This window comes from Diuraphis noxia, unplaced genomic scaffold (assembly GCF_037042655.1).
Source record: "Diuraphis noxia isolate RWA-SAM2 unplaced genomic scaffold, SU_Dnox_SAM2 contig0004, whole genome shotgun sequence".
NCBI classification, from domain to species: Eukaryota; Metazoa; Arthropoda; class Insecta; order Hemiptera; family Aphididae; genus Diuraphis; species Diuraphis noxia.
Window position 1 is genome coordinate 13,146,271 of NW_028301714.1, and position 241,058 is coordinate 13,387,328.

Sequence of the window (241,058 nt, forward strand, 5' to 3'; positions counted from 1 at the left end):
AAAAAAACTAATAATTATCAAAAATTACATATAATGCCTATAAATAGTTCAACTTAAATCGAAATTTTTTGAAAATTGCATGGTAGATAGAATATTATGCTTATATAAAGATTCGGTGATTTCATGTATCTATGGTCATTTGTTTTAAATTTACATCAAAAACCAAAAATGATTTTGTTGAAAATTTATTGTGTGTAAAAATTCTGGTTTTTCCTTAATTTTTAGTTTGTTTATCCCGATTATTTAGAAAAATATTGAGAATTTTTACTAGATTACTAGATTCACATTCTGATCAAATGAGGTACTGAAGTCGAAAATCGAAGCACTTTTACTGCCCCAAAGGCCAAAACCTGATGACAAAAAAAAAAAAAAAAAAAAAAAAAAAAACAAAAACAAAAATACAAAAAAAAAAACACACATCATTGTAAAATCAATACATTCCTTGCTCCGCAACATATCATGATTAGTTTTTGAATTTTATATCCTATAATCTAAAGATCTTATTAGCAGAACTCGCTGCATTATGTAAATTGGTCAATGATATCAGACCTGAAATTTTAAATTGACTCTAAACTTATTAGTTCTTATAGATGTTGTGTTAAGAATATATTATTATTTAGTAACTTCATGATGTCTTGTATGCGGTTTAAAATTCACGTTTTACAAATATCGATTAAATTTAAATTTAAAAGTTAGTATTTCGATAATAAAAAATGTATTTAAAAAAAGTAGATTTATTTATATGCCATTATTATAAATAATTATAAATTATATAATCAATACTTAATAATAATTATTATGAATTATGTTAATGGTTTATGAGATACTCGAAAAATGGACCCGACGACGGGTATGTAGCCAAGTTGCCTATCCAAGTAGCCGTGTTATCGTAATTGCATTCTTGAAGAACGTTACAAAAAAATATATTACACACGTAATATTTTTTTGAAGTGTCGATAACATTTTTTTGGCCCAATCAAAATACTTGAAAATTTAATAGAAAGTTCCTCATAAGTTATTCTTATAGTTATTAAAAAATTATAAGAATACAAACGCACAATTTTTTTTGTTAGCATTTGAAGTTCAAATATTGACTTAATACGTAAAAATTACGGCAATGTTCAAATTATCATAGATAGAAATTCATAAAAGTTTTTATTTTTAAATCTAAGATTTGAATATTTAATACAAGGCTCCTAAAATATTTTTACAATAGCAGTTAAAAAATAAAAGAAATGCATTGTCACATTTTTTTTTTACAAGCATTTAAATTTTAATTTTGACAACATACGTAAAAATCACCAAAATTCGTAAATTATTTTTAAGCTAGAAATTCATAAAAAATTTTCTTCTTAAATCTAAGATTTGAAAATTTTTAATAATCTATAATATATCCTAGACAGATAAATAGCCTCCGTTCAGATTCGTTTTTCGTATACAATGATACCTATCATTGCATTCAAATTTAGCCTACCCTAGTCAGAGATCCACCCCACCCCCTAATGTACAGCAGAGCGATCCCCACTTACCCGCTTTTTTTTATTTACATGTATAATAGAATATTATGTCAAAGCTATAAATATTATTGTAAATATTTAGATACAATAGAGAAAAATTATCTATCAGGAAAAAATTCTGTAGCTGCATAATCTAAAAATCTTTACTTTGTATTATTCGAAATTCAAATCTTATGGCTTATAAACTGGTAATTTTTATTTGACTATTTCATTAAATTTTACAATAATATATAAAAATGATAATCCATTTTTGACACATGAATAATCTATAGTGTTCCGTAATTTTAATTTCAATTCGATCAATGATTGGTAGATATAATTAAAATAAAATAATAAATTTGAAATATATTGTTTTACCTGTTTTAATTCTATATAAGACTATGTTGAAATACTTGTAACAATAAATTTATTAATATTATACAAACATATTTTCTGAAATTCAGTGGTATCAAATCATTACTAAATAAATATTTTATTCTGTTTGTTTTTAATAGTTATAGGTTATACATTTAAGTCAATCGTATGAACTATACCTATAATATAGGCTAACTACTTATTCACTTTCTCTTTCAATGGTCTCATGGTCATTTTCTACGTTCCATCCACGTGGTCCTACATCGAGATTAGAATCAATATTGAGTTTGTAATTGTGTTAATATTTATCCTCATATTGTTTTTATCGGTTACATTTATAAATTCGTATATGCACGATATAGAAACCTATGAAGTATAAAGGTTTACAAATTGAACCACCTAAGCTTTTTTTTTGGTATATTAGGTAATATAAAAGTAGACAAATATTTGTAACAATAAATTGTGACTTATAAGACTTTAATGGTTTATTTGATATAATTAAATAATATTATAAGGTTATATACAATACACCCCAACACCTATGTAAATGTTTATTCGCAGTGAAAGATTAATCGAATACAAAAGTTTCTTAATAATTTAAAATTCATTCTTATAGACCTTGTTTACAAAATATATCGAATTTGAAGGTTTAAAAATGACCTTTTTACATTTTGCTATTAAATAAAAAAAAAAATAATGCAATATTGACGGACTTTATTGTGTTTATTTTCCCTCAAGTTAAAAGTTTCTTACACCTCACTTACAATTGATGGCTTTGTTACCAAAAAGGATATGCTCGATTTTATTCAATTCTTGGCAGTAAATATCCACAATGGAAAATGTCAAATAACTACAGAAATTCATTCACAAATATTAAATATTTATTTCTTACTATTCATTAAATGTTAGTTTACCCTCCACATATTATTTCCTTTTTGATACATCCGTGATTTGAAGTATTAAAAATGTCATAAGTAAACTCTGTCTATAAGATTATTAGTCTTGAGTTATTTTTGACGCAACGATTCAACTAAGACGAATAGCCACATAATTTTTTTTGGCATTTGAACATTTTTTATTTTATAAAAAACAAAAAATGTTGGTTAAATGGGTTTAGGGATGTATATGAAAACCACTAGAATATTTCTCTTAAATGAGCTACATTGTTTAAATCACATAGGACGATCTTTATTTGAGGAGGTAAATAACTCGTAAAAAACAAAGCCTGCAAAGTCGTCGATGTGCCATCTACACATCTACACGAACTTATTTAAAATTTAAATCACAATCTTTTCGCTGTCAAATGAGATTGATCATTGTAAGACGCGTCATCGCAAAGTCACTGTAATAGTGTAATGTTTTTTTTTCTTTTCTCGGGTGTCGAAAGACAGGGAAACGCGTTCTGTATTCTTTAGAACCTATGACAAATAATGGTGTAAATCGTTGAATTTATTTATTTATTCATTTTTTATTTATTTGAGCCTGAAAAACTAAGGTAATCGGCTGACATTAACATTAATAAAGATACATTGATATATTATATAAAGTTGTAAAGTTTAATTCTTTGTAGAAATGTTATAATTTTGCTGTAGTTTTCAAGACTGGGGCCAAGTGCTTCATATAGATGATCCGGAATGTTTATAGATGTTCTGGCATGAATTTATTTTATTCAGCACCTAATATACATATCATACATGGTAAATATGTTTACATAATATAATATTGTATACCCAACCGAAATTCATAACCGTTTTATATTATTATCATCTCAATGTTGCGTTGACATTTGGTCAATATTATTTTCCCGACCGTTTCTAAGCATTCAAATAATTATTGTGATCGCTATAAAATAATATAATATTATCATGATATTTACTTATCAGCTATGAGCTGGACGATATTATTACCAAACGACGTAATTTTTTTTCTCACAAAAACCTCATTTCTGATATCATCAATGTAGAATCATTGATATTTATTATTATTTTTGTCTTGCATATTTTTTATTTGAACTCCAATCATTATTTTATTCACTAGTGAAAATAAAATATTCAGAAAAAACATGCACAAGAACAGTACATCTTCCAAATAAGATTTAGTCGTATAATACGATAAAAAATAAAAATGGTTTAATAATCAAAATAATCTTTATTTTATCATAGGTAAGTATGGTTATATCAATAGGTACCTCATGATCAGTGGCGTAGTCGTAAGTTTTGTTTTGGGTGTAATTCAACAGTAATAATATATAAGTTCCAATGAAGCCCTACACCCTCTAAATTAACAAACCTATACAGGGTGTCCCACAGAGATCTGACAAATGAAATAACTTTTGTTCTAATCAATATTTTCAAAAAATTTCTTTTAAATATAATTCAATGACACTTGTGCTACATTTTTAGAATACATTTTTTATTTTTTAATACTAAAATAAAAAACTTAAAAATTGATAAAATTTTTTTTCGAAATATTCAATATAGCCAATTTGTAAATCTGATTTTTAGAAAAATTTATATGGTTAAAAAACTCTTCTTTAAGTCAAATGGCTGATTTTTTACGATTTTTTTAAATATCAATGTTTTCGTTAAGTAAATTATAGTAATTTATAGTTTATACATCACATATTATTAAAATAAATGCAATAAAAATAATAATTATATTTTAACATACACCTATTTAAAATTTTTCTTATAAAATATTTTTAAAAAACTTTATATTATTTGAAATTAAAATGTTTCTAACATAAACTAGATCGTAATTTAATTAACGAAAATATTGATATTTAAAAAAATTGTAAAAAATCAGCCATTTGACTTAAATAAGTGTTTTTACCATATACATTTTTCTGAAAATCAATTTTTTATCAATTTTTAAGTTTTTTATTTTCAGTATTAAAAAATAAAAAAATGTATTCTAAAAATTTAGCGCAAGTGTCTATGGATTATATTTAAAAGAAATTTTTAAAAAATATTGATAGGAACAAAAGTTATTTCATTTGTCAGAATGTCAGATCTCTCTGGGACACCCTGTATACTTTATAATTTGAATATTTATTCTTAACTCAACTATAATGTTTAGATAAAATGTTAAATAAATAATTATAAATTTATGTATTGCTATCGTATAAAAATAATTTAAATTTATGTTTCGATTTTTATGTTGAATATAATTTATACATATTAAAATACATTAAAGTGAGAAAAAAAAATTAATTTGAAAACAGTTTATTAATGAATTCAATATTATAATTATACATATAATTGAAATATACTACTAGATAATGTTTATCTGTATTATTATTACTCAAAGTTTAAATTACTTTAATATTTATTAGCAATGGTGCACAACAATTTTATAGTTACCATAAAAAAACCATTTAGGTACGTATCTATCCATCCCATCAATTAACATTTCAACAAACATTTAAAAAAAAATCCAATTTAGAATCAGTAAAGATTTTTTATTGAATAGGGAATACTTAATAATATATAAATAATTTTATCATGACCACTTATTTTTTTCTAAAGAGGTAGGATGACTGTTCCACCTGTTAATAAGGATAGGAACTACTTTTTTATTATTAGATGCTTCAGAAGGATTTTTGATAGTTGAATAATTAGTAATATAATATTAATATATAATATTATAATTTTATAATATTTAGTAATTAAATTTTCAAAAGATAATACGTTGTAGTCTAATTAAAAATAACTAATGAATAATTAATATTATGTAAAATGAGTAATTTGTAGGTAATTCAAATAAAAATTATTTAATACATGCAGTAATAAGCATAATTATTAATTAGTCGATTCCAAAATAGCAGCTGTTAACACATAACCCCCCAAATTTATTCTATAAATAATCAACTCGTCTTAAATTTTAAATGTCGATTCAATTTTAGAATATTTGTAACTAGATCATACTATTACAATTTACAATAGGTCAATACATGTTAATAATATGATAATATTTATATTTGACTCGTTGTGAAATTATTGTAATGTAAAATCGTAATACATATATAATACCTATTAAAATAGTGTGCCATTTCAAGAGAGGAAGTCGAACTCATACTTACGTTTTCATTGTATTTGATTTACAATTCCGTAAGAATTTAAGAATTTTGGCCATCAGTATTATGGCGCCAAGTATATCTTTCAACTTCAACGCTGTTTCGGATATCAAGAAACGCGTTCGTATAATATCGTATTAGCTGCTATCGATCATAAAAAAAGTTGCGAATCCCCTTAGGTACACGAATAACTTCTTAGCGATTATAGCAAAATAAATAAACAACATAAAAGATTCGTTCGCATTCGTGGTACCTACACGATTACGTTCTTTACAACTGAAGCGAACAACATAATAAATTATTACTTAAGAGTGTGAAAACACACAGTTACACTACGGTTTTGGTGGGCCACAAACAAACCGAAACATGATACGAAGCTCGTTTTGTATATTTTAGATTTAACGCGTAATGTTGCAACAACAACAACAAGTAATACAAATAATAATAATAAGTATTATTAAAATTCATAAGTGAACTAGAATTTACTTTATTAATAATATACCTAGGCAATATTTTTTGTTATCTTGTATTACGTTCGTAGATTATTGTTTTCAACTTAGAAGCTTTGTACTACATATCTGATGATATACAAGGAGAGAAAAGTTATATTATTATTGTCTTAACGCGCTGTCATGAATTATTACGGCAGCTTTGGTGCGTATACAATTTCTCGTGTGAATTATTTTCTCGGCAGTATTTGCGTTTCAGGTGGTGATCGTTTTCCGATGTTTTCCCGGGCTCTCTGCTCATAGTATATATCTCGTCCATGGTATATATATATATATAATATGATATATTGCAGTGTAGTATTTATATTATATATTGCAGTGTACTTGTGTGTATACTATTACATTTGATCACACGAGTAATATAATTAATAACGCCATTATTGTATAACAATACAATAATGGCGTTATTATGCCGTCATTATCTTTTCGCCAATAATTTGCAGACCATAATGCATCTCTGTGGGTCGAGTGAAATATTAGCTTTCGTTATACTTCTATAAATAAGCCAATGGCGCCGGATACAGGTAGGTACCTACTGCAATACTGCAATAGTTAATATCACTTAGCCGTCATCATCAAAGTTGGTTTTTTAAATGATTATTTTTACGAAGTGTTTGGTACGTTGTCTAGGAGGTGTCTTGTGCATCTCAGGTGAATATAGGTACACGATGTCCATAAGCTCTCCACCACAGACCATGGTCAAATCGCGGTTCCAAACCAGTGACAATATTTGGTATAAGAAGTTTTAAAATAGGTCTTCATGTCAGAGATATACTTGACGAAGTTATTGTCCCTCTCCCTGCTCAAGCCAACACTAATTCATTGGAAAACAATGTTGTAATTTTGCAAATATTTGCAAAAATTGATATCAGAATTCTGCTGGAAAATGATTCGTAAAATTTTGATTACATTTTAAAGACCATATCCTGATTATTGTGAGGGGGGAAGATATAGCGTATTTTTTTACACGGACGCTGAAAAAATATTCCGTCACAGCCACACCTATAGCTATAAGGTCAATGCAGACTTTTGATCATAATATATTTTATTCGTACACAGGTGTGCTGATAATCATCCAATTACATTATTTTGTAGAAAAATATTTGGAGCGATTCTTTCAGGGATTTGTACTGTGCAAATAATATACTTCAAATATTTGGTGTAGACGTTAAAGTATACTGAAAAAAGGTATTCCATTAGAAATAATGGTTTCCTGGAAAGCTATACCTTTCAATGTCTTGAAAGAGATCAGACTCCGTAGTAAGACACTGTGATTCATTTCTAAGCATGTGGGATTAAATTCTCATAGCGGAAAACTGCAAAATTCCACACTCATAGTAAAGAGCACCCATGTGAAACATAAGAAAAACTATCCAAAATTATATTACAAATAAGCTATATTTATTAATTTTTTCATCAACTTTTCAAAATGTTCAACATGATGGCTATAAATCTATAATAACATATTAGTTATGATATAACTCAAACTATCATTTTTTTTTTCAGTCATCATGGCAATATAGTATTAATACATATTTACCTTATAGTGGTTATATACATAATAGAAATGTCGATAAAACAATAATATTAAAAACCAAGTTTTCATAAAATGCAATTTCTCACTGATATTTTTTAAAAACTGACTTAAATATTTACTATATTTATAGACGTCCCAGAATTTAATAGATAATATAAGAATGGATAGGCTGTGCAATCCTTATAAGTTATTACACGGATAATTATTAAAAATAATTTAAGGTTACATTGTAGTAAAATTGGGTAATAGCATAAATACGTACATAAGAAGTTAATCTACATAGATTAGCAACAGCTTCTGAGGACTGTAAGGTTAGCGTATATCAATATTATTTATTTTATTTCAACATAACCTAATACCTAACAGACAACAAATTTCAAAAGTTAGAGACCTCCTTTCTCTTTCGTACTTATAAAATACTTTTAACATGGCCGTCTATTTTGATATTATTTATGCAAAATTTGTCCAAGTAAGACAAGATTATTGGACTACAAAATGGTCTAAATTAATTCAAAAAATTAAAAGTCAAGAGTCAAAGTCAATAGAAATGTTTAGTATTAATAGTTGTAGACGAATGTAGGAAAAAAAGCCAAGAAAAAAATCCAGAGAAAAAAAAAGCCAAATTACAATAATTAAACATATAGCAATTAAAATTAAAGTATTATTCAAAATTTTTAAACATTGGTCATATTGTATACATAATACATATATATACATATATAATTATTAATACACAGGGTATATGTTAATTAATTTAAAATTTTTAACATAGTTGGTCTACTGTATTGTCCGTATTCATATTATATAAAAATAACATTGTTTATATTATAATATTACCCGTGTATTAATAATTAAAAACATATATATAATATATATGACCAATAATGTGTAAACAATTTTTAAATAATACCTAATTTTAATTGTTATATATTTAATTATTGTTATTTGGCTTTTTTTTCTGTGGCTTATTTTTTCCGTGGCTTTTTTTCCTTGGATTTTTTTTCTTGGTTTTTTTTTCCGTGGATTTTTTTTCTGACTACCTTGTAGACATATTAGGTATACACTTACGCCAAAATTCATATCATTCTACACCTATATTTTTTGTTTCAACTTAATATTTTATTAAATTTCATTATTCTATCAACAGTAAACATAAAGTCTCTGTTTTAATTTTTTTTTTCAATTTTCCCTATTCTGACATAATTCTCGAAATTCACTGCTGTAACACAATACACAACCGTTACTAGCATTTCAATGTATTGTCGTATCAGTGCTTATAGTTACATCGACTGCCTATATCATATTTAAGCTATACTTATACAGACTATAATATAGTGGTTATACCTATGTCATCTCTTAGAGTCTCTTTTCCAGGCCTCTCGCATTTATATAAAATTTGACGTTATACGCACAATATTGCCCCAGGCGTCGTTACACCTTAACGCGGGCCCGCGTAATAGCCGTTTGAATTCAAACGCGCGGCCTTTGCACGGAAACCCGCACAATTACTTCTCTTTTCAACCACCAATCGATGACGGACGACACCGACGCGCGATAAGCGCACCTAGAACGGTCGATCCGCTGAGACTCAGAACCGGTCGACAGTGAGTTCTCTGAACGACACGGAACGACACACGGCTCTCACCCTCCCGAACACGATATTCATTTTGAGTGTACAATCTTTATTGTTTTTTTTCGTGTTGATCATTTTCTCGCGGTTGTATTTTCAACCACCACAATAAAAGAATCATAATACCGCGAACGGTTTGTGTTTTTTTCCTCCACCACTTCCTACACCAGTGAGACCACTGACCCACGCGTCATCCGTCCAGGACCGCCACAACCTTAGGGTCAGCTTTGCGTAGTATACCTGCAGTACTTATCTACATACAAGTCACGCTACAAATTGAGTAGGTAAATAAAAAATATTGTTTTTAGCACGTATATTGGACATACTGTTGTAGCAGTCGAGTGCAATTGTATTAAGTAAGGTGAATACTATGCGAATTGTATTACTATACACTGTCATCGTAAAGCCTTCCCCGTGGCTAAAGAGCGAACAACTTTTGTGCACATTGGCACATTATTGTAAACATAATGTGACCACCATAATATATTAGTACTATAATATATTATTGATACTACCTACATATATTATGTACTATGCATATATATTGTAATAGAAAGAGTAAGACGTAAACAGTAAAAACAAACATTATTTATCTCTAGCTGAAAATAACCACGGGCAACTGCGGAGATGGAGAAATTGTGTATGTAAATTGTAAGTACACAACCGACCGACTGAGAAACTCTTATTCCACAGTTATGTAGGTATATAGGGTAATTTACCAAGCATGTCCATTGTCCACCATATTTTTCTTCAATAATGCAGTTATTCAAAATCTGATTTTTGGAATTTAATATAACTAATGTATCATATTATTTTTGATTGTTTGAAATTTTTTCTATTACTTAATGAGTGTTCTTTATTCTTATAGCAGTGGTAGCCAACATAAATACGTCAGTAGTATCTTTTGGAGAGTTCTGCCCGCTTACCCTTCTGACCCTTCTGACCATTCTGACCATTCTAACCATCACCACCTCTCCTACTCGCCGCCTGGCCATAGGTACCGCAACCGGCACACCACTCCCCGCCCATCGCCATTGAATTTGTCGATTATGTGTAGAGATTGATCGGGTGGTGGTTTGTTAGCTGCGATTTCGGCGTATGACGGTTTTCCTTTTGAGTTTGGACTGGGGGCTTCATTTCCACTTCTTCGAGATGGAGGTGGTTAGCAAGTGTTGGAATATTTTGATTTTCTTTATTTATTTTTTTATCTTTAGGGTTGGTGTGGTTTAATATTTTTTTAAGGGATTAGCATCCTTTTTAGTTTGCAGTGTGATTTCCAACGCAATTTGCACATTTTGCCGGTTCCTCCCGTTGTTTTGTGCATTCGTAAGTTGAGTGTTCTGATCCGCATTTCACGCAGCGTGGATAGTGATGACAGTAATTACGTGTGTGTCCGTATTTTTGGAAATTTTGACATTGAGGAGGATCGGACCGTCTTTTTGGATATTCGAATTTCACTATTGAGTTTAATATTTTTGTTATTTTGAATATTTCTCGATTATATTGTTGTTACGGGCCAGACATAGAGATAAATAGAGGAAGTGGTAACTTGTTCGTTTGGTGTGTTATTTTTTAGATACCTACTGTTGACTTTGTGCTCAAGATCACTCAGGTAGTTTATAATATTCACGGCAGTCATAGAGTGGTGAAGGTGGCGTAGCACGACTCGGAAAGGTTGGGAGGAACGGGGGAGATAAGAATAGTATTCGTAATTGGCTTCAATCAGATAAGATTTAATGGCCATCCAGTTTTCACGTGTGTTTGACCGAACGATAATATTAGATCTATTAGCTCTGCATGTGAAACCCTCTGGTCCCACTATGGTAGTTAAATGTTTTCGAGGATTATAAAATCGGTAACGTTTGTTAATACGATATTTGGGAGTGTTATCTTACTCGGTTCTGGCGAGGTCTTGGTAGTTTGTGAGGCAAGCTGAGATTCTGTTTGCACGAAAATGTTGTCTTGTTCCTCCATTTCTAGAACTTCGAGACGATTTGGTGTTACGAAAACTTTGTTTTTCTTATCCTCGTAGGTCGGGAAGTTTGAGGAGGTCGACGAGAGAGCTCTCTTTGCAGGATTTCCCATAGTTTTCTTTCTACGAACTGTATTTTTGTTTAGAATAACAATTGGTGAAACCGTGGCCATTAAACGTTTTTAATGTCTTGTTACGATATTTAAATGAAATGATAACGTACGATACGCGGCGCATTATGAAATTACGGCGGCGCACTTGGCTGTCTGAGCCCAACTATATGAGTTGTAAGTTGTCGACCCCCGTCCTAAAGATATATACGCTTCTATTTCTAACTGGATCATTTTTCTGAAAATTTTAACAAATCAGTATCAACACATATGGATGAGTAATTTTTGAGTTATTTAACTTTGTGTATTTAAGGATAGTGGGTCCATCATAATGGGTTTGGAAGATATGGGGCTTAATATTATGTTGATTTGAAAATGTAAGTGATTGATGATTAATATGAAAATCTTTCAAAATTTTAGTTTGTAAAAATAGATAAAGTATGACTAGATTCAATATTACATTCAATTTTAATTTTTATATGGCCATTTTTAGAGATTACATTATAATCCTTAGTATAAACATCTTAATAACTGAAAAACTACTCGTCCGAATTAATTCTGAATTAGATATAGATACATCAACATTTTCAAAAACATCATCCTCTCAATAATTTACAGCAAAAAAAGAATATGATAGAGGTTTCATTTAAAAAACAGAGTATGTATTACCACTGGACACTCATTAAGAAGTTAAAAAAAAAAATTTGAAAAATTAGAAAATATTTTTAAATATTCCTATTTGAAAATTACAAAAATCATAACTTGGATGAATTAATTATTAAAGAAAACTATGAGAGTGATCACTTATATGATATTAATTTTAATTAATTTAAAATTGCTTTTGCTATATTATTTCTAAAGAATTTCGCAGGTTACACGCCCACGGCTTCGTCATCAAGGGTAAATGTAGGTTTGATTAGATTAGGTATATGGGAAATATTAATGTACTCGCAATTCGTGATTATTACATTGTTGATATCACCGTTTCAATGATATACTAATTTCAATCGGGGGCGTATTATACTTATTCAATATTCATATTTGATACGTGTGGTTAACAATGCGTTTTTGCCATTCGTCTCAAACACTGAGATTATATTTCAAGCCACCACGTGCCACTGACATGATGTGGGCGACGGAGTCGTGGCTTCAGGTATAATATTTATTGTGGTATCGATTCCAAACCATGTACCGTACAAAATCGAAATAAATGCTCAGATTATATAATACGCACGGAACGGCAAGAAACATAAGAAAATCACGAGTTGAGAGGCAAAAAACGAACGCACGGAAAAAATTGAAACAATATAAGTAACGTTTTATCATAATATAGCACAGTATAGTGGATACTTATACGTAGAGATTTTTTTCGGTACGTATGGATTTCAAACATTTTTTCATTCGTGTTCATGCAAAATAAAGTTTTGACGTCTTGTTTTAAAATGGAATTATAATTTTGTGTTTGAAAAAAATGTAACAAATATTTTTCTTTGTGTACTAAATATTGTTACCAGTATGGTTTTTTTTTATTTATTGAATTTCTTGAAATTTTTTTTTATTTTCTTGAATTAGTAACAATATTAATAAAGTTTATTAAATAGACTGACTGACGTTTTCTATAAATTTGAACGCTGCACATACAATTTTCACGTATTTTTACTTATATACCAAACCATAATTATGATTAAGTAATTGGAAGTACAAATAACTATTGCATTAACTTTTTTCTATTGAAAATCAGTGTAGGTATTTAAAAAAAAAATCACTTGCCCATTTGCTTGTGTAGCATCATATGAAAAGGCTAATCAAGGGAAATGTCAAATGCAATTTAATTCTAACCAATTTCTATCCAATTCATTTTTTAAAACTATCAGGAAAGTATTTTAATACATTTTTCTAACAGAATAATAAATTATATCACGTGCACTATTGTGGTGAATATAATAATAATATATAATATAATATACTATACTATATGGAAATACTGTAGGTACGTGATATCAAACATAAATGATAATACATTAGTATGCTATGAGTTTTCGTTTATTTTTATTTTGAAAATTTGAATATAAAAATACTTCTATGTAGGTCATATATTATTACATAGAGATTACTATTAATAATATATAAAATTACTATTTATTTATGGATGTAGTTTTATGAAAGTCACTATGTTCGAACAACGATAAAGAAGAAGTTTTTTGAAAATATAATAAAATATTAGGCATATATTTTAACAAGTTTCAAATTGAATAATAATAATTTTTCAAATAACATAATGGTACATAATGCTGTTTAGCATCATTGAATACTTTTATATTTTACATATTTTAGTAGGACAGTAAGTAGGTACATCGTACATGTGTAAAAGTTGTGTTAATTAGGTTACAAAAACCGTACTTTTGAACTTTTATTGAATCGTCTTTAAATCATGCTTAACACGTATTCGATAACATTTGCAGTGCATTTTACATTTAGATAATTACCTTTTTATTTTGATGACTTCTAATTTCGCCATTGTTCGTTATTAATATAAATTTATTAAATAAATCAAAAGAACTATAACACTACCTTATAATACTATTACGTTTGATGTCAAATTATTTCAAAACAATGTTGATTAAAATACGGAGCCGACTGCAGGTGCATGTAATTTATCATACAATACTTTTTTGAAGATACTTGCCAAAGTTTGCATAACAATAATCTTGTTTATGAAAGAAAAATATAAAATTATGTCTATGCTATCTAAATATCAATTAATTATGTATTATGACATGTTATGTTAATCAATTTTTAAGAGCATGTGGACGCTTTTCATAACTTTTGTGTAATTTAACAATATAATATATTGATTGATTTGATTCACGGATGTTGTGATTCACAGGTGCCGTCAAGAATTTATAAAACATTAATTATTATAACGATACAAAAAAAAAATACGGTATAGTACTCACCATTATTGTTTTATATAAATACAAACGCAGGTATTGAATATACGTAGAATTAAAGTTTATCATTCACAAGCTCTATTCATTTTAAGATTGAAAAATAATGTTTTTAATCATTATTTTATGTTTAAATTATATTATATATATTTAATACATGTCCGTCAATATGTAAACAATAATTTTGCAGCAGGTACATGGATTTAACTTGGATTTAATAGTTACAGGAACTAGAATTCTAGAAAATCAAAATTTAAAATAAGATACGAGAGACCATGTCCCCAAACCCATAACATGAGTGTCTCTAGGGTTTATTAGTTCCGGGATTCCTGTAAATCAAAATAGAAAATAATACCTAAGATTATAAGTTTTGATATTCAAAATGAAACTAAAAAATAAAACGAAAATATTAATATATATATATATATATATATATATATATATATATATATATATATATATATATAATATATATATATTATATCTGTATATAATATATATATATATATATATATATATATATATATATATATATATATATATATATATAATATATATATATTATATCTGTATATACACTTTTATTCAGAAGCTTATTTGTATAAAAATATATCATATTCGATAATCTTATTATTTGTCTTTATTTATTATAGAGGGAACATTGAATATATTTTAGGACTTTAGGTTATAGTGACACTGATGTATGTTTTGATTTTTCTGATATAGGTACATAAACTCATATATGGTATATTCACAATATTAATATATTAAATACATGTAACACATATAATTGTGAAATTCTTAACACATTAAATAACAGTCTCCATAAAAGTTTTTTTATTCACAGGCTTTGGCTTTTAACTAGGAAAGGTTGCTAAAAAGTAAAAACGTCTATGGGGTTCTTCAATAGTTATGTTGATGCTCAATAGTGATGAATTATATTAAATAACCAGTTACCTTGACTGAAGTAACTGTGCATTGAAATAACATTGGAACTTCGAGAAGTTTAGTATTTTTAGTCAATTTAACTAGGTACACTAGTTATGTTAAAAATTTTTATTTTTAAAATACATTGCCGCTATATTAATTGAAAAATCATATAACGATAACTATTAAACACACACGACTATCACATTAATAGGAATATTACTTTCATTTGATTTCATCCTATGGTAAACGAAAAACTAATACATAATGATATTATATGCTTGCGCTGTTAGTTATTTACAGTGAGTTGTGTTCGTCGGATAAACAAGAAAGAGCACGCGGATACGATGAAATGTTATATTGTTATGTTGAGTGAGTGTTTATGGTGATTTACAACATGATATTATTGTGTCAAATAACGTTCGGCATGATTTGAAAATCGCGCTGCATGCGACTGTGATGTCTCGGGATAGTTTATGTCAGTATATGGGTGGTGTGATGTTGTATTTGCATACGACAAAACACAAAGAGACGTTGTACATGGCTGTACGCAGTGATTTAGATGATTTAAAAGTTTCAGAATCGAATCGAATTTTCAGTAAATCACTCGTTTTTTATTTCATCAGGCACAGAAATGAATTAGATTCGACTTTCACAATTCAATGCTTTTAACATAATACACAATAGGTCAACAAAATGTGTAGGTGTATCCCATCGCATCTTCGTTAGGATTTTATTTTTTTGAAATCATATTCACTTTGATCAATACAATAACAGTAGACATTATCATTGTATTTATATAATTATAATAATGCTATTTTATAAGTACTTTTGGGCCATCACGAAATACAGAACAATGCTATACTGTGCTATATGTATAGATAGCGATGCTCGTCGTTTGTTTGAACACGAAACACTCTTACTATGGTCACTGAGCTTTTTTGAAATTGGTTTATTGTTACGGTTTCCGGGAGAACCGAGGAAGCTATTAATTTTGTAATGGCATTTTTTTTTATGTCAGCATTTTATTTCATTTGTTTTTATTTTTATTCAAAAGAACAGTAATAATATTTTTAAGCAATTGAAAATCGCAAGTTAAATATTTTTTTTTTTTATAAGTTTATTAAGGCTTCAACAACACTGGTTTTTAGCCTACTTTAATTTAATATTATTATATAGGTACTATTTTATTCTCATACAAATGGTCCGAATTGTCAATTATTCCATCTATGACGAAAATCCACAAAAATAAATAAAACGTATTTTATTGCTGTATGGAATACATTATGAAATTAATTATTTTCTTGTTATTTTTCATAACATAAAAATATTTTAATAAACGTAATAAATACTTGCATAAAAAATTGTATTTCGGTAATAAATGACTTTGTAAGACTATAAAATTAAAGTAATATTTTTTTTAATCAATTATTTATAGTGGAAAAATTATAAAAATTTAATAATGTCCACCGTTAGACGTTATTTAAGAGTGCACTATGCCCGTATGTATTGTCTCCGTCTTACAAAATACATGTATAATATAGCAAAAACTGTTTTGAGGGCGTAGGCTACTCAGGTTGTAGTCCAATCATACCAACCAAATTATCACACTATAAAGAGGAGAAAATTTACTCTGTAGTGTTTTATTTTTTTGATATTACAAATACGAAAAAAGATATTTAAGTTTAAAAAACTCAAAAATAACGAGTTTTGAATTTCGAAAAACAAAAACTTTTTTCATGTCTATTTTATGATATTAATAAAATAAGAACAAAATTGCATAATTAATGTTTTCCTCTTTATAGTGTGAACATTTGATTGCTTAGCTTTCACTACCACCTAAGCTGGTTTATCCCGCACAAAACATTTTTGTTATGTATATATTATTTGTAAGACAGCAATAGTGTGGTGTCCTCTTAACACAGCACGACATACGTCTTGAGTGTATATTGGATACACTTAAGTATCTCAATTTACATCCAACCGGTAAACCATTTAATATAATGATATAATTAAATTATATTCATGATAATATATTTTTATTCGATTTGATTTGAAACACATAAAAAATGTAAGATGTTATGTCATGGCTGTATGTAATGTTAAACTCTTCTAAATTAAAATTTCTATTTTATATAATAACATAGGTTTTACATTTTATATACATTTAGTTTTAATTCTGGTTATAAACATATACGTTTTAAATATCATATTTACAACATATTCAATTATTAATAATTAAGATTGTATATTCATAACAAAAGTATACACAAAAATAGATTGCCAAAAGCAAAAAAACATTAACCAATATGCAGCGTTCGTCTTTGCAGAATAGAAGTGTTCCTCATTCATACAATAAAATTCGGCGGTCATTATAAACAAAAAATGAGCACTGATTATGAAACCTAGAGTGAAACTCCTGACCTGAAAATTAAAATTGAATTTTTAAAGAATATTGTAATTGATAACAGAATGTCTGATGGTAAGATATCAAACGAAAATCGTAAAACGATTTATTAATGGGTAAAGCGTAGTAATATAAATATAGTGTTTAAAATAAAACATAATACTTAGGTTCTATTTAGTGAGTAAGTGGTAATAAAAATATTGAGACGACCAATATTTACATTTGTTTGAACGTTTTTGAACAGCATGGCCCAAGGTATTGAGCCCATACCTAGAGCAAAGCCTATAATGTATAAAACCAACGCAAACATAATACACATATGACGTAGTTTCACTGAGGTTATCGCGTCACTGTTGTACATAATCAGCCCCAGACCTGTCGCCGCCAAGAGCATGCCGAGATTTGAGGTCAACAAGCATTTCCTCCGGCCGCACTTTTCGACCAAAAACGCGGTAAATGTCGTGACCATCAACTAAACAAACATTCGGGTTTTAGAAACAGCTGCGCCGGTCGCCCATAATATACTACCACTCCGTTCGTTACTTGTAACGCGGTCACCAACAACGCGCATTGTTCGTACGTCACGGGTTTAACGTTCAATTCCGCGAAGATGCAACGTATGCCCTTCTTAAATACATGGACGCAGCTGAAATCCCGGAAGACGAACAGAGCCAAACAGACGAAAATACACCACTGAAGATTTTTCTTATAGCACTTGTCACTGTCAACGAACTGGTAAGTGGTTGAACTCGACACGGGTCTGTCGTCCTGAATACCAAAATGTAATGAAACAATACATAATATAAGTATATAGGTACTTACATAATATTATGTTATTACATTGAGGGTTGTGAGTATGTCTCATAATGATATAGTTAAAAGTAACTATACGAAAAAAACAGTGCCAAAAATAAACAGTGTTATTGTGTTGTTATTTATCGTTTGATTTTTATTTTTTTTTACCCGGTTTTCGATTTCGTATGGATCTCTTAGTAATTCGCTGTAGGGGCCTACCGAGCTAGAATTACGGTGGTAATGACACACCGACATCCGGTCATCGTGACGGCGGGAAGTAAAGTGTAACAGAATCAACGAAACTATGCTCAGCGATGTTATACCGGTGGTCGCAAGATTCATATGAGTCCACGTCATTAGTAAGCTTAGTGAGTGTGAAATCAGCTCTCCAACCACGATGAACACCTCGATCAAACACAACATGGAACCTGAAATCGACCATTATAGCTGTGTTATTTTCGCGATAGGTGAGTTGATTCCCGAGACCTATTTTATGTATTAGTTGATTCCCGGGTCCTAAATTTTTTTGTATTTTTGAATCTAATATTACTAAATGGTATTAATAAATAATAAATATAATATAATACAAAAAATAAATAAAAAATAAAAATTGAATGATTTTAAAAATATGAAAAAACTAAAAAAAAAACAAAATTTTTGAGAAACTTGTCAGCCTCGTGGTGTTTCTTGGGTTATGCAAATAGGCTAAATATTTTACTAAACATTGAAAATAATATAATATAATGACCTGGGAATCAGCTCGTACATACTTCTTGATAACACGGGAATCAACTCGTACGCAGCTATTATTTTACTTTACAGGGTGTTCCACGAGGATATACCCATCCGAAATTCTGGTTTTTTAATAAGATTCACAGGGGCACAATTATTTCATATATTTATGTTTTGGTAAAAATGTTAAAAATTATTATTTTTTATTTAATTATTTCCAAAAAATTGCCTATAGCCGTTTTGCAGAGTTTTTTTTCTGAAAAAATTGACGTTTCAAAATTTTATTTTCCTGATTTTTAATATTTGGTTTTAGTTTTGAGAAAAATTGCGAATTATTTAACACCGTAGTGTTATCAAACATGTGACACGCCGCGCGCATTCTCATACAGCTGGCTGAACAATTTCAGCGTGCCTAGTCATAATCACATTTTATTTCTTCAAAACTAGAAAAAATATAATCAGGAAATTAATGAAAATAAAATTTTGAAACGTCAACATTTTCAGAAAAATAAACATTACAAAATGGCCATAGTCAATTTTTTTCAAAATAAGTAAATAAGAAAATAGTTTTTTAACTTTTTTCCAAAATATTAAAATAAATTAAAAATGAAATAATTGTAGTTCTTATCCCGGTGAGTCTTATTACAAAACCAGAATTTTTATATCTCTATTATTTCGTGAGATATCGCAATGGGTAAATTCTCGAGAGACACCCTGTATATTAATGTGATTCAAGGTCATTAAAATTAATTTTATTGGCTCGCAAAGTTTAAAGCATAGTAGCGAACAACCAATGTATTACACTGAACATGTTAACACTATGTTTATAAATCTTAAGATTAATCATTGTTTTCTTAGTATTTAAAATTACAAAATTCTATATTATTCACTACCTAGCTGAACCCATGCACTTCGTAGCCGTCCGTTAAAATTCCTACTTCACATATGTCTCAAACTGTGTGTTAAATTCGTTTCCTGTAGTTAGTAGTTTATTTTTATATACATCGATGGCTAAATTATAATAAGTAATAATCTTATTAACACGAAATTCAATTTAGTTTATCATTATGTAATTTTATTCGTTTTATCGAGAAAAGTTTGATGATTTAAATATTCGATTGAATAATATTTGGGCGTACCAATTTTTAACTTAGCCTATCTCCTGCCCATAGGTATAATATATCATTGTATGTATCGAATTTTGTCGCAATCAGTCCAGCAATTGTAATGGTATATAATTTTGGCAATTTTACTTCTCGCCAGCACAGCATATACCTGGAGCCTCATTCTTAAATTTGAATGCTCTACAATATTTGCATAATTTATCCATTTTTCCAATAATCACGCTTGGATGAATACTGTAATTATAATTATACCAAATTTCGTCGCAAATTGTCCACCAATTGGAATTGGAATGCATAAAGGATAAACACAGACATCCATTTTTATAAATATAGCTAGATAGATGGATAGATAGATATAGTTTGAGCCATAAAAAAGTAGGATTTTTAACGGACTACGAAGTTCAAGAGATCAGCTAGTATGTTATAATAATAATATGATAATAAGAAATATATAGTAGTATTTAACAATTGAGAATGACAAGATAATAGTTATCGTTTTTTTTTAGATATATCTGAATATTCTTAAGAAACATATATCTAGCGATAGCTTACTAATAGAGCGATAAATAAAAATTACTCTGTATTTTATGTATATGCACATTGCACACTATGCATATTATGTCATAAAAAAATTAAAATATTTTGTACTCAGGATAGTGAATAAGAGAGACAGACAAATTCTAACTCCGAGCAACAAATAAAGGTTAAATATTAGGTTTATAATATATTTTTTAAGTTTCAAGAAAAAAAAATTAAATAATGCTCAAAATAGAAAAGAAAAAAGTATTAATGCGATTATTATTGTGATAGTTTAATACTTAAGTTGTTTTTAATTTTTGTCATGCATAAAATATTGAACTAATATACTAAAATGCATTCACTAAAGCAACTAGCAAACGTTATTTGAATTAAATACATTACATACTAACCATATATTGTAATGTATTCTTATGAGTTTAATATAAGTCATGTTAAATTAACGAAGGTGCATCTTGTAAATAATTAAATTTGAATTAATTTACAAACTTATCAGAGTATAAAGTAGGTATTTTACAATAAAGCCATTTACCACAGTATATAATAAGTAAAAGTAAAGTTCTTAGGTCATACTTATGAAGAGGCCGTGATGGTATTGTAAATCTTGTTACCCGATATTATTCCATAGTGTGGAATCAATGAAAATTGATAGTTTGAATGGAATAGACTATAATGGATGCAAACCGGATATTCGAGAAAAGTAGTTACAGAGAAAAATTAGCGAAACAAATATTCTGTAATCTAAAATAGATGTATGAAGAGAGATATGAATAATTTAGAACTATAGACAAATTAAAATAGTTATAAACCCTTTTTTAAATGTTAAATACCCACAATCATTGTAAAGCATATATTATTTACAATAATTATAATATGATGCGATTAATTTAACAAATTTAATAAATTTGTTTCAATGTAATTATATGAAAATATTGCTAAACACTATTTAATAGATTTCCACTTATTGAATTTTTCAAATATGTTTTGCTACAGTTCAATGTTAAGACGTCTTTTTTCAGCTAAAGCTGCTGTCACATGTTAAACTGTGTAGTTTAGTATGTTATCAATAATATTTTAAAGTTCGGCTATTATACCAATAGGTATATATTTATATACTATTAAATGTTTAAAACGTCTCTTTATCCATAACTTAACTTGCGTGTGAAATAGGCGTACAACTAGAAAATTTCTGACATTATATCGACTTAAATGATAATAATATACGTTGTACGGTGATAGTAAAACAACAAATTGTTGGACATATGAGGACGATGAGAGATTAAGAGAACTTTGTACCAGGTTAGAATTTAAGTACAGCAAAATAACTATTTTTTTACTGCATAATTCATACTACAAGAAAACGGTGTAATAATTAATTATTCTTAATTTCATTTTTCATTTTGTATAATTTATCGAGATATTTTATAATATATTCTCATTTGAAAGCTGATATAATTATTAAATAAGCGTATTTTTAAATTTAATGTTTTAAGATAAAATATTTTCAAAAATGTTATAAGTTTTTTGAAATAATGAACGTTCTTTGAAAGACTGTTACAGAAGATAATATTATTATAATTGTATAATTATTATATTCGTTTAGGTTCGAGTATAATTATATACCTACATAATAATATTATGTCAGTACGACGGAACAGATTTTACATACCCAGGGACTTGTTTTTCTAGGATTGTGTATTTTTTTTTCTGGTTACTTTTTATTTTCCCTTAATTAACTATATCGCGGTGGTGCAGTACTCGCTTTGAAACGGTCCTGTGACGTTGGCGTTACTCGTCATGATGTAATCGGGAACGGCAACGGCCAGCGATGCAGACCCTAAGCCCTGGAGCGCGCGGACCGCGTACACGCAGTAGACTTGGCATGGGAACGCGGACGCTAGTGCGCCTGCGCACACGGAAACGAACACGCCGAACACCATCAGCGCGAATGGGCCCACGAGGATGACGTTTGTCCCCAGCCACTGCGACCAGCCGATGGCCACTAAGTACATGGTGGCCATCACGTTATTCATCTGATCGTCCGTGAACTCCGGCAATCCCGGTGGTCGTCCTTCCTCGTTGTCCTGCGGCCACCAGTTCAGGTGTAGGCCAATGGTCACGGCGCAAGTACTGGCTGTATAGCAAGGATGGCGAGGCGTAAATAAGTTCATCAGGTCAATGACAACACAATAATAATATTATTGTGGTATTATAATAAGTGGCACAAATAGGTATAATAATATAATTATATATAGGCACACTAATAAATGCTATTAAAATTATAATATGTAGTTATTGTGATAAAATTACAATTATTTTAGTGCAGTTGATGGGTAGGTGGGTGGAGAGGATTGAAAGGCCATAAACCCGAAATGTCTTTCGTCATGAATTTTTATTTTTACCAAAAAATGTAGAGCTATTTTTTAGTGTATCTCATTTGAGAAAATTTTTATTAATACACACAATCACTCTGAAAAAAACATAAAATACATTTATGATATTGTTCGTTTCATATCAAAACGTTAGAATATATTATTATTAGCTATGTTAGCTTGGTAACTAAAAGAAAAATTATCCATCAACAGCATCAGGTTAAAACAATACATTTCGTTTTACACTTGAATTTTATAAAATGATTTTCACTAACGACGTGCGAATATAATTCACGGGAAGGTTTAACTTGTGTGTAACTATTGTTTATTTATAATCTTTTTTACTTGAAATATTAGTATTTGTTCAGTGTCACAGTTGTTTAAAATACTATTTTTTTTATATATATTTTAAGTATCTATGTACAATATTATATGCAACGAATATGGAACAACGTGTCACTCGACGGCCTGTAAACTGTATAGACCAGCCACCAGCGGTTCTCAACATTTTTATAGTCGCGTACCACCTACACAATTTGAAAATTTTTACGTATCTCCACCTGACCAATTTTTGCGTATTAATAATGTATGCGTTTATGTTGTATGTATAGAAAATTGTTAATTAATTAATTTTTTATAAAGGTAAATTTTCTTCACGTACCACCTATGAGCTTTTCGCGTACCACTAGTGGTACGAATACCACAGGTTGAGATCCGCTCGTATAGACTATATAGTCTCGTGGACTCCATATTAAGCCTATACAAAAACCAATATCCATTATCACTATGATCCTTCTGAACTTTATTTACCACCTATAATATTAGATTAGAATCTGCAGACTGGCGAACGATTGTCTCATTCGTTTTACGACCAACGCGGTCCGCTGTTGTATTAATTCCAAAAATAACTCTGAACGTGTGTGTATTAACTCATACATGGGTAATTCACACGCCACGGTGGAGAGAATATAATATTATATATGTATAATATAGATAGTTGACAAAAGGATAGATTCACACATATATTATACTAATATAGCTAAACATATTTTAGCAAAAATTAGAAAAATTTGCAAAGTTATAAATTTATAATATTGGGGAAACTTCATCTCAAAATTTCCACTGGCTCCTGATAATATTTAATAATTTTCATTTTATTTTACTTTTACGTTTTCGATTAATTTTACAATACTTATTCCGGAAGAAATTAAGACTTGCGTCTATAAATTATTGTACAAGCCTTCTAGGTGAATTTTTTTGTCCATACAAGTTACCAGAAAGTTGAATTTTATGACGGGTTGGAGAGGTAGTGCCGATGAATCGATGAAATGATTACCAGACGATTACTTATGTATACGAACAAAACGTGTGCAGGATGTTTGTCGATCAACTTACCGAGAAAAGTTGATACTGAATCTGTCTCAATTTTCGATTTCATGACGTATTTTACGGAAACGACATAGGATATGAGAAATTCGAGCAATACTGTATATTATGCGTTAGTGTTATAAATACCGTAAACCCATTATTATGTAAAATAACGAATAATGTTTACTGTAAACATAGAAACGGCGTCGACGATCGTGTTTTGATATAATCATGACGATAAATGCGCGATGAGCAGCATAATATTAAGATACGCGTTTATTAATTCTTCAATCGATTCGGAATGACAATGTTTGTGTGCGATTCGAGACGCACGTACCTAATTAGTTTTTAATACATCATTGGGGTACTACAATATTGAAATCTGTTTATCACGTTTTTGCAGTCATACATCACATTGTTATGGTTATTAATTATTATTATTATTATTATGAATATTGAAAGTATGACGTGTTTGTTGGTAAACAAAAGTCGAACATTATACACTTTAGTAATATGCCAATATGCCAAATTGATTTATTAGAAAGTTAGTAATCTTAATTCAGACTGTAAAGCCACACACACACGCGCGCGCGCGCGCTCGCGCACGATCTGTTTTTTTAAAATTTTAAAATTTTTTTACTTCGTTACAAACTTCTGTTTTTTATATGAGAATCGCCTTTTTACTATGAATTATTTAGTGGATATACATAATTCAACATTGGGATGAATAGTTTTTAGTTATTAATATATTTGTACTAAGAATAATAGTGTAGCGTGTGATCTACCAGTTTGTTTTTGGAAATATAAAATTTAAAATATAAAATATAATAATCATATCGGTAATTTAAAAATAAACGCATCTCTTTTTTTTTTATCCATTTTTGCATCCAGCCATGATCTTTCAACACCCTGTGTGTATATGCACCTGTTAAGGGGTTAATATAATTTTCTTGATGATTAACAGTTTCATGAATAAACCCTTCTGATGTTAAACATTGATATGAGAGCCACTCATCTGAATGAATGACAGGACCACCTTCACGTTCCCTTTTAATAATAGGTAAAAGAGTAGCCTTGTCAAGCATGATCAAGCATCCAACAAAAACAAAAAAATTATGGAAATAGACGAAAATAATGACGGATAAGGACTATGTGCGTCGTCGAATTCGAAAAACACATTATCGACTATCGGAGACGAAATATAACATTAACGTTGTTAACGATAAATTACCGATAAATAACTGGATATAGTAGGTAGATCATAGGTAGAGCATACGTAAGCGGTAGATCGTACGCTACACTAGCACCAATAATAGTCCTTAAAAATAATAAATAAACAAAATGTCTATTGGAATTAGTTATCATTACGATTGAACTATTTTAACAAATTATCAAATGTTGAAGAATTATTGATAACAATTTTTAAAATTTGGATTATGTTAGTTTATTTATTAAGTTCTTCAGAAAAATTATAAATAAGTTTGTATCTCTACAGGAGACTCCTTATATAGAAAAAAACTCAAGAATTTGAAAATATGGTCTTTAGGTTATTTAAATATTCCAAAATCACATTTTAACTAACTGTATTATTGAAAAAAAAAGAAGCTGAACATACTTGTCTTAGTGAATCACCTTGTATATTATATACTAGCTGTCCCGACACGGCGTTGCCCGCGTATTAGTTTGTTTTTTGGCATTTTCGTAGGCCGTGATAGTGTTATTAGTAATAACTTATTGCTTATTAGTTATTATGTACCTATGAGAAAATAATTTTTTTTTTTTATTTGTAGTTTATTTGTGGTTTTGGAGATCATAGCGTATAGTAAACTATTGAGAATGTCAAATTAATATTCATATAATGTCACTAATAATAATTAATAACCCTCGAGATTAAGGATAGAACATAGTCTGCAATGAATGAGTAAATTACAAAGTTTTTTATTGATAACATAAACAAATATATTTTTATAAATGATATACATTTTAAACTATTTTAGATTATGATCGAAGTGATGAATGTATTGATTTTACAATGATGTGTGTTTTTTTTTTTATTGTAAGTGTGTGGAAATGTCGTATACTGGTATATGACTGAGAGATGAATGGAGTACTGTGCAACTTGGTCTTCGATTTTGAATGTTGAATTAAATTGTTGACCATTTGCAGCATTATTTTTTAACTATTTCTGTTGCTCCGAACGATGCCATTTGGAAACATGAATTGAATGTTCGAATTGACTTCAGGAACAGGTTAGAATCTGGATCCGTACCGATAAGTAAACCGTTCGATGGTTTAGGTGGTGTTTCAATTTCCGGTAGTTGCACTTTTCCTGACGCGCAACACATACCGGCTGGTTCATTTTTGAACTTCAGTGTGGCCATTGATTAAATATATGAAACAGCGATTAAATATAAAAAAAAAAATAATAATAATAATTTAATATGTTTGGTAACCAACGGCAACTCTATAAAAAAAAAATAGTCGTTGGTTAAAAAAAATCCCTGTATGAGCCACCTTTTAAAATAAAAATAGGGATGTGAAAAATAGTTTACATCACTCTCTGAGACCTACTTAATATACACAACAAATTTCATGAAAATCGGTCCAGCCGTTTCGGAGGAGATTGGTAACAAACATTGTGACACGAGATTTTAGATTTCAGAATGAAGTGATGAATGTATTGATTTTACAATGATGTGTGTTTTTTTTTATGTTTGTTTGTTTTTGTGTCTGTGTACAGCATAACTAGTCGAAATAATACTTCAATTTCAAACTTTGGGGGTGGTTTCCGATGTAAAAGTGAATATCCTTGGTGTATTATAGAGGTCAAAAGTAAACATTTTCCAACAGTTTTTATATATTAAGATATATTCAGATTGATTTGCCAAATATCGTAACAACAATGTTTCGCTTAATAATAATTCATTTATACGAATTTTGGTTTTTTGAAATTTTAAGTATATTGAACGACCATATTTTCAAATACTTCAATTTATTATACCATTTAGAGGAAATCCTATATCACGATGATAAATATTTATTTTTTTATGATAATCATCCTTTGTTATATCAATATGTCTGACACATTCCGATGTACATCGGAGATATCTACAGTTTAAAAAGCGGTTATTATATTCTGTAGTTTAATATTTATATAGAATGTTTAAACTAATACAACTGTATCAACTGTGCCGTACACGAAGCCACTTGAACAAAATTATTTTATTTTACATTAAAAAAGTTATATTCTCTTGGATGTGCTTTAATTTTTTTTTCAGTCGTGATTTTACAAGTTTTCATTAGTACACTTTTAATCCTAAGGAATATTTGTTTTAGCCATTTTTCAATTAGGCTAATGATCATTAATTAAGTCAAAAAGTTTTTACCGTAATTATTAGTGGTTTGAAAGATTATAATCAAAACAATGGCCTAGTAAGTGCTTCAGTTGATGCCACCCCAACGGCACGCGATTCATCTGTGAATTGTGATCCATTGATACGAATTAAATCAGAATTTAGTAAACTTGAAAATTGATATTAAAACTATACCAAAAAGGTTGCGGGAAGCGATTATAATAAGCAATATTTATTTTGAATTCATTATAAATACGACTGATTGTAGATTTTAAAAATGATGGTATACTGTAATTTTATAATTATCACGAGATTATACGATATATTAATTTTACACGATTTAAGGTATTTGGCTTATCGTAAGAAAAATATGGTTTGCAATATATTCCATATTAATATACAAAATAAACGGATCACATTTTGGCAAATAAATTTTAGTTATTTACATAAATATACATAAATTGTTTTATGAATATTGAGAAATACATTTTCAACATAAACTTTTACAACACATTTTAAAAGTAAGTAGTTAAATTCACTATAATATTATATATACCACCGTGTGGTTCAGGTATCATGTCGCAGGTGTAATATTTCATTGTAGTTTAAAGATTTTAGAGTTAAGGTAGTTCTAAAACCATGTAACCTACACAAACTCGTAGTCTGTAATTCGGTGCACGGTTATAATGGATATCAGATTCTGAAATACATTTTAGTGGAAGAAAAAAAAATAATATAATATCCGAAAAATGTATACAATATAAGGAAGAATACATATTTAACAACATATTGAACTACAATGAATGGAACGACGCTATTCCATACCATTATACATAAAAATTTAGCATCACATAATATAGTTTTTATCATAATAAAATTGATGTTGGTATTTCACGAATATTTTTGTGATGGTGAAGCATTAATATTTGTATACGATTCTCCAAAAATTTAATTTTTTTTGAATACTAATGAAAAACTATAGTTACTATATTGAAGTACACTCGATATAACGTATAATTGGTACAATAATATTATATAGTTCATATGTAAATTTATTATTGAGATATTATTTTATAATAAAATAATAAATATTTGTTAAATTTATGTTGGTTTTAGTTATATACTACTGGTATTGTAATGCATAATTTTAATTTATTTTAAACAATCTATTAATTATTTATATATTTACAAAAATTATAAAAAGAATTTTGATCCCGAAAATATGTTTTAACTATTACATCAAAATTAAAGCATGCAGGTTCAACAACATGTATTTGTTTAATATTAAAAATAATATTAAACTATTATTGAAATAGAATTATTACCAATTAAAAATAAATTCATTAGTGAAATGCCTGCTGTTGCTCCACGTTTAATGTATGTTTCTTACAAAAATATTTTATTTTAATCATTTAAATTATTTAAAGCTTTAAATATTAGCTAATCATCTTGGATTTATTTATTATTTGGTAATAAAAATTCGAACTCTTCACTAAACACACGAATAAAACGTATAAAACAAGTTTAGTATATTATACTTTATGGTCTAAAAAAGTAAACTTTTTTCCTTTTCACATTATTATTATTATATTCAAAACTCGATCCATTTAATTTTCTACAGTGAAAATAAGGGTCCCTGAATTCCAGAATAGTAAACATTTTACACTCCGGACAATTATTATAAATGCAGAGATATATGATTTTTTGAAATAAGTTTGTAGTTTTTCTAATACCGTAAACATCTTAAAATGTTTCAAATACTTTACGTTAATATATACTCGTATATTAAACTGAGATCGGCTTATATTATTTTTTCGTCTGCAATTGTTCAATAAGTCACTTTATCATTAGTTGAATATTTAGAATTATTTCATAATTAAAAATTAAAATACGATCCGACGAGGAAGGAGAATCATTACGAGTTTGTAATTTATCAGTTCATGACCCATTATTATATTTTACCCTATCTTATTTAAGATTATATAATATTTATTTTGCATAATTTATTGTATAAATTATATTAAGCACAGCCCGTCGCATAGGCAAATTAGCAGCAGTGATGTATAGGATATTTTGGAATGTTTTTTAGATTTATAGAAAGTTTTTTGAGTCAGATAGTTTTTTTTTTAAACTACTGATAATAAACGAACAAACGTTATAAAAGAAAGAACCTAATTATAGGAAAAATGGGAAGTAGAATAATCACATTAATATTCTTTTAATAAATTAAATATTTGAAGTAGGTGGAGTTTTTCGTAGGGTGTGTATAATTGCACACCGTGGTGTTGTATCATGCATAATATATAAGAAATATTACAATTAGAAGTATTAACTAGGTTAAGTAAACAATCATATGTAACTGCCAACTGGTAAAATACCAAAAAAAATTAAGTAATGGCGTAATACAATAATAACAATTAGTATAATTTTAAGCTTAGTCAGTAAGTATAATGTAACTAGGTTAAACTCAATATCGATATTACCGATACTGTTTCGATTGTAAAATTTATATTTAAGGAATATGTGAAGACCGAAAAGGGGTCAGTTGGCGGTAGTCGTGTGACTCGATTACCACTGACCACCAATGTCAGAGCTAGGTGGTGATCGTGTGACTCGATCGCCAATGGACGTCAAAGTGTTCAATAAAAGTGCTTATAATTAATTAGTTCGTTTATTTGTGTACGTCAGTGATCGGCGTATACGACAAAGTGGCGCCCAACTCGTGGCTCGTGATTCTACGACCTGTGTTTGTGTATATGTGTATATACGATTTTTTTTTTTTGAGAATTTTTACGTGACTTGGTACCTCAACCTTGGCACTGCTTGTGTGTGTATTTTATATACACGCTAATTTTTGATTCAAGATTTGTGTACCTATTTGTTTACACGGATTTTTGAATTTACGTGAATTTACGCGTGATTTGGTACCTCAACCTTTCCACAGCTTGTGTGTTATATATACCTAGACGATATTTTTGACTCAACATTTATGTGTAGGTTCACTAAATTTAGCTTTTTCGTGCATATATTTATGTTTTGGTACTTACCTCAACTCAAGTATTTATTAGACAGTGGATTCTATTTTCCCCAGGAAATATTTACATCAATTATATATGTGCCACATATAAGAGTTATATTTATATTATTTTATTTTCATTATCTATAGGTATAGGCTTATTAATTTAATTTGTATAGTGAGCATTTTATAGTCATTAGAATAGTACTAAAACTTATTATCTAAATTAAATTTTTGAAACATTAAATTTACACGAAATCATAACATTTGTTTTTATACAATTATGATGGTATTATAATCAGGGACGGCGCGAGGGGGGGGTGGCAATCGGGGCAGTTGCCCCTGGCCCGTCGATGTTAAAATTATAATCAAGGCCCCGCAGTTCTTAAATGATATTTTATACTGTTCAGAGATTAGTTAGTTTGGATAATATGTAATGTGACTGTTATTTATTTTGCCCGGGGCCCCGCAAATCCTAGCGCCGTTCCTGATTTTAATCATCTGTTTTATAATTTATTTATGTGTATATACATTTTTTCGATCAAATTCTAGTATTAATATACGTATATAGTATAGTTAAGATTTTTGAATTTCAAGGAATTACCGGTTGACTATAAAAATTATGATGGATTTTAGGTTGTATATTATAACAATTAAAGTTAATTGTATTTCATTTTCAATCATGAACATAATGTACTCCACTAAATTTATAACGTGTAATAATATATGATATACATACATTTTGAGAGTGTTTTATTATATTGTTACAAGAGATAAGTCCATTTGTTGTGTTTAGAATTCCACATTTTGTTAATCCAACTTTATGAAAGTTTTTTTCAATCTTCCACCTGGTGTGTGTATTTTAAAATATATACAGGTTTATGTTTTGGAAAATATATATATCATTTTTTTTTACATAATTTGAAGACGTTACTCAGAAATATTTTTACTATTGTTTATTAAGTTAATATTTTTTAGTATAATTAACAAAACAAATTTAATATGATTAGTGATTATAGATTATAGTTATAAATATTAAAATTCAAGATTAAAGGAGTGAAATATTCTTGGTACTTTGCATAATGTTTAATATCAATCTAGCTGGCCATACAAACTAAATTAAAAGTAACAAATAACATTTTGGTTTTGTAATGACTGCTTATTAATATTTTAAAAAACTTTAATAGTTTTTGAGATACAAGATTATGAGAGTTAAGTGGTCAAAGAATCCCCCCTCCCCCCATAAATACAAATATTCAAGCATATAATACCTACTTAGTTTTTTGAATTGGTTTTTCGTACTTAAGATATATATTGAAGTATTTTTTATATAAATGTAAGGTAAGAATCATCATAGCTATATTATATCCAATTTAAAATTATTTCCCAAACATGAATAACAGTGTTTAAACATCAACCGACCAAATATAACGTCTTTAAGTATCGTTATTTATGTTTTATTTTAAATCATTATTGTGGTTAAATTACATTTACAGGAATTAAATTACCCAAATAAAAGTTTCTAAATTTATGTATACTTATTTCTTTTTCAAGTTTCACCACTGATGGATGGCTCCTTCATCCAATTGTCCATGACTTTAAAAGTTTAAACATTTAAATTCTATACTCTGATTGTGATTATAGATTGTATATTTATTTTAAAATAAAATAAAATAAATTTATCTAAACAAGATTTTTTTTTTGCCTATCACAAAAATTATTAGACACACACACACACACACACACACACACACACACACACACACACACACACACACACACACACACACACACACACACACACACACACACACACACACACACACACACACACACACACACACACACACACACACACACACACACACACACACACACACACACACACACACACACACACACACACACACACACACACACACACACACACACACACACACACACACACACACACACACACACACACACACACACACACACACACACACACACACACACACACACACACACACACACACACACACTATATATATATATATATATATATATATATATATATATATATATATATATATATATATATATATATAAGTTTTTACGAAAGTAGAAAAACACAATACCACGATTTTATATTCAATAATTCAAAGTTTACAAAAAAAAAAAAATTCAAAATTCAAGTGATAAGAACGCTTAGTTCTGTTTATTTATACTGCAAAAATCATTAAGGAAAAATAAAACCAAATACAGTTATGAAAAATATAGAAGGATTTTGTGGGGCTAGTAGGGATAAAAATACAGTTAAATAATTGATAAGGGGAAATAAAGTACACTGGAACACTTGCTACACAGGATATAGCCTAGAACTTAATTAGTTTTACTGAAAAGCCAGAGGGTATCAAAACCATTAAAAATAGGTCATTATTGTTGTCAGTTTCTTGGGACTCCAAAACGTGAATCAGTTGCTGTTGTATGGACAAAATGTAAGCAAAACAAATTATGACAGAGATGAGTAGCACACAAAAATGATATATACATATGGCATTAGACTTTATAACCTTATTATAATATAATATTATATGATCATATTATGATACAGCTAAGAAATACATATTTTAAAAAACAAACGAATAATTGAAAACCAGTTAGATTGAAAATTAACAATATGATTTTTAATACTATAAGTATTATCAATAAATACTTATAAAAGAATTTCTGGGAACGATAGGTAAACTAAAAGTGAAAGCTTGGCAAAAAAAAAAAACTGTTAAAATTGTGTCCGAAAATTGCTAATGATTTTATTGTAAACATTATGACAAAAACTGACAGTTATGGCGTGACTCAAATTTATAAAATTATACCTAATATACAAAATGTTGGAATGATTCTAATTTTACTTAAAGATTCCAACAAAAAATAATAAGTCCAATAAAATACTCTATACACACATTACTCATAAATATATCGAATAGGCACTATTTGAGTTTGATGCTTTTAAAATAAACGCGTTGTTCCGTGTATAATAATTATAATATTATTATAGATATACTGATATATTTAGAAAGCTTGTGTTTTTAAAGTATAATATATTGTCCTTGGTTATTAAATATCTATGTTAAGACAATTTACCAGTATGGGCAATATGATAAAAATATATAGAGTATATAGAGTAGTGTGAGCTGTACTTTCATCACAGACCGAATATTTAAAATAAGTTTAAACAACAAAACATAATATGTGACCACCGGTCAGTATCATGACCAAAATTAACAAAATTAATTGAAAGACGCTTGTCATCCATCAAGGTTTGAAGTAGGAGTAATAAGTACATAATGAAAATAGCAATGGAAAGTACCTATACGCATTTTACCATAACTTTGAATAGATAATGTCTTAGTCTAAACTCTATAGTCAACTCTATAGTCTCTCAACTTTCCTAAATCCGGGAAAGTCAACTTTAACTATTGAGCTATTACTTTGTTCGTTTTATTTAGATTTTGACCAGATATGTGTTATTTGGCTATGACCAATTCTATTCTCTTTAATGTTTTTCACTTTTTAGGGCTGTAAAACAGTTGTCAATTGAGGATCGTGCAGCATTTCAATACTCCGAAACTTCTTTATCGATGTAGTACTACAATTTTTCTCACTATTCAAGAATTGTCTTTAGTGTTTGAGGACATCATTAAAACCTATAATGTAATTTAACAAAATATGTTGACAATTGGTCATTGGCTATTACTTTTAAATTTAATATTACGACACGCCATATTAATATAATATAATCTATTTATAATAAACTATCCTGTACATCAACTATGATGTGAGTGGATTTATATTAGTGCATAACACTCAGATGTTGTATACTATAATATGGATTGTTTTTTTGTTATTTTGATTGAAATTATAAAGCATTATATTTTGGGATTCAATGTTAACGTGTTAGTCAATAAAATAAATAAAAAAGACCGCTGGGACGACCCAAAATTCGATGGATTGATGTTGATTGTCAAAGATGATAATAATAGACTAGAACTCAACATTAAAGACAGCGTATCAGAGGGATAGATGGTAAGCGATTTTTATGGACGTGCTGGTCCTAAATGAACCGTTAAGCTAAAGAAGATGTTTTGGGATTGGATACGATAAATATTAATATGATGAATATTAAATTTTAGAACCACGAAAAATTAATTTTGCAACTGAATGTACATGACTTTTTTTACAAATTTGCTCTATTTTATAAAAGTACATAAACATTCATGAAATGTGTTGAATTTTTTTTCGTTATGTTTTAAGGGAATATTTGGAAAGTTTTGTGCGTTTACATATTAGGTATAAGTAGGTCTACATTTTATGTGTTACGGGAAACTAAAGTTTACCATAATTATACGAATGTTATTCTTCAATGTTTGTACAGCTGTAAACATTACACTATACCTGTTGTAGTTTTCAAATCATAGATACGAATATAATTACTCAATTTAGTTATTACTCAATTCGACTAGTGGCTAGATGAAATGATAACATTATACTAATTCATATTGTGAATAATGTACAAGTAACCCTCCGAAGTTATACGTTGTCACGCTGAACATTCCGCATAATTCACTATAGAAACGGAAACTATAATAATTATTATCACATAGTGTTATAGGTATACCTATGATATCATCTGGTCAATAACTCTCCATTGCAATTATTAAAAAATATTAATAATTAGGGCTTAGATTTTTATTAAATAAAAAGTAAAAATAAATAAATATTCATGTTGTTGGTTATTATTATTACCAAAATACGTATTGAGAACATGAAATAACACACAAAAAGACCTTATGTAGATTGCAAATCTCATATCGAATATAAAAGACCACGGATCAATAATAACTGCCTTCGACTACAACAAAGTGAAAATAAAAAAAAAATTGTTCAAAATGTAAAGTAGTTTAATATAATAACATGTATCTAACAATTTTAGGCTAATAAATTGTGTTTTTGAAGCCTTAACAATAATAATATTTAAAAAAAAATACAGAAATGTTTACAATTAACATTAATTTAAAAAATTTGATTCATATAAAATCGTGTAGAAAAAAAAGAGCAAACTAGAATAATGGAATGTATATCATTTTATATAATATAGTAGTATAAAAAAATCATTTGCTAATTTGATCTAATCTATTACGGCGTTGACTATAAATTAAGATTTATGACAGATTGAACACATATTTCCCGCAGAATAATGATTATTATTGTCATCTGTCAATATATGCATGTCTGTGTTCAGGTAAATATAAAAATACTAATAATAAGTATTGGTTCGTAATATATTTAACAATGAATACCCAATTATTATTTTTATTTATAGGGTTATGAAACGTGCTTGTTTTTAATCAGAATACTAATACATTTACATTCAATAAAACTATGAATTGGTTATTTAATGATCATTCGACGCTGGAGAAATAGTAAAATAGTATGATTTAAACGTAAAAACAAACAAAATAATATAATATGGATTATGTGAGACAACGAGCATCATTTAAATAATGCACATTTACGATATGTCGTGACGCGCGTAAATCGTACGATTGAATACCCACACCGGAATGGTATTTTATTATTGTTATTTCGTTGGCACTCGTTTTTTATAGCATATAATAATAAATATATATAATACGATATCGTGTAAATCACAATAATAGCATTGCAGAACGCCGCCGTCGGTTTTAAATGAAAAAATAGACTTCTGAGAACTATGGTATATGCGAATGATCTATATAATATTATTAGGTAATTGACACGTTCACATGTGTTGAATTGTCAGCTGATGTTTAAGTAAAGTATTATTATTGGTATCATTGTTATAATAATAAAATATAATCGAATCGATTTAAGTGCGAAATTTCTCGGCACACTGTTTTAAATCACATGCCGGTTAATTCAACGTGGGTGCATCATAATTCATAAGAGAATCACAAAATATATTTTTTTCTACAAGATTTTTGGTATATTTTGAAGTTTCCATGGTTTATTCTTGAATTTCTTTTTACAAATCAGCTAGTTAGTGTAACTAAAAATTAATTTTCATGATTATTACATATATTTTCCACTATATTGTAGCGATAAAAACAATATTTATTTTTTGAATATTTTTTTTTTCTTTTAATTAGAAATAAGGCTTCCACATCGCCGGCCATTAGCCTGGTGTAGGTTTACAGTGTAAAAGAGATATAAGTAAAGTTAGAACAGGAAAAAAAAAAAGGTTAATTACAATTATTACAAATTTTAGGGTCTTAAAAATACGGAGCAGGATTTATACAATGTTAATAAGGTTAGTATTGGTTAGAAATAGGTTAATTTTATTGATATTTTTTTCATTAAGCGCTTCTTCAATATTCGGTGGTATTCCCAGTTGGTTTCTTTGTGGCGGTATTTTATGCAATGTAATATTATGATGTGTTGGACAGTGAGATCAGCGTGGCATTCATCACAGGTGGGTGGGGGACTTTTGTTGATGAGGAAGGAATGAGTAGAGCATGTGTGCCCGATTTTACATCTAGTGATTGCGACTTCTTGTCGTCTATTAAGGTGATAAGGTGAGCTCCATTTCTTTGTATCCCTTTTTGTTATCTTGAGTTTATTAGTGGGGGGAACGGTATCCCAAAAGTGTTGCCATTTAGAATATATTTTAAGTTTGATTGATGATTGTATATGTCGTTTATCGGTAGGTCGGTAATTGTAGGGTGGGGGATAAATGATAATTCTGGTAGCAAGGTTAGCCTGCTTTGTCAGCCATTTCGTTGCCAGTTATTCCCATGTGAATGGTACCCACATAAGTTCGATTTTTTTTTTAATATTTATCTATAAAAATAGGCAATTAATGTTTATAATCGTGCCTTTAAATATAATATGAAAGTAATGTAAAAAAAAAAACATATAATATCACGCTAGGTACAAATTTTAATTTTACAAGATTGGTGGTTTTGTGTTTGATGAAAAACATTTTAAAATGCTGTGGTAGTAGCACTAACAAAACCTACATCACATTTAAAATCGATGCTAGGATCTGAGAGTCTCAGTATATCCCGACGTAAACGAAACATTATAAACCAGAATTTAGAAACGATTTTGTTGTAACAGAAAATTTGAAAATGAAAATAAAACAAAAATCACTATTTTTTGACAGCGTGGCTTCACTCAGAACAAAGTATAGTATAGAAAATAATAATACCTATAGACGATATTAATCGTTTATCGATCGATAGCCAATGTATAGTCGTGTTTCTGTATCGTATAATATTCGAATATACCTAGTATACTTGTGGCTTAAAAATATAAGATATAAATCATATCAACAGTGAAATACTATAAAGGATAATAAAAACCGTTTTTAAGATTCAATGAATTTATAAATAGGTGGCAGCAAGACAATAAATATCTCGTCTTTTTAAATATGAATACGGATTAATATATTGTCATTTGTTATCTTAAAACACGATGAAAAAATAAATAATTCATCACTAGTATAATGCATTGATATTCAACTATAAAAATAATTCGTAGTACATTCAACGCATTACGATGGGCCTAAAAGATCTATAGATCACGTGACCCTGGTATTTTGGGAGGGGGTACATGTAGCAACCCCTCCAATTGCACCGACCTTGTTCTCTTTCACGTAATGGTAGCTTGAAAATTATTAGAAATTTGATTGTATACCTATTTATACTGAATATTTTACTGTTTATTTTAAAATTCAATATATTATAAACCCTAGTCTTACACAGTGATGTAAACTGGCTGGAGCTACACTTCTATGAGTTTTTTGATACATTTTGAATTTTTTTCCTTACAATTTTTTCACCTCGATGGTTGCAGCGGCAGTGATGGTCTCTAATAATAATGTGAACTTGATCTTAAGATGACTTTTTTTTTCTCTCAGATCTTCAATACTCTGACGTAATATATTATATAATATTTTATTATTAATAGTGGTGTCTAGTGACAAGTTTATTATATAAAACATCTCACGCGTTTTAACCTATCAAAAAATCACAACTTTACTGTGGTTAACACGTTTTGCTTCAAGATTTCCATGTATAAATTTGGAAGTATACGTTCAAATATCAACATAGCGTCGTCGTTTATATAATTCGAACGTAAATCGCAGCTGTTTATGAACTTATACTTACTCGTTATGTAGAGAATGGATGATGATAAATTAACTGTCTAAAAATCAGCGTTGCGTATTTATTGTTAATGTACATAGAAATTCATCTTTGGGGACTCGAAAAGAAAGAAAAATTCAAATACAACCTAGAATAAAGACAAATTTCTATCGTCGTCCTCCGCGTCCTCAGAGATTAATTAAATGAAAAGGTACTTGCTTTGGCTTATGAAATATAAATTACATAATCTAATGCTAACTTTGTTAGCCGATTCGTGCAATGGCGTAGAAACGTCATGATACCATTATTTGTGTTTAATAATTAGCTATTACACTGATATTGACTTAAAAAAAAAAAAATACTAATTATTCAGATTATACTTTAATATTTTTATCGTATCTTCTTCGTATAATTTTAATTATTTTCATATCAAAAAAAATGGTGGTGTTATTTTTGAAAAGTGGTAAAAAATACTAAAAATAATAAATTATTTTTTTTGGTTGGGTTGACGGATTAAAAGTAATTTCTAGTTCATATAATAATATAATCATAGGTATATGTGTTTTGTTTGAAAAATGAGAAATACACCTTCGTTTAAAATATATACGCATACAGTAAACGACGATCTCATAAAATATTTACTATATCTATATATTTTACATTGCCCATATCTATTATTTCATCCAGCCAGGAATGACATATTCCAAAGTTCTTAATAGTGTTGTGTGCTTCGTTATAATAATCGAACATCATTTGAATAGACTCAACGAAACTCTTCACATTCTAAACACAATTATAATTCTTCATAGAATAATACTATTATACCTATTAAAATTTACCATAATTCACAGATTAATTTAGTTTTTTACCGTAATTTCATAATGTGTTGTGTTTATCATTAAATATAGTATTTACGGTAATCACTAATCAAAATTCAAGGCATTATTGAATATCAATTATCTGTTTTGGTTTGTTTAAAATATTTTAGACAAATATAATGCAATATATGATTTCAGATTTGGTAATTATGATTCGACAATGTTTTAGGTAGTCATCATTTAGATTTAAAATTCAAATCAAATTATAAAAAGTATAATAACAATTTATAATGTCATCGTAACCTATGAGAATATTTTATAAAATGCACCCAAACTTAATATCTAAAAATATAATTAAAAATAAGATCAGAATTGAGTTTGAGATTTCTGATGTGTATAGGTTGGTTCTTTAATAGTTTATAATATATGAATAATTATATAAATATAACCGAAATCCGTTTTTGGTATCTACGTGAAACTCTTAAAATCCAATGAGACGAGAGACGAAGTTTGTTTATCCTTAACCAATTTGATATAAAATAAAAAAATCATATTTATTCGTGTTTATACTTTTGTGTACGATGAGTATACTTGTTGTTAATTCAGTGCGTTCAAACGCGTTAAAAAAAAAGTATCAATATTATTTTTAAACGTCAAATTGTTGTTATTGTGTATGAAATATAAGTTGTCGTTACTTAACATTGTTGTCATAAAAGTTTATTCAGGTATAAAATTTATAAAAAAAAAACTTTTAAACCCAAAAGTATTGTACAATAGCTACAACTAAAAATGTGTTACTTAACCCAATACACACACACACACACACACACACACACACACACACACACACACACACACACACACACACACACGCATACACACCCCATCGTCATTCGTTCGGCGATGGTCGGGCCAAGCGACGACGAGGGAGTCCGTAAGCGCCGCTCGCGAACACGTTGGGCTCGCGTATAGACTTTACCGTTGTCTCTGTCGATTATAGTCCGCCGATGCGAACGGAACTCTGACGAAAACCTCGGGATGATACATCGGATCGTTTCGCGAGATTCAAAATAGCCGTGATTATTGGTTATCGTTTTTAACATTTGATCAAATTGTTTCATTATTGTTTTATTATTATTATTATTATTGTTGTTGTTTCTCGGCGGATTTGGTGTCCGAAGTTGGAGCACCAAACGGATACTATTACTGTGGCCTTTTTGAGGTATGTGTATGCGCACCAGACGCCTGAGATACTGGAATTTTTCTTTTTTAATCATAGTCAATTATTATTATTAAATTTTATTCTTTTCTGTCGTGTAAGACAATATTGAACAGAAAAAATCGATTTTCGTTTGTTTTATCCGTCTGTATTATAATGATACATACAATAGTCATAAACAAAGAGTTAAAAATATCTTAAGCACTCAATATGTACACATTTTATATGTTTACCGTTCTAAAATCAACTGTATTGTACATACAGGGGTGAATGGACTTGAATCGTTTTTTTCGAGAGTTTAAAATTATCAAACTTACCGTAAATGTCAGATGATGAATGAAACAGTTTATTTAGTGCTCACGATGACTGCTGTTGTAATTATAATATAATATGATCATGGAACTCGAAGAAATCGTGATTTTTTTTCAAAATATTCAAAAAACCTGAAACGTCATATTGTGTTGCTAAAATTTTGTTTCTCATAAAGTATTCTATAGACTATTAAAATGTATGATAGACTGCAGTGTTGAATATGATTGAACGTAATACCAAAAATTCACAAAGCAATTTGATTTTGAACTATTCGAATGATTTCAATGTCAGACGGCTTTTACCTATATATGATAAACCAGGTACCTAGCAGTGTTAACGCTAGCATTAGCTTATACGTACGTGCTTAATGTTTTACATATCTTTTTTTTTATGTTATGGTTGCCAGAATTTTATTGCTTTCCGTTATATTCATGAATAAATGTTTCGTAAAAAATGTTTGTAGATGAAACGCAAATATAGTGATGAATTTTTTTACCCTAGTTCTTGTGTGAATCTTTTGTCCTATACATTTTTAAGTTATGACGGTTTTTGAAAATCCTCAAGTTCGATGTCTATCAATGAATTGTAGGTAATAACAGTTTAAAAAAGCAAGTAACAAGTGGATAACTGTAATGGATGGTATTAAACTTGAATTCAATGATATAATATCATTGTACACGAAAAACGATTTTGAGTGGAGACGGTTTAGGTTATAGGTACTATATTAATTCAAAAAAAAAAAAATAAATAAAAAATTAGATACTTATAAGATAAATTCCAAATGAATCAAATCATATTCATTAAGTACCCAACAACCCAACTCACTCAGTCATTCAAAGTAGGTATATACTATTTGTTATAAAGTATTAGTATAAGTCATTAACGACATTAGCTATTATTATTAGAATATAAAGTGTAGTCTAGAAATTTAAGTACCCACGATTTATATTTTTAAATTACAACTATAACTAAAATTGTTATACTTGATTATTTAATATGTAATTACACTTAAATTTGAACTTAAAATAACTATAACAAATGTTGCATATTCAGCATTTATATTATATGATATTACACGTAATATACGATTTATACTAACAATAATCATAAGTATCATACTATGATCAGTAGAGAATTTCCATCGGTTATTAGCGAGTAGAACTATAATTTATACTATTAACAATAAATGTCTATATGATACGTTTATATTAATAATACGTAACAACAACAAAACTATGTTTGAATAGTTTATAGATTTTTTTGCAGCAGGATTAACTACTTACTTGAAATCTTGTTTTAAATTTTCAATCTTTAGCTATTATAAAATTTAAACGTTTTATAAATTTTTAACCACTAAAGAATCAGTAAATTTTTAATTAAATTAATTTTGAAATCAAAATTTGAACTTTAAATGGTTATATGTATATGGTATATAAATTGGTTATGGTATTTTTAATATTTTCCAACTGCTATTATATATAAATTTATGGGAAACCTTTTATTAAATTTTTAAGTTTTTTAACCCAACGGATATAATTTTATTGACATTTATAGAATAAAAAACTAAAAAAACGGAACATTTTAAATGTCTATAAATAACTAAATAATTGATGAAATATATAGAAAATCTTATCAAGTATAGGAATTAATAAAATAAACATATCATGTAAATTTCAAGTTTTTATTCGTTATTGAATAACAATTATATAAGGTCATCGGTAAACGAGAAATTGAATGAATAATGAATATCCAATGTTGTAATTCAAATTCTTATAAAAATTTAATTTGACTTTCCAGTAGACATTTTTTATTTCAGAAAAATAGACAAACTCATGAAGAATCTTGTTTTGAATTTTATAATTATAGATCTTTATCTTTATAATTTCTAACTCAAAATAAATTGCAAATTTTCGTGATTTTTATGTATTTTGTCAAAATTTGGAACTTTAATTGCTTATTATTTATCACGTCCTGTCTTTACTTAGCACATAAGCTTATTGTATAATATATTTGTATAGATTGTTTATTTCTAATAAAAAATTAAAAAAGCGGGTAAGTCGTGGATGTTGCTCTGATGAAATTCAAATTTTGAATGCTTATAAAAAAAATAATGACTATAATATATTTCTATTATTTTTCAACTACTATTGTAAAAATATATTATGAGCCTTGTATTAAATTTTCAAATCTTAGATCTAAAAAAAAACTTTTATGAATTTCTATCTAAGAAAATTAGAACATTGCCGTAATTTTTATGTATTTAATCAAAATTTGAAGTTTAAATGCTTATAAAAAAAAATCGTGCTTATGTATTTTTAATATTTTTCAACTTCTATTGAAACAATTTGTGGAAGATTTATATTACATTTTGAAGCTTTTTGACCCAAACAATAAAATTTTATTAACATTAATAGAAAAAAAAACTAAAAAAGTTGAAAAATTAAAATATCAGTAAACAGCTCAAAAGAAAAAACATTTAGAAACTTTTATCAAATACAGAAAATGCCTATATAAACATTCAGTGAAATTTTCAAGTATCTGCGGTCATTCGTTTTAAAGTTACACCAAAATAAGAAAATCTTTAAATGAGATAATATAATATAGTGAAAATTCAATATAGTAAAAATTTAAATTTCAAACGCTCAAAAATTTAAATTGAATTTCCGGTGAACATTTTTTTTGTGATAAAGATTGAAAAACTTGTAAGGAGCCTTGTATTAAATTTTAAAATCTTAGATTCAAAAAGAAAATTTTTTATGAATGTTTAGTTTAAAATAATCTGCGGAATTTTCGTGATTTTTACGTAAATTTTACGTCAAAATTCAAAATTAGAATACTTATAAAAAAAAATTGTGAGTATTAATTTTTTTTATTTTTCAACTGCTATTGTAACAATATGTTAAAAATCTTGTATTAAATTTTCAAGCTTTTCTATCGAACAAATACATTTTTATCGATATAAATAAAAAAAAAACTAATAATGATCGAAAATTTCATATGCCTATAAATTGTTTAACTTAAGTTGAAATTTTTTAAAATTTCGTGTAGGATAGAAAATATACTTATATAAACATTCGGTAAAAACTTCATATATCTATGATCATTTGTTTTAAAGTTAAACCAAAAACCGAAATTTTGTCGAAAACTGATTTTGCGTAAAAATTACCGTTTTTCCTTAATTTTTAGTTTGTTTATCCCGATTATTAAAAAATTATTACTTTTGACCCCCCCACCACCAAAGTATCAACTAGATTCACTTTCTGATCAAACGAGGTACTGAAGTCGAAAATCGAAGCACTTTTACTGCTCCAAAACGTGGTGACAGACACAAAAATTAAAAATTAAAAAAAGCACACATCATTGTAAAATCAATATATTCATCACTCCGTTCAGAATCTAAAAAAAAAAATTGCTCATTAAAAAAAATTTTGGCTATGTGTTTTTAATATTCTCAACTGTCATCGTAACAATATATTAGGAGCCTTGTATTAAATGTTGAAGCTTTTTGAACAAATATGAAACAAATTAAAGTTTACTCTCATTTATAAAAAAAAAAAAAAAATAATAAAAAGTTCGACAATATCAAATGTATATAATAACTTCGAAAGATTTTGAAATATTTTGAAAATTGTATCATGCATATAAAATGCCAGTATACACATTTGCTGAAAATGTCACGTGTCTACGGTAATTTTTTTTAGAGTTACACCATATCAAAATTTGATTTTTCGTAAAAATTCCCGTTTTTCCTTAATTTTGGTTTTGTTTTTCAAGGTGATTTTAAAAACAATATTGGGAAATTCCAAAAAAAATTTGAACTCCCCAATGCACCAACTAGATCCATTATCCAACCGTAAAAGCTACTGAAGTTAAAAATCGAAGCATTATTTTGACAACTTATCGTGTACGTACACACAAAAAAAAACACAATATACAACATTGTAAAATCAATACAATCATAGTTTCGCTCAGAATCTAAAAAACACGTTAATATGGACTCAATATTCAATGATTAATTTTGAATGATGAAAATATGGCTATACTTAAGAATCTTTTTACTATATCATGCAAGACGAATTTTGTTTTACTTAAAATTTGCCTAAACCATTACACTTGTTCTTTCTATGAGGTATGCTATGATAGCACGTATGTTTAATCTTTTTATTTTATAGTCTATCGGCTAACAGGCAATATTTTTTATTCCATGTGACAATCATGTCTTATAAAAGTTTTTTTGAAATTTATAATAATACATCATAGTTGGTTTTGGACAAGATGAACAACATATCACATAACATTCATTCATTTTAAGACACGCTATTTTCATTGACTTTAGTTCAATATTTTGGCTTATGAAACATAATTATTCCAGTGATTAGGACAGTTAGAACAGTTTTATTATATTATGATGGTATAAGCGGTGTTCTGTCATTGAAATATTTATTAAATTATAATATTATGTTTGATATTATAGCTTGAAGTTTAAATAATAAATTACACATATTTATAAATTATTTTTAATTCATGTAATTATATAGTCTAACATGAAAACCTGACGAATTAAATAAATATTGTTTTAACAAATATTTTTTAATTTTCATATAACATTTAATGACTAAAGTGCTACATGTATATGTAACATTTTTATTTTTATTTTTAAAACCGAAAGTAAAAAATTTTAAATCTGATTTAAATTTTGTTTGAAAAATACAAATTTACCTTTTGTAAATCTGGATTCTAGAAACCTTTTGATTGTAAAAATATTTATCCAAGTGGTTTATTTTTATAGTTTTTAAAATGACAATATTAATCGAGAAAAATAATATGCTATACTGTAATTTTTGGCAATCGAAAATAATACTTTAATGTATTGCAGGCTGCATAATATGATAAACGATTTTAGTATGGTGGAGCTCGAGGATGTTGAAGTGGTTGACCAAATGTTGTTACCTTACCACTCCTCTCAACCCATTATCATAATAATTCTTTCAAAGATATCATCTCAATATAAGCTCTAAAAATAAAACTTATATGTTGGATTAAATATTTATTTTGTAAATTATGGTAGTATTAAACGTTACACAGAACTTGGATGTGTCTTTTATACCAATAACATTAAAATTACAACAAACAACGATTTTAAATTATAAATTTCATATTGTTTTACCAAATATTTTAATGTTTATTCCATATTAAAATATTTTAAAACTTTTGGCGTCAATTACTCGATTAATTTTAAATGTATGATCAACGAATTAAATATTAATATTATAACCGAATAACAAATTGTTATATAACGTAACTACTTATTATAGTATTAAATCTAAAACAAGACAATCATTGGTACGCTCAGCATACCTAAAAATTAAGTAAAAAGTTGTTTGTAAGGATATTTTTGTACAAATCAATTATAATTTTGCATTGATTAAAATTCTATAATATTATTAAGTTTAAATCCTCTCTAGAATTAAAAAGTAGATTATTACTTTGTATTTTGATATGGATATAAATGAAGATTTGTTCTTTTTTCTCAAATAAATTAAATGTTGCCTAGCATGACTTGATTTTAAAAGTTTTTGGTTCCTAAAAGCAACAAAATTGAAACTATACAATTTTTATAATCAGTATGGAACCGATTTACGACTTAAACGATTAGAGAGTATTTTTATCGTTACAGAATAAATTTATTTCAACAGAAAGTCACATACGTTCTATGTCTTACTCAAACAACGCGGCATATGTCATGCATGCTAGTATTCATAAATGAATGCATAAAAACTGTATGCCATTTATGAATATCATAATATTATATTTACAACTAATGGGTTTTTATATTTAAATCCCATTCATCGTATACAATGTAATATTATGTTCTAATGTTCGGTTAGGTACGGCATAATTTATGATCTGCAGACAAAGTATTATAAGCTTGTAGTTATACGCGGAGTTCTTCAAGTGAATGTTTATTTCGCAAAGTATACGTTTGATATAATATAGTGTACCATTTTAGACGTTGGTCTACAATGAAATCGAACTAGGTCCCTCAACGTGCTTGCTCTTATACCTACTTTATAGATTAAACAAATAATCCGTCTCCCATGGGTGCTCTTTTTTTAAAATATTCTTACGTATATCAAGTCCGCGTTATACGTACAATAAATTTTCAACGGACTGCAAACAATAATTTTCTTCCGCCGTCATATTTCGATAAAACGAAGCGGTTTATCTATACAATACGTCTTCAACGGATCGCCGCGCCGTAGGTATTCTGTTGACAGTATACCTACGGTTGCGGTTCTGTCACAAAATAAAAACTACCCGAACACACAATGCGGTTGTTTGTAGTCGGATTCCATTAGTGGTTTGGTTAAAAGGTCACGAGTACAAATATGTGGCCATAAAAGTCTACGTGGAATTATAAGGCTCTTTTTATAATAATTACATTAGAAACGTAGAAATAAAATTGCTAAATTAGAAATTAATCATCATAGAGGCAGAAATTATAGATTTATGTAAAGAAATAGAATAAAATCGATTTTATATGAACGAACTCTCATCACAGAGGCAGATGTATCTCATTATGAAAATAAAATATCGGAGACTGGGGAAATAGTGTTAGTTTTTAATGGCCAATGTTCTTGTGGTGAGAGGAGCAGGAGACTTATATAGAACATGATACGTTGAATAGGTTTTCTTTTTTAACACATAATGATAATATAATATTAACGATACATTATGTGACTATAACTATTAGCTACATGTGATCTGCACTGTAAAAACTTTAGTAGTTACATAATAATATTATTATATATTTACATCCATTAAAATCAGTAGACAACCATCTTTTTTTAAATTTATCGATTTATAAATTTATACGCAATTTTATTATTATTATATCCCATAGGATAAAACTAAAATCATTGCTCCAGAACGAATGTTTATGTGACAGGGTTAGTTTTAGCGCTATGAACGACTTACCAATTAAAAAAAATATAAACTTAAATCTGTCTTTGAAATTATTTTTTACTGCTATTAGGTTTAGTTAAATAATATATGCCATACTTATAATCGAAATTAATTTATTGGTGCCCATCTATGTTTATTTATATATTATACATCCATTGCTTTTGATCTTTAATTTAAATTTTAAATGTAATACATTTTAATCAATATAAATAAAACAAAATATATAATGTACGATTGTAGTTTGGTATTACGAATATCGTCTTAAAATTTCATCAATTTTCCGGCCAAATGTATTGTTTCAAGGTCTCTAAATGGCAGAAGAATATTTTAAAATGTACATAAAAAAAAAAAAAAAAACAATAAGAATAAGTGGTTGAGATAACCACTGTTCTTATATACTGGATACGAAGCTATTGACACTTATTTATGCATTTTTATAAATTTAGATGTAAATAATGAAATATCAAACAACATTTTAATCAGAAATAAGTATATTGTTTATTATATCCGACGAATGATGATAGTTGTTCGAATAGAAAATAAACGTCTATCCTTATACCTTAAATAAACCAAACTAACATGACAAAATTGGAAAAACGTTATAGCCAATAATAAATACAAACGTATCGGCATATTATTATGAAAACAATTTATCTTTATTTTAATGGTATTAATTATTCATCAATCTTGTAATAAGGAAAAATGTTTTTTTGAAAAATTTTAACAACGCCGTATTTCCTAATTTACATTTAGAGTGTTATAATTTAATTTTAATATTATTTTAACCATATGGATAAACCCCGTCTTACAAACAAAGAACGTAATGTACTTTCACAATAATTAACTTTGCTCTGTTATTTTTAAAATTAGAGTGATTATCCTACTATACGTTATCGTATGGGGCGCATTAGAGGGTTTTATGATATTTTAGTTTTAAAATTTACAAAAAAATACAGTTTTACAATGTTTATAACTAGTGTATTAAAATATCAATAAAAGTCTTTGACATGACTCGAATAAAAATCGTACCTTTAAATTTTATAATAGGTCTTATCAGTCTGATTTAAAAAAATAATAAAATCAATTGTTGTGAATGTAAAATGTATTATGTGGTATCTTTCTACGTTTGTTGACATGCATATGTCTTTAATTGCATTCATAATATTTTATATCGTACGTAAAATATAATGTTCAAAAATATATACTTGAATATAATGGAAGTTATATTTATATCTATTAAAAATATACACTTACTGTATACTTAAGTAACTATACCTCATTCACGTCAAATCAGTATTATATTATGTTTATAAATTTAAATTTTATATATGTGATATCTCATCTTACTCGAAAAACGCGAAAACGACACTGAATAGAGATCAGTGAGTTACCTAACTAAAATGTGTTTTTTTTTTCAATAATTGTAATACATATACATGCCGTTACTTGAACAAATCATAATTAAATAACCTATATTCTGTACTTAGGTTAAATGTCCAAAATTATACAGTTTTTGGTACGTTTATGACGTAGGCTTGCACAGACTCCTATTTCAGGTGTGGCTTTTATTATATGTGACCACTCTTCTCTTTACAAAATCTCCTCTTAAAAAAAAGAAATATCTAAATGAAATATGTATACATATAAAACATAATTATAGCACCAATAACTACAATTTTTATGATAAATTTGATAAGAAAAAAATAATTTTGAATTTCTAAGAGAGTTAGTTATTGGCTCTTCTTACATAATAAATATTTGATTATACAAATATAAAAAAAGGCTGTCGATGGATAAATTCTTAATTATTCTATAAATATATCAATATTTAATATCAAATATTTGACGAGATTTTAGATTCTGAGCGGAGCGAGGAGTGTATTGGTTTTACCATGGTGTGTGTTTATTTTTTTATTTTTTTTTTTATGTATGTCGTCACGTTTTAGGGCAGTAAAAGTGCTTCGATTTCGACTTCAGCACCTCGTTCTATCAGAAAGTGAATCTAGTTTGTACTTTAGGCGGGTCAAAAGTAAATATTCCCAGTATTTACTTTTGACCAATAATTGGGATAAACAAACTAAAAATTAAGGAAAAAACGGGAATTTATACGCACAGTCAATTTTCGACAAAAAACGATTTTGGTTTTTGATGTAACTTTAAAACGAATGACCATAATGCAATTATCATCGAATGTTTATATAAGTATCTTCTATCCACCAAAACATTTTGACATAAGTTGAACTATTTATAGTCATTTGAAATTTTCGATTATTATTTGTTTTTATTTAGATTAATATCGATAAAAAAATGTTTTTTGAGTAGAAAAGCTTGAAAATGTAATACAAAGCTCCTAACATTAAAATAGCAGTAGAAAAATAAAATAAATTCATAGTAGTCACAATTTTTTTTACGAGCATTCAAAGTTTGAATGTTGACAACATACGTAAAAATCACGAAAATTCGCAAATTATTTTATGCTAGAAATTCATAAAAAATTTTCTTTTTCAATCTATGGTTTGAAAATTTTTAATAACCTATAATATATCCTAGACAGATAAACTCCCTCCACTCAGCATCGTTTTTCGTATACAATGATATAATATCATTGAACTCAAATTTAATTCCATCCATTACAGTAACCCACTTGTAACCTACTGTGCAGCAGAGCGACATCCACGACTTACCCACTTTATTTTTTTAGAACATTTATTTTATGGTGCATGTAATAGTTGTTTTCAAAGATCTATTAACTATCAAGGTAATCACTAATTATTAATGATAGACAAAAATTGTCGCTCTTTTTTTTTATAAACACTTAGATTTATGACAACAAGAAGTTGTTACAACGCCATACAAATTAGTCTTTAAAGTAAACGACCACACGAAAATTTAGTATAAAACCTCAACAATACCTGCATGTCATCCATACAACGAGCTACGTACATAAGCTTAAGCTTGTGTTCAACAACATTTTAGATGCATAATTTTAAATTACTTTGGTGTCTATACTCTGTTATTAAATGGCAGTTTCTATTAATTTTTTTACTAAAATATTTCTCGATCAAGTTGTGTGAATTTTATGTGATTTTAAGACACAGTTAAATATTTTATAACATTTATACAATATATGTAATGTGTGGATTTTTAAACTTCTTTTCGGTCAGTGAACCCATAATATTTTCTTGGGTAGATCGTATATCTTAATGACAAAATTTATATTTTAGACATGAATATTAACCAGAGGTAAAATTAAAACGATGATGGTATTATATTTCCAATTATTTTTAGTATATTATTTTAGAATCAACACTGTTGTTGTATGTTTACAAATTGTACATTATCTCTTCATTGCTTACGTGTGTTGTATGAATAAATAAACGAAATATAAATAATTGTATAATTTGAACATATTTAGATATTTATATAGAATAAATGATAAATCTCATTTGCTGATGTATTATTATACAATTAGTACTTTTAGAATCCATTTACGGTGAGTTAATGCCGCTCTTAGGGAGCATGGACTTCACGCATTGTAGAGACATCCAAATATCCATTGCTGTAGTAGAGTGTAATTTAGAGAGTTCAAACATATACTAGCCCCTAGCCCCTAGCCCATGCAAGTCAATGCCGCGCGCTGCCATTCTCCTCAATACCATGCCGTTCCGTGCCAATCCGCGTTGTGCCTTACTCTACCTATACATTTTTTATCACTTCCCAATCACACACCATACTACCCCTTTTATTTCTCCTTATTCGTACGTATATTAATCATATTTAACATAAATAAGGTTAGAATCGATCTCATCCAACACCATACCCCTCCTATCATATCAATGTCCAGTGCATGCCACACCATCCCCCAATCCTCCTTCAATCGTATTACAAAATATAAAAGTGAACAACTTTTAATTACTTTTTAATGATTTGTGTATAGTAAAAAAAAAAAAAAACAATTAAACCTATTTCATCACAATATTTCTAGTATAAATAAAGCAGAGTATTATCTACAATATCATCAGTACTATATTAGTACAATCATTCTAGCGTCAAATTGTTATTCTATTTTTGTAAAATTATTTTTCATTGTTTAAAAATTAAATTTTTAAGTGTTTCTAAACATGGACGATTCAATCATTGATAATGCAATCATATACAAGAAAACCTCTACATATATCCCACCAACACGACCTTCAGAACTCTTAAGACTTCAATATTTAGAATGGTGTCTTATAGAAACAATTACTCGAATCTACTATCATACAACCAATTATCTCAAGTAAATATTTCAAATTGATTTAAGATGAATGGCAGCGTGCGGAATTGACTTGCATGGGCTAGGGGATAGGAGCTAGTGTATTTGAACTCTCTAAATCATACTGCTAATGATTAAAAAATGTATTATTCGATTTTATTAAACGTTATTATTTTATACTGAAATAGAAATATGATATTTAACTGCTGCACTGCTACATAAACTGTACAACACCGAAAACATAACACGTCACTAGTTTTAAACCGAGAAATCAATATTATATTTATGATGATTAATCGAGATCAACATATTTTCATTATCAAAGAATTATCAACTAGTGACAAAGTTATAACATGGTTAACCTTTTTTCAGCATAAAAAATAATATAAAATAATCATTGAAAATCATTTTAAAATTACCAACAATTAAATTAGGTAATTAAATGTAGAAACTTTTTTAAGAGACAAATGATTAATTATTAATACAAATATTTCAATTTATATACACATTTTTTAATATTTTAAAATAGCATAGCTTTAAAAAATAATTCACTTTAAATTGTTAAAAAAATCTTCAACAATATTAATGAATTCGTGCGGTGAATAGGTAATGCTGACCTATTATCGTATTATTATTTAATTTTAATGTAGTATTGCTGTTGCATTATAAAAGCAAAAATGTCTAAGCAATAAACAATTTTAATAACAATTTCAATAAGAACGAGTATTTACATTAAAAAAAAAATTTAATTTCTTGTACATTTCATTACTTTTTTTATTACTTAAATTTCACACTTCATAAATTTAGTTTGATAAAAACGTCTTTCAACATTTATATTAGTTAATTTTTATAATTTAATACTTATTTGAAGCGTTCTTAATCTACATTTATTTCAACTATAAAAATCAATTTCTATTATATGCCTACAACAATATTATTCTGAACGCCTGTTGAATTAATCAATTATTATCTTATAAAAAAAATACCTTTGAAGTTTTTATTTTAAATACAATTAAAATAATGTGACTGAAATTGAATACTTTAGAAGTATAATAATTAGTTTAATAAAACTTTAATGTAACTAATTACATTTTAAGATCATAGTATTGTTATTTATTTAAAAATACATGGCATTTCTAATCATTAACCGATATAATAATTAGAAAATTATACGCTGTAATAATTATATATTAATTATTTGATTTGAAATGCATCGACAATACCGGTAAAACACGATTGCGTACGGTCTTTATCGACATACGCAATCGTGAACATTTAATGTTCACGATTTTTATCTGCAGCTTTGAAGCACTGTTGCCATTTGCTTTGAACTTATAGAACAGGGGTTACTTACATAATTTTTTTTATTATTATTATTGAATAACTATTTTTTATTATATTATTTTAACATTTAATTATTTTTTATTATTTTATTTTGTAGACTCGTACAATATTATTCTAACATATTTGTCGAAAATTGAGATTTTTAAGTGGTACCATAACTTAAGTCATTTTTCCAAAATTTAAATTTTACTGATCAAAAATAAAAACATAAATTTGGCATCATTGCACAGTAAATCGTAACGTACGCAATCGTTAGACTTTTGGGGTAAATATTACAGTTAATGGTTTAACGTACGCAATCGTGTTCTCAAAAAGAAACATCGTACGCAATCGTGTGGTACCCAACAAAACGAACAATTACATTTATAAAACATCGCCCAATATTATACGGAATAGGGTCTAGGACATTTGGGCGGTTTGCGTTTGGGCGAATTGCCTTCTTACCTGTATAATAAAAGTAATGTGTTTGGGCGAGACAATATATTTTTTTTATTCCTGAATTTTGTGATCGAGATTATCATTTTAGATTCTGAACGAAGTGATGAATGTATTGATTTTACAATGATGTGTTTTTTTTTTGTGTGTCTGTGTACAGCATAACTAGTCGAAATAATGCTTCAATTTCAAACTTTGGAGGTGGTTTCCGATGTAAAAGTGAATATCCTTGGTGCATTATAGAGGTCAAAAGCAAACATTTTCCAATAGTTTTCAAAAAAATCTAGAAAAACAAAAAAAAATGACAGAAAAACGGGAATTTTTATGCAAAACCAGTTTTCGACCAAATTGATTTTAGATTCTGAGCGGAGCGATGAATGTATTGATTTTACCATGATGTGTGTTTTTTTTTTTTTTTGTGTCTGTCATCACGTTTTGGGGCAGTAAAAATGCTTCGATTTTTGACTTCAGTACCTCGTTTGATCAGAAAGTGAATCTAGTTGGTACTTTGGGGAGTCAAAAGTAAAAAAATTCTTAATACTTTTCTAAATAATTGAGAAAAACAAACTAAAAATTAAGGGAAAAACGGGAAATTTTACGCACACTCATTTTTCGACAAAATCGATTTTGGTTTTTGAAGTAACTTTAAAACAAATGACCCTATATATATGGAATTTTCACCTAATGTTTATATAAGTATATTCTATCCACCATGCAATTTCTAAAATTTTCGACTTAAGTTGAACTATTCATAGGCATTTCAAATTTTCGATCATTATTAGTTTTTTTTAAATTAATATCGATAAAAATTTATTTGTTAGGCAGAAAAGCTTAAAAATTTAATAAAAGGCTCTTAACATATTGTTACAATAGCAGTTGAAAAATAAAAGGTAAATTCATAGTCACAATTTTTTTTTTATAAGCATTCAAAGTTTGAATTTTGACAAAATACGTAAAAATCACGAAAATTCACAAATTATTTTAAGCTAGAAATTCATAAAAAATTTTTTTTTTAAATCTAAGATTTAAAAATTTAATACAAGATTCCTTACAAGTTTTTCAATCTTTATCACAAATAAAAATTCCACCGGAAATTCAAATTAAATTTTTATGAGCATTTGAAATTTAAATTTTTACAACATTGGATTTTCACTTTTAGCGATTTCCTTATTTTGGTGTAACTCTAAAACAAATTACCGCAGATACTTGAAATTTTGACTGAATGTTTATATAGGCGTTTTATATATTTGATAAAATTTTTAGATTTGTTTTGAGCTGTTTACTGGCATTTTAATTTTTCAACATTTTTAATTTTTTTTTCTATAAATATCGATAAAAATTTATTTGTTCGGTAGAAAAGCTTGAAAATTTAATACAAGGCTTCTAACACATTGTAACAATAGCAGTTAAAAAATATTAAGAATTCGTAGGCACGATTTTTTTTTATAAGCATTTAAAGTTCAAATTTTGACTAAATACGTAAAAATTACGGCAATGTTCAAATTATCTTAGCTAGAAATTCATAAAAGTTTTTCTTTTTAATTCTAAGATTTGAAAATTTAATACAAGGCTCCTTACAAGTTTTTCAATCTTTATCACAAATAAAAATTCCACCGGAAATTCAAATTAAATTTTTATGAGCATTTGAAATTTAAATTTTTACAACATTGGATTTTCACTTTTAGCGATTTCCTTATTTTGGTGTAACTCTAAAACAAATTACCGCAGATACTTGAAATTTTGACTGAATGTTTATATAGGCGTTTTATATATTTGATAAAATTTTTAGATTTGTTTTGAGCTGTTTACTGGCATTTTAACATATTTTTACAATAGAAGTTGAAAAATAAAAGAAATACATAGTCACAATTTTTTTTTATAAGCATTCAAAGTTTGAATTTTTACAACATATTATGTAAAAATCACGAAAATACAGAAATTATTTTAAGCTAGAAATTCATAAAAGATTTTCTTTTTATATCTAAGATTTGAAAATTTAATACAAGGCTCATAATATATTTTTACAATAAAAATTGAAAAATAAAATAAATGCGTAGTCACAATTTTTTTTTTTACAAGCATTCAAAGTTTGAATTTTGACAACATATGTAAAAATCACGAAAATTCGCAAATTATTTCAAACTAGAAATTCATAAAAATTTTTCTTTTTAAATCTAAGATTTGAAAATTTTTAATAATCTATAATATATCCTAAACAGATAAACCGTCTTCGCTTAGAATCGTTTTTTGTATACAATGATATAATATCATTGGATTCAAATTTAATTCCATCCATTACAGTAACGCACTTGTAACCTACTGTACAGCAGAGCGACATACACGACTTACCCGCTTTTTTTTATATGGTTGTAATTCAAAAACTAATCACTGTAAATACTTGAAATTTTCAGCAAATGTTTATGTTAGTGTTATCTATATACAGTTTAATTTTCACAATTTTTTTAATTTTTTGAGTTATTTATAGACCGCTGAAATTTTTAATTTTTTTGAAGTGTCGGTAAAAAAATGTTGGACGACCAAAAAAACTTAATTTAATAAATTTAATAAAATTTAATACAATAAACCTTATGAGTTGTTCTTATTGTAACTAAAAAAAATTAAAAATCGTGAGTCACCATTTTTTTTTATAAGCGTTTATAGTTCAAATTTTTACGAAATCTGTCGAAAACGCGAAAATTTGCAAGTAATTTCTAAGTTGAAAAATCATAAAATTTTTTGTGTTTATAACTAAGGATTACAAATAACTAAGTTTTTTATTAGTTTTCCTTCAAGTAGCTATAGAGAAATCTCGAAACATCATTGTAGGAAAAATTTTTTTAAGCTAGAAATTCATAAAAAATCTTTTTTTTAAATCTAAGATTTGAAAATTTTTAATAATCTATAATATATCCTAGACAGATAAACCGTCTCCGTTCAGAATCGTATTTCGTATACAATGATACCTATCATTGCATTCAAATTTAACCTACCCTAGTCAGAGGTCCACCCCACCCCCAATGTACAGTAAAGCGATACCCACTTACCAGCTTTTTCGTATTTTGTTTATAATTTATCTTTAGATTAGACATAATTAGTGAGCAAAGGTCGTGGTTCGACGTAGTACTGAGGATTAAATATTATTAAACAAGTGATTGGCGTGCAGTGTGCGGACGGTGCGACACAATATAAAAGATAAAATTGTAATGATTATAAGATAAAACAAAAAACAAATATATTTTTTCAATTTTAATTATATTTTAACTTCATTTAAAAAAAATCTAAATCATTTCAATTTTTAATTACACGCGCACACACATAAATAAACAATCCATTTTTAATCATACCCGTGGAATTCACGGACAGTCCTAAGTCTTTCAAAATAAGTGGTAAAATGGATTGATAAAATACAGCATTCCAGGGTATTCAAAATAAATAATAAAAAATGGTCGCCCAAACGCATTAAGCTAAATTGCCCAAACACATTGCAATTTTTAAAAATTCGCCCAAAGGCATGACGCGCATTTCGGCACTGCCGTTTCGGTGCGAGACATATCGGCACTGGCCATTTTGGCGCAGCTTTTTTTTTTAAATACAATTATGAAAAATAACCGTAATAAAATCTTCAATAGTACAATCCAGTTATGTAATAATTATTATTAGGTGATAAAACGAGAAATAATGAAGAAAACAATATTATGTGCCTGAGCCTGAGTATAGAACTTGAATAGGTTAAACATTGAAACAAAAATATTCTTAAAACTTGATAGTAATAACCAGGGCTAGGATTTGTATGCAATAAAAAATTGTAAAATATGCATTTTATTTACAAAAATATGCATTTTAATTTCTATCTTAGATTTAATATTGACCGACATACTTTTATTAATTGTGTTTATCTTTCTCCGTCAAACTATTCAATCTTTAATCGCATACCTATTGTACCATAGGATTGTATTTATAAAAATAAAATTTGTGTTTGACAAAAAAACTAAGTTTTATACTTTAATCAGCAGGGCTAGAATTAAATATGAAACATTAATTTTTTTTTTTATTTGCATTTTATTAAAAAATAATTATAGCAAAGCGATTACAAAAAATATTAATATTAAATTATAAATATTAATTACGAAATATACTATAAAACATGCATTTTTCGCATTTTTATAATCGAGATATGCAATAATTTTCATTTTATTAAATATGCATTAATATGCATTTTATCCAAAATATGTAAAACATGCAAAATAAAAACACTATCATTCATCTCATCATGAGGTGATTCGTGGACATTACTGACAAAATCAATAATCAGAAGTCGCAAAAAAACATGCTGTTGCATACAAATCTTAGTCTTGGTAATAACGATTTTGAGTAGGCACCTTATTTAATATGGACTATACATATTATACAATTAAAAAAATAAATAATTTTTTTTTTTTGTCTTGGCGCCGAACAGCTGTGCCGAAATGTCTGATTCCCTACGGAATACCATTGGTTAGTAGTTAATTTGCACATATTTAAATTAGTAATAATCGAATCGTGCTGTGTAATAAAGTCAAGAAATCTAATATGGAGTAAAATAGGCATTTATTTTTTATGTTCTTACCCAACCTCAGACTTCTGTATTAATTTCAAATAACGTTTTTTTAGTGTTACTGTATGTGTTTTTGTTCTAGAAAACTCGGTTTTCAATGAATCGACGTGTGGTTCACAATTGGGTTGTATTATGAAATTATGTCACGTGACAATAAAAGTGCTATTTATTTATACCAACATCATCGAACCCAGTTGAAATGAATGATTAGAATTTAGGTATATAAATAGATGTCATAATGTAGTTTCATCTCACCTATAATATAATATGTATGTATCCTATTTTGTACCTGTATAGCTATCTTGAGTTAAACAACAATCTATTAAAGTTATTGAAATTTATCAATACAGTTTTTGAATAGTAAATTATGATATTTTTAATGAAACAATAATATATATATCTTAATTATAATATGGATCTTCATTAAAAATTGTTTTTATAAAAAAAACAATATAGTTGTTAGTTATTGATACTCCAATAAAAGATAATGAAACTACACTAACAGTTTAATTTACAATCGTTTTTATAAGAGTAGTCATATTATTAATAAGTTTACTCAAATATCATTTATGTGGGTAAATAATATAATAGTCAGCACAAAAAAAAAGTTTAAAATATCAGAAATTGTTTCCTATAGATTAGGTTTTGTTGTACATTGAATTATTTAAACATTTATTGAAGTATACAGTACACTTAATGTTCGTTGGTGGGTGAATAAATAACTTATATTTGAATTAACCGAGATACAATTAGCTATATCTACTATACGTAATGAACTACTATCTATTACCTACCGACCAAGATTAGTATATAATAATAATAATTATTATTATGTTAATTGGTTCTTTTGAACTACATCTTGTAGTATATTATAATTAGTTTACATGATCTAAAATTTAATATTTATTAACATTTACACATATTAATGGTGTTTTTAATTCATAACCAAAGCAATAGCCTTTATTATGTATATCTAAGTGAAGGCAAATAATTATCTTTTGGAAAAATCATCTGCGCTGTTCCATCTGAGAATGTATTTATCAAATTTGTATACAAAAAAATTAGATTATGGCGATGTATTGAATTCATAAGACTATATAATAACCTATATCTCCTATAGAATAATAAATTATTATTTTATATTTTAAATTATTTAAAATTATAAAGTATCTTTTTTCTACCTTTCAATATAAAGTGGAAATCTGAGATGAATGATTTTTTATTTTATTATTTTATTTTTGTGGGTGGAAAATTGATATTTTTTAACTTTTATAAATTTATTCGATTTTATTGAACATGTAAATACAGTGTGATCAGGATAAGTGGAAACACTCAATAACTATGTGTAGGCTTCATATACTTTTCAATTCTGCTTTTTCGGCTAACTAATAAACATTATTAAACACATTTTCAAAAAAAATTGACTATTTTTTTGACACTTACTTTTGCACATGCGCACAAAAAAATTTTTTTTAAATAGCGTGATCCATTTTTGACCACAAATTATTATTTTTTGGTATTTTTTAATGAATTTTAGTGGTTGAATTTCTTTTCTGAGTTAAAAAATGACCGAGTTATAGCAATTTGATTTTATGTTATTTGCATGGGTATAACAGATTATAAAATACGTAGTCGGTAATAATAATCTATTATACATTATTTGAAATTCAACCACTAAAATTCATTAAATAATACAAAAAAAAAAAAAAATTTGTGGTAAAAAATGGATCACGCTATTTAAAAAAAAATTTTTGTGCGCATGTGCAAAATTAAGTGTCAAAAAAATAGTTAATTTTTTGAAAATGTGTTTAATAATGTTTATTAGTTAACCAAAAAAGCAGAATTGAAAAGTATATGAAGCCTACACATAGTTATTGAGTGTTTCCACTTATCGTGATCACACTGTATATTACGTGTATTCTACTGTAGTTTTCTTTTAGTTTGGCCATTCCATTAAGCATCTTTGGCTACTCGTAATAAATAACAAATACTTAACAATTAATTTAGGCGTACTTATTTGTGTGTGTGCGCGCGCGTACACAATATTTTATATTCGTATATAAAGGATACATTTATATTATTTTATAATTTTATATTATATATAGCTACGCATATCTGATCATATGTTATCACCATTCGCTGATAAGAAACCCGATATAATTAAAACCACTTCAAATTGTATGTTGTATACACTATACAGTAATATTTTGTGCAATGGTAGAGAAAGAAAAATTGGAATCTAGCAAAAATCCATCTACAATACCTTCGTCTTTCTTTTTTCTCCTGTGTCGTGTATTTAAACGAATCCGTTCTGGCCCGTGTCAGCTAACTGTCACGTTTTGAACGTGGTCCCTCAGGTTTTCTAATTTATTTATTTATATTTTTTACGATGTTGCTTTATTTGCCTTCGAAAATACCATTCTCATCCATTACATGCGATGCTCCCGGTTTCTCTAGCACATATATACTCGTCGAATGTGCCAATTTGATAGGATTTGTTTACAGCTTGCGTGTTTTAAATATTTGTGTAACGACAACAAATATGAATTATTTGCAATGGTGACACGAATTCGTTTTATGTATAATCACGCATTGTATTCCAGTATTCCCTTGTCAGGTGCGATAAAAATTATTATATTATAAAACATAACGCCAAAATTGGCATTATGCAAATGAAAAATATTCATGAACACAAGTATATTATGGTAATATATAATATAGTTCATATTGTTGATTTCGTAATAATTATTAAAATTTTGTATTCGATATCGATAGTATCAATATAATATTACGTTAAAAACATTATTTATATATTATATCAGAGTTAGATAACCAACTGCTTTATTTTTATAACGTTTCAAAACGTCTATATTTTATATAGGCTAGATTCATGTTATATATATATATATATATTTAATAGTGTTTTATTATCGCGCTGAAATATTGTAAGGTTTTTCTTCTTAAATAAGCTCAAGTAACAATATAATATAATATTATAGTTAATATATGGCCATATGGGCATAAAAATGCTCACTCGGTTGCTTTCTAATCTGTATGAAACAATATGTATCATAAAAAAATTATTTTAAATTTTAAAACAACTCTCCACAGTGATGCTCTTAGGTCTAACTAGGCCCTCCTAGTTTTTACCCTTTACCTAAATACTTAAATATAAATTAAATTATTTATTACAATTAAATTTTTTTTCGATTTTACCATGGTAAAAAAGTAAATAATGCAAGTTGTTATTTAATTATTAGAATTATTATATGTTATTATAATTTATAAGTTATTAAATTTATTTATTTTTTGTTTATATACAAAAAAAGAATAGTTACAAGTACAACAACTCAAACAAAATTAATATTTCTCGTTTATGCTCCTAAAAATATTGCTACTAATTACCATAATCTAAATTTTTATAAATTTCATCCTTTAATTGAAATAATAGCGAGGTCAAAAAACCTCTCTTAAACCATGATAGTTGTGCGTAAATAATTATTATAATTTTTAATTTCAAAAAACTTTTCTACAGGCTATCTGTATTTATTGGCATTGTAAGTATGTAAGTATAATTCTCAATGCTTTAAAAATATTAAAATTCCAACGAACATTATTTCTTTTAATAACGGTTAAATTATTTTTCAGAATTAAAATATTAACATTACTTTATTATTAGTTTTATAGAAGGAACTTCCAATTACGACATTTTTGTTTGTTTGTTTTTTTTTTTTTGTATTGAAAGAAAAAGGAGACCTCGACATCTAAGATTATTAGCCTTGTGTGCATGTTACATTGTGTGAGTTACATTAATAATTAAATTTCAAAGGTTACAATAGTCTTATGAATAAATTATAAATACATGTAAGTCAAAGATTATTTACAATGTTAAATTGTGTGAGGAAATTTAATATTTTTATGGTGTTGTCTTCATGAAGAGCTTCTTATAGTTTGCTGGGTATTGATAAGGTATTTCGGATGTTTTGAAGGTCCGAGCAATATAGGATGATGTGTTGAATGGTTAGGTCTTCTTAACATTTATTACACATGGGTGGTGGATCTTTTCTAATTAAGAATGAATGGATCAAAAAATTTTATTTTTTATTTGTTGGAAGGGAGAACAGAATCCCAGTAACTTTGTCATGTCTTACGACAACTTTATTAAAATTAAATTACTGTCATTGGATTTTTCCTCTTTAAAACCCGATGATTTTAAGAAAATAATAAATATACATAAATGCGTAATTAAAATCAATTTCCCATTGCTAAGCAGATAAACAATCGACATTCTCCGTGACAGTTAATATTCAGACATCGTTAGCAATCAATGAGCGATAAATGTCTGAACATAAAGTTTATTCAGTTTAAAATAAAATTTGAATTCCAAGTGCGATTCCTCTAGTGCTGTAGTCGTGAAAACATCAAAGGGTATACCATATAAGTTATAACCAATCATCATTAGGTGTTTTGTTATACATATACAAAATACATATTGTAAACAAATTGAAATAAAAACGAAATATTTTTTTTGTTATTTACATTGTTGTATTATTACTTTAACTTTTGATCAAAAAATTTTTTACTAATCAATCGAAATTTTTACATTACTATTCTACCTACTCATATGGTAAAGAATTATATACATAGTACACGTCATATAGAAATCTCTATAAACATCTAGAAACTTCGACTATTAACCTTAGGGTTGAGATCTAAACTGAAAAAGTGTTTGTCTTGCTGGTGAATGGTAATTCCACTTTGATAAGTTCTCTATCAAGTTATTCAGTAAATATTTCAAATTGATTTACTAGACAATACTTTGCTTTATTTATACATGAAATATTGTGATGAAATAGGTTTAATTGTTTATTTTTACTATGCACAAATCATTAAAAAGTAATTAAAAGTTGTTCACTTTTATATTTTGTAATATAGTTGAAGGAGGATTGGGGGATGGTGTGTCATGCACTGGGCATTGATATGATAGGAGGGGTATGGTGTTGGATGAGATCGATTCTAACCTTATTTATGTTAAATATTATTAATATACGTACGAATAAGGGGAAATAAAAGGGGTAGTATGGTGTGTGATCGGGAAGTGATAAAAAATGTATAGGTATAGAGGAAGGCACAACGCGGATTGGCACGGAACGGCATGGTATTGAGGGGAATGGCAACGCGTGGCATTGACTCGCAAAGGCTAGGGGCTAAGGGATAGTATATGTTTGAACTCTCCAAATCATACTACTATCTTTATCTATTGATTAAATGTAAGTTCTTATAACACCCATAAAAAAATATTATTCTGTTGCTGCGAACTAAATTGGGATAGATACTCTACCTACACATAATAGTTAAACCATTAACAAACTATTCTGTACTACGTTATACATTGATATATTTTTAAATAAAAGTTTAATGAAATACTTAAATTAATATACGAGAGCAAACCATTTTTTAATTTAAACTATGTATCTTTATTGCTTTAAAAAATAGAGCTCAATGACTGCATAAAGTAAATAAAATTATTATAAAATCATTTGTATAATAAATTAAAATAATAATAATTATTATTATTTTTCGATCGAGAAATTACTGACGAATAAATAATACAAATATTTATAGTATTATATGGCTACACCTAGAATTTAATAATATATTAATTGTTGGTGTGTTTTTGTAACGAAGTAAAATTCCAAAATTAGCAGATGTTGTTAAATACAAATTTTGTAATGATATTCTTGTATATTAATGATCGGTAATTAAAATAAATTATTTATATAAAATACACACTATAGATTTAGTTTATTTCAATTATAGAACGTTTCGATAAATTCATTGTATTTTAATGTATTTATATATTATATAAAAAAAAATAATATATTTATAACAATTTTATGAAACTAAAAAATGTATGTGAGCCACCCTACTCAAAACAATGTAATTTATCTGTTATACGGTCGTGCAAGGATCATCAAGATTAACCAAACAAGCACAAATTTGAATTAATAGTTTTTAGTACCTCAAGGTTTTATGAGACTTACAACAAAAATAACTTTTTCTATTAGTTTAGTTTCATGTTTATAAATTATAATAATAATATCTAAAACACTATTTTTTTTTGGCACCATATTAACATAATTCATTTTACAATCAATCAAGTTTAAAATAAAAGAAGCATTTTTTGTCATGATTATAACTATTTTATCTTAGCCTTTATATTTTCTGAACAAAGGTGAAAATTCAAAGGAATTCAAATGTACCAAGAAACACTATAACGTACACGCTATTACACTATTATATTTCTGCGGCATTACATAATTTCTATACCTACCTCTAATCTTAAAATATTTTTTTTGTTCTTGCTTTAAATGAATTGCTATTAAATTCATAACATATGTTTTTAATTTATGTAACAGGTGTCCACATATCGCAGAAAGAAATAGCATATTATTATTGTTGATAGTACGATCTTGAAGATGACGAATCTGGGATTTAACGACACATTGCGTGACAGAAACACATCTGCGTGGCAACAACTGATAAGAAAATCCATCGTGACAGTGCCGTTGCCATAGGTTTTGTGCTGAGGTACGTTTCAAGATTGATTTGAAAAATAATTATCATATATATTTCATATTGTATCTCTCAACCAACGATTAAAATGCGATTAGGTACAACTTTCATTTCAAGTATAATACGTAGGTTGATAAAATATATTAGTTCATACAATGGTTTTAGTTGTAAACGAATCCAAGTGACCTAATTATACCAATAATAATGTTTAGTACAAAATAATTATTCTAAAAAGACACTCCAATAACATTTTTAATAGGTATTTTTACCGTCGGATACCATAAATTGTTGAAAACTCGTGTTTCAAATGTGTTACCTAGGTTTAGTTTATTTTAAGCTATTGATGGAAAACCGTCTGATATGCATTTTTCATGCAATGCTCACAATACTAATTATATTCATTAATCCAGGTAATTAAATCATAATAAAAACTATTCTGTATATTAAGTGTAAGTACATAATAATATGAAAGACAAACATATTATAACTGTTTACTGTTTAGTGTTCATTATTGTTGATTATTCAAATTTAAAAATTCAGAATCATTTATTTTTAATTTTTAAGTATAAATAAACGGTTATAGTTCGTAAAGATAATAATATTTTAATTAGTTAAAAAAATAATATGAAATGGCAATTTAAAAATCAAGCCTTAATTCTCAAAAATAATTATTTATACCTAAATCCGAAATATAATCTTAAGAGTATTCAGTTGGAATCATTGCATTTTTCAATACCTTTTTATATACTCGTTTTGTTTATTTATATTATTAATTTTCGTTTTCATTAGTAGTTCACAAGTGCTATACGTGTTACCTATTATGTTATGTTTTCCTACATTTTTACTTTTTGACTGAATACAATCATAACGTAAAATTAATATCAAAATAATATTATTTGATTTCATTTAAAATCGCTTTAAAAATCTCCTCTTTCGTTTATTTATTTTCGTTATAAAATAACGGATGTACATTTATTTTATCCGTGGCTGTAAGCACACACGCTTTTTTATTTTATATTTTGTGTTTGCGTTTTTCCGTGCATATTCAATATTTTATGTGGTGTGCAAAAGGCTTAATGCAGAAAACGTTTATATAGAATTCACACTTCCCCCCTCCCCACGAATTGCTGACAGATGTCTAGGTATATCTTCAAGTGCATTGTGAGTATTCCATTTGGAGGGAATACAAACACGTCCATTGTTACATATTATTTATTTTTTTTTCTTAGGAATAAACAATGATAAATATGCACGAGAATATTGCACAACTGATCGTCCAATTAATAAATACATACGAAACTTAAATAAACTAAAATCTACTTTTGATCAATATTTAGTTTGTGCAGATCTAAATTTTCATTTTTATTTTTAAATATTGTTATCATGATTTTATACAAGCTTTTATAAAGAAGTTATAGCGAAAATTCAATACTTATGTCATGAATCAAAATGTGTTCATCGTAAACCTCATATTTTTATCTCATTACATGAGGCAGTGTATTTATCCTATTCAGTTTTCTAAATGATACACAATTTATCACAAAGGTGTAAGTCAAAACAATCAGAAATCAAAACCAACCGAGTGATTTTTTCGATAAAAAATATAATAATGTGCATTTAAATAAATATATTATTTTAAATGTAATACTTTTACGATGTGAATACTTGTGTTGTATATTTTTTATTTTTGGATTTGGTAACGATTTTAGTTCTCTGTCTGGATAATTATTATTACAATATATTGAACATTTGTTATATTCAACATATGTGGTATTCATTGTTAAACTAAGTTAGTTTTCAAGTTAGGAGTTGTATAGGTATAGAATTCAGGTGTAGCCTGCAGTATGAACATTTTATAATGGCGTAATTAATTGAAGTGTCTAATAAAACCTTGAATTATGGGCTGTTTGCGGTTGATTCTATCCTGACCTGATATTCGCTAACAGTTAAGTTTTAAAAAACACATACTGTTAACCTATTTAGATTAAAATTATAGATTTTTTTTTATCGTTCTCAGTTTTTAAAAATTATTATAATTTGTATGCATTACCTATAACTATATACTATTCTTTTAATTCTAGCAACGTATAGCCTAAGGGTGTATTGATTTTAGAATTAAGTTTACTTTCTGTATGTAAGAAGGAAATCTTTTGGTTCACTAATAAGAGTTACTTAAGTTTCATTTACCACCTTTAAACGGATGGGAATGGTACTTTTGAGAGATAATGTTTCTATAGTTGTGTAAGTGATTCTAATTGTATGACCTACATTACTTAAAAAAAAAAAAAAAAAATTACTCAAGGAATTACCACCATCATGCAGGTCCTATCCTAGCTTAGCCAGTTAAAGTCATTTTTTTAATGAGTTGATTTGAGATATACGTTATATAATGACGAAAATAAATTACTATTCGTTTCTAAAATCATCGAAGAGATAAGCGATTTACATTACAGCCGGACCTGACTCTGTAGCCCATGCTGACTTTATATTATTATTATTAACGAAACGAATTACTAGTAGTCATCTCCTAAAAGGCTATAGGTATTTTTATAGTAAACTATTTCCTTTGATGTGTGTGGTATCAGGTAAACGAGTGGCAAACATAATCTTAAAAGTGTTTTTGGTTATCGTCTTTTTCTTTAAATTAAATTAAAATACACACATATTTTGTTTTATACCATATTCTTGTCTTCTACCACATTTCAAAGTTAATCATGATTATTATTTTTTTTTTTTAAATAAAATGAAATAAAACTATATAGTATAATAATATGATAGTATTAAAATTAACATCTGATATGATTGATGGAAAATTTTATATTATAGGTATCTAATTTGGTTTTGTTGTTGAGTAATATCAAATTTACAATTATTAGTAGGTACTCTTTAAGCGCTGTAATTTAACTAAAATTTGTCGTCTTAATGTTATTAATATTATAACTACCTATACATTATTAATGTATCATCAACACGATATTTTATCATTCATATCATTGACACTGAATTCATTATACAAATATGACACACTATTATCTACGTTGATGTAGGTTATGAGTAATTATGAGATTATTGATAATATAAAATTGACATTATGGTTCTATGAATACTATTTCAGCATAAAGTTAAAGTACCTATAAATTATAATGGTATATTTCCATCAAACGTATTTGTATGAAAACATCTCTGGCACACACTTTTTACGTTTTATAGGTGTGTTATTCCGGTCAGAATGAATGTGATTTTGTGTTTTTGTTGTCTAATTTTCATAATGAGTAGTAAATAAAGAATGCGCGTTCGGCAAATAACTATAACATCACTCACTTACAGTAAATTAATATTATAAACCATTGTAAGTTGTGTATCAATCGTTTATAAATAATTATTTTAAGTTATTTTTTTTAATATATGAATATGTCTAGTCTTGCACCTCCATACTATAGTCTCTATAACATGTAAAGACGTTTTCATATAGTTGAATATAAAACTAAATTTAAATATATTGACTATATAGATATATTATATTGGGACTGCAATTGGAAAAATGTATTTAATAATATTCTTATGTAATATATATATGTATAATATGTAGGTGCAGACCTAAAATGATTTAGTATCAAACATTGTATAAGTTGCATGTAAAATATTTATAATAAGTTTTTTTTTTCATATACAAATTAATTTTTTAATTTTTTTCACATGAAAACAAAAAAGAAAACAAAATATACTTTGTTTTTGTTTAAATGTTTAATCCAAGAAGATTGACAGAGACTGACTATAGTGAGAGGATTTATCTAATTTTTTTATTTTACTTTGCTTTTATATCACAAAAACAGTATAGTTTTATTCAATTATGAGATGTTTAAAACAATCTTTTATTTATATATTTTGTTCATCGCGGCCATTTAAAAATGTTCAAAATGAATCATTTCAAATTCAATCGTTCTTATAAGGAATAACCACTTTATTTTATTAAAGATAAAAAACTTACTACTGGTCAAATATTTCAACTAAATTTAGTTATACAAGTGCAAATAATTTTTAATATAGTTAGTAGTTCCTTATACATATAAATTAGAACTATAATTGCGATGCGAAGAGATACGAATAAAGTATCACGTGATGTATACGTATTCATTTGTTTTAAAAAAAAACTTCTGTTATAAAAAAATGTGAACAATGTTTGCAAATTGCATTTCAAGTAATTCGAAATTTTTATATATAATATCTGCAAAGGTCTTTTTGCATAATAATATTGTATTGTATAATAATTATTTCTAATATTTTGCGTTTTACGCTATTGTGATTATAGTATTACAATCACATTATTTGATTTTTTTTTTCGTATTTTTACGAGGGCGTGGGATGACGTAAGCATTTTAGAAATTATCATGCAAAAACACATTAATTACATTGTAAATATAGGAGTAGAAAAACAATTTGAAAATATGTATTTTTGTGATAATTTGAGTATTTTGGAGACTCATTCTTTTTAGCCGGAGTATTTAAATAAAAGTATGATACGGTTATAAAAAAATGGTAATTTTTATGTAAATATTTACCAAAAAATAATTTTGACAGATTTAAGTTTAGAGGGAGTAGAGATACGATAAAGTTATTTATTTTTTTTTTTATCTGCATACTTTTAGGAGTTCAGTTCTTATGTTTTTATTTCAGATCAGTTATTTAAATTTTTATGCTTAATTTTTATATTTGAGATTTTTATTATTATTATTATGAAAACAGATAGTAGAAAATAAAAAACACCAAAAAATTAATATTTTCTGATCTATGTTGTTTGAAAAGATTGAAAACCTTATAGCTTATAGCGAATGTCAAATTCGATATGATACTCATCAATTAATAATTTAAATCTCCTCCATCGGTATTATTTGTTTAGTTTTTTGTAGATTGCACTACGCGATACTATGATAATATAAGATGATAAACACCTGTTGAATTTTCTTGGAGGGAGGGAAAATTATATTTTGCTGTGTTGGATTTGTAAATATGTGTTGGTGTAGTGACTTTAATTAATGTGTGTGTGTGTGTGTGTGTGTTTTGTGATTTAAAACACCAGTGATTTAACAATATAATATAAATATGTAAAATAATTAACAAAGAAGCCAAAAAATATAAAATATGAATATTGCTGATACAATTAATGGTAGATATAAATATAATAATAATATAATTTTCAGTGACTGTAATATAGTGTTTATTTTGCAGTGCTATGCATATGCGGTCATTGTATAGTTAAATTATACAAGACCCTTTTAGTTAACAGATAAAAATAATAAGTACAGAACTTCTGTATATGTATGTAAATAGTAATAATAATTTAACAATGTAAGGCCCGTCAATATAATAATAATAATATAATAATAATAAAGGAGCTGTTTGGTCTGGAATTTGTGTTAAATATTTAAGATATAACATACACCTTGTCGTCCTTGTTCTTCGACAGTGATACAAAAATATAAATACAGTCGAGTCTCGATAACTCGAATTTTTTTTTTATCCCCAGGAAATTCCTATACACTCAATGCAATATTTGTCGCGATAAGTCAAATATAAAAATAGTTGAGCATAGATAACTCGAAGTCATTTCTTACATTTTATCATGACTAAATAGATAGGTATGATCACATCAGTACTAGTTCTCGTTCATTCTAGCGCACCACGCCTACTGTAGTTCTCGTTATTTAATCTGCCATTATAATTTGGCGCCAATATTTTATAATATGAAATTATTACATGATATCACTACGATACTACAATGTTTACATCTTATTAATTCAATTTGACAATTTCTTTGCTAATATTAATTAATTTTATTGACTTATTAATTTAATACAAACATTGAAACATGCCGGTTTGCTGCTTTTTAAATTGCCTCAGTGGAAGTAAAAAGGTCAAGTGGAATACTGTCGAACAATTTGATAATATGGATAGCCAATGAGAAACCGAGAGCTGAGTAATAGACTGGTTCTGAAGGGGAATGTGCGTATCAGTAAAGATCTGATCATACCTATCTATTTAGTCATGCATTTTATCATTAGAATAACTGGTTTACAATCATAAATGTACAAATGAAACTATCTCTATGTACTACTGTTGTGCTGTAAAATAATCGACAGTTGCCGTATATCGTTATGTAGCGTGTAAAATTTGTAGTTATGTCTCTAAAACGTAAATAGGTTACATTAACAATTGCTGAAAAAGTGAACATAATAAGTAAAGTGACAAAAAGTGGTAAAAAGTGGTAAAAAGAAAAATGAAATTGCCAAGAAATTTAATATTCCACCGAGTACACTTTCAACTATTCTGAAAAATAAAGACGATATTTTACAAAAGTACGAAACTAATAAAGGGTCCATGAAAAAATGAAGATTTCTGAGTACCCCGATAAAGAGGTTAGTTTGCTCAATTGGTTTATTCAATGTAGAGATTTAAACATTCCAAAAATAGACCAATTTCAAAGGAGAAGGCCGAATTATTTGCGACTAAACTCGGCCACAAACAATTTAAAGCTACCTAGTCAAGGTTAGTTAAGCAACTGGAAAAATTAGGAGTAACGTTTTTCGTAAAATATGTGGTGAAAACGCTTCAGTTGACCAATAAATATGTTCTGACTGGTTAGTAAAATACCTACCAATTATAAATCAATATTCAACTGATGACGTTTATAATGTTGATGAACCAGGTATATTTTATAAATGTTTACCGAGTGAAACATTTGTTTTAAAAGGAGAGAATTGTTCAGGGGAAAAACATAGTAAAGAATGAGTTTTAGGATCAAATATGACTAGCACCGATAATATTAAACCACTATTAATCGGCAAAACCTAGTCGTTTCAAAGGTATTAAAACATATCCATTAGATTATGAATCAAATAAAAAAGCGTGGATGACGAGTGCATTGTTTGAAAAATGGCTGTCTAATTTTGGTTTAAAAATTTAGTTTAAAAGGGAAAAAAGTACTCCTCTTAATTGACAATTGTACTGCTCATAATACAAAAAAGAAATTCAATTCTATAAGAGGTAGAATTTCTTCCACCAAATACGACTTCACAACATCAGCCAATGGACCAAGGTATAATATAAAACTTTAAAATCTTATATCGTAAAGAAATTATTCGCAAAATGGTTAATGATATCGATGGAGGTAGATCTTTTTCGATAAACTTATTACAAACTATGCGAATGTGTTATAAAGCATGGCAAAATGTCGAGGAAAATACAATTGTTAATTGTTTTATTAAATCTGGAATTTTAACTAAGGAAAAAGAAATCAAATATACTCATGTAAAAAGTGACGATAGAGGTTCCGATTGGAAAGTTATAGTAGATCACTATGAATTAGAACCAGAAATTACATTTCATACATTTACTGAAATAGACACCAATTAAGTGATCAAGACTTTGTAGACGCAGTGCAGCCGACTCTTAAATTTGACTCGGGCGAAGATGAAGAGGATGAATATCCATTAGTTGTCTCTACAATAGAAGCGAAGGCGTCACTTGATAAAGTAAGAGTGTTCATTGAAAAAACCGAAGGTGTAGATGAAATACTTTTCAAGTACTTGGGAGAAATTGAAGACTTTATTTTAAAACAACCCAAACGTCAGACTCTTATTTCAAGTTATTTTTCTAAATTGTAAGAATTATACATATTTTGTATTTTAAAATGTAATATTTTAATACATTTTTAATTAATAAATACATGTATAGGAAATGAGTTTCAAAATTTAATTTTTTAATTGTAATAAATTGTACCTACATAGGTATAATAATATTTCTAATAAAAGCAAATTAAATAAAAAATAATAATGCCTAAATCGAATTTTTCGTATTTTTAAAAAAATTCGAATTATGTAACTCAAAAAATACATAAGTCGAATTAATTTTTATCTCCCTTGACATTCGAGTTATCGAGACTCGACTGTAATAGCAAATATGCCATATACCTAAACAGAATATTTTACTAATTAATCCATAAATAATAAATATAAAAACTTGTAAATTGCCTGTGCGCAGACTAGCCAGCTGCTGCTACTTAAATCTATATAGATATTCATTTCACACATCCACGCATAACTATAGTAAATAATCTATGACAGTATAAAAGTGCGAACGAATGTATTGTGCTATTTGAGTCATAAACATATGGAATTTATATAATATATATATATATTTAACTAATACTAAATAATAATGCTAAACTAGAACGATTTGCATGCATTAAAAAAAACAATATGATATGATATAATAACTTTTTCAAAATTAAAGATATAACGCCTCTAGAACCTTTATTCAACAGTCAATACAACTTGTTTTGTGACCACCCGCACAATATGCCTAACATATGCATATTACATGCTTAAAGAATGATGCTTTATTAATATAATGTTATACCTACAGGATGCAATAATAATTAAAAACCTTCAATAATTCATTCATAGATAGTATTTTAATTGAGAGTGTACGTTTGCGTAGGAGGGGATTAGATTTTATCTGTGAATGTAATTATATACAAAGTGATTCACCAATCATTCTAACCCATTTTTTTTTTATTCAATACTCAATAAATAGTTTACTTATAAATGTATAATAGCTATACATTTTTATATTTTTAATACTATTATGGAGTCGTGGAGAATGGAGATACCTACATACAAATTTTTATTTTCCAAACATATTTTTTTCTGGAAATGTTGACACGTATCAAAATCGAGTTTTATACGACTATGATTTTGAGTTTCTTAATTCTGTGTTGTAAGGATAATTGGTAGGAACATGATATTGAGTGTGGAACATAAGTATATGAGGGCCTGGTAATTTGAAATGTTAGAATTTAATATTCATTATATAAACAGTTAGCTATACAATTTTATTTTATTTTTGTAAAACCAATTTTAATTACTTTTATCCTTAGTAGCTATTATTATTAATTGCTGAAATACTAAAAACTTTGAATTCATTACTTCAAAATGTTTATTTAAGTAATTTTATTACAGAAATTACAGAAAAAAGGTTGTACTCATTTGAAAAACAGAAGCTTGTATCACCACAAAACACTCCTTAAGTATTACCAAAAATATTTAAGTACTTACCTATATTTCAAATTTAAAAAATCAAGATGTTGATAAGTTCAATATTTCAATGAAAAATGGGACTGACTATGCTTGGTGAATCATTTTGTATATTGTTAATTATATTAATATTGGTACCAACGTCCAACAGTGTGTTAAATAATATATTTGAGTTTTACTATATACACGTGTTTCTACATAATTTCTACTAAACTTTGAACAATTATTCAAATCAAAAGCCGTAAATAAAACAGCATAGTTTTTTCTTGACTAGCAACTAGATAATCCCTGCATTGTCCCAGTTAAAAGATTAAACATTTATTTTGTACGTATTAACAGGTATTAGCAACGTTAAATTTACACTCAGGGCCATTGAACTTAATAATATTATATTTTCAACTTAAAATCAACAATTTTTATACCATAGCAAATGTCATATTGCATTTCTAAATATTATATATTTATATGAAAGAAACAGTACAAAAATAATTACATATATGAATGTGTACAATGAGCATTGAACATTAATATCATTACGATTCCGTGGTCGGTAACTAATTATAGTCATTCGGTTGTATATACAGTTGTTTACTACTCGAAGTTATTAATAATCTATTCATTAATTATTCAATGTATTTTTAATTAAATTTTGATCTATTAATCTACGATTCATAATTTACTCATATTTTATTTTACTTTACTTCCGCAATTGATTACAAAATACACATATTTTATTAATTGTATATAGATAACTATATTATTCCACAATTAAATACCTAATTATGATTTCGGTTTTGATTGTATGCTAAATGTATAATAATGGGACAAAAACAATGTCACTTAATGCATGTTTTAAAAAACTCATTTACCACAGAACATTTTTACTGTAATCGTTATTCTACCATATATTGAAATGCTAAAAATAAAATAGTAGAACCATAATAGTATTAATTTATGGTTAAATAGAATTGGGTGTTTCTATAATTCATTTTATATGGAAGGGAGGGGATTTTGATTAAGAATAACTTTTTCTATTTTACGAGTTGAAACAAATACATTTAACGATTTAATATTTATATTTTGGTTATATTTTTCTAACTTCACTACCCCCCCCACTCCCCCCAAAACATAAAAAAAATACATGTAATTTATTTGAAAATTAACTTTTTCAATACACGAAGGAAAACTTATTATTAAATCAGTTTTAAAGTACCTCACTATTACGCATGCCATTATGTTATTATTAACTAGTACCACAAATATAATATTGTTTATATATTTTATTGTTTGATTTTATCCATAATTATAAACTATATTTCGTAATTTCAACTTAGATGTTTAGGTGTTATAAGCTACGATAGCTACACTTATAATACGACATTATAATAACTGATGAAGTTTCATAAAGCGAATTGACTGGTTAATGGCGTGTGAAACCGCAGTTGATGTATTTGATCACATGTTGCATTTAATGATCCGAAAAAATGGTCTTGTTTTTTTGAAACTTAAGTTGTTTTTTTTTTAAACTGTTCGTCTTATCATTTCATCTATTTTTTTATAACTTTAGATACAAACAAAGTATGGAATCACTGTATCATATTAAAATTATTATTGGTGAATTTGTATTTAATATTAAATAATAAATGTGTTATATTTGTGTTGTATAAACGCTCGATTTACCTCAATATTTCTTTAAGTCTATATTTACGACAATATTGATCGCTATAACTAGAAGTCTTAAAAGTTCTCGATTACATCGTGCACGGTTTGTTTTCTTAACGAGTTTTAAATGCGTGTTATCCCTTGTGCAAACAAAAAAAAAAATAAAACAAAAATGAAATGCGCTTTTAAGTTTAATCGGCAGCGTGAAGTTCACCACGCACGAGGTGTCACGGAAACAATAATAAACAATCCCGAAAAACCGATACCCCCAGCGAATGGCGTTGATTACGATACACGTAACGTCGGTGAAAAATCTCATTTCGTTTCAACAATTTTTGAAATCAGTTCAGAAAGCTTCGTTTAAAATTTGACACTGTGACAACGCGTATCATATGTACAAGTACAACCAATAACCATAACGACACACAATAACAATAATATTGGTGTTTGCCTGGGTATGTATCTAGCTAACTACCGCGTAATTTATAGTTCGTGATATATTTTATCTGAAAGCATAATATATACAGAGAAAGCGATTGGAATTCATTTAAAATGTTAACTCTGCAAAGTATATAGGCTTGACTGTAACTTTTTTAATTTTAAACTAGAACATGAAATATATTGTATCGTCAAAGAGATGGCGTAAAGATGAATAACGCCATAAAAAACCTAATCATCACCAGGTACCTGGGAAATCGAAATCTAAGAGTTGTTTTGCGCAAATGTAGATAACACGATATAGTGATACATTAAACCTACTTAATTGCACTTAAAGAACATATAAATATTATTACAATACATCTGTTGAGAATAATGATGTAAAATTCAAAAATAATGGCAATTAATACACAGACTGTTACATAGTGTAGTGGTGCAAACGTTTATCATACCATTAAAAGTTAAATTGTATTGTCATAAAACGTTTAGCAAAAACTTAAAGTGTTAATTGTACGTGTCTAAACACTGAAATTTATTGTACAAAATATATAGTAATCGAATATTATATCTAGTATCGTAGCGCATGCGACGCTATATGATGATTAGAATTGTATACAGATTTATGTATTTCATATAATATTAATCTTAGTTCTATGGACTATTTAATACCACATGGCTTAAAAAATTATACAAAAATCAACAGAAAATTCGAATTCCGTGGATTTTCGCAATGTTTCACCTAGGGCTTGAATTGAAGGGGAATGTGGTGGGAAGGAGTAACCCTTCTAATTATATCATAAGAAATAAGAAATTTAATTCATTAATATGTTTACATCTTCTTTTTATTCTTTTTCTAATTCAAAAACTGATTTCATTATACATATATATCTTATGAATTTACCGTAAAGTTTTCCGATTACAAGTGGAGATTCATAAAAAAAAAACCTATTTAAAAAAACTGTACGATTATTTGTACCCTATAAACGATCTGTAAAAACGTTGACACGAACTTATTTTATGGTATATAAGGTATGCGTGCTATAATTAAAGTGTATAACGTTATTTTCTTTTTAACAAAAACTAAAACGTATAATGTTTGAAATACATTTAACGTGTATAATATAATTTACCATGATTTGTTGGAGCTACCTCCATTGTTGTGTACTTATAAAAATATGTTTAAACACTTTAAATCATTTAAAATTCACTGAGTAACTTTTGTATCGGGTTTTTGAAAAATACGAGATAATACAACAATATAGGTACCAAAACTCTTCCAACACATTTTATCATGTCAATTTTAAGATTCTATTACTGTAACGCGCACTGAGTGACGTTTGTTCACACATATTGAGATTTTACACTCGAATTACGCATATCTTAAGATCTAAGTCAATTTCATTTATACATGATTGGATTTATTATTATTATTTTCATGTCATTTTTGGTTGAAACTTAATCTCATCTTTGCACCAGTCATTTTTGAACGAATTGTATTACTCATCATATATAAATGTCGATATACCGTTTATGCTCATACACCAATATTATGTATGTTACATTTGTCACTTTACATGGATTTTTCCATACAATTATACCATTAAAGACTCAAATATTTATACAATATCATACAGTCATGTTGAGTAACATAATACTACCTAAGATATAATACGAATAGTAACAAGGTGTGAATGTGTTTTAAAAATGTAAACTTCATAAATAATAAATATTCTATATATCTTTCAGTCATTCGTATTATTTTTTGTTGCAGGCTTAATCTCCAAGCTTGATCTCTTAGATAAATTATTATAATTCAAATTTCGATTTTTTAAGTTTTTAAATAAACTAAACACCATATTATTTTACTGTAAATTATGTAGTGGACAATCTTTTTAAAAATGTTGAGGTACCTAATAAAATATTCAAATGGGTAGTTTTTTAAATAGCCGTTATCTAAATGTGTATACCAAAAATAAAATATGTCCTTAAAAATTATGTGACGTTGGATTTTAAGTGTCTATTATACTTAACCATTTTTACAAACTTAAATGATAGATGAAAATTAATTAATAAAATATACGAATCACCATGGCTCACGTCTTATTTCTCACAGGCAGTCGTTATGACCTGTCCTTAGTACACAATGTTAACTTTACGACAATATTATTAATTTTTTTTTAGAACCATTAGTTAGTAACTATTACAGATCAACAATAACAGATAGTGATAACATAAGCCAATTAAAAATTAAAATAACATAGAGGCAATAGAAATTTGTGGTGATTACACGATAATTATATAAAAGGGTATTAATGTGAAAATAATGATTTTTAATTCGGGGAAAATATATTTAAGGAGAGACGGTATTCTTAGATAGTACTAACTACTAATTGTAAGAGTATAGATAAAAGTGAAATTAATGGGTATATATATATGGATTTGCCTAATAAAAAACCCGGAAAAAATATCCCCGGAAAAAATAACCCTGAAAAAAACCCCTGAAAAAATAACCACGTGAAAAAATAACCACGGAAAAAATAACCCTATAATAAAAATGATTTGTAAGTAATAAAGTATAAATTTGTAAAACAATGTCAATAGGTAATATATAAATAAAAAATTCTCATTATAAACGTGGAATACAATACAATTTGTCAATTTATAATATAATATAATAATTTGGTAGTAAAGTATAAATTTGTAAAATAATGTCAATAATATATAAATAAAAAATTCTCATTATAAACGTTTTCTTAAAATAAAATAAATTTTTTTTTATAGATTTGAGATTAATTTGAAAACTTATATTATGGGGTTATTTTTTCCGTGGTTATTTTTTCGCGTGGTTATTTTTTCAGGGGTTTTTTTTCGGGGTCTAAATTTCCGGGGTTATTTTTTCCGTGGTTATTTTTTCGCGGTACCATATATATGTATATATAAATAAATATATCTGCTAAATAACTTATAGTTCATAAGGACATTTTTTATTTCATAAACAGACGTTCGAATTTCCTCAAGACCTTCCATATGTAGTATAACAAATTTTGAAGAATTTGTTAAAGATGCTATTCAATTATTATATTTCAAAATCCCAAAAATCAGAATTTAAGCAAATATTTAATATTTCGTCATTTTTCTTGTGCATCAAATTCTTATTTCCAAATAGTTATAACGGCGCTTATTATTTTTTTTTTTTGGATATGCCCTTCATGACGTTAATGTTATTTAACTACATATTATATTATACTTGACACGTATATGCAAATACGATTAAATAAAACATTTTTCTCTGTGAAGAGTGAATAGCGAATACATTTTATTTAGTTATCAGAAAATGGCAAGTCAAATACAAATATGTACATTAATTATATTATTTTATGATTAATGATGGATTTCTAGTGACAGTAATTATAAAAAGTGAAGCCACAAACCTGTTTGTCAAGAGATATTATCAACCCTCAAAAACGTTTAAAATACCAGTTTTGTATCGATCACTTACGATAATTTTGAGTGTAATTATATTAAACTATACAATTTCATATGAATCTGTTTATTAAAATAACGATTTAATATGCTTTATGTTTTTATGTATTGTATTGCATGGAGATGTGCTCTTAAAGTAATTTTGCTTACAAATATTAATCTTTAAAAACTGTTTTTGCGTCAAAATTAACATATTATGAGTCCCGTTTAGTGGTGATATACGATTCTTAATCACGTCCATTCTGGAAATAATGTGCATAACCCGTATCAATATATTATAATTGTTGTGTTAGTGAGTTTAACCGAAGGAATTGTCATGTTGCATATTTTAGTAAAAAACAGTAAATAGGTCCCAAAAATTGATTCAGATTGACGATTGTTGTATTTTATAATATTTGATCTATTTAATTGATCCTAGCAAGCCATGATTATCAAATTCAAACACGGTCTAAAATTAGGACAATCAACTGGGAATATAGCTAATTCATTAGCTAAAATTTAATAAATTACGTTTACCATCGTACTCATTTCCATTACATTGTTTTAGAATACGTCTGATTTGATTGTGTCTCAGATCCAATATGAATTCAAAACACTTATTTTAAAACCTTTTACAAGTTTTTAGCTTTAATTTTTTCTCATAATAATACTTGCAATATATTGATTGTATTTGTGATGGATTTTATAGAATATTATAAATTATTATTATTTTTAAAAACGAATAAATTATGATTCATAATTTATGACCAACATCAATATTGTGATATAATAATTATTCATCGAAAAGAATTGGGCGAGATTGAGTTATGATGGTATGAGATATTATTATGTTGTCAGTGAAATGTAATCTGAATAATTGAGTTTTTGGATATTTGAGAAACTTTAAAATTTGCTTATGATAACTTCATCAATACATTTTGTAAAAGATTAGTTACTATAATACTGACAAGGTTATAGGATTAGATCTAATAACTACTCATATATTCATATGAAAGATTATTATATGATATTTGAGAAATAAGTAAAAAGTACGTAAATAAAAAAGTATACGTACAATTTTTAGCTTTAATCGAAAACCTTTGTTTCAGTTAATTAATATAGGAAAATTGTTTGATGATCTTATAAAGCAGTTGCCAATATTACGTTTTCATGTCATTAGCATTAATAAATAATTAATTGCTACCTACTTATTCCGTTTAAAACGAAATTCTTCCAATTCCGAACATAAAAGGTATATTGTGGTATAGGGATTTTATGCTAAAATTAATAATACGGGTTAAACTAAATTAAACATTTCTAAAATATAAATAATTAATTATTTTAGCAATATTTTAAAATATAACTGTGAATTGTGATACTTAGATTTGACGTAAAATTTTACATTTTGAATATGCGTATTTTATTTCGCGTAAATTCGCAAGTATATTACACGGAAACATTTAATTATAAATAATAAACTATTCTAATTTATTAAGGTTTAACTATTTTAATGCTTGAATAGGTTTCATTAAGTTTTTAAGTTACGTGTTTATTACGTGACAAATATTAATTAAATTATTTATTTGAAATAAATATGTTTGAGGAATAAAGTTTTTCATAAATTGTACGGTGATACTTTGTACATAAGTTATGACAAATTTATAGTAAGTAAAAATATCATTTTTTAAAGTAAATATTGTTATAATGAATTACTTTTGAATATCTGTGATGTTCATTCATATTGGCACATTAGTTATTTTGATATAATGTCGTTGCGTCATGTTTTTGACTATCATAAGTTTGAAGGGTTTAAAACAGAATTTTAGGAAAATAACGTGCAGAATCATTTTAAATTCATATCAAGTGATCTTATTCTGACAAAAATTATTATATTATTTTGACAATATTTATCAACCAAACTTTCTTGCTATTTACTAGTTACACTTATCAATATTTTGTTTGTCAACTTCAATATTTCAGTCCCTATTTATATTTTTCAAGTTAGGATAGGTAGTTTACTAATGTTTTTCGATGTGGATACTTATGAGAAATATGTTGTTGGTTCATTTTCGAGTGGGACTATTTCTTCTATAGATCTATGGGACTTTACATGTACTTGTACATGGTACTTAATTGAAGTGCAGTTTAGCCCTAAATTTTCAACTAAAACACGTAAATGGGATTAAAACTACTTTTGTTTATTTTACAAAAATATTTTAAACAATTTCAATTAAATAAATACCTTTTATGTACACCTGAACATTTTATATCTGTTTATACTTGTTGCTACGTTGCAGATAAATCTCGAAACAATTTTTTAAGAAAACAATAACTACAAAACACTTTCAGTTTCCACATCAAAGAGTTTAAATGATTTAACAGTACACATTTTATTATACAAATCCAACACAATATAGTCAAACAAATATGTAAGATGTACGTTTGGGTCTCGTTAATTTGCTATACATCATTTACCATCTAAAATGTATAGTTTGTGTACTCGCACCTCATTAGTTCTATCAGAATTATTTAAATATTAACGTGGTAGGTGTTTGCCCAAGTGTATTCCCAATTCATTATACGAGTTATATTATTAAAATCGTATTTAACTTTTTTTTTTAAATAAATATTTTAAGTTTAAACAAACCAAATCACAGTATACATACAATTTTCTAGTCAAGTTGGGTTAATATACAGAACTCGTTTATTTATTTACTACATAATAATCATGCACAGCATAAGTTAGTATTTAACCCACGCAATAAAAAAAAACATAAATGAAAAGGGTAAATTTATCTTTAAAAAAATGTTTCAGTCATTCTAAATGTATGTAGATATATGTTCAGGTGAATGTCACAATCAATTTCAAGTTTTTCTCGTAGATATTGTGAATGTTAGGATGGAGTATTTTTTTTTTATGGACGTTGAAGTTTTGTAAAAATAAAATGTGTCACATTATTTTATTTTTTTATTAAATAACTTGTTGAAACAAGATAATAGTGCAATAAGATAGACTATATTAACTATAAATTAACCATTGATAAGCAATAACTGATAATTTATTATCATAATGGTTTAATTGTTTATTATGAAAATCAAAGTTACTCGTTATCTTGCTAAAACTATATAAGTTTTAATTTGTAGCTTGGTTATTACCATTTTAGGGACGAATAAAAAAACAGTTTTAATGGATCATAATACTCATGAGGCTCAACATTTTGACACTCACCAAAACTAAATATTTTGACTGTCGACACTCACCGATAATTGTTGTGAATTTTGAAATTCACTGGTGACTGCTAGTATACAATTAATTAATTAATATGATATTAATTTTGTGTGATTTCCACTAACATTAATATCATGATTATCGTTGGCAGAGGGTTTAAATATTGTATTGTATAGGTTGGTTTTTCCTAGAAAAGCTAACATATTTGCGATGTTTTCGATAACTGGTCATAATAACGAATTTATTTTATTTACTATCCAAGACTCATCCCATTTATACACATACCGTGGGTTCAGAATCAATAGGTTCTAAATTGGTATTTTTTATGCACGTAGGTTTAGTTATCAATGCTATATAGTTCAAGCTCACAAAAACTATATTTAGGCGTACTATTCAGAGAAATCACGAAAACTTTCGATAAATAAAGGTTCCAAATCGATACAGTTTACACATTTGTTATTTAATAGTGCTTTAAACGGATCTTTTTGGTTCTTATATAGACTTTAGTATTAAACTAAATAGGTACTATCTATATGAAAAAATAATCTAAATTGACTATTTTTTTTTTTTTCGTGAAAATCATTCAATAATCATGATTCATGAATTATGTTAAGATAGTACCTAAGTAATATTATGAATTATTGTATACTAATGTCCAGAGCTTGCGCTAAAGAAATATTAGAACTGCACAATATACTGTTTGTATTACAGAAGTATAAAAATTTGATGATCCCTTCGCTTGAACATAAAAAAAAAAAATGAATAATAATAATATATAATAATATTATTATACGTCATAATGTATACATTATTTTATGACCGTAGTTTTAATCTTTTGATAATCATAGATAAATATTTATTATTATAATATGTATTAAAAAAAAAAAATATGTAACAAATATGCAAGAACATTTTTTTTTATTTACATAAAATTCACAAATTAAACAACTTACAATAATTAATTACTTAATTAAACTGAGTACTTAAATAAAAAAATTTTCATTTTAATATACAATATATTTCGATTTTTGTAAAAATATACAGAAATATACAAATAAAATTTCACCATAAGATTAAAATTATTACGCTTTGTGACAAAGATACAAAACAGTAAAAAGGAAAAAAATATACAATTGCATAGAAATTAGTGAAATATTAAAACTACGTTAGTATTAATTGTAATTTGCCGTGATATTATGTGATATGTCTTATGTCTATGACCAAACGCTTGATGGTCGGTGATTGATTGTCGTACAATTAGACCGTAGGGTATTAATGATATTAAAAAATAAATACTCCACGCGTTGTCTTATCACGTTGACTGCAGCATGGGTACTGGGTACAATTCAGTGATACCCATGTGCGGAAATTTTTGTATAAATATTCAACACAAGACAGTCCATGAAAAACAACATAATATTATAATATTAATATTTCATTGGCTAAAAGAAAATAATCATTGAAGCTCCACATGGAGCTATTTTCGAATAATAATTTGTAATAATAGTTTAATAATGATATATTTATAATAATATAATGAATTGGTTATCTTACTTGGAAAATCGAGTACAAATAATATAAAAATAGCTGGAATTTAAAAGGTCTACCCTATGCATTTAACATAATATTACAATCCGTCAATCCACATTAGTTAATGGTTATATCCTAATGTCTCGATAATATAATTTGATTATTATGAATTATTATAACTTTAATACAAATCGTTTTGGTCTATAGTATACTATTATCTATAGTATATTAGTTATTGTTTTACAATGCTAAAATAGGTAGGTAGCAGTAAGTACTGCACAATTAGCGTTTTAGAACTGCACATTTTATTTTAGAACTGCACAATTTGTGTTGTACTGCACATTAGCGCAAACCCTGCTAATGTCTAATCATCCTAATATAGTATCTACTATTATATTGTTTTGTTTTAAAATTGTTTGTAAAAAGCAGAATTCTGTTGTTTTGAAATCAAACATTTAATTTAGAGCAAAAAGGTATGAATAAGTGAAAAAAAATAAATATTATCAACAAAAAGTTTAGGATATATTTTGTAGAGCATGTTGGTTCTTAATTATTACAAATTTGTACAATACATTTTAAAAATTTTTTTTGTTTAGTGTTTTGCTAACGACACATGACTTGGTTAATTTTTAGATTAGATAATCCGTTATAAATCATGTATCATAAAAATAGATAATATTACAGTTCGAAGAATAAAATCCATTCCCTGAATATTTTTATATTTTTATCTAGAACTTTTTGGTTTTTTGGTACTGAACCCGTGAATAATTTATACTTACCTATTTAATATATTATAATCACGAGTCGTGAGCGTCCGTTGAAATGTTTACTCTTTCAAAAATAAATTTATGTTTTCTGATTATTATTTTCCTACACGTTCGATGGTTTTTCAAAAATGTGCATAAATTAATACATATATATATGTATAGGTACATTGGATACAAATAAAAATATATGACGTATATGTATATGAAAATATAATATGTAAATGTGAAACCTAATCAAACAAATATTATATATATTTTTCCAATTTATCATAAAATACAATGTTTATGTATTAGTTCTAAGAAGTTGAAATATATGTATGCGTTTTCACTTTTCTGAAATGACTAAAGAGAAATAATAGGAAGATTTTTGAAACAATAAATACAAAATAAACTCTGTTAGTATATTACGTAAATCAGTATAGTTCCAACATTAATTTATTAAAATTAAGTAATTCAATATTGAGGATTCATGTGAAAAAAGGATTTTTTTTAACAAATGTTAATGGTGAATATCAACAGTTATACTCCTTGGTAAAATTAATAATAACAGTTTTATGAATACAATTTTGATAATTTTATTCATTCAATTTATTTTTCATTGTTTTAAAAGCACTAATTATACAAAACACGTAAGTAACTAAAGACACTTAAATTAAAAAAATATATTAGTCAAATATAAAGGTATTAATAATAATTACTAATTAGTATCAATAACGTTTGGTTACTTTAACATATTATCATACTAGAGTTTTTTTTTTTTTTAAGCCATTAGTATATACAACTAATCATAGAGTTTTATTGTATTAATTGTATACTTTACAAATTATAATTAAATTAATTATAAAATGTTAATTCTTATTTATATTTATACAGTATCTCCGAACCTAGTCTATAAATCATGTTATCTAATTATAGTCTTAATATAATATATTATCAATTAATATATTTTATCATTATTTTAGCTCGAATAAATTAATGTTGAAAGTTGTAAAAAGTAAATATTTTAGGTATTTTATAAATTAAATTTAGTACGTTCCCGTAGTTTGAAATGTTGATATATTAATAAGATAAAATTATATTAGATAATCGACTTCATTTGACATAGCTGACATGAATTGGATAAGTCGTTATTAAATTAGTAGTAACAATAATCGATAACGCGTTCTGACGTACGGTGAATATTATTATAACAAATAATAACAAACTTTTTGATACATCCGTAATAAACGGTATAGAATATGATATAATTATTATATCGTATTTTTAAACCAACACATTTCAGATTAAAAGTGACTCCAATTTAACGTTTGTTTATCAGTTCAAAAAGTCCAGGTTCATAAAAACAGAGTTGATAAAGTCAATGAAGATTCAAAAATATACATTCCGATGAATATAAAATTCTTACGGAATTCTGCTTTTCTCCAAAATGAGAAACAGTATAATAAGTCGTAATTTGTATTACTCGTGAGTACATCACAATGCAATTTCCATCTCTGTACCTACTAATCTCATTATAGCGACGTGGTGCGATTAGGAATACAAAGCCTCATACTAATGAATCGTGGTATGTTAATATATATTTCATAGGTGCTTACAAAATTTACTTTTTAGACACCACGTATGGTATTAAGGAGCTTATCATTGTTTTTTTTTCTTTTGAAATCTATCTTACATATCATAATATTATTATCCATGTGCGTATCTTTTTTCCCTGTGGTATTGGGAGGAACTGATGTTAGCATTACTTTCCCTTGGGCCTCGATCATTAATTTCTAACAAACAAAAAAAACAATAACATCCGGTGGATGCACTTGCCCTACCTGGTAAACTAAACTGTACTTAGCGTAGCATGTATGTGTCTGCCATGATTATACATATCTGCAATAAATATGTCCTTTTACGACGATTGTAAATTCACATATATTACATTAATTGCATTAATATATGAACTGAAAAAGCAATTCATATAATAGTTCGTATTATTATATAACAATGGTTACAATACATGTGATAAATTCATGTTCTGATTGTCATCGAGTAAGGTAAATGAAACAACTGTTAACGGAAAATTAATAACTTAATAGATGAAAATTCAAAAGTGAATCTATTCCTAGCATTTCATTATAATACATACATCTCTACAAATAATATGTGGTCATCATCATATTGTTCACTAACTATTATAAAAACTGTGCCTAGTACAATAATTAGTATAGTACAGTATGCTTCTTTTCAAAAAATAAAGTAAACATAATATGCAATGTATGCAAAAGCGTCATTATCGGCTAGCAAGGGAAAGCGTTTGCTACTCTGTCAATTATATTATTTTATCCACGGACCATTCCCAGGCTGTATGCAATCGAATTAGAAATAATACTCAAGATGCATGAGATATTCACTCCAAATTATGTCTCTTTGCTTACTTGGAAACATTTTAAATTGATATATATTCACGTCTAATTAAATTATAACAAGTGACGTGTAAGTCATCAATACTTCACGTCACAAGTTCACGTCTTAATTTTAACCATATAAAATTAATTTAAAACATAAATATACCGATAGAGTCAGCTTAAAATGAAAATTTAGGTAATTGAAATTATTTTTTGTCTGCTGTTTAATATACTGACGGTATTTCGATGTACTATTTTATTTGTTATCTACAACGTTTCAATAAGTAGTCGGTGTTTTAGTTATGTTTTCTGGAGATGAACGTAATTGGTTATTATGGAAGTAACCAGCTGGCCAATAGCCAGCTCAAGTCTGTATTTGCTAATAGTGATCTCGAAGTTTTTTTAGTTTTCATAATGGCGATGAAAAAAAATCGTATATAATACTAACTGTCCTGACACGGCGTTGCCCGCGTATTAGTTTGTTTTTTGGCATTTTCGTAGGCCGTGTATAGTGTTATTACTTATTAGTTATTTTGTACCTATGAGAAAATATTTATTTTTTTTTATTTGTATAGTTTATTAGTGGTTTTGGAGATCATAGCGTATAGTAAACTATTGAGAATGTCAAATTAATATTCATATAATGTCACTAATAATAATTAATAACCCTCGGGATTAAGGATAGAACACAGTCTGCAATGAATGAATAAATTACAAAGTTCTTTATTGATAACATAAACAAAAATATTTTTATAAATGATATACATTTTAAACTATTTTAGATTCTGAACGAAGTTATGAATATATTGATTTTACAATGATGTGTGTTTTTTTTTTATTGTAAGTGTGTGGGAATGTCGTATACTAGTATATGACTGTGAGATGAATGGAGGACTGTGCAACTTGGCCTTTGATTTTGAATGTTGAATTAAATTGTTGACCATTTGCAGCATTATTTTTTAACTATTTCTGTTGCTCCGAACGATGCCATTTGGAAACATGAATTGAATGTTCGAATTGACTTCAGGAACAGGTTAGAATCTGGATCCGTACCGATAACTAAACCGTTCGATGGTTTAGGTGGTGTTTCAATTTCCGGTAGTTGCACTTTTCCTGACGCGCAACACATACCGACTGGTTCATTTTTGAACTTCAGCGCATTACAATGCGGACATTCCTTGTCCATAGCACCAATCTCTACTTTCGAATGAGCGTAATATTCAATATCGGGCCCATACTCGAATGCTAGACGAAGGAATGAATTGGATGTAAATGCTCTATGTACTTGTTGGTCATTTGCTCTGCGTGTGTCAACTACGAATTGACGCGCTTCTAATCGTCTTATTTGATTTTGTTCAGCTTGTGCCTCACGTAATCGCACCATGTTCACACGTACATTTTTATTGTTCGGTTGGATTTGTACATCTCTTCTTTGTGTTCTTCTATCTCGCATGCTTGTACTTTTGGTCGTTCGACGGGCCAAATCAGACCCCTTGCGTCTTTCTGGCATTGTACAAAATACACAAATCGATACAATTAAAGTTCATATTAAACTAAATTAATTAATTTATGTTTATCTATGGAAATACGTCAGACAACAGCGGCGAGAACGGCGGCTGATCGGTCAGTGTGGCCATTGATTAAATATATGAAACAGCGATTAAATATATAAAAAAAAATAATAATAATAATAATAATAATAATTTAATATGTTTGGTAACCAACAGCAACTCTATAAAAAAAAAAAATTGTCGTAGGTTAAAAAAAATCCTTGTATGAGCCACCCTTTAAAATAAAAATAGGGGTGTGAAAAATAGTTTACATCACTCTCTGAGACCTACTTAATATACACAACAAATTTCATGGAAATCGGTCCAGCCGTTTCGGAGGAGTTTGGTAACAAACATTGGCAAAATAAAAGAAGTGATCGACGAGAGAATTACCATGTGCTTCGTTTCAATGGAACCGATTAACGCGTAACTATTATATGTTTATTAAATTACAATGAATGCGGTGTATTGTCGCTGACAAATCGTAAAAGAACTAGTTTTAAAAATTTGGTTTGTTCACTGTGATGACCATACAATAGAAGATGCTATTCAGGGGGGAAAGATGGCTACGCAAGTCTTATGTTGTTTATATTTTTTATGATTTAACTTTTGCAAAACGGTCATTTTTTATTTTCTCCACGCAGTTTCACCGTACGAAAATAAAGAAAAACTACCGACGACTACGGTCTAGACATCTTAAACACCTTACGGATCCGACGATTTATCATCAGTTTCGATATTTTTAATAACAATATAATAGACTATTTGCAATATCTTACAGCGTTGTACAACGTATCTCGTGGTATACATATTTTTGTTGCTATCTGAATAACACATATTTTACCTGATAATATATTATGATTTCTATTGTATTTTAATACATGATCGCAAAACTTAATATGTATTGTAGAATTTAAATTCAAATTTAGATATTTAAAATTTAATTGCTCACTTTGAAACTCACCACTAATAAAAATACTTCTTGTTGAGTCATATAATACATAATTAACGGTAAAAATTTTCGCGTATTAACTTTCATGAAATTAACACTTTTTATCGCATTACAATAAAAATTAAAAATAATTTTATATTTATTGTTTATATAAATACAGACTAGGGATTTTTTTTAATATACATATTACAAATATATTGTTATATGCATCTGAAACATAATGAAGTCTAATAAAGTAAAAATAAATATGCAAAATTTTTATTGTGGATTATCTTATATATCATACCTAGGCATTATGCGATAGAAATCTTAAGTCACTTTTCGAAAATGTCAAAATGGATTTAAGCGTTGCCCAGGTTTTATATGCCACGGTAGTAATTTGTTATTCATTTCTGGTAACATTGGAAATTGGAACTTGAACAACTGCATTCTGCAATATTAAGTTAATGTTCTTTCTTGAGTCCAACATAAAATTTCTCCTCATGATCTATTATAATATAATATTAATATATTATATACCTAATATTTCGAACGACAAATTATTCGTCTAAAATCTGATTTTAATGTTGAGTACAATCGAGTATGTTTGATATTTTTACTTTTTAACGTTATTTTATTTCTATTATCAAATAATAAGTTTTGGTTTGTATTCAATAATATATTGTACAAAACTATAAATTATTATTCTAGATTTTTTTATGCCCCTGGCCTTATACCGTGCGTAATTTCTTAGTATCTAATCTCCATGATAAGTTTGTTGTGAAAAATTGTGTTTATTTGTGTTTCAATCACTAATTCAAATCAAGGATTTCAAAAACCTTTATTTTTAAATTGTATTGTGCAATTTATTTTGTTTTATTTTTATTTGTTAGAATATACGGGCAGGACCTTTTTGTATAAACAGAGACAGGTATAATAGTTTACAAAGAAACAGAGAAAGAGAGAAAAAACATATACATACATGAGTTATAGAGAAGGATACATGAAAATGTTTAAGTGTGATATAGCAAAGTGTATATTAATATACGAGTAATAATTATAAGATACAATAATAGTGAAATATATTTAACTATAAACTAAAAAAGCGGGTAAGTGGATGCCGCTCTGCTGTACATTAGGGGGTGGGGTGGACCTCTGACTAGGGCAGGTTAAATTTGAATGCAATGATAGGTATCATTGTATACGAAAAACGATTCTGAACGGAGACGGTTTATCTGTCTAGGATATATTATAGATTATTAAAAATTTTCAAATCTTAGATTTAAAAAGAAAATTTTTTATGAATTTCTAGCTTAAAAATAATCTGCAAATTTTCGTGATTTTTTACGTATGTTGTCAAAATTAAAATTTAGAATACTTATAAAAAAAAATTGTGAGTATTAATTTATTTTATTTTTCAACTGCTATTGTAAAAATATTTTAGGAGCCTTATATTAAATTTTCAAATTTTAGATATAAAAGGAAAATTTTTTATGAATTTCTAGGATAAAATAATTTACGAACTTTTGTGATTTTTACGTATGTTGTCAAAATTAAAATTTGAATGCTTGTAAAAAAAAATTGTGGCTATATATTTTTAATATTTTTTAACTGCTATTGTTATAATGTGTTAGGAGCTTTGTATTTAATTTTCAAATCTTAGATTTAAAAAGAAAAACTTTTATGAATTTCTATCTAAGATAATTTGAACATTACCGTAATTTTTATGTATTTAGTCAAAATTTGAAATTTAAATGCTTATAAAAAAAATGTGTGACTATGTATTCTTATAATTTTTTACTCACTATAAGAATAACTTATGAGAAACTTTGTATTAAATTGTCAAGTATTTTGATTGGGCCAAAAAAATTTTATCGACCTTCAGAAAAATTGAAAATTTCAGTTGTCTATAAATATCTCAAAAAATGTCAAAAATTTGTGAAAATTAAACTGTATATATATAACACTAACATAAACATTTGGTGAAAATTTCAAGTATTTACAGTGATTAGTTTTTGAATTACAACCATATAAAAAAATCAATTTGGTCGAAAATTGGTTTTGCGTAAAAATTCCCGTTTTCTATCGTTTTTTTGAAAACTGTTGGAAAATGTTTACTTTTGACCTCTATAATGCACCAAAGATATTCACTTTTACATTGGAAACCACCCCCAAAGTTTGAAATTGAAGCATTATTTCGACTAGTTATGCTATACACAGGACACAAAAAAAAAAACAAAAAAAACACACATCATTGTAAAATCAATACATTTATCACTTCGTTCATAATCTAAAATAGAAAATTGGGGTTCAAATTGGCATTATGCATTCTACGTTATTTATGTAATAATTAAATTTTCAAAAACTACAAATTTAACTGCTCAAAATATAATCTATTTTATGTATTTTTAATTTTTGGGCACTAAGATTTATTGAAACCGGTTTTAGAAATTGTATCATTTCAAGAAGTCTAAAAAGTAGTACTGGTGCTGTAAAAAATGTTAAGGGCATTTATATGTCACTGTAACTTATAAAAACATATCATTTGGTAAAAAAATTCTGGATTGCTTAAGTCCCATAATTTTAATTCTATTTTAATTAAGTTAATTTATTAAGTTTGGTTAAGTTTGGTTAAGTTTGGTTAAGTTAATACATGCGTACTATACGGTTAGTTTTATGTATCTAAAATTATTACAACTAATATCTACACTGTCTTATTAACTGTATATTATGAATATATTTTTTTCAGTTTATAGAATATGTAATTTTTTTTTTTATTTAATGAACCCTCGGCAGCATAGGCCATTGGGTTTACATAATATATAATTTGTTTTGTATTGATTATCACATATTTGTAATAATATATATTTTCTATTTATTTTTGCATCTTTTTTTTTATTTTATAAATAAATGTATTTAAAATCTGTAATATAATTAAACAATAAGTAAATTTGAGATTTTTTACAAGGTTCGGAGGCTTGAGTGAAGGGTGCATCCATTGACACTACTTCAAACTGATTATTTTTTTTTTTTTTTTTTTTAGCGAAGTAAATCACGAGGCCAATTTCGTATTAGTTGACAGGGAGGGTTATCCGGGAGTGCCTTAGAGGAGAGGTTTGAAATTAGTGGGTTTGGATGATTATTTGTTTAAGAATGAAATTGTTTATAGTGTGTTGAAGCGAGGGTGTGAATAGTTGGAATGTTCAGGTATTTATGGATTGTATGATTACTAACATACTAAGGTACATTTGTCAGAAAACGGAGACTAATCGACAGAAAGGATTGGAGAAGATTTAGGTTTGATTTTTGGTTGAGCCCCAGATTTGAATACCGTATGTCAACGCAGGACGAATTAATTGTTTGTATACAAGATTTTTTTCACTAAGTAATATTTTTTAACGGAGAAGTTGACAAAATTTATGTAGTTTTAGTTTCACTAATTTTCTTTTGGTTTTGATGTGAGTGGCCCATGTTAATCTTTGGTCAAGTGGAATACCTAGATATTTTACTGAACTTTCTCTAGGGCAGGTTTTGTTATTGAAAGTAACTGAGGGGCTGTTATTTGGTCGAAGCTTAAAATATGTGATGATTTGTTTTCATTTATTTTTATTCTTATTTTTATTCTTATTTTGCATCTTAAAATTTGTTTCAAATATTTGCTAGTCGTTTTATTTAAATCTTTATCTCAAATACAGCTGGCATTGCTTATAGGGGATAGAATAATAATATATTTCATACATTTAAATCGTGACTATGTTCTAAATTTATATTTTGATTTCATAAAAAAATGTGTATGTTGTGTACTCAATGTATTTGCTTACTAGATTTACCCAAACCTAATCTAAGATCTAGCATTGCTCACGCTTAATATTTTTAATTCTGGTCGCAAATTTCAAAGGCTATTAACTGTATTGTTTGAAAATATCTTATTTCATAAAATTTATGAATTCGCTGAATAAGTAGTGCTCCTAACAAGATTATTAATACATCGGTAAGATTGTATAAGCTAATTCTTTGGCTCATTTTGTCTCTGGGGATTTATGAAATTGATGAACTACAAATTGCATTAGGTGGTCTTGAGAAAACATCATACCTATTAAGCTAAAAGTTCCCATCAGCATATTATGCGATTAAAAAGCTGTTAAATCAAACTGACGTATCGATAATTCATTAAAGGTGATAAAAAACAAAGGGTTTTATCCATTTTTTTATATAGTTTTTTGACATGCGTAAAAGATTAGAAAACTTGTGCAAATGCCACACGTTTGTGTTTATTCTAATTTCCGGTCGTCATGTCAGCGTGTCTCGTTTCCACCAAAAAGTATCAGTTTAATAATGCTCTATACTGTTCAAACTACAGTGAGTATAGAGCAATGTAGAGTTAATAAATTATAATATAGCACAACTCAACAACACAAGTCTAAAAAACAACTAAACATTTTAAATTTTAAATAAAAATTACTTTAAAATATAAAAATTAAACTGCGTATTATAGTAAACTTTATTTTAGAGAAAATTAAAAAAAAATATCATATTACATACTTTGAACAATATATTTTTTGACTGGATAAAACTTTTTTATTACATATGTAAATATGTTAATACTGTAATTATTGTAACTCAAATGTATCATCCATATAAATACATCTGTAATATAATTTTAATTATTATAACTAATGGCCATACTTGGTTCTTGAGATCAAGAAAAAACAACTTTTTTTCTGTCTATAAATATATATATATGATTCCTCAATTCTCCTTACAGAGGAAAAATATCCATCGGTATGCTATTTTTAACACAGATATATTTTTGGCTAGGTAACATTTTTTTTTTTTTTTTTTTTTTTTGTAATCGAATTGCTATTGAAATGCAAATAAGCAATAATAAAACAAAACAAATAAAATATATTCCTAACAGAATGTGGCAAAAAATGCTACTGTAGATTTTATCACTTCATTATTTCCAAAAACATATATGATTCATTGATTCGTCAATTTTTCTTGTAAAGGAAAATTATCTATAGAATTATGCTGCTTAAAATATTATGATATAGGTACTTATGGGCTAAATCAGAAAAAAATGATTTTCTATGAATGTGTTATACTTGCGTATTGAATAATTCTCAGTCGTTTGTATTTTTTATTTAATAGGAACTATTATTACCCGTCAGTTGAATGAAAAACACTATGACGATATTATTATTTATGAACTAAATACGTAAGACTCGTATATAATAGGTATTGTATCTATAAGTACCTATTGATAGTCTGCATGAATTACACGAAATCATTTGTTTCAAATTACATACACGCTCTCACATATGGTGAACGACAAGCATAGTAATATCGCGTGTTGGTTATTATATTATTCAGTGTTTACGTTTAACTTGTAACCCACGTTCGGGATATTACCCACTATCGAGTACAAAATTCTAGAACTCGAACCCGGTTACGTTATTATATTACGAGTAGGTAATGAATATATGAGGTATTTGTACCATATAATATCGCAACCTAAAGCAATTCTGTGAAATTCGTATATACAATTTTTACATTATAAAGGTTGATTGGCTACGTACGTATGGTATTTGCATTTCGCGCATATACAAACGGATTATTCACTTCGACATGTAATGCGTTGTTAGGATTACGAGTGTCAAATCATTTTACGTTAGATTTTAATTTCGAAGAGGTACTATTCAAATTTGTAATTATTATTCTGACCGACCTTAACATAACAATGAACGATAATATTTTGTTTTGTATTTGGACGGTACTATAATGTGCATTAACAGTTAAATTTACGATTCATTTTACTCGAATTGAAAAATATTTTTTAGGTAGTATGAATTTGATTTGTTATCAATGTCTATAAATTCTTATTACGATATAGTTGTAGGTAAATTATGAGGCACCAATGTAATATTATTTTATAGGTTGTTACTGAGATAATAATTAATGTTCTTATGTCTATATGAAAATTAAATACAGTACCATAAAATTAGACAGAATTCAATAAAACTGTATAAGCTAAATATTATTAACAATGACGGGATAAAAAACAGCACAATTTTCATGTAGTTTCGTCAATATAATAGTGGATACTGTAAATGTTGTATATTGTAATATTTACTATAAAATTGGACATTTTTTAAGACGTTTGTAAATATATCATAATATACTATAATTCAACGTTAAAATTAGAGTTACTTGATTTACATGCCAATTAAAAGAGTTGTGTCTTGTATATGTGCAGGTAGACATAGTTAAAAAAAAACCATGCTATTGTAAATAAGTATAAGCTTCGTATTACACACGATCAACATCATCAGAAATCTAACACTTCTAATATACATACGTTATTGACATAAACGTGACGAGATTTTCGTGCAAATCTAATTATAATATTTCTATTATATTTTAAGATTATATTGAATTAGTTAATGGAGATCATGACATTTTATTTATTAACTGATATATAATATACAGGAATGTATTTTGACTAATTAGTTGTGGCTAGAATATATAGTGGAGTTACTAGAAGTAGGTCAATAATTTGTGTTTTAATTGGCTACGTATATTGTCAGAATTTGAAAAGTAGGTATGTGTCTGACTGTGATGAATCGATGAGTGTACCGCAAGATGGGCATAGATGTTTCTTGACCATGAGGTGTCTGAGAGTGGCCTATTCGAAGGTTGTTGATTATATCTACGACCAGCCTTTCCAAGATAGTATGGACAAGCAGATCTCTCTAAGTGTACCTATAAGTTTATTTTTAGTTTCATCTTTCAATAATGCGATTAAATTTATTAAAACATTGTAAATTATGGTCTTATATATCGAGAAATAATTTCTGTAAACAACGAAAATTTTTTATATTTATTTGATGAATTATAACAGCCGTTATTAAACGTAATTAAACGTTTACATGAGACATAATTTATCATTTTGGTATTCTTAAACTTCTTTGTAGTTATGTATTTAAATATGCTAAACTATAAGAGAATGTTTTAGTGACCATTAATAAAGTTAACCACTTAATTTATAGAATTCTAATCAAAAGATAGTAAGAAGACTGGTCTTAAATTTTTAATTACTTATTAGTTTGATGTATAACTTATATTTAAAATCATTTTTAATAAGATTAGATGTCGATCATATTATAAAATTGGTCCATATCACTGATTTTCATTATAAAAACGTTATAAAATGTGATGAACCCTAAATTGAAAATTCGCTTTTTTTTAATGACACATAACAAAATTATTCTTATGTACCTTGTATAATTGACATCCATAGATTAATGTAGGTATACGTAATAATACATTTTTTAATTTTTTTGTTTTGGTACAAACACTACGTAAAAATATTAAAATCAAATATGATCAGAATTAGAAGGAAAAAAGTTTTTAACAGCAGGCCCTTTAATTGTACATCCGAATATGTAATGATCACGAAGATTCGTAGGCATGGAAACACTTTATTTGTAAAACCACAATTCTTTACAAAATTTGAGATTTAGCCAGCATAGCATTTGACAGTCGACTAAATGTATACATCTGCCATATTTTAATTTACTAAAATTAACCTTCGGTAACGAAAATGAACACATAGTTGGTTTTACATTAAGGGTTTTTTTTTTTTTAAATTATAGATAACAAAAAAAATATTCATAATTATAGTAGTAAGAGCTTTTTGACAAAGAAACAACAACTTTATCAAGATTTATAATATTTGAAATATAAAATAATCATACATTTTACTCTGTCTCTAAATAGTTTATCTGTTTGAAAATTTAAAACTCGTATTATATTTTAGTATATAATTTTAATTACACTAAAAAAGATAAGATTGGTTCATAAATTTACCATTTTTCAGATGTATTGTGTAAGTTGTTCCTAATTATTAAGAAAAAAACTTACCATTTTTAAACACTTAAGATCAAAATATGTACCTACCACACAAAAAAAAAGTACAACTAGAAAGTATTCTCAATGTTTTAATTGAAGCACAATTCCTGTTCCAAAATGTAATGCTGACACCCAAAATATGTTGCAAAAAGTTATAATGATAACAATGCAGTTGTATATTTATATTTATGAAACGGGGTTTTGTGTTTTTTGTTGGATCATAAATATGCATTTTAATTATATTGCTAAAGCACACGAGTTTTATATTATATTTAGGTTTTTACGTAATTAAAATTGCAAATTTTTATATTCATAGGCATATATAAAACTCTCACAGTGAATAATATTATGGTTCGAGGGTTGTTAAAAACTTATAAAATAATTTGAAAAGTTTTTTTTCTGACGAGAGTTCAATCTTTGTCTCTCACTATAGAGGATCACTGTAAGTTTGGTGTAATTTCAAGATCCATCTTGATTTTCTTTGAATTATCAACAATTTAGATGTCTTAAGTATCATTTATGCCAAATTTATAATCCAAGTACATGCTTTATTATGGGGCCCAAAAAACTATTAACAATCAAATTGTTATTAGATGAAAAATTAAGATTAAAAAAATGATAGAGACGAAAGAGTGGCTCTGACAAAATATGTGAAACGTGTATTTATCTGAACAATTTTTTCTGTTTATCACATTTGAAATTGATTTAATTTAAATAAATTATTTTTGTTTTAATTTTTGACAGATATTTTTTTGAAATAGGCAAATAATGTAATTGTATTCTTCAAACAGCTTGTTTTTTTTTAAATAATAATATTTGTTGCGATTCATAAGCTATATAAATACCAATAAATATATTTTTAGGTAAATAAATGTTACTGTAATTATGTGGAATAATTTACTTAGGTATATAAACACGTATAATTGTGACATAAGTACTCATTGTAAAATATATTTATTTTCACAAGAAATAAACAATTTATATCAATAGCTAGATACAATAATAATATGACGTTACAAAATAATATGTTGCAAATACTTGGTCATGACTTCATGAGACTTTCGTTGAAAGAAGTCACTAATTGATACAACTTTCTGTTAATCACAAAATCGTAAAAATAGTTTTCGTAAAATGTTTATTTTGATTTGTATTTTACATGCAAATCATGATATTCGAATAGAGTCTATGAATAGTTTAGTTAAATATTAAGTAAATATTTTAGAATAAGTACAAATATATAATAACGGGAGTCGTGTCGAAAACCTTTTTTTCTAAAATCGATTTAAAATATAAAACAATTTATTTTTATTAAAAGTTCGATGTGTAACGATGGATTTTTTTATAATATGTACGTGAACGTTTTTTTTTCATACTAATAATAATTATAATATTTATATTACTGTAATATATCTTAACACGGCGCTCTGTGTATGCAATATAGCTACACCCGTGTCACCAATATTTTTAATATTATATTCTAAATATATACTCTAATGATAACGTAATAATAATATTATATTATATATTATTAATTACTATCTATTATGGTATTATTTTATATTAATTTAAATGATCATCTATAAAAATTTGAATGTATATTTTAGTTTTAATTCAACAAGTTATTAATTAAAATCTAAATTATAATATTATGTTTGATATTTAATAGTAGGTAATTTGCATAAAAACTTTATGGATGAATTTTGATTAGCTTGATTATTATTTATTTATTTATAATGTAGTGATTATGTCCGATAACAATATTTTCAATTATCTTCTAATCATAAGCTAGTTTCATTACGTTGTAGATTTTTAATTAATTAAATGATGATTTAATATTGTGTTTTTTAACTTGGAAGTTGATATCCCGACTAATGAGGACATGAATTAATATTAAATGAGAAATTGAGAAATTGAGAAATAATATTATTCATTATTTACTGATTTATCAATAATAAACATATGTAATTGTAGTATTAGGTGTGGTATTTGCGTACGCACATATTAGCTAGCTATGATCCATTTTGGCTGAAAAGTTAAATACAAAAATGTTCAACGAATTATTTAAATTAATTCCGTGACTCATTGCACATTATACAATACAGTTAAATATCATCGCAACAATCGAATACGATGTGGCATAATAATATGATATAGTTGCTAATGACAATGTTTTAAAAATGTATTGTAAAATAGGTACCACATTGTTTGAATGTTAATTTGTTTATGTTTATAATTTAATTAATGTCATAATTCATATATCACGTTGGTGTTGTTGTATTAGTTCAATGTCACGAACCAAAAGTGCAACCCATTTGTCCCTTCACGATTTAAATCTATATCGAAAATAGCCACAACTCGTTATTGAATAATATTTTAATGAAAATATACTTGTGTATAGTTGTTATTATTGTAATAACGACAACGAAATACTACATAAAACACGAAATAAACTCAAATTCGGTTTAAATTTCATTGCACTACCTTAATGGTTAGAATAATTCAATACATAAATAGTTCATGTAGATGTAAATTGCGAGTTTAGCATATCAAGAACCGTGTTAAAAATAACAAAACACCCCCATGCCCCCTCCCCCGGAAGTGCTCAAGATACACTACCAAGTTCGGTTGCGCTTATTGTATGACAATAATTCTACTGTCACCATCGTTTTAAATATTATTCCCGATGGCCCAAATGAGCTAAACTCGATCTGTTCCAACAAACGAACTTCCGAAAAAGAACACATAGATATATGTACCAACGTATTATCCGTGAAGCTTTCATAGCTTTTTTGACATTCACGTGTCACTCATCATTATGAAAAATAATATATTATTCGTATCCATACATTATAAATGTCTGAAAAGATTTTCAACTTTGTTCTTAACAGATTGTAAAAATATGTTTAAAAGTTAGAAACAAACATCTTATCTTAACGCACGACTCAACATGTTTATATAGTCGCTATCAGCTGTGATCATTTAAAATACAAAATCAAATTTTAAACATGAGTGTAACAATAATATTATTATCATAATTATTTAGAATGATCGCGAAAATTCAAACAATATTTAAAAAAATGATATGCTAGTCCTTATGGAGTATTCGATAATAATAATAATATACAATACAATGCGTGGTTATAATCGTAATATACAACATTCATATTGATCAAATTTCTTAGAGTGCAGTTATTCATAAAGACCAAAAAAATGGTCTAATGCCTTGCAAACAGTTAGACACTTGTAATTATTTTAATACCTGCTTTAATATCACACATTTTATACGAGCACGATTACGAACCAGAGCTTGTTTAAATATACATAAGGAGATTTATTAAATTCTATTGAGATATAAATATTTTATTTATTTATTTATTTAATATAAAATACATTTTTTAACAGTTCATATGATCTAATTTTTTCCCAAATAATATTTATCTATTAAAAATATTTGATATAAAAATGTCGACTATTACTAGAAACTATTAGTAGAATTCGAACTCATAATATTTAAAAGTTTTTAACAAACACTAGGAATTAAATAGGTTGAATTTTCAAAAACAAAATAGAATTAAATTAAATTAAAATTATACGCTTACGGTATTAAAAACAATCAAACTAAAATCAGAAATTTTCGCATTTTCAAATGTTTTCATATTATTTTGAAATTGAAGTTATAACTATAATCATTCAAATTTAACTTTTACTTATCTTTCTAATTTTATTTTTTTTTTTGACTAGCAACTAGCAAATTATTATTAGCTTTTTTTATTTTCTTTTTTTTACCAAAACTATAACATTTTATCTTTTTGTTTTTAGTTCTAATAAAATACTTTTATAAGGTAAAATTTGAGATTTCCACTTATTTGAGATGAATAAATAATTATTAATAAAACCACATAAAATATTTGTTAGAAAATTAATATTTTTTTTATTTTTTCTGATGACATTATTATCTCCAGCTAAAGCAATTTTTATTTTATCACAAATATTCGATCCGTGTTATTTGATAACGTTTCAAAAAAATTTAATGATGCTTTCGTTTAAAATTGTTGCCGAAAAAATAAATATAACAATTAATAATGAACTAACGATTTGATAAGAAATTCCATTTTTATCTTCGATTTTAATCAAATGCTACAATATTTATATAATATGGTGTTTATTATAATTTGTTGTTATGTTAAAATGTATTATTAAATACAAAGAGACTATATTATACAGTACATAAAAAGATATTCGTCCATTCATACCTTTTTTTATTTTTACGAAAGATTCGTTTTACCGTACAATTTATATGTGAAATAACACGCATTTTTAATCATGCTTTAAGTGTTTAATTGTAACTGAGATGCTTAATTATTCTTTCACTTTTCATCGATAACTTTATATGAATGTACTCTTAAAGTAGTTTTTAGTTATGTCATTATAAGCCATCATTAACATTACCTGAACTTTATAAATTGGACCAAAATTTTTCTGACCATAATATATTGTATAATAATTATTTACTGGAATATTTGTTTTTAAATATATTAACTTCTTAAAAAAAAAACAGAATTATACAATTTAATTTAAGGTAGAAAATTTAAATACTTAGGTAAATACTAAAAATGTAACCAAAAAAAAAATTTTCTTTTACTAATGGCCTAGTTGTCGATGTATTTTGATCAATAAAAAAAAATAAATATAAATATATTAACTGTTTCAGTTTATAAATGATTTTACAAGTCCGTATAAAATTTTTGTTTTAAAAAAGTGTGCAGCGTTTTGTTGTTAGTATTACATAATAATTAATAAGCCGTTATAGTTTTGGAGTTGATGATTATGTTCGGGCATCAGAAATATTATCACTTTTTTTAGTACTAATCATCAGAATATTATTTTACCGTGTATAAAAATGTGATTTTCCATATATTTTTTTAAATTCTGGGCGAATGAAAATATATTGGTTTTACAACATCGAGTTTGTGTCTGTCATCTTTTCATCAATAAAATTTCAAATAATATAAAAATGAACTAGATTTCGATTTTTTTTGCCACCTATTTGTGACATTTGTTCATTTTTGTACTTTTAACAGATTTATTTCCGGTAAATTATTGTTCTTCATAAGTTATTATTACAGTAATTCAAAACCATGTAAAGCATACAAGCATATTTATATATTATATTTTTTTATAACGTTAAATATGATTTTCTATTATTCAGTTTTAGTTTTTTTTTTCTAAAAAAAAATTGCATGTAAATGAATTCGCAATGTTTTTGATAAAACTAGTTCAACCTAAAAGCAATCAAGAAAAAAATTATTAACAACATAATATTATTATCATTTGAAATAGATACTGATTCATCCACTCTAAATCGTTTTCTTATTCAATGAAATAATAACATTGAATTAAAATTGAACGCACCTTTATTATAGTGGTCATTAGTTGTATATTACAACAATAACGAAGTGCACAGGTGCACTATAAACCTAAAATACAGCAGAAACGAGTTACCTGAGTATTTTTTTTTTTAGGTTGAAGCATATTAGCAAATCTTGTTAAAATAAAAATATAATATGATTTAGTAATATAACGCACATATTTCTACGTACATGGTTTCTAAAAAAAAAAAATACACAATGTGTTTTATGAATTAATTCATGTAAAATAATTACTGATTAGTTTTTAAACACCACTATTGTTTAAGGTTTTAAATTTAATGCATGTATATAAATACATACAACTTTTTTATTCTCCTATTAAAATTGTGATACGCATATACCTATGATGTATTTTTAATTACCACGTAAATAAATCCAGCGTTTTTTTACTCGATTTCTACTTATTTCAAGAGTCTAGTATCATTTTAAAACGTAAGCATTTTTATTATATTTGTGATGACGTATAATTTTTGACGCAGATTTTTCATCGGGAAGGATGATTTCCTGATTTAATTTAAGATATAATTTATTTAGTTTTATCTGAGAACACGGTTTATAGATTTTAGAAAACAACAAACACTGTATTATTAATCGACTGTTTTTCCTCCCATTATGGTACTTGTAATTTTATAGTAAATGTGACAACAATACTGTTATATAGGTATACCAAGCAACAAGAATGAAGTATTTTTAAGTACAGTAAATAAATATAAAACGAAATGTTACCCTTTAATCTTTAGTCAAAATACTAATTGCTGCTAACATTCAGATATATTAGCTATTTCTACACCTACAGGATCCGTTTATGACCATTTCCTACGACCATTTATTTTAGACTTGTAAAGTAAACTTAAATGCTCGCCTGTTTGCCAATAAGCTAACGTAATATTTATTTTTACGTATTTATAGTTATTGATTGCGCGACTGTGCTAAGGAATTTTTTTTTCATGAAAACTAACATAGACCAATAACCTTTTTTAACAATAATGTGCAAGAATGATGTAGGTGAATGTTTTTTTTCCCATACTGGAAAATCAAATCAACCCTATAATGCGTCTTACTTAAAATAGGATTGTTGTGATCATAACGTCCAGTTGTCCGAACAAAATTTCTAGGAGGAAATTTTTTTTTTTTTCGAAAAAAAAAATAATTCTTGATTATAGTCTTTTTTGATCTAATTACAGATATTTCGTTTGATCGTGAAAATGTTTATCAAAGGAAATCAAATTTAAAATTACGTATATTGTAGTTAATATTAGATTCATTTTTTTTATACATAACTTTACTTGATAACTACAATCAATTAAAAATTAACACCTAAAGCAGTGTATGGCGATTGTTTGACGATGTTTTCTTAATTTTTTTCTAATTTTATCACAGTATATCTATTATTTTCTGCATACTTTATTATATGCAAAATGTATCATGTCAGTGTACCGATGTTTAAAAAACACATATGTCCGAAGACAATAGAGCAAACAATTAGATAATCTAATATAATAACTGAGACGTTGGCTATCGCTTACAAAACATTGCGTAGGTACATCGTTTGTAAATACAAACTAATTCGTTTAAGATAACTCAAAACCAGTAATAAAAATAAATAAAATGAAAAAATATATAAGTACAAAATGAATTGCTTATGAATTTATAAACAAAAAAAAATGTCAATTCATTCTTAAATTAAACTGTCGCAAAAAGAAATATTTTTAAAAATGACGAATATATTTATTATTGTTGTATAAAAATAACCTCCTTCAGTAACTAATTTGAGTTATGAGTTTATTGTTTTTTTAAGCCATACTATGCTATTTATGGAATCAATAGCATGCAGAATTAACGTTAAAATAGGTAGATATCTATACAAATTTCCATTGAAATTGATGGCTGACAGAATTTATATTTAAACGGCGCGGCGTAGAATCGATGTAAAAACCTCCCGATGAGTAACGACTGTATGATATTGTCACGGGTATAGCGGTATTCAACTTGACCATCAAATGGTAAACTTACTACATAGTATACGATATATTACAAACAGTATATCCAATTAAATAAGCACCGATATATATTAATTTGTACGTCATTAATATCGATTCTACGTCTCGTCATTAACATTACCGTAGACACTTTCAACAATTTCGAGATTGGTATAATTGAATTAATTTCGAAAATTGACCCTTATATTATGTGAAATATCTGTATTTTCACTAAATAGTGTATAACATTTTATAAAATATTACGTTTTGTGGTTCAATTCATCTGACATTTTAAGACTAATGACCTGTTTGCAGACCCGGGTTATACAAAGCAGTTGTAGCCTCGAAAGTACAAGTGAAAGGAAACGTAAAGTGACTATTATGTTACACTCGTAGGTAGTTGGTAGGCTCATAAATTAGAAATATGTTTTATATTTTAATTAGTTTAATACTACTCCTAGAATGTTGTTTTTGAGTAGGTACATTTAAAAGCCAAAACTATTTGACACACGACTCCAATTTACCATATAAAAGTTTTGTTTTAGATTTTGAGCTAAGCGATGAATGTGTTTATTTTAGTGTTTTTTTTTTTTTTTTTTTTTTTTTTTTTTTTGAAGTGCATAATATGTATACACGATTTATGATATAAAAAATAAATGCTCCGCTATTGAAATTTGAGGGGAGTTTTATGAAAATCGGATCTAGTTGGTAATTTTAAGAGGGGTCAAGATCAAAAATTCTCAGTACTTTTCTAAATAATCAAAGAGAAAAACAAAAAAGAATAAATAAAATACAGTATTTTTTTTATCCAAAATCGGTTTTATTATTCTGCTGTATCGTAATTTGTAATTATTTAAAAACCACAGATATATATTTGAAATTTTCACAAACTATTTATATAAGCATTTAATAATTCTTTTCTACTAAATAGATGAATTGTTGATTTTTCCATAGTTTTTTTTTTCAAATAAAAATATTTATGTAGAAGTGCATAACAGCTAAGAAAAATCAATATCAGTGATTTAATATATAAATATTAATGACTTACTCAATGAGGAGGTAGACTTGACACCTACTATATCCAGTAGACTGGTTTTCACTTTTTTTCCTTTTTTATATTTTTTGCAGTTCATTTTTCCAAAAAAAAAAATATTTTAGTTTACCCACATAATAGCTTGAAAAAGATGGAGAACTTTTATTATTAAATAATTGTATATATTATATTTTCAATACCAAACAATGTAGTAAAAATATGATTTATAATTTACTCAACTGTATCAGTGTAAAAAATACATATTTTATTAGTTTTATTGTATTATAATTAAATCCATTGTTTATAAATAATTACTCGTAATAGCCCTATGTGTGCTGAAACATTTTATAATTATATTAAATGAATAAAAAAATATGATTTTATCCCTGGTGCACATTTGATGGTAACCGTTGATGCAAAAAGCAACCTTCACCTTAACACTCCTTCCCCCATTTTAAATTTCATATAATAAACGAATATCAATAACCAATAAAAATAAAATTGATGTAATAAAATAAAATAATGTATAACTACTACTCTTTATTAAAGCGTTCCTCCTCATTTTAATAGGCTGTCTATGATCTGTTTACAAGAAAAGTATGGTTAAAAATGTTTTTGATTGAAAAATGTATTTAGTTCTTTGTGTTTAAAAATATTTATTATTAGAATTTTTTTTTTATTATTATTTAAATAAGGCTTCAACTCCTGAGGTTATTAGCCTATAACAATATTATTGGAATTGTAAATCATGAAATTATATTAAAAACATTTATATCATTTAACAAATAATAATCAAACTTCATAATCAAATAATTTTCTTGTTCTAAAATTTTAAAATTATACAAGAATAAGTCGTTGGTAATTCTTCATGACCGAATACTGTAAAATATCTATTATTAGTTGTATTATATTAGATCACATAGTAGTTCCAGTATATAAGCAAAGGCTTAATACTAAAACATAGTAAACTCTAAAAGTGATTTATTGCTATCTTGTCATCTGGAAAACTTAAGGATTAGTTCTTATGAACAGTAGTTTGTGTGTAATATATATACGCATAGTTTTGTTTCTAATCGACGTTTGTCTTGTCTTTGTCATAATCTTGTTCAGTTAAAATAAAATATAAAACAGCACTGGTATGGATTGATGTTTTCAAATATTTTTCTCGACCTTACTTGTCACCTATATATCGACTTTCGAATAATATAATCAACCAAATTATCAGTGGCACAAATAGGGGGGCTTAGACTCCCTCCCCCCCAAAAAACTCAAAGCCCCCTCAAAAAATAATAGTATAATATATGTATGTTATTCTTAATAAGTAATTTTTACCGGTTTTATTTTTTTACTTTGTTATTAAACATTATTTCTTAAATCTTTAATAACTGGAGTAATTACATCTTTACAAGAATATCGTGATTTTGGACAACATTATAATACATTTTGGAATGAAATGCTTGAATTTAGCACTAAACATGAAATTATTTCTCTTGAAATTCCTTTTAAATGTAAGAAAAAATATAAAAATACTGAATTAATTTATACTTTATAATTATTTATTTATTTGGTTATAGCTGTATCAAAGGAAAGATTACGAAAAGAGCCATCTCAGCTCAAAGATTTTGTTTGTTTGTAACTAGTGCTAGTGATGATCACACTGCAGATATTGTAGAAACAAAAAAAAGGTATTGGAAAATAAAAGCTTATTATTGTATATTAGATACAATGATAAATATTTTAAAAATAAGATTTTCCGAAGATAGACTTCAAGTAGCTTCATCAGTAGATAATTTACTAAAATTGAATTTTTAAGGTTCTTCATTTTAAATTGATCATTACAAGGTACATGTAAAATACATTATTATTTTTCCAGCATTTAACTAATGTTTAATATTTGCTCAGGATTTATTTGGAATTTCTAATCAGTCACTGATGTCTGAAATGTCTGTTAAAACATTCTGGGTGAAAACTCTAGTTTAGAGGAAATAAAAGAGCATTTGACATTATATGATGGTAAAGTATTTCCAAATTTTTGTAAGATGTTTCTAGTAGCTGTTACTCTCCCTGTAAGTACAGTGACCTGTGAGAGATAATTTTCTACTATGCTACGTATAAAAACATGGTTGCGTCTCGCGTACTTGTAAGTATCAGGATAGCAATTTAAGTATTATAAATATAGAAAAAGACATTCCTATCAATAATGAAGACATATTAAATATTTTTGAAAAAACCGAGAGGCGTATTATACAATTACATTAAATATATCTATTAATTTGAATAAATAGTTCATGTTATGTAATATATATATATATATATATAAATGTACTTACTATGTATGATACTAAACTACTTTTAGAATTGAATAAATACGGATACCATTTTTAAAAGTATGTACTTATAAATTATAATTTTTAAAAAATGTGTTGGGGCTTGAGCCCCCCTAAACCTTTTTCCTATTTGCGTCACTGCAAATTATTATAAACAGTAATATGTGGTGTTACAAACAGTTTGAATCGTTAATCATGCACACCGTACATTTCTAGCTTTCCTCTAATCATGATTTGTGGTTTATCAATTTACAGGAAAATGGGTGTAGCTTACATTAATTGGAAAAAAAATTATTTGAATCACCACAGGATATTATATTTCAATCTGTGTCAACAATATTCTTAGAATAAGTATTTGAAAATATAGTTTAACACTTGAGAGTAAAAAAAATTCTTATTAGCAAAATTTGAATAAAATATGCATTATTAAAGGATAAAATAAACGCAAGCTTGTTTGGAAATATCACCCTGTATTTAGCAAGTATCGAGTTAACGTCGATGGAGAAAAATGCGACCACTTGATAGTTCATATAATGATTAATCGTTGAATAGGTTTTTTTTTTCGATTATAAAAGATGAAGGTTAAACTTTTTTGTTCGAGTATGTATTGTTCCTTGTAGTTTTTGTTTGAATTTATTGCTATAAAATGTCTATTCCTATTCTCTTGCAGACTGAGCTTCCATTTTTATATATATTATTATAAGTTGATGTTTTATCACCTTTTTTTCAATTACAATATACCTAACAATTTGAAACATGTACAAGCACATAATATTTAAACATTATTTATTCCATTTATGGTTTTATTAAACTTGAAAATTGTTATCAATAATGTTTTCTTAAAAACGTTATTGTTTGGTTTATATAATAAATAAACTGAAATAACAAGTGAAGTGCTATTTATACACTGAATAAATATTTCCATATTTCTATAAAATCATAACTTATAATTCAAAAATGTTTATTTAATGTCTTATTAGTTATTAATAATTTATTATCGTTAAGAATGGACTTAACCATAGTAACCTAAGAATGAAATTTCACAATAACTTTGAATCCTGTTGTAGAGAGATAACAGTAAAATTTAAGTTTAAGTGACTTTATTTCATACTTAGAACTATATATTTATTTCATACTTAGAACTGTATGAATATATTATTATCATATAATGTATATTTAATTATGGAAACAAAAATTATTATAAATCTTTTATATTTTATCACAATATTTGGTTGAATTTTATTAATTTAATTACAAAAAATATTTTATTAAAGCATTTATTTTCTGCGCAATTTTTTGTTTTATTGACAAAATAAATAATATACATGCATATTAATGTATATAAATATAATTTTATATAATTTTATAATACCAATAAAATACATTTTTATAATTCTTATGTTTTATATTTATTAATTTTTTATTACAGCCATGGATCTTTATTTAACTAAACAAGATCCAACACGTGCATTTGGATACCATACTGAATTCTGAACGCATCCACTACTTGAGTAAGCTAACTAGTAGTTAGTTTTAGATTTAAAATTGTGTAGGTATTAAATATCACCTATAAGTACATATTTATATATATTAACATACACTGTACTATCACTATATAGGCTATAAATAAAAAATAAAACATCAATCTTCACTTAGTTTTTTTTTTTTAAATTTGGTTGGTTCATATGTAGAGACAGTTTATTTATTTTATTTTAGTTATTTGTATCAGGCAAGGGTTTATTTGGTTAAAGTTCAAATTCGTATGCATAAAATTTACAACCAAATAAATATTTGTTACGAATCAAAACAATTGTACGTCACTTAAAAACATTTAATTTATATCGAGATTTTAAGGAAATGTATAATGTAGATTCAAAAAAAAAAAAAAAAAAAATGTCAAGTATTAAACTATTATAATTGGAGAATAATAAAATGGAAATATTATGGTTCATATTAGGTACATAATGTATAAAATATTTTGAAAATTGATACTAATTAGGTAAGTAGGTAGTTAAAGGAATTTGGGTATCCATTTTAACTCCATTTCAACTTTTATATAATAATATTTATTGGTCCCTCGTGATTCGCTTTTTTAAAATAACAATATTAGTCTATATGAACAGTCAATATGAGTTATAATATAGTAAAATATTATAGTCGTAGACTTAATTGCGCCTTTTTTGTTGAATTAATGAAATCATCGATCTGCGCATGCCATGTTTATTATAGTTTTGTATTTATACGCACAATTGTACCTAGGTAATAGTAATTAGAACAATAAATCAATCGAGGCGTTAACAACGTTTTAAGTTCTAAAAAATATGATGAAATTTACATTTTGAAAGAAATTATGACTTTATTTTTATAGATTATTCAGATAATATATGCAGATTTCTAATTATTTATTTATTTTTTAATGGGACCCCCTACCATGGTATTATTTTATTCAAGCACCTGCGAAAATAAACGAATTACAAAAGTTAATTATTTCACAAAAATATTATATTATCGTTTTAAAGAAACTGAAAAAAAAAATGTTCTATTTTAGTCTTAACCAAGAACAGGTCCTTTAAGAATATCATGATCTATAATAACTTTATGCGAATTATAAGGAAAGACATAATATTTATAATAATATTGATGTATGATTTCTGAAGAAAACTTATATATTAATGGTTTATGGTTTATTATCCACGTCACAATAGGGTATTTATTCACAGATTATAATACCGCCGGTATAGCACAACTTAAAATTACAAATTTCGTCTGAAAATCATAATAAATCAACCCAGTACGATATTAATACTACGTGACTATTTTGTATTAATAGTGTCAGTATTATTGACCATATATCTACTATAATACTATGGTAGTAATATATTAAGGTTCGTTTATATACTTTTGTACACTATTTATTATATAATATAAAGTGTTAGGTTAAGCTTACCTAGTATGGAAGTAGACATTTATTTTATTTTGCAATGTCACGGATTTCTTCTTGCAGGTCTAACTTAAAGAGTAAACAGTACATGATATATTTCAAGTGTTATAATATATAACGTTTAAAGTTTTTAACTTTGTCCATAAATAGCATACTTGCTGCATGATTTTTTTTATGATTTATTGTGTGTTTAAAATATAAATTATACACTTTTCGACCACTGAAATAATTTTTAGTAATTTGTAACGATAGAATAACAAAAATGAAAATTATTTAAATACACATGTATAATAAGGACAGTAATTTGTTTGTTTATTACTAAATATGGTTTGATATTTTTTGGTGATTATTGGAATTATTCCTAAAAGCCCGATTATCAACAGACCAGATAAAAATATTCTGATGGCCCATGGGTTGCTATAATACATTAACAATTAAAAAAAACTTGTTAGATGAAAACGCAATAGAAAAAATATATATCGAAAAAGTTTTAAATAGAATACTATGAGAGTTTTAACAAATGACAAATGATTTGGAACGGTTTTTTTCTTCAATTAAAAATCAAAATTAAAGTATAAATTATTGATAAAGTGTAGGTAATACTCTTAGTCTAGGTAATGATAGTAATTACTAATTTGTTTATAAGTGAAGAGATATTAATTTACTTTTAATTTAAATATTAATTTAAACAGTGGTATCAATTTATAGTCTGAATTTATTAAATTGTTAGACTATTTCATAAACAAAAATATGAAAAATCGCTGATAAAATAATTATTTTTCACTAAAGGTACTTTTAGAAGAGAATCATAATAATTTACCATCAGTACTAATACTGTGAGTTATCATGCCCCCCCCCCATATTCTCTACATTAAGCACACTTCGAAAATTATAATCTAAACTACTATACCTCTTTATACCTAAATAGCTGAGGTTACATACTAAATTAAATTGTTAATTAATAATAAGTTGGTTTACTGTTTAATGATCTTCATTTAGTAAATAAAAGTACTGGTTAGTGCTCTAACCTCTGAACAGTCTGAACTATAGAGGCTATATAACTAAAACTGACTAAATGTTGGGGATTTACACACAGTATCGACCATTTTTCTAGTTAGTTGGATTAGTTTAAAGCTAATAAATAATATACTATAGTATTTAAAATAAACAATTGAACTATCATGTAAGAATTAATAATTTAATCATCACTCGAAATTCTTAAAATCGTATTACGAAATGTGAAAATTTACAAAATTTGATTACTTTTTAATGATTTTTATATTATGAACAAAACTATTAAACCTATTTCATCATAATATTTTAAGTATAAATAAAGCTGCGTATTGTTTACAAAATCATCAGTAACAGCTAGTATAATCACTCTCGTGTCAAATCGTTATTCTCTCTACTTAAAATCATTTTTATACTGTTTAAAAATTAAATTTACAAGTGTTTCTAAACATGGCAGTCTCAATCATGGATAATGCAGTTATATTCAAGAAAACCTTTACATATATCCCACCAACACTACCTTCAGAGCTCATCAATTCTACTAACTATACGTTAAACTTCGTGAAACTTCGTGAAACGTAAGTTTATACATATAGGAATCGATTCGAGTGATATGTTTAGAGTAGCAGTAGGTACATATAATAATAATACCGTCACGTTATGTAAATATTTCAACTGAGTTTCTACAACGAATATTTTCACTGATGGGTAATATCCAATCATTTATTTTGAAACTATCAGGAAAATATAAAAGGACTATATTTCTTGGGACGGAGAAATTCAAATTATCTAGCATGATGTGCGGTGAAAACACCTTAGTAGTAGAATCTAAGATACATGATGGATGTCGAATTCTTTTAAGTCAAAAAGAACTCTTAATACTTCAATATTTAGAGTGGTGTATTTTCGAGACAATTACTCGAAAATCTACTATCATGCAACCAATCATCTCAAATCAATTTGAAATATTTAATGGATATCTCGATAGAGAACTTATCAAAGTGAAATCACCACCAAGAACGAATGAAGAAATGACATCATTTATTAAAAATGTACCTGATGATGATATTATTACAAACAGTCCTAAACATGATATTAATTTTATTAGTCAGCTCAAAATGTATACTTTACCACAATTAGCAGAACATTAAATACAGCGGTGGCTAAGGAAGAACCCCCCTCGTGCGAAGTCTGCGGTGTCCAAATATCAGTGAAACACATCACAACAGAATGCCTAAAATATCAGCAAAAACGACAAAACACCGGATTGGATACGACCCTCGACATCGCATTGGGACCCAATGCTGTGGAGAACAATAAAATGATAGTTTTTTTGAAATCAACAGGCCTCTATAACTTAATTTAATAATTTGCAATTGTTTTTCTCCTTTTTTTGTTTTTGTTTTTTTCCTTTTATATAAATACTAAGAAACTATACTCTTACACCAAATACCTATTAAAAAAAAATAATAATATTGTTAAAATCTTAAATCTTGTAAACCTACCACAATTTATTGTAACTAATGGCCATGTAGCTGCTGGGTTTTATTTGATCAATAAAAAAATAAAATAAATAAATACAGCGGGTGAATAGGGAAATGTCACCGGAGGGGAGGTAAGTTAAAAAATATATATTTATACTACTAGATTATTAATGTATTCATTATTGTAATTAGTTAATGGAAATGTGATTTCACCAACCTCTCCACCAAACATCATAGTAAACAAAACATTTGACACAAAAAATAAAGAGGGTGATATTTTAAAAAGAGTGGTCATTTTATAATATAATAAATATATTATATTATATTATTATTATACATTATATTCGTATATGTACTTATACTTTTTTCAGTCATATGATTCAATTCATGATCTACTACAGTCATTTGATGTTAATGATGTTCCTGATTTTTTCAACACACAACCCCCTCCCCCCCTCCCGCCGCCCACAAATCCTCCTCATCAAACAATGTACACTACGTTCCCAAGACAATTACATGGAGTAAAAAGAGAAAACTTTTTAATATTTGTAATGAATTCAAAATGTATGTGAAATAAAAAAGATATGATATTATATTATATAATATGTTTGCATTTCTTAAGTTTTATAATCAATATTTTCAATGTTCTTACTTCATTATTAAATGGATTATAAGCTATAATCATATTATAATTTAATCATGTAATATCAAACAATATGTTGAAGTAGATACTGGAAATACTTCTTCAGTCTCAACCTCAATCCTAAGGTTAATATTCAAAGTTTTTTACATTATTATTCTATATCACTATATAACCATAATCATAAACATAGACCTGATTGATTAATTCAATTATTCAATTTTTTATCATTTATTTCAAAAATATATATTGTTTCACCCATACTTATACAGGTATTATATATATGTATCTCACATTCATTTATACCAACAAACATATATACTCACATATAGAAAAAATTGTATTATGCTGAAATATATACTTACATACAATTAAAATAGGTTGATTTCTTCAATAATAATTTACAGTAGATATTTCTGGTATATAATTTATTAGAATTAATTGATTCAATACCTAAATCTTAAATCATTTATTTAACATTATATTTATAGTAGACAAAATATATCATGACATCCTTAACCGTAATGATATATTAATCTCTAATAGTTCAACTCGTTCACATACATACCACTCCTGGTATAACTTAATAGGCAATCATTATAATTATATATAAATCTTTAAGTTAAATATTATGGATGAGTTAATTTTCCATAGTAAAAAAATTAATTTACGTGAGGGGGTAATCTTAAACTTATTGATCTCCTATAGGAAACTATTTATAGTGTAATCACTTACAGTATACATATCTTATACATTCCACTTAACATTATTTTTATACAAAATGGTATGAATTTATTATTTATTCAGTTTTATGCTTGATAATAATATGTATGATTGATACTTCTCATATACATATATTAGTAATATAATGTCATTATTCTGTATCATACTTTGTAAAATAATTTTGAAATCACTTATATATAATTTTCATAAGCTAGGAAATATGAACATATCAGGAAATGGTGTATTATTTTAATAAAAATAACTAAAAATATCATATTTTCTCTAAAATAATATAATAATATCATATTTTAGATAAAATTCAATAAAAATATCGCTCATCTGTGAAGTATATGTCTAACCACCGAAAATATGATTAACATATAACTAGTTTACTGTTTAAACATCAATCCATCACTCGTAACTAGGGTTCGGGACTTCTTGCATTTAAAATTATCGAAATATGCAGTAAAAATTGCCAAAATATGCAGCTATCTATATTACCAATAAAAACACATTTATAGATGGTAAATTTTATAATAAATTCTCCTTACAGCGCCCTTGATATCAATTCGATTATGATAACTTTACATAAATATATTAATTTATTAACTTTATCATATACAATCATATCATAAATAACTTTTTTTTAAATAAACTATATTGATATTTAAGATTTAAGTCTATAGTTTGGGATAAAATGAGTTAATACATGGCTTTCTATAAATAATTCATGATTTTATTCAAATACGAGTCGATTCCATAATTATATAACATATATTAACTGAGTGTCGTAGCTTTATATTTTCTAATGCCATATTAGAGATACTAATGTGAGTTCATTCTCCAAGAATATTATAATAATTGAGATAGTTTTAATATTGTGTGATAACAGATTTGGGAGGGGGGATAGATATTTTTAAATAATAAAATAATATACTGTAAATAACATACACGATAATAACATGGAAGCTTTGAAGAAGAATTTAATTACCCAATCCAACATTAAATTTTTATCGGTCGGGGATTTGATCGTTGATCCAGTTTACCCAATAGTGAAAATGGAAAATTGGGGAACGCAGTACGGAAGATCCCTCCATTGCACGCTCGAGAATCTTGATGATGATGGGGTATTGGAGGTTTTTCTACCAAGATCGATTAAACTAACTGATGAAAAGGTAAACGAGTTCAACTTGTCTGAAGATAAGACCCTTAACCTAATCTTCCGAGAACGACGTGGTCGATCTTTTATCGTCACCGTCCAATGAAGTTTTTTATAAATTTTTAAGTATTTAAATATTTTATTGAAATAAAATGAGTATGTAATTTAACTTAGAATGTTCTCTAAATCTATTATGTTTAAATAACTTAATTAATGTACTCAGACTTGTCTCATTATAGAACACATATTATCATTTTAAGTGATCGATATATATATATATATATATATATATATAGTATATACGTAGCTATACGTTAAATTGAATCATAGAAATAATATTACTAAATTAAGTATAGTTTTTACCATTCGGTATATATATAATTATAATAATAATAAAGAATATGATTTATGAGGATTATTATACGTAGGGTATTATTATATCTAAGGTAATATTCTAATTTTGTATCAAATTATGAAATAGTCGATTAATAGATGTAAAAATTGAGTTATTCGAATAATCAAGTTGGTCTATATATGTATATAGTATATATATGAGTATAAGGATGGTTTAGAAAATGTTTATTTAATTATAATTTAGTAATAACTATAACATCCAGCCGTTTGTAAACAAATACCTTCATTAGGTAGGTTATTTGCATCGTCTATATTGTTGGGAGTAAAAGTGGTACTATACTATTCTATGAATAAATTCAAAGTTCACTACTAAACGTATGTGTTTATACTATTTATCTATGTATTATCTTCTAACTATGGATCTGATTATTCATTTAACGGTATATGGATATAGGAAATACGTCGATAAGTTGATTAATATTAATATATAAATTGTTTACTACTATATATCTTATATATTTAAATAAATATAATACTATTATAATATATAATAATTAATATTATTTTTATTATTTTCATAATTCTATAAAATGTAATATTATTTTTATTTATTTTTTTATTAATTATCCCGCGGCGACTTAGGCCATTGGGAAGGGGTAGGTACTGTAGGTTTATGGAGCGGTAGGTGTGTTACTAGTGGGTGAGTTTTGGTAGAAATTATTTATTGGGGCACCCGTAGGTTTCTGCCATGCCCCGGAGTGGGGGATGGCGGCACTTATTCTCCGGACACCGTGACTTGCCCGGAGAAAAATGTCGTCCGATGGTCGAGGATCGAACCCGGTCCAGCTGAGCCACAGCCGACGCGTTAGAATATAATATAATACACATAGTTTGTGATGACTATAAACAAGATGTAAGTATTTAATCCATATCGATATAGTTTAAGTGAAATTTTCAAACCAAAATAGTTAATTTAATTAGTAAATAAAATTATTATATTAATTTAAAAAAATTGTATACTAAATCTATGACTTTTAGATGGTATTCAACTAGTGATTAATAGCTAGTATATATTATGAATGGTAGGGTTATACTATGAAAATCTCAATTTCATCATGTCTATGTATGAATATAATAAGGTTTCTCCTTTAATAAGGAGAATTCTTCTAGCTATATTCCTAATAATTAAATAGTTAATATAGAATTTCGAGACATGTAAATTTGTTACTGTTATACAATCTGTTGTGTCTAACCATATTAGACTTTGTGGTGAAAACTTTATCACAAACTTCATACTTCAAAATTTTTACCGATAGGTGATAAACAGTGGAGTAATAACAATTGTAATACATATACCGTATACATGAGCTTGAATAACAGTATGCCCACTCCCTTGAGTGAAATCAGTCTTTTTATATATGATTTATCTAATCTCGTTACATAGATATAGTATTAGGTATATCTATTTATCATAAAAGGTTTATCATAACATATTAATATCTATAATTAAGATATTAGAAAACTCAGTATATTATATTGATATACAATAATAATGTAATTGTTCTAATGAGTTTTGTTTGAATGTGAAATTTTTAAGGTGATAAAAATAATACTGGTAAATTATATTATTTATTATTGTTTATAATATTATATGAACATCACTCTACATATTTATATTGAAATACACAAACTAGTATGATTTAATGACTTTGCTTACTAAAAATCATTAAAGAGAAATTATTAAAATTATACGTTTACAATTTCTCATAATACTTTTATTTACTATAATATGAAGATCATTAAACAGAAAACCACAATATAAACCCATGGACAAATCCTGAACTCAGTAGAAAAGAAGAAACCATAATAAACCGCCTCCGAATTGGACACACACAGCTACTTGATGAGCAAAGACGATCCTCCACTATGCGACTCGTGCAATGTACTTTTAACGGTCAATCACATCATTACAGAATGTCAAAAATATAACCAGTATCGAAATCAATACCACATGTCAGAACAAATTTGTCAAGCACTAGGACCAAACCCACAGGACGTTAAAAGCTTAATCTTATTCTTAAAAAAAACAGAATTGTACAAATTAATTTAATGTAATCATGTAAATACTAAAATACTAACAATGTAATCAAAAATTCGTGTACCAATGGCCTAGTTGTCGATGTATATTTCAGATCAATACAAAAAAAAAAACAGAAAACCCACTTATTATTATTAATTAACAGTTTAATTTAAAAGAATTAGGTTAGGTAAATACTTATACATGTATTGATACATCTGTATACAAATACTGAAATATATCTATTTATATTGAAAAGTATATATCTTTAGCTATTTATATAGAGGTATAGTAGTTAAGAGTATAATTTTTGAAGTGTGCTTAGTGTAGAGGATATGGAGGGGGGATATGATAACTCACAGTATGAGTATTGATGGTATGGTATGGTATGGTAGGGGGGTGAGATCTATGTGTAGGATAAACATGAAAGGTTAGGGAGAGCTGATGATAGATTTAGATGTGGTGGGGGCATGGATGGGGGAACGTATGCGTAATGAATGGTTGGGGGGCCAAGGCCAATCATGGATAGGAGGGGGCCAGGCCGGGAACGTTCGCGATAGAATACCATAGGCTGGGCGGGGTACCCAGATTCACCGGATTTTCGAGGGGCACAGAAGAAACTAAAACATACTACTTTTATACCAGTTTATTATTGATTACTGTTTTTCTAGTTAAATTCTGTAATAACGTATTATATATTATAATATAGTATATTGTAATTTATAATTGCCAGTTATTTATACAATTGTACCTATTATAAAGGTATTCGGCTAACGGCGTAACTTCCAGTTATGAGTAATTGATACCTTTTTTACGGTAACAATTCAATTTTTTTTAATTTTTTATTGCAGCATTAATATTTTTTATAATTTATAAAGGCATAATACCATGAAAGTATATTTTAAATTGTATAATTGTATTATATACATCATTATTGTGCATAATACTACAGTACAAGATACAAAGGTATCTAATAATAAACTAATTAGGTACCTAATTAGAAAATTGGTTTATATTATACAAGTAAAATAGTTGTATGCGTGTATACAGTACGTATTATTAAAATAAATTACGATTCATGTAGTTTTATCGTTCATTAATTAACAAATAAAAATACGGTCATTGAAAGTGTGCATAAAAACATTTTTTATTGACAATTTTTATTATTATTATTATTATTATTATTATTTGTCAAGCTTCAAAATTTAAACAGCAAATAAATTCATTTATCCTTATGTTCAACGATATTGACATGTCGCTATTAAACACTTTGATTGATTAACGGGTTTTCGAAATTTTCATCATCGAAGAAAAACAATTTCAGTTTTATTTATAGCAACTTGCAGTTTTTTACAGTGACAATATTAATATCACAAATATTATTGCATAAGAAGAACTGAGGCAAAAACAAAACTTCTCCAATTTATAAAATGTTTCAGGAATCACTTTAAACTGTTTTAAAAATTAACAAAAAAAAAAATATTTAGATACAACGTCAGTACGTATAAGTAGTAGCCAGTGATAAGTTGTCAAATTCAAATATTTTTGTTATAAAAAATAAAAAACAAAACTTAGAGATGTCTTGTTGTTGCACTAAGAAATTATATACATATAAGCATGAGTAAGATTAATGTTATTAGTATTAAAAAAAGTGTATACTTGTCTATATCATTGTTAAATATCACTTATTTTTTTAAGCATATGGCTATATTCATAAATATTCAACACAGGTGAAATTTTATTTATTTTCAATATTTAATATATTTTAGAACTTGACAAATTATTTTTAACTTTATGTATTTGTATCAATACATTTTTCACTATTTTTTGTCATTAATGTAACATAACATAGTAATATAAAATAAAAATAAAAAAGCGGGTAAGTCGTGGATGTCGCTCAGCTGTACAGTAGGTTACTGTAATGGATGGGATTAAATTTGAATGCAATGATAGGTATCATTGTATACGAAAAACGATTCTGAACGGAGATGATTTGTCAGTCTAGGATATATTATATTTAAATATTGTCATATATTCTATTTTGAAACAAATATTTTATTTTTCAATTAAGACGCATTTTGCATAAGGCACGGTTAATCAATTAGTATAGTTATCATAATTCATAATACCTTATATTATCATAAATATACGAATACCTGGCTTGAGGATAAATCATTATCATTACGCGATTTCATAAAAATTTAAAACTCAAACGCTCAAAACATTTTTCCTATAATGACGCTTCAAATTTTCTCTATAGCTATTTGAAGCAAAACTTATGGAAAACTTGGTTTTAAATACAAACAATATTATGAATTTTGAACTACAAAATAATTTGCAAATATTCATGGTTTTGACGAATTTTTGTCAATATTTGAAATTCAAATGTTAATAAAAATTTAATTTGAATTTCCAGTGGACATTTTTTTTGTGATAAAGATTGAAAAACTTGTAAGAAGCCTTGTATTAAATTTTAAAATCTTAGGTATAAAAGGAAATTTTTTTATGAATTTCTAGAATAAAATAATTTACGAATTTTCGTGATTTTTACGTATGTTGTCAAAATTAAAATTTGAATACATGTAAAAAAAAAATTGTGGCTATACATTTATTTTATTTTTCAACTGCTATTGTAAAAATATATTATGAGCCTTGTATTAAATTCTCAAATCTTAGAATTAAAAAGAAAAACTTTTATGAATTTCGATCTAAGATAATTTGAAAATTGCCGTAATTTTTACGTATTAAGTCAATACTTGAACTTCAAATACTAATAAAAAAAAATTGTGCATATGTATTCTTATAATTTTTTAATCACCATAATCATAACTTATGAGGAACTTTTTAATCAATTTTCAAGTATTTTGATAGGGCCAAAAAAATTTTATCGACACTTAAAAAAAAAATTTTCAGACAAATTGAAAATTTCAGTCATCTATAAATATCTCAAAAAAAGTCAAAATATTTTGAAAATTAAATCATGTAAAGTAAATGCGAATCCTAATAACTGGTACAATTTTCAAGTATCTAGGATTTATACTTTTTGAATAATAACAAATATTTAAAATCGTTTCAGGATAAATTGTTATCGTTACACTATTTCGTAAAAATTTAAAATTTAAACGCACTTAAAATTTGTCCTATAATGATGCTTCGAGTTGTCTCTATAACTACTTTAAAGGAAAACTTATTAAAAACTTAGTGTTGTATTTTTAATCCTTAGTTATAAACAAAAAAATTTTTATGATTTTTTATGCTTCAAAATTACTTGCAAATTTTCGCCTTTTCGACAGATTTCGTAAAAATTTGAACTATAAACGCTTATTAAAAAAATCGTGATTTACGATTTTTAATTTTTTTTAGCTACAATAAGAACAACTCATAAGGAACCTTGTATTAAATTTTCAGTTTTTTTGGTCGTCCAACATTTTTTTACCGACACTTCAAAAAAAAATTCTCAAAAAAGTCGAAAATTTCAGTGATCTATAAATAACTCAAAAAAAGTCAAAACATTTCAAATTTTTCAAAAGAAAATTAAACTGTATATAGATAACACTACCATAAACATTTGGTGAAAATTTCATGAATTTACTGTGATTAGTTTTTGAATTACAACCATATAAAAAAATCGATTTGGTCGAAAACTGATTTTGCGTAAAAATTCCCGTTTTTCTGTCATTTTTTTTTTGTTTTTCTCGATTTTTTTGATAAATGTTGGAAAATGTTTACTTTTGACCTCTATAATGCACCAAGGATCTTCACTTTTACATCGGAAACCACCCCCAAAGTTTGAAATCGAAGCATTATTTCGACTAGTTATGCTGTACATAACACAAAAAAAACACATCATTGTAAAATCAATACATTCTTCACTTCGTTCAGAATCTAAAATAAAAACTTTTTTATTATAAAATAAAAATCAACAGCTTTGTTGTAATGCAATAAAAAAAAAAACAACTTTTTCGTTAAAAAATTTGACCAAAACAACTTGAAAATTTAATACAAGGTTCCTTATGAGTTGTTCTTATTGTAGCTAAAAAAAATTAAAAATCGTTAGTCACAATTTTTTTTTATAAGTAAGCGTTTATAGTTCAATTTTTTACGAAATCTGTCGAAAACGCTAAAATTTGCAAGTAATTTTGAAGTTGAAAAATCATAAAAATGTTTGTGTTTTTAACTAAGGATTAAAAATACAACAGTAAGTTTTTCATAAGTTTTTCTTCAAGTACCCAGCTATAGAGAAAACTCGATGCATCGGAAAAATTTTAAGTGCGTTTGAATTTTAAATTTTTACGAAATAACGTAACATTAACGATTTATCTTCAAAACCAGGTATATGCTTATATCTAAGATAATATAAGGTATTATGAATTATGATAATTACATGCAATGATTTTGGAAAAATTGATTAACCATGCCTTATGCAAAATGCGTCCTAATTGAAAAATAAAATATTTGTTTCAAAATAGAATAGGTATATGACAATATTTAAATATAATTTATTATCCTAGACTGACAAATCATCTCTGTTCAGAATCGTTTTTCGTATACAATGATACCTATCATTGCATTCAAATTTAATCTACCCTATTCAGAGGTCCACCCCACCCCCTAAAGTACAGTAGAGCGACATCCACTTACCCGCTATTTTTTCTTTTTTAATTTCGTCCTTTTCGGTGGATATTAAATTTACTAAATTATCACAATATTGGCATGTATCGGAGCGTGGATAATTAAAACCAACCACTGCAAACAGACGACTTTTAAGAAACTGAAACTCGGTGAGATTGTATAGGTAGGTATACAAAATAATTGCGAATTCAAAATGATATGACAAAGACTTTGTATAACATGAATTTGTACTAACCATTCTTAGTATTCAATTTTATTGTATTGGTAAAAATATAATGTAAAGTATTATTAGATTTCGTATAGAACGTTGACGCCAATGATTTTACGATAAATTGTCTTTTGTCATGTACCAAATAATGTTGTGTTTACAAAACTTTTCTCTATTGATTGGAAAATATTAGACACAGATGTTATATTTTTTTTAAGCTCCACAATCATGTTCGATGAACTGATGTGAAATTATATTATATTGACATTCGACACAAGCAGTTATATAGATACAAAATTCTCGAATTCATACTTTGATAATGACATAAAATAAATAATTAATTAATTTACTCAACATTGTTGCAATATCATCCCTAATATTATTATATATGCAGTTACATAAAATAACTATTTTACCTATTAAGATTGATAAAATATATTTTAAATCATTAAACGAATATAGGTACCATAAATTATCAAGGTAACAACACTTGAAAAGTCTAAAGCAGTAAAGCTTATAATACAATAATATTATTTGATATTTTATATGGCTTAAATCACACGTTTGTTAAATCTAAGCTATATATTTTTCATATCACTTCTATCAAGTGCGGAGTGACACATTTTAAGCCTACCATCATTGTCTTATCTCTCTATAAAATCCGTTGGGTTAACACTGTTTGATTTAGAGAGGCATGATGGCATACGTTTGTTTGTTTTATGTTCGTTCTTTCTTTAACAGAGTGGCTCGATATTTCGTACTTCGTACATGCGTACACTGAAACCAACTGGATCGTGAGGTAAAAGAACTTCATCGACTCTTGTATAGTCCAACGCTGTTCTGTTAAAAAAGCAAGAACGATCAAAATAAAATTTTACACAGTTTTTGCTTTTTGGTCACTTTTATTATTTAATTTATAGCAGGCGTATAATAATTCACTTGTTTGTGTTACTTTTCCGCACACGACCTTTAGACACATTCCCACTGAACTCCACGACAGCAGTGGAACACTCCGCGAAGTCGTCGTGACGGTGGCGATTTATTACAATGGTCAACTTGTAATTATGTGGTCTCAGCACATTCGCTTCATTGACCTGATTCACATATACAACTTAATTTACTAAAATCTAATCCTTACTGTACTACCCATATTATATTTTATAACATTATTTTGTGAACTACTAGCTGTAGCATACGATATAATAAAGTACATAGATCAAGATTACCTAATCTTTGAGTTTTATGTTACTTAATGATTATTAAATACTGTCTATATAGTTTATAATATATAACAAGGGTGGCCAACATTAATACGTACACAAGCCACATGGATAAATATAATGAAGTCAAAATGTTTATAAATTAATTTTATATTTTTTATAATTTATCATGTTTTATCGATAATAAGTAAATATTGGTTCTTTTTTAGTGATACGTGAGCCGCATACGACTATAACACGAGCCGCGAGTTGGCCACCACTGATACATATGATAATATAGCTTGAGTACACAGGTATTTGACTTAGGACAGGTCGTTCGTAATAGCTATAACAGATGCATTTGTAACCAGAAACCATTAACGTGATATAATTAGATATGAATAACATGCATACCTACGTCATCATACAAACGTAAATAATGTATGCCTTTCAGCAGACATGATTGGAGAAACTAATATAATTATCTTTAATAATATTAATTTAAATTAAAAATATGCATTGCCATTTAATAAATTTATTGTTGTTATCCAAACAAAATTATTTCAAGATATTTTTTAATACCCACGAAAATTTAAAATAATTATAAACTATATGAAAAAATGTACCTCGCAACATTCAAAATACCAAAGATTATTTTTTAATAAAAAAGAAAAAACGATTTTTAATCAATTTGTTAATTTAAAATTCTGAAGCAAAGTACTATTTTATTGTTTATTTTTATACCGTACAACCATTGTACTTTTTTTTATTACAATTAAGATTATAAAAGATCAAAGTTAATTTATACGGATCAAAATGTAAAAAAATAAAATAAAGAATTTAATAAAATACACGATTTATCAACAAAAAAAAGCGGGAAATTGTGTATCGCTCTGCTGTACATTAGGCGGTGGGGTGGAACTCTGACTAGGGTAGGTTAGATTTGAATGCAATGATAGGAATATCATTGTATACGAAAAACGGTTCTGAACGGAGATGATTTGACAGTCTAGGATATATTATATTTAAATATTGTCATATATTCTATTTTGAAACAAATATTTTATTTTTCAATTGAATTTTGAACTACAAAATAATTTGCGGGGTAAGTGGCCGAGCGGACTAAGGCGTCTATTGCGACGCACGCAGTCACCGGTTCGAATCTCGGTCACGGGTGGCATCGCTCTTTGGGCATTTTCGCGATGTCTGGAGAGAGAGGCCGCCGCCCCCAAACCGAGCATGGCAGAAACCTACGGGTGCCCATTCAAAATGTGTTAAAAATCTAAAGTACCTTCCCTTACAGTTCCCCAGGCTAAATGACCTCAGTTGCCGAAGCCTTAACCCTGATAAATAATAATAATAAAATAATTTGCAAATATTTATGGTTTTGACGAATTTTTGTAAATATTTGAATTTCCGGTGGACATTTTTTTTGTGATAAAGATTGACAAATTTGTAAGGAATCTTGTATTAAATTTTCAAATCTTAGATTTAAAAAGAAAATTTTTTATGAATTTCTAGCATAAAATAATTTGTGAATTTTCGTGATTTTTACATAATATGTCGTCAAAACTCAAACTTTGAATGCTTATAAAAAAAAATTCTGACTATGCATTTCTTTTATTTTGCAACTGCTATTGTAAAAATATGTTAGGAGCCTTGTATTCAATTTTCAAATCTTAGAATTAAAAAGAAAAACTTTTATGAATTTCTATCTAAGATAATTTGAACATTGCCGTAATTTTTACTTATTTTGTCAAAATTCAAACTTTGAATGCTTATCAAAAAAAAAAAAAAATGGTGACTATGAATTTATTTTATTTTTCAACTGCTATTGTAACAATATGTTAAGAGCCTTGTATTAAATTTTCAAGCTTTTCTGCCTTACAAATAAATTTTTATCGATATTAATTTTAAAAAAACTAATAATTATCGAAAATTTCAAATGCCTATGAATAGTTCAACAAAAAATTACATGGTGGATAGAATATACTTATATAAACATTCGGTGAAAATTACATGTATCTATGGTCATTTGTTTTAATGTTACATCAAAAACCAAAATCGATTTTGTCGAAAACTGATTGTGCGTAAAATTTCCCGTTTTCCCTTAATTTTTAGTTTGTTTATCCTGTTTATTTAGAAAAATATTTAAAATATTCATGGTTTTGACGAATTTTTGTAAATATTTGAACTTAAAATTCTAATAAAAAAAATTGTGCCTATATGTATTCTTATAATTTTTTAATCACTATAATAAAAACTTATGAGGAACTTTGTATTAAATTTTCAAGTATTTTGATAGGGTCAAAAAAAATTTATCGACAATTCAAAAAAAGTTTTCAGTAAAATTGAAAATTTCAATTGTCTATAAGTATCTCAAAAAAAGTCAAAATATTTTGAAAATTAAATCATGTAAAGGAAATGCCAATCTAAATAACTGGTGAAATGTTCAAGTATCTACGACTTGTACTTTTTAAATAATAACAAATATTTAAAATTGTTTGAGGATAAATCGTTATCATTACGCTATTTCACAAAAATTTAAAATTCAAACGCACTTAAAAATTTTCCTATAATGATGCTTCGAGTTTTCTCTATAGAAATTTGAAGGAAAACTTATGGACAACTTAGTGTTGTATTTTCAATCCTTAGTTATAAATACAAAAATTTTTATGATTTTTCAACTTCAAAATTACTTGCAAATTTTTGCATTTTCGACAGATTTCGTAAAAATTTGAACTATAAACACTTATAAAAAAAAAAGTGTGCCTATGTATTCTTATAATTTTTTAATCACTATAAGGATAACTTATCAGAAACTTTGTATTAAATTTTAGCTATTCTGAAAACTCGAAGCATCATTATAGGAAAAATTTTAAGTGCGTTTGAATTTTAAATTTTTACGAAAATACCGTAACGATAACGATTTATTCTGAAACGATTTTAAATATTTGTTATTATTAAAAAAGTATAAGTCTTAGATACTTGAAATTGTATCAGTTATTAAAATTGGCATTTTCTTTACATGATATAATTTTCAAAATATTTTGACTTTTTTGAGATATTTATAAACAACTGAAATTTCCAATTTTTCTGAAAATTTTTTTTTGAAGTGTCGATAAAATTATTGACTTAAGTTAAACTATCCATAGGTATATGCAATTTTCGATCATTATTAGTTTTTTAAATTAATATCGATAAATATTTTTTGGATAGAAAAGCTTGAAAATTTGATACAAGGCTCTTAACATCTTGTTACAATAGCAGTTGAAAAATAAAAGAAATTCAGTCACAATTTTTTTAGGAAAAATGTTTTGAGCATTTGAGTTTTAAATTTATATGAAATCGCGTAATGATAACGATTTAACTAACCTAACCTAACCTAAACCAGTTATATGTATATCTATGATAATATAAGGTATTATGAATTATGATAACTACATGCAATGTTTTTGGAAAAATTGATTAACCATGCCTTATGCAAAATGCGTCTTAATTAAAAAAAAAAAATATTTTAAAATAGAATATATGAAAATATTTAAATATAATATATCCTAGACTGACAAATCATCTCCGTTCAGAATCGTTTTTCGTATACAATGATACCTATCATTGCATTCAAATCTAACCTACCCTAGTCAGAGGTCCACCCCACCACCTAATGTACAGCAGAGCGATACCCACTTTCCTGCTTATTTTTTAAAGTTATTATTTATACCTACACACATAAGTTCTCGTTAAAACAAAATAATTTATTATCACCTCGAAACACACTTTATAAGGCATAAAAATCTAAATATTTCAAAATATTTCAAAATACGGTACTTGAGTATACGAAAATGTGGGTAAGTCGTGGACGTTGCTCTGCTGTACAGTAGGTTACAAGTGGGTTACTGTAATGGATGGAATTAAATTTGAATCCAATGATATTATATCATTGCATACGAAAAACAATTTTGAACGGAGACGGTTAGGTTAGGTTAGGTTCACTTTCTGATCGAACAAGGTACTGAAGTCGAAAATCGAAGCATTTCTACTGTCCCAAAACGTGATGACAGACACTAAGAAAAAAACACATATCATGGTAAAATCAATATATTCCTCGCTCGGCTCAGAATCTAAAATTATAAATATGATCAGAATAATTTGAATAAATTTTATTAGGTACTAAAGAAAAATATGAGTGAAAAAGTTTGTTGAAATCACTCTATAAGTACACCACCATACATGGATTTACAGTTCCTTTGTATAACGACTTGATGAACTCAATACCAAACAATAGAGTAGAATATTCGAGAAGAGCGTCCAAATACACAATAGAAAATTGACATTGCTCTGAACTGAGAGTTGAAACTATTCATCTCCCATATGTAATGGTACTATTACTGTACGCTGTAACGAATTTTCTTAGTTTTTTGGATATGGGATCGAATTTTTCTTTGTACATGTTAAATTATATACTCCTCCTATAACATTTAATAACATCAAGCTTTGGTTTAATAATATTTCGTTTCTTATAGGTAATAATGTTATGAAAAACTTACTTCAACAGTGAGCTACAATGGAATATTAGTTTAAGTTATTTCTTATTACCCTAACATTGTTTTTATTGTTTGTCTTATAAATAATAATACCTGACTTTAATACTAACGAAAAATAGTTTAAAAACATACACAGTAAACATTTTTTGTCTCTATTATATTATATTATCATCTATGTATTTACAGTGTATATCACATCATTATTATGTAGTATAATTATAAATTAATAATAGTATACATAAGGTATTTACAATTCGGATCATATATTAATATCAATATAAATGGAAAATGATTTAATTTTATTTAACTACAATAGCGGCAATCTATTCCCCTCCAAGACATAAATTGAACATACAAAGCTTCACTGATTATTTTAGAACCTTTACTCATAATTTTATCATAGGAGGTGATTATAATGCTAAGAATAACAACTGGGGCTGTCGTACAAACAAACCCAGAGGTATGGTAGGTACTTTAAAAATGTATAAATCAGAAAGGTTACAATATTCTTGCTCCGTCAGGACCAACATACTGGCCTACCTCTCTACGCAAAAAACCTGATATATTACATATTTTTGTTTCCAATACACCGTTTAACATTTTCCTCAAGACTGGAAATCTCTTCGAACCCACCTCGGATTACTCAGCCATACTACTGACTATCAGTGCTTTTCCATCAATCCGTTTATCTCTAACAAAACTATTTCAGCAGAATACAGATAGATGTAAATTTCATGAGTCAGTTGGAAAAAATTTAGATATGAAGGTTAGTCTCAAAACCACGCAATAAATTGAATATTGATGATGCAATAAATAAGCTAACAAACATAATTCAGTACGCAGCCTGAGAAACTACCCTTGCACAAGCACAGTTTTAGATTCTGAGCGGAGCGGTGAATGTATTGATTTTACCATGATGTTTGTTTTTTTTTTTGTTACCCAATTAAACAGTACCTAGATTATCCCCTTCCTCTCTATATACCCACTAAATCTTTTACTCCAAATGATGTCAAATTTGCCATAAAGAAATATTTTCTTAAATAATTTCAAGTTTATGATTTAATCACTGTGGAAGTAGCAAGATGTCTCTCAAAAAGAGCAATCATTCTGCTATAACAGTCTTATTTTTTAATACTGCTCTAAGACTAGCATACTCCCCATTACTTTGTAAATTTGCAATCATAATTCTATTCCCAAAACTATAAAAGCCTTCCGATCTACCGTCTTCCTATCAACCTACAAGCCTTCTGCTTTTCTTCTCTAAAATATAAGAAATAATTCTACCTTCCATCTACTCTAGTAATGTGCTTCCTATCACTCAATTTGATTTTCGTGCTTCCCACTCTATAACACACCAGCTGTATAGGCTAGTCGACGTCATATCTTTTTCACTTGAAAAAAAAATATTATTGCTGTGTATTTCAAGCGTTTGATCGTGTCTGGCATGAAGGGCTACTTAATAAATTAAAACTGTTTCTTCCACCAGCATACTACTTGCTGATTAAATCATATCTAACTGATCGTCACTTCCAAGTTAGATTTGGTTCTTCTTTTTAAACATTGTTATCAAAAAAAAAAATACTAAATTAAATATAAAATTGTTCATTTACAAATCCATAATTAAGCCTATGTGGACAAATGGTCTACAACTTTGGGGCAATTCCAAAAAATCCAATCTTAACAAAATATAAACCGTTTAGAACAAAATACTACGCTCCGTCACCAATGCTCCATTTTCTATTTCTAATTTTACCCTTCATTCTGACTTAAAAATCAAAACCAATCATGAAGAAGCTAAAGCGTATTATAAACGTTTTTTCAACAAACTGTATTCCTACCCTAACTCTCTAATATCTAGCCCAGCCACTCTTACGATTCCTGGAAGGTATCTTCTTTCACCCTATTATTGTTTTTCTAAATATTGTAGCACATATTCTTATTATGCCTTTGTGTATAGTTAGTATATTCTCTAATAAAAATTTTAAAGTGGCTTGGTGAGACGCGGTCGTACGCTCAATTGCGGAAACGCACTGAGCGCACGTACCGGCCGCAGTTGCTAGCTCCCGGATGGGTGACCACCCGGGATTTTTAGCAACATATCCTTGCCACACATACACAAACACGTGTTACAGTCCTACCCACTTAAAAACATACAAAAATAACCCCTACCGTACCACCCACACCCAATAGCCTATGTTGCCGCGGGTTCTCCTTACAAAAAAAAAAAATTTAAAAAAATAAATATATATATATATTTTATTTGTTTGAATTTTCATAAACTAAATATTTGATTTTGTGACATTCTTCGAAACACATCACATTTTGTATTGATTCATATAATTATTTTGTGGTTTGTCTATCAACAGCATATTAGGTGTCACGCCTTAACTACAATAATAACAATAAATGCATAAACATTTTTATTTAAAACGCAACAGTAACACATTTATGGCGATTGCAGCTATATTATGGCTATACTCTCAATAATAATTGATTCTTATGACAGGTGCCCATTGCATAGGAGTCACCTTGACACATCTCACCAGTCACAAATATTCTAATAATTCCTTTTTAATGGTTTTTTCGTCGACACAACGTTGTCCTATATTAATTAACAGTCGTACGTTAAAGTGTATATAAAGGTTTTAATGTGAATCATTAATCCCGCCTCCCACACAAAAAAAAAATCGCACATAAAAAAATATGATATAATGCATAAATTATTAGAATGCAATATACTTATATATCTATTTGCTGTTTGAAATACAGAGAGAAGAAGTAGCTATAATATTATGATATTTAAGTACCCATGTCCTAGATGAGATTTTTATTGTAAATTATTTTTGGTATTGAAAAAAAAAATACGAGTAAAATAATTAAATGCGCTCCGTGTTATAGTTTATGTACAATATTATTAATATAAGTAACGGTACAGAGAGGCCCCCACAGGTACGTGTGTCATAATTTTTTTACTTCCAAATGAGATAACAAATTGTGATTGCTCTGTTAACACACTGTATATATTATACATTATACAATATTATATTATATTATAATAGAGCACATGGAGATGTACACGAATTTAGAACCAAGCATTTGTTAAAGTTTGCGTCTTATACCTGCTGTTTACGCATGCAATAATTTATCGAGTCGTATTTCGTATGTATGTACCAAAATCATAAGCCTCGTCGTGGTTTACACAAGCGCGTGCTCACATAACGTATCTATGACTTGTAATGCGCGTACGCAACTCGAATATTCCAACGTTTTATTTATTATTTGCTTCCTACGGTATAAACCCCGAGTACTAATTATTATTTTAACTATACATAATATATATATATATAAATTTAAATAAGAAATAAAGCACGTTTTTAGTTATAATATTATAACAGTTGTAACTATAATGGTGGTCAGTAATCCTAATAAAATTCGGCCGATCACGCATAATTTTCGCATCATGTGAAGATGGATTGTTTTTTTAAAGTTGTTTTGCGAATGCTTGGTCTATGATATTTGCCACTTTAAAATTTGTTCAATTTTTTCAACCACTCGTATTTTTCTACGTTTTTATTATTATTTTTATTTGTCTATACTTTAATTAACTTTAGGTAATATTATAATTTATAGTTTATTAGATTAGAAACAGTAAACCATTTAAGACCAGGCGCCTTTTATGTTTATCTACCTATTCTATATTATGATGGCTATAACACGATTGCGCCCGTCCTACCTTTTTACATGCCAAAAACGTAACACGATTACGCCCATCAAATTAGCACGATTGCGCCCGTTTTACCTTTTTACCTACAAAAAACGCTACACAATTGTGCTCTGTGAAATATATGTCTCGCCCTCAATAAATATTGGTCTTTGCCCAATACAATTTTTTAAAATACAGTAGAACTAGTAGAAGTAGTAAACTCAAAGTTGAAGTTAGAAGTTCGAGTTATCCAAGTTCGACAAGTTTAACAATTTTTCTTCTTAATTTTATAGGCTTAGGACTGACAACAAAATTAAATTGTTGGTTTGGTTAAAAATTGTTTCTTATACATTTTTTTACAATATGTCTAAAATAACTCAATACAATTACGAAAAATACTGTTTATAATTGCTTTGCTATAATTTTTTTTTAATAAAACGCAAATTTAAAAAAAAAAATTACGAAAAATACGAATTACTTTTTTTTTCATTGGTTATAATATTATATCATATATCATATATTGATATTATGTGTCCACATTAGTATACATTAATAATATATTTTTTGTTTTAATTATAATATGTCCAAATATGTATAAAAAAAACCCAATAGAATTACAAATTACATTTTATGGCACAAAATTGTGGTCCCATTGCTTTCAAATATTCCATGTACCTAAATTTTCCTGTGTATTAGTTTTATACTTGCATAGACATTGGAAAAATACGTTTATGAAAAAATAATAATGTCATAACGATGTTTGTCATGTATTAATACAGTCGAACTTGGTTAACTCGAACTTTTAACTTCAACTTTGAGTTTACTACTTCTACTGTATTTTTAAAAATTGTATTGGGCAAAGACCAATATTTATTGAGGGTGAGACATATATTTCACAGAGCGTAATCGTGTTGCGTTTTTTGTAGGTAAAAAGGTAAAACGGGCGCAATCGTGCTAATTTGCTGGGCGCAATCGTGTTACGTTTTTGGCATGTAAAAAGGTAGGACGGGCGCAATCGTGTTTCACCGATTATGATACACTTTCTTTTAGTACATATTTAAATTAAATCAATATTTTCCCCGGATGATGTTATACCTACAGATAAGATACTTAATTACTAAAAACATCAAAATATTGTGTATGTTTAATATTTATAATATACTTATCACGAATAATAATTATAAGATTATAACGTGGATGTGCAGTTTAAGTTCAAAACAAAACATCACAAAATAATATGCATTAGTCGGTAAATCTACTAATTTACATAAAAACATTTTCATTATATATGGCTTTTAAGCCCACCATGAATAATTTGTTTCATTTCTTATAAATAAATAATCAAAAGCTCGTAGAATATTAGCATCTTTTTTTATCGTTTATTTAAATATACACAATCTGTAAATTAATGTTGTTTTACAATAAGTGCATGTGATAGAGGTGACATGGCTTGAGTGGCTGGAGATAAGAAGCCGCCCATTGGAGGCACTTAAGGTTAGGATTTTAGGCTAGGATTTTAATTTGCTAGTAAGAGAGGGCGGGATTACAAAATTAAGGGAAGGTAGGGGTATATACAATTTTAAATATTAGCATCTATAAACTTATCATGATGTGTTGGCAAAAAATATTGTTGTCAGTTAATTACATATCTTATTGCCAGGAAAATAGTAAAATTATGTCAAAATGATTAAAATTTGTTTTTCGATGATGAAAAAATCCTCGTACAAATAATTTTTTTAGAGAATATATATAAATCAATGTTTAGAAAAAATCCAAGTTGTTGTTGTAATACAAGATGTTATGAAAACCGTATTAAAATGTATAAATACATAGATCAATTATTTTTGTGAGAGTATTTGAAATTCGAAAAAATTTTCAATCATTCAGTCTTACAATTACATAGCATGCGGATTACATAAAAAAGGCCAAGATGTTGTTTAACCTCCTGGTACTTGGTTGCCTTCATTTATAGGGTTTTTTTTCCAAATTATTGTCGAGCACATCACTGAAAAATAAAAAAATAACGTCTTCTGAAATGTACACATTTTGTATTGTGTTCGTTCCCATATTTATTTTGGAGAGGAATAATTGATTGAAACTTATTTTTTAAGTTCTTTAAAAAATAAAAATGTAATCAATATAACCAGTATAATATCGTAATATGATTGGTCCATCACATTTCCAAAGAATTATAAATTAGTTTCACTGTAAATGAATTAATTTATGATATACGCGTATTCATAACCAAAACGATTTTTAATCCCAGTTTTAATCACATTTTCAGTTAATTTTGAACATCATTCCGATGTTTTCGAATTCTTGTGTATCATTATTAAGGCCAATGTAATGTATACAATATAATTCGATATTTGATTTTTTATGTATTTCAAGTAAATTATTACTTAGTATATAATATTTTCTTTATGTCAGTTTACTTGTGTAACGTTTATTAAATAATATTATACTTAATAAAAAAAAAATACTAATACACTTTAATAACATATTTTTAATTACATACTATACAAGTACCTATAATGTACCAATTTAAAACTAGAACACAATATTGTCAGTAGGAATAAAAAAAAAAATTGGTAAATAGCTTGAATTATTGTCTTTTTAATATTGTGATATTCCAGTACAAGAGAAAAAAGAACGATAATACATTTTTAATTCAAGTCATAAAATTCCAATTTACCGAAATTCTGTGACATGCAGCAACTAATTATAAAATACATTTTGATAAAATTTAAAATCAAATTATCACGCTCGTATAGTATCACCCATATTTAATTCAAAGTAATTTATTTACACTCGTGTAAAAATTGGAAAATTCAAACAAGCCTATCAAATGGTGGGCTTTATCATATAAACACTTCAATTTGTCGATTATTCTCAGCCAGTTTGACAAGTGGTGTGTAAAATTATATCGTGTTTGGTTTTAAATTACCTTTATCTATAAAATATTTCATATTGAAGAGCATTGTACTGATTCTAATTGATCTCGCAGTATATATTACACACGGCCAGCTAATAATAAAGGGAATACGATTTTTCAATCAAAATCAAAAATTAATTTCTGCTCATAAATTGTATTACAGGTGGGAATTACAACAAGTGTAATATTATTCAATATAATACAATATATATATAAATAAAAATAAGGTTAAAAAGGTACCATTTTTAGATAATATATAAAACTACATGTATGGTTTAAAAAAAAAATTTAATTACAGAATGTACACAACACACATAATATATAATTTCATCTTTATAATACAACTGTGCCTAATGTGCCATATATAATAGTTAAGAGCATACACATGCAAATAATAATCATTGTTATTAGTTTTTTTCTTAAAATATATAAATGCATATTATAGGTAATTTATTTTTGTGTATAATAATTGATTTTGTAATTTTTTTAATGTTAAATATTAATTGTGTTTTAAATTAAAATACGTACTTTATCGTATTTGATTGGATTATCAATAGTATTATTTTTTACTCGGAAAAAAAATCTGATAATTCTGAAACCTATGTTTTGTTATTGATATAGCATCCTATTATAAACTTGAATATTATTAGTTACTCGAGTCTCGAACACCATTATTGATTATTATTGTCAAAATAAAGCATATAAAGGTGATGTGAATTGAAAACTATAAAATATTGCTACTATCGGGTTTTGTATTTTGCGTACGTCACGCGTTTGTATATTATACATATATTATTATGTACTTATTCTAAGAAAGAAATATATGAAAACATTAATGGAAATAAACATAATACTCGGGCACACGACATTTTAAAAATTTATCAAGTAGTACCTAGGGTACACTTTATAGTTTATTATATTTTAAATTTGTTGATGTATAACATATACAATTTGTTATTTGGTACTTATCTGTAGGTATAAATTTTATTTTATAACGTTATATTATTGTAGTATATACGGTTTAAACAAGTTGTTAACTCCAATAATGAAATTTAAAGTTTAAACATTATAAATCTACCTATCGTTCTACTCATAGTCTCACATACATGGAAATTATTTTTATTTAAATACCTACTTACAATGTGATTGAAATACTTTTTAAGTAAACAAAATTGATAATAATTTACTAAAAATAACATTCGTTATTTGTGTTTTACAAATAACATTTAAATTTGTTATCGAACACGCGGAATGCATGCGAATTATGCGATTAGGGATAATACCTATTCAAAACGTTAACTCTTACGTTTACTCTAAAGACGTTTTTTTTTTTTTTTTTTATCGGTATAAACTTTTCAAGTCAGCGAATCAAAGTTTATACTCTATATGGGATAGTTACATATAAATTTGAAATACGAAATCACGTTTAAGGTGGATTCACGTGGGTGGTCGAACAGAAATCCGAAGTATGCGAATTAAAAATTAAGTTACGATTTTTTGTTTATCTGAAATGTCGGTGTGATATTACTTCAAACGATCGTCAAGGAATAAAAAAATAACCAGAAATTATTACGTATGAGTAGTCCTGCGGGAACTATATGATTAAGCGAGTGATCAAATAAAATCAATTAAAATATTTTCCTCTTTTTTTTTTCTAACAAATACATGGTCAATAATTTAGAATAAATTATAGATACAAAAGCTGAAAATGTCAAATTGTAATTTCATTATTTGATAAATAAATTAGGACATGAAATTAATTTTCATACATGACGTGATTTTTAATAATTTTCTTGTCTGGTATTATAAATATATTAATATAACACTGAAATAATATTTTAAAACGATTCAGTTCATAGCATAAAAGTTTAACATTTTCCAAAGGAATAACTTTGACTATGCTAAGACAGTGTTTTTATACGAAATAATATTGAACAACCATTGTCAAAGAAAACGTTTAATTTTTAATTTAAAAAAAATCCTTCAATTAAATAATGGAAATATTTTACAACAAAGATTTTTATTACATATTAATATATTATAGTTCGTTTTAAAATCAGATAATAATGTACATGATAATTCCTGGATCTTATATTTAATCATTCATCCAAACAATGCATTAGTGTTTTTTTTTAACTTTTCCACTCACTGATAACTCAAGTGAATTGTTTCATACATTTATGTTGCATTTCTACTAAATTATCATTCAAATATTAAATTACAGAAGAGTAAATGTTAATCAAGCATTTTTGTGAAATCGACAAATGCGTACAACTTAAAATAGTATAAGTATTTATTCACTCAGAAATACTCTTAATTTATTTATTGTCTTTAATATAATGGTACCTTTTTTATACTTTGTGATGCTGTTTAATATTTTGTATGTTTCAGCAAATGTATATTACTGTAAATCCGGGTGACTTACGTGTAAAAATTATTTTTATTTAGGAAAAAAAGACATGCGCATTTGAATTTTTTGGTAAAATAAATTCTACCTAACCTAACTTTATGGACTTATATAATCATATTTGAAAATCACTTAGATTGTAAATAAATTCAGTTAGAATCGTATTTACATTATTTTTCACATTTACTTACTACAATTGTAAAATTGAAGATACATTTATGATAAAAAATTATTATCATTAGGCATTTGTATAACATTAAACTCCCCGTGCTAAAGTATATTATAAAGCTTAGGTTTTAAGTGTAAAATAATAATTCACGCAAGGTTACACCCAATTATAGGTAGATACCGGTTCTCGTTGAATTATCACTGAACTTTTTTTTTAAATATATTGTAACATAATATGAATAGTATTTGAATAACGTCCTATGTTAACGATCAGACGACATTCAATTCCAAAACGTCTCTATCCATCAATAGGCAATAGTTATTATTTATCGTTGTATATTATAATATTTTATTTGAACTACAGCTAACATATATTCAATCTTAGTTTTGAAATTATAAAAGTGAAAGCACTACTTTGATTTATACCCATGCCGTTCATCCGAACAAACAATTTTTAAATAATAATATTTTATTTTTTTAATTAAATTGAACAAATTTACAGTACTCGTATAGTTGTTGCTTTTCCGTTTATTTGTACAAAAAATCAATTACCAAAATATTTAATTATGGATACATATTATAATATATATTTTATAATATACAGGGTGTCCCGCGAGGATTTACCCATTGCGATATCTTACGAAATAATTAAATAAAAAAATATATTTTTTAACTTTTTTACCATAACATTAAAATAAATTAAAGTGTGAAATAATTGTAGTTCTTATTCCTGTGAGTCTTATGACAAAACCAGAATTTCGATATCACCATTATTTCGGGAGATATCGCAATGGGTAAATCCTCACGGGACACGACCCTGTATATATATAATTACACATACATCTATTTTGCATATTTATATATTTTTTATATCGAATATAAAAATTGCTGGTTTAAGATTTAGATCGATTTAGATATTATACCTATCTATGTTCAAAAAAGCCACCTGCTTAACAATAATTTACAAAAAATAAAATAAAAACAGTGATTATCTCATCTGTTAAAAAAAAAAAAAACTATTAAATTGATATAAAAAGTAACATTTTCTATACTTGTTCATTAAAAACTCTTCAGGACAAAATTCCTAAATATTATCTAAGATATGCGATTTCGGTATTATTTACAATATTTAGTTGAATAATTTATTGTTAGCTAGAAAACAGTATGGGGACATTGCTCGTCTTTTCCACCTCAAATTTTGTACCATAAAGTTTTATGTTATAGTAGGTAGTTCATTTGAAATTGATTATATTATAATTTATTTATAATATCATAAATGTATACATATAATAATATAATATACATGAAACTAATCACTATACATCTGTTTTTATGTCTAAAATGGTATAGAAAAATATATAATGCACACATTTCCTGAGAATCAACATTGCATGCAAATTACATTCACGAACCAATGTTCAGATATTAAAACAACCTTTTTTTTTTATCAAATATTTAGATTTTCTATGTTTTAACATACTACTATGACTCTATGAACAGTGAGAACTAAGATTATTTCCCGTATCTATCTGAATTATTGCGTGACGGAGATAACTTTTGGCTTGTATAGTTGTTACTTATTAGTTATTACCGTAATAACGTATAAAATGTAGAATGTAACGATAAATAATAAATTGAAAAAATAAATAATATAAAGTTTCAAGTGTCAATTTTGATAAAAAATAATCTACAAAATAAGTTCCCTGTAGCATCTCAATCGAATCATGAAAACTTTAAATGTTAACTTTAATTAACGATTCATTACTTAAATATCGATTCTTATTTTCCAAAATTCTAAGAAATACAATCTAAGTATAATATTATATTTGACGACTCGTTTCCAATAGGAATAAAGTAGTTGAGCCCCTCTCCACTCCCCCCAAAAGTGCCTGTATATAGTATCTATATAATGATATAAGTGTATTGATTTATGTCATTATTACTACCTCTAACGTTTGTATTTCAATTATTACCGGACACTTGGAAATCACGAAAGTTGTCGTTGTTTGATCCAACAATAATAGCCTTACGCAACAAAGCACAAAAAAACGTTCAATCAATCGTAATATATCCTCAATGTTTTTTTTTTTTTTTTAATAATGTAATTCTTTTATGTAAATAATTTGCATATAAACTATATACATATATATATTGTAAATGTTGAATTATCTCAGTTGCGTACTAGCAGTTTTTAAAATAATAATAAAAAAATAAAGACGTGATTCTGTTTTTGTTCTGCACGAAAACCCTAATAGAAAGGTATGGCATACTCATTGTGTACAATTTAAACTTTGTATTTTGTTTTACATTTCATTTAGGATATTATTATAAAAATTTAAATTACTTGCGCCGTTTAACTATCCGCCGGAGGACATCGTGTCGAATTGGACTAAGGTGTTCTTTAAATGCATTATATGCGACGGGCTACGTAGAAATAGAAACCATCATGCACTGTCATTTTTTTGTTTTCTATTTTTAAATTTTTTTATGAAAACGTACCGTAAACACTACCGCCACTGCAGAAGAAGTAATTACATCAGTGAGTAAACGACGGGTTTCTTTTTTTCGTGGCGGGGACGGGCTCTCTACCCGAACCCTCTCTGGGTTCAATAGTGGAATGTTTCGGTACATCAAGTGTAGAGTTTTTTTTTTATCTGGTAAACCATCACCAAGAGGTGTTTAAATTTATTATATTACTATGGATTCCAAATTTCAGCAGTTAAATGCCGTTGTCGTAGGGTGTTGTCGGAAGCGAGGGTTTTCTGTTGTACCTCACCCGTTATGCGAAAATCTAAGCGAATGAAGGTATTTTTATGTTATAATGGTCGTACCACAAAACCCTATTCGCTATCAAAATATTCACGATTTACATTTTTATTTCATGATAGGTATGTCTCGGAAATTTGTTTTTTAAGGGTGGCTGTATTTATTTCGTTATATTTAATTTAATACACTGTCTTGGTGGTCACAAATTTTGAAATTCAGACCTTACTATTATCGTTTTACATGCAAGGTGTTATTCATATTTTTATTCTAATAACAATGCGACTAATATTATTAACTTGTAATTACTTTTAGGCTAATGACCTGGGATGTTGAAGCCTCTTATTCCAGTAAAAGGAAAAAAAAACAATGACGAAATGGTCGTAAAAATTTAAAATAAAATTCCAATGATTTAAAGTAGATTTTTATATTGTTCGTGATATTTCACAATTTAGAAAACCGGATGTTTCCTCTCAACCAGGTAATGTTTGATTTATACTTTCTATTTGCCTAATATAGGTCGTTACTTAATACAAAACAAAAACATAAAAACTATAACCTATAGATACATTCAAAACTACGTTATATACATATAGGTCTATAATATGTATTTTTTTTATTAAAGTTTTGATTTAATCATAATGCTTACTGTCGGTCTCGGTACCACACCCATTTAACTAAAGATATTCTATTAACTATGTGAATGAATAAATGTGTTCTGATCCCATCAAAATATAAAATAAACAAATCGTTGTATTCCAGTAAATTTATTTACTATTCATATTTTATGTTCAGGACTACGATTTTCGAAACTTCACCTTTATAATTCTTTTAATGTATTTTATACAAATATAAGGAAAATTTATAAGTATAGATACCTACAAAGTATACGTCGAACTCAAATATAGAAAATCATATATTTTAAGATTTGGAAAAACGAACTGCCGATTATCAAAAAATTAACTAAACTAAATTACACTGAATAATAATTATCCACTTTATAGATAGATATTTGTTCCGCATTTTCTTTCATCAATAAAATAAAGATTATACGTTTTGTGAAAATGGAAGTGAACATTTCATGTATTTAATTTTCAAGTGTATCATACATTGTTTAGAACGATACATTTATACATATATTGTAGTAAAGAGTATTATTTTCAAATAAAATATAATGAATCAAATAAGATTTGAATTATACTCCATAGTTCTATAGTTTCGATCCTCTAAATCATAATAATAATAATGATTTTTAATAAAACAATAAAGTTTTAATTTCCTTTCTCACAAACCTTTTTGTTGTAAAAAACTGAAATAACATTAAATATTATTCTTTTATAATAATATTTAAGTATATTATTTATACAATTTCAATAGTGTTTTTGCCAACATAATATTATAATATGTTATACAGAATCAATATACGAAAATAATATTGCACGTCGATCGGTATAAATACCAGTAATATTTTTTATGCGTTTTTTAATTTAAAAATAAACATAAAACTTCAACTGAACAACAAATCGATTGAAGATAAACAACTTTAAAATCTTTTAATTTTTAAGCGTTTATTTTCATAACATTTTGGGGGGGTTAACAATCCGTATAAAATATGAAACTAAGAGTAGTACCTATAGTATAGCGAACAAAGTAAAGGGTCAATAATATTACCGATTTATTGTGTTCAGACCACGATATTATTCACTAACCTCAAATTTATTACGACTAAAATAAACTAAACGACGGAACACGGAAACTTGTATTATTTGGATATACCTATCAGTTTCCAGTATTCAGCCCTTAGGCCTTTATAATAATATATTGTATTTTTTCCAGCAACCTATTTTTTATAAATAAACCATAAAAATATAGGTAAGTACCTATCTAATATTATGTATTTTATTGTTATTATTAATATATTAATATGATATTATTGTGTTATACGCTTAACGTGCTTCCAGTCCCACCGGTAATAATCAGTAGTCCGTCAAAATCTACAAATCGTATCAGTTTAATTCGACCAATTATTGTTTCATTTTATCACGTTTATCAAGGAGGCGTATTAATCTGTTATTGATGATTTGAGCTTAAAATACACGCATCACGAATTACGATAATAATATTGTCAACACTATCGTCTTATATAATCATTTACCGTCACATAACATTGATCTTTCGGGTGAAAATACAATTAAGAATATTGTATTGTTCCGATAGGTAACGAAAAAAAAAACTCTCGGGTACCTGTAATAATTGAAAATCTCATTTTTAATGAATGAAATAATTGGTTAAAATGTGATATAAATAGGTGGACCAACTTGTGCGGAAAATTATTTCGCATGGACGATAATATTGTGCGGAGAAATAGTTTGTTAGTGCGGGATTTTCAAAATATTTAATATATTAAATAAACAGTTACGGTTAGTTATGTTTTTACACTTATAATTTCCCGCACTCACTAATCCCGTTCGAGTTAAATTTTAAATTTTAAATAAAAAATCGACTTTTATAATATTATCATAAAGCATTTTACAAAACAGTAGGTACTGTAAAAACTTTTTATCTTGATTTAAATATTCCAAAATTCTTTCATCACCGTTTTTTTTCCATAAAAAGTGAATAAAATAAAATATATAATAATATATTGTACACATATTACATAATATACGCACAATATATGTATATATATATTTAGTTTAATATTTTTTACACTTGCAATGTACTTAGTAGTTGTTTAGTATTGCAATTAGTTTATAGGAACTAAAATTTTTTAAAAACTAGACAAACTGAAATAACTGTCAAATATAGTAAAATGACTATTAAATTATGTAATATCTTTTGTTTAGAGTTATGTTTGGAAGCCATTGTTTTGATTGAACTTAGAAGTTTTGTTAGGTTTAAAATTGACTGTGGATTAATCTGCGTTATAGTAATGAAAACCATATTACATTTTAAAAACAATTTAGATGATTCATGATGGTAGTCTAAGGATGGCAACTGGAGAATTTCATAGTACCGAGTTCAATAGGTACCAAATATTCTACCTATTCCTAGAGAACTACATGTTTCCCAGAAATAAATTATCCATTAATTGCATAGTTCAAATCTTATCAACCTTGATAAATCTTAAAATAATATTTATTGTTTTGAACCGTTTTCTTACAATTCTATATTATTAAAAAGTCACAAGGTTTAAGACTTCTAAATGAAAATATGTCCTTTACTAAAATGATAACAATTTTAAAATCAAACGAAAAATGCATATAATTCATCCCTCCCCCACACATACCCCATGGAAAACACTAGCCTTTCAAATTGGTATAAGTCTATTAGAGTTACTAAACAAGTAAAAACTATATGAATAATGAATTATAGACTAGACTACAAATAGGGTACTACAAGATGTTCCGTGTCATTTTACTAGAAGATACAAACCAGTGTTACGCCAAAATTTGGTAAACCCATAAAAGAAAAATATTTTCTAGTCAACTGACAAAACCCTGCAAACATTATCACAAATCTTGAATTTTCAGACAACCAATGATGAAACTCTGAATCCGCATGAAGACAGCCTTAAGGAAATTATTTATCTTCTAAAAGCAATCATAAATATGTACAACTCAATTAAGTATCCACGATATAGGTATTTATATAATACTCTTTTCTAACTTTAATAAATATTTTTATATTTTTGTAAGCTGATAGCCTTACCAATTTAAGTTGTAATACGAATTAATTAATATTGACAGTTGAATTTTATTGTTGAAACTTATAAATAGTAGATAATTTATCTGTAAATATAATCATATCATAGACGCAATATAAAGGCCATTGAAGTCTCTAACTATTTACACTATACTGCCACTATTGTATAAAATATCTATAGTGCTATATTATGAGATTTATTTTTGTCAAAAATTAGTTCAAGATTTGTATTCATATTAATAATATTTTTTCACACCGATGAACAATAATGATGGTTAAATCGTTTATAATATAATCAATTGTTGTTGGGCTAGTAGGGACGTACAATATAACAGAATATAATTTAATATTATGCACATTAGACAACTTGTCGAAATACATAATAATTATTCACCATTATTGTGTATGAAGTGTTTTGATGGTCGGGGATGCATAATATCACTTTATGTTCCCAACCGGACAATATTTTGTTTTTATTCTTTTTTGTAGACTTGGAAGATATGAAGTTACGATTTTTCCTATGACCAATTATTATAATTGTTATTTTAACCACAATGAAACTTTTAAATATTTATACTAATTTTTAGCAATTTATACCATGAATTTATTCAAGCAATATTATTACGTCGTTGACAGTGACTAAGTTAATAATGATAATAATTAATAATACAATAAAAGGAATTATTTTTAAATATTTTGGCAAAGGTATGTTTCATCTTCCATTATATTACTATTTGGAAAATAAATTACTAGTAGGTAACAATATCAATATCCAACGAAATATTCTTACAAATATAAGTTCACTGGCTTGAATCGAATTTCATCAAATACAATGATTTAAATTTAATTCAAATTTAACACACACAGTGACTTACACGTTACACAATACCACTAGGTAGTAAGTACACTCGGAAACTATTTTGATATGTATTTTCAATCATGAAATTATCTACTACTTCCATTTCTGAATATCATTTTTAATTATTCAACTATATAATATTATTAGCTTTGAAATGAATTTAATATTTTTATCGAAACGTGGTATTTCAGCCAAACTGATTAAAATACTAAGTACTTAAAAATAATAAAAACATTTTAATCATATTTAAATGTCAATTAAACCCAATATTTTTGAATATCAATGTTTATAAAAAAAAAATACCCACCTATTTATTTTAATTACAATAAAATTCAAAGTGAAATATTGTAATCATAATTCAAAATAAAAGGTATTGTGTCAGACATAATTTTAGATTAATAATTACTTAATGAGAACAATATAATATACATATTAAAATATTAAAATATTATTGTAATTAATTTTATTGTTTCCTTTAAAAAAAAACTGAGTCATAATTAACTACAATTAGAAAAGCAAATTGCACAATTGAAATTTAATTACAGGGTATTTCCCTTTGATGGCATAATATTTTATTCTCTAAATGATTCATAAAATAGTAATAGATATTAATATATTATTATTTAATATATTTGTTTTTAATATTCAACACGCGTATTATGCCATTGACGGCCATTTATTTTATGATAAAATATTAAATTTTTAACATTCAATTAAGAGGAAAAATCTATTATTAAAAATGTATACATAATTTATTTAATTTAAACCCCATACATTATAAAATATGTTTTTACGTCAACAATAATAAGTTGTTTTTTCCTGTCCAATTAGACGATGTATACAATTATTGGTAGACACTAGGGGATGAAATATGGATCTACATACAGGTATATAGTAGTTGTATTATACACTTTAATACTGAAAACCAACTTATATTTATACAGACCAACTGCATGCCTATTTCCAACTCACGAATAATTAAAATTATTATTATACAAGCCATGAAAAATTGTTTCTTGTTACATGAAAAAATAGTTCTAAGAAAACTCAGCTCGACCACAAGTTTTGATAAATAAGTAATAACATAATACATTTCTATGTTATATTTGTAACATTATTTGAAGGGAAATATTTTAAACTTTTTATCATGGCATATGGTTAATATTCAAAATTCATATTTTATGGAAAATTAAATGAACCACTATTTATATAAAAAGTTAAGGATTTTTAATTAATTGCAGGTTAAAAAGAAACTTTTTTAAGGTAAATATAATATTAATAATAATAACAAGATTATAATATTATAAATGTGATATCATTTTCTGACGATAAATAAACATTTTTTCACAAATAATGAATACTTTATATCATCCATATATATATATATATATATATATATATATAATAACACTAGATAACACAAATCTGTAAAATGTGTGCTATCTCACTAGTGATTACTTTCATAGCATATTGTTTTATAATATTCTTAATGTTGCCTAAAGGATAGTATTGGAAAACGGGTATTTAACCTTGCATGTAGTTGTGAAAAAAAACTTATTAGATACTATGGTTAAGACTGGTATTTTGTTTTGTTTTTTGGTAGGTACTTACGTAACATTAGTACACGGTTTGCCTGCGCCATTGTGCATTGTACATGATTTCACCTAAATATAAAATACTAATTACGTGTAGTTTTCTACAATGGTCTCAATAAAACGCGAACGCAATAAATGTCTTACATTTTTATTTTATATTAATGTCCAAGATTCGTCCAAAGGTTGGTAATCCATATTATTGAATGTTGTTGTGAGACTATAAAACTGTAAAAACAAATATTGTGTTTATACATACCTAACACTTTAAAGCTCTTTGCAGGTACAGTAACAAAAGGTTTAGTTTTTCAACGATTGCATCGCTAACATATAATATCATAGAATAAAAATACATTAAACTTGGTACCTACTGAATAAAGTCGTAACTAAAATTCTGCAATTTCGGTGACTATGATTTCTGTGTAAAAATAAAACCACACCTTTTCAATAGTTCTAAGTATTTACTGTTTTTATTAAATTCTATAAAAATATAGAATTCAGAAAACAAATACACACAAAAACATTTTTATAGAAATAATTGGAAAAACAATTATGATAATATTTCAAATATTTTATTCTTTTTTTTTTTATTATTATTTAAATTTTATTCTACACTGTTCAAAGCAAAGAAATAGAAAATAAACATTAATCGATTATAATATCAGAATCTATTTGCAAATAACTAGAAATAATATGAATAGGGAATTCATTATATAGAATAATAGTGTATGTAGTATTATAGTTTTTGAAAAATTAATTTTGATGTACCTAATATAATATATTTGTGTGGGCACATATTTGCAGGTTATTATAATGATCACTAGATTCCATGAACCCGGCTGAAATAGTTTTGTACAGATGTTAATCTAATTCGTATACGGGCTTCTAAATTCAAAATTCTTTTTTCTGCTTCCCATCCGCTTATGTTTAATTGCATAGGTAATTCTATTATATTTTTTGTACAGTATTACAGGACCTCATATCGTGAATAAAATGTGTTTTTTTTTCGTTTGATCCTAAATACGTAGGTATATATTAGACCAGGTGAAAAGTACACAATTTTTCACTTGATTTCGATTCTGTATAAATTAAATTAATGTCTGTAACGCTGATATGTTATATTACGTATGGAAGAAAATTAAATTTTAAAATAAACTGTAGAACCTTAAGTAAAATTTGGAATTTTACTTTTATTGTCATACATATTTTAGATATTTCATTGACATAATTGTATTGAAGTCCAGTATCATATGATTAAAAATACGGATTAAAGCCAAAATAGATTGCATCTCATCGTTTTTGTTGTCATGGGAAAGTAATTGAATATTAATCAATGTTATATGAAGATGATTTATTTATTGATTAATTGTAAATAATAGCTTCACAAAACAATAGTAGGTACCTGTGACGAGTATTACAATGGATAACTTAAACAATTTTCTTATTGTAGTTTATTCGCGATGTATATCCGGTCTTGAAGAGTAAGTGTAACAGGAAATATTTTTTTTTCTTCGAGGAAACTCAAAATAATTGGAAAACAGTCTCAATTTATTTAGGGTTCAAATCCGTAAGGCGTAAAGACACTACCTTCCTCAGAATCATTTCTCCACAGCGTGATGATTGATCACTTTCTGATTTTAGAAGTCGACAAAGTCCCAAATACCATCGAATGATTTTCCCAGAATTAATTTCTCTCTAGGATAATACCGTCTAAAGTGTTACAATTAGCCTGGACCATCAAGTCAGTCGAAAGCTTAGTTTTATTATTCACTTCTACTTTGATTTAAAATATTATGATTGACGATTGGTTACTTTAAAATAAATATCTGTAATATTTTCTGTTTGTTGTTTATTACCTTATTGATATTTATTTGGTTTCATCTGGTCCTATTAAGTCCCCAAAATTAAATAAAAAACTAAATTTATGTAAGTACATTAATGACTATACAACTTATTCGTATATGCTATAAGATGTTTTAAAATATGCCTAGCTTTACTCACAGGCACATCATAATTAACATTCAATTTTTAAATCTTTGTGATTGCTAATTTTATTTTATTTAATAAATATAAACTATAAGTTAAGAAGGTCTAAAAGCATAAAAATTATAATGGACTTTTTTTAAATTTTAGTAATTTAAACAACTCGAGTGAAGGGTGTAAAAAAAACTCATCATTATGTTATTTATGGCATATATTCAAGTTACAAAACTTCAAACAAAGTCAACTGTGACTTGTTATAAATCTGCATTATTTGAATAACGAAAAGAAAAGAAATGTTTATATAGAAATTATTTCAAGAAGCATTAGAGTTTTCTATAGAAGCAAGTTATAGTGCTGTATTGGTTCCGCCACCCCACAAAGTATTTATCCTATTGTCAGTCATTTATAATCATATTACGATTGTTTAACAATAACAACGTGTGAAAGTTTATAACAGTACCTATAAGTGATAATAAATTCGTATTGATTTCGTATAATAATTATCATAGTGATTGCAGTACAATTTATTTACAGCGTTTTTCATAACTTTTGAATTTTATGTTGCAAACGTTAAGAATCATTGTTATAATTTGTCCATTTTACTTTTATTAACCAACTTCTAAGAAAATTGTACATTATACTCATAATGTCGGGCTAGCCATTTCTATTGTTGATTTTACTTTCTAAAAAGGTACCTAGATTATATAAAAACTTTAATTAGTAGACGACCTTTTTTTTTCACACGAATAAACCGCGAGTTTTTTTACCTGATGTTTAAATTGACTTTACCTGGAGGAATCTAAAAATAATTTTTTCTTTAAAAACTGTTTTCATAAAACATTTTTTACTCTTTTGTGACGAAATTTTATAAAATACCAATAAAATTATAAATTTATCATTTCAGTAGAGATATGTCGATTAAATAACGTGTTTCTTAATTGAATATTAATAAAACCACATTTCATGATAGTTATTGTCTTAATAAGTATAATTTAGAGTACTTAGAATTTCTTCACAGTGGGTTATTTTTTTTCATTTATTAAATTTTAGTTGTTGTCAATTTTTTTTATATATATTATACAATAAATTACATAATTGGATAGGCATAATAGAGTAATAAAATAATTTATACATCACTTTTATTTAGCAAAATAAACTTAAATTATGAGTTGTTCTGATGATACCGATTATGAAGATGAAGATTACAGATGGTTAAAAAATTAAACAAAGTAAAATATATATATGTATATTTTTTTTTTTTGTTATTTTTAACCCAATACTAACAAAGTAAGAATAGTTTTAGCTACTACAGCTGGTAAAAATAAATCGACATTACTGAGATTAGAAATACGTTCAGCAATATTTATTATATTATTATGTACTTACCAATATGTATTTTTCCATTTCTATAAGAACAATGTAATAAAATACTCAATAAGTATACGAAATAAAACGAAAAAGAAAGTAATCTTATTCAGGAAATTTAATAAACAATAGAAGCTTTTATAATAATGCACAATACCTAAATGTTTTTAGAAGATAAGAGATATAAATTGAATGTAAAAGGATACATAAATAATCATATTATCAGTATTGATATTGTGTATAGGCATGTTTTTTTATAACGCCATATTATACACTAATAATAATATATTATACGGCAAAATAAAAATAAAACTTCCAATACAACAAATACTAATAGTACCTATTATTGTTTTATAATTTTTTCGATATTATTATGTTTGTGGTTTATGGTTTTTGATGTAACTTTAAAACAAATGAGATACATGACATTTTCACTGAATGTTTATATATGTATATTATATCTACCATGCAATTTTCTCAAAAAATTTCGACTTTAGTTGAACTATTTGTAGGCATATGTAATTTTCGATCATTATTAGTTTTTTTTTAAATTAATATCGATAAAAATGTATTTTGTTGGGTAGAAAAGTTTGAAAATTTAATACAAGGCTCCTAACGTATTTTTATAATAGCATTTGCCATTTGCAAGATATAAGAAATACATTGTCACAATTTTTTTTACAAGCATTCAAAGTTTGAATTTCGACAAAAAAAGTAAAAATCACGAAAATTCACAAATTATTTTAAGCTAGAAAGTAATAAAAAAAATGTCTTTTTAAATCTAAGATTTGAAAATTTTGAATAATTAATAATATATCCTAGACAGATAAACCAGCTCCGCTCAGAATCGTTTTTCATATACAAGGATATAATATCATTGGATTCAAATTTAATTCCATCCATTACAGTAACCCACTTATAACCTACTGTACAGCAGAGCGACATCCACGACTCACCTGATTTTTATGTATATACCTATCGATTATTCAATATACCTAATATAATAAACGCATTTAAAAAAAGATTAAAATCTCAGTCTTTACAACACGTTTCTGAGCAAACGATAAAATAAGCTTATACCAGATACCTATTTTAAAAACAAAAAGTATATTTTTTTGTATAATTTGATTTTGCCAGCCGTGGAAGCAAGATACTGAAGAAAAAGTACAATGGAAATATTGCTGTTTTGTAGCTATCAGATTGGAGAACGACAAGTTTTGCAAATCTAACACATTTTTCCCACTTTTTAGCCACCAAATATGATATTTTTTATTGCAAAAATAATTTTTACATTAAATCATTTATACTCAAATATTTGTGTAAATTGCTTCAAAAAATATTTTGTTAAATAAAGAAAAAAAATAAGAAATGTATTGTGTTAATTGGATTAAATCATAAATAATATTATTGTTACTTTCAAACTTTTAAATTTTTCAATGATGTACTTATAAAATTTGTTGTTTTTCAATTTTTCAACTTTTACACTTAACATGTTGTGATATATTTTTAATACAATTTAGGTCTACCGTTAAAGTGGGTCCATGCCAATAAGTGTCTTCCTGTAGAATCATGTGGCTCGGCAAATATTCGTGTCCGCATGACATGCAAATTTGAATCTCGGCTCTTGGCATTTTGCGGCAAATCTTCACTGAATACGTGTCCCACACAGATCGCATAACTCGTGAGGCATTTCTTTTTTGACGTAAACAACCTTCTAGGTGAATCGAATATCGAATTGCTTCGCGGAAAACGAATTTGTGACGTAGTAATATACTTATGCCACTCAAACCACCTGCAAACGCTACCGAATGTGCAGTGTCATATTTACCATCTAAATCGTTCGAAATATATTTTATCGAATATTTTCTGAATTTCTGTATAATAATGCCTATATATACTATGTTAGGGACGAGTACATGGCGGGATTGTGTGTTATATTATTATGTAGAGTTAGTGACATTGTCTATATATATATATATACAATAACCGTGAACCTAGGGGATGTTAGTGGTGCATTACAATTACTCATAAATAAACGTTATTTGGCGGGTTTAACCTTATTCAAACAATATTATACATCTACACTTAAGTTATTATAACGATATTAATATTATTGTTGTACTTCTATTTATGTACAACTTGACTTTGGTGAAGAACTAAAATATCGGTTCGCTCGATATAATTGAATTATATTATATTCTTGCAGATGAATTGAACATGTTTTTGGACTAAACAAATAATTTTAGTACGTATTGACCGCATCCTAACAATACAAAACACACCTATATAAGATCTGTGGCCAAATCGCGATGTATTCGTAGTTGTTATTTATTTATTTAGGAATTTATTTTTATTTATTAAAATTGATAGCGATGGCCATTAGTTACAATTTTTTTTTTTTGTTATATTATTTGGTTGTAGAACTTGGTATTTTTTAAGAAAATTAAAATTAGTGGTTGGTGCTGCTTCGGGTCGAGTAACTCATTTTTTGTGAATAATATGTGGTTGACTCTCAGTTCAGTTCCACTAAAATCGCACCTAGGTTTCTCTTTTTTTTTTGTAATTTATTGTTTCTTTAAAATAATACTTGATACACATTATTATCATCCTTAAATCATCATAATATTATTATATAAACTATATTTTGGTTCAACGTGGATCAATATAAAGCCAATTCATTATCGGTTGACATAATTTTACGTGACATGTCATTATAACCCATTTGATTTCAACGATGATGTACCTATATATTATAATGACATACTAGTGAAAATATACTATCACTTGAAATATTAACTCGCCCGTGAAATAAATAGCTACACTATATAATATTATATTATAACAATAGCTGCATGTAGTGTGTCGGTTGAATTCTCGCTTTATTCCTATAGATTATGATGTAAACAATATACCTTGATGCAATTATAAAACGCATATAATAATCCTACTCGAAGCAGAATTAATTAATCAAGAGCACATGCGACTAGAAATCGCCGGACAGGTTGGCTTCTAAGATTTCAAAACTCCTTATCTTTTAACAAGTTAAGCGTTTAAGTTATTTATTATACTCGCACTTGTGCCAGAAATACGATTATAGGTTGACTCGACTAAAACGAGTCATATACTTACACACATTTTGATTTGCACGTACATGTGGAATAATATAATACTATAATATTAAATGGTTAGGAACGGAATGTTTATGTAAGAGATCAGAACGAACATTTTTCATTTCGATGACTTTCAATTATAATAAGGTGGGCCACCGCACTTTTACGCTTTTATCTCACTAACAGATAAGGAGAACGGTAGCCCAACTTGTACACAAGTTTCGTAATTTTAATATTTGACTACTGTAGTGATCGCTGCGCAGGACGCGACGATGTGTACCACAATAATTATTTAACGACGTAGCACGTTCGTTACAATCTTGGGACGTTGTTGAGAAGAGATAGATATAATGAATAAATTAACACTTCGATTTATTATGTTTAATACAATTAAATGTTTATTACTATAATTATTAATAAAGTTACAATATTAGGCGTACAGTAGTTGTAAGCTCACAACACTTCCACTGATGCAAATATTTCTCTAAAACTATTAATTGCTCTACCCGTATTTATATGGATTCCATCAATGCGTACGATCGTGACGATAGGTTTTTTATTATTTGGTGAATAGGTAAAAAACAACTTGTTGTTTTCGCCTTTGATCTAGGCTTCTAGATTAGTTATTAAAATTAACTTATTAATAATGACTACATTCCTTAATTACGCTAGATCATAGATTATATTATTATACATAACTTGACTCTACTAGTGTTGGGTTTACTACACTACGAACAAAGGATCTGACGAATCGCGATGAATATAATGGTGAGTTTTTTTTTTGGTACATAATGTACCTACACGCATCTCAAGTACCTATTACTATTACAGTATTACTGCACAAAACTTGTGTACAACGAGGGTTTTTGAGAACGCCCCCCTTCGACGTTCCCTAAAACGTCCATGTTTAAAAATTTTATATCAACCTATATGGGTAGTGTCTATAGCTATAAGCATTACCTGAAATGCACGTAATGGCACGCTTATAAAAAAGGCAATTTTTTGGCACGTAGTGTTAAAAATAATTTTTCACCCCTGTTATAGATAATTGGACAACACAGTTTTGGGAACACTTATGGTAGTACTCGGATTACACACATGCATCGCGAATATATGTATTAAAGAAATCATATACATAAAGTCTCCATTCGATTCGACTCTTACCAGGTAGATTCGAAGACATTTTCCCCTTTTCACGCCCGGCCGAGTGCATCGTACATTTCCCGAAAATATAAATCCGCCAAATGTCTGTGGGGATTCACGTTGCTCTTTTCGGGGTCAATAGTGATGATGGTTTATTCAGTAGATACCACGATATAATAAACATGTTTTGTATAATACTACATAGTACCTACCTTACCTATATAACAATATAATATAACATACGAAATAGATGCGTATTCGAAACTCACTCTCAGTGCTTCAACATAAATTTTTATTCTCTACAATATATCTTTAATCTTAATATAATAATAATGTGTTCTGTGGGTGAAACTATTTATATATGTATATATATATATTGTAGATAAATCTAGCAGAAATATATAACATCCGTTAAAATTGAAATGTTAATAGGTTAATAGGTAGGTATTACGTTTTATAAAATGTATGAATGAACAGTGAAACCTCTAAATACCGGACACTCTCGGTCACTTAAACGTCGTTCGCAATTTGGAAGTGTCCGCTATTGAGAGGTGTCCGTTAAAAGAGGTTTCACTGTATATAATATATGTTGGCATATTTCATGTATAATAGTCATAAAGTAGCTTGATGTGTTGCCGTCAACTACGGGCACACTCTGAGTGTATGTATTGGCCGTTGCTAGCTTCTGGATGGGTGACCACCTAGGTTTTTAGTAGCAAATCCGTGCCACAGATACAAAACGTTTTGAAACCAACCGTTCCCTTCACATTAAAAGGCAATGACCTTCATAGTTGAAGCCTTAATTATAATAGAAAAAAATAGTCATAGCAATAATGACTTTTATTTTACGATTCTATAAATTTTGAAGTCTTTTAAAACTGGGCTCATTCGGGCACGATGCTCATGATGACAATATTTCAATGTTTGTTAAAAATAAAATTAAAACCGACAATCTACAGCAACTGAGAATTATATAATTTTCAGTTCCAGTATCATATCCGCATATATATACGCTTAGTACTTTGGATTATTTTTAAAGTTTTAGGGGAAAAGTTTTTTTTCCCTGAGGGAATTAAACGAGCGGGTCTTTTGTCGGATATCCCGTAAGGTCTTACCGGATTTTTGCAACATTCTGGATGAAAACAAATGAGACATTCTAAAAAATTCTATACAAAGAATACCATCTGTGTTCTTCAATTTTCAATATGTAAAGGTGCAGTAAAAAACTTTGGGAGGACTGTTTCTACAACAAAAAATAACAAATATTTATAATTGTTATTTTAAGCATATTTATAATTTTAAACATAACCACAATAAATTTAATATTTTATTTTCACCCGGAATCTCAAAAAATGGAGTTATAAAATCTATTCTTGGTTAGTTAGTAAAGATGTTCTATTTATTTTTGTTTTCATTTGATTTCATTTACTTATTGTATTCTTATAAATACAGATTGTAATTTACCTTTATCTTGTAAAAATAAATAAATTAAAAAATTAAATCTATTAAGCTATTAGTACTTAACTATGACTTCGCACTAAATTTATTAATAATACTGATTGGATTTCTGTCTGTCTGTCTGTATATCTATCCTTTATGCATTCTTAAATAACGACTGCGACGAAATTTGGTAGAGATATATATTATACCAATGGGCAGAAGATAGGCTAAGTTAAAAAGTGATAAGCCTGATCCCGGGAGGTGCTCAAACAGAAATTTTGAGATTTACGACGAAAATTTTTGTCTATTTATTTATCTATACGTATAAAATTATAATGCTAGCATAATCACAGAAACTAATTTGACACACAGTTTGAGACATATAAAAAGTAGGATTTTTAACAGTCTACGAAGTGCACGGGTTCAGCTAGTAGATATAAAAGTGTAAATTTTTATACTTTATACGTTTTTAGGAGGATATTTTTTAAATACATTCCTACAAGAATTAAACTTGAAAAATACACGTATGTAATATTAATCTATTGACAAAATGAAAATTGAAATGATTTTATTCCTTACACAAAATGCATGTACCGCAGGTACCTAGTTATATTGTAAAAAAATATTAAATAATAATTGATTTAAATTTTGTTTAAATATTCTTTTGTACGAATTTGACAGAATATGTTAAGTTCAGAAAATTGTAAAATTTATCATACATAGTAATATAATATAAAATGTAGCAAACAATTTTTCACCATGTACAAACATTGATTTATTTTAACATATTACTAATTCAAAGAATAATATTATAAAGTTATAAAATTATCCTATGACTGCAGCAATGTTGTATAGGTAGTGTTTAAATTTTAATATAACACATCTCTTCTACCCAATTACAACGTTTTGAAAAATTATTTTTGTATATAATATATAGTTGCAGCATTAATTCTTGGCATAAATTTGGCATGAAGTATAAATTGTTATTTTAAAGTTATTATTATTTCCATTCTGTTCAACTTGACAATAAGTACGTATGTCTTATCTCTAAATTTATTCTTTAAGTTACAAATGCATAAATTACTAAATATATGGCCATTATAACGTTAAACTCACACTCACGTGTCTCATACATAATTTGTGATTCACTCGAGAATATTTAATTATATTCCAAGTTAATATTCATTTGTTACCTTACTATCAGCTGATTTTACATGTCAAATGAAACTTTGTGTGTCAATCATGTGTTTAAATTTGGGAGGCGAAAGAAATGTGTGCTGCAATAAATAATTTTTTATTATTTTGTTTTGTGTTTAATTACCTTCTCTAGCCTGCTAATAATAAAACAAAAGAGCTGAATCGTTTTAAATCTGATATTGAGTCATAATATATATATATATATATAATTATATTATTTATTGATCATTTAACAAGTAAAAATGTATAGCATAGAAATGAATTATGTCATAAAGAAAAAAATAATAATCAGACGGTAAGTTGCTTGTGGCGCAATTTTATCGTTTGTACAAATTTCAACCACTGGATATTTAATGAAAAAAGTCTTAATCGTTAAATCGTGTTCATAAAGAATCACAATAATTAAATGCAATTTTAACATTTGATTCAAGACATTTACGAGGAAAATCTATTAATTTTATTTTTATTTAGGATATTTAAGTCAAAATTAGATAAAATTCATAATGTTTAATTATATTATACTGGCCACCCTCACGACCTCATTAGTTAATCTCTACCCCCAGTCTTTAATTTGTATACGTTTTATTGGTGTTATAGAATTTAGCATTTAGTTATTTGTAATCATGTAATTATTTAGTTTACTCATATGTGTATACATTTTTACAATTGTTTATATTTAACCGTCTTTTTTAAAATAGCCACAAACTAATTTTGTTCTCTATTTTCCATATATATATATATATATATATAGCCATAGGCTAGGAATATCTTATTTTATTAATAATAAAAATAAAAATAAATATTGTACTAAACTAGATACATACAAACATTTATTTACATATAAGACTAATATATTATTTAATATTCAACTCTAATTTGTGTGATGTGTAATATTAATCATAAACATGACATTTGATAAACAATATTTTTCGTTATAATCAGTTTACTCGTATTTATATCATAAAATGACATTAATTATATTAATCACTGACGATTAATTTACTATTCACCAAAGACCAAAATTACAACGACCAATTTAACGAACAAAAATTATTATTATTATTTATTAAGATAAGAATACTGGGTCTCACTGAGTAAATCACCGGGATAAATTTACGTAACACTCCAGCTTATTTAGCATGAACAATTTTGTACTAGTTTTATGTTATACTGATACATAATAGTCATGAAAATGATTTTATAAAGCAACCATGTTGGCAACGGCAATAAAAAACCTTAAGCCTGAAGTTCGATGCCAATGTGAACCACATCATATAATATAATCTAACCCGTAACTCCTCCCCCCCCAACAGACACATCACAATGGTGATTCACACCTCCCAAAAGTGGAAGTTTCTTGGGAGCCGACTATACAAACTTTCTACAAATTGAACCCTCATAATAGCCGACAAACTTTCAGCGACTAGAAGTATCCGGTATTTAGAGGTTTCACTCTACAACGTCTTTAAATTATCTTGCTTGAACAGGTGTTTAATAAAACGCACAGCGACCTTTGCATCATATTATGGACATGGTGCATTATTCCGGCATCGGATTAAGTTGGGATAATTTTTAAATTTTTCACCGGTTTGGACTAACAAATTTCTAAGATATAAATTATCATCAATTTTTGATGCAAACGCAACATGAAATAGCAGTAATAATAATAGAACAGTATCGTATGGTAATCATATTAATTGGTTCTTTTTCCTTGAATGTATATTTTTCAGTGTAATAATATTGTAAAATGTTTTCCATGAGCCAAACACCATCAAACAATGATGTTGTACTACTCGAAACCTATATTAAAGTTTTGATTTTAATATTGTTTGAACATGTGTAGAATTATTTTTCATTCAATTTTAAGTACATAAACAACACGCGCACCGTTTGTGTTGCGATATTATTAATTAATATATTATTATTAGGGCTCGGAAGTTGTAGGAATTGCATATTGTTCTGTATGATCTCAATTTATAGCAGACCTAGCTAGAAATTTAAAATATACAAATTGTAAGTTAAAAAATTGAAAATTGAAAATGCATAATTTGCATATTTTGCCAATTTTAGCTAAAAAGTGCATATTTCATTAATTTTATACACATATTATGCATATTTCATATTTTTCTAAAAATAATTGATTTATTTCTTTCTTAACCTGTTTATGTAAACTAATCTTGAATATAAAACTCAAAATGACCAACGAAGGTATTTATTGTCATCGCCATAGTCAATTACGGAGTTAATAACAGTGATGTACTGATGTGATACGCATTTAGTCTAACACGCTAGTATGCCGAAATACTTATTTGTAGTACTATCTTATCGTCGATAAGTTATCATAAATATAATGATGGTTTCTTCATTTATCGTTACTGTTGATTGTACACGATTGATGTTTGACAGTGACAGTTTCGTTTTAGACGTCGTATTTTTAGTAGGTGAAGTGCGTATATTTTTGGAATTCAGAATAATATTTTTGCATATTTAACATTTTTAATGCATATTTTGCAATTTTTTCGTGCATATTTGCATGCATATTTTACCTTTTTTAGCTCCTACAACTTCCGAGCCCTAATAATAATATATACTTTATGATAATTTATTTATATTATCTAAGGTACATATTACATAATTAAACTTTATAATTAACATGAAATGTATTTTATTGTAATTAAATGTACGCCAGGTTAATCAAATATATTTATTTTGAAATTTAATTCCTACAATTTATTTCAATAAAAACGTAATAGTTATATTGTAAACCAATTAAAACTTAATGGCATTGTTTTTTTGTTTTTATTTTTCTTAGAAAGGTACAAATCAGTTGAGATAAAATTTAACTTTCTTTTTCATCCAGAGTAGTTCGGTGCTTTAGGTAGAATCGAAATTTAAGCTGCTTAGATTTATAAAACATACAAATAATAACAACAGGGCACCAACTATCTTGATTAATGGTGTTGAAAAGAGAAGAACCTAAGAAACTTAAAACGAGATAGTGGATTCTGACGTTTTCGCACAACACTTGACAGAATTTCCATGTAAATTATCTTCAGAGTTCAGCCACTTAAATAAATCATCCGCAACTATTACTATCTTCTATAAAAATGTTCTGATGGTATTTCTGTTGTCAACTTAACCTTTTAAGTTACACGCCTAATGTTTTAAATAAATCGTAACCTGCTATGTACTTTATTTTATTTGCTGGTATTACATTGGATTATAAAGTGAAAACTCTATTATTACCAGTCACCGTGAAGGTGCTGTATATTATTTACGCGTATTTACACTGTTTCACAAATTGTTACTAAATTATTATAATTTTATACGATACGCCAAAATCCTTTAAATAAGACATTCCTTAGGTACCGTTTTCTTATTGATTGTTAAATCAATGACAAATTGGTCAAATTATTATACAATCGTGTATAGAGTGATCGATTTTTGAAATTGTAGTAGTTCTTGAACAATCGATTTTCTACAATATTATTCAAAAACGCTTTTAATGTACAAAAATGTAGTATCACATTTTCTTATTTTTTAATATTCTATTTCATCAAAGATGAATATAATAACATCACAATTTTTATAAGATTAAATAAAATAAAAAACCGATTTGTATACCTGCTATAGATTTTAGATTCTGGTCAATATGTTGAATGTTATTAAATACAACGATTTATATTTTCATTTTTTTTTTTATGTATCTGTAACCACAATTTTATTTATATTAGTATAAATGCTTTGATCTACGATTTACGAATATGTGGTTAGTTACTTTTAGCGAATAAGATCTAGTTAATAGTAAATATTTTCCAATAAAGTTTAAAGATATTGTTGAGTATCAATTATAAACAATTCTATTTTTTAACTGTTTTTACGTTTTTTTCGATTAATACTCATAAAAAATTTACACATTGTAACACATTTTACAGTTGCTACCAATATCAAAAATACATGATGAAAATTCTTTTTATAATAATATGAAGTTTAAATTCGAACAGAATTGCATGTTTAAACACAAAGTATGATTTTTCATTTATTCATTTAAGGCTCTGACTGATTTCTGTTATCTTGTTGTAGTAAAAAATTGAATTATAAGGACTCATAACAATTTATTTTTATAGCCTTATGCTTATATTATTATCAGCTTTACACGCAATGCAATTTTCAAAATATTTTAACTCATATCAAGCTATTTATTATACGAAGAATATTAAGTTGTCGGTAGTGACTCATAACTTGTAACTTACCTATAAATGTAATTGAATAATATGATAATATAGATATGCGTTATGTTTGACTAAATTTAGTTTAGTTTACCATCTCATGTATTAACCTTACCTCACTTATTAAGAGAAAAGTAAATTGTAAAAAGTTGTATAAATAAATTATAAAATAATCTTAGAACAGAGGCTGTCACACCACCTCCGTTTAGATTTGTTTGTCGTTGGTGTGTTGAATTAAAATAAACGTATCAATTACAGTGATCTACTCAATATTTAAGGACGCTCAAAACCTATAGGTACTAAGAATAACAGATGAACTTCATTAGTTTTTCTTCTTATATGTCAATTGGGTTTAATATTATGGTTTGAAAATGAATAATTGCCTTATTAATAATCATGAATAGTTGTGAGGTAGACGGTTTCAGATTTAAATTTTCCACAAAACTTCACGAGTTCATTCATCAAAATTGTCAAAAACTTTATTAATATATGTATAATATTGCATATATTTAACTGTGATCGTTTTTAATCTGTAAGCAAACAAAATATAATCTACTTATCTCATCTTAACACAATTTTAATGTTTGTCAATACTATATTAACTCATAGAATTTTAAGAGCATTAAAAATTTTAAGTATTTTAAAACCATTCGTATAACCAACTGCTGGCGGTTCATCACGAATTCGGAAACAGGTACGTTTTAATTCATTGGAGTGAAGACTGTTGTAGGAGCCATATTTCGAGATTGTCTATTACATACCCATTAATCTAAAAAAAATTAATAGGATTACCAGACACCGAAACAAATATAGTAAAACAAAAAACAGATGTATATATAAGTGTATAAAATAATATAATACCCTATTGTATTACCCATATAGTTGGATTTCTTGTATAAAAATCAGTATTGTCATCCACAAATGGATAAATTCGTTCACGGATAATGATCATTTCACATTTGTAATGATTTATTACAATTAATTACTATTTTTAAGTTAAAATTTGAATCAAAAGGTTGAAAAGGTTTTATGAATTTAGGTAAATGATAATATTAATTTTTCCGAGTGTTATATTATACTACGAAAATAGCCCATTTACGAGAAAACATGTTCTTATATGATTATCAGGAACATGCTTTTAAAATATACTAATAATATAATGAACTATAAAAATAGTAGCAATAGAAAATATAAGAATGGCCAGAAAATAGTTAGGTAGTTTGTTAAACAGAAAAAAAGTTATCCTCGTCAGTAAATATGAATTAACAGATACATAGAAAGTCGTCTAAATAGTTATGTATGAATAGAAGAATAAAAGCAATTTTTCTAATGAAGCGCGTCAGATTTATGAAGCTGACTTCATTTAACAAGAGAGAAGAATCAATTAGATTATTGAAAAATAAACAATTGGCTACATTCAATCAAACTAAATAATCCAAATTCTTGACAGATTTTTTTTATCATATATTATATACACAATCTGTGTATTACTATTTTACAATAAGCGTATTTAATGGAGGTAACATGGCTTAAGTGTCAGGAGATAAAAAGTAGCCCATTGGAGGCACTTAAAGTTAGGACTTTTATGTTCTAGCAAGAGGAAGCATACAAGATTAAGGGGAGGTAGAAACTGTCTGTCCACTGTTCTGGAGTCATCAGGAATAGCATCGGTGGATAACTCGGAAATCAGAGGATTACGATGGCTGTAGAACTTGGAGTGTGTGCGTTTATAGAAAATTTTTGCGACATTTTGGACTGTTAAAATCGCTAGATCTCTATGTAGAGTGTCGTTAGATACATAGTAGGGGGCTTTGGTTATTTGGCGAAGACATTTTAACTGGAAGACTTGGATTTTGTTTAAGTTGGACGTTTTGGCTGCACCCCAGAATTGGATACCGTCAGTCCAGATCGGTTTGAGTAGGAGTTTGTATAATAGTAAATTGTTTTTTAAGTTGATATGTTGAGATGTGAGTAGATAATTTAAATTGCGAGAGCGATTCTTCAAGGCAAGTGTTTTGTTGTGGGTATGAGTTGCCCAAGTTAACCTGCGGTCTAAATGCAAACCAAGGTATCGGACATTTATGGCGGTTGGGAGAGATACATTATTGAGGTAGATGGAAGGGCAGACTATTTGCCTTAGTGTGAACGTACAGTGGATAGATTTTGTTTCGTTGATTTTTATCCCCCAGTCTTTACACTAGGTTGATAAGAGATTGAGATGATTTTGTACGAGATTTAAGACTATTTCAGGGTCGGCGTGGATCGCTAGAAGCGCCTTGTCGTCGGTAAAGTTGTCAGTTTGACAGATTAATGTTTTTTATAGAACGGAAATGAAGTGTTTGGTTTTATAAAAATTAACTTATAAAAAACAAATTCCCTGGGCACACTCAACTATACGATATTTAGGAGTGAATTGCGGCCCCAATTTGTACATATATCTTAAAAGGCAAGTATAGACCTGCCGAAAAAGGGTATTAAAAAAAGCTGAGGATTTAGAGGATGTGCATATATAAAAAAAAAAAAAAACTCAATTAATTTCTAAAATTCCTGTGCATTTGAGCGCATATCTTTATAACCTAATTTAACCAGGAACAAATTTGTTTGGCATATTATTAAATCTAAGACAGGTAACTATTTCAGTTTCATGTTTCATGTTTTATTTTTATACCAATTCAAAAAAAAAAAAATTAATTAATGATTCTTATCAAAACAATAATATCGATTTGTAATTACAAAAAATTATGTCAACTTTATTGTTCATTTGTAAATCATTTCGTATTTTTAGGACTGTTTTACAGCCTAGCGCAACAACGCATAAATAAAACGCCCTTAGGTATTAAAATCAAAATCAAATTTTTAATTATATAAAGTGATTTTTTAAATTAGATTTCTCAAAAAGAAAAATTATTTCTACAATCTAATAAAAAATCAAAAATATACTGTGCAACAAAACAAAAACAATACAATTATAAAATCAATATATAATTGAAATTGAAAAATTTAATTTTAATTTTAAGCCAATGTTATGTATATTGTATACTAAAACTACTATCTTTGTGTTTCATTTCATTACACATAATGTGGTGTTTTAGTATTATATTTTCGTTCGTTTTATTGTACATTTTAAAATCACGATCTCGCACAACTACATTTCCGAAAATCGTGTTTCTAAGAACCGTGTAATATTAATTACGCGGACAATAAAAATTAACGAGTTCTAAAAATAACACATTTTATTTGTCCACATCTAAAACTGTCAAAATTTTAGTACCACCAGATAATATTATAATCTCCTTGTAAATATATTCAAACTAAATGAAACTCCAACCATGGTAAACATAAACTATAACGATGATTATTACCGCATATAAACTGAATGTTATTAGATATTACATAGCTAGGTAGGTAAATATTATCTACTAGGATATTTTGACGTGCCCTGAGGGATACACCAACTCAATATTTTTAAACCTGTTGATAATGGACAAATGTGTGCATATTTATCCCAGATCATAATATCCAAGTGTGTATAGGGTGTTTCAACTCATATTTATCAATGGATTTTAGCATGACATAACATTACATAATATTTAAATAATAAAAAAAAAGCTATGGAAAAGCTTGTTTGAATCATATTATTATCTAAATTAATATGATATTAGTTATTTATTTCATTAATTAAAAATGGGAGATTTTAGGGTTAATTTTTGAAATTCAAATGTGAACCTTTATTTTTGAAATATGATTAATTTATGATTTTTTTCAAAATGTATTTTGACGTATCATTTATGATTATGCGCCAATAATTAAAAAGAAGCTATTTAGTTATGAATTTCGTAGGTATTTAATTTTAAAATTCCAGTAATAATAATATATTATTGGGCTTGTGCTACACACTAATGCATTGTTGTAGAACCAACACGTACTACATTATGTCATTATTTAACTATCAATGGGTCTAATAAGTAAAAATCATATTATGCAAAATATAGTTTTATATTATTATAAATATCATACTGTGAGTTTCCAATTTAAGAATAACAACATCAAAGTTCCAAATATATTCAATTGCATCAGTAAAAATTTATCGTGATATTATTCTTAGAGGTGAATTATAGCTTATAGAGTTATGTTTTAGACAGAGATGGGAAATCTTTTAATTTCCATTTTTGTTTTTTGATTTCGTTTAATAGCGTTCTAACAAATATATTCCGTATCTGTATTTAAGGAAATTTTAAAACTTTTAATTTATTTTAATAAAATAAACGTAAAGGTATTTGAAACAGTTATAGATGGTTGCCTTTAAGTGAATAATATTGTGAAATATATTATCTGTAGGTCATTAAATTTAGATCAACCCGCATACTTCCCACACAGAAATAATCTAATAAGGTAGATTATTTTCAAAGAATTTGAAACTGATTTTTTCAACAGGGTTGAATCCGATTTTCCAGGAAAGTTGGAGATGATTTTCTGAAATGTTTCAGTTACGTTTAAAATTATTGCTAGGTCCAATTATAATAGCTACATGACACTTAATATTTGGTTATTTATTACACTTTACTAAATATATATGAAATTTCGGTGATAATTTTACTGTAGTTATACTTTATACAAAATATACTTTATATTATTTTTAATATATTTACTAATAATTTTATCTATTCATCAATGTATTACTATTATATTAATATTACATACTATTATGAAGTCTATGTTTTGAATAAAGTAGTACAATTAGAAATTACATATACATATATATATATTCCCATTTACCATTAATCTATAATATTTTTGTGTATACAATTTCAACCATCAGTTATTACTTATCAGTAATCAGTGTATCTTTTGTTCCACGGTTGTGACTACTATTTCATGTCGAATTTATCTTTTATTACAAACAATTAAAACTGATATTTTAAAGTTTCTAACCCTTATCGAGCTGTATGCTCATCATAATAGACCGTGCGAGGTCTTCAGAGAGTCGACCGTGCCTCCATTCGTGGATAATTACAATATAGGATTCCAGTGTGTGCGTACACGATGGTACTTTGTGTTTTACGCAAGTTTGTGGAATTATTCATATAATATAACAATAATTATTATGTAGTATGATGTAGTCCACACGTTTCAATACTAAAAGTACACAAACGACATCAGACACTTCTTCGATATGTAGGTCACATATAGCTACGTATAAATACTATTCATATACAATACATTATATACGTATTCCATAGTGAATTATATTTATCAATTTGCATTTGGAACAACAATATATATTCTAATATTATCATGATGCTGTTTGGTTTGGTTTTCAATAATCTTCTAACTGTTTTCAGTTATTTTCTGTGACTATCGTTTAAATAAGTGTTGACAGTTTAGAAAAAATAATATGGGACAGCAATACGACTTTTTCAAAATCATACAATGAAATCGAATTCAACACCATTTTGGATCTTGTAACTTGTAGATGTTGTCAACATATTGATTAAATACCTATATTATACTTAAGCGCAATTAATAATGACGAACTTATTATAAACCCATAGTTTCATAATAAAGATATAATTTATTATTAACGACGTGCATCGTTTTCTCCTTAAATAATAAATTGTTTTAAAACATAAAAATAAACTAACTCATAATCGTATATTTCTATCATTCAATATTCGTAGATATATATTGCATTTGTAAAGGTATTTCTTGATTACATTTTTACAAAAAAATATTAACAATTTTACATTTGATTAAATACAATACAGTGGCTTGGCGTGGCGCGTTAGCTACTACCAATCGTAAAATGCGACTGGGAGTAAGTAACGGCCACAGCTATCAGCTCCCGGATGGGTAACCACTCGGGTTCATAGTAGTTAAAAACCTTGCCACACATGCACGTGTTTGCTACCTACTGTAACAACCGTAAAAACAATCTACCATAAATAACAGCTCGAAAAACATGAATATATTGAAAAATCCTTAACGATTTCTTCCATGTTTTTTATTTATTTATTTTTTTCAAAAGCCCAGTTTAATTTGTTCTCCAGTATACTAGGTAGATCAAACAATATTCAATTTAAAATATCTAATAAATTCCGATATTTAATAAATCAAAAATCTCAATAGATTTCAACAACTTGATAAGGACACAAAATGAGAAAGCTGAGAAAGTAACTCGTTCATCAGTTTTCGTCTGTATTTCAATATGATACTGTAATGAATGTGTTAATTTTGACTCAATATTACATTATTGAATTTAAAAAAACTATTCTGAGCGGAAAGGTGTCATTTATATTTCCAAGGATAATTTTTTAGTTGTTTGTATAACTATAAGTAATTTATTATTCTTTTTTTTAAATTTATTTATATAAATAAGCCTCAGCGTCAATGGCCATTTATTATTCTGTTATTATATCTATTAAGTATGTTTTAATAAAATATGATTGAGAACAGCATTTTCAGTAACGTGATTGAGAAAGATAGATTTTTTTTTATCCAACTTTGTCAAATTTAATCAACGATGATTTGGGCACTATAATCTGTTGATCTTTTGAAACCAATGACAAGCTCAATATCAGTGAACTCTATCACAAACAATATCAGTGAACTCTATCACAAACAATATCAGTGGACTCTTCACTCGTCAAGTACCGAAATCACCACTCTACTCATTAAATTTCTCCATTTATCAGATTCGTATTATAATATTTAAACTATCAATTAAATTTATACCATAGTACTATATATAACATTGTTATTCTGTACTTCATTCGGCTGCTATATTAACATTTTATATTTTAATGACCAACAAAACTTCAAACTTCAAATTTAATGGAAATCAAAAGAATGCTACATGTAATAACAATATTGAAAAATTCTATCTATTTTCAATATTTATAATATCAAAAATCATATTTATTATTACTAAAAATCATAAATCATAATACAAATAATTATAGTGATAGGATATCTTCGTTCAAGACTTTTAAACGAAATATGAGGTCAATTAATGTTTAAAATAAAATATTTCTGTTCGTGGTATAGATAACACATCGCCTACGTCAGTCAACTCTGACCGTAGAATATAATAAGCGTCATCATTATTTATTATACTGCGCAGTGATTCGGCAGGTAAGTACCTACTTATTATCTAGGCTAGAGCTGTATCAAGCAACAGTGCAATAAATAATAATAAAGCAACCATAAAATGATTCAGATATATGGTATTTTGCGATTCGCCGAAATTACTTGGATCCCTTGTCGGTAAAGTAGAAGACGCGAGATATAAAGGCTAATATAATTTTATTTTGAAAACTCTATATGTTTAGGACTTGAGAAACTTTTGGATGTCTACGTTTCCGTCTCTGACCATTAACAAAATAGTTGATATTTTTTCAAATTGTTTCTGCATAAATCTCTTTTGTACCATACAACCAATATTTTTTAACTTTGTGTTTATTATTGTGGCATTAATAATTACTGAAATACATCATGGACGATAAACACGTCCTAGATTATTATCCTTGGTTTACACCTTTAATATGGATCATATTTAAAGGATCTATATAAAAGATATACTTATACTGTTTTTTTATCGTGTTGAAATAGTTTATGTAAGCTAATGTTTTTATATTTTAAATTATTTATAATTATATAGAATTTTGATAGAACCGCATAATTTTTGGATTAAACCAAAGTTAAAACAAATATATTATTCGTGAAGCGGAAGATTGTTTAAATATATGTATTATATGTGAAATAATTTAATCTTATTTTATAGTCGTATTTTTTTTTTTTTGGAGGAGGATGAGGAGGTGATAGAATAGTACTCAATATACATAAATACGGAATTATTATAATATAAAGTACCTATTTCGCTGAGATGATAAAAAAGTGTTGACACAAGAACGGATCGTTGATCAGTCATATAACGACATAGTTACAACCTGCAGTGGAATGTGATTAATCGTCGGTAGAATATATTCGGTTTGGAAATCAATACACAAATATCTATATCAGATTACATTTTTCTTCTTTCGAATACCCCTCTAAACCTACCATCATCGAAAAATATGTTCCTAATAATCAGTATAATATTGTTTTATTTATTTCCGTGTATCATACGAGTACTACAGCTAGAAAGAACAATAATAATTATTATACTTGTTATAATTATTGTTGATTGACATTATTATCGGAATCACCTCCGATTTCTTTTTTTAATTTCGTATATTATCACTAACTATTGAAAAATCTAATAACTTTCATCAGAATGTATGCGGTAAAAACGTAATACGCAGTGATGACGCGTGACTTAAATATTATAACAGAATATTATAGTGTAGGACCTATACTGTAGGTACTGTAGATACTGTATACCATCGCCACAACGTGATTAACCATATTGTGTTAAAATAATATCAATCAGGACGAGCTTTGTGCGTTACGTAATTGCGAAAATCGTATCCGGAGTGGAGGTGTACATCCACCGTGAATTCGATATTCGATTACAGTATTATTATATTATACATATTGAGAGTCCGATAGAGACTTTCAGCCAAAGTTTTTCAATACCTACTACTGTTGTATGACATTATTAATAATATTAAATTCATATTACAGTAATAGTGATCAAAGTGATATAATATATCATATTAATATAACAACTGTAACTACGTGGTTAACCTAACATAACTAATTAGTAATTATTGTTAAATTATATGCTTTAGAAATTAATTTTAATTAAGTAATTTAAATACCACATTTTAAAAATATTTCAAATATTTGCTACAATTCACAATTATAGATTTTACATATATGTCTTTGTTTTTGGTGTATAAAATATACTATTATGCAATGATTAAATATATTTCCCCTCAAGATACTCCACAACTACTCCATAATTTGTGAAAATCTTTAAATTATCTTCAATTGCTCTGAATTGTCAACACTATGAGCCCATTCATATTCTATTTTAAATCTTCTAGAAACTCTTTAAATATCTAAAATATATTTTTCATCAAACAAAAAATATAATATTCCCCACCCTATCATTCTTTATTAATTATAACTTATACCATACAGGTTTTATAATTTCATTTTGATTATGTATATAATTTATGTTTTCAACAACATTGTAATCTTGTTAATTTAAATTCAATATTTTAACTGTCAAAAGTAATTGTAAAATAAAGTTTATAAAATGGAAAGTTGACGAACAAATCTCTGCATAAATTAGCATAAAAGTATATTGTGGCATTTTTTTTTTTTTTTGTATGTGTTTCGTATTTTTTAGTATACAAAAAAAGAAAATTATTTCAAATTTAAACTACATAAAAATATTTAAATACTTAACAAGTACGATCATCTGATACTTTTAAAGTTTAAGCGAGGCAACCTTCAAAGTCCCTAGACGTTGGTTGAAAGTCCAAAACGAAATCCGAAACTACCACCATTTCACAAAGCACAATGAAACGACTCTTCCCATAACTGCATTTGAAACTTTATACAGTTGACCCAACCGTAAAAGTTTAACCGATAACCACCGTATAGTCTATTCAGTGTAAAATGTGCAATCATTTATCCAAAATTTAACGCGATTCATCGAAGCCATAAATTAAAGTTCATAAAAATTCAATGTAGGTAGGCCAAAAAAGTGGTTGCGCGATGTGATTATTATTGGAAACGTCGAAAAATTTAACCGTCAAACATGATATTTGAAGGAGCATCGGAAACATTTTCATTATAATAATACAATCAATTATTTTATCTTTAAATGCTTAAACTTGACACTATTTTCTCAGTGGATGAATGATATTATGGTGAGTTTGGAACAATCAGAAAGTTGTCGTAAAAACTCAAAATTAAGTGGAAAAAAAAGATTCAATCCAATGGGTAAATGATTATTAAGCGATACATGAATCGGTCTTGCGGTGTCATCCATGGATACGCAAACAGCCGAAAGTTGTGTAAGATTTGTGCACAACTGTCGCTGGTAATGCGCAACGATGAGCAATGAGCATAATATTATTTTGGTGTAAATAGTTCTTCTCTTTGCAAACGATCCTCTCGCAATCGTTAGGGTTTTTCGTACTTTACCACCCATGACTACCCACCCGTTCAAAATAAGAAACCGTTCAAATCAAACACCGTATAATATACAACGAAGCCGCCCACACAATCTCAGTCCAAGAACAATCGTTAACCTAAAGTTTCGACCAGCTACTTTGACATAGATGTGAACGCATTATGCAAGTTACAGTGAACAATATCATTGGTTTTCCGACACCTCTAATACGTGTTCCTAATTGTATATTATTATGTGGTGTTGTGACCCCACCGTTTTGCGAATGCTGAAAGTACGGAGGTGTACAATCATAGGTTAATCGTTTTCGTCTCGACTATAGTATTATAATTAACTTTGATTAACTCAACTCGTTTGACGCGTGCGTGTGTTTTCTCCTTTTGTATTAATAATGCATAACGTAGCAAATTTTAGTGTTGAAACAACTGCAATCGATTTTCTTTTGTTATCGTTCAACTTTACTGCGATTAATTAACATTTTTGAAATCATATCTTTAAGTAAGAATTATTTCCCAAAACATGAAGAACACTTTTTGTGGTATTGTAATTTGGAAACAAGTTACTAGCTCACACAAATTGTAAATTTTTTTTATAATTTAGTTGATAAATGACTGAATGCATGAACAAATTAATTAGTTTAATTATTCACTAACACTTAACATACCAATTACGAATCATTAAATCTTGTTTAAGAAACCATGCTATTTAGCATTTGATTTATTAAATGTCAATTAAAACAGAAAATAAACATCTACCCAAATTATTTCCCAAACTATAGTGTTCGTCATTAACTTAGATAAATTCTTAAGAACATGCGACCCACACAAATCCCATTTTCATACTACAACTTACTTGTGAATTACGCCTTCTTGACAAATTGATTAGTTATTATTGTTATTATTATAATCGGGTTAAATTAATAGTTTTCACCGTATTGAGCGAATAATATATTGTTTGGAAACAATTATCGAATTATTCATGTTAGTCTCAAAAGTTGACTTCATTTTACCAATAAAGTTATAAATAAAAAACTATTCGCAGATCTGTATTTTTTATTACGTCAAAATAACACTTCGTCGAATCACACTTTTAAATTGTGGTTGTATCATACTATTTCATTAAGTTTCGTCGATCGTGCGGAACACAGCAATTCATGCCCAAGACAGGTACGGATTTTTAAAAAAATGTTCACTTCCCTGTTGAATTTATGTGGCGTTATCATTGTTTCGAATAAAAGAGCACGCGCGTTAAGACACGGCTGTCGCACGCCGTACTGACTTATAAGATTATTAGGACCTTTATATAGTCACAGAAAAAAAAAAACTTAAGTCTGAAGTAAGTCTGATTTAAACATCTTAAGGCAAAAGCGTAGATTCGTATACATATATTTTTAAGGCATGACTGGTGGTGCGTGATGCGTGTTATAGGAATTATATTTCCATTACTTTTGTGAATGTTTTTTCTGTTTGATTCTTATATCCAAGAAGGTACACGTATGATTGACGGTGATTTCTGGACAGATGTTTTGAACGATTTACGAGTATTTGGCCAAAAATGTACGCTCTTTCAGTAATAAGGTTTTAAATGCGACAAGAAATACAAGAGCATTAGTATCCATCGACGAATTTAATTTCATTTGTACGGAGGTAAAGTTTTAGATACTGCCTCAGTGATAAGATAAATATTTATCGTCATTTTTTGTTTCGATTTTTATACAATTTTCTTAAAAACTTTTGTAAACAAAATAATTAATAGTTTGAAATATAGTTCACAAACATAGTGATATTGAGGTAGTTAAGTCAAAAGCTCGTTCTCTGAATAGAGTTTTTCTGAGCATAAGTAAACATATCCTAGCAACAGACCAGTCAAGTTAGAACTGGGAATTAATTACCAAACTCAACGATTTATTATTGTCGTTATATCATGACTGGTTTATTATATTCACATAGTAAGTACCTACTATTGTTGATAAATTTGAGACGAGTTTTTCTGGCGCCCACGTAATATCTGCCACTGATGAGCAACATCATTTTTTTTGTACGCGATTTCTATCCATTTGTTAATTCTTAAAAAAATTATACCACTTTCGCTTGAAATATTGAACTCAGATTTTGCAATGAATTCACCAAAAATAAAAATGATCAAATGTGGAAATGATTACTTATAGTTTTACAAAACAACTCACCTGTAAATGTTTTCATGGCGATACTGTATACAATATTATAAGAGTGTATAAGTATTATTGATATACATCACTTACTAATATTGTTCAATTATTTCAATTTAATATTCAAAGTCAGATCTAATGTAATTTTTTGTTATCCGACCAACTCAACGTTTGGGTTCTTTTGATGATATAAACCAATGATATACATGAATGATGACATCATACAGTGATACGAATATTATCAAATATTGGTAACAAGCAAGTTACAACTCACATTCGTTCAACTCTTACCGAGAACATTGGTAAATAGGCTGAGTGATCGTATTATAGAAGTAATAATTGGAAAATATTTAAACATTGGACTTGTTTGAAAACGTAATGAATAGCCCAGATTTTTAATACACTATAACAGTATTATAAATGAAAATACCTGATTTGCCATTGATATTTCATTGATGTTTAAATAGAAAATCGCTCAACTGTGTTATAGATTGATAAAGTTAGCGTTGTGAATTTCCGTAGTATTATACCTTTTAGGTACTGGGAAAAACACAAATAATCTACCATTTAGAAGCAGCAATACATTATAGTTGACCTATTTTCATGCAATTTATTACTATTAAACACTTAATTAATTTTACATATCGAAGATACTTTAATATGTGTTACGCAACAAGGCGTAAGTATCATATGTGGGTATATAAATAAATAAAAAACTCTAGCGTTAATAGTATTATAAATAATACATTGCTCTAATCAATTTGTACAAAGAAATAATTATTATTTTACGGGATTAAATTTGATTTACATAAAAAATGAGCAATGCAACGGCTGTTGTAAATACTTTTTATTTTTATTTTTTTTTTCATACGACTCTTATAGTCGTTAATCACTAAATAACAAATGAAAAATTAAAGTTTTTTTTTATCAAACAAGGTTTTAATTTAAATCACTCACATGTCTATAGATACCTAAAAATTTATAGAATGATGTGCATGGCCATTATTATATTTTTTGTTAACGAGCACCCGTCTTTTATATTTAATTTATATTTGTTTCTATGTAACTTTTTTTTTTTTACATTTTAGATTCTGATCGAAGCGAGGAATGTATTGATTTTACATGATGTGCGTTTTCTTTTTTGTGTGTGTGGGTCTGTATCACGTTTTTGAGAGCAGTAAGAGTGCTTCGATTTAAGTTTAACTATTTATAGGCATATGCAATTTTCGATCATTATTATTTTTTTTTAAATTAACTGTCAATAAAAATTGATTTGTTGGGAAAAAAAACTTGAAAATTCATTACAAGGCTCCTAACATATTATTGTTACAATAGCAGTTGAAAAATAAAAGAAATTCAGTCACAATTTTTTTTTATAAGCATTCAAAGTTTGAATTTTGACAACATACGTAAAAATCACAGAAATTTTAAAATTATTTCAAGCAAGAAATTCATAAAATTGTTCAAACAATCTTAGATAAAAATCCACAAAAATTTTCTTTTTAAATCTAAGATTTGAAAATTTTTTATAATCTATAATATATCCTAAACAAATAAACCGTCTCCGCTCACAATTATTTTTCGTATTCAATGATATAATATCATTGGGTTCAAATTTAATTCCATTCATTACAGTAACCCACTTTTAACCTACTGTACAGCACAGCGATATCCACTTTCCTGAATTTTTATTTATATGTTTGATATGTTTAAATACAAAAGTTTTCAGTACTTTAAGTAGAAACCGGTTCTGTAACAAAATAAACAAAACAAACCAATGAATTCAATTTAGATAACTCTGAGGAATGCAATAAAATTTGATTATTGTTCAGTCACGAGGGTAATGTACCTCTATTGCCTGTACATATTGCCTGTACATATTGCCTTGTTAAAATTATTGTTTGGAACAACCAGAGAATCGTTATGTTTCATGTTATTTGCTAACAATTACGATTTACAATAGCATACGTCATATTATACTATTGTGCATTACCAAATTTAAAATCTATTGTAATATTTTATTTGTATATTTATTTTGGTTTACAATCGACACAGCTTTAAACACTTATATTACTTTAATCACTACACAACTGGCTTTTTCATCTCACAGATAATTTAAAATAAGAAGAAATTCACAAATCAAATGTAATAATACAAACTACAAACTTAAAAGTTTTTTTTTCTTTTGTAAAACAAAAAAAAAAAGCAAAATCTTTTATCCATTTTATCCAAGTACCTTAAAAAAAAGAATACGTACGATTTTGTATGATCTTTATTTACTTAAATCTTCCAATGATTACTTCATATTATTCTATATGATATATTATGATTATTTGTACTCTTAGATCTCCCATTATTTTGTTTGTGTTTAAAATTTATACAAATTAGACTCAATACAACAAACTACAAAAATGTAGGTATAATTTAAATCTACGACAACCAATTAGAAATAGAGTAACCTACTATTTTAAATATGAAATAATTAAACAGTAGGTATTATTATAAAAAATATATCGTTGATTTAAATTTCGATTATGACACTCAACTGAAATCAAAAGTATAATTGGAAAATTTTTTCAAATAATCAAATATTTACAATTCTATTTTATTTGTTTTAATACCTTAATATTCAGTATTGTATAACCGATCTAGGACATTTCGGCGTATGGCCGACGGCCGTAAGGCCATTTTAAGAAATTAGGTAGGTCACTATAAAATATAAATATATAAATAATTTAAAATAAGGAGAATGCTATAGAAATTATATTTATTATATTATTATTTTTGTATACAAACTGTATATAATAATTAGGTATATTTAAGAGAATGCTATAAAAATTATGAATAAAAATATTCAGGTCATCATACTTAAATTATGTGCTATTCCTCTTAAAAAACTCATAATATTACAATTATCATAATCGCTGACTAATTTTAAAATACGTTTATCAACGTCGATGCATTTTATTATTATTATTTTTTTGTGGACTTTTGCCTGTTTCTATCTGCAAAAGAAGGCGTTTCGGCCACTTTGCATTCTCCTTATTAAAAACTTATTAAAATTTTGATTGCTTGTGCCATAGCGACTTCTAACTACTGACTACTTGACTATCGTTATTACTCAATTATCGTCTATCGATACATCGTATAGGTTAACTACCTACTTATATCTTTAAACTTATACCGTAATATAGATTATGATGTGTGACAGTATAATATATATATAATATATTATTATTATTATTATATACGACACCGACGAAAGTGAGTTAAATGCTAACATTATATTATCTAAACGCGATTAAAATAATTTTATGAAAAAAATGACTATACGCCGAAATGTCCGGATCCGTGTATAACAATTTCTAATAATTATATAAGAGTTAGTGATACCTTACTATTTCAATGTTAAAAAAATAAAAAATAAAAACGTAATGATGATTATGATATTTTAATGCATAGTACTAAAACGTATTGAATAACTGTATAACTTCAACAATAATACCTATGTATATTATTGAGTAAATCATATTAATGGTGTGTGATAAACATGAAACAAAAATAAATGTGTTTGGTTTGTATTATGTAGATAGGTACATTTTATAAAATATCATGAACTAGTTTAACTATAGTGAATTTTACGGTGAATAAAAATAATTTTATTTCAAAAAGCACCAAAATTTACGATTCAAAAAAATATCATAATATTAATAATGATTTATTTTTTTGTAAACATATTATTATACTAAACGCAATCAGCCACGATTATCAGCTAACTAGTCTTCGGATTATGGCAATATTATGTTTTAAACTCTGATTAAAAATACTGAAACGCTTGCGTATTATAATGTCCAGTGATTTTTTTTTTTTAATTTTAGGGGTTCACGATGAACTCGTCGTCGGCCGGAAATGACACGGATAAAGATTCCCACAACACTACAACCAGTTCACAAGATTTGTTTAGAGACAGGCATCTCACCGACTACTTGTTGATTGTACTATTCTGCCTTGTCATATTGACGACGGTGGTGAGTGAAACGGATGATAATATTTACATATAACACTATTATTATTATTATTTTTTTTTTTTTTTTGTGGCTATTCCATTTACCTACTCTGCTACATAAAAATCAAATACATATTTTAAAACGGTTATTATAACGTTTGAGTGCGAAATAGTAAAATTACTGAAATTTTCTACAAATGTATGTTGCTATCGAAATAACATACTATGTTGTTACATTTAAACTTTAAAAAATAAGTTTAAACTATAAAAACAGAGTGAACTGTTCTATATAAATTTTCAATGTTATACGTACCTGAAATAAACTTAAGTATTTAGTATTTACACGTGTCCTCTTTAACATTTAATTAATCTAATGAGAAAATTTAATAATCATTAACACTTTGACTTTGTTTTAAAATCAAACAATTGTATTTTTGTGACACCATTACAATTGTAAATAACTCTTAGGAAAAAAAGGAATAATTGGCTATATTTTTTTTCCTTCATAGGTACGAGCACTTTATTTATATACATACAAATTCAATGTTTTAGGTACCACTCTAACGAATCAGATCTAAATCAACCTCTATATTTTGCAGGTGATAAATGTTAACTAATTAAAACTAAATCATGATCATTATATATTATTATGTATCCCATGCTACTATGCTAGTATTAATTTTTTTTATTTCAGTGAAATCTTAAGTTAGAATGGTTTTTATATTGTCTTATTAGCTCTTTCTGAAGTGTTATTTCTTAAGCTCAACAGTAAAATCTACAACAAAGAATCAACGAATAATATCGATATAAAAAAATATATTAAAATAAAAAAGTTAATCATTTATTTTGTAATTAAGTTTGAAAAACTGTGTAAAATCTTTAATTTCCAATAAATTACGGACAGAAATTTATTTAAAGAATTAATATCAAGCACATTGAAAAAGAGTATTGGTTTAATGAGTGTGTAACTAGACAAGTTAATTAAAGCTTGAAGGAATTCAAATTTAAAAAAAATACGTGATATGTGTTGAAAATTTGTAACCCTTTAGGTACCAGAGAAACTATAAAGTACACACAAATAATATTTTTCATAAATATTGCCTGAAAAACATAAAATAGCTCATCACATATTCACATCGATGGATAAACTCGAACGGTGTACTTTTAAAATGTAATAAGATATTTAGATAACCTGCTCAATATTCCCATTTGACCAAAACTTTTGGGACACAGTATTCATAAAACTATATTATAACTGTACATAGGCTTCTAATACGTAAGGGACATCAATATGATTATTGATTAGTTTATATAACAAAAAATATATATTAGCTAAATCCCTCCTGGAGGCTAGAGAGGGAAGGTTCAGTAATATCTTATTGGTGTATAACCATGTTGGCTAATAGTTAAGTTGAATTTATATGTTACAAATCTTAATAATCGCTTCTGAACCCCCTCAATAATCTCGATTTTAGGATTAGTATAGGGGCTCCAAATAGGAGATCCATACTCTAGCATGGATTTAACTGAAGCACGATAAAGCAACTTAAGCGAATTATGATGATGTAAAGGATGATAAAAAAAACACGATTGTCACGTGTAAGCCACGAAATCATGTTATTTAACCAAACACTGCATTATGTAAACATTAGACTATACACTGTATTGTCTGTTAAAAAGACATTTTTTACATATTATTTATTAATTAATGCGCATTCACGTATTGTAGCCATTAAATGTCAAATTCTGTCAACATACCGAGTTCTATATTGATATCAATATCATAATAACAGCCGTGGTAATAATAATATTTAAAAAAATGTGATTGATTTTACAACCCGAGCAAACTATCTATTATCAATTGATCAATATTGCGATCAGCATATCGATGTGTTTATCACACGATTATAAAGAACTTATAAAAGATAATAAGCTCATAATAATCGTGATTTCATCAAACTATACAAAACAAACTTGAATTCAAAAAAAAATATTTCTGAAATTTTTATCGTCAATTGAAACCGTGTAGTCATTCAAAATTATACAATTTATTTTTCGCAATAATTTACATTTACGTAAACGCCATCGGTATCATTGTCATATAACCATAATTATTATTATGTTGTAAATACAACGACAACAAAACCCCCGCAAATAAATTTAAATTTATAAAAGTTACAAAATGTATTATTAATTTCATTTCGAGTTTTGACTAACGAAAACACGTGTGCATTCATATGTACCTAGACTCAGTTTCGTCTAAATACATTACATACAGCTGCGATCAAGTGACAAGCGGCAAATAAAATATGTAAGTTGTAGAATATTATAGTCATAATATAAAATTATAATTTTACCATGTCTGCTTATATAGATTGTAAATAATACATTGTTTTATAAACATAAAAATAAATTGCATTACTATAATATGCGTGAAAACATAATATCGTATAATACTCGTCAGTCACAAACATTTTTTCCCCCATTTATTTATCGGTAATTGAACACAGCGAATTCAATAATATTCTAAATTCCATATTTTTTACTGCAGTTATGATATATAATGTATTCCACGAAGAAAAGTATTCGATTAATATTAAATTTCAGTTGTGCTCTTTAAAATTTGAACGAAAAATGGTCAGATGTTGCTGTAAATATTTTCTTGGGTATATTTTGTATACCTACTAAGCGGCCGGTGAGTTTCAGGGAAATGTGTACAGTTCTATTATAGTTTCCAAGGAGATTTATTCTACTCAAAAATTGTTACCATATTGCCCCGTAATATTACGTAAGCTAAAATAACCCAAAAGAAAATTCAACGTGATGGCCATATTGATCGTCAGAGGATTACATGTGAATTTAATGAGAACTCCTAGAACTCTATTCAATTAGTAACATGTACGTCAACATATCTCGATGAATAAGCTTAGAAGTTGATAATAATATATTTTAATTTTTCAAACATAAAACCTCTCTCATCTCGTTTACCCAACCATCAATAACACGCTATTACCAATTTCAGACTTTTATCCATTGACCTCGGAAAATCCAAGGATAAACGAGATAAAACCTCCAAAGAATAGATTTTGATTTGACATACATAATACATACCTATCTAATAAATAACAGTAAAAGCTATATATACCTATATAATAAATGATGTTTCTAATTTTAAACAAAATGCTTTGTGTTGTTATTAAAAAGAAGCAATATATTTTTTTGCAATATTTAATATTTTTTTTATGCATTATAATAAACTTTTTTTTAAATAATATTTTAAATTGTATGGTACGTATTATATAGTAAAAATATTAGGTGATGGTAACTAGTTTCCAAAGTCCAAACTCTCATGATGAATGGTAAAATAGTCGAAGAAAAATTTCGATATTCTGTTTAACTCTAAAAATATTCGATTCCCTTTTTATCACGATTTTTCATGATTTTCCCAAAGAATTCTGGAAAATGTAAAATTATCTCCACTCGCTCGAATAGTTTCTATATGTGCAATTTTCGACCCATGGTGATACTGAATAAAAAAACTCGTTAGTCTTCTTTTGTATTGCTTTCTACTAAAGTCCAAGTAGGTACGTCACGAAACTTTTGACAAAATCAATAAGCACATATAAATAAATAATTACAAACCATGAACAAGATATTTAAATAGATGTAGAAACAATAAATGTAGTAGATATTATCAAAAATCATGATAATCAACCAACCTAAGTTGTTGAGTTATTATTTAATAATATTTTCTAGGGGAGTTAGGTGCTACGGATTGCTACAATCAGTCGCTCAAATGATTGATAGTACGCCGTTCTTAGGTTAGGTTAGGTATCCAGGTTCCAGGGTTAGGAGTCGAAAACCTTGCCAAACATACGGTTGACGTGTTGTCAACCTACCATTCAAACCGTATTATCCCCAACAGTAACCTCTACAAAAGCCAATGGTCATAGTTGCCAAGATCATGATCAATAAAAAAAATAAAAATAAATTTTCCAAAAAACACAACAAAACTCATAAATAATAAATAATATACATAAATAGACACAACCAATGACATTATATCATTGAAAAGTAAGGAAAATTGTCGATGAACGCGACTAGCATGTATTGCAACGGACACTTTAAATTAATAAAAATAAAGATTGAATATAAATATTAGCTTATTATAATTTATTATAATAATATGTAAAAAAAAACAGTGATTTTGACACAGTATTCACGAGTAAAATTCTAATATACGACAAAAAATTAATAAATGTGAGAAATTTATAAATAATTTATAGATATTTATATATATACATAAATATTATACATGACTTGCACACAAAGTTGTTAAAAAATTGTTCTCAAATAGATAAGTAAATTTACAGTAAACATACGGATTTTCCCAACGCCTAATCATAGTGTTTATCATGTAAAATAAAAAATGTATAACTGATGGGTCATTGGAATTTTACGACCATCTAAATATATGCCAGTACATTAGTTTTGTTCCGACTGCTATATACATTAATTATTAGAGATTAAAAAAACTTTTATTCTGACAGAAAAAAATAATTTTATCAGTAATAATATCGTTGAACCTAACATAAATATGTAACTAATCAGAACTAATGGAAAAATGTAAAATTTAAATTTCTTATAAAACGTTTAATCAAACTGAAATTTAATGTCATCTAAATAACATAATATAATTTCTTCATATTATACAGAATGATTCATTACGAATTCAAGAACATTCTTGCTTACCCTCGTTTTTCATTTAATGTGATGAATTTATTCGAAAACTGATTTTTAAATTTTTTTTAGTCGTTTCTGGTGATATTATAATCTTTTTTTATAAAATAATAACCAATCTTTTGCTGTACCAAAATTGTGATTTACATTTTATGAACCTAAATCAAAATTTAAATATTTAAGACAATAGTTCTTAATATTGCTTTACTAAAATATTAAATAGATATCTACAATATTTGAACAAGTACTCGACTTTATATAGGTACTAGGATTATTTTGTTTTAATTTTGTTTTTTCAATCTTAATATAATTATTTTGATTAATTATTACCATTTACAATTCAACAACTTATTCTTAGTACAAAAACTTTCAAAACTCAAAACTATTTGTAGAAATTTCGATTTCGATACATCAATGTTCCAAAAAAATTTATCTTATTACTGATTTACAAAAAAATATATCATTCTAAAAAATTTAAAAAAAAAACAAGTTTTTTATCGCCGCAAGACATTCTATAAAATACGTATAATTCTGAATATTTTAAAATATGGTTCATTGGCATATATACCAAAGGTTTTAAATATCATATTCAGATTATTAATTTTTAAAGGAAAAATGGGGGGGGGGGGGGGGGGTAAGCTTACTTGCTGAATCATTCTGTAGTATAGTTGTGTATTTAAACAAATCGTTAGTTTGCAATAAGTTAAAATATGTGTGTTAACGTTATGGGAAAAAAAAACTCTGCACTTGACTTCAACAGCAGCTTGACGGAGAACATGATAAATTTACGTTGAAAATGGTCAAGACTTGCAGTTAAGAAGTCACGTACTTGATTACCCTTTTCTTATCCCGAGACTCGTGGTAAATTAAACACACTCGCCAGCTATACTTTATTATGTCATGTAGAATGTTTGCTATATACTAGCAGTGACCCACTCTGACCGAGAAAAACTTTAGCACTTTAGCCCCCTGTAATTTTATTAGCAAACAATAAGATGCCAATAGTGAAAAAATAATTGTAAACAACTCACTGCGAACACACACACACACACACACACACACACACACACACACACACACACACACACACACACACACACACACACACACACACACACACACACACACACACACACACACACACACACACACACACACACACACACACACACACACACACACACACACACACACACACACACACACACACACACACACACACACACACACACACACACACACACACACACACACACACACACACACACACACACACACACACACACACACACACACACACACACACACACACACACACACACACACACACACACACACACACACACACACACACACACACACAAATCCCTTGTATTAAGGTGTGTATATAAACCATGCAGTTTTCGGGAAAAAAAAAACTAAAATCAAAATGAATTATAGTTTATTCGTTTACCGGGTAAATACATTATACTCGCACATGTGACGTCATGATATTAATTCAAAACAAACAAACTCACATAAATTCCAATCAGGATGCGGGATATATAGTCACACATATTGCATATAGCACAATTTTATTTTAACATCGATCATAAACAAATTGCATTTGCTTAATGATTTTATTATCGTTTGACGAATGCGATATAATATGAAGAAAAACCATATAGGTAGGCTACTTATTATAGCGATGTATAGTCTTAAACTTCGTGCGTGAGTCGGTGAGATTTAATTAAAAACACACAGTGGCCGTATACCGGAAACGCGGTTCGTCACGGCCGTCGTCGTGCTGTTGATAGAGTCCGGATCGATCGTCTAAATCGGTTCACTTCCAGTCTTACTTCCGTTCTCGACAACAACAATTAACTATTCGTTATAAACTGTAAATTGTTAAACATGGTTTGGCCACGGAAGAAAATACCCCCCCCCCCCCCGCAGCCACCTCCGTGCTTATTACTAACCTACACCCGCGACTTCCATTTTGGATACCTCCCGCCGGAGCGTTATTATCCACTCTATCCCGTCCTCGGTCCTTTCTTTTGATTGCGAAGATCAAGCACGTATATATAGTATCTATAGCGGTCTATGCGCAGACAAGATAAACGGTTCACAAGTGACGTTTTTGTTTGGAAGGTCTAACGCTGCCAAGATTATTTATAAGCCGGACTAGTGGTATAGGACCCATAAATTTCACGTCGGATTACATTGCGATGATAATACGGATCTCCCGTCGTTTTTCCAGAAATATGTTTTGCCCCGATCGAAACCACCTATTATAAAACGATACTAATAATAATAACAATAATAATGTTGATGATGATGATGATGTGGTGAGATTGAAAACTTGACGAGTAAAAGCTTTAGTTGTAAGCAAACGTACAGTTGTGAATCGCAATGAAAAACTATATTTGGCACTGCGCCTCCGCAAACTCAAATTATGAACTTACGCGTGTTTCGCATAACGAATATTATTAATATGATAATAACTGTGCCTATATTGTACCCATTTTCCTTATAATTGTATATACTTATACTAATTTTTCGGCAAAAATTGTGATATACCATGTGTTCAACAATTTAGAGAACACTAAATTTCTCGGCCGGATTATGTTGGAATAAATCGAATTATTTTTATAAGCTAGTGGTATATAAATACACATTTTCAGATAAATTTCAAATTTTTAACCCTCCCGGTACGTGCATGCACAACGCAACTTATTTTTTTTTTAATAGCAACTGGTATTTTCGATACCAAATTCGGATAGACTGAATTATAAAATGCATAAAACCATTTATAATTATTATTTATTACTTTTTGAATATTTTTACGTTTTTTTTTTTTTTTTTTTATAAGTGTTATAAATAAGATTAACATAATATTGATATAAAATATTTAATTAAAATTGATTACAACTGTATACGTTAAAAAAAGTGGATATCGCTCTGCTGTACAGTAGGTTACAAGTGGGTTACTTACTGTAATGGATGAAATTAAATTTGAACACAATGATATTATATCATTGTATACGAAAAACGATTCTGAGCGGAGACGGTTTATCTGTCTAGGATAATATATATTATTAGAAATTTTCAAATCTTGAATTTAAAAATAAAATTTTTTATGCATTTCTAGCTTAAAATAATTTACAAATTATCATGATTTTTACGTATGTTGTCAAAATTCAAACAAAAATTCATTGATTTTACCATGATGAGTGTGTGTGTTTTTTTTTTTGCCTGTCATCACGTTTTGGGGCAGTAAAAGTGCTTCGATTTTTTACTTCAGTACCTCGTTCAATCAGAAAGTGAATCTAGTTGGTACATTAGGGGTCAATACTAAAAAATTCTTAATATTTTTTTAAATAATCGGGATAAAAAAACTAAAAATTAAGGGAAAACGGGAAATTATACTCACAATCAGTTTTCGACATAATCGATTTTTTTATTTTTGATGTAACTTTGAAACAAATGACCATTGATACATGAAATTTTCACCAAATGTTTATATAAGTGAATTCTATCCACCATGAAATTTTCAAAATATTTTGACTTAAGTTGAACTATTCATAGGTATATGCAATTTTCGATCATTATTAGTTTTTTTTAAATTAATATCGATAAAAATTTATTTTTTGCGTAGAAAATCTTGAAAATTTATTACAAAGCCCTTAACATATTGTTACAATATCAGTTGAAAAATAAAAGAAATTCATGGTCACAATTTTTTTTTATAAGCATTCAAATTTTGAATTTTGACAAAATACGTAAAAATCACAAAAATTCGCAAATTGTTTTAAGCTAGAAATTCATAAAAAAATTTCTTTTTAAATCTAAGATTTGAAAATTTAATACAAGGTTCCTTACAAATTTGTCAATCCTTATCACAAAAAAAATGTACATCGGAAATTATAATTAAATTTTTATTAGCATTTGAATTTCAAATATTGACAAAAATTCGTCAAAATCATGAATATTTGCGAATTATTTTGTAATTCAGAATTCATAATATTGTTTGTATTTATATTTAAGGTTATAAAATTCAACACTAAGTTTTCCATAAGTTTTGCTTTAAATAGCTATAGAGAAAATTTGAAGCGTCATTATAGGAAAAATGTTTTGAGCGTTTGAGTTTTAAATTTTTTAGTTAAAAATTCAATTGAAAAATAAAATATTTGTTTCAAAATAGAATATATGACAATATTTAAATATAATATATCCTAGACAGATAATTAGTCTCCGTTCAGAATCGTTTTTCGTATACAATGATACCTATCATTGCATTCAAATTTAACCTACCCTAGTCAGAGGTCCACCCCACCACCTATTGTACAGCAGAGCGACATCCACTTACCCGCTTTTTTTTTTCTTTTTCTCGATTTTTTTAAAAACTGTTGGAAAATGTTAACTTTTGACCTTAATTATGCACCAAGGATATTCATTTTTACATCGGAAACCACCCCCAAAATTTGAAATTGAAGCATTATTTCGACTAGTTATGCTGTACACAGACACAAAAAAAAAAAAACAAAAAAAACACACATCATTGTAAAATCAATACATTCATCACTTCGTTCAGTATCTAAAATTTATTATTTATTAAAATATGGTATCAAAAATACCGGTTGCTAATTTGCTATTGAAAAAAAAATAAGTTGCGTTGCACATGCGCGTACAAAGACTTAAAAGTTTGACATTTATCTGAAAATGTGTATTTATATATACCACTAGTTTATAAAAAAATTAGATTTATTCCAACATAACTCAGCTGAGCAATTCAGTGTTCACAATTTGGTGAACACACGGTATAAATTCAGAAGTCTACGCATCGCTTATAATTATGGATCCATAATATTTTATACCAAAACAAATCTGAAGTAGGTTTATTTATTATACATTGGTATTATAATATAATACTTATATGGAATGATAAATATTTAAAACAACTTCATTCAAAAATAAAATATTTGAATACAGTGTAACATATTATAATATTGAATAAACTACAATATATTTAAGTTCTAAAATGTCCCAAGAACCTTTTTTTTTTTTTTTTTTTTTTTTTTCTGTTTTAACCGACGACGCCGCGGGATCTGCTTTCGCATTGCTTCCGCGGCGCCGCCATCGTTTAAGTTCTAAAATGTCCCAAGAACCTAACACATGTTAAGCTCACTAAATAATACATTTTAAATATTTTAATAGAGGATAATTATATTATAAGTAAGTATTTTAAATAATTCATATAAATATTTGATCCGATGTCACGTGTTGAATATTAATAGTTTTTGAATTATAAAATTAAAAATCAAAAATATTATTTATTTCATTTGAATATAAATAACAATATAAATATTATAATGTGATATTTTTACGTGTACCGATTATTAATTTTTTACCGTTTTTTTTTCAAAATTTTAAATACCATAGAAATAATTACTATCTATATTTAAGTACTATATTCATACAATCATTTAAGACCTTTTTTGTGATTCCATCATCGTATAATTTTATATTCAATTTTTTATTTTTCGTTTCGTTTTTTATTTCCAAGAGGGAGAAAATTCTTCGGCTTGTCCCTGTCTCCAGGCGCATATTCATCAAAATATTTTAAAACATATTCTGTATGTATGTGTATATATTATATGTATTTATTGTATATATAATATATATATATATATATATATACTGTATACTCACGAGTAAGAAATTCATTAAACGTGATGACAATAGCCGAAGGACGATCGACTTGGATGCGAGACACTGACGGATTGTATGAGCTACGAAAAGGCGGACAATGAAAGTGAAAAAAGGCCGCACCGCCGATGACGGAAGTGATAAATTTATGGCGATAATATATATCCACAACCGGAAATATTCGCGAACGATCGGTTCCTAAGAAATATCAGAGGGACGGTGACGATGTCATACTCCATGGTGGGCGTCAAAAATTGAATCTCATCCCATTTCGAAATAATAATACAGACAGCCGCCGAGAACATATAAAATATTACGTATTTTTCAAAACGTAAATAATGCGCAGAGCGATCATCGTCGTCAGCCGCAGTCGTACACTACACAGCATAATATTAAATAATTCGTATTACGTCTTATATTGTGCCTATTGCCTATACAATCGTAATAGGACCAAAAAAAAAACACGAACGCGGTAGAGATTACGACGATATATCAAAATCACAGGACGAAAGAAAAAATAACAAATTTTGTGTGACACTTGCGGTGATTTAAATCTATAAAGGCCTCAAAAATACGCGATTTAAGATTGCTGTTGAGGGACAATCGTGTATCCACGTGATTTCAATAGTCCTATTGTACAAAATACAAGACAACCGCCAGCTTACGTGAATACAATTACACGACCTTGTTTGTAAAAATAATATATCGATACGATAAGCGCATTATACAAGACGCTAAAAATAAAACAATAAGATTATTTCAGGGGTCTCCAAACTACGGCCCGCAGCACCCAATACAAATATATAGATATTTAAATTTATGTGTAATTTAAAAAATCGTTATCGCGGGCACGTATCATAATTTATGACGACAGACATTGCAATTTCCTTTTATATTTTTAGTTTTAACGTCGATAACGGAGAGATTAGTCACATAGACGTGATTCGACTAGGTACGACGAAATCATTTCATAACGTTTGTACAGTTACATCTTACATGTCTAAGTTTGCAGTGCCTTTATTATAATATTATTCTTTACCTATTAGTTCACCAATTCGACATGTCAGGAAGAAGATTGAAAAGGAAAATAGATTCAGAATGTCGTGTTTTCAATGAAAAGTGGTCGTTGGATTATTTCGTAATTTATTCAGGTGACAAAATAATTTGTTTAATATGCAAAGAAAGTATTTCTGTACTTAAGGAGTACAATATTACAAGACAACTTTTTTCAAAATTTACTGAGAAATTATGGTTAGATAAATTGCAGTCACTTCAAAATAATTTTTCATCACAACAATTATTATTTAAAAAACAAAAAAATATTAATGAAGCTGCTACAAAGGCTAGTTTTCGTATTTACATCTATTGGCAAAAAGAGGAAAAGCGTTTTCTGATGGTAGTTTAATAAAAGAATGTATAATTCAAGCAGTTGAAGAAATTTGTCCAGAAAGAATTGATACTTTTCAAAATATTAGCCTTTCTGCTATAATACTGCAGTTACCCGTAGAATTGACGATATTAGTAATAATTTAAATTCAAGATGATGTGGAAATGAAAGAAAAAACACGTTGCAGGTAATCCCTCATTATATAGGTACAGTGTACACCATAATATTATATTATTGTAAATATGAATAAAGCACAAGCGTTGCTTGTGTAAGTCTTGTGTTACTGAAATGTTTGTTTTTAAGTAAATAATTTAATTTTGTAACTCCACGTTATTGTCTGCTTTTATATAGGTAAAAGACTTCAATATATTTTTTATTTTTGCAAGTGACGTATTACGAGACAAATCTGAATATTTCAAACCGTTAGCATTTTTTTTTGATTTCTTAGATCCACAAGTAATTAGGTGTCTATAAGGTACTTTTAAAAATATAATAGTTATCAAACATCACGCAATTTAAATTTTTCATGTTATTGATTCCAAACTTTTCCATATTATTGTATATTTTATACAATAAAATACATTAAATACAATATTTTACGCTTAGCCTCACGTTCATTTATTTAAGTATAAATAGTTTATCATAATCATGGTCCTTTTTTGTTATCATATTATAAACTAAAAGTTAGAAACACGAATTGACTCAAGTCATGATATTTTACACAGTTGTATATTTTAATTTTGATTCTTTGTAGGTACTATTATAATATATTAATATATTATGTCCCTACATGGATGCCATATATTATATTATAAAAGGTAATCAAACACTACACACAAAAAAAAAAAAGTAGGAACCATACAAAGTTACGAGACCATATAATATAATATCGAATGCATAATTCTCTGTTTAGTGAATTATAAAGTATATTTTAATAATGATATAAATAGCGTATAATATATTATATATTTATATAGGTAGTAATTTATTGGGCTAGAAGTTATAAATTTCTGCTTCGACAACTAAAGCCATCAAGCATTACATTTAGGGATACATAATTCCATAATACATAATATATTTACATTTCAATGAAAAACTTTTTCGATTAAAATTAAGAGAAAAAATATATATAGGTAAAATAAAATAATAATTAACTAATTAATAAACAATTAAATTAATACACTTTTATAATAATACACAATATTATGTATTGTATTCCAACAATTAGGTTTTTTTCAGAAATTTCACATTGTTCAATGTTAGAAAACTTTAGAATTATCCGAAAACTATCGATACAATATACGATTGAACGATATTTCGGGCGCCGCGAATACGTTTCTAAACGAATGAAGGATAAATTGTTTACGTGTTTCATTGAACTGGAAAAGACGATTAGCACAGAACCATATAGTATGGATATCGAAGTAATAAACTCGTCCAACCGATTTATTTATATATGTACATATTATATATTTTTATCGTTATGTCACATGACTTATGGTATATTTTTTTTTTACCTACGTACTATTTTCTCTTTGAATTCGATTCGTTTGTCGCGAATAACAGAAATACACTTTTGAAAATTATTATTAGGGCTCGGAATTGCATGCGTTTGCATATTTGAATTTATTAAATTAAAAAATAGCTAGGTAAGATACAAAGTTGAATCTTTTAGGTTCTGAATGATCCGGACTAAAACTTAAAATTCTTATGTATAAAACATTACTTAAACCTCTATGGACATATGATGGTCTCCAATTATGGGGCACTGCAAAAGTGTCCAATACCAATAAAATACAACAATTTCAGAATATTTCTCTTAGGAACATAACGAATGCTCCAGTCTTTGTTGCTAATTACATTTTGCATAAAGGACTGACAAATAAACTGCGACAGAAAAAGCTACACATTTCCACAAAAACTTTCCTAATCGTCTCCAAACACATCAAAACCCACTAATTAAAAACTTGTCCACCCAAACATTACCTGGCAATCCCAGGCGTTGTCTAAAAAGTAACTGGTGCCGTGGTGACTTGTTAGATAATTAAACAACTCCCAGTCAAGTGTCACTATAGTGGGTGGCTTCTTATCTCATCTACTCATGTTATTTATAGCTTTTAGCATATATGCTTATTGTGCACCAATTGTACAGATTGTATTATTGTGAAAAAAAAAGGTTCTGAATGGAACAATAAATGTAGGTACTATATCTGAATGGAACAATAAATGTAGGTACTATATCTATAGGTTATACTCGTATATCAACTTAATATAATTTTTTTTTTTTGTAAAAAAGCTTCACTTTCATTTTCAAGAGTAGTCGGTAGGAAAAATGTAACCAAAGTTCCAAAAAAAAATATGAACTTAACATCTTTGATGATAGGGTCTAGGGCCTAATAGTACTAACATTTAATGCATTAAAATGCGGTGTTATATTTATACTACTTGGTGTAGATCTCTATACTACAATTAAAATTTAAATTACTCTTTCAACAATAACTGCTAACTCTGTTGAGTGACCTACATCAAAGACCTAAGAATCCACTACACACATACCATTAATTTTGAACAGCACATCAAATTACAGTTGGTTAAGCTCTAAATTGGGTTTCATCAAGCGTAATATACTAAAACGTTTACCTCTATTAAATGACTTCGCACCCTCTATTTGGCCTTAGTTTGGTCTGTTTTACAGTACAGTGAGGTAGTGTGGCACCCTGCATATCTTTCGAGGACCAGTTAGATTAGGTCTTGTCCAATACAAATTTTTGTCTTATACCTCATTCGTTCACAACATACAGTATCATGCTCACAACCACTCCGCTATCATTAATTCATTCAACATTCTCACCCTCTTCTTCCGACACCATGACACTGATTCCAACTTTATGTCATTTCCGAACCTTCTTGCCATGTTCTTTCGTGCAATTATATAATAAACTATCAGCTTTTTTCCGTACTTTCCATCACAAGTTATTATGACCATAGTCCATAACTATTCTGTTCATCTGTATGGACTGTATGTTTTAAAAACATTTAGCCACTTTCAAACCATTCCACAATATTATGTATACCATTTTATAAGATACGTTGTTATTGACTCGTCAATAACAAAATAATATATGATATAATATTAATATCGAATGATATTATGTTTCCTAAAAAAATTGTTCGACATACCGTATTGTCGTATTAATAATAGAAAAATAAATATTTCTAAATCTAACATTTTATAAATAGATAGTAAAATAACATTAAAATCAAAAGGCTGACAAATAATTTCAGGTTTCCGTACAGAACTATTTTCCGTATTGGTGATTTATTAATTATTATTGAATTAAAGTTAAACACATCTATAGCAGCTATAGTGAACTAATTAATGACAATACATACTCGCCATAACTTATCAACAGAGTGAAATCTATGGTTTTTTTTTTTTTTTTTTTTTTAATTTGAGATTTTTCGAAATCATTGTAATGACGGTACGTTTGATTGTAAATAATATTATCTATTATATATGTCACAGTTTAATAAATAATTAACGGACAATTTTCGCTTATGGGTGCTTGCTTGAGATCTAAGAACAATTAAGTCATAGGCTAAAATACTATTATTTGTCAGTGGTTGACAATAACCATCCTCGGACACCACACTCACAATCCGGGCCCACCCAATTGACACAATTAACTTTTACGGAGGTGCGTAAAAATAGTGTGCAGCTTAATATTACAATACAATCGTAGAGCATCGTCAAAATCATTACACTTCTCCAACCCCCGTGGTTAAATCGTATATAATCCGTAAGCAGTGAGATATTAATTGCTATAGTTACTCTGTAAGGCTAATGCCCACCGAGAGCAAAATAGAGAATTTCGATACTATACAAATATTCAATACGTGCGCAGAGCGCCGTGGTGTCAGGTAAAAATACGTTATTTTTGTTCATATAATTTGAAAAAATAACAAAACAATGGAAACATTTTTTTTTACTAATTTCGTTTTTGAATGAAAGCGTATACATTTTTAATTTTGGTATTCCTAAGCAAAATGTTTTAATGCTGCCATTTAAAAAAATAAAAACCTTAAAATGGTTAAAACTAGATTTTGAGAATATTAATAATGATCTCTTAAAGTATTGGCTTGTATATAATAAATTATTATTATAATATGTTTGGAAACTTCTGGATATGAGCGAAGCGTTGATGATATGATGTACTTTGTTATAGCAATTATCTATAATACAATATTAAAATTTCCTTTTTCTCTTTAACTTACCCATTAAAATATTTTTAATACTAATTCTCTGGGGAATGCTGGTAGGTATGTAAACTAAACGAAACTATTATTATTGATGTGATTATCCGTTTGTAATAATTACGTACCCTTATAAAAAATTTAAACAATGGGTATTTATATTTAAAAAAAACTCAAACTTGTTATTTCATAAACATTAATTCTCTTCACCGTTCTGATATATTTCTTATTTTTTGTTCACAGATAGGCAACACGTTAATTATATTCGCCGTGTTTACAACCAGGCGACTTCGGACAGTAACGAATTACTTCGTGACGTCATTGGCCGTCGCTGATTGGCTTGTGGGAACGTTCGTCATGCCAATAGCCGTCGTCTACCATGTTAGAGGTAAGTGCACTGCAGTGATGTGCACTAGGGTGCAATGATGTTTATTTTTGTCATTAATTTACTTACTGTTAAATGATCGTCAGGCGAATGGACATTTGGAAGTTTGATATGTGATATTTGGGTTTCGCTCGACGTGTGCCTTTGTACTGCGTCGATACTTAGCCTTTGTGCCATATCAATCGACAGATATTTTGCCATCACCAGACCTCTGCGGTATTCAAAAAAACGGAGATCTAAAAGACTGGCGTTACTCATGATACTGGTCGTATGGTTGGTTTCGTTGGTCATAACATGTGCTCCACTTTTTGGATGGTTCGTACACTATATATTACATTATATTGAGTGGTTTTATGAGGTATAGCAGGGTGTTTCTGGATAATGATAAATTTAGAGAAAACATACATACATCAGAAATTTAATATTGATTTATTGTTTCATATAGGTATGACAAAGAACGAACGATCACCGATAACTGTACCTATAACCAAAACCCCGGGTACGTTGTATTCTCTGCGATGGGATCATTTTTCTTGCCGTTGATAGTCGTGGTCTACGTGTATTTAAAAATATCCTGCGTGATCGCTGAAAGGCATAACAAACTTGAAGCCCTTAACGGACAAAAGTTGAAGGTAAAAGTATAATTAACATTATTAAACATATAGTACAGTTGTAAGAGTAGTAGGACATATTAAAACGGTGTGTGCGTTCTACCTTAACATCCAATTAAAGTGTATAACATTATAATTATGAACAGCACGTGTACGTAATGCTATTATAATTTATAAATTATAATACTCGCATCGTATGAATATAATATGTTATAGTGACTTTTCCGTTTATTTTTATGTTCCAATATTTACGATATTGTATATAGGTATTATTAGCTATAGCAATGAATTAGCGAACGGACAGAGTCAGGATAGCGTATCATTTTATTCAAAATAATAATATTAGGTATTCTGTTCGTCTATAAAAAAATTTACCAATATTGTAGCCACAATCAATAAATAACCTACATGTACGTACTAAATAATGAATATATTATTATGATAGGTATATAGGTATACAGTTTACATGGAAAACAATCAATTATATAATTGAGTCATAACGTGTGACACCAAATTATTGTCGTTCTCTGCAGTATAATCATAATATTGTTTGACATAATTACGTATAGATTTTCACAACTCGAAATTAACCGTAGTAACTACCTGCAAATATAAGTAAATAATTTTAAAAATATTATTTTTAACGCTCGTCACTTATTTTTTAGATTCTGAATAAAGTGATGAATGTATTGATTTTACGATGATGTGTGTGTTTTTTTTTTGTGTGTCTGTGTACAGCATAACTAGTCGAAATAATGCTTCAATTTCAAACTTTGGGGGTGGTTTCCGATGTAAAAGTGAATATCCTTGGTGCATAATTAAGGTCAAAAGTTAACATTTTCCAACAGTTTTTAAAAAAATCGAGAAAAAGAAAAAAAAAATGACAGAAAAACAGGAATTTTTACGCAAAACAAGTTTTCGACCAAATCGATTATTTTATATGGTTGTAATTCAAAAACTAATCATTGTAAATAATTTTCACCAAATGTTTATGTTAGTGTTATATATATACAGTTTAATTTTCAAAATGTTTTGACTTTTTTTGAGATATTTATAGACCACTGAAATTTTCGATTTTTATGAGCCTTTTTGGCCCTATCAAAATACTTGAAAAATTAACACAAAGTTCCTCATAAGTTATTCTTATAGTGATTAAAAAATTATAAGAATACATGGGCACAATTTTTTTTTGTTATCATTTGAAGTTCAAATTTTTATGAAATCTGTCGAAAATTTGCAAGTAATTTTGAAGTTGAAAAATCATAAAACTTTTTGTGTTTACAACTAAGGATTAAAAATAAAACACTATGTTTTCCATAAGTTTTCCTTCAATTAGCTATAGAGAAAACTCGAAGCATCATTATAGGAACATTTTTAAGTGCGTTTGAATTTTAAATTTTTACGAAATAGCGTAATGATAACGATTTATCCTCAAACGATTTTAAATATTTGTTATTATTTAAAAAGTACAAGTCGTAGATACTTGAACATTTCACCAGTTATTTAGATTGGAATCTTCTTTACATTATTTATATTTCGAAATATTTTGACTTTTTTTTTTAGATATTTAATGACAACTGAAATTTTCAATTTTTCTGAAAAATTTTTTTTGAAGTGTCGATAAAATTTTTTTGGCCCTATCAAAAAACTTGAAAATTTAAAACACAGTTTCTCATAAGTTATTCTTAAAATGATTAAAAAATTATAAGCATACATTGATACAATTTTTTAAAATTAGTATTTGAAGTTCAAATATTGACAAAAAATTGTCAAAACCATGAATATTTTTTTTTCGTCTGTCATCACGGTTTGGGGCAGTAAAAGTGCTTCGATTTTTGACTTCAGTACCTCGTTCGATCAGAAAGTGAATCTAGTTAGTACTTTGGGGGATCAAAAGTGAAAAATTCTTAATTATAAAATAAAAATAATCTTATTTTTATTGATTCAAACACCCGTTACCAGCAGATAATAATGACGTATGGTTTTATTTCCAATGTGCTTCAGAAAAAATTTAAGATTTAATTTATATAAACCTGTTTCAACCCACGAGTTCAAAAAAGGGGTTATAATATACAATTATATTGGCATAATAACAGATAAAAACTAATTGTCTAAATTTACTAAAATTTGTCAGATTTGTCGGGTAATCCACAAGGGTGTTTTATCTGAGTTCATGTCAAACACCACCTCTTCATCGGACTAACTCAATATTTTCGCATTATGTTGAGTAAATTATTTATACATAAAGCACGGAAAAACATTATTACGGATGATAACTACTATTTATGGAAAGATACAACACGCAGCCTAAAAGCATAAATAATGCATTAATTATGCTAACTGAGGATTTCTTTCACTGCAATAATCTGTGCGAGTAACCCATACACAACTCCTCCACATCAATAAATTGAAGAAAAGCAATTTATCATCAATAAGCATACGTGTGTGACGTTTTGATTAAAGTTTAAATGCGACAGTAATAAACGCAATACCTTCGGCACAATATCACTACTATTACTAGTTACTACTAATACTACTACTACTACTACTACTAATAATAATAATAATAATAATAATAATAATAATAATAATAATAATATTATTATAACATGTTGAATCTCATTATCAACGTCAGTTCGAATAAGAAGATCGAGATTGTGTTTTGAATAGAAGTGACGATGACGCTTTGTCGAACGCACGTGTTATGTCCTATGATAAAATAAAAGTTAGATTACTATATTATATATATTATTATTATTATATGATTAATTTTCTTTTATCGCAAACGTCATTATTAAGAATGAAAATCGTAAACAATAATTGCAACATCTTATAATATGAGATTATTTACACAGAATACTACAACCTGCCATTTTAGCGAGCGACAAATGACGTTGGTTTCGTTGAAATGTTCAGAGTAAAATAAGGAAAACGGTGTAGAGACAGCTGGAAGACGAGCCACGAAAATCCAGATTTCAACAATGTAGTCATACTTGCTCATATAATACAATGAAACTTGGATTTCACTAAGTCCCATGAGTGATGACTGATGAGCAATAATTTGTGTATTATAGAGAAATTCGTTAAAATAAATGTTATTCCAATTTGGTTTGGTTTTTAGAAATATTTCGTGAAACAAAAAACTTGTTTCACGGAAGTTGGTTATGTTATTACGAAATATTCACTGAGATCTCCGTTAGTGATATGTGAGATATGGAAATTCGAGAGATCAGTCACTTAGACATATTTTTCAGATGTGGCAAGACATAGTTTTGGCCAGTCATCCAACACCAAAAAAAATTGTACCTGTTGATATATATGTTATGATCAAAATATTAACTAATTTAAGTTGGTTTAAAATTTAATTTACTCAAGCACCGAAACCCATTCCCTACAAAGTCTTTAAATGTATGGCTGTTGTGTATGTGCTGGACGTCACTACGGTCTGCTAAAGATCATATTATAATAAACCACTTTGTTCGAAATAAACGATTTTGTTAGAGGAGCTATTCAGTTTGAATAATGTTTTAGTATACGTTATGACATTGTGTTTAGTTACCTACCTATAGTGTTTTGTCGCAGTATCGACTTTTAACTGTCGATCAGGGACAATCGTTTATATTATTTTTGTATAATAGTATGCTCAGTACTCGGTTTAGAACCGACGAAAAAAAAACAGAATCAAATGTTATAGTTACTTAATGAATTATTCATGATATATCCTTCGTAGTTTTATAGGAGCTATATAAATGTGTTTTCTTGTCGCGAAATAAATTATAGATAATAATCTATACATGACATTTTGTGTTATGTTCGAAGTTGCAGTCTTCGTATGATTCGCTGCAAGTACATGCATATTATATATTTTTTCTAATATCACATACACCAGTATTATAAGAGTAAGAACTGTGAACAATAATTGCTACACTTTACAACATATAATATTAAACAAACACCGACCCACCTTTTCAACAAGCGAAAAATGACTATGAAAACGCGTTCAGTCGAATACGGAAAACGGCCCAGAGACAGCTGGACGCCGGGCTATAAAACACCGGGTGCAATCGTACTCGCTATTATAATCTCCGTCTCAGGGACGCGTGATGTGTGAAAAATAGAATTTGAGGTATTATATTGTAATATAAATCGTTGTGTTCGAAAAAAAGGTTCTGTACGAGAAACTAATAGGTTTTTATTATTAGTACACGTTATGACGGGGGCGCCATTTGGGGGGGGGGGGGTGAAAGGTATACTTTAGCCTCGCTATATTTTTTTCTGTTTCTTATTACTTGGTTTACAATTGACAATGCGTCGACGGGGTTAAATCGTTTTCTTATAAATACTCTACCAGTGACTAGTGAAGTAGTGACTAGTGAGTACTGTGTCAGATAAAAGGTTTTTTTCTTCACTCAAAAAAATAAAATCTTATATTTTACATCTATTCAATGGGTGATGAACATTTATATAACGATTTAATTGTCATAGTGATAAAAAAAGAAAATGTTAACAAATAAATTTCGATGATGTAGCAGATAGATTTTCTAAACTAAAAAGCAGAAGGTATAAACTAGAATAGCATAATTCTTTTTTAAAAAACGAATGTATACCGTGTCGTAAAAAGTGAATAAAAATAAAATAAAACTTTCTGATTCAGTTTAATAGCTGTATAAATATTCACAAATGTAGAACAATAATATGATGATGAGTTCCGACGTTCCGAGAATTATGCAAAAACCGATATTGTGTTAAATTTTTAAATACAACAAGTTTCGTTGAGGATTTGCGTATAACGATCCAACGATTTAACAAAATTTAAGCTGTATAATTGCATTAACCGAAACCATGACTATGATATTATATGCTCGGTAAATACATTTACGACCGACGATAAATCATTAACGTCTGCACGCACATCGCAATCAACGATACGTTCTAAACCAACAGCGACAAATTTCAGTAATATTATGAGAATCTCTTTCAAAATTCAGATATATTAAGACAATAAGATAATATACATTCCAAAACTCGGCAGTTTGAAAATATTTTATTGTCGGATCTTGATGAAACATTTAACGAAACCATAAACTATATTTCCATTAGGGACCAAACATTTATTTCAATGATTTTTCCGTTGATATTTTTCATTTTTAACCAGTATTAGATATGCAGTTAATCATAATATATTAGAATACGATAACGTAGGGATAATTTTGCATTCATAATGTTCCATTATTCAAATAACTCTAAATAATATTTCGATATCCAACTACGATCTACCCTCTAACCAGTCTAACCTAACCGTTTCCTCCTACTTTTCCGTTAACAAATTATATTAATATATTATATGCGTTTATACATATTCCATCTATATTCAATTTTTACTTTTAAGGCACATTAGCGATAAATATAAACGCACCGGTTTACGACGATGCTCAGTGAGACATTATCGTAAAAATTTAAATTTAAATGTTTTAATTTTTGTAGACAGTTTAATTATATTTGTGTCCACAGTGACTTTATTATAATATATTATGATTGATACGTTGGTTAAAATATTATTTAGTACCAATGACAATAAATCAATATGTCAAAAATGAAATCCGATTTGGTAAATGGTACCTTATTTACATAAATTGTATTGTTTTTCAATTAGGGAATAATACATATGCAATACGCAATATTTTAATGTATTTTAAAAGCGGTTTTATGTGTGAAGTTGGTGTAACATTTTGACCCAAGAATAAAAACACATTTGAATATATTTTATATGTTTTGGATCCCTTTTTATACTTTTAATCTGACCTAAAACAACGACCGTCTCACCAGCACCACCCATTCAAAAATTTTTTAATTTTTTTACAGAAAATTAGCATGTAATTAACATGAATTTGCATGACTATCGCCAAAATTTGCATGACTATCGTCAAAATTTGCATGGCTAAATTTACACCTGTATTACAAAAAATGATGTGCGGTGCTGGAGAGACGTCTCGCCAGCACCACCCAACATGAAAAACTAAAAACAATAACAAAATTGATATATCAAAATATAGCACGTAATTAGCATGAATTTGGACGACATGTGGTCCAGACCCCGAAATTTACACGTATCTGGTTCACGAGCAAATGCCGTTCGACTATTTCACGCGTTTCGCCAGCACCGAAAAATTCTAAAAATTGTTATGTAAAAATTCAGTACACCTTAAGCATATGAATTATCAGTCGATTGTAAGTTCCTACACGAGAGACGAGACCTACCCACGTGAAAAAAATACACATGTAACTTTCTACACAATATTAAAAGGTACCACAATATACACGGCGGAAAAATTATATTAGTAAATTGTTACACAATAAAAACTATATTAATTTATATCATATGAAATGTTCTCAAACTGATTATTATGTCTTTTAAATAAAAAAACCTACACATTCATAATTAAATAAACATATGTTGGTTGTAAAATAAAATAAAAATAGCATAAGTATCTAACGCATTTTCACAAATAAATATTAAACTATGATTATACCATCTAACACAGCAGGTGCTCACTTTTTTTCTTCTTCTGTGTATAGGCATTTTTAGTAGACATTTTAGAAATAAATATCATAAATAAAATACTAATATTAAAAAATAATAATAGATTGAGTTTAAAAGGCAATATAATTCTATATTTTGTTTTATATAATAGTATATATTATATAAGGTAGGTAACCATTTTTTAAATTTATTTATGTTTTGTATTTATATTAAATATTTTTCTCACATATTTGATTTTTCAAATATTAAATGTTTGTAAATATTTATTTTTTTAAATTGTATGACATTTTTATATTACTATTGATTTTACCTATATCAAGGTGCCCGCGATAATAAAATGTTATACAATTATGAACATAATTATTTATAATAATAAACCATATGCAAATAAACAGAAACAATATCTAATAGATATTTCAGAGTAAAACAATAAAATATGACAAAATAATGTACATATTAATTATAATTAACAAAATGATAGATCGATTGAAAATTTACATCTTGGATTCAAATTTCAAATTCGTTTTCGCAGAGTTCAATATTATAATCCGTTATGCTTACATATTAAGAAATCGCATAATATAATATGATACTTGGGCTAGTTAAATCGGCCACAATCATAGTCTGTATTCGAGATTAAACACCATTTATGGACATTTGGGTAACCACGGGCATTTTCCGTGTCTGGACCAAATTCGATTAAGAGTTTTCAACCATTCCTACCGATATAAGTTATTCCCTGTGGTGGTCGGGTGAACTGCGAAAATAGCACAGTTTGTGGTAGTATTGTGAGTCCAATAATAATTATTATGATGTCATCCATTCATTTCACCAGGCGTTTTGAATGTTAAAGGATGAAATATCAAGTTCTGTAGCTATTATTGTATCCTTTGTAGTTTATACCATTTCGCGAAAGTGATATTGTAAGCATAGTCGATAGATAGTCAGTATTGAGTCAGAATTAGAAGTTACATTTATATTTGATAATTTTATCAAATATTGTTTCGGTGGACAGCGGGTAGAGCATATTACTGAATTCTGGTATCTGGTATCTATTGTATCGGAGTTGATTAAATTGTTTTCGATTTAATTGTTTTGGGTGTTTTGACATCATACACTGCAGTTAACAATATTATAATTTTAAATGCATTCATAAAATTTTCATTTTTCATTGCTTATAAATGTTATGTCATAAAATTCGATCGTAAAAACAATTAATATTCGCACACATTCAGCACTTCTATAATAAAATAAAAATCTGAAATGTTTATGTGAAGTGTTGTAGGCCTGTTAACAGTTTTTTATACATAACAATAATAAACGCACTATTATTATTGTATGAATACACAAATAATGACGTCAATCGTTACAGTATAAAACTCTTATTGAACAAAATTGGCAAATACCATATTATAACAATATACATGAATAGTGTCATAGTGATATATTATGGTACTTGACATAATTTTTTTTTTTTTTTTTTTGATGTATTACTGATAGAATATCGACTCATCAATAAAATTAAATGAGTATACACACAAAAAAATCGCACATTATGATAATAATATGAAATATGTGATTTAAAGTTATTCAAGTGTATGCGCTTGTACATACGAATGCAATAAAAACAAGAAACATATTAAAATATATAATGCATTGTTGTACGTTTTGTGAATTTGTGATGGACGCGCTTTGAAAAGATAAAATGTTTTAAAAAAATATACTTTTTGCTTCTACGGCTCGCCCGAAAAACTTTAAAAAAATATATATTAATAAAAAATTTTTTTTTTATTTTTCGTATATGTATATTGAAAGATATTTTACAAAAACATAGTAACTAAATATCTTTATTTAGCGGTCTTTAAAAAATCACGGCAGGTGAAAGCAAATATGAACTAATATACCAGTCATGGTACATTGGTACCATTACGCCAATATAATATTATATAATACAAAACAGAATCGATTTTCATTTGTTGTTTGAAATCATCCTGTCCAAACTCATCTTCAGCATGTCGTTATAAATATGGTAATAAATTCGTATTTTGTGCGAAAACTTTGAAATCTTTTGTGCATCTGTCGTTACCGACGATAATTTTAACTGAGTGCGCCAAGAAACTCGTTTTCATTTTATAGTCAAAGACTTTCGTCATGAAAATAATGTAAGTAAATTTGAATGATACCTCAGTGATAATATAATAATCAACATATTATTATTATTATATACTTTTTTTTTATTTCACATTACCTTAAAAATGATATAATAAACGAGACCATGAAGAAACGTGTGATGAAGTTATGAAGATTATCATTTTATTTTGTTTTTTATGCATGCATCAATGTTCCGCGCACTTTCTTTAGTATTTAATATTTTGTCAACATTACACTATAATTATTGTAACCTGAGCTCACACCCGTTTATACATTTCAATGAATAAATTATTACTACTATCCAATAACTAATAATATAAGATATAAACAAACAGAATGCGCATCATGTGGAGTCCCTCTGACAATCAAACACATTTTTGTCGAATGCAGACAAACTGTAGCCGCCAGAAATAAGCATAACATCCCAGAACATCTATACGAATCACTATAGGCCCGGACATAGAAACCATCACAAATACTCTAAGCTTCATCAAAGATATACAAATCGAAAATTTATTGTAAAAAATTAACCATAATATGTAATGTACTAACAAAATCATTGTAATAACTAATCTTATATAATTGTTAATAAAATTGTCAAACGTCAGCCAGTGGCCTTCGCTGCCGAGGCTTATTCTAATTAAAAAAAAATATATATATATATATGACATAACTATTAATTAGTTGTATGTATTATAACATTAAGCTCTAATGATATTTAATTGTATACAGTAGATGTATAGAAATTACAAAAATATTTATAATTTTCAATCATTAGATTGGATAGGGAAAAGAGTTTACTACCTAGCAATTATAATTAATTACATACTCTTTTAATACTCTTAAACCCAAAGCACACAATGCCGGAAAATTCAACTAATAATGCATAAATTGAATAAATTGTACTTAATTTTAATTTTTTTAATTTTCAAACAAACCAACTAAAGCTAAGGTAAAAATATAATAATAATATTTCAAGAAAATAGGTTTAGTAATCTTTTTTTTTTATAATTTTGATATTAAATAATAATAAAAGAACGGAATAAACCTTAAATGAAAATTTTAAACGGTTCTCAAGAATATTTATTAGTTGAAATACTTTTGAAAAATTCTTTCATGATCTATTATATTTGTGTACAAAGAAAGCTTACTAAGAAAACCTTGGTAACAAACAAATAATTATTAATTTAAAGTACTGATAATGGTCGACATTATTACAAAACTCAACTATTTTGCGGTATTTCTGATGTTCATACTTTAAGAAGAATCTTTCATCAGAACAAAACTTTAAAGTTACGAAAAAAAATTCAGTTGGATAATTAAACCTGGTCTTTCCTAACCTCGCTCGTCTCAATGTAGATTACAACTATTAACTATTAATTGAATCATAATTTATCGCTCTTCATTTGAACTCAACCATGAAAATTGTAATTTTTTAAGAATTTGTACTATGTCATGATGGTATAACATATAGCTAGTTTTTAAGTAATTAAATTTAAAATGACCACAGTTTTTCGTCAAGCGAATTATAAATTATTAAATGTATTTTTTTTTTATTGAATTTAAAAACAACAGCAGCAAAGTTTATTAGGTTTTTGTTAAATACATAATGAGTGATTTCTAGAACTAAAATGATACAATCAATTATATATTATATCATATTATATACATATTATATTATGTCATACAATGGTCATGGGAGCATGAAATAATATATTCTGAATTTTGATTTTTTTTTTTCTAAACGAAGATTTTAACTATAAACCTAATATAAACGCAATTTTGTCAATACTGTGACAATTATAAGTAATAAGGAATCAACTTGGAATTAATATATACTAGCAATTCATTTTGTCATCAAAATCGTTTGAAAATACGATGAACACGAACGAAAATAAACGTGAACAGATATCATAGTTTAATATGGATGTATAAAATTTATATGTATATTGTATATGTTATAATCGTACAAAAGTTCATATATTTTTGTAAGGATGAATAATTTTCTTTATTTCTGTAAAAAGCGTGTCTCGTGTGTGGATGACATAGATGTGCAGATGGGACATTTAAGCTCGACTACAAATAAAACACTTGTAAATACAATTAAAACTTGATGAATAGAAAACAAAGTTTTTAATAATATTGATTTTAAAGATGAAACTGGTAAAATTAGATGTATTATATCTGCAGAAGGCATCTTTACAAGCAATTGGAGTAATTTTCAAAGTAAATAAGGACGTTATACATATATACTTAGATAGTTATTATTTCAAACTTAAAAATAATTTTTTTTTTAAATTAATTAAGATATTTTACATCCACAAATGTATGAAATATTGGAGAGAATAATTAAGAAAGTTAGTAGATATTAATCATTTGAATCTTGGTATGTATTGAGTGTATTAAATAAATACAACGAGTAAAATATTTAGGTATAGGTGCACATTGTGTTAACACAAACAAACGTATTTCGTAATTATACACTTTTGGAAGTATTTTCTACCTAATTATTTTATTTTTCAAACATGAATCAATTAATAAAAATATTGTATCTTAAAATGTGTCACTCTATTTTTTTTATACTTTTAGTACCATGCCATCGTTCAACATTTTTTAAGGTTTTATAAATGCTAAAAAAAATTAAAATTATATACATGATTTGCGGTTAAAACATACTTGGGTTAACGTGATATTGTTAAGTTTTTGTTATTATAATCTAGGTAATAAATAAATCAAAATCAAAATTCCTAAAAATCGATATTTTAAAAAATTCAAACAAAGCATTTTTTTCTTATTCTTTAACAGTGACCTTACGTATATCCATTATCCAATTAACCTTTTTTCTGTTTCCTAATTGTTTATACTAATTTTTACAATATTTGTTCCTATCTACTCATTATTTTTCCTAGTTTCCACTGAAGCAATATTCTGGTTACACCCTTGAAGTGGACCCAAAAAAATATTACAATATCATGGAAACATTCATGGATTTGAAAAGAGTATCTATGAGGAATTCCAAGTTGATCAGTTTCACGGTTTACAAGATCCTACGTTACAACTCAAAACAACATTCATTTTTACTTACACAATTTATATAACAATTCATACATTTCTAAAAAAAAATACTAAAATCCATAAGTTAGATGACTTCAGGAAAACTTTAAATCATAAAAAAATTTACATAATAAAAATATATCCGTCATCCGACACATCTACTAACGACCGTGGTTTTTAGTGATAACAAAAAATGAATTATAATTTATCATATTATATTTTCGTAATAACTAATAGTGTAAATATTGTGCTTTGCTCTATATTATTGTCTACCAAAATCAACATTAATACATCGCAATAAAATATTTGAATGATTTTTTATTTTCGTTTTCAAACTCAAATATTTTTGAATCAACGGCAATTGGTTAACAAGTTATACAATAATATTATCTGCATCATGAATTTATTGTTTATATACCATCGTCCATCACATTTCGCTCCTCGGCGTGATAACGAACATACCAACTTACGATAAATGTTAATTATTATAGGAAACGCACAAGACCGTAAAATCAAAGTAATTTCAACGTAGCGATACAGACGGATTTATTTTATAGCCTTAGTTTGTATACATATATATATATATGTTTCGTTTTTGATTAAATACATTATATTTAATGTTCGACTTTTGAGCAGGATAAACCATGATTCTCTCGAGTCCAAGCTGCAGTATATCTATAGTGTTGTTGACGGTAATTTACGGAAATTCGACATTTCCAACGGTCATATAGTCACTGTTGGTAGCACACCTCGAATATAACCGACACGAAACTGTGGGGGAGTTTACAATATCATCAAAGAGTTAGTTGAAGTTAGTGGTATAAGATCTAAAGTTTCTTTATATTGCATAATATATGTTTTCAAGTGTCTAGCCGAATTATTAATAGCTGAGGTCGTAGCTCGTAAATATGTATACATTATGCGTGATGCCATTTCATTACAATAATTACACAATATAAATAGCGTATTACTTCGTAACCACTCTGTTTACTTTTGAAAACTCTAAATATAGTTTATTGGTGTATAAATTGCCATTAATTGAGAGACTTAACAACATCGCGTGGAGACAAAGTCTAGACTCTTAAATTATCTGTTTACGGATATCATGTGAAATTATATTTTACAAATATTTGAAATACACAATGAGCTGTATTAGTTATTGTGTATTAATGTTTTAAATGTTGTATTATATTATAGTCAGCTTCGGAGTCAGTTCTACGTCTAAAATTTAATGTTTAAAAATTTCTCCAATGCACTCATCGGCTGAAAATTCGTATATTCTGTTATTTAAAACTTCAATAATATCACTTATCAGTTTATAATTATATATTATATGTAGAGATTAATTTTTATGTATTTTACCGTGTTTTAACATATTTAGTTCCGTGCTATAATCCGCAAAAAATAATCGAAACACATTTGTTCCCACAACTAATTGTAAACCTATTGATTGATTGATTTTTATTTTTTTAAGTCAAATTTTCACTATTTTGAGAAACAGAAAACTTTTTCGTTTCATGTGCAAGTAAAACAGCGCCAGCATGTTTTAAACGAATTTCATGAAGCCTCTTTTCGTTCAACGTTCGATAATAATAATGATTTTAAAAGAATTAACAGCAACAGAGGTGTTTTGTATATGCGTTTATTCGGAAGCAACGGCGTAATTATTCATAACGACCATCTGAGATTTAATGATAATCCGAAATCCGAAAATCTGAATACGGATATTATTAACGTCAAAATTCTAATATGTATAGATACCTCACACAATAATATACCTATTGTATTATATTATAGTATTACGTCTCCGGTAATAATTGTTGTGAAGTCAACAATTCCAGCACAGCGCATTATTTTGATCATAAACGAATTGAAAATAATAACAACTTTCAAACTTTATAATTGTAGCTATAATATTATTATGGGACATATTAAATCAATCCCAACGTGTACGAGAGAGACAGTAATATATTTATATAAATTATAACATGTTATTACGATGCGTCATAATAATAATAATAATAATAATATTATTATGATAAAATATGATGATAGTGGTTCTTAATAGTTGATATTATTTCAATAATATATTTATCATTGCTAAGTACCTTATACTTATTTGGAATCGTCACGTCGAATAGTTTGAACCATTTAAAATGAAACTATTCAGACTCGAAATAAGTAAAAAAATCCATACACTGTATACTTTTTTTTATTATTTAAAGAAAGAAATAGTCCGTGGCAGCTGTGGCCATTGGATGCAATATTAAATTTTTATTATTATATATACATTACATTAACAGTTGACTAATCGTAAACAAAAAAAGAAAGAAAAAACAGAGACAAGGTCGAGTATTCTAACTAAATTAGCTTGTCCAATCCGGTTTGCTGGAAGAATGATATTATGTTGAAGACTGGCAGGTTTGGTCCAAAGCTCTGAAATATATCTAAGATTGTTTGCGGTCCTTTGCATCGCGGTATGTGTACACTCGGTCATGATATGTTTGATTGACAAATTGACACCACAGGACTGGCATGTGAGGGATTCCTCTTGGGACATCAGATAACCATGGGTGAGTCTGGTGTGACCAATTTGGAGTCTGTTATTGATGGTTTCTATTTTAGGGTTTAAGTGGTTATTCAGCCAATGTAGGATTATTTACTTAATTTCATTTAGTTTAGTATTTTGTGTGGACCATAGATTTTTCTAGAATTGTGCTGAACACTGTAGACTTGTTTTTTAACATTTTTAATGTTTAGAGTTATTTTTATGTAGCGGATGTGTTCCGATTTTTATTACATAATATTTTCAAAATATCTTAAACTGAAAATAATAACATATTTAACACATTAAATAAGATTTTATCATGACGTTTGTGATGTTTAAAGTTTAAAAGTCCAAATCAAAATTATACACAATTTTAGATTCTGAGCGGAGCGAGGAATGTATTGGTTTTACAATGATGTTTATCTCTTTTTCTTTTTTATTCTGTTAACACTTTTTCTCCATCTAAACTTTCTCAAAAGTATCAAGTGTAGCATCTTTTCTGAAAGGTAATGTTCTTGACCTGGTACTTTATAAAGGTCTTTTTTCGATTTTCAAAACGGTACTCGAAATAAAAGTGGTTAAAAGATAAAAAAAACGTACAATTTCACGATTTTATAATATTAAATAATTACGGACGACGTTTTTTTTTTTTTTTTAAATTATAACAATATAATTAAAATATAGTATAAGTGTATAACATATCCTAGATTTATAAACCATATCCACTCAAAATCCTTTTTTCGTGTACAATGATATTACATCATTGAATTCAAATTTAATACCATCCATTACAGTAACCCAACCCGCTTTTTTTTGTCTTATTTTATTTTAATCAACGAAACTATATAGATCAAACGAATTTCAAATTTAATTGCGTTAATAATTTTCTAAAGCGTCTTAGTAAACATTTACCATTAAAGTGTTAAGTATTATATTAGCATATTTTGTATATTGATATTACAATATAACATAATGTTAACATAAACAAACGCTCTAGAACTAAATAAAAACAATAAAAATACGTTACATCAATAGAATTGTCTCACCCAATACAATCATTTATTTCAAAAAAAAACATTATATAAATAATAAAGATAATACTGCATCCATATAAAAATGAATTGCTGTTCGTTAGTCTCACTAAAACTCTAAGAACAACTTGACCGATTGGAATTTTTTTTTCAATTTTTTTCGCTTCAATACAAAGGTGGTATAAAAAAATAAAAATAATAAGGAAAACCCTAAAGAAAAGCTAAGAAAAATTTAACAATTGATAACTTGGTATAACTTTGAAACTTTAGAGTAAGAAATATTATAGATTGCGATTGCCTACCTAATAATATACTAACTGCTAGTGACGTTCGTACACTGTGATGGTGACGTACTGACCACTTTCGAATAATAATACCTAACCTTGACAGTATTTTTTACTTTTTTTTTGTACAATTTTATTTTGGTTCTACAAAATTGTACAAAAAAAATTAAAAAATACTGTTAAGGGGTGTTATTATTATCGGATCACTGACTTAACAACGTAGACTAAACAATGATAGTTTGAGGCTTGTAATATTCGCGGTACCTTCATACCGCACAATGCAGTGAATGTACATCAAGGCTCACATAGAGTTGGGATTTTCAACGGTCAACGATGTTATCGGGGCCAGCTAGTAATTTATAAATAAACCATGAGATAAAGTATATTAATTTTTTTTTTTATATATGAAATTTACAATCTATACCTCATGGCACAATTAATAAATGTTGATACAAATAGACATATAAGGTATAAAACATAGTTAATATTAATATTAAAACAGTTTACAATAAATTATATACAATATACATAATATGTTACGTTTGAGGAGAGTAGCCACCCATTAATGACACTTACTTTTGACTTTAACATAGTACGTTAATATATATGTATATATATACTGTATATATGTTTATTTTTTTTTTTATTATAACATAATTTATATATCAAGCAAGTCACGGCACCATTTACGTTTTAACCTTCTTGGAGGGTTACCGGAGATTGTTGGGATACAAAAATCATTCACAGATATTATTAGCTAAATACCAACTTGTTTCTCTAGTGTTTCAAAATTGTATTCCTTGTTTTTGAATTATTCTAACCTGATTTTATTTTATATAGGTAATCGTATTGACTGCCTTTTTGTATTATTATTAGATTTACAGTGAAACTTTCATATTACTAAGCCTATTGGCCCCGTCGGAAAATAAAAAAATCACCATGGGTACATAATAAGGGTATTGTGCGTCACTATTATGGATGTGTTAAATTTGAATTCAGTGATATATCATTGCAATATACAAAAAACGATTCTAAGAGGAGGCTTAGTATATATTTTTATATAGCTATTATAGTTATTTGGTTTTGAAATCAGTAATAAAAGTATAATAGGTTAATTTTAATCAGTACCTACCGTATTAACGTATAACGGTATTAATATTGAATTGATTAGTGGTACAAATAAACCAAAATCGAATATTAATCTAAAAATGTTGACAGTCATTGTATATAATATAAAACTATATACGTAATTATATACACATTAAATTATTTGACATAATAATATACGTAAAAGTTTCAAGTTCCATTGAATATTTTTGAATTACAACAAAATAATTAAATTGTTATTTTTTGTTTATATATCTAATTTCATCCAAATATGAACATCAAATATCAATGAAGAGAAAATCATGTCTATCACCATTAATTTTGAATAGTTATGATAAAATCTTATAAAGAATCTCGTATTACATTGTTAAGCTTTTTTATCAATCAAACAATTTCTTATCAATAATTAACATTATTTAGGATATTAAGGTAGGCATAGACAATTGTACTTATAATTCAATAAATATCTACAACAGTTATTCATTTTTCATTAAATTACATCATAATGAGAAATTATATTATATCAAAAATTAGTTTAGATGTTTTGTTTTACTAATTATTAAAAATTGTACTGGACATTTTTTACATCTAATCCCTAAAGTACCAATTAAAATCACTTACCTATCAGAAAAAATATTGAAGTTAAAAATGTATGAAATTTTTCTACTTTAAATAGTGTCTTCAGGCATAAAAAAAACATGTCATTGTAAAATCAACACTAATCACTCAGCTTGGGATTCAAAATTCATTTTATAGCAAAATCCTTTAAGTACAATTAAATCAATTTAGTTTTAATTTAAGTGTAGTTCTCGAAAATAATTTAATGAACAAAAAATGTCAATATAAAATGGAAGAGGCACTATGGGTATTATTTTATTTTTGGTTGAGGTTTTATTTTTAGTATTATATTTTATATTGATCTCACTAATTTTAATTAGAAGGTTTAAAGTTAACTTATTTAAATTCAATAACTGTTGCATGAGCATTTTTGATTTTCTCTAAAGTTTAATTTACTTTAAGTATTTTAATGTTATTAGACACCGACGAATCGGTGTCTGTAAATTGCACTCGTAAAATTACTTGTTTTGAAAATTAATTTCGAATTTCAGCACGCCAAAACTTTTCTTGTAATAATATATTATTCAGGTAACAACACTAAAAAACTTGTATGACTTCAAGGACTAAGGATTGAATATTTGTAAAAAAAAAATTGAGAGCAAAAAATAAAATATTCGTTAATATGTAATTAATAATCACATCGTGTTAAAATATGATCTCATATAGAATTTATATGAATAATAGTGAAAGCAAATAAAAAAATGATTTAAAATACTATTTATTTATTGTTTACCGTAAATAGTTTTACAACTGCTCGTACTCGGTTCATAAGGATATAATATCAATGTATCATCGCTACACTAACCTAACCTAAACTTTTTCTAAAAAATGTACGTGTATTTTTATTTTATTTGACGTTCAACAAGTCAGCGTGACATAATATTATATTCTACAGGATATAATATTATGTAATATTTGTCATTCATACAAAAAAATTCAATAGTATTAAAGGTAGTGAAAATTCCTAATCTTTTGAACACTGATTTTCTATGGACTTTCAGTGGACTATTAAGTACTTTATTTTCTACGTATAACCACGTAGTTTAGTGTTTTAAATTATCATAAAAACCGATTTGTCTTAATTTTTCAGATAAATTGAAGACTATATTATATTATTATACCTACACTTACAAAATATTATTGTAATATTGTATTAAAACACTGTTATACAACATAAATTATGTCTCATCAAATATATTATAACGTCGTGTGTTGTAAGTTTTTAACCCAGAAATCACTTAGACGTTATTAATGAATTCGCGCTAAACGCAGAAGTATTGTTTTTTGTTTCGTTATTCGTGTGGAAAACAAAGATAACGAAATATAATGCATATAAATCTGAAAAACTCTTAAGATACAATTTTGACGTAAAACGTAACTAATTGGTGTGATTTCTATCTGAAGAAAAAAATAGGTGGCTCTGATATTTTATAGAAGTTCGATGTACATATATAAATTTACTTTCTAATGATTTATAATATAATATACTCACTGTGATTATCAAATACTTAATAGATTATTGACACAATTAATACAATTCAAAATAATTGTATTTGTGTTTCAATGATATACAAGCCATAGTTAAAAACAAATGCACACGTTAATGGTATCAACAGTGGTCATCTCAAACTACCAAATTAAACGAAATTAAACAAAATGTAGATTACTGGGCTTTTCACCAATAAATGAAAATTCGAAAATTCGTAGGCATAATCGCCTAACTTAATGGCAAAAAACGACAACCCGATATGCACCGCGTGCGGAGTCCTTAAGGTTGTTAAATATATTTTTACCGTAGCCCAGTTCAAAGAAAATAGATACCTACTATAAGCTTATTGATTTATTCTCATCATCACAATTCAACTTACACTTCAACCAACTTCATCGTCGACGTATACCGACAATCTTCTCAACACGATATAACTTTACCCACTTATTATAATATTTCTATCCAGTATTTAAGTTAACCTAATTATAATGAGTACTTTTTTAATGTCTCCCAGATGCCATTCTTGCAGCGGGTTCAATTAATAATAGTAAAAAACTAAAAATATATATTTGTGTTTGAAAAATACATCCTATTGATACTTGGTAGAAACATTATTAGATTTATCGTACATTTTACCTTTTCCACGATATATTGTTATATAAGGCTATTATTAATATTATTATTATTATTTTTTTATTATTATTTATTAAAGCCGCAACAACCAAGGTTATTGGCATATTGTACAATGTAAATATTAAATTAGATGCTAAATAACATTATGAATATTAAGTACAATGTAGATTATTTATAAAGGTATAACGTTAAAATATATAAGTACAGCATTGGAAGTGAGAGAAAGATACAAATAAAAAATACAAATGTCAGATAAGGTTATACAATTTGGTTATTTTAGGAAACTTTATGATTTTGATAGTGTTTTCGTGATCGGGTCCAAGTGCTTCATATAGATGCTCAGGTATACTTAAGGCTGTTCTGGTGTCCGCGTAGTTTCAACAGTATAGGAGAATAATATGTTTAACAGTTGAAGTTTCCCCATACCATTATTTATTACAATCGATTTATTTATAATGATTAATAAGCCCACATTTGTTTATATTTCCAAGACAGGTACATGTACAGCATAAAATATCAGTGCGAAGCCATATTATGTAACTAATTTATCGTTGATTTTTCAGATATCCCGTTACAGTCACGAATCGATGGAAAGACCGTCGGTGGAAATGGATGAAATCGTGCGCGTTAGGTAAATAGATCGCGGTCGAACAGACTGCCACTTGCACATCTCTATACATAATATGCGTATATTATTTTAATATAACCGCATTATTACATATTTTATTATTATAACGTGCCTATAATTAATTCATATTAACGTTAATCATATCCGACGACAATGTTGTAGCTATAATGTCAGTTTGCGCAGAGGTGACGACTGTCGAGTTTCGCTGAAGCGCGAGAACAAAACGGCGCAGACGCTGTCAATCGTTGTCGGTGGATTCATCGCCTGCTGGCTGCCGTTCTTCATCGTGTACCTGATCACGCCGTATTTTTTAGAGTACGACATACTGAAGGAGATAATGAAGTGGCTCACGTGGCTGGGTGAGCGCTATGATATAATATTACATAATTATACGTATTGTTGTGGTCATGATCGTGGTTTAGGTATCACTACGAAACGCAGCTGCAGGGCCGGTCGTGGAATTGGTATAATGATATTATGATATTATCTGCAGGGAGCACAAAGAGAGGAGTAGTTTCCGCGGGTGGAAATTTGTTATAGTTGTTTTCAGTCTTATGTGAATAGACCTTTGCTGACTCCCAGAACTAGAAAATCGTTACGAAATATATAATCATCATTTCTAAAAAAAAAAAAAATGGATACAATAAATTGTATATTGATTAAGAGGCCATTATTTTTATAAGTTTTAGAACTTACTGCAATAAAAAAAAAAAACATATCTAATATTACAATTAAATTTAGAAACACGCGCGATATTTTTTTTCGGATAGGGTTGTGCTAATATTATTTACTTGAAGTTACTTGAAGATAGACATTTTGTAGAAATACATTTACACGGATGAGGAAAATATTTTGTGAGAGTTATGAACCATTGACCCGAACCCCCTCTCCACCACCATTATGTGCACCCACACTAGATGAATATATTATTTTACTTAGTGGCTTATTTATAGAGTTAATGTATTTTACTTTATAGAGGAACCGTTTATTTTCGGTTCTCGACTTATACATAATGTAATGTGTGTACCTATATACAGGTAAGTCTATGATTTATTACTTAAATAAATACACTTTTTTCTATATTATCATTATTTTTAATTGAACGGACAATACACGTATAGGGTACACAAGCAAGCAACTGACTGTCTTATTGTACGATCGTACTATTTATAATTATATTGTATACATTTACAAGACAAAATCCCGCAATAATTTTAACTAGTAATTATCTCGTGTAGACGTGTAGTGCATGAATAGACATTTTCAATTTGTCGTTTATTCGTCATGAAGTTTTAGTTAAATTAATTTCCTATCGTTCATAAGCCAGTGATTTTTACGCATATGAGTCATTTTATACACCGGTATTTATTTAACTTTCTTTTCTTCTGAATAAAATAATGTCTTTCTAAACAAATTATAATGTTTGAATATGATCTATTAAACAGTCGGAACACACGTGGTTAGAAAAAAATTTAGACAGTGCGTTTCAGAAACAAGATTACATTTATATTTTTTAGCTTAACTCTTATTTCATTTTGCTGACTTTTGCTAATTTATCGATTCCCCGGAAGATCGATTGAATATTAATCTTTTCCTATTTTTTTTTTATAAATAAAACGGTTGATGGTTTTTATTCTATCAAATTGGATAGGTGCAATAATGATATTGCCTAGATACTAGTTTTCGAGCTTTTAAACTGTGAATAATTTAGACCAATGAAATGAGTCAAAAATTAACAGTCTTTTGTTTGGTTTTAATATGAGACACTCAAAGGTGAAACAAAATATTATATTGACAACGATATACTTAATGTAAGCCCATATAAAGTATAAAAATAACTCATATTATGTATCATCCTTATATACACCTGCAATGATTATAATCATTATAACTAATGGTCAAAGATGCAGGGTTTTTGAGATCAATAAAAAAAATTAAATATAATAACGAAGTATCAGAGAATACATGATACACATGTATAATTTTCATGATTTAAAAAAACATAAAAATAATGTTTCAAAAAGTTTTTAAAATGCTTACTAGGTATTGAAAATAGTTGATATAGTACCTACATCACTTTAAAATGTCATGCTAATGCAAAACTTGTACAAAAACAATACGGCTATGCTTTCCAACATTAATCATATTTGGATAATATGTATTATAGCCGTTTAGAAACAAACAAACTACATAATATTATACTAAATGTAAGATTGTAATAGGCACGTGTTGCACGATCAATAATTAGTGTAAGTTACTATGTAGACATTTAAAATGTTTAAATGAGTTTTAAGTATCTGAAAATGTTTTTTTTAGAACTCAATAATAATAACGTCAAAATAAGTAAATTAATTAACTTTTTACGTGGGATTAAAAAGTTATTCACCTCGCGTTTAATACCATTAGGTTCGTTTTATAGTGTTCGTTAACGCCGTTTAGCAATGTATAATTGAAAATTTTCTGGAATGTTTCACTACAATATTTTGTAACTACATAAGCATAATATCACCGTGTCTCTTAAACATATTTTAGGTGTGATAGATTTTTTAAGTATTCCGCAGTGCCCAAATTCTAAATACGACCCTGAACGAAGAATAAAAGACATTAATAGACCGACGCAGCAAGTATTTTAAAGGATATTTCAAGAGCTATACAAAGTATGAAATTACAATTATTTCATAATAGTTTTTACAGAATTGGTCTTTTTAAAATTTAAAATTTGCCTGTTTCACGAAGTTCCTTCATAAAAACAACTTAATCATATGTAGCCAGACATTGCCAACAATAATAATATATAGTTATTGTTTATATTTTATGAATAATTTAATTTTAAGTAATATATATTCTATTCTATTGTGATTTTCATCGATTTCTATTCAATATTTTCTTTTACATTTTTTAAAAATAAGTACCTATTGAATAAACATATTATTATATAGCCAGTTATAAGACGGCGTATTGTATAGGCAATCTAAGTACATTAATTGGAGTTATAAGTACCAGTAAGTATTTCTAAGTATTATATTATAGTCATAGGATTTTTTTAGTAAGTGAATTAAAATTACTATGATATCCTAAAGAAAAACAACTAATAATAATTCTAATAAAATATAATAAATTAAAACACATTTAGTTTTAACTAAAACATCTTTTAATGACTAGCTCTAATGTTCTCACGACTATGTGACGTAAATATTATTAATGTTCTGACGTAGTTGGTCATCATTCTACAGTCGATCGATCGAACAGTATTGATTTTAAAATTGTATACTTTTGAACGTCACTTTTGAACGTCACTATTGTAAGTAATTATTGTGGTACTAAATAAACAACTCACATTGTTTTATGCCATATATTTTTGATATCCATACATTGAAGACTGACTTATACATTAAGTTTTATAAGTTACCAAATTATGTTATTTATTTTTTACATAATTTTCCATAAAAATAAAAACATTAATAAATTAATGATATGTAGGGAAAAATGTGAGGATTTTAAATCTGCAATATTGATGTCAGGAATTAACACGGGTCTATTGAATTCAAAAACTACATTAATGAATTCACAACATTTTCTTGTATTATTTTATTACATGGATGAGTAGTTCCAATCCTAATTTAATTTAAATATTGACAGCTCACAAAAAATTTTAAGTTTATGTTTAATACACGTAATATATTGCACAGAATTATTAATCAATATTTTATTAAATAATAAATCACCATTTTATAATTGACATTTAATAATATTATTGATATACTTATATTGCGTTTATTTTTTACTATTATATTATTGGTTTTTCTTCATTTTAATATTTTATTACTTGCTTTGAGACGAATTATTTTTTGCGACTATTATATTTTATTACATGTCGTTAACGCGATGGCCATACGCATTAAAAATAATTGTTAAACAGAGTTATTAATTATTTCTTGACATGAAGATAATAACCAAAATTTCCAACAGCATTTACTGAAAAACGTGCTACATGTTGGAGCACTATCGTTATCATAACATTATTATTACACATAGAATCAAATTATACAATTTTCATACACACATGATCTAAACTTCTGGAATTCAAAAAACTATGGAAATATTATATTCTCTTCATTGATGAACAATATTTAAAGGTCATCTAGTATTAACTGAGCGCGTATATTAACTCAAAAGCCGAAATTTCGAATAATATAATATCTATATATTATAATATAAGCGTGTACACATGAAACACACTAATTACGGAAACTGCGTAGTTATATTATACATTCGCGGTGGACATAGAAACAACAAAGAGATGAACAACCGGCGGAAGCAATATAAATTTCAAAAGCGTCCTACCTCAAAGCACCGTGTAATAATAATAATATCCACATCAGCTATCTCCTTTTTCACATAGATTATAATGCACCGTTTAAACACCACTGAAACATAAACAATTTCTGATTACATACTATTATTGTAATAGTAATTATACATATTATTACAATACAGTATGTTTTCTCGAACGTGAGGTTTTCGGTAAACGCAAACACACTCTCAATTATTTTTACTCGCGCATACAAAATGTGCCATCCAATTTTCCAGACATATTAATTTTTTTCGTATCATCTGACGTAGCTTTAAGACAGTTATTAGCATTATTTTAGATTATAGATACGAATTACGAGTAACAAAAAAAATATTTAAAAAATTAAACACTTTATAATTATATTATAAGATATTAATAATATTTTATTTAAACAAAATTAGTAATAGTGTACACTGGACTGTTGCCTACTCATCGTAAGAATTTATAGCGTTATAGGTGAATCGTTTATCAACGGGTTATCAAATATGTTCGTGATATGCTTGTGGGTGTATCATAGTTCGAATAGGTAATATGCAACGGCGGTTCCATTTTCCTCCAAAATCAAGATACCGTTTTCCCGGTGTATCCAAATTGGTTCCCGGGTTGTTACGAATTGGTTCCCAAGTCGTTCCGAATTAGTTTCTGGAAAAAAACATTTTCCATTTTCCTCCTCATTTTAATCATTTTATACAGACTTAGGACTGTCTACATATTATGCAAGTATGGTTAAAAATTGTTGCATTTGTCATGAAAGTTATTTAAAGAAATAAAAATAATAATAAGTAATATAATAATAATACATTTTTTTTAATTCGTCAATTTTTCTTTAAATAAAAAAAAACGATTAATTCACGACACAGTTCTTATCTAAATCATTTTTTTGGTACATTTGTACTTATAATGTTGAGAAATATGTTATAATAATATTATTAGATCGTATTTCGCCTTATTTGTAAGTGTTTATCGCAGTGCTATAATGGTATCTCTCTATACACCTATATAGCTGTCCATCTCCATCTTACTATCTGCCTATATGTACGCGTATCGTATAATAGTATATAAGTTCATATTACAGTCGTACAGTGTTACATGCAGCTATATAGCATCCAATTCAGATGTGTTTCACTTATACCTAGAATATCGGGAACCAATTCGGATGTGTGTTTCGTGGAATGTCGGGAACTAATTCGGATGTCAATTTTCAGGTATGGGAACCAATTCGAATGCAGCACGTTTTCCTCCACTGTCCATTTTCCACCACAAAAAAAGAAGTTTGGTTTCATTTTCCTCCACATTATTTTCGACTAAAGTTATGTCTATTTTCATCCAATATTTTAGCAAAATATTTTTGTCATATAGCATCACATTTTGCCCTTATCGGTTGATGATTACATTCTGGTATCGGCTATCTATTTCAGCTATCGATGATTAAGCCTAATAAAGATACGTATATATAGCATACGGAAATATACCTATATATACTTATAGATATGTTATATATTGTGTATCAGTTGTTAACGATTATTATGATTCCATTGAGTGAGACAGAAACACGGATGTATACGATATACTCGCATCAATAAGACTATATTTTTAGTAGCATCGAATTTCAATTTAAGAGGACGTCTAACCCGCATGTGTTGTCTCCGTTTTACAACACACGTACGACATAGGAAATGTTCGTTCGCTAGTTTCAATAGGGTATTGCCAGTTTCGATATTAGAGTGAATCCACCTACTATCAAACTTATAGGTAGCAACATTATCTGTGATCTCTCGTTGGTTTTTTACGATATTTTAATTTTTAAGTGAGTTATGAACATTTTAAAATATTCATAATTTACGTACCCATAACTCACTTAAAAATTAAAATATCGTAAAAAACCAACGAGAGAACACAGGTAGTGTTGCTACCTAAAAGCTTGATAATAGAGGTGGATTCACTCTAATATCAAAACTGACAATACCCTATTGTCTATTGAAACTAGCGAACGAACATTTCCTATGCCGTACGTGTGTAAGACGGAGACAACACATGCGGGTGCGACGTCCTCTTAAACATGTCTGAAAAAGCGACGTTTATTGATTTATTTATATTAAACACAATACATGAAAAATACATTATTTTTTTTACTACCGCATAAGTTATTTGTATTAACTATTTTTTTATTTTATTTATTGGAGAAAAATGGACAGTGGAGGAAAACAACGGTATCTCGTTTTTGGAGGAAAATTTCTACGGTCATATGCATATAATCTATCATTCGACTTAGATGAGATGATTTTATTTTCTTGACGATTCCAGGACAATATTATAACTATGGCAGTACTCGTATTTATAATTTAACAATAATATGTGCAGCTGTCGTTTATATGCGGTGGTTGTATCACGAACCACGAAATTTCGGTCACTGTGAGACAAAATATTTTTATATATTAATTCCTCTGCCACGGCCATAGTTGCGTCGTTAGCAGTTATGTAAAACGATTAATCCTAGTGCATTGCCGTTAAGTCCAAATGATTTTTATCGTGTTATTAATACGTCCGATTAAATCTGACATAGCTATTTAAATAATTCCAAGAATTAACCGTATTGTATATAAGACAATATATTCCTAACCTTATCCATTTTTTGCCGCCTATAAAACAATGCTGCAAACGGAGTAGTCATCCGTTTTTGTTTCGTATTCTTCGCGAATATTGTACAACAAATGCCACCGCCGTGTTTCGAGAGATGAAATGTGTTTGTCTTTTTAGCTCTTATATCATTGATTAAATATACAATGTATATTTAATCAATGCTTATATATAATATTATAAGATGCCGAAACAACAACAGTAGCTATAAACAAGTCATTAAAATATCATATTTTATTCTACGTTCCATAGTGGTTTACGTTCGTATATGGTAGTCACGTGGTACAATAATATAATACCTATATGAATGTATATATACATATAGCTAGGTATTATATATATATATATATATATATATATATATATATATATATATATATATATATATATATACGTATGTAAGTATGTATATATGTTATGTAAGTATTGTTTGTGTAAACATTTTATATTTTATGACGAGAGGCATGAAATCTTATTTATATTTATAAGGTTTATTTTTTCATTTATTTTCAACCAAAAATGTTTTTCTCACAATATTTTCGCGAGTAATAACCGATGCATTCTCGGGAAGAAAACACGCACGTAAATAAACCTCAGCAAACACAATTGTCAGAGTTATTTTTTCTCAATAAAAAAAACTATTCTGTCCGACGTGATACGTAATATTCTTCAATTCACTGCTGCAGTCGACAAGCTACGCAAAATACGGTTATCATTTCTCCTACAAGTCTACATTTAGTTAAACGATTTGATCATTTACACCCGCTTCAATCTTTCGATTTGTATTCGTTTCTTGAACGTCAGCCTCAGTACGGTACCTATATATTTTATTTAACTCGTCACGGCTGTCGAAAACAATCGAAAAACATGAATATAATATATTAAATAATATCGAGAAAAAATAACTTTTGAAAATAATATTTGTTTGAAATTACTAAAAAAATATAATAAAAACGAAAACAATATCGGTATTTCCCCTTCAAGTATTCTCGATTTGATTACAAATCGATGTACCATGGTGAATGCTGCAGCATTTCTATATGTATATGAATTGCGTACATGTACCTACTTTTATGAAAAAGAAAAAAACTGATGTGGATACGAAAGCTACCAGGAAATTATTACACAACCAAACTGCAACCGATACATAGGCCTAGGACATTATTATAACGACCGTCACTGCACGGCTGTGTATACTATGGTTTATAAATCTGGGTAAAGTAAATAACACAGTGGTTGGACGTAGAACCAGGTTAAGTATTATTAGATCAAATCGTACAAAGTAACAATATGATCCTATGATTCCATTCGTATAAATAATAAAAATATGATATAACTATCTGATCCTCGTGTACTTCGTTGCCCGTTAAAAATACCACCTCCATACGATTCAAATTTTTTGTTTAATTCGTCGGTTATACCCGGCCAATCATGATCAAAATATCTCAAGACAAATTACCATGAATTACCCTATATTTATCTCCATAAAAGATTTTAAACACGGTCATTTAAAATACAAGACTAAAAGTATTTTCGATCATAATATTTTATCGCTTTTCTAACTCTGTAAAGGTGATACAATTTTTAAAATTGGTGCCTAAAAACAAATGGCTAATTTTTTATTCATTCATGCTAAATAGTATAACCAATAGCAATTAGCAACCATATAATAAACAAAAATATATTTAACATTATATTATTTTTTCTATATGATAAATCTCAAATTTGCAATAAAAAAATTAAGGGCAACTAATCAAGATAAAAATTTTAAAATCAGTTATTTAGTCCCAGAGATTAAACTGATCAAACAAATATTTTTTTCTTCTTTACATTATATATATATAATCCTTTTAAGCCTTGTAGGTGTCGAGTTTTGAAAAATCCTGTATTAGGGGGTTTTTAATGTTTTTATATTATAAAATTAACTTACCGACACAATTCCATACTCATATATCTTCAATGGTTCCGGCTAGGTAACTTTTTTTTTACTCTTTTTACTCCTTTTAGCCCCGGTAAGGGTTGAATTTTGAAAAATCCTTTTTTTAGTGGGTGTCTACATTACAAAACAAAACTACTGTCCTGTTATGTACCCAACACTAAGTTTAACTTAGAATAAACTATAAAGGTAGTCTTTATATTAACTATAATATAGTAAATGGCTATAGACGCTGGTATGTAGGCATCTAATCTCTTTTTTGCTTATACGTGCGACAGCCGACAGGGTGACTGTATCGGTCTTATCAACTGTTCAGTCCAGTGACCGACTCATTCGAGTTAAGTAGTATGCTTACTCAGAATAAATAATTATAACTTAAAGAGTTAATGAAGTATATATATTATTATATTAATTTAAAGTGTGTATTCTTTAATAAACAATCAGCTAATATACGAAACATCATTTGGTTTTCACCTACTACAGAGAACGGAGCAACAAATTGTCGTCTTTCGGATATAACTGAAGACACAACATAAAATATAACTCGGCATCACAATCCATAAACCGTGGTGCTCATAACAGTTCAAATTTCATACTCATAGCTTCAGAGGTTTCGGCAAGGCGATGATGAATCACCCAGGACAAGTCATTTTATATACATATTTTATATATATAAATATGCCATATGTTTACGTTACACATATAGTTTGGTTTTTTAGTGGATATTATAAGGTAGTCACAAAAATTTTTCAAAAACAGTAAATAGTACTATGGCTGATGTCAGCGAAGTCGTAAATTTAAAGCACCAACAGAGTAAAAATTTATCTAAACAGATAAAAAACATGCACTTGTGCACTTTTACTAGTTATTAGATTTTAAATAACAAAGATGAAAACATATTCTATATGCCTAAGAGTACCTATACTAACACTTTTATTTCAATAACAAAAATACGACTTTTATAAGCAAATAATATGATGGTGTCGTCAATCTTGATTGTTTCTACATTAAAAATATTCAAAAGGGCTCAAAACAGAATATTTTAAAGACATATTTTTTATTATTGTTTAATGCTCAAACTATCAAACATACAAAATATAATTTCGGGCATGCATTATAGACAGTGCGCAGCAGTTCCCAAACTTTTTTAGATTGCAGCACCCTTTTGGAAATTAGGGATTTACAGGGTGCCCTTCCTTAAAAAAAATATAATTTTTATAATAATAACCAGAACAATTTGTAATAGAATATGAAAATGTTTACTTAATTTTATGATTATACATAAGTCAAAAGACATAAGTTATACTAATATAAAGGTAAATATTTATTTGTACATATTAAATTAATGATGGGATGGATGATAAAATTCTACAGCAACGCGGCGGCGCTCCTGTAAATACATTGCGGCTCACAGTTAGGGGACCGCTGAATTAGCATATAATCAAAATAATATTGAAAGAACTTTTTTTCTACAATGTGTTAAAAAATAATGCAAATTCTATGCCTTGAAGACCAAAGTTATAATATATATTATATACAATAGAACTGTGAGTGGGACGTAGGTAATAACTATATTGCAAGATGTTATATTTCTGTGTTATTGTATAACACGTTTGTATTCATAAATCGATTAATATAGTAGTATAGTCTGACACTGGTCGTTTGCGAAAAAAAGAAGAAAGAAAAATATAAAAATATAAAATGTCCGTTGCAATAATTTGTGGACTTTAAGTCTAGTGTTACTCGATCGAAACCAAACAATAGTATAATATGGGTTCTTACGTCATATTATATCATCATTGAATTTAAACTCAACTTAAATTTAAACAATAAATAAATATATAGGTATACTCGGCACTCGCCACATACTATTATGTAGTGTAATGATATTTAACAAAATATAATATTTCACATGTGTATACTTATACCCTATAAATAACATATTTTACGTCATACATAAGCAATTGTTAATTATTTATGGGTATTTACATACCTACCAGTTAATCCGTTGAGTATGTAGTAGGTGGTTTTAGTAGAAAGTCGTGCGGTATGTAGTTATAGACTATAGACGATAAAAACTAAAATCATTTAATAGTTATATCAATGTTGTGTGCATTAATTTATTGACTTACGTAATTATTTTTGGACGAAAAAAATGTAAAATAGGCGATCTATACTACATATTTTAGCATATCCACTTGAAGACTTGTAAAATAAATAAACAAAACGTAATAAGCTATACCAATTTTTCACATTTCCTAGTTTTTGCGTGTTTGCCCAGCTTCTCACTTCTCAGAATGTATAGTCTCATATAATATGCATGTGTTAAAAACGAAAAAATAATTATTTACATTCTATGATAAAAATGTAATATATATATTACAATACTATCATCATATCGCCGACCAATATTTGAGCACATGTTCGTATATTATAGGACTGACGTTTGACGTTAAAATTATATAAAATAAGTACGCGTGTCGTTAATATTATTTATTTAACTAAGAGACTGCAGGGTACCATAATTAACTACCTACCGTAGTAAAACTGATATATATATACGAGTATATAGGTGATGAAAATAAAACTCTTCAAGATAGATGACCAATTCGCAGTTCACTGGTATGAATACTATAATGACAACCCTGCATCCGTGTACTCAGTGTCTGGAAAGAACGTCGTTCAAGAATCCTCACGTTATATTTAGTGAACGACACGTGAACGTCACTCGTTTTTTCAAATTTAACGTGAACGTAAACGACGTTTATATTTTAATGAATTTGAATGATTTTTTTGACGCTCAATTTATTTATCGTTTAATAAATATATGTTTAAAATACGTATATTGATTAATTATATATTAAACAATAATATTTTTTTATAAAGATGTCTATCATAAAAAAAATTTTAAAAGTTAAATAAATGACCCAATGAACGCATTTATTAGAAGAAAAAAACATGAATTTGAAAAGGATAGGAAGTGAACGTGAACAAATTCATATTTTTATTGAACGGAACGAACACTGCGTAAACCTTATATGCTCGGATAGGGAAAATTTTCTCAGGTATCTCAAGAATCGAATAATATTAACAGCAGGAATTGTGAATTTATTGACGAAAATCGTAATAAAATTATTCATGTTAACACGACAACATGATACACCGCAACAACAAAAAATAAAAATGTTGAAAATTACAAAATGTCCAATATAAACACTATCTTTGGTTCTTAACCGATCGCTCGCTATACCTTTTAAAACCTTGTCTCTAAAGTTATACTCTACAAACAGATCAAAATTCAGCCACTTTTGACGCACATACGCACAACCAATATACGTATATTATATTACCTATTTTTATTATAATCTGATGAGAATTTAACAACACTGGTTTCAGAGTACATTAACTTAATAAATAAGCATATCTACACGAATATTTAGTAACTATAAATATTGTACATTTTACAATTTTTGAATTAATGTTTTGTAAAAATGGACGTATATGCAATTACTGTGTTTTTCGGTCACTATCGATTGATTTGTTCTAAATGAATTGTTAAAAATGTTGTGCGCTACGACTTTGGGCAGTTGATCACTATGATATTAACATTAAATTGTTGGAATCACATCGCATAATAATATTATTTATCGCCATGTCATAAAGGTACTGGTTTTTACTGATGAGATTGGCGTGAGTTAGACGGGTGTGACCTAGGTATATTCTTGCTCGAATGATGATCACTTCTTCTGTACATAGGCAAATATTTACACAGTGAGCTAACGGCTCACTATTTTAATATAACATAATTTATAATATGCTCTAATCATAATGCATATCTAGTATCTACCAGCCGCAGCAGTGTTTTTAGTGCATTATATTGTGATTTATAATGTTTTTTGATATTTTTTATTGAACGTCCTAATTTTGTTCCACTCACGCAGGTTGGATTAATTCGGCCATCAACCCCTTCATATACGCGTTCGTCAGTCAGGACTTCAGGATGGCATTTTGGCGGTTAACGTGCAGCTACTGTACCGGACACAAGCCCGACCTGAACACGCCACACAATCGGTTCGTGATCAGATACAGTCATTATTCGAGGAATCAAGTCTAAACAAATATCGTCATTCGATCGTCACCGATACAACCGTATACTGCGATATTTCGATGACTTAAACGTCTTAAAATACATTATACACTTTAAACTACGGCGGAATCTCGTTAAAACGGTGATATGTATAAAACACGAATTTTTCTCGTTAAGACGTGACAACGAAATTTGTTTTTAATGCTTCTAATGTACCTACACACATTTTATTAAATTGTATAAATAATAATATATATTGCTATAGTATAGTGAAACGAATAAACAATATTTATTATTTTTTTTTTTTTTTTTAACGCACCAATAAAGTTTCACAAGTCTTATATCATTACTTACCTTTTAAATTACTTTTTATCATCGTGGTCCCTTAGTTAATTTTTAAATAATTGTTCATATTTCAGATGTCTCACAATAATATTTATCTTTGAACGATGTAATTAATCGTATTCATAAATATTTTAGATTTTACTGGTACCCACCACAGAAAAAAAAATATTATCAGAGTTTTGGAAAAATATTTTTTTTTTGTATTCTTTACTGAGTTATAATTCCCTATACAAGATTTTTAATAAGCAAACAATTTAATAGTTTATCTTTGAGTTTATTATAACTATTTATATCATAGGCGTTTTAACTTTATATTTACACCCTAGGTAGGTAAATTATGAACAATAATTTTTTTTTGTCCCATAAAGTTCCGTTTTAACGAGGTTTTACTGTTTATAATGTAATACATATAACATTGTTATATAGTAATAATACAGTACACTCAAGTTGACAGCTAGTCATATTTACTTATATATTATGTTATATATGTGTATTTGTACGATAAAGTGTACACAGGGTTTAATCACCTACATAATTATTATAAAATATTATATAAGATAGCACACTTGGTACCACTTTGGGCTCTGGTCATAAGAAATTTTTTATGGATTTCCGTACCACATCCGCTCCAGCCGAGTCGATTCGTTGACCGACATATTATTACTATTATTATTATTATTATTATTATTATTATTATTATTATTATTATTGTTGTTATTGTTACGTCTGTCTTATTTTTTTGCGGTATAAAAAGTTGACGTACGCAATATTGTATTTATACGGTACCCGTACCAGGAGAGTTAGAAAACTACAATCGAGCAGCAGTGTCGATTTCATATACACAAATGAGTAATTTACGAAAAGTAAAAACTAAACAAAATAATATGTTGGTATAACATACAGTATATAACGTATCATATAGTTTGAACATTAAAACCATATAATATATAGGTATATGTATTTTTTTTTATTTAATAAATATTCTATGCTTCTTTTTCCCAATTTTATCATAAAACGCGTTAAAATTATATTTTAAAAAAATACACTAAATAATCGATGTAAATATATGTACTCAGTCTCAATTAAATTTTAATAGTTTATTGTTGTCTCGCTATAAGTTATACATTGTATTTTGTATCACTACGTTTTGATCGTTTCGTCGAACTTTTATGTCCATGCCGATTTCAGCAGCTGAGTAATGGAAGAAAACGCGTATTCTCTTTCGGTTCTTCATTAGACTAAGACACTATAAGTGCTAAATATTCTTTGTTTTTGTTTTAATCGATTTACTATTATGTATTAAGGTGTTGTATTGTATCATTTTTCTTGCAAATTGCTATTATTACGAAGGTATTAAATGTCACTGATCGTGGTTTAGGTTAACGCGTTGCTCTTGCGTGTAAAAATCTATAATAATATTTTTGATTTGCTGATTCTAATATTTATGTGTGAACAATGGCCATTCAAAATAAAACAAACAAAATTCAATATAGGTATTGGCAATGACCAACGAATAGGAATTTAAACGCTAAGTTCTTATTAACTCACAATAAACACTTAACAACACGTCATCTATGAAAAAATCAATATACTTTACTTATATTACTATTAATATTATTATTTTATTTCATTATATAATAATATATTTTATTATATAGGTTCGTATTGTGATAAAAAATATAAAATGAAATTCTCTTTCAAACACATTAATTATTCGCACTTTGCACGTTCATTCGTTTTTTCATCTTATATTATGCTAACCAAATAATTTTAGTGAACGTTAAGCATACTTATATATTATAATTGGTCGTAGCCCATTCCGCCCCCGTTTTACAAAAAGGTCAATTTCCAAACGGCTCCCGTCCAAAAGATTACGGCACAGATGCGGTCGGCACAGTTGCGGTCAATACCTTTTTGGTGGCACTTGCGGTCACTAGCTATTTTTTTTTTACATATATGAACTGGTTTTACAATACTGATATAATAATAATAAAGTTAAACTTATACTATATTAACTTTCCTTCGAAATTTTACAGGCTTAGGACTGGCAATAAATATTATTTAATATTTACTGGCGTGCTTAAAAGTTGTTTTTTTTTTAAATATTTATTGTAAACTATTATGATATAAATATAAAATATATAATTATTAATTTTTAGACGCTATTATTTTATTGAGATATGTCGGTTAATTGTTATTGCCTATTAATCCATTTTTTGTATGAAAGAAAGAATTGTTAGACATTTTTTTAAGTCTCTGTCCTCTTCATATGATTTTAATGTTTTTTTTTCAATTCTACTGTCAAGTGTAATGTAACATTTTTTCCGTCTTTTTCCTTCCAAGTTTAAAAATTGTCGATCAAACAATAAGTCTCCATGCTGAGCTTCTAATTTAAGACAGTTGTAATAAAGAGCTAAAAAAGTTGGTCGAGGTCTATTAAATCGTTTATTTAATCTGCTGTTCCAACCTTCAACGATATTATTTGTCCTTTGTCTTTTTTGGAAGCAATTCCATATATCTTTGGATATTATTCTATTTCGCATTGACATCGATAACGTTGTACCAATAATTTGTATATAAAAATAATATAAAAAAGGAAAGTTTGATTTTTAAAATAGTATAGGTTTAACTTTATTATTATTATATTATCAGTATTTTAAGACCAGTTCATATATGTAAAAAAAAAATAGTGACCACAAGTGCCACCAAAAAGGTATTGGACCGCAACTGTGCCGACCGCATCTGTGCCGATACCGTCCAAAAAAGTCTAACGCTCTAACGAATAGGTAAATTCCTAAACGACTCAGGTTTTTTACAACTCAAGTTCCTTCCCGCTTTATACAGACTTAGGACTGCCTCAAAAGAGGTGTGGTTAAAAATGTATTGGTGTACACTATGAAATTATTAAAATTATATGAAAAAAAGTATAGTATATTATTAAATCTTAAATATTTAACGTTAAAAAAATATAAAAAAATGTAAAAAATGTATAAATATAAATATTTAAAAAAAATCATGTATCAGGTAAACTTGTTAGGCACAATTTTTGTATAAAGTCTATGCGTGCTATTTTATTTGATGAAAATTCGTAGATAATTTATTCGACGAGCTCTTGTTTTTTTTTCGATCTCGGTGAATTAAAATGACTTCGATTTTTAATTTGCGTTTCAGATTGTATATTGATTAGTATGTCAATAACCTTAAAAATATTTGGGTGTATAGTATTGAATTCATTGTTAAATTTATTGTGGAAAGCTTCACATTCGATTGTGTTCAAAGAAAGAAAAGATGAACTCTCAGCCCACATTTTAGAAGGGAAACGGCTATCTAAAATTATTTCATTTTCAAAAATATAATCGAAAACTTTATCTATTTTGTCGTCTTTTGGTTTAATAGCCATTAAATCATCTGTGAAACAATCCAAGACGGTGGTAGGTAAGGAAGGCCAAATAAATATTTTAGCACTCTTCCAATTCCAGAATGTTTGTCTCTGAATTCTGAAGCAAATCCCACTGGCTGAATCATGCGCCACTAACATTATAATGTCAACATTTCCAATTAGCTATAGTTCAATGTTTCGGTTTTTACGATATATATATCTTATATTTTCGTTACTCCGTTTTATCCATTTTAAATTTAAAAATATGATACACAGGAACTGTAAATACTATACAACAACAACATTACGAGGAGCGTAATAACATCGCGCAGTTATTATGTAGGCTGTTTTGGAAGACAGGCATGTATATATGTCCAATAACTATTGTAGAGTTTGCAATTATACAATTATATCGGTTTGTACATTTTTTTTCGACGGGAGTCGTTTAGGAATTATTAACTGTTGCTTGTTCGTAAAACCTTTTTTGACGGGAGACGTTTGGGATCAGACCTTATAAGTAATAAAAATGTAAATGTTAAGATCGCCCAAAAACGTTTATGTTTAGGTATTAGGTACATACGCGCACACAAAAATAATATACGTGGAGGTTTAAAATTAATTACTCTCGCTGAAGATATTATATTTTACGTGGTGAAAGTGATGAATACTTTTTGAATATGAATAAATTATTATTTATACATTTTTCAATTTTAAACTTGAGACATTTACACAAAAATAATTTGATTGGACTTTGTAATACATTAAAAATACTTTTTGGCTTGATTATTTTTCACGGGCGATAAAATGTATAAATATTCATTGCAATGAAATAACATAAAATTGATTACTTAGTATAATCTAAAATGAATCATAATAAAAAAAAATTTGTAATGGTTTAAAAGTTGATGTAATTTTGTGATCAAGAAGTACCTATTATCTGTACAGAAAAAAAAAAGTATACTAAAAAAAATTATTTTAAAGGAATTATACACGTTAGAAGATGTTTCGTCCTGTTTCAAATGCGATTTCGACTTGCAAGTTACAATAGTAAAATCATTGTAGTAAAGAACATATTTTATTTTTAGCGAAATTTAAATGCCGTAGATTGTAAAATTGTAATAATACATATGTCTGTTAGGTCATATAGATTTCATCGTATTTTTAAATTTAATTAAATAATTATTGTACGTTATGAAAGAATTTTCTTTGAATAATCAAGCAATATTTGTCGGTTTTTTTTTTAATACATTTAAAACATTATTAATACACAAAACACAATATACATATCTAATGATGGAATAATATAATATAAATATTTAAAAATCCGTAAATTCCTAAAAAAATTAATTAAAACATTACTTTAAAAATATCTATTCATAGGGGCATAATTTTATTAACCACTTATCAACAACATCACCACACCAGGTTTGAGCTTTACATTATTAACGAACATAATTATTGTCAATCAATAAGTAATACATCACAAATATTGATCTGATAAGCTTATTATGTTCAAATAATGCTGAAATCGTAACACATAATATTCAAATGCCTAAAATCGAGCGAGCCTAATCACAATCCATAGATTTAGTATACTTACCTATAATAATGCCACTTCTACTATAGTAATTACCATTACTCAGTGTTGAGAGAAAAAAAATCGTTGATTGAACTGATGATGAAAGTTGTACAAACAGTGCATCATAAATAATTAAAATTGATACATTTCATAAAATGTTATTTCTTTTATTCTTCAAAAAAATTTACAATTTGTCTATAAAAAAAATAGTAAAATAAATTGAATAAACTCGATGGTTAAAAATGTTAACATTGTCCATAATTGTAGATTTTGTTAAGATTTACGGACGTTATATGTTTACTGTCAAATGCAATGAAAATGTATGTTCATTGAAATCTGTAATTTTAATTTATAAATTTTGTATAAAATAGACCTTATTAACGTAAATCATTGGATTTTTTTACTATTATTCGATATGTAAAACACCTAACGCCAGTGCCGTACCCAAGATTCGTTTTTTTTTTTTTTTATGCTTTAACATACATACTTAACTCTATAGGAAAATAGGAAATAATTTAAAAACATATATATATATATATATATATACATAGTATTTAATGTATTATTTATTCAATATATTAATGTAAATTGTCACAATTTTAAATCTAAACGCCTTTCCTTTTTTGATTCAAACATATTTAAAATAGTATCTGCATCAATTTGTATGTCTCTATGTATATTCATAAGTGCTAACCCGTTTAATCTTACCTCACCGGTAGAATTTCTTAAATAGGTCTTGATTCTTTTTAAAAAAAGAAAAACTTCTTTCAACCGATGCCGTTATTACAGGCAAAATACTAAAATAGCAAGAAGTTTTAGTAAATTATTTATATGTGGGAATAAATCTTCGGGACATTTTGATAATGTGTCTAATGCACTTTTTGGTAAGTCATTTTCTTCATCAGACCATTTTTGCTTCCAAAATTCAAACCATAGGTCATAGAGTAATAATTTAAAGTAAAATAAGTAAATATAAAAATATAATATAACCTATCTTGAATCGTGGCCATAACTCACTCGTCAACATTATTACTATGATATAATATGAACCCATTACACATTACTAAAAAAAAAAATACCTTTCTTGAGATTTCGAGGGGGGGGGGCTTAAGCCCAAAAGCCCACCCCCTGGATACGGCACTGTTACCAATAATAATATTATTGCGTTATTTTTTTATGAATATTGAAAAAAAAAAAAATGTTTTTATTTTTTTTACTTTACAATTTGAAATACACAATAAGTATATAATAGTAACATGAATATCTTGAATTAAGAAATCACCCATTGGTGACACTTGGCTGAGAATTAACGCTGTCTAGAACTTCGTTTTTTTTTTTTTTTTGAAAAAAAAATTAAAATATTTTGCTGTTATATTGGTTTACATACCAATATAATGTTATTCGTAAAGGTTTTACGAACGATTTATCGAAAGACGTCTAATAAAGTCTTTTTGTATATATATATATATATATTATATAAATGTGTATTTCGATCTCGTATTAATAAATTAATTTAATTACTATATTACGAATGTATAAGGCCGTGTATCGTACACAAACTTGTCTTGCTGTGTATTTTTTAAAAATGTACCTATAACTAATTTTATGTTCGCGTTTGGTTCAAACTAATAGTATTTTAATACTTAATGTATTGTAAATTATTGAAATTTATTGTATTAATTGATGTGGTAATATAAATTGTAAATAATTTAAATAATAATTAATTATAAAAATTATAAGTGTTCGATAGATAAACTTAAACGTTTGTAATAATATTACAATATTATAAATTTATAAAACATATTATTATTATTAATGTTTGATAAAATAACGTATCACTTACGTTATTATTAATTTTGTTTTGTGATTTTAAATTGAAAAAAATATATATTTTATTTGATTGTGATGCGATATATTTTATTTATATACTATACGTAAGTATGTGTAACACATTAACACAATAACCAATATTTATGTATAATTATTGATATTACTGTGACGTGTTGATTAAATATTATATTTAAAGCAAATGATAGATAAGACAATAGATGAGTACGGTTTGGAAATCTCATGTTTCAAAACTTTTAAAATGGTTTTAATTCAACAACGGAAAAAGCATGGAAACATAAAAAAATGTGTGGCCGTCATAGTATAATTGCTTTTAAAAAGTTTTCGATAATTTCTTTTATAAATAAAATGTTATAAAGTTTCGTAAGGTTCAATTTAAAAATAATATTAAACTTATGGGGTTGTCAGAAATCAAAAAATATCCTACACTATTTATGAAGGTAGAGCAAAAATATGGTAATTTTTTTATTTCCCAGAATGCGGTGGTTAGTGGAAAATCGCGGAAAAGAGTAGTGAGTACACTTCAAAAAAGTATAATCGTTTATTTTTATGATCCAATTTTAAATGTTTTATTTGTTTTTAATCTTTAAACCTATATCTATTTTAATACTATTCTTAATTTATGAATTAATGATGTTACCTATAATAATACTATAAATTTTAATTATTTTCATTTTACCTTCTTTTAAGGTAAAGATTATCTTATAATTATTAGTTATTACCAATTAAATTATATTTAGAATAAACACAATTCTATATAATATAATATTTATTTCAAAAAAAATAAGTATTCATTTATATTTCAGCACCGTCTTCATAAAATGTATGCAACTTCTATGAGATAGGAAACATTAGAACTCTATTTTTATTTTTTATTTTTTTACTGAACATTATAGCTTCGGCAACATAAGCCATTATCTTGAGATTTATACAACAATTATATAGGTATATAATTTTTTTTTACGATATTACAGGCTTAATTCTATTTAATAATCATATGCTTTTTTCTAATTTTAATGCCTTGAGGAATGCTACCTATGATGTTTTCTGGTTGGCAGTCAGGACCGATTTTATTTTATATTAACCTAATATAATAGATATTCACATACGTAATCTTTTTAATTTAATTTAAATACCATTTCATAACTATTTGATAATATTTTAAAACAGAAGACTACGGGGGATGAACCCTATTCGGAATGTTATTTGGGAAAAACAAACACTGAATGCAATAATTATCCATACCATATCGGTTATTATCAATAGTAAATATAATTTAATATAATTTTAACTCGATAATATTAATTTATTACCTATTATTATTATTTTTTAAATCAGTAAGACACTAAATGTGTCCAATGGCGGATTCAACCTGATGTAATGGGGGAGAGGTCGGCCGCTACCTCCACCCAAAACTGAAACCACAACTGAATGTGTCATAAATTAATGTTTGAACAGCATAAGTAACACTTCATAAATAATCACGTGATGAGATAGATACGGTAGTTGGCATGTTTATTACTAAATTAACTAATTAACTATTAATTCATTCTAATTTCTACAATACTGTTTTAAATATTTTATGATTTTTATGACCTACTTTAGATATTTTAGATTCTGAGCGGAGCGATGAATGTATTGATTTTATCATGATGTGTGTTTTTTGTGTCTGTCATCACGTTTTGGGGCAGTAAAAGTGCTTCGATTTTTGACTTCAGTACCTCGTTCGATCAGAAAGTGAATCTAGTTGGTACTTTGGGGGGTCAAAATTAAAAAATTCTTAATACTTTTCTAAATAATCGAGAAAAACAAATCAAAAATTAAGGGAAAAACGGGAAATTTTACGCACACTAATTTTTCGACAAAATCGATTTTGGTTTTTGATGTAATTTTAAAACAAATTACCATAGATACATGACATTTTCACCGAATTTTTATATAAGTATATTCTATCCACCATGCAATTTTAAAAATTTTCGATTTAAGTTGAACTATTCATAGGCATTTGAAATTTTCAATCATTATTTGTTTTTTTAAATTAATATTGATAAAAATGTATTTGTAAGGCAGAAAAGCTTGAAAATTTATTACAAGGCTCTTAACATATTGTTACAATAGCAGTTGAAAAATAAAAGAAATTCATAGTCACAATTTTTTTTTATAAGCATTCAAAGTTTGAATTTTGACAAAATACGTAAAAATCACGAAATTTCACAAATTATTTTAAGCTAGAAATTCATAAAAAATGTTCTTTTTAAATCTAAGATTTAAAAATTTAATACAAGATTCCTTACAAGTTTTTCAATCTTTATCACAAATATAAAGTCTACCAGAAATTCAAATTAAATTTTTATGGGCATTTGAAATTTAAATTTTTACAACATTGGTTTTTCAGTTTTAGCGATTTCCTTATTTTGGTGTAACTCTAAAACAAATGACCACAGATACTTGAAATTTTGACTGAATGTTAATATAGGCATTTTATATTATTTGATAGAATTTTCAAAATATTTAGATCATGCAATTCAAAAACATGCAATTCATGAACTCCAACAAATTAATTGTTAGGATTAAATAAGTTTTATTTAAAATTATTTGACACTCAATAGCCAAGGTGTAAAGCAACTTACCTTAATTTTTCAATATTGTTCAATAAATTTATCAAAACATATATTATTTTTTGATGCAAATCATAAGCATTGTGTTTGTATGTATGCGCATACGTATACATTCGTTAGTATGTTATAACTGTAGTCTGTAGGTAATAGTCACAAATTCAAAGATTTGTTGCAAATGTAGAAAATCGTATATTTTTCTCGAAATATTGAACAATTACATTATAATTTAGAAAATAATATAAATAATATAAATATGCAGTAATGTGAATCTCGAAAATTTACAATGTAAAATTTTACTGGTAAGGTAAATTTACAATAAAATGATTACGATTTACATTTTTTTTTACCGTTCAAGCCCGTCTCATGACCAAGTTCAAATCCATCTTATTCAATGTGGCTGAAGACACCATGACACATGACCACCTTGTCTGTTATCACAGTAACACCATTTTTCAGGTCTACATAAACGTTAGGCATTGCCACATTTAGCTCTATCTGGATATTCGACTTAATTTGTCATAGGTACTGTGGTCTGTGACAGACGGTGCTTGAATTTCCGTTGTAGGATTTTCTCCTTTATACTTAGCAATATAAAATAAAGCTTCATCAGGTGACCTACACCGTAATTCCTCACACGTTTCGTGACCATGTCCAAATCCATTCCATTCAATATTGAAAAAGTCTACTAATATTAATATAATAAAACGATCGTAAACTAATATTTTTTTATCGTTATACCACAGACTAATAGACTATATCAGCGGTCGCCAACCTTTTGGACCTTGCGGACCACTGAAACCATATTCTAAATTCTACGGACCATCTATATCTTAAAATAGTTTTTTTACATAAATACCGTACTACTACTAATAAATTTTGCACCAAAATATTATAAAAAATATACATATTATGTAAAATAATAAAAAATGTTTTATTTTTATTTATGATTAAAGTTTTAAGTTTTAATTAAATTTGAATGTGATATTTGTTCCTGTTTGTTTTAAAGAATTTCGTGCAATTTTGGCTAATAAAATAATATTGCAAGTTAAGTTCAAATTTTTCCGCGGACCACCTAAATTTTCACGCGGACCATCAGTGGTCCACGGACCACCGGTTGGCGACCGCTGGACTATATGACCTCATATAGTCTGTGATTATATGTACCATAAGAACTGTGCATATACAAAATACAGATACAGTTGTATATATTAAATAATATGTATACATATTGGTTATTATGTTATCAACCTTAAACTTTAAAGACATACAAAACAAAACGCATGGAATTTAATGATACAATGATAATAATGGTTTTATTTTGAATTTAACCACATTCACGCATAGTATATACAAACACAGTCACAAGGGTGACATAATTAATTTATATCTAACTGAATTTAATTCAAGGAAATTTAGTTTTTAGGCAAATGTCCATCTGCTAAGTGATCGTTTTCAAGTTCATGCTACGGCGATGGTTTTCTCTTTCACAGTGCAGTCCTAATACTGATAATGTAAGCTAAAATTTATTTTATATATATATATGAATATATGAATATATGATAAAATATACGAATAATAAAATGTTGACCTTTATA

At 27.3% G+C, this 241,058-nt stretch overlaps 3 protein-coding genes and 3 pseudogenes across 4 annotated transcripts; 3 read left to right on the plus strand and 3 right to left on the minus strand.

Moving 5' to 3' along the window:
- Positions 1-17,817: 17,817 nt before the first annotated feature.
- LOC149055725 (facilitated trehalose transporter Tret1-like) lies at positions 17,818-19,204 on the minus strand. The gene is made up of 4 exons (XM_089225178.1): positions 18,950-19,204; positions 18,530-18,754; positions 18,207-18,458; positions 17,818-18,003 (listed from the first exon to the last, which is right to left on the minus strand). Exons 1-4 carry the CDS (start codon positions 19,202-19,204, stop codon positions 17,818-17,820), a joined length of 918 nt encoding a protein of 305 aa, XP_089081304.1.
- A 3,706-nt stretch (positions 19,205-22,910) lies between these two features.
- Positions 22,911-23,345, minus strand: LOC149055726 (uncharacterized). The gene has a single exon (XM_089226937.1). It carries the CDS (start codon positions 23,343-23,345, stop codon positions 22,911-22,913), a length of 435 nt encoding a protein of 144 aa, XP_089083063.1.
- Positions 23,346-41,272: 17,927 nt separating this feature from the next.
- Positions 41,273-235,449, plus strand: LOC107165258 (putative G protein-coupled receptor No18). Of its 2 annotated transcripts, XM_015513413.2 has the most exons (10): positions 41,273-41,491; positions 65,814-65,985; positions 111,133-111,214; positions 179,404-179,553; positions 195,844-195,988; positions 196,072-196,300; positions 196,431-196,617; positions 216,616-216,683; positions 216,843-217,039; positions 229,549-235,449. In XM_015513413.2, exons 4-10 carry the CDS (start codon positions 179,413-179,415, stop codon positions 229,719-229,721), a joined length of 1,140 nt encoding a protein of 379 aa, XP_015368899.1. In that variant the 5' UTR covers positions 41,273-41,491; positions 65,814-65,985; positions 111,133-111,214; positions 179,404-179,412; the 3' UTR covers positions 229,722-235,449. The 2 variants fall into 2 exon arrangements, with proteins under 2 accessions (XP_015368899.1, XP_015368900.1); XM_015513414.2 differs by lacking the exon at positions 111,133-111,214.
- On the plus strand, positions 109,102-109,635 carry LOC149055727 (uncharacterized; annotated as a pseudogene).
- On the plus strand, positions 114,106-114,869 carry LOC107165253 (uncharacterized; annotated as a pseudogene).
- LOC149055728 (52 kDa repressor of the inhibitor of the protein kinase-like) lies at positions 235,447-236,051 on the minus strand (annotated as a pseudogene).
- Positions 236,052-241,058: the final 5,007 nt, after the last annotated feature.

Excerpts from the sequence above, each read along its gene's own strand:
- LOC149055725 (XM_089225178.1), bottom strand. The coding sequence starts at position 19,204 with ATGTTGTGTTTGATCGAGGTGTTCATCGTGGTTGGAGAGCTGATTTCA. Across the intron at positions 18,755-18,949 it reads CATACGAAATCGAAAACCGG|GACGACAGACCCGTGTCGAG; the intron begins GTAAAAAAAAAT and ends TTTGGTATTCAG. Across the intron at positions 18,004-18,206 it reads TCAAAAACGTTCAAACAAAT|GTCAGGAGTTTCACTCTAGG; the intron begins GTAAATATTGGT and ends TTTAATTTTCAG.
- LOC149055726 (XM_089226937.1), bottom strand. The coding sequence starts at position 23,345 with ATGAACTTATTTACGCCTCGCCATCCTTGCTATACAGCCAGTACTTGC.
- LOC107165258 (XM_015513413.2), top strand. The coding sequence starts at position 179,413 with ATGAACTCGTCGTCGGCCGGAAATGACACGGATAAAGATTCCCACAAC. Across the intron at positions 195,989-196,071 it reads CGTCGTCTACCATGTTAGAG|GCGAATGGACATTTGGAAGT; the intron begins GTAAGTGCACTG and ends AATGATCGTCAG. Across the intron at positions 196,618-216,615 it reads TTAACGGACAAAAGTTGAAG|ATATCCCGTTACAGTCACGA; the intron begins GTAAAAGTATAA and ends TTGATTTTTCAG.